The sequence below is a fragment of the Balearica regulorum genome, chromosome 3, assembly GCF_011004875.1.
Source record: "Balearica regulorum gibbericeps isolate bBalReg1 chromosome 3, bBalReg1.pri, whole genome shotgun sequence".
Taxonomy (NCBI): domain Eukaryota; kingdom Metazoa; phylum Chordata; class Aves; order Gruiformes; family Gruidae; genus Balearica; species Balearica regulorum.
The window spans coordinates 61,017,483-61,305,840 of record NC_046186.1 but is presented as its reverse complement, the minus strand read 5'-3'; the positions used below and the strand labels follow the sequence as shown (position 1 = coordinate 61,305,840).

At 39.9% G+C, this 288,358-nt stretch overlaps 3 protein-coding genes and 1 long non-coding RNA gene across 14 annotated transcripts; 2 read left to right on the top strand and 2 right to left on the bottom strand.

Annotated features, from left to right (window-relative positions):
• Positions 1-63,504: 63,504 nt before the first annotated feature.
• On the bottom strand, positions 63,505-121,935 carry TMEM200A (transmembrane protein 200A). Of its 2 annotated transcripts, XM_075748070.1 has the most exons (3): positions 120,862-121,935; positions 87,359-87,468; positions 63,505-66,659 (listed from the first exon to the last, which is right to left on the bottom strand). In XM_075748070.1, the coding sequence occupies exon 3, from the start codon at positions 66,641-66,643 to the stop codon at positions 65,168-65,170; it is 1,476 nt and encodes a 491-aa protein (XP_075604185.1). In that variant the 5' UTR covers positions 66,644-66,659; positions 87,359-87,468; positions 120,862-121,935; the 3' UTR covers positions 63,505-65,167. The 2 variants fall into 2 exon arrangements, with proteins under 2 accessions (XP_075604185.1, XP_075604184.1); XM_075748069.1 differs by lacking the exon at positions 87,359-87,468 and having other exon boundaries at positions 120,862-121,934.
• Positions 121,519-133,869, top strand: LOC142600992 (uncharacterized). 2 transcript variants are annotated; one of them, XR_012834532.1, is made up of 5 exons: positions 121,519-121,643; positions 122,329-122,446; positions 123,297-123,457; positions 131,615-131,665; positions 132,761-133,869. It is a non-coding gene; the product is annotated as an uncharacterized LOC142600992 (long non-coding RNA). The 2 variants fall into 2 exon arrangements; XR_012834531.1 differs by lacking the exon at positions 131,615-131,665 and having other exon boundaries at positions 123,300-123,457.
• Positions 133,870-159,849: 25,980 nt separating this feature from the next.
• Positions 159,850-202,124, top strand: SAMD3 (sterile alpha motif domain containing 3). Its single transcript, XM_075750067.1, has 10 exons — positions 159,850-159,928; positions 160,680-160,869; positions 165,410-165,520; positions 175,440-175,625; positions 175,934-176,018; positions 182,784-182,948; positions 198,934-199,137; positions 199,533-199,704; positions 201,383-201,465; positions 201,702-202,124. Exons 1-10 carry the CDS (start codon positions 159,850-159,852, stop codon positions 201,984-201,986), a joined length of 1,560 nt encoding a protein of 519 aa, XP_075606182.1. The 3' UTR covers positions 201,987-202,124.
• Positions 202,125-203,930: 1,806 nt separating this feature from the next.
• On the bottom strand, positions 203,931-287,907 carry L3MBTL3 (L3MBTL histone methyl-lysine binding protein 3). Of its 9 annotated transcripts, none has more exons than XM_075748060.1 (22): positions 287,850-287,907; positions 277,836-277,948; positions 265,579-265,690; positions 263,168-263,327; positions 262,026-262,164; positions 260,656-260,740; positions 258,348-258,439; positions 254,633-254,737; positions 252,848-252,983; positions 247,073-247,164; positions 246,367-246,518; positions 237,907-237,983; positions 236,391-236,476; positions 233,958-234,068; positions 232,236-232,350; positions 228,882-228,984; positions 220,869-221,015; positions 218,847-219,011; positions 214,800-214,891; positions 209,304-209,467; positions 208,255-208,317; positions 203,931-205,698 (listed from the first exon to the last, which is right to left on the bottom strand). In XM_075748060.1, the coding sequence occupies exons 2-22, from the start codon at positions 277,935-277,937 to the stop codon at positions 205,582-205,584; spliced, it is 2,415 nt and encodes an 804-aa protein (XP_075604175.1). In that variant the 5' UTR covers positions 277,938-277,948; positions 287,850-287,907; the 3' UTR covers positions 203,931-205,581. The 9 variants fall into 9 exon arrangements, with proteins under 9 accessions (XP_075604175.1, XP_075604174.1, XP_075604181.1 ...); XM_075748059.1 differs by having other exon boundaries at positions 203,931-205,810; positions 287,850-287,905; XM_075748066.1 differs by lacking the exon at positions 287,850-287,907 and adding an exon at positions 286,854-286,949 and having other exon boundaries at positions 203,931-205,810; positions 277,836-277,947.
• Between the last annotated feature and the right edge of the window lie 451 nt (positions 287,908-288,358).

The following is a 288,358-nucleotide window of genomic DNA, read 5'->3' as shown; positions in this document are numbered from 1 at the left end:
ACTTATATAACATGAGCTTCATAGGGAAAGACTGACAGCCTCAATTAATCATGGACAGTATACCAATACCATGTCTGCTGATAACAAACATGCTGCAATGTGCTGTGATGCCGAACTGTCAGCAACGCTGCTTGGATGCTCTGCGCTGGGGGCCCAGTGTAGTGCTGCTCTGCTCAAACCCACTGGGGTCCTGACTTCAGCCCTCTGTTTTTCCAGATGTAGTCAATACTAGAAAGCAAGGGGAGTGTCGCTGCACGGTCGGAGCACAGGACTCTCCTCTCCTGAATCCACAGTGTCGGGAGCTCAGGAAGGCTCTCTGCTTGGTTTGAAAATCCCACACTTTTGAGAGGAGGAGGAGAGCAGTTTCCTAGGAAAAAATCCACAGGGACAGGTCCCAGCTCCATGGCAAGAAAGGAGTAGTGGTAGAGCAGCGGGGCAGTGAGGAGAAACAAAACACCCCCCTGAAAACCCATCTCAAAAAAACCTACCTGCTGGTGTTATGACATGATATATTTGTTTTCAATTTCAGTACTGTCATATACAATTAGGATTGATCCAAATAAAATCTAGTCATGCAGAAGAAGGATTTGAATCTATTTTTTATAATGTAGGTAAAAGCTATTACCTACAGACTACAGAGCACAAGAAGAATGGCACTGACTCCATCACCCCAGTGCGCTCTCATTTAATCCCAGAGGCATGTCCTTAGCTGTGAATCTTGGGGGGGGGGGGGAACGGAGGCCTCCCACTCTTGCAAAAACAGTGCTGACTCTACCCCTTTTGACAATATTTTTCCTTGGCTAGCTAATGATGTTCTTTGCTCTGTTTGCTGTGCCACTAAATGGCAGGGTATTTAAAAAGTAGATGTTACAAATTACATCCTAAATCTTCCTAGGAAACTAATTCCCATGTCCTGGTTCTCAATTTTGAACATAACTACTCCCTCCTACCTTGCATGGATGTTGAAGAAATGCATTGAGGTCTAAGAAGCACTCAGATACCTTAGTGGGGGGAAATGCAGAAAAGCCTATAGAGATATTAGTAATTTTAACTTCAGAAGAGGTTATAGAGTGTGGTAAATTACATTTGGTGAGCTACATGCTAAACCCAAGGAGAAAGCAAAATATTAAATAGCTGCTAGCTGCATGAGAACCTTGTGCTGAATGGGAGGGAGGTTAAAAAAAACAGTATAACATAAAAGTGAACCATAATTTATAGGCATACAGTGAAATAATTAAGGTTGTACAAGCTGCTCCTAAATGTCAAATGCTTGCTTTTTTAAGTTCTAAATTTTGTTTTGGTGTATACATATATAGTGTTTTTCTTTGAAAAGAAAGTTGTGTATTTCCCCTAGAGAGCTCCTCCTCACCTAGTCCTAAGATAACTTTGTTATGTAAATATGAAGGGTGTGCTGTTGAAGGAATGGGCTGATTTCTCTTACTTTCTCTTTGTGTGCCGCCTTTCTCCAGGGCATCCCTGCACAGACAGGTCCCTGCTGGAGCTCTGTGGTTGACGCTATGCTCACCCGGATCACCAGGCTCCTGTGTTCCCTGCTCCTAATACCAGTCCACACTATCTTGGACGTGCACCCTGCAACCTGGGGACACCCACAAATTCCTGTGGGGTGGCTTCTCCATTGCGCCCCACGCAGGAGCGTGCAGAGCCCAGCTGTGTCTGGAGGCTGCATGACATTCTCCTCTCTGCATGTTTGCAGCCAGCAGCTGGTTGGGGCAGGTCAGAGCAGCTTCTGCCAGGTGGAGGTGTTGCTCATTTACCCACAGACACGGAGCAGGTGGGAATGTGTCACACACATATGTGTCTGCTCACCTGCATCCTGCCTACCTACCTTAGAGCTTAGATGGATGTCCAGCTGTCTCAAGCACACACAGTCAAGTCCCAATTCGCCCTCCATTCCTGCTGAAGGCACTACATATATGACAGGGGTTTAAGTATTTTTATATACATATGTATAGGTATATACTTATCTCTTCCCAAACTGCTACTGCTTGCTCACCTTCTTTTTCTCTTTTGTCAACATATTATATTGTTTTTTTCAGTATGGCATTTGTCTGAACTCAGATTTGACCTCAGCTTGCATGCCTCACAGCAAGCAAGTAGGTGTTTTCTGATAACTTGCTCTCTTCTTGCTCCCTGAAGGACCCTCACTTTTGTTGTTCATCCCTCTGACCCACACCTGGCAGTCTCAGAGCAGGAACCGGTGGGTACAGTGTAAGCCATGCAAAACTCACTGACTTCCTTCTGCCTGGGCAGACTTTATAATGCAGAGCAAGCATGGGTCTCGGCTTCTTTCCATAGTTACATTATCTACCCAAATTCTTTTGCATTGAAAGCTTTACCATTTCACATCAGCATAGCCAGGCTTTGGCCTTTGTCAACTTTAATTAACATTTTGAAGAGCTCAACGTGGTTCCCTTTTGAGGTTGTCATGCTGAAGTAGGAGGACTGAAGAGATGACTCCTGCTGCAACAGGTAGCTTTAGGAAGAGTGCTGGCTTACTGCCCTGGGAAACCAATGGAAAAGAAAAGCTCTTTTAGAGCAAAAGAGGAAGAGAGGACAAATAATTTTCTCTGTCCTTCCTCCATGCACACTGACCTTCTGTTTGCCACTGAAAGGCAGAAGCTTGGAAGCATGTAATTAACTTGTCTTTCTATGAATTTAATTTTCAAGCTGTGACAGCAAACAGAAAAAGGGTGATAATCTGGTATCTGTAGCAGATACTTCAAAGTGGCTCCTCCTTTGCTTGAAACACACTGGAACAAAGCTTCCAGAAGCAACATCAAGATAGGAAGTCCGTGCACTGTAATCAGTGTGCTGACAGAGAACCCCTCCTGCTCTAGAGGAATTAATAAAAAAGCATCACTTAAACTGGCCAAAAAAATTGGAGAATCAAAAGAGTATTGTAGTTTGTAAAGCGTCCCACACTGGCTTTAAGATGTTTTGTATCACTGAGCCCAGACCTGTGTTTTATATCAAGCCTTTCAAACCATCTATATCTGGATTGCCTGCAGATCCTGAAGCAGTAGCCAGAGCATGATGGCCATGCGGTTCCTGTATTTGGCAAAAGTAGCTCAGCTTCCTCGTGTGGTAAAGTCCACAGCTTGTAGAAATGTCTAGTTTACCAAGCTCACTGTTTCCTATGGCCTCAGGTGGAACTGAAAAGAATGGGGAGCTCAGTTTTGGATTTGTAGAAGATACAGAGAAATTATGCTTAAAAATTGAAAGAAAAGTGATAATGAAACATGTACAGTTCCAACCCTCTCTTAATAAACCAGCCTTACACTTTTTATGTAGCACAACATGATGTTATGACATGATTAGCTGGCTTTTTAGCACCTAACATACTGTGTTCAGAGCACGGAGGTGGGGAGCTCTTTTTCATACCTTACCCAATATGCCATTTACTCTGTCGGTTCTGAAAGCTGAGAAGGCCAGAGCAGCAATGACTTTAACGACATCAGTGTATAGAAATCAGAGAAAAATAAAGACTTCAACTTTATCGTATCTAAAAGAATCTCATGGCATTAAAAAGCTAGATTAACCACGGGAGGTATGAGTAGATAGATAGGTATATGTATAATTTTAATTTAAAACTTCAGTAACTTTCTGAAATAATGCCTTTTCTTCTTGGTACCACTCAATTCTTCTAATTTCAGAAGTTTCCTCTTGCTGCCTTTATTTAGTCTTTCAAGGCTAAATAAACAGGAGGCAAATATTTTTGGTTGTGAGACGGAGCCAAAATTATTTGTCTTTTCTTTCACAATAGTGGCAAGTAGCATCCTAAAGATCAACTCAGTTAAAGGAAGCTTTCAGTTTGATTTTTAACATAAAAAAGTACTCCAGAAGAACCTATAGGTAGGGGGTAATGTTTTTCCTCCCAGTTTCTTCATGAATTAGCAGAGAGTTAATAAAGCTTTAAACAGGCATATCTAATGATCTTTAACAACAGGTGGTAAAACTCACTTACCCAGTTTACCCGATACTAGCTGTAAATGAGGGTCCCTCAGGAGAACCAGCCACAGAATGGCTCACTTCTTTTAATAATACCAACCGCCGTTTCTATGGAAACAGCACATCATGTTTGCTGCTTGCAAGACATGTGTTTAGCCCCTTTTAAAATAAACTGTGCTCTCTTTGCATTGTTTTTAAGACTGAAAGAAACACTCTGCTTCCAACACACCTAATTATTAATCCGCTCTTTCCCTTCTAAATAAAAATAAAGTGTTGGATGTATAGCCTGTAATTGCAAATTATTGTGAGAAGTAATGGCATTGTTGTAGGTTACAATTTCTAAGAACAATGGATATCTCACTGCTTTATGGTAGGGCATTGGAAATTTTGGGATTGTGGCTAAAAACGAATGCTATCATGTTAAAAATGGTAACTGTTTGGCTTCACTAAGCATGTATTCTCCTGCATGTTTTCCCTTAGGTCGGCATTTGGTGATTTGCATTACCGCACTTTGAAAGTGCTTACTCTTCATATTGCTAGATACTTAAAGATGCTAAAAGGCCATCTGTTAAATACCTAGTGTGTCACATATGCACGCACGTACTCACCTGTGCTCTTAGTGGGCCATCCATTTTTCAGCCTAAGTCACCACTGAAATTAATGGGCTTTTCTCCCAAATTGCTGAGAAGAAACAGCACTGGGTAATTATATTGCAAATAAAATAAGACATTAAAAGCTGCAACTTGTCTATGTCATTAATGGGTGTTTAGATCATACTGAAACAATTTTATAATCTGATGAGTTTACCATGGAAGCTGTTTTTATAGCTTCCCATATCTTGAGCAGTGAAAATAGAACGGTCTGTTTCAAGCTGTGATGGAATGAAGATTTACAGAGCTTGGACAGTCAAAAGGATGGCATTATAGGGTTGTCAGAGTAACAGGCCTTGGGAATCTGCACTGTTTACGTTTAAAGGGAGAAGTCAGCTGGAGGTAGACATCTGAGGCATGTTGGATTGATTTGCAGCTTGAAAGCAGATTGTGTTTGGGGAGAGAAGAATGGAATTCTGGCTCGCATCTGTCTTTCAGATAATATAGCAAAAGAACGTTTTCTTGAAAAAATATTAATGCAGCCCCATTTCAGCAGCAGCACTTTCAAACACCTGGTGAAACACAGCCCCACTTGTGCAGTAGGTGCTTAAGAGATAAAGTTGATGTCATGACTGAAAGAAAGCAAAGCAAACCTGTCTAATCCACTTAAAATTTCAGAAATAAAACAGAAGAGTTTTTCAAAGTTTAAAGTAAGATACATCAAGCATATTTCATACACCACTTCATATGGTGTTTGAACACCACTTTTTGAAGTATGGAAGAGATTTGATCCTACATTTTTCACTCAGCAAACTACCCTCATCGACTGGGGCTTTCTTCAATGCTCATGAGCCAAGTATAAAAGAATAATTTGCATATTGAACTTAAAAACCAGCATTGTAGTGAATATAGGCTGGGACGAGAGAAAAAAAAAATCTCAGATGCTGCAGAGCATTGCCAAATTGAAAGGAAGGATTTATTAAATCTATAAATTAACTCTCTTGATTCACAATACAAACATGGCTGATGATAGAAAACTCAATGTATCTGTCTTTCTCTTGTGGAAAAATAGAACTTTTACAGTGTTAGGAAGCTTTTGATACTTCTGTTTCTCTAGTACTTCTCAGAGTTATTCTCAGTAATTCATTACTGCAATGGAATTCCTTGCCTGTTAGTTAAATAATACTGCTCCTTAGCCAATTTGTGAAGATCTGCAATTTCCTGTCTGCTCCTATTGTGCTAAATTGTACTTTGTCTCTTATTACTGTAGCGTTTTCAATTCTCTATTGATCAATATGATGCACTGTCATTTAAAAGAGAATATTTTCGCTGGAGTTGAAAAGGTTTTGTACAAGACACACAGTAATTTTCTCTCAAGGTGAGTCGTCTTTCCCTCTGCCTTGTTCTACACTATTTCTCTGGGTCTTCCTGTTACAAAGACAGTTTTGAATATGAGCTTTTAAAGACACACAAGGTGTGTCTCTATTACAGGCGAAACTGTTGATTAAATGGATGGAGATATCACAAACTTTATTTGGTCAATTCTTCATAGCTACTTTAACCCTCAAGTCCACATAATCCAAGCTATTTCTAGAAGCAATGCCCCCCATGCCTGCCCCTGCACCTCGGGTATCCCTGCTGTCCCGCACTGCAGCGGCTCCTCACGCACCCCTCTGACATAACAGGCATTGGCAGACTATGTATGATCTTTTCTAGCACAGCTGTAGCAGTCTAAATACTGTATCCAAACCAGTGTTTAGGGAGCCGACAGTTTCTCTGCTGGTTCCCAAGCTGTCGGAGAGCACTCTCCTTCCCGCGCTTTCCTATATCACAGAATCATAGAATGGTTTGGTCCTCTCAACATCTGTTTGAAACAACAGGACTGGATGCAAAAGGAGAAAGTACAGATTAAAAAAAATGCTTTTCTCTCATCAGCAATAGCCAGAGTAAAATACTTGACTGTTTTTCCAGCCGTTGAAAAATGTAAGCCTCTGAATGAATTTTTTTCAATCAACAGAAGAAGAAATATGGTTTTGCAAATGCCATGGAGAATTATTCTAGGCTGTAATTGCTAAATCAAGTTTCACAAAGTCATTGCTTTTAAGGCCAGGAGATACTATGATTATGTCGATCTCCTATTTAAGGTAAACTAGGAAGATGCATCCAGTAAATACAAGTTCCTGCTGAAACTCATCAGGTCTGTCTATTTGACTTCAATTTTTCTTACATGATAACATCAATATTACTTGTTCACTCTCAAGTACCAATTACAGCAGTGCAAGGACTTCTTTTCATATTTAAAATTCTCTTTATTTTCTTAAATCTCTACAATTTGTAAGATATAATATGACAATGTTTGGAATTGTATTTTTTGTGCTAGCTTTGCACCAGTAATTGTAATAATAGCTGTTTGTTGCATCCATAGGCTGTGGCACAGCTGAGAAACTGTAATGAGAGTTTAGAAACCAGACCCCCCAGTGATCAAATGTGTTCCCATACATAGTTCAGCAAGGAAAAGGAGGACATTTCTGCACCCACATTCATGAAATAAGAAGATGAGGAAAAAGAGTCTTTTATTACTTGCAGCATTAAAAGCTGATAAACGTTCTTCTATTCGGTGACCATCAGATAAACAACATTCAAGCACAACAGTATGACCTGGTTAAAATTAACTGTTTCAAATACAGTCTGGTGATTTCAGCCACAAGTTTTCTCCCAGTTCTAGAATCTTTCAGATTATGATTATTTTTCACAATCTTGAAGACCCTTCAACATAGCTCTTGTAACATAGGTGGTCCATTCAGTCCTCATTTGGTTATTCAGACTGGCCTACATAAAACTGTTTCACAGTCCCAAGTAGGCTTCTGCTATCTCAGGCAACTTAATAATAAATAGAAGTCCCAGTCCCTGAACCTCTCCTGAACCATCAGACTCAGCTCAGCAGCAACTCTCAAAGATAAATGTCAAGGTCATGCTGTGAGCAAGCTGTGAACTTGATGAAGAGAAGACCCACACAAAAGTCATGACAGCCACCGCTCTTCCTGTGTCCAGCAAATGCATTCAAGCAACTAGATCTGAAATTCTGTTCTTTGGTTGTGCTCCTTTTTTCACTAATCAAAGCCTTCCAGTGCAAGTTTTGTGGCACTACTTAGTATTTAGCCTAGGTAGGGACAGGTAGTGACCGAGCAAGCACAAGGATTCAAAGAGGGAGAAAACGGAAAGTACAGTACAGAAACCTTTCAAGAAGGTAATGAATTAATGAATTGTGATAGTTATCAATGATAGTACAGAAGCATAAAAACATCAGATAAAATAAAACTGACTTGAATGCCCCCATTCTCCAGACAAAACCATAATGATTCTCTTTGTTCTTCCTTGGTTGGAAGAGTAGAGCTTGACCCATACCTAAAATCAAAATCATGCTTGTTCTTATCCCTTTTCCTAGAGTCCCATGCACAGATTCAGCTGAGATAAAAGGGAGAAGTGTGAAAATGCCAGTTGAAAGGCTTTTCCCTTGAAGTTTGTTGTGCCAATCCATAGGACTCACAGTTTGGATAATATACTGTAGTCCCAGAGACACACCAGTTAAACCTAAACTAGCCAGATAATAAGTTGACCTTTGACAAGTTTAATCTTATGGGCATTTTCTTTCTTTTTTTTTTTTCTTTAAAAATCTACATTTTATTAGAAACCTATAAACGATTTTATGGATTTTATAAAATACAGAGAAATGTCTTATGTTAGTGCATTACACTCATTCATTTCTTAATTTTTTTTTCCAGATTAGTGTTTTCCATAAATCTGTACATTTTTGTCTGTGAAATAGTACTGAAAAAGTGAGAGGTAATTCAGTATTTCTTTGCTGACCACTATGAATCCCAGGCAAACTGGGGCATATGTGTGTGTGTACATACTAAATCTTCTTATCGCAGGCTCTGACACCTTCAGCTTCCATCATCTGCATTCCAGCTTCCAGGGTAGGCAGAACAGAAACCAAGAATGATTCCAAAACATAATTGTAAGTATGTGTGCAGGGAGATTTAATTTTTTATATATAGAAATGCAACAACTGACATTTTAACTGTGAATCAAAGTCTGGATCTAAATTCACAGGTAAAATTTGTAGAAAATGTGATTTTGCTATTTATTCAAACAGACACTCATCATAGTTGTTCTCCGATTTGTCTAGTTTATCTCTTCCAAATCTCTGGTTTCATGTTGGTGTGATTTTAAAATCTATGCTGTTTTTCTACTAACCTGTGCAAACACCTGTAAAAGTACAATGTCTCTAGAATGCCACTTCTGGCTGAATAGCTTCTTAATGGGAAACCGAAGCAAACCATTCAGGTTTTCCTTTAAGCCATGTCACCAATGTTAGCAACCAGATCCCTCTTGCTTCCCTAATTATTATTCTTTACCATTGTTTGTCAGCATAATTGCATCAATCTTCACTTCTTGGCTTATTTAAAAAGAATAAGGGAAAATAAGAAGGAATTTTTATTGTCACCTACGTATCACCAACTTGCCAGAGACTAGAATTTGCAGTAAGGGATTGAGACTATGCTTGTTTCATGATTGCTGGGATAAAATTGCCAGGATCTCTGCTTGTAAGGACAGGGTGGCAATTAGTACACTCATATACTTTTACCAGGGACTGGTAAAGCCCAGAGATAAGCAGGGACCTGGCTACACAGCTCTGAGGTGCAGACAATATTGCTCTGCAGAGTTGGCTCTGCTGCTCCTTCTGCCATCCTGAAAGAACAGCAGGAAACGCTGCTTTTCCAGGGAGGATTTCAAACTTGTAGCTTTCTCTAAATGCATAATTTTGAAACGTTAGATTTATTTCAGAGTAGATTTCCTGTGGGAATACAAAGCTGGAACAGAACTCCTGATTCATTGAGGCCAGTCCTCTGCTTTGTCTGCAGCCTCAGGCAATCACATCACAAACTCTTTTAATAACTGTTTAAGTGCCACCTTAAAGCTAGATGCACTTAAATATTTTGTGCATTAGGACACTCTCCCAAAAGGGTTCTTGGGCTAAAACCTTGTAATTTCTTAGTCTAACAAATTAAGTAAAAGCATTTGCAACTGGATATATTCTTTCATGCCCCAGTAGGCTGTAGACTTTATGGGCTCCCTGACTTAAAATCAGTCTTGTTTCCACCTCAAGCTGGGTCCCCTTATTCACCCAGCCTTTAGCCTGGTAAAGCCAATTTTCATATCAGTCCTTTCCCCTGTCCTGTAAGCTCTCTCTCTGTTTTTAAATATTCTTTTTTTTTTTTTTTTTTTTTTTGAGATGGCTTTTTTAATACATATTTCTGTATTCTGTATTCTGAGATTTTCTGTAAATACTTCCCCTTTTTGATGTGACTGAAGTTCCAGGTAGGTCATGGTTGAATCTTTGAATACAAACATTTGCTTTCAAACACTCGGACACTCCAGGTTCCTTCACCAACTTTGTATTTACCACCATTGGCTTTGCCGCCATTCCACCCTCATGATTGCTTCCAGGATTTGTAATTCAGCAAGAAGGGTGAAAAGTGTTTGAGATCATCAAGGCATGAGGCTTGAAAGCATTAAGTAAGTATGAGATGGAATAAAAATGCCTGAGATAAGTACACAGCAGTCTATCAGCAATAAGAAAAATAGAGAGTGATCCAGAAGATTTGGCCAGATTTGATTTCTCTGCATCCTCATGATTCAGTTTTTATGCCAGGGAAGAGGCTTGTTCCAGGGAAAGGAATAAGGAGGGCTGGCAAGAGGTCATGCAAGAATCTATTCAGGACAGCACACAGTTGCTGACAGCACACAGTTGCAATCCCTGCATGGGCTGGCAGTGCAGAGGTCCATGGTCAGTTTTTCACCACCTCCTCCTGTAGCCTCTTTCTTTCTATTAACCACAGCAGCAGCTTCTATGTTCGACATAAACTTGGAGCTACAGGAGACAATTCTGTAACTAAACAAAGGATGGAAAATGGTTTTTGCTTTCAACTAAACTGTGAAAAGATTGAGCTGTATAGTAGAAAAATGAATACTAGGGAGGCTTTGCCTTTTTACGCACTTAATAGCATAGCAATCTGTGGGGGTCATGTTTTCTATCAGCTGAAGAAAATTGTATACATCTAATGCATACCATCTAGCTGAAGGCATACTTACAATAGATGATCCTTCACAAAATGTCTATGAATTCTTTAAATGTTCAATTATTTTGTGTGTTTATGGTAATTGTATGTCTCAGGCTCACTACCGTGAGATGAAATATACTTTAGCACATGATTCAGTTTCTTAGAGTATATTGCTCTAATATTTAAACATGGGGAAAGGAGTTGCTGATTACTTTTTAGTCATTACTTTTGATTTCTTGGTTTTGTAGATTTAATCAGATCCCATTTATTTAAATACTCAAAATTACCTTGTGATTTAAAACATGCAGCTGGTTATGTTGGTTAGTGTTTAATACAGTGAACAAATCACTGCTTTTTCATGTTACAGTTTTTGTGATGCTTTATATCATGCTAATAAAAATGACATAATTTTCCCTCAGTACTTTTCATTTTAAAAACCTGTAAAGCCTTATCACAAGTATAATAGCAATATGGCTTTTTGTATCATCTCCATTTTACAATAGTAAAATAATATGAAATCTCCTGGCACCATCCCAAGCTATGACTTTTCCAATATATGCATATATGAACTACTTTGTGTATAGAAAAATCTCCTTTATGCACTGCATGAGATCTGCTTAAATCTGTGGGGGGAAAAAAATCTTTTGTCATACTACTGAGTGTTTTATTCTTCCAACATTCTTTTTTCCTCATAAGTTTTCTTTATGTTTTTAAGGGGAAGGATGACAACTCAGAATTGGTGAGTTCCAGCCTCAGAGACCCTGGTTTTAAATCACTGGAACTGGAAAAAAAACAGTAGCACCACCAGTTAGTCTGGGATCTTATGGAGGGCCCATGTTTTGCTCAGTGGCAGCGGGGTTTTATCAACAGGAACAACAATAGGGAATTGTCTGCTTGCAGCCTGTGGGAATGATCAGGCTTGCCTGAGCTGAGGAGTTCCATGAAATGATTGCGTTTGCAATGTGCTTGTACTATGTATGTCGCCCATTGATTACAAATGCCAGTCACTTCACAAAATAACCGGAATTGCAGCATTCAACTATCTGACCATTCCATGCTGTAATTACATGACACCAAGGCATTTTGAGCATTGCATGTAATGACTACTGTGTTACTGCTGCAGTTCTGTTATGAAGCCGGATGCCGTGACATCCTACTGCATGTATGTCCTGCTAGGTGGACTCTTTTGTAAGAAAGAGTCCCCAGCAAATGATCAGCGAGAAGTTCATCACAGAGATTCTTATCATGAGGCAAGCTAACCTCACCAATTAGCAGTTTGATCTCAAGATACTTTCCAAAGAGAAACACTGTACTGTAGCCATTCCACAACACACAGGTGGGCAGTGCAAGTGGCTGTTCAAGTGGTGACCTCTTCTACCTCCAAGTGCCCACAGGTGTTGGGGTATGGCAATGGGACTGAAACCAGAAACCCACAATCTGAGCCTGACAGCTTTTGCTGCCTGAGCACTGCCTAATCCATGTGAAACCTGGACATCTTTGCAGCCAGGGGACTTTCCAGTGGAGATACAAAGGACATGCTTGCAGCACTGATAGCATCTCATAATTCAAAGGATGGGGCAGTCATGGAAAATGCTATCCATGAGATGCAAAAACTCAAGCTCAGATTAGACACCTGTTTAGTGTTCATCTCACCATGGACTTACTGCAGCCTATGGATATCAATGGCCACCTACACAAGGAAGCTGTCCTGCTCTTCACGCTCATTTCTCTGTCATCTGCTGTCTTTCAGAAGGCAATCCTGTCTCTGTGCCTGAAACTGCTCTGGATCACCATGCTTATGCTAATGTGACTGTTCTCACTGAGGCTACACCGTTTTCTTTTGCTGAGTCTCTGAACAGATCCATCAGGAAGTACAGAGCTGCCCACCTGAAGCAACCTGAGAGGCCTGTAGTTCTTTCCTGTAGGGATCCCAGGGAAGCTCCTCACAGGGAGCCCTCCTCCAGGAGTCATCACCTTTTGCCATCAAAACACCACTGGCAAATATGAGGGAGACCACACAACCCAAATTTCTGATGCAGAACTTACGGCAAAATACAATAAACGCAGTGAACCTGGAAGACTGTGGTTTTCCCCTTTGCAATGGCTGACAGAGGCAGCAGAGACCTGTGCTGCATAGCGGGCATCGGTGCAGACAGAGGTGAGCTTACCCTGCTATGAGAAAACATAATTCTCCAAGAGATGCACAGAGGATCATCCGACTTGTCTTGCCAATATCTTGTTGCTGTTCCCAGATATTCTGGCAGTAGAAGTTTTGAAAAAATGTAGTTGAAGCAGCCTGAGAAAATATGAAACAAACAGATGCAAATGTTTCAAAGCAAAACAGAAGTGTAAAAGTTGATAACTCAATCAGGAAAATAAACTTCACTTTATGAAACAGCATTTATTGCTGTTGGTTTAAAAGTAAATATAAGACTCCATTATTTTGTCTATAAATACAATAGAAAAGTAATTTTTACATACCCTTTTGAACTAGAAATTGTCAGGAAATAGGTTTTTCAAAATAATGCCTAGCTGTTTTTTCCTACTCCTTTTGCAAAGTAACTGATACTTTCAATCTTTTTTTTTTTTTTTTAAATGACCAGTTACTCAGTGTGACTTGTAAAGCATAACCTCAGAAAGAAAAACTGAGCACAGCTAGATTGAGAGTGCAAAGTAAATCCCAAAATTGAAAGTTGTGTATTTATTACTAAGTACATACTGGGGAGCAGGCAGAACCCCATAAACATGAAATCACTGTCTATGTGCAGTCATAAATCTTAAAAGCACTATTTTTATCAGCAAGAAAGATAAGTGATGACTCATTTTAACTTTATGCATTTGTACATCATCTTGTTTTCTTTGGTTGCTTTTTTTTTCCTCCCCTACCTATAATCTCTTCAGAGGGTTAGAGCATTGTCTCTACCTATTTTTATTCTCTAAATGCCTCCAAAATACAAGAAAGGTTTAGAGGAAGGATGAAAGCTTTGTGCTTAGTGTAGTCCATTGTTAGCCAGTCTGCTGGTGACAAGTATTGACAAGATTCCCAGTAAAAAGTCAAGAGATGCAGGAAAGGAAGATTAGGTGGGGAAACTCTAGGGATTTAGCGTAGGGATGCATAGCTTTACAGGTGCTGTGTAGCCCCTGCCTTGCACACACATCCCAGTGTGATACAGGAAAGGGTGCTCAGGAAAAAGGGAGATTGGGAGCAAGATGTTATACCTGCCGGATTAATTCATAGAATCATAGAATCATAGAATGGTTTGGGTTGGAAGGGACCTCAAAGACCATCTAGTTCCAACTCCCCTGCCATGGGCAGAGACACCCTCCACTAGACCAGGTTGCCCAAAGCCCCATCCAACCTGGTCTTAAACACTGCCAGGGATGGGGCCTCCACAGCTTCTCTGGGCAACCTGTTCCAGTGCCTCACCACTCTAACAGTAAAGAATTTCTTCCTAACATCTAATCTAAATCGACCCTCCTCCAGCTTAAACCCATTACCCCTTGTCCTGTCACTACACTCCCTGATAAACAGTCCCTCTCCATCTTTCCTGTAGGCCCCTTCAGATGCTGGAAAGCTGCAATTAGATCTCCCCGGGGCCTAATTCATCCTGCCTGAAGCTGAATGTCTAAAGGAAAAAGGGCCAATGGGCCAGATGATGAGTTTTCTCAAGGGCTGGGTTTGTATCATAGACTGTGGGCTGAGTGCTCCTCATCTTGGAGTGCTGGTTTGACTTCACCACAGGCCACTGAAGGTTGGATCAGTTTCAGCTCATAAGAAACAGGCCAAAACGGATATTTGTGAATTCAGAAGCATTAGTGATTTTTGCACGAGTCACCTGCTGTATAGTTATGCTTGGTGGAGATGGCAAGAAGGAAGTGGTTTCAGGAGTGCTTCCTCACCAGTGCAGAGAGTGGCTTGAAGCCAAACTGGACACAACCCTTGTGGTCTGTTTATGGCTGTATTTTTGGTGCCTGCTCTAAGGCCATATGCGCTGTGTCTGTCTCCAAATCTTTCTCTGCAATTGTTTATCATTCAACATATCTGTCCTTCAGGTGTCAGTTGAATAGAAGAGTAATCAATTAAGACTTTTGAGAAAGATCATACTTTTCAGTTGTTGATCAAGCCAAACACAAATCACATTTTATATTAAGGTGACAGATGAAGGAGATGAACATGCCAGGGGAGGGCACTGCAGTGGGCAATACTTGCACTGTAGTTGTGTTTTATTACTGTTGACCCTACATTTTTCTAAGTTCATTCCCCAGATCTTTATTAATGTACAGATCATGATATCATAGAATAATTTAGGTTGGAAAGGATCTCTGCAGGTATATCATATTTTATCCTCCTTGAGAAAAAAATATAGAATGACACTTTCAAATGTCATGAGAATAATTAAAGTTAAATTAAAGTTAAAATAATTAAATTTATTTTCCCTTCCTCTCTATACAGGAAAAGGTTTAATCAGAACAAACTGGATTTTAGAGATTGTACTTGGGGTCAATAAATCAGATCACACATTTACTAGGACCATCCCAGTCATTCCTGAAACTACGAGGCCAAATGTTAGCATCAGTCATACAATATTCACTCAGCTGCATTTGGAATGAGAATCTAGCTTTCATAGCAACATACTTCTTGAAAATTGGCTAAAAATAATGAAGTAGAATTATAATTGATGGTGGTCTATACAGTACTACAAACTAGAAATAGCTAGTCTTTTAAAAGTAGTTCTTTACCGTCCTGCTTAATGCTGTGAAATCTGCCACAGAGATAGGGGAAATAATTTGATACACAGTATTTATACTTCAGAACTCAAAATACCAGTTTTAATGCAAGGCTTTGTCAAAGCCACAGCGTTCTTCTGAAGGTGTTGCCCTCAGAACTATAGCCCTTAAAATGCGCCACCGACAGCTGTAGAGGGGAGAGAAGGAGACTTCATTCTCGAAGACATGCCCCAGCAACCTCCTGGTCAGTGTGTTCTCTTAATTTGTCAAGAGAAGGTCTGTGTGATGTCTGCTGAAATCTGAGGGTGCGCACATGATCATGGGTGCGCAGAACACATGAACTTTCAATAGGCTCATGATACGGGCACGGAGTTGTGCAGCCCACAAATGATCATCATGATGATTACATGTGCAAGTCACTATTGGTACAATGGATCCTGACACTTTTCTTCTTCATAAGCAAGGGTGATGTGGGAAAGACCCTACCTATTTGGCTGATTGCATAAAATCTTATCAGAGAAACTTTTCACCTGGTTTGTCTAAAAAGCCTGTGGGAGAAAGTGGTTGCAGTGTGACATTGGAAAATACAGTTTCAGCACAATACCCAATCCACTTTGCATGCGGCTATTGCTCAAATGAGAAAAAAACGAGTGTCATGAGCCAGCTGGACACATCTTTTGCCCATCTGTTCCATATTTATTTATTTTTTCAACATTTGATTTACTGTTTAATGTTTATATTTCTCATATTTGTTACTCAGTGGAGAACTACGAAAAGCCGTCAACGCCTCCTTCCCTCCCAGCCGCCCTGGAATTCCCACAGTCAAAAATGGCTGTGAAACCAAGTGCGAGCTTTGTCACCAAGCAGATTGACATTTTATTTATGTGCTTATAACACTTTCAATAACTGTATATTTTCCAGTTATCTTCAGGCACTCATCACATCAGTAGCATAATATTCTCCAGAATAAAATAATGTCTAATTTGACTTGGGAGTTTTCTCCTTTCCTTCCAAAGAATAAATAAATTTCTAATAAGTGAACAAAACATAATCCTAAATCTAGTACAGGAGCAATCCTAAATCCTCAGACCCTCTCTTCACTTCCCGTCTTCAAAAGACAAGAAACACAGTGTGTTTATTCTTGGAAAATTTATCAGATATTCTTGGGGAAAGAACTGGAGGGAAATGAATCCTAATGCCGAATGTGTCTCATAGGATGTGCCTTTCAGTTCCGATTTAAGTCAGTCATTGCATCTCTGGGAATTGTCAAGGCTGCTAACCTGCTTTGGAAAGCAATTTCACAGATACAGTCTCAATAAATTAGTTTAGTTTTGTTCTTACAAGACTGTTTCTTCATACTTGTTAATATTTGTATTGTAGCCCTACTGCCGGAGGGACACAAGAAAAGAGAACTGGGAGAAGAAAAGAGCTACCAAGTGACCATAACCTTAATAAGCATTTAATGATACAAGAGATCCCCTAACAATCACCACTCCTGGCAGCAGGGAGAGCTGGAGCCAGATCAGGTTGTTCTTGCTTAGAACAGCTAAATCTTAAGCACTCCCAAACATCTCAGACCTGGCAAGCCTAGGAAGCCTACATGCAGGAGCTGCAGTTTTGAAGGAGTTGCAGACCACGATATATGGTTTGTGATCGGTATTACTGCAGTTCAGCAGTGACCACTGTCACAAGCACTCTCTACTATTTTTGCTGGGTCAGGAATACAACCTGAAGTTACTAGTTTTATCAGCACTGCAGGGAAATCTGATTTTCCCTGGAAGGAACAACAACTTGAAGTGTTATCCTGCATGTCTAAGCTTGGCAATGTCCGCTATTTTTCTCATGAATCCATTTCACGTGCCGTTGTTTGGAAGACTACAGCTACTCAGCTCTGACCTATTGTCTGAATTTCCCATCTTGCATCCACTATATAGGGTAAGCAACTGCATACACACAATGCAATAGGAAACAACCTACTTTTTACCTCCAGTCCTACTGCCAAGCTCATGACACCAGTTCTGGATTTGCAGTTTCACTTGGATTTCACATGCCGCTGTTTGGAAGGCTACAGCTACTCAGCTCTGACCTATTGCCTGATAGGACAAAAATGGTTACAGGGCACAGGTAAAGTCCTGCAGATCTTGAAAATGACCTGAAAAGATGTAGATATTTTTCACATATGTTTAGGGCAGCATCAGACCCACTCTCAGTTAAGCCAGCTGCCTGGGAATTGCACGTTGCAACATGCTGGGGACATAGGGTTGGGCTCAGTAGGACCCTATCACCTGCAACCAGAGAGGTGCATTCCACCTGATGCAGCTTTTTGCCTCTTAGCTGATCTCTGTCACAAGAGGAGGGGATGATTTAAAGAAGTTCTAGTTTTTCTCCATCTGATTTCATGACACAAAGTCACAAGATATAGTCAAGGATCTGTTTGGAAAGAGAAAAATTATTTTTGAAGTAAACTTCTTAAGTTCTGTTATTGATACTGTGCCAAGATCATCTTTATTTGTGTATGTGTAGGGCCCAAGAGTTAATAACTACATTTAATCAGTAGAAAGCACTTTTGCAATTAGCTTTATTTGGAACAGTGTCTGGCTTTATAACATTGATTTTACACTTCATTGGATTGATTGTTATATTGCTGTAGAAGGAGCACAGTATTTTATGTATGCTTACTGTTGTTAAAGACAAAGCAGAGTTAAAACACTTACTACGTGCCATGGGTGCTACAGGTAACTAAGAGAAAGTAGAAATAGCTGCAAAAATAAGAATCGCTTTCTCCATACCCACCCAAACTTTCCTGCCATCTTCATGACACTTGTCATGAACCCAGACAGAATGGATTGGATTTGATGCAAAGTGCCGGTGTTTTCTTGTCTCTGTTTTAATATCCAACACTAGTGCCATGGGATCAAAGGGAAAAAGCAAAACCCTGGAGAGAACTTGCATGAATAAAAAGTGCCTCCAAACAAAGCCTGTGTCTGTGCTTCCCTCCCCAAATCTCCCGGACAGACCAGCCTAAGGCAGGCAAATGCCAGCTGATGTGTAGTAGCGATGAATCAGCGTGGCTCGCCCCGAGCGTAGTGCGTGAGTCCTAATTGGGTTTAACATACCTGATGATAGCTAAATCTCCTCCACCCACTTTAGCCAGCTTGTGTGGGAGGTATGAACGTAGCTGCAGGGAGAAAAAATGATCAGATATTTTTCCATACATTGTTCTTCATATTGTTAAGGGGAAAAAAGTTCTATTGTGTGTTTTATTACAACACATTCATTGAAGTATACAGACACACCCTTGGAAGAATGGAAACAGTTGTTAGGTTAAAATGACAAAACCACTGTAATAAAAAAAAAAGCCTAATTCATTAATACCTTTAAAAATATTCTAACCAAAACTCTACTTATATGACCAGGTTTTGTTACCAATATAGTAACTGCTATTTTTCTCCTTCTGTTCCCAGACTCTTTGTGTACTCATGTATAGGAGCGTTTTTAGGATCAGATCCTTTTGGAGGCAGGGGCGGTGTCTAAGCTATGCGAGTATCCAAATAACTAAGAGTCAGGCTGTCTCCATGGGCAAACAGCAGTGTAATAGGATGTGGGGAAAAATGAGGGGCTTGGAGATGCTGCTATTGAAGGGAGCCAAGCCCTTGTCTTGTCCAGAAGGTGCCACATCCCTGAGATGAGAATAGCAGGTTGTGTGATGGCCGGGGACTCCAGGACTTATCTTATATGGCTCTTCTGCTTCCTTTTTTGTCTGCCAAGAGCTATTAGCCACACACATGCACAAAGAAAGCAAGAATATAGACATGCTTTTAAAAAGCTTGCGCTTGAATTGCTGCTTAAAAAAAGCATATTTATACAGCCAACAAAGCCAACAATATCTCCCAGCCAGTCAGTTATGCTCACTATTTGTTGTAAAATACACTCTAAATACTCCCCTACACTCCCCAGTCAGCCCTCCCACACCAGCGGAGGACCGCTGGCTGCAGCGTCCTGCCCTTGCACTCTGCTTTTGACTCTATTCAGGCAGCATTAGAAATACCATGCTCCATCTTGTCACTGGGTTGATCTCTCTACAGGAGCAATGGTATTCCTCTTTCATGCAACAAGAAGCAACGCTCAGTTCTGGGGGAAGGGGAGAAGAAAGTTTCAGGTCCAATAGTCTCCCATGTAAATCCACTCTCATATCCAATGCAGTAGATCTCGCTGTGGCTGGATTCTGCAGAGTGTTTTGCGCAGAAGAGCATCTTTGTGGGGTCTACTATGCTCCTGAAACATCTGCTGCACTTTGATGTTTAAAATCTTTTACTGTGCAGTAATTGAAAACTAAAGAATTCATAGGCAGGAAAACACTGAACGATTTGCAGGACACAAGAGAGTCACAGCAGGAATCGACTGAAGGTTTGATTAGGCTCATTAGTCTATAGATGTTGAAACTCATTAATTAATACTGAGTGGTGATATCGATTATTTAATTAGCAGTCTCCAAAGCGATGCAGCTGCTGAATTTTGTATTGTAGTTATTTCTGACAAAAGAACATTGCCTTTCTTTCTTACCTCTTAGAAACAGAGTTAAGAAAAAATTAGAGTTTAGTGCAAGGTTCCAGAATAGCGATTCCAGGGAATCAAGTCTTCTAATTATCTAAAGCACCGCAGTGCAAACTTTCCCAATTGCCATGACAATGTGTCTAACACTGCCATGGAGAAGCCCAACACAAGGTGTTGAGTGGGTGTTTCGTACTCCTTGCTTATTAAAACCTTGGTCTCTGCTCAAACTTTCACAAGGACTCCTTATTAGTGCCAATTGTGGTGATGGTTTTGACCATGTGGATGCTCTTCCTCCAGGAAATGGAATGAGGTCCCACTGCAGCTCTGAAACAAGGATTCCTCAGTAGGAAAACAAATCTGGGAGTTCCAAGAATAGTATCTCTGAATGTGGTTTGAATTATATATTTGCAATGTATTAAAATCCTTCAGATATCAAGCTCATAAAAAATGTATTATGAGGAAAACAATGATAAATAACAATACCAAAATATATTCTGTTCTTTAAGATAGCAGTAGCAATTACTTTTCAGAAACCAGAGGAGAGCAGTGATAGGGCATGGTTAATATTAGTGACAGGCTGCAAATGTGAGATAATTTTACACAAAGCCACTACTCTCACAAAGTATTTCTTAAATTATTTGTCTGTGTTCTAAAATTCATTTGGACTAGCCATACCTGACTCTTAGTGCATATCATTATCTGTTATTATTAAAATAAATCAATTCTCCAGAGATATTATTGAAATAACTTTTTGCATTTCAAAGAGGCTCTGAGCAGTATTACTTGGGTTACTTCTGAAATTAAGGCATGTAAGTGATGAGCATTTCTATAGAGACAGAATGACTTGAGGTCAATGCAATTTTGTCTCCATCAAAATTCATTATACATGTCAGGAAACGTAACAATGAGAAAGGACTGGGAATCTTCAGAGGATGTATAAAGGTCCAGAAGCTTTTGGCTTGGCGTCATTAGCAAATTGTTACTCATACAAATTGAATAGAAGGAAAACAGAGAAACAGAATGGAAGAAAACTCCTGCATACATGCATGCTAATCCGTGTGAGTGTGCAGAAAGCAGAAGTGGCAGCAGTGGAGGTACAGCTCAGAGGAAGCCTGAATGGCCTGTGAGCAGTCCCCAGTGTGTGAGAGAGACCAGAGCAGAGCAGATAGAAGTAAGTTTACTGCTGCTACTGAATTTCAGTGGCTTTGATGCTTTCCCCTTGAAGTTTCAGACCTGTAAGCATGGACTGGGAGGTGGTATTCTTGGCAGACAAGGAGGGCTTTTTGTTTTATTAGGGCAAACTCATAAGTAGCACATTACACTAACCAACAGCCAGCCAAAGGTTCTGAGAAAGGCAGCAGGGAGGCTCAGCTATGCAAATACGAATTTCTTAAAAGATCATTCTCAAAACAAACTTATACATCCCTGGTTCTCCCTTGCCCTCTTAATCCAGAAGCCTCATAGCAAAATTATTCTTGTAAAATACAAATTTCATCTAGTTGGAACTATCCTGATGAGTATGAGTAGTCATCACTTGGATGTTTAGACCAAAGGCAAAAGGCCTCCCTCTTTCCTACTTTAGTTTATGTCTTGAAAACAGGAAGCCCTGTTTCTTGAACCAGTAGGAACATCAGTCACAGCAGGAGGAAGGTGGGAGCTATGTCAATGCACAGCGAGAAATGCTAAAATTTTGTCCCTGTATTAACATTTTTAACAGGAATTGCTCTGGAAACAGGATAGTTTAATGAAATTATGTCTTCTCATGTTCACACCACATACTCCTTCTGCATTTGAACTAAATTTGGCTCAGGTGATCATTCAGATTGTCTCTGCAACTAGTCAAAACTGTAACAGCTGAAAGGGAAAGATGAGCAGACATTTGTTCTGGAATAGCTGCACTGTGGAAGAATGATTCAAAGACCCCTAATAATTTATTTTTTTTAAGTATTGAGAGATACCAGATATTTTCAGCTTTTGAAAGATTTTCATTCAGTCTCTTTCTGATGGTTTAACGGTTTGTTTGATTTTTCCTCACAGGCTGTTCTGAAAAAAAGTTATATGATTGGCTTTGCTTTAGAAAATCCAAAATCTGCCAGAGAAAAAGAAAATTGACATTTCCACATAGCCATTAGATGAACTGGTCAAGTAATTGGATTTATGCACTGTTAGCATAGAAATGGAAAGCTCTGTTTTCATTCATTGCATACAAACCTCTGCTCTACCAGAATGGCCAGTTCTCAGCACAGAATCAGCTTTACAGTTCAGTGCGTGCCTGAGCAAAACATAAATTTGGTCTTTTGGGCAGAGAACTGTATGTCCAGTCATAGAATCTTAGAACCCTAGAATCCTAGAATCATAGAACTGGGCTGGAAGTGACCTTAAAGACCATCTAGTTCCAACCCCCCCACCATGGGCAGGGACACCCTCCACTAGACCACGTTGCCCAAAGACCCATCCAACCTGGCCTTGAACACTTCCAGGGATGGGGCATCCACAGCGTCTCTGGGCAACCTGTTCCAGTGCCTCACCACCCTCACAGTAAAGAATTTCTTCCTAAGCCATCATCCCTTGTCCTATCACTCCATGCCCTTGTAAAATGTCCCTCTCCAGCTCTCTCGTGGGCTCCCTTGAGGTACTAAAAGGCTGCTATAAGGTCTCCCTGAAGCTTTCTCTTCTCCAGGCTGAACAACCCTGACTCTCTCAGTCTGTCTTCATAGGAGAGGTGCTCCAGCCCTCTGATCATCTTCGTTGCCCTCCTCTGGATTTGCTCCAACAGCTCCATGTCTTTCTTGAACTGCGGACCCCAGAGCTGGACACAGTACTCCAGGTGGATGGAGGGGCAGGATCACCTCCCTTCACCTTCTGGTCATGCTTCTTTTGATGCAGACCAGGACACGGTTGGCTTTCTGGGCTGCAAGCACACACTGCCGGCTCATGTTGAGCTTTTCATCACTCAACACCTCCAAGTCCTTCTCCTCAGGGCTGCTCTCAATCCATTCACTGCCCAACCCGTAGCTGTGCTTGGGATTGCCCCAACCCATGTGCAGAACCTTGCACTTGGCCTTGTTGAACTTCATGCGGTTCACATGGGCCCACCTCTCCAGCCTGTTAAGGTCCCTCTGGATGTCATCCCTTCCCTCCTGTGTGTCAGCCACACCACACAGCTTGGTGTCATCGGCAAACTTGCTGAGGGTGCACTCGATCCCACTGTTCATGTTGCCAACAAAGATGTTAAATAGTGCTGGTCCCAGTACCAACCCCTGAGGAACACCACTCGTTACTGCTCTCCACTTCGACATTGAGCCATTGACTGCAAATCTTTGAGTGCAACCATCCAGCCAATTCCTTATCCACTGCATGGTCCATCAATCAAATCCATGTCTCTCCAATTTAGAGACAAGGATGTCATGTGGCACAGTGTCACATGCTTTGCACAAGTCCGGGTAGATGATGTCACTTGCTCTTCCCTTATCCATTAATGCTGTAACCCTGTCATAGAAGGCTACCAAATTTGTCAGGCACGATTTGCCCTTAGTGAAGCCATGTTGGCTGTCACCAGTCACCTCCTTATTTTCCATGTGCCTGAGCATAATTTCCAGGAGGATCTGCTCCATGATCTTGCCAGGCACAGAGGTGAGACTGACCAGCCTGTAGTTCCCTGGGTCTTCCTTTCTTCCCTTTTTAAAAATGAGAGTGTTGTTTCGCCTTTTCCAGTCAGTGGGAACTTTACCTGACTGCCATGACTTCTCAGATGTGATAGACAGTGGCTTAGCAACTTCACCCACCTCATGGACCCATGGATGCCTCTCATCAGGTCCCATGGACTTGTGCACCTTCAGGTTTCTTAGATGGTTTCAGACCTGATCTTCTCCTACAATGGGCAGTTCTTCATTCTCCCAGTCCCTGCCTTTACCTTCTGTGACTTGGGTGGTGTGGCTAGAGCACTTGCCAGTGAAGACTGAGGCAAAAAAGTCATGGAGTACCTCAGTCTTCTCCATATCCCAGGTCTTTTTCCTGTATTGTGCCAACCTCTTTGGATCAAGCTACCAAGCAGACTTTGGTCATGTTATTTTTCTTCCAGGAATAGCCAGCAAAGTAGGAAAATTCTGTCGTACTTTAGCACTCCTGGACTTCTGCTTACACTAGATGTTCACAAAGAGATATACTTAAGCTATTTCTCCTAACCAGGAAGAGATTTCTTCCCATCTCATCCCACAGTGACCTCATCTGGTTATTTATGCTCTTGTCCCCACCAGACCACTTCACTGATCTTCAGCCCTGAAGACCTCTGTCTTGTGATAAGCATGAGCAGCCAGAGCTGCTATTTGTCCGCTGCTGTGGATTTTGATGGAATGGAGTCAAGTTCAGGCTGTTTGGAAAAAGCTGGGAACTTACATTCATGCTAAGTTTAGGCCTAGTATCCCTCTACTAACTGGTAGACAGAAGTTTTCTGAGGTGCTCTGAGTTGCCCTTCTGTAGACTCTACTGTTTACTTAGCACATCTGGGTTCGTAGGGAGCTCAACTGGGTTTCACATGCCACTGAACAAGTGCATGGGAGTGAAATTCATCAACATTGACTAGACACAAAGACACCATCTCTGACTGGGCTGCAAAACGTCAAAGGATAGGAGAGTGTCTGGGGAAGCAACTTTACACATTTGCTCTATTTTTTGTCTCTGAGGCATTTTCTGTTGGTTACTTTTATGAGTACTCTGCATTTACTTATATCTATGGTGTGCAACAGCCTGAACCCAGAGAGGCTGAAAATCTTCACCTGCCCCAGAAGGTAAATGATACACTGCAGTTCGTCTCTCCCAACATGCCAGAAATTTCCACAACAGTAAACTTTGCCTACAGAACTTTTGAAGATCTGACTTGCAGATACCTCTCTCTCTCTCTCATCATTGAGCAGTGTGACCACCAAACTTCTGGCTATGAAGTCCACCTGCTGCCTGGTATTTGATGTACTTCAGTGTTGTCAGTGTTAAGACTGAAAATACAGCTTTGTCTTAATCTCAGAAAGGCAGATACCTGAAAAAGAGAGGTTGTAGGTACCTTGCCCAATGAAGTCTTAAATAAGCAGCCTGCAAGAAAAGAGATTAGAGCTCTAAGAATGAGAAGAATTAGCACTCTGGAGCATGCAAGGACGTGTGACACATTACTATGTTTAGGACAAAGGATGTGCTAAGCATGTGTTTCAGATACCCAATATACAGTATCAATCTATTGTAAGGAAAAATGTTGTAGTTATTTTCTACACTTAGAACCCGGTCAGAGTGCACTGAAGATAAAGAAAAAATGGAGGGCTTTGGATCAGGCTCTTAGAGGACAGCAAACATCAAAAAAACAGGTCATGTTGTGTTTTAGCTGTGCCCAGTGCCAAGGACTGCTTCCTTTTTAAGGGGTTTTTTTTTGGTATAATAAAGTCATAGAGAGCATACTGGGAATTAATTTGCCCCTTTTCTAAAACCAGACAGTCTACTATATAATGTAAATGACACTTTCAGAGTCTGTAATGGCTTTCATGCTTGGTTATAAATCAGTCACTGCTGAGATGCCAGGAAAGTTATAAAGAACTCTGCAGCGTAGCGAAGCCTTGAGGTGTGCTGATGTGCAGAGCAAACAAGAGCACAGTTGCAGTACTCCTTCCTGAATCAAAGCAGGGTTTCATCTTCACATCTTGACCTACCTTTACTTCTCTACCAAGAGAGGAGGAATGGGAAATGCATAATTAAAATCTTCTGCCTTTATTATCACTGAAAATTGATGGGAAAAGCCATTGAACATATCTCTTTGTATGCCATCTGTATTTTTGTCAAGCTCCCTCATATCTGCAAAGCAACAATGTTCAGAAAAGTCCTAAGGCGACATCTCAGAAACGTTTTACCTAAAGTTGGGTTATAACATAGGTCTGAAAAAATTCTTCCCACACCAAGCAACATTTCATGCCAGATTTATGTAAGCTTTGTAGTATGTTCCCTCCACATACGGTTGTCTGGAGACTATCAAAGTAAGCTTTGTAAGGAATTCTGGTAACCATATTAAATCAAGGAAGGGGAAGGTATGTTTTGTTGTGATGAATCTCATTTTGCTGTTTTAGCCCTGCCATATGCTCAGTTCAAGGAAATATGGTACTCCTTCATTGCAGTTGCACAAAGAGGAATTTTTAGGTTATTTAACTCTGAAGACTTTACAGACTAAATTCAAATATATTTTTTTTCCTCCATTTTGACATAATTGCACACCCACATGTGAGAAAGTATATCCCACAGTAAGACACATTTATAGAAAAGCCAGCTATACATATTGTGCTGCATCAACAATGATATCAGTGGAAACAAAAAAAAATCAAGTTCACTTCTATGTTTTGCCTGCGTCCAATTATTGCCTGAGTTGGACAGAATGACAGTTTGTAGCACTTGCTAAAACCATAGTTTGCTTGATGTCAAAGAGAATTGCTGTACACAACAAGAATATGTTTCAAGAAAATCTTGACAGTATTATTTAGAAATGAAAAAAAAAAATTATAAGCCTCTTGCATCTATCTTCACCCTGAAAACACAAACCAGTAGCTGCTTATGATAATAGTTCCTAAAATAGAAAATTAAATATTAACTCAGAATAAATTGGGCCTGAAATGAAACAGCTACAATTGCGGCAAGCAGTTTATATCTCAGTCTTGCTCCATAAGGTTTCAGGTTTTGCTAGGCAACTGTACATGCACCTTTAAAATTTTAAAGGCACTGCATCTATTGTCTGTAGGAGTAAAAATATAAATTTTTCACATCACTTGGCTACCTGGGAGAGGCTATATGCTGAGAAATTAGCTATGTATGTGTGGTCAGTTTGCAGTAGTGAGGGAAAATGTAGAGAGAATTAAGTTGGGCATTTTCAGCAAAGAAAAAACTTTGGACAAAACACATAGGACAAACCAGTGTAAATTAAGGACGACAATTTAGTATATGGCATAACACAGTCTGCAGCACTTCTAGCTCAGTGCTACTGAAACATTTTTATTAGTTATGAAAAATAACACTTTTAATTACAATTAATGTAAGTAAAATGTACACCTATCACTTTTCAGAAGCAAAATATCCTGGGAAAAATCCTGAAGAATTCTGATCAGAGATTGTTCTTAGTGTGATTCTGGTTATGAAGTGTTGGTTTACTAAATTAACTACATGAAGAACATGTTTGACCAGGAATTCCATAGTTTCTTCCCTGAACATGACATTAACTCTGAAAGATTTTAACTGATTAAAAAAAAAAAAGTATGCGAAGTAGGACACGATTGTATTACAAGGCTTTGCACTCATTACGTATATCTTTTCATCAGGCAGGAAAGGGAACAAGCCACTAAAGCCATGTTATCCCATGAGAGACAGGACATGGCTTGACGCAAGTAATGCAACGGATCATTTGAATTGCAAAGAATTCACATTCTAATCTCCAAATTACACGCATATTGATAGTGATAGGGTTAGAACTTCTTTTCTAAGATGTTGATGGTGTTTGTTTTGTTATTAATAGTATTAATATTAATGAAGTCGTTTCAGGTTCTTATTCAGGACTAGGGCTTTGTTATGTCAGATGCTACAAAAACACACACAACGATGATAGTGCCTCACTGAAAGATCTTTCAAATCAGAGTTCTTCAACCATTTATTTATAATTACATAATTTTTCTTATGAATCAGCCTGTTCCTTAAGCCAGAAACAATTTGATTTTTAGGAGGTCAGAGTTGAACTATTATCAGAAGGTGTGTCAGTAATAGTCTTCCTTGCATTAATGCTGGTGAAGATCTATTTAAGACCAGATATACCACACCATAATATCCATTAAAGAGACTATTTTCTTCAGAGCTAGTTAATGCCAGAAATTGCTGAGTGCTGGTTTATACTTAACATTTTTTTCTAACTATATTTCTTAGTTGTTTCAGTAGGAAAGCTATTAACTGACCTCCGTCATTATTTTCCATCATTCTTTCCCTGATTTTACTCCACATATAGGACTAAGCCACTTAAATGTTAGAACAATACTACTACTACTACTACAGTTTTGGTTAGTAAGTTTGTTTAAAAGCAAAACCAAAGCATAACTGTCCCTGGGAAAGTAAATAGTGCAGCTTATTCCCAGAATAAGCAGAGAACCTGAGACAGCAAAGTTTTATGTTCCTTTGACCGAAAAAAATTGTATATTTCCAACAAGCATGAGTAGTCTCACTCACCCACAATGGCAAGTGCAGGAGTGTAGAAGCTGGCACCTGCAGCTGGAATACCTGCCTGCCTGAAAACATCGCTCTCAAAAAAATAGTTTATTTTCCCAGATAGCCATGAGATAATGGAGCAGATTCAATCCTGACACTCACTTCTGACTAACTCCCAGAATAATTAGAAAGCTTAGATTAAAGCCTTTCACTTCTAAAATGAAATGTCTGCAGGACCAAGCCTTAATAATTACAAAGTGGGAGGAATCAGGCATAGCGTGTGGAAAATGCAAATACGACAGAAAATGGCCTGCAGGTAGCTGAATTATTTTGGTATGCCTGTTTTAATAACAGCTACGGCTGGGAGGAGGCTGCAGGCACCCAGGCCTGCCAGAAGTGTTTTTGGATCTTCGTGGGACCAGTCAGGTAAGTAAATAGGAGGAGGAACCTAGAGAAGAGGTTGAGCTAGAAAATACACAGGAAGGCTGTTTGTCACCCTCTCAGATGCCCTTCAGACAGGACTCCACAGGAGGCAGCTGCCTTCAAAGCCTTGCAAACCATTTAGAAACAGTTCTTGCTGGACCCCTGCTTCTCTTCACTTTGTGTACTTTCACTGCTCTCAGCTGAAAAAGTAAATGGCTTCAAATAATGGCCTGTAATTGGCTAAAGTTCTAGAAAAAATACTGGCAAAATCATACTGTGCTAATTAGTGCTGGGCAAATGTTTAAAGACAGAAGCATAAATAAGGAAATACTCTGTTTGTAGTCAAGCATTACAAAATCCACTTAGTATAGCAGTTGTGGTAAGGCAAACTGGTGACGAAGACGACAGAAATGAAAGCTGAAATTTCACATACAAACTAATTAGACAACATGGGAATAATACATTTGAAAGTTTCATAGACTTTCATAATGAACTAAGGGCTTAGACACTCTTTGTTCTATTGTATGATCAATGCACACGCAAGCGCTGTTTCAGAAATCACGGTAGTGTTTAGTTACTTCAAATTCTCATTGTCAAAATTTCAAAAGGAGCTAATTCTGCACTAATGAGCAAGCAACCTGAAAGGTTTCTTGTTTGTAAATCAGGTTTGGTTTAATCTGCACATGTTCAAAGAAAGCAGCTATGACTACTGAGGACGTAGTGTAGTTAATGTCGGTTTAAGGATTTCAATAATAGAAACATCTGCTTAGCTTCAGGTCCAGGTTTCGGGAAACATCACAGCAGCACCTCCCGACCACCACAGGACAAAGTCTTAAGGACAAAATCTGCCTTCTCAGGCCACGCTAAACAAAGAACTAACACAAATCACTTATTCTGAGTGCAGACTATGCTTCTGTAATGCTCAGGAGCCCTCCTGAAGGACTGAAGATGGTCCCATTGCATTATATGCTTTGCAAATGCATAAAAATGACTTTCCTTGCTCCATGACAACCACAACAACAAGCTTCAAGTATGGCAGGAGTATACACAATGTATGAGAAAATGTTATTTACCACAGAAGATAGTGATTTCAGTACATCAACAATCGACCCACTGTCAAGATTGGTTTGGAGGCATCATGGCAAAGAAGAGTTTTGTGGTGATTCTGTGGATCTTTGCTTCTCAGGCAGGAGGGTCAACTGTGACAATAACATAGCAAGGGAGACTGGTCTTGCAGACCCGTTTAAACATGGAGGGTAAGGTGGCAATATGCAGGTGTAACCATAACAGTACTAAATGAGATCTGCGGTGTCCCACTCTGTTCAAGATTTTTATAATCTTCACTGAGAGCAACTTCAGCAAGACACGGAAGTAAGTGGAGAGGTGTGAGGACCAGGACAGCGGCGTACAGGACAGCCAAAGAGCTGATATATGAATGGCAGAAGGGCAGAAGGGGCTGGAAAGGGAAGAGGATTAACTGGTCAGGTTTAGGTAGGTTTGACTTGTGAGCAAAAAGTGTCAACAGAAATAACTGCGAGTAGCAAAGGGGAGCTGAAAATTACTTGTGCAAGTGAAGAAGAGCCAAGCAAAGGAAAGCAGCCAAGAAATCTCTGTGTATGTCAAAAAGTGAGAGAAGAGAATTGTAGGAGGGGAAGTCAACAAGAGAATTAGACAAGGGGAAGGACAAGTACTCTGTCAACCTTCTCTTTGAGGAAAGCCAAAAGATCCTATGAAGCAAGAGGAATGGAGTGAGAAGAGGAGGATGTAAAAGAAGTGATGCAAAGATAGTAGGAAAACAGCAGACTACTACTAGAAAAAGATTCCTGAGGCTGCGGCTACCCTCAACTGCCCCCCAGCCTGCCCTGTGCCCTGGCTGGGGGCAGCCAGGCAGGGCATCACTAGCCGGGGACCATCCCACTACCTCCTTCCCAGCTGACCTGATCACCAGACACCTTCATTTTTGCCACTTTGGCAAGGGGTGAGAAGGACTTAGTGCTTTCCTAAATGTTGTTCTCCTTCAAACTTCTCTGAAGTTTGAACTCTCTCCAGAGAGGAAAGCAGTGACTCTGAATCTCCCACACACTGCTTTATGTAGCAAGTTCACCCCAGTGATCCTCCTGATGTCCGTGAGACTGGAGAACCCTGAGGTCAAACAAGAAAGGAGTTTCCAACTCTGCAATTTGGAGTTGAGTGTCTCATTTCCATCAGTTTCTGGTTTTAGTGGTCTAAGTCCCTTAAATAAAGCTGCTTAAGGCCCCCAGATATTACCTAAAATGGCAGCCTAAATTAGTTCAAGTACAGCAAATAACATCCCACTCCCTGGAGGGCCTGTATCTTAGTCATCAGACAAAAGTCTTATGCCACTAGTTATGAAAAATACAGCTGATTGATCATTATCAATTAATTTAAATTGAACTTCAAAGGTAATATTTGTAGCTTTAAAATGTGCCCTTATATCAAAAATCAGGATCAGAGTATTTGTTGACTTAAAAGAATAGGAAGAGAGTAATAAAGTGTGTTCTGGAAGTATGCTACATAGTTTGGAAGCAGAACAGACTAACTTATGGGGCAGCTTATTATTTTATTATTCCCAGGGTCACTGTCACAGCAAACAGCACATTTGTCATGGGATGAGAAATTTGTCAAGAGTGAGACAAATTCCAGCACCCTTCCTTTAGGAAAAATGTAGTGCCCTCCATTACTCCTTGAGTAATCACTCCTTAGTTACTGCCCTGCAAATAAAAACAACAGTTACAAAGGGGTGAGTTGAGATGAATTTGCACTCTACTCATTGCAATTCTGAGGTGGGACTGCATGGAGAATATGAACCTGAACCAAGATTATAAAAATGATTTAAACTAATGATAATCCCTGAAATAAAGGTATTTCAAGTATCTTTTGTCCAGAAAATATTTTAAATACAGACTGAACCCAATTCGCACCAGGTATTTTTCTTAAACAGTTCTTAAAGGAGCCAATCTTTAAGTTTCTAAGTGTCTCCTCTGAAGTACTGAGCACTGTCAGTTTTAATGGTCATCAATCTTTTCTTCCAGCACAGAAATTCAGAACACTTTCCTCTCTAAGGACCATTAAGGTCGATGAGGAGCAGGAGATGGGTGAAGAGACAAATGCATGCAGAACTGCCACTGCTGATCTGGATAACCAGGTACAGGAAATAGGAATTCAACTAGTAAAGCGGTCTTTGTTAGGAAACCTGCTGTAGTACCCCTTTCTTATACCGTCAGTGTCACAATTTTGTGGAAATATACTGATTTCATCTGACACTTCTAACCCTGCGACTGCTGCGCAAAACGTTTAACCACACTATCTGTTAGAGCCTCCAAGGCTTCCACAGTGAGCTGAGGGCTTCAGTGCTTCCATTTTTAGGGTATGAATAATGCATATAGTTTTAACATCTCAGAAATCTTATTAGCCCTCCTGTAATGGGGCTCCTTATTATCAGCACCAAAGTTTCTGTGAGGTTTTATGTATGAAAAAAGTAACAATGCAGTGTGAAAGACATACCTCCCTGCTAAAATCAATAATCACTCAAATTTGTGCAAGTGAACTCTTTAAATATAGAGGGAAAAGAACCTCCCTGCCAGCTTAAGAGAATGCCTGTCTTAACAGCTCTCCAACTGCAAAAAATGGCCATCATCCTTCATCTTCTCCCTTCTAGATGTGCTTTCACTTGTGTATTCATTTGTCAGTTCATACAATGATTTATTGCACATCTAGTGCTGGGTATGTGTTGCTAGTTACCAGCTATTTAAGAAGCAAAGCCAAAAATTGGTTACCACTATGTGTCTCCAGAAGAAGGAATGAGTGATCAAAACCCTGGTCTGCAGCTAGACTGTATTTACATAGAAATGTATCACTAAGATACCTAGCCTGTTTTTATTTACTGTCCTAGAATGGCAGTCGAGCGTGGGCAAACTGGGAAGCTGGAGAGGATTACTGGGTTCTGCTTTCCACTGTGGCACTGCTTCACAGTGGAATCCCACCAGATATGCCTGGTGCCATGTGCAGCCATTACTTCTACAAAACATGTCTTTACCCCCTCAGATATATACTTCTTATTCTGTATCTGAGTAGACATTATGGGCACAATAATTTTTTAATTATTATTATTAGACTGTGGTTTCATGAAGGTTAGTTAAATTTACATTTTGAGTTCAGTGCTTGCAATCCATGGATAAAATATATTCTAGGAGAATAAAATATTGTTTAAATTTCAAATATTGGAATCCACACACATAGACATGATCAATGAACTACTTCTAGTCCTCATCAGCTCTATTGGTGAATAAACAGTCTTTGCTGGTTTTGGCTGGGATAGAGTTAATTTTCATCATAGGAGCTAGTACAGGGCTATGTTTTGGATTTGTGCTGAAAACAGTGTTGATAACCCAGAGATGTTTTCATTACTGCTGAGCAGTGCTTACACAGAGCCAAGGCCTTTGCTGCTCCTCACACCACCCCACCAGCGAGGGGCTGGGGGTGCACAAGGAGTTGGGAGGAGACACAGACAGGACAGCTGACCCCACCTGACCGAAGGGATATTCCATACCATATGACATCATGCTCAGTTTATAAGGAGCATGGGGAAGAGGAAGGAAGGGGACACACACACACATGTTCGGAGTGATGACGTTTGTCTTCCCAAGTCACTGTGACATGTGCTGGAGCCCTGCTTTCCTGGGGATGGCTGAACACCTGCCTGCCCATGGGAAGAGGGGAATGTATTCCTTGTTTTGCTTTGCTTGTGTGTGCAGCTTTTTTTTACTTATTAAACTGTCTTTATCTCAACCCACGAGTTTTCTCACTTTCACTCTTCTGACTCTGTCCCCCATCCCACCAGGGGAGTGAGCAAGCAGCTGCGTGGGGCTGAGCTGCTAGCTGGGGCAAAACTATGACAGCTGTAGACAGTATCAGGACACAAAAGAATGGAAAATACTGTGAGGAAATAATTTCCATCAAGAAAAGAAAATACAAATAAATTCTTTCTGCTTCCAAGTGATCTGTCAATAAAAGGTCATCCTGTAGAAACCATGATTGGAGCACTGGCATCTGCCTCAGTACAGTTTATCTTCATTAAAGTCAGTGAGGCTTCTCATGAGTGGACCACAGCACCTATTTAAACCCCCTTGGAAGTAGCTGGTGACTGCTTTTTGGAGCATTCAAAGCATCAGCTGATGGTATTCTTGGAATGGAGAAGATTCATTCGACCTTCAGCTGATAAACCATACTTCATGGAAAAAGTTTACCAGCCTTTAGGATACAATTTTATATTGACATACGGTTGCATTTGTTTAAGCAGTTTTCCTTGTACTTTTCAAAATAATACACAGAATCCAACAAATTTCTTCCTGTTATATATTTGTCATTGACATGAGTTCTAGGATAGCATTAGGAAACACAGAACATTGCACTGAGATAAGTAAAGGCCTTGATTAATTTTTATAATATGCTATGTATCCATTTGTTTTATAATTTCAATTACTATCAATATAGTATCATCCCATTACTCAGCAAGGGAGCTGTCAGGACCATATGAACAGATTACTGAACTTTTCTATGGCATTTCCAATATTTAGCATAATTATTCACAGAAATACTTACTACAGAAGACAAGCAAATAGATTCATGTCAGTCAGAGCAGGGAGAAACTAGAGAAAACTTTTCTCTAGTAATACACTAAAGTACACATATATTAACACAAGCCTTTGAAAAATTGACACCATATATGTACAGTGACTATCCAAAAATTGATCTCTGCATGAGACCAATGGCAGAGGATCATGATGGGAATTTTGTTGATATAAGGTTTGGAGAACTCCAGTTTTGATCTGGTTTAGTTCTGTTGATTAAGGTATAAAATTATTTATGTTTCAACTCTTTGCATGCAAAGTATGACCAAAATTTTGCTATATATTGCTTTGACAAAGTATGTCGCATCACCATTAGACTCTTAGACATACCAAGGTTTGCTGCTCAGGCACTATTGAGAGGAGTATAATTTGCAGCAACCTTAGAAAAGTTTATGCACAGGCTTAATTTTCTGCCACAAGTGGCCCTGCTGAAGCCAATGAATGCATTCTCATTAGCAAAGTTAAACATGCACAGAAATGTAGGTGGTAACAGGGATCCAGCCTGCAGTTAGATTCAGACAAGAACTGAAGAAGGTTGGGGTTGAGTTTAGGACCGGGCATCAAAAGATATCATGCTGTCTAGTCAGAAATAGGTTTTGAATTACATTTCTGACTTTCAGCTCAAAAATATATTTGCAACAGCACTGAGTACTGCCCTTGTGTTCTCTGTATGTCCTCAAGGAAAACATTTAGCAAGACTGTTATGAAGACAAATGACACGATTTTCAAAAACACAGAGGGGAAAGGGAAAGGAGTGTTCTTTCCATCATACAAAATGGAAAGAGAATTTCTAAAGGATTTTCTGTGCTGGAGTATGAAATGGTAAAAGCTTGGTTTTGCAAGGAGATAGACTTCCCCCAATTTTGAGGGGAGGAAAAGGTGCTTTAGGCCTTCATAAAGCTAAGATATTTATGACTTGTCCCAGTGGAAGCTGAAAGAAGACATAAGAGTAGACTCTTGTGTAGAATTTCTTGTCCTCTGACTCTACGCCTACAACAAACCACTGCAGCGTATGCATGCCTCCGTATGGGATCCTATCAATTTATTACATAGCTAAGAAAATGTGAGGCACTTGAAGAATAAATTGCAAGCCTCAAGGCATGCTTAGAGATCTTAAATTAGCAAAAACAAATTTAAATATAGCTCCAGATATGGAGCACACGGCTGGCTCATCATGCTAGCTTGCATCGGAGCAACCCCACTGAAACAAATGAGGTAAGACCAGTGCGTATAAGAAGCCAATCAGAAGTGATCATCTGCCATGCCCTTCTCGCATGCCCAACCGCAAAATTGTATCAATGGTTGTGTTAGTGAAAAACATTTATGTAGAAGCAATCTGTTAAAATTCATAATAACATGTAGACATTCACCAAAATATTCAGGATAGATTCTCTTGAAAAAAATCTGATCTTCATTCTTGCCATAAAATATTTCATTAATTGGAAATTTTGGTGGGAGCAGAGGTACCTTTGATAACAACTAAATCTAAGAACTTACAAGATTTTTAGTACAGGAAGAAGTCAGTCTTATTGTCCTCCAGAGAATCCAGCATTTTGGATAGAATTAAATTTCAAAATTGATGGGCAGAAAAAAGATACAAATCAGGGACCTACAGCCTTTCCTAAGATAAGTGTTTACTTATTCATCTGTGAGCTTTCCGATTTAATGAAGAATGATATCCTCAAGTTCATCTTGCTCACATGGAACCACAGAAAATTAGAAGTGGAGGGGATTTTCTGAGACAGTGGCATCTGTCTCCCTGCTCTGTGGTACAAACAGGTATACCAACATAATTCATGGCAAAAATCGAGTATCCTTTTCTTAAAATTGCCATCTGCTGAAAACCTTCAAGCAATGTCCCTTGGATACAGAGGCAGGGAGGAGAAGAAAGTCAGAGATTCATGAAAAGGTGTCAAGAAGACCAGAAAGCAGTGAGCAGCAGCTCCTTTTCACCTGGAAGTGAGAACGGGTTGTGACCACTGGCTGTGACCGTTCAATGGGAAGCAGAGAGCTGGTAACTAACATCAAGCACAGGCATGTAGCAATTCTTCCTGGGGAGAAATGAAGGTTTTCAACGCAAGGTGTCACATGGGAGCAAATCATCTAAGAAGGAGCTCACACTTCCAACAAGCTGGAGGAGCACTGGTTTTGGATATCTATTTTCTATTCAAATTGCTAGCCATTCTTTTCCTAATTGTAATACAAATCTTAGTTGCTTCAGTTTAAACTTACTGCTTTTTATTCCATCCATGCCTCCAGTCTTTCCTGATGAGCGTTCTCACTGCTGGGTTCATTTTAATTGGTCTTCATGTCTCTTGAACCATGGATATGCAGTATGGCTTGTACCCTGTTTTTCATATAGCTGTCTGTTAGTTTCAGTGAGAATAAATTTTCCTGGATTGGTTGTATGAGCATGTAATGAAATAATTTCAAAACATACAAGACATCTACTGCTTTTCTCCCATTCACAAAGCATATTATCTTGTCCTAGAAGGAGGTTACAGCAGTCTGATGTGATTTGTTCTTGAAAAATTTTTTTCCTCATAATCTGCTAATTCTCATGCATGCTTTGCTTATTTATTCCAGAATTTTCAAGAGATAGAAAGTTACTTGACTAGTGCCAAAACTCTGACTCTCCTTTTTCCTCTTTTTTAAAGATTACTACATCTAGACTTTTCCATCCTTTCACAAGCTTACCCATTATGGACAGTTTTTCAGATTACCACTCTTTGTCCTGAAATAGCCTTTCTCCATTCTCGGGCTAGTGTAATTCATCTGAGAACTGCTAAAAAATTTGAAAATATCTTAAAGAAATTAACTTGAGCACCTAAACTTTTAGATCAAAATCTAGCCTGGTTTTGTATTCTTTTTACTCTCATATTGTAGGTTGACAGTTTATGGTTAGTCTTTCAAAAAGTTATCAACCATTTCAGACTTCTTTCCTTCATCCATTAATATTACTCATCCATCGTTGAATAGCTGGCAGATATTTTGTCGTCTTCTTAAGACATAACATACTTTTAAAATGAAATATTTTTAACTTTTCTTAGCCTTTCTCTTTGCATACCCTTTCATATCCTTCCATTTTTCATTTGTATACTACAATTACTTATCTTTTAAATGCATCTTTCAAATCTGATCTTGTTTCTGCTTTATCTACACTTTCTCTTTTTTTCCTGTGAGGCCACTGTGGAGTTATCAGTATAGTTAGCTTGGTCTTCTAGTACCTTTCCATTTGTGCTGTCATCGGGACAGTCAGCATTCATGGTTCTGATGCTACTACTCTCTGGAACAGTCTGTTTCCCAGAATCCGGTCTGTCCAAAACTTCACTCATAAAGAATACAAGTTGAAAGTCATCATAGCTATTCTGATATTTTCATGCTTCTCTATCCCGTTTTCACTTGACACATTTTAAGACCACATCCAGAGGTGGAGGAAAACCAAGGCTATTGCACTTCTGATTCTGGATGGGGAAATGTTCTCTGACTGTACTCATGAATGGGGAGAAATATTTTCATTCTTTTCAATTTTCTAAAAACAAGTAAGAATGCAAACATTTTCAACATTAAAAAAGAATAAAATACATTTTTTTACATATTTACCTAAAACCATTGAAGCTATTTATTTTGCTCAGCAGTGAAGAAAAGTTTATAGTATGTCAAACCATATTGAGTACTGGTGTCAATAACAAAGCTTTATGTAAATATGAGATAAGAGCTCATTTTGGTAAACATGTCAGATCTCTTACAAGTCACTGTTAAATTCAAAGTTTTCATGTATCAGGAAAGTACATGAAAAGCTGATCCTCAAGAACAAATTGAAGGAAAACTGAATTTTATGCTAGTTCAATGATAATAGTAGAAGCTTTTCATAGAGCTCTAGCACTTTCAGTCAATTGCTCTGTTTTAGAAAAACATGTTAATGTACAAGATTTGGTATCGACTTTTTATTCATGGAGAAACTGAGAGACTGAATGACACCACAAGTGTTAGAGTGATGACTGAAGCACAGAGTTTTTTATTCATAGAATACCTAAATTCTCTGATGGCATTACTAACAAGATCTAATTTTTTTTTTTTTTTTCATTTTTAACAATTTTTTTTTCACAGACTCTTGGGAAATTAACATTTTACTTTGGCTAAAACTGTAAAACCTTGGAATAAGATTCTGTTCATAAAGCTCCATTTTTGTAATGGATTGTATATCATCAGCATCAGCTGATATACTCTGAAAGTATGAAAACTGTTGTTGGTTAGTTTTGCTCAGTGTAATGCAGATATGTGCAATATACACTTTTACAAGACTAAAAAACCCCAAACAAACAAAAAAGGAAGATGTTTCTAAATATTCCTACATAGTCTTCAGTATCTATTTATGTTCCAGGGTGGCATGCATGACTCTGGGATGTGTGCTATATGGTTTTCTCTTCTCTCTTATTAGCAAAAAAAAAAACCAAACCCAAAACCCCAAAATAAAAGAATATCCTTCCTGGACCACCATCAAAGTGTAGGAGAAAGAACTTAAGAAATATAGAGTTATTTTTCTTCAGAGATGCTCAGCTACATTACACCAGGTCATAATTAAATCAGCAGAGAGTGATATCTCTGGAACACCCGTTGTAAGTCAGACTGGTATTAATCATCTCCAAGGTGATCCCAGTTACTATGGGAACTATGATATTTGTTTGTGTTCTTAGCACTGGCTGGTCGCCCAAGTTTGGCAGCCTCCTTTTAGTAATCCAGCAGATTAGAAATGTTAAGTCTCCATCATGAATTTTTCATTATTGCTGTCAGTATGAGTCTGTCCTTTACAGAAATAATTACTAATTAATAAATCCTACTCTGTGTTCAGATGGGAAAGGTTGTCTATGATAAACCTGCCCTTTTGTAACCAAGCTGTTTAAACCCTTTTGGATTTTGTCAAGCAAAGAAAGCATCATTTTTTCACTCACTAAGCTCTTCTTTCGAGAATGTGTAAACTCCTTGCCATTCCTTCTTTCCTGTGACTTTTAGCAATATTTATTGAAAAAAAGATGGATCATCCTGAATGGAGGCTTGACTCAGATAGATTGTTCCCTCTTGTTTAATTAATTCTGTTCTCCAGCTACTCCAGAGAATTTCTCTGGTTAATGGAAGCGTGTCTGAAGGTACAAGTGAGCACTTGGACCAGCTCTAGCACCCTTGTGTTCTCCCAGAGCCAAGTGAGACCTGGCTCTGCCCTCACCACCCACCTGGGGGGAGCACGGGCTGTCCCTGCACCCCACACATGTCCCCACCACCCAGGGTGCCCCAGCAGGGACAACCCCCAGCAGCACTCTGGGTGGTCCTGCTCACTCCGGGGGAGTTCATCGTGCCTCGACCACAGAGAAAGTGCCTGAGACTCGTTAGATCCCATCAAACCTGATGCAGAACAGCAAAAGACTTGAGCTGACTGTCCCAGGAGTGGGAAGGCAGGGGAGAAAGAGGGGAGAAACTCCTAAAATTCCCAATAACCCCCCCAAAAGTAATTGATCATCCTGGAAAAAATCTTGTGATCCTTGACTCTGTGCTATAAAAGTATCGCACAAAAACCTGGATGAATTATTGAAAATGTAATTGGAGGAGGGGAAGGGAAAGCAGACAGCTAGCTAGAGAGCATTTCATTTTCCTGCTTCAGTGGTTATCTATCCTCTGTGTAGATGCCATGCTTTGCTTCCCTTTTTATTTTGATGGGAGGGAAGCAGACAGCCCTTATAAAGTCAGTTCCACTTGAATCATGCAGAAAATCTGATCTCACTTCACTATGAAGCAATATAAACTCTCAAAGACACCTTTATTGCAATGGCGAGGTATGGAGATATCACAGTACCTGGTGTTCATATACTTCTTTCTTTTCTACAGAGACATGCTTATCCTGCAGAAGTTGCAACCACCCTGCCCCTGCTCCTTTTTCTCCTCTTTCTTTTTTTCCTTTAAAGGGCCTGTTTCAACACCCATATCTGAACCTTACTCCAGCCTTTCATTTGATCTGGGCCAAGAACAGGAGAAGTTCAAGAGGCTCACTGTGAAGATTTTTTGCAGGAATGGGGCTTTAGTGATAATACTGGAGAGCAGTCCAGATCTCCGACAGGATGGCAAAACAAATAAGAGAACAACATACAGGAGCTGGGGAGGACAAGCTAGGAGGCTGCTAGTGCTAGAGAAGAGCACTTCTAGGCAAAGTGGAAATTTTCGTCTGAACTCTGTTGCTGATGTTTTATGTTAGCCAAATGAGTTCATTGGCAGCAGTAATTTGTGTCAAGGAATTTGCATCTCCATTTTAAACAGTGCTGTCTTAAAAAATGTTATCTGAACACAAGATGAGACAATGCTAAGGAAGAATCAGTCAAGTGTTTAGAGCCAACTGAAAGAAAATTTTGAAATTTGAACCTGTACTAGCAGGTTGATTACCCTAAACAACCTGTATTAACCTGACATAAAAACACCTAAGGAATCCCAGAAATATAGTGTCAGAAAGTGTAAGTAAGTGATTTGTATTATACTAGCAACTTTTTGAAGTATGACTCTGTTCCACTATACACTTTGAATATAACAATGTAGAAACCTTATCACAACAGTTTGATAGAACATAATTAAAATGGATATATTTAATAAGAACAAAGACAAAGAATTTCATTCAAAAATGAGACCCCAAAATGAATCTATAAAAATATTCTCGTGAAAACTTACGACTACTTTTATCATTATTCTGTAGAAATAATCAAATAGAAATTAACAAGCAGACATTTTCATCCAGAATGAAGTTTTCAGATTCTTAGCAAAGGACAAATTTGTCAAAGCACCAGATATTGAAAATTTAGCACAAAAAGTCTCTCCATTCTGCCACACCTTTCTGAATATTTTAACACTAAAATATGTGAAGTGAGATTCAATAAGCATCACTGAAAATATTTACATCAACTTTGTAGCACCACAGAAGAAATAAAATCATTTACAATTTCAGAGACACAGGAAAAATAACTGGTGAACTGATTGGCAAAAATATTGGTCACTGAAAACTTTACATGGTTTGAAAAGCCAGCAAATACTATCAGAGTTCTGAGAATATTATTTCTTTGCATATCACAGAAAACTAAGTTCAAAATCATCAAAACCATAGATCTACTATGAGGAGTAGACAATGTGATGGAGTTTCTAAGTTCATAATTTACACTTCCCCAATTACCTCTGGCATATATTATGGAGGTTGTTCGTTACCCCTATGAAATATTCATCAGGAAGATTATTTTATATTATCAAACATTTACAATTGTTATCTTCCTTTTTTTTTTTTTTTCCCTTTTCCATTAAAATAGACTTCATCAAAACAAGTTTGATTTAATTTGACTTGTTCCTTGGAGAAAGAGCTTTCCAAAGACAAAAAAAGCAGTGGCCACACAGGCAAGCACGTAATCCAAGGTTCCTGACCTAGTGCAATCATTAATCTCATGTTCTGGCATGCTGCACCTCACTTTAGATGCAATAAATTAGAATTTTTGACATTGTTAATTTGGAAAAGCAAGGCATCCTCATGGTCACAATTCACCGAACTTTGTACTGCCAACAGTTCAGCGCTTAATTGCACGTACCAAAGAAATGCCAAAGGTTTATACCAATGTATTCTCAACATCAGTACTCCAGCCCAGTTGTAGCTACTTTAAATTTAGATAGAGTATGTGAGTCAGACATGTAGATATGATCAAGCTAGAATTAATTAAGATCCTTAGTCACACTGAGCATGCCATAAATCAAAGCAAAAGTTAAAAAGAAAAACAAAATCATTTTCAAGTTTCTCTGAGCGGATGCCACACAATACAGTTTAGGAATCTGGGTTATTCTCTGCTCAGCCTACCATATTTTATGCATGTGTTCAGTAAAATACTCACAGAGATTCAAAACTCATTTAAGAGGATATCCTTCCTCATCAAAAATGAAAGAGCACATTACATGAATAACGATGAGACTGAAATTAGCTCTTGTTCCTTAGAGGAGCACCAGCTCTGTCTAGTTTAGAGGTAGTTATGGAAGAAAAGCAGTCCTGGTGTCACAACAGGTTTTTTTTAAATTGATGTTGACCACAGGGTATGGCCACACTCTGTGCATCACTCACGCAAGGCACCCTCATGGAAAGCATCCTTTTCCTGGGACTTCTTCAGGGAAAGAAGCCGCTATGAAGGGGTGATAGCTAAGCTGCTTAATCCTTTCGTAATGAATTTAGTCCTTCTGAAATGTATCAGATGAAAGGGTCTTCAGAACTGTCTACTCGCATCATAGGTATGGCCAAACTTCCCCACTGGGATCTGGCAGTGCGTGTTGCTTCTCAGAAAAGCATCTTTAAAGATAACAGGGCACTTCAGCCTTTGCATCCAGCCACACTTTCTTTCCTCCGCCATCCTCAGAGGTAGTCAACTTGCCTTCCTGCAGCTCACACAGGGGACACCGCAGCTTCCAGTAGCATTTGAATAGCAAGACTAGGACTGTGTGATAACTATAAATTTTAGTATAGACATTTGAATTCTGTTCTGGTACCTAATGCAGTGATACCATGCAAATATTTGTAAAAACTAGATTTTGGTTGCATAAAGGCATAAATGTTTGGGAGTTACTGTTGTCATAAATGCCAATATCTCCACATATAGAAAAAATTTTGTGTATAAATAAGATTATTCAGTATTTGCTTTTCATTGCTTTTCTCTTTAAAAAGCTTCTGTCACTTAGGCAGACAACAAAGGAAATATTATGAAATGTAGGGCTGCAGTTTCCAAAGGCATCTCAGCAGTTAACTGTTCGACTGACATGGGAGTCTGCAAACTCTCATGAGCTCTATTAAGAACACCAGCTTAGATGAGCATTCAAATGTCTCAGCTATTGTATAACAACTGGCAATGTAAAGAAAAATCAGGTTGCAAACTCGCTTTGGGACTAAATACAAAGGTACCAACAGAATTTAATTGGGGCTAGCCTACTTTTGGATTAGTAGTGGCTACCCAGGTGAATACCTGCCTGCCATAATTTTGAGTATTTCCCTGGGTATTTCTTTTCCAAATCAATATTTTACAATAAAATCATATTTTATGAAACAGCTAAAACCTCATTTCAGGAAGCAGATTTTAAAGATAAAAGCTGAAAACTTGGGAAAAGAAAGTGGAATATTATTTAAATCCTATCAGGAAGTCTGTAGTAAGTGTTTGTATGCGTACAGGGCCTTTGGAGGGAGGGGAAGGAGGAGTTATGCTTTAGCATAGCTGTTCATGACAGAAAATTAACACGAGATTTGCTTTTCCTATTGTATTTTCATCATCCAAGAACTGAAAAGATAAATGTATATGTCATTTCAGCTCTGTAAGTGGAAAAGTGCTGAAAAGTACCAAATGGAAAAGTAACCCCACATAAGCAACCATGCTAGAAATAAAAATAAAAACATTAAATGCTCTGCGCGTGCAGTGAAACAGCTCAGATATCAGTCTCTCATTCTGATTTCTTCCCTCCACAGGAATGCCTCATTCACTCTTCTCAGCAAAGACCAGGATTGCATTACAATTAATGTCAATTTGACGAAGAAGAAAAATTAAACTGAAGACAGCCTGGCGAATTCAACTGCCTACTTCACCTTATGTGAGGTACTTACCCTGGGACGTGCCTAACAGGGGCCCAGCTCTTCACGCAATCTCCTCCGCAGCAACGCCTGCGCTGTCACAGCATGAAGCTGCAGAAGATTTCAACCTCTGAAGTACTTCTGCAGGTGGACAGGTCATGTTTTAACATCAGCAAGTTTAAAGATTTATTTGGCCTTAGGCAAAGTATGAGGTTGTATATCTCTCTTCCTCATCCTTGCCTTTTGGAAGGAGAGGAGGACTGGGCAAAATTTCTCATGGAAAGTCTTGTGCGAGGCTTACCTTCCAGGACTAATTTTTAGAACGACACTATGCTGCTGTTTGAGGAAAGAACTCAAAGACTTCATCAAATAAATTAAAATCATCACTATTAATTTTATCATTGAATTTAGTATATTGGTTTAAGGCCAATATTGGCATTGTGTATATTGGCTTATAGCTTAAGGTTGTATCCTAATAACCATTCGTATATAGCTAGCTTAATTTTATGCATTTTTTTCAGCAGAGCTGTAACCAGATGTAGCAATGGAAGAAGCAGCATCATAGCTGAAGAAATCTTTTTCCACTGTCACTGTAGCAGTGTAGGTCACTCTAAATCCTAGTAAAAAATGTAGAGTTATGACCTATATACAGTATGCCACTACAATTACAGATGGATAAAGCAAATGTGGTATTACTGCTAGGTGGACGGAATTCCTGCCCCAGTGCTATCCTCAGTGGTTAGACTATCACGTATCCTCTGACTTGTAATAATTTTTAAATTCCTGCTCTGCTTAATTAGGGAGAGTAATTCCTCAAGGTTCTCTTCCCTACCAGCAGAGAGAAATGGGCTCCTTCAGAAGGTTATGAGGGTTTTAGATATGCTGGATCACCTACTGTCAAGATCCTTTTTTTCATTTATTTCTGAAATGTAAAGGCAGCGTTGGGCAACTTAACCTCACTTTCAAGTTTGTTTCAAGTAGGGCTGATATGTGTGCGTATGTTTACATGGAAGGGAAAGGAAAAGGTTTCAATCTCCTTCGCATAACTAATAAGTTGCAATAGTTTGGTATGACAGTGTATGTTAACTAACTTCTGTAGCTATCAGTAGGAGCTGTTGATTCAAGAGGAAATGACAAATGTGTGAATGTTTGTCAAGAAAAATAACCCTCAAATCTGTCTTTCCTAACTGCAGTGGATCATTTGTGAGAAGATGGATGGAATTATTGATCAGTTGGGATCAAAGTCTTATTTTCATTACAATATAATTTATTCCCACATTTCAGCAATCTTATGACAGAGGTATGTTCAGGGTCATTAGAATAAAGAAAAGTCAGACTGAGTACTACTAATAAGGGAATGTTGTCAGTGTGATAACAATGTAGTAATGGCACAGATCATCCAGAGAAATGAATAACGTAATGGCTCACTTTTTTCTTTTAATTGCTTTTGATTGAGGCTCTGCTTTCCATCCAAATCTTTTCACAAGTAATTAGTGGGTGCAAACTTCTGTCAGAAGTGAATATTTTTCCATAGTTCTCAAGCCAAAGTAGGCAACAGAACATTAGGTCTGGCATTTCTAATTACAACTCTAATTATATAAAACCTTTTTGCCCAAACCAGCAAGAAACAGTTCCTACTGCTTAATGGGAGGAGAGCTCTCACCAGTCAACATTCTGGTACAGTATTCATCTATGTAAAAGTCAATTGCTGCATACTACCCACTGCCAACTGTTACCCGCGTGTAGCTTGAGTGGCAAAATCCATCCAGCAGCGCATGATCCTTCCAGCCTTCTATAAAATTCTGCCTCAGCGTGCTGCTTCTCTCTTTTTAATAAATACATTATCAACAATAAACTAATATCAGAAGCAATAGGGAATCGCTGCTGCAAGCCAGTGAGTTCCAGCGTTCTTCGTACTCTCACCGATGCAGCTCTCAGTTCTCTATCACATTATTACTATTTCTGCATCTTACAGCCTGCGAGGCCACTGGCAGCTGATAGTGGTCGCAGCTAAACACTATATAGTGCTGCTCACCAATGCAAAATCTTCCACGCAGAAGAAAGGAAGAGGAATGGAACAAAACTAAACAAATATCCAGAACACAAAGCTAGGATGCCCGAAGACGGAATAGCTCATGCTGTATGGGCAGGAGGGGGAGCAGGGGAGGTGTCTCATGATGCACTCTTCTCCACGTTGCATTTTCCCTTCTCTAACTACCTGAAGAACAGGTAGTTCTGTCCTACAGGACAGAAAAACATTGGCAAACACCATCATAACAAGAGTTTCCTCCACTTTTTTTTTTTTTTTTTTTTTAAATCACATGTAAAAACATCTGTGAGTTCATATGAGTAGAAGACAAAAAGAGAAGGCAAACGTTTCCCAGCAAAAACAGCTTTTCTGCCTTTGGGAAATGCCAAACAGCTGTCCAGGAAAGAAACATATCTTCCCAGCACCGTAGACTCTGTTGCAAGTAGCAAAGGTGGGGAAAATTTTATGCTCTTCATGCACAATGTTTGGATGTACGTGAAATGCACCAAGCTCATGCTACCTCTTGAGCATGAGCATAAAGAGATAAGACCACGCTCTTGCCTAGGTGGTTGCACCAGCCTGTAATATTAGTCAGGTATAGACCAAAGAAATTTTTGCAAAGGGCAGAAGTGTTGTTGATACTGTCTTTAGTATAAGCAGGCATCCCAGATAAAGAGTCAGAGGAAATCTTCCCACCTTCTCATGCAGATCTTATGCTCAAATTCTGGATCACAGTTTAAATAGCAAAATTTGACCAAGAGCTAATTTTTTTAAGGTATTTAGGTGCCTGTGTCCCATTGCTACCTTAAAAATTCTACAGTGAACAGTGTAAATTTGGCTTCACCCATATAAAGGCAATTTTGATTCCTGCGTTTATATGACATCAGATCTGTGGGCACATTTCCAGTGGTATGTCTGTAATTTCCAGCTGTATTCCCAGAGGCTCAGTACTGTAGAAAGGCTTCTGATAAAAAATGCTGATAAAATGGAAAAGATTCCATTGCAGTTGTGCTATAGCACTTCCACATCAAACATCCTTCCATGGGCTAAGAACAAATCTTTGGCCTCCGCTGGGAATAACAAAAGTGTAGCCCCAAGTCTTTGTCTTACCAGCATAAATCTTTGTGTCTGAGACACTAAAATTCTCATGTTCACAGAAGTTGCAGAAGTGGTGCAAAATGTTCCTTTATTTGAGAAAACACAGAGAAAGAGAGGAATAACACATTTTTTTCTTGTTGTTTGAGATTAGCAGTTAGGATGCTATAGATGCTGCCTAGTCACAGTTAGGAAAATTGGCAAATAGGGTCAGCAATTAGATAGCAGATCAGTGCATGCATCCAGCTAGGCTTACAAGGTCATTGATGGAGAAGCACAAGCAAACACTGAAGAACAACAGTGAGAGGGAGCCTTCAAGAAAGGAACCCAGCAGCTCCATTCCCAACAGACAGAAAGGCAATTCACCACAGGCAGGGCTGATCAATATGCCATCAGTCAGCTAATCATATCGTTCCTTACCCAGATCTTAAATATGACCTTTTAAATAGACTTCTGCCTTGACTGGCAGGCTGAAGCTGGTTTCTCCCCATTTTAGGATCTCACCACAATTCCTCACTTGCCTTAGTCATGAGAGCGAGATGTCAAAGGCATACATACGCTTAATAGAAAACAACTGTCCCTTTTAGCTGGTTAAAGCATTCTTCCTCTTCACCTTTTCAGCTTCCATGTATTGAAAAAATAATAATTATGCTTGTTCTCACTCTTTTTCTTATGACCTTTGCTTCTCCAGCCTGCAGGAGAATCAACTCCAGATAGGTGACAGCTTGCAGGTAACACCACCCCGGGGGAGTTTGCCTCTAGGTTCTGCAAGAGCATACGAGCCCTGCAGGGCTCTGCCCTCATTCTGTGCCTCGCTTTGGGATGTGTTTGCTGTTACACCCCCCCCAATTGCTGTTACACCCTCCCAAATGATGACAGTAGACTCCTTCTATAAATGGTGCTTTCTTGCACTCTGTATTTGCAGGGGAAATCAAAATACAAATTCACTTATCCTCTAAGTTATGCTTCTTACATAAAAAACATCCTTTCCAATACTTTCTTGGGCTGTCCCAAGAGTCAGCACATACGTAATCCTCTCTGCCCCAGGGTCTCTCAACTATTTTTACCGTCTATGTGATGTCCCTTTGTGGTGGTGTTTTCACCGTCCACAGGGGGCTGAAGGCTCTGCTGCAGCCTGCAAGGCGGGTTGGCACTCTCTGTGGGTAGGAACGTATATTTAGCCATCAAGCAGCAGTTGTTAGGAGCCACTCTGTCTGTCAAGTGCAAAGGAGGGCCAGGTTTCAAGGGCAGTGTAGACAGAAATGGCAACGAATGCATTTATTTAAGGGTGCCTACTCCCCTTGCATCAGCCTCCAGCCTCCGGCCACCAGCTAAAGCAGACATTTGACTTGTGAGCTAAGACACGAGCAGAATAGAGGCCCTTGTTTCCTCAGGATGGTGCACTTGTGTATATCTGGTGCGTGTATCAAGAATGCATTATGGCAGCCTCCACAGGCCACATGTCTGGTCATTTGCCCCACAAAATGTTATAGGCACAGGAGTCCATAGGGTACCTGCGGGTTTCTGCATACCAGGTAGTGTTAAAACAAAAGCTGAGCCACCTTGTTTGAAAATCTGGTGAGCCAAGGGTCTGTAGATACTTACGTGTTTCTGCTGATCTTTGGAGTCATGCAGACAGACCTGTGAGGTGAATGCTCTTCCTTTTTCCTAGCTCACAAGTCAAATGATCCCTTTCACATTGCTTCGTTTCAAAAAGATGTTCAATAAATAAGAGATCAAAAGTCAAAGAAAGAGAATGAGAAAACTTTACACATCTAGAAAATTCTCAGCTTTCACCTTCTTCTGTTCACCAGCTCTCCATTTTGATCTGGCACTCACTGAATTAAACGATTCTTAGTACATGTCTCCTTTCTTGCCAAATCCTGTCATCAGTCACATCAGAGTAAAGCACCAGATCATTCGGAAATCCAGTCCTGAAATAAATATAGTGCAGTGAGAAACATTGCTTTTTTTCCTATCTCTACACAAAAGCACAGAAACTACACACTTTGAAACGAGATTTCTCTTCTTTTGTGCTCTTTCTTCCATGTTGTCTTGTAAAGACACTAAAGAAAAAAAGCAAGAATTGAAGAAAAAGGTATTATAGTTGGAATCTCTCCACACACACCTGCAGTTGTGTGGTTAATTCAGGGGGTGTAAACTCATCCACCCAGCTAGATGTTATGAATCCCACTTGTCAGCTCCATGTGCAGCCACAAGACAGATTCAGACTCGCTGCTGGGACACCTATAATCTTTTCCACATCAGATGAACATTAATGTTTTATTTGGGTGCACAGAGCTCTACAAGGAGTTCCCTGTTTCTGCAAGGAGCTGATCGCCCGAAGCAGACCTCCTATAGCTAGGATCTGGGCCCAGGTCTTCAAAACTGGGCTAAGTACAAAATAATAAGTACCTATAAAATTTTCAGATATTTTACAAATAACTTCAATTTACAAATTTAAGCATTTTCCGTCATTTTCTGACTTCTGAGCATGTAGAATACGCTCAAGCCACACTTTCAGGAATTTTTGCAGGATGGAGGGTAAAGAACGGAGGCCTTATCTAGTGAGAACATATATTCCCACAAACAGCAAGAAAATTAGTCTCCAAATATTGCAAGATTTACAATCAAACCATGACAATTGGCAATGCGGTAAGAAAAGATACAGCAGACAGTTATTCAGCCCCTGCTGCTTTCCAGAACTCTTTCCAGTGGCCCTCGACCCCCCCACTTCCCAAAATACATAATTTCCAACTCTCTGCTGGGTCGCTGTCTTTGGCAGAGTCCCTTTAGCTCTGTTCTGGGCCAGCTTGTACCGCTTCTGTGGAGAGCCGCTCCTCTGACAGCTTTCTTGCTTGCTCAGCAACCTGTCCAGTTTATTGTCACCAGACTCCTACCCAGTTCATAATCTAGGGCAGCCGAGACCTCAGGCATTTCTGCTGTCTCTAGGCTTGAAATCATCTGCCGATGCTGATTTTTTTTTTTTTTTTTTCAGGCTAAGCTTCTGCAATAGTCTGTTGCAGCTTTGCTGATTCCCCAGACCTGCCACCCGTGTGAGGGAACCGTAGCTCTGCAGCTTGGGTTTAGGATGCAGAACCAAAAGAGCAGCACGCAGACCTTCAGCCCTCTGGGGTTCAGGAAACATTAGACAAACTGAGTGGTGGGTGATTTCCTGTATGCAAGACTTTGAGGCAAACAAAACCATGCTTATTTGCAAAATTATGCCTATCAGGCACTCTTTCCTTAAAGCCCATTTCTTGGTGTCCAAAGCATGGATGCAGTTGTCGTTGTATGTCACTGAACTTCTGGGGTACAAGGGCCAGGAGGAAGGCTGTCTTACCTTCTTTTTTTCTTTTTTTTTTTTTCCCCCTTAATTGCCTGTTTTCTCTCTTGAGGGATACCACCTACCTTTAAGTGAAATAAAAATGGACATTTTCTCCTGTCGGTCAGTCCATCACTTCTGATCCTTTCTGGCAATTTTCCTTCCATTTTCCTTGGCACTCTCCCCACACAACAAACTCTTTGCTCTTTGGCTGGCTGCCACAGCACTTCATGGCCAGATCTGTTTGTCACCTGCTATGGCATTTATAGAAAAATGTGTATTGAACTAAGCAAATGTACTGGCTGAAGTGAAGATGAGGATGTGAGAGACCAGAGGAGTGCAGGTCCTGTGCCCCTTCACAAAGAGAAAGAAAAGCAAAAATTTCCTAAGTATCCCTTTATTTAAAAATAGCTTTGTGTGGAACAAAAATTAGAAATTCATCCTTGTTGTCCTCTCTTTTGAAATAAGCACTTTTCACAGAAATTTCTACTTTTCAGTTACTCCATATTGAAATGTTAGCATTTATTTATCTTACTTTCACTCTTATTCAATATTTTGTTATTGTCTTGTTTTCATCCAGGGAGGAAAAGAAGAAACATGTCACATGTGGAAGCAACAAGGACGATTCCACCAAATTGGAAATCCATTACCTAAGCAACCAGCCTCCCTCTGTCTCCTGATGTCAGTATATTCAAAGCTGTGATCACACTCCAAAACAATCCAGTTGTGGTTTTTTTTCCTGTTTGATCTTTGTTATATTCATAATCAAGATTTGATGATGAAATTGAGGTCAGATTATGGCCCCTGCCCTGCACTGCCAGCATTCTCCATGGAGGAGACAAGGTTGTTCTGTGACCACCTTCCTCATGACTATTACTGAGTTTGGGGTTCAATTTTCCTTTCAGGAATCAGTCAATGCCGGGCAGGTAACTGCAAGGGACCTAAACCCTAAGCAAACCACTTTCCATCTCACACACAAAATTAAACCAAGCAAAAGTGAAACAGTTGAAAATTAACTGAAGGGACTTCTGTGTTTTTAATCTCAAATGCGAGCAATGCCCTGTTGCATGTACATAAGGTTTATTTTTGTGGCTGCTTTAGAAATATTCCAAATAACATCAGTTCTTGGTTTTATAAATGTTCACAGTAATACAGTTCTGTGAACCCAACAGAAATTGTTGGGTTTAACTTTCTGTAGGTGCTCTGAAACCACATTTCTTCCTTTGCTCATTCCTCTAAGAGCAAAACAGACTTATATTTGGGAGTCTACAAAAAGATCTTTAACAGGAACTATGTTGTTCTCCAGCATGCAATGCCTTTGGTGGCACCTTTGAGCTAAGGAAATCTGTAGCTTGAGGCTTGTGATCTCACTGTTGTAAGGTGCAGGCTATGAAGGATAAGCAGAGATCCTGCAACAGAGGTAGAATGATGTAGAAAAAAATTAACTTAGCCATTCCTTGGAAGGGAAAGGCTGCAGGAAAGAAACAGTCTGCAGGGATATGAAGAAGACAGCAAATATTAGAATTAGAATGGAAACTCCAGTACCTGCATAAAGCAATGCTGGAATGTGAAGTGCACTGTGTAATAGGAATTAATGGTAGTTAAGTAGGACACCAAATCTTCTTTTTCCACCCCTTGTTTTGAGTCTGTATATGGATGAAATGAGGAAATTTTTAATGGGAAAATGTTTAATGGAGAAAACAGAGTGAAATGGATGCACACTTTTCACTGCATGAAGGAGCATGCCAGGCACAGCGCTCTGAGTTTTATGCCATGACCTTGATTTTGCTGCGTTCCCTTAAGCACCCAGTAAATCCTTTCTCCCCTTGAGCAACGTAGGATGCTGCTGTTCCTACTGAAAGCAGCCACAGTTTGAAAAGGATGGACAAAGTCAGTTAATTTAAGGGTAGAAATTGGAATGGCAAGTGGCTGCAACAGGAAGGATTTAGACAGTCTGCTGGGCAAAATGATTCCCTCTTATTTTCTTTTCTGTTAAAGCAAACATTCACTGTGACAGGAAAGAGAGTGGTGACAGGGCTAAGAGAAAAGGTCATATAAACCTCAATTCCTACCAATAGAAAATTGAATTTTTGTTACTATAACTAGTTACATTTCTGCTATATCCAAACACATACATGCTGTGGATGTTCATATACTTTTCAATATGTTATTTATGTTCCTTGGGGAAAGCAAATGTTGTTTTCCTTTTAGATAACGTTACAGCAGTTATATATGTTCTTTGTCAGTATTACTTGTGTAGGAGAAAAAACAGATGGTTCCTTCATACTGAAAAAGGCAAATACTACATTCTGAGCTTTAGGATGATGCCCACAGGCTTGAGTAATGAAAGAATCCTGAAAGAAATTATTGTAAATTGAACTATGCTGATTCAATGAGAGAGACAAGCTTAAGTGGAAACTTCATGATAATTTCAGGGTCTGGATCCTGCTAGTCCTGTTGTTGATTGCCTTTTCTGATACTGTTCAGCTTTTCCCATGTTATTATCTAGAAGTCCAGAAAATGACATTTTCATCAATTCTACTAGACACTAAAAGTCATTTCAAAATAGCTGAATCCTTTGGTGTCAGCTACTGGATTTGCAGGAGATACGGCTGACTACGTGAAGACCTGTACCCAATACTGATGCAAACCTTATTATCCAAAAAACTGGTATTGAATAGAAGCTTCTTTCACCTTGGCAAAGTTCCCAATGTACCTAATGTTCCTAAGATAATCACGTTATTACCCCTCGCAGTTTAGCAGCATGCGTGAAGTAACTAAGGGGTCTTCAATCTGTTTTAGACCCTTTCTTATCACACCGACATTATCACTAACTTTAGTTAGTAAGTTTTTTCCTACTATTAGAGAGGCATTAAAAAAATTTATAAAACTTCATCTGCCTTTATATTCTGGGGATACTTTCTTTTAAATAGAGCAGATGCCTATTGATGAACAGATATGGAAAACATTACACTTTTATGAAAAGGTATTTCCATTCTAACTCTTCTGACTAGCTCCAAAAAAACCTAAAAAGAAATATGTTTCAGGCAGTTGTATGCAGCAAAGAGTTGGCCAGGACACATTTCTTCAACAACTTCTGTTCTATAAATAGAAAAAGGAGAAAAATCCTTATTTCAAACTTACCCATATAATTTATCCACTCTCCAAACTGGCATGCATCTAATTCTGTCAGCTGGTGATATTTATGTCTTTCCAGTATACCCAATCTATTTAGAGTTCATTCAGGATTGTGGGTTTTGACAAGAGGTGACAGCCTTTCCAAACCATTTTTATTCAATTTCTACAGGTTCTGTGACAGAGCTTCATCACAGAGAAGATGGTTTTGAAAGTTATTTAATTTTTATTCCTGTATGATATCATTTGCTTCTACACCCTTGAAAAAGACATAAGACTATACTAGCCTAAGGGAAGAAATAAGTAAAGGCAATGAAAACATGACCGTGTTTGTCCTCCAAGTGTCTACGGTTTTAAATTGACTTATAACTTACATTTTTGTACTAACAGACACTGTTACTCATTCAGGAAGAAATCCATCTATAGACAATAACAGCAAAGCACTTCACTAAGCCAGGCCCTGGGCTGTTCAGGACGACATTCAGGTAAACAATTTTGCAGGTTATAGCTGAGCTGAGCTTTCCGGATGCCTGGGAATGATCTGTCATCCTTCTCATAGCACTCAACCTGGATGATCTTAAGTAGCTGCAGAGAATCTGTCAACTTCAGCAGCTTGAATTTCCCCTTTCAAGAAAGCCAGTATCCTCTTCACATCTCGTAGTGCTCAGGTTTTAAGTAATGCAAATCCTTTTGTGTCCCATTGCACGTGCTTGTTTATGCTGAATCTGTATTTTATGAAGTACAAAAGCTTTTCTTAGATAACATGAAGAAATTTGAATGGAACGAAAGGTAATTTTGCTTTTCTGTACATACTTACTAAAATTGGAAAATTAAAGTCAGCTGGACTGTGGTCATGATCTGTGTATGTGTTTGCCACAAGCAGGCATGCATTGCTTACCTGTGGTGAAAGTCATTTTAAGCATCAATATTATCAATATTATCAATATTATCAAAAGCAAATGGAATAATATCCTTGCAAATAAGGTTAGCTACGATTAACTAATTGTTTCATTCAGTGAAAAGCACAGTCTTTCTTTCCCCAAACCGAGTTTATAGCCATGATCCAGGCTAGTATATCGCATGTCATGGAGTTCTGCAAGCCGTCTACCTGGCCCGTGTCAGATGAGGCTTATACCTCGTCCTTACCTGAAACTTTTCATCTGCAGATCACATTTGAAAGCAAGGACTATGCCTGAGGCTTATGTGGCTATTTCTTACATAAATTCCAATTTTAATGTTGCAAAACATTGTTCTATTATAATATGGGTGTGTTTAAATGCCTTTCAAGCTGCTGAAGCCTAAATATGCTGGCAGAGACTGGTTTCAGCATATCTGAAAATACTCAGAGTTTCTTTACCGTGATATACATTCCTAATGTCGGGGAAGGGAAGAAGAGAACCTAGAAAGGGTGTGCGATTGCACAGAATTTACTGCTTATGTTAATAAGTATTAACTCTGCAAGGAGTCTCAGCCTCTGATCTTCTCAGAGACGTACCTCAAAGAGGCTGCAAATGTGTCGTAGAGTCCCGTAGCCCTCACCAGTTTCGAGTCAGCACACAAGTTTCAGTTCCAGGATGTCGAAAGGAAAGAGCGATGAGTTCTCCCATGGGGAATGTGGAAACATGTATCTTAATAATGCTTTATACCACATATTAAGGAGGTCATTCCTTAAGGTTTTTTTGGTTTTTGTTAACAGGGGGTGATAATAGCAGCAGTGTGTTTGTAATGGACTGCCCAAGTCTGCTGCCAGACACAGATCTCTTTCTGATTCAGTGCACTAACCTTTTATTTGTTCTCCAACAATGATAAAATCAGAGACATCACCTTACTTTTTAAAAATGAGATAATTTGATAATGTGGTAGCCTGAATCCTTCAAGACTCAATTTGGTGATATATTAGCCTGCATCCTCCCAGACTCTGACTTGGGATGCTAGCCTCCTGTTTACGGCTCTTTAATCTCATTAATAATTTTCTCACTTTTCTAAGTCTTTGCTTTAATGATTTATATTGCAATTACTTTCAGTGAGGCAGGAATGGATGAAGGCAGCCCAGCATTTTGGACACAGGCATCTTCCTCTCTTCACCCACTTTGCACCATGCTTTTTTATCTCTGCTGAGCAATAAAAGCAGAATGCTCTGAAGTAGAACGCTCTGAAGTAGATCAGCTTCCAGATCCAATAAAAAATGTTATGTGTATATGCATATATACATATGTGTGTAAAACATATGCATATAGGATCTAGCACATGATTCAAATGAAATAATTTAGTTAACTAAATAAACCGTTCAATCTATTCTGGTAAGCAGTAAGACATGCTCAGGGGTACATTTTTTTTTCCATCTGCCTTAGGCTTGGAAAGCTACTTATAACATCAACTAATTAAGATCTACAGATCTCACAGGAGAAAGTAACTATTATAAATACAGTCATTAAGAAGCACCCATGCCTACCTTTAGCAATAGAACAGAAGGTGAATAAATGGCTTACCAATAATACCTATCAAGTATACTTTGTTCTCTTTTCAGGAATGGATTTTGATTTCTTCAAATGGCATGCTCATTCATAGACAATCACCAATAAACGAGATGTTTGAAAGATGACAAAAGAAAATTCAGACAGAAAATCAGAGATGTGTATTCCATAGACTCACAGGAATTCATTACCAGAACAGATATTAGAAACCACAGGTAGCCCGTTAGGTTTCTCGAGAAACCATTAGACTTCTGTCCAAAATTGGAATTCATCTGAGTCACTGCAATATTATGACGAGACGGTGAGGTTCACAACCAGCTGAAACCACTTCACCACCACGGCAGCCTGGCTCTTCTTCTGTGCTTACGCAGGGAAGTCTGGAAGCGGACTGGCTCTCAGATCTACCTGAAAACTACTTGGTTGCTACTGCTGGTTGTTTGCTGCAATGAGTTGTTGCTGCTGTAGCTGGTTTTGCTGAGTTTGCTTTCAGTTCCTGACCTGGCTGATCACAGCTGCTTAGGGAGTAGGATCATGTAGAAAAGGGTGGGAAGATGGAAGGGAAGGAGAATCTGTTCCTTATTTTGGCAGACAAGATTTAGTCATCTTACACCAATTATGAGACCACAGACTAAAGCATCGCTGTAAAGGGGTGTCAGCGCAGACGTAAATATCAGAGAGTTCTTAATGGCTTCCAGAATTGCCCTAACCTGTCCTACCTGCAAAAGGAAAATGCAGAGTAAAAGAAGTATTAAGGAAAGGCATGAAAACTTTGCAAAACTGCTAGTCTAGATAACAGTGAGATAGCTATCAATGTTATAAGAATAAAAACATTCATTAAAAAAATCAGTGGACAGGAAACGGGTGCGTTTTCTTCCTTGGAAGAATGACTTGGACTTTTTTCTGTGACAATAAGCAAGTCCTCCATTTCAGTGTTAGTTATAAGGCATACAGATTTAGAAAGTATAGTTTAATGAAAATCCAGAGTACGTTTTATTAATTCCTAACCACTCCTAGTCTATTGTATCCACCTGACTCCTCTACACAAGAGTCAAAGGGTGCTGCCACTCAATTAAGTTATAAATCTAATCCACTTCCTAGTCCCCATAAAGAGCACTTGTTTGCTGGAGATAATACAGTATACTCACATTGTATATCAGAGTGCTTCCTGTTAAAATGATAATGAGTTCCCTACAGGTGCAAGATGAGATTACCTATAGTATACCCCCTGCAAAATAGCAACTGATCTACGTACTCTTCAATTCACAGGTTTTTATTTGAGTCTGTTGAGACCCTTGAAAACCAAGTGACTACAATAAGACAGTAATCACAACAAATTGGAGCAATATTCCTTCAAGGTAGAATAGAACATGCCGGAATTGATAATTATTGCTGAAAAATGCTAAGAAATGCACCCTGGAAAGAGTTATATGAAGTGCTTCTGTAGTGCGATCATTGCAAAACTAACTGCACTTACACAGAAGAGCAAGCCACATCTCAGTGAATGCAGCTCAATGGAAATGTATGTTCAACTAAAAAATGAAATTTTGTGATGATACAAAGGAAACTAGAGGGTAATACTGAAAATATTATATTCCATTACAGCTATTCCATTAAATGTTACACTCTCATCTTGGATATTCAATTTTGGCTCACTGTTTTCAGAATTACATTGCACTAATATTTAAGGCCTTCAGACAGTCCAGATAAGTAGATAGAAGGCACAGGGATATTTTTCCCTGCGAAGATTGAATTAAAAAGCAGAGGTATATTGGTTATTGCTAACAAAGTTAAATATTGTCTTTACCTTGAATTTTTACCTTTGCCTTGTGGAAAACTTAATTTGCCAGAAAAAAAGACTGTGAACAAATGGTGGTTGTGACAACCGAGCAGAGATATCCCAAGGCAGAAGAGCCAACAGATGTCTACCACAAACAATCGCTGTAGCAAATACCGACTGGCTTTTGTTAAGCACTGTGTGTGCTGTAGACAAGATGCTCCTAGAAACTCAAGTGCGCATGAGCTGATCCAATTAACTTTAAACAAAAAGGATAAACTACAGTGGGATTCCAAGTAAAGTGTTGATTTCAGCTGACCAAGTTTTGGTAATTTCAGAAGAAAAGTAGTTATTGAAACCAGCCAGATAAGAAGGCTGGTGATTTGACACTTAGGTAAGGCAGATGTTATTTTAAACCACTAGCACACAAATGTGTACCTCGACTGTAGGAAGCTTCTGAAGAGAATTCCAGACCTAGCTGGATTAATGACAACCTCAGCAAAAGTAAACCAAAAAAAACCCCACAGGCAAGGAAACACAGTGAGGAAACGTATGTAACGAAGCAGACAGTGGGTGTAGGAACACATCATGAAGCGTGAAGTGTCACATCCAGCTACCCTTTAGCCCAATTTAAAATGAAACAAATCCCCCAAACCCGCTACAAGTGACAGGTTCGTTCCAGATTAAGCCTATATACTAACCGAATACTTTGCCTCATTTTTCAGCTAGGTTAACTATGTTGGAAAAGGGGGAAAGGTAAGGTGACCAGTAGGAAAAAAAATCTGGAAATGGGAGATAGAAAAGTGTGGAAAATGGAAAAAAAAGAAAGTGTGAAAATGGAAGCTGTTTAAATCTTCACCTGTGAGAAAGATAAATCCAAACTCTGAATGTTCTCACAGTGTGGGGGCACCTAATCTCTGCTACAGCAGCCTGTAAAAATTGGCACATGAAACACATCATAGCAAGGAACTTCAGTACATCTACTGAGCTGACAAGGCAATGTGTATTAAAAGTCGTAATCTTTTAAACTCTATTTATGAAATGGCAGAAAGAAGGAAGGGAGAAGTTATCTGTCCACTCTCAAGCCTGCTGGTGTGATCTGAGTAGTAGAAGGCTTCAGGGGAGAAAAAAAAAACCAAACAAAAAAACAAAACAACAAGGAACTAAATACAAGAATGAAAATGAGAAATAGAATAAGACGCTGAGCAGATGTGCCAAAGATAGATCATACCACACTAAACTGATATCTCTTTTTGAAATAATAATTGTCTAGACAAAATATGCAGTAGATCTCATCTGCCCTGCCTTCAGCAAAGCATTTCGTACAGTAGCACATGTGAAATTATTACCTAAGCTGGAGAAGGGAAATAGGAGGAAAAATATGCTGAGTATTAACCATCAAATCAGGAAGTGACAAGCTGGGCTTGTAGGGGATGTAATAAGGCTTCAGGGAGGAAATTAGTGGAGTTTTTCAAGGATATGGCATGGAACTAATGTTACCAAATGGCATTCATTATTAGGTTTAAGAAAGATGTACATTTATGCTGATGCAATTCTCAGAAGTCATTAAGGGTGTGGCTAAACTGGCAGTTTTTTCCAGGTCCATAGTGTTCCTTTGAAACAAATCTCCGAGTTGCTTCATGTACCCCACTTCAGTTCATGTCAAAGAGCAATCTCATAGCATGCACTGCACTCCGTTCAGAGGAAAATAAATGGGGAGATGTCCTCCAGGTGCATAAAACACGTTCCAGTCGCCAATGGATGTTCAGTTGAACCAGCCCAGGTGGGACCTAGTCAAGTAAACTGTCTGGGATGGAACCAGTACGGACAACGGGTCCTTGCCACCAAGCACAGACGTGCTCCTGTTGGGCGGCACCGACTGCCTGTGCAGCCTGAGTAGCTAAGTATTATCAACATGAAAGAGATCAGAAGGCAAACTGAATTGTCTTAACGGGCTGGAATGAAATGGAATTTAATATTAACAGTGAAAAAGCATGTAATTAGAGGCCAAAACAAATACAGTATTGCCTACAAAGTAGGAACCTATTCTGAGAACAAAAAGTGCTAACCCGGTTGTACAGTGAATCACAGGATAACTGAGCAACTAGGGTGATTAATTTCTTTAAAAATATGAAAAACAACCCCCCAGAAATATCAATATATTTACAATAGATATCAGGTTATTCCTGGTGTATTTTTTTAATAGGAGAGCAGCTGGCTGTTGCAATGAAATTAAAGTGCTGATAAGAATTTCAAACTGATAAGGGAAATATATCTATTGGCAACTCATAATTAATCTGCAGTAGTTTGCAAAAACAATATTAGTAAACTGAAGAGCTTAGTGGGATCCAGAAATGGAATAGATGTTTCTGTGAATGCCGTCCTGAATAATTACACTAGCTGGAATAAAAACTGATAAGGGACAACAATGGTTCTATGATTCTTCCTATGGAAAATTCACAGTGATTGTAAATTACTCTCCTCTAAAGCATTATCTACCTGAATGAGAACCAAGACAACAGATTAGACATACTGCTTTTTTTTAACACAGTGAGTTCTTATATTTCAATTTCAACAAACTATTCTAAAATAAAAGCATTGTAACTATCAGATTTCCACTCTTTACAAGACTCAGGGTTGTAATCCTGCCAACTGTCATTCAGACAATACTGTTACAAACCTGGGCTTTGCTGAATGCATAAAATACTCCAGTGATGTTGAAACACTGAGTTCTACAATACAAAACAACTCAACATCACCATACATAGAATATTGATGAAAGACTTAATAAATGTGACCTGAAAGTTAAACATCTGATAACTGTGATAACTGCAATTATTTTGCTCCTGAGTTTAATTAGAAAAGGTTTAAACAAAGGGCATGAACTTGCCCTTGAGTAGCTAAATCATACTAATTGAAGCACTCCTACATTATAATAGACCATTTATTCCATTTGCATCCTCATATATACATGCACAGTCTCGCTAAAAGACTTCTACTTCTTGATCATAATGCCACATTTGGTAGGAAAATTAACAAAAAAGAAGATAGTGTTGGGATGATGAAGGCAGAAGATCCTGGAAAGGGTCAGAAAGACTCATAGAAAGAAAGAACTTAAGCAATCCAGGAATTCTACAAGCTGCCTGAAAAGCTCTTCAGAGAGAAAACTTCTGCTGTAGGTTAAAATTATTTCCCAAATTTCACTCAGTAGAAACTACAAGACTAGAAATGCTGTGTTTTGAGGATAAGTAAAATCAGCTCTAGGTCTGAGAAAGGCACTCCGATATGGTTACAAAACCAATTATTTAGCTATCTAATATATGAGGTGGGACAGATGTAGATGCCTACCTCCAAAACTGTCAGCCTCAAAACCTCTGCTCAGTTATAACATTAAATTTTTCTTTCAAAACCAGACTGGTGGTGCCAGCTCACCTTTCCATCCTTTACACAGGCCAAGCATTAGAGCAGCCACCAGGATGAGTAACGCCACAGCAAAGCCCTTTTGCTGCTGAGAAACCCCACGCCAACACCTTCCCATCCATTAAGCCCTTGGCAACTGAGCAGCTGGAGCATCTGCCTGTCCCTCCTGCCAACCTCCGCATTGCTCTGCGTGGAAGGGTTCGGTTCATTGGCTCACAGGGCGAGCGAACTGGGCTCCACAGGGGAGTAGTTAAAATACCAGCCTAGCAAGAATCCAGTCCCTTTTTCAGGGATTTTATCCACCAACCATTTCATGTAAAATACAGACGTAATCCTGGAAGAGGCAATGTAAGCCAGCATTTCTGCTCTATCACTGCAGAGTCACGCTCTTTATTTCCTGATGAAACTTGTCCAATAAATGAGCAGAGAGAAACAGTGTTGCCAAGGAGGGAGGGACAGACCACATCAGTCTAATTCATAAGTAGAGATTAAGATGCTTACCTGAGAGGTGGAAAATGTATTTTTTAAATATTCTTAGGCAGAGCAAACTCATTGCTTGCATGACCAAATTATTTCTTTTTGGAGTTATTACATACAAAGGGTGCAATACCATAACATTTCCTCTGGCTAGATGTAAGGTGTAGCTTCTTCTTCCATGAAAAGGCTTGTGGTGTAGCTATACAGTTATTTTCTCTAATGACAGAACTAGTTTAAAACTTCCTGCCTTTGGCTTCTTTTTCACCCTGTGGTTGTACCGGAGCAATTCATTGAGGGGTTGCACAGAGCATCAATACCGGAAATGAAAGACATTTAAAAAAAAAAGTCTGTGAACTGGATCAGCAACAGATTGAATGCAATATTTATGCCGCAAAGATACAATTAAAGTTTAAGACACGATCTTGTGTTCACCAGTTCCTTACTTGCCAACTGTACATGGCGCCCATTTTGGCCACTGTTAAGGCTCCTAACTCTCCCCATGTATTGTAAAGGGTTCAGACGTCTTTGCCTTACTGCAGTTTCTGACTTGTGTATGTGAACACCAGTCTTCAGGCCTTTTGAATGCCTACAAGTTTTCCTGACTTGAGCTTGAGTTGGAACTAGCAAAGGAATATGGAAGGATGCGAGGCCGTACATTACCCTCGAGGGAGGTGATCCTTCCCCTCTGCATGGCACTGCTGAGGCCACACCTGGAGTGCTGGGTCCAGTGCTGGGCTCCTCGATACAAGAGAGACATGGACATACTGGAGCCAGTCCTGTGAAAGGCTAGAAAGATGATAAGAGACTGGAGCATCTCACCTATGAGGAAAGGCTGAGAGAGCTGGGACTGTTTATCCTGGAGAGGAGAAGGCTCGGGGGATCTTGTCAATATGTATAAATACCTAAAGAAGAGGGCAAACAAAGGAGGAGCCAGGCTCTGAAAAGACGCTGGTGCCCAGTGACAGGACCAGAGGCAATGGGTACAAATTGAAACACGGGAGGTTCCCTCTGAACATCAGGAAACACAATTTTTACTGTGAGGGTGACTGACCACTGGCACAGGTTGCCCAGGGAGGGTGTGGAGTCTCCATCCCTGGAGACATTCGGAAGCTGCCTGGACATGGTCATGGGCAATTGGCTCTAGGCGATCCTGCTTGAGCAAGGCGGTTAGACAAGATGACCTCCAGAGGTCCCTTCCCACCTCAACCATCCTGCAATTTTCTGAACAAAATATTCCATTTTCAGGTATTGGGGAATATTTTTGTAGTTAGTCTGGCAACTGCAGAGTTTCTTTTTGATTGCTATTATATAATAAAAATAAAATAATATAAAATATAAATTATAAAATTATATAATAAAATAGCAGAGTGCTATTTTGATTTCTTGCTTTAAGTCAGTAGCTTCACCTTGGTCTCCCAAGTGGCTAATTTTCTTCCAAAATGAGTACATTTTTCAGTAGCAGGTTACTATGTTAAAATTCAAAGCTCGTGTCCTGCTGTACTTACAAAAGCATCACTGTTCCCACATATGATGGTACCCAATAAAATAAACAGTCTTTTAAGCTATGATTTAATGTAGCTATTAAGGAAATAAAAACTTACATCATTCATGTCTTTAACAGTGTTTTCCATTTTTATAAGGATACTTACCATCAAACTGAAAGAACAAAATGTTCTTTTTATATAAAACTTCCTTCTATCAAAACCACATCAAATACATTTCACATTACATGAAAAAAATACTCAGCCTTTACGTGTGTAGGGATGTCATTGAAATCAATTAGTCATAGCCAAATATCGAGTAGCAGTCTAATATATTAAGCTCAATGTTACATACAATGTTGTGATACCTAATTATACTTTGATATGGAAGATTTGAGATCATAGAGGAAAAACAGGTCTTACAGCAGATATATGTAGATAGACGTTTTATTTCAAAAAATAGCAAATGTCTTAAGAACACAAACCAGAAAGTTATTAAAAGCTTCATAGCAAAATATTTAGCCAACTCTGTTACAATATATAGGCTTGAGGTTCTAACAGTTAACACTATGCCTCAATTCACTGAGCAATGCTCCTGATACATAAACATCGCGCAGTTGAAATATGGAGCTGAATATTAAAAAAAGAGAGAGGGTATTTTTATCTTTGATCTTTCATAATCAAAGTAATTGAAGAACAATGACATTTTAACAGGTTTGGTTCTTATTGGGAAAAGCCATTAACAATAATTCCTGAGTATTTAGGTTAAGCGACTATATCAAGAACGACCAATTAAGACCAACATCCTGTTAGGTGAGCCTTGCAGCTTGAAGTGATACTCTCTAGTTTGGCTGTCATGGCCTAAATACCTTAATGAAATACATGAAAACTTTCCGGTATGCACATTCAAATTCTTGTTTTCTTTAGCAATAGCCTACAACTGTCAACTGTGAAGCTTGCTTTGCTGAGAAAAACATTGTTTTAAATGTCAATTCCTTTTGCAAAATCTTGTCATGCAAATTACCACAGCTAAGCCTCTAGTGAACCATCATGCCAATAATTATGTGAAATATGTGAATCAAAATTTAGGCAAGGGGCTTTCACACTATGTTAGTATATATACAGAATTGTATGCTTTGTATCAGTATTTTGAACATAGAGATGTAGTTATTTAGCTTCTTGCTATTGTAATGAGAGGCAATATATTCATTTTCCATGATTTTCTTCAGATTCATGTCACAGTATCATCTTATTATACATCGGGTTTCTAAAATCCTGTTGGCATTCATCATGTTCCTATGATTTTAATTGAATCTGTATATTTTTATTTTAAACCTGCTGCCAATCAAAGTGATTTAGAGAACTAATCCCAGACGAATTTTCTGATTGCTTACTTCATATAAGTTTTCCCAGAATTACAGGATTAAATTACAATGGATGTAGAAAGATTATTGTACAAAGCATAGTTAATATTCACAACACTGGTATTCAACTTGACCAATTACAATGAATTCACAAAAATGTTTTTAATAATACCCACTCTTTTCTATCCACCCACCCCAATATGTAAACAAGTTTCTCACAATGACAATGGCAAGATTGTAGTTACCGAGATGTATCGTATGTGAAAGACAACACCTAGGATAAAGGCCTGGATTTGACAATTCCAGTATGTGCTCCTGCTCACTTCCCATTCTAGACTGCAAGCACTGTTTTTAGACTCTTGCAGTCATTAAATAAACAGAACTTATAGGTAAATGCAGCTTTTTTCCTAATGCAGGCTTCTGGAGTCAAATTGATAAAAAGTAACATGCTTATATAGAACAAAAGAAAGAATGACTTGGGAAAAATTGGAATCAGTCGTACCAAAACTCTCTGAGCAATGACAATGTACAGTATTGCAGCTGTATGTTACTAAGACAAAAAACTCTTGGCATTACAAAGGTGAAGATCTCTGTTCACAGATGCCAATTTTAATGGGCTATTAAGCATTTGGTTAAAAACAGGCTTGTACTAGTCTCACTGAAAAGGAAATGCTTGTCAAAATGTTTTTTTAAAAAATACTGTATGACATCTTGTAAACTGCAATTTAAATATTAAAATCTTGTTTCAGAAGTTCCCCGCTTTAGGTTGTTACTCAAAAACTCATCATGTTCAAAACTCAAATTATTATGAGATCTTGATATCATAAGAAGCTTCTCCTTATTAGTAAAGTCTTTCTTGACTGCTGCTTGTGGCACAAGTAACCTATCCATCGGATCCTCTTTGTTTTCGAGTTTCATATATCCTTTACTGTTGCTCCGATCCAGTCTGGGCCAGCTGGGGTGTTTCCTCTGTTCAGCTTGGACAGTGAGCGTAGACGGACCTCTGTCCAAGTCCAGGGACTTCGAGTGTGAAGACAGAAGATGCAAAGATGTGTTGGACCCAAACTGTTTTCTGGCAGCGCCAGGGGATAAAAGCTTTCCCGTGCTTGGTCCGAGAGTCATAGAAGACTTGAACTGATCAGATGGGGTGTCCACAAGGGAATTGTGTCGTGGCAGCATGGTAGCGGCCGGTCTGTAGGATTCATTGGTATCAGTTAGTGGAATGGGCAGAGAATCCATCGACAGATTTCTAGACCGACTCCTAGTGATCTCCGAGTCCTCGGTTATGTTGTCTATACTGGGCTCATCAATAACACAGTTATTCAGTTTAATTACTGGCAGTGTGAAAGCACTAATGGAAGATGATACAATGGATTTTGTTTCACACTTTATAGAGCTAGTGTTTTTGTCATCTGAAGCCTTGCTGGAGTGAGGGTAAAGTCCAAAGACTGAACCAGACTGCTCAGTCAGCAGAGGTGGCAGGAGGCTACCGGCAGTCCTATCTTCGTTTAGGGTAATCTCCTCTTCTTCAGCAGAACTATCCATTCTAAAACTGCTCTTGAAGCCAGAGAAAGACGCAACTGTGTTCGCAGCCAGCCGTGACGCACACGAGCTCCCACTGTGCCTGAGTTCTCCTTCCCCCAACAAGCCAGTGAAAGCACTGCTCAGCTGCTTTTGTTCCTTGATTCTCAGGGTGTGGATGTCTATTACAGTGGAGTATATGTCTCTCATGTGTATGATTTTTGTTTCCTTGTCACGGTTTTCATGCAGAATGGCATTTGCACAAATAAAAATGAAGATTCCAATGCCCATAGTAAAAGGGCCCAGCATTTTCATCTTATCAGAGTGCACGTGCTGTTCAAAGAAACGAAGTAAAATGCTTCCTTGGCTTCTCAGGACCTGGGTTTCATTTACAGATAGATGATCTTCAGATCCTAAAAGCTGTTCCTTTTGGGGCCAGTATCCAAGGATGGCCATTGCGATTCCCAGGAATGCAATAAGCACTCCCAAAACAAGGAAGAATCCCGATGGAGAATAGAGACGGATTTTGCCCCTGACAATTACTACATCTGCCCTGGGCCGGCGTCTAACTGGCTTCTTCTCCTCAGAAGCTGGTGCTGCGGCAAGATTTACATGCTGCTGAGATCTGGCAGAGTCTTGCCTTTTTAAGGCAGCCAGTCCTGTTATGACTCCTCCAGTTGCTATCATAGTTCTATATTGTACCCTGGGGGGAAAAAAAAAAAAAGAAAAAAAGGAGAAATATTGAGGCAAGCAAAGGTTGTGTCTGCAAATATAAATAGTACTTTGTTAATCTGTAGATATTTCTTGATAATCAAAATATTCATGACTTCAAAAAAGCTACTGTATCTTAATCCAGTTATGACATAATAGCAGTTTCAAGATTCACATGGCATCTTAAAAAAAATTCCTGAAGTCTTTTATCACCGTAAATATAGGTAATAAATTTTCCATCAGTGATACAGACAGTAGCAGAAAGCTAGTGCTTTTAGTAGTGATATATCAGAATTAAAGATGAAAATATTCAGAAGTCTTAATAGACGATTTATCTCTGGACTGGTTTGCATCAAAGTCAGCAAGATATTATTACCTTGTATGCATTTTAGGTCATTTTAGCACTTTAGCTAGTTCTTTTAAAAACTTCTATGACACACAATGACTATGAATACAGATCATTCTACATATTCCCTTTAAGAGATCTTTCCCTATAGATTTTAGCATATATTAATACATTTTTTTTCTACCATTTAAAGAAGCTTTTATTAAGCCCATTCAGATCACCTGTGTCTCAACTACAGAATCATTTTTGCCTTTCCTAATAAAGCTAATCCTCCTTCATGCACATCCAGATCTTTTTTTTCTCCCCTTCTTGGTTCCTCATGGACTACAAATCAAGTAGCTCAGTTTAGTTTACCAGATAAGAAATCTTCATAAATTTCAAGTTCATCAATTCAAAGCTTTTTATGAGGAAATTATTTCATTTTAGACTTAATTTCATACCTGGTTGTCTATTACATGAGAAACATTAACCAGCATGGATTTAAAAAGAGAAAGCCATGTTTGATATTTTTCTAACAAGTAAGAAATGAATCAATGCAGTTCAGGATAATTGTATTTTATTTTACAAGTGTGTTGGTTTTGCGTGGCAAGGTTTTGGTAGTGGGGGGGGGCTACAGGGGTGGCTTCTGTGAGAAGCTGCTAGAAGCTTCCCCTGTGTCTGACAGAGCCAATGCCAGCCGGCTCCAAGATGGACCCACCGCTGGCCAAGGCCAAGCCAATCAGCGCCTCTGTGATAACATATTTAAGAAGGAGAAAAAAACAGTTAGGGAGAGCTTTTGCAGCTGGAGAGAGGAGTGAGAAGATGTAAGAACATCTGCAGACACCAAGGTCAGTGCAGAAGGAGGGGGAGGAGGTGCTCCAGGCGCCGGAGCAAGATTCCCCTGCAGCCCGTGGTGAAGACCATGGTGAAGCAGGCTGTCCCCCTGCAGCCCATGGAGGGAGGATGAGGGGGTGTAGAGATTCCACCTGCAGCCCGTGGAGGACCCCACGCCGGAGCAGGTGGAGACACCTGAAGGAGGCTGTGGCCCCGTGGGAAGCCCATGCTGGAGCAAGCTCCTGGCAGGACCTGTGGACCTGTGGAGAGAGTAGCCCACGCCAGAGCAGGTTTGCTGACAGGACTTGTGACCCCATGGGGGACTCACGCTGGAGCAGTTTGCTCCTGAAGGTCCGCACCCCGTGGAGGAGACTCACGTTGGAGAATGTCGTGAAGGACTGTCTCCCGTGCGACTCCCCCACGCTGGAGCGGGGGAACGATGAGAGGAGTCCTCCCCCTGAGGATGAAGAAGCAGCAGAAACACCGCGTGATGAACTGACCGTAACCCCCATTCCCCGTCCCCCTGTGCCACTGAGGGGGGAGAAGGTTGAAGCCGGGAGTGAAGTTGAGCCCGGGAAGATGGGAGGGGTGGGGGGAGGTGTTTTTAAGATTTGGTTTTATTTCTCATTCCTCTACTCTGTTTTGCTTAGTAATAAATAAGATGAATTCCCTCTCGAAGTTTGGTCTGTTTTGCTCGTGATGATAATTAGAGAATGATCTCTCCCTGTCCTTATCTCGACCCGTAAGTTTTTTTTTCATTGTACCTTTTCTCCCTTGTCTAATGAACGAGGGGAGTGATAGAGTGGCTCTGGTGGGCACCTGGCCCTCAGCCAGGGTCAACCCACCACAACAAGGTATCCTATAACCAGACTCAAAAATAGTTTCTGAGCTTAATTAACAAATATTAGAATGAATACTAGAGAATATTACAGAGTAAAATTAAGATATTATAAGCCAGGTATGAAAAAATTATGTTCTCTTTGGTGGTCTTACTAGGCTCAGAGATAAAGGCTGACTGATTGTTGCAGGGAAAAGGCTCCGTGCCAAAGCTGGGGATGGTTTAACACGCAGACAAAACTAAAGTTGGATTGGGTGAATAATGTGAGAGGCTGAAAAGCAGTGGCAAAGCAAACTGGTGACTGCAATTTACAGGCAGCAATTTTCATTGGATCTCTTAAAATATTTCCGTTTTTAAAAAAATCTTAGCAGTGCCCCCATGCAAAAAAAAAAAAAAAAAAGATTAGAGCTATCATGGTATGAGAAACAAACAGCCAGACTCTGTATTTGGACACTACCATAGATTTCCAACACTGCAAGCAGGTATCACATAAGCAGATCCACAAACAGAAATCGGTCCAACCCACCAATTATGAACTTGATTATGAAATTAATAGAGAATTTGAGATAGGTGGCCAAATGGAAGGACTAATCCAGACAAAAAAATTGTCCAGTGTTCATTATTATCTGTTCAGCAGCAATTCGGATGACAGACAGAAAGAGTAGCAACCTGAACCCCCTCCCTGCAGATTCATTATTAAAGGACAGAGTGCTGCTTCTCTCACTGTGACAAACCTTTTCTTTATGAAGGAAAGACCTTAAAAAAGGCTCAGGGTGCTAAGTATACAGCATTTTCTGAATTTCTGAAAGAGAAATTCATAGCATTATTCCAAAAATCTCAGAAATGTCACTTGTGGTGTCAGGTTTCATGTTCATAATCTCTCTGGAAATTCTCACCCTTTGCAATTCTCTTCCATTTTTATGCTATCTGGGCAATTTCAATAGTTCAAGGCCAAATTATTTCTTGAATGCTTCATGCATTTTTTTTTAATGTAACAATTTAAAAATCCCCCAAAGTAAGTTATTTGACATTGATAGTCCTTAAAAATGAAAACAAAAGTTTCTCATATGCCTATGTATTTAAGGGTTTTTGCCAAAACAAAAGATCATTATTCTGTAGAACAATGTTCTGAATCTCTAGATAGGACATCCATTATAAAAGCTGTTTTATTTTGTCATGACTCAATTAAATGTAATTAGTTTTCTCTATGAAATAAATTAAGATAATTACGGCACATATTTACTGAAATGAATGGATCATTTAGCTATAACCTAGGTTGTTACATTATTCTTTTCCAGATCCCAGACCTTTGGGGGGACAAGGAGTTTTCATATTCATGTGGTATTTTCCAGGCACACATCAACCCAATCTGTCCATTCTCAGGGCTGCCAAGGAACTGCACAGGTATGGCAGGATTCATTATTTTGTGTACTGTACTGTGCTTTGGACTGTACCAAAGGGTGAATGGAGTAAGCTCATATTTGCTTGCTAAATATTTTAAACATACCTCTAGCAAGAGCTCCTCTCGAAGTCTTAAAAGCAGAGTCAACAAAAACATTCTTCAAAATTACATCTTGGGATGTCTTTCTATAGAAAGTTCTCATTTGCAAATTTTACAAAAATTGCAGGAAAACCACATCTCAATTTCATTATTAATTGGTCTCCAGTAACGTGAAGGACAGAGGGAAACTGAGGTCTGGTGTCCTCCCAGTATTTCAGGGGAACAGGTTGTTGCTCTGTTCACTTTACCTGCATCAGAACTTGGATGAAGGGGAGAGAAAGTCTGGCTGCAACAAGATCCACATATATTTTATACATCAAAATAGTCTCTTTCCTATTTCTTGAGTTCACATCAATATTATTAAATATTCCTTCTTTCACAGAAAAAATCACAACCAGGTTTGTAAATAATCATAGAATCATAGAATGGTTTGGGTTGGAAGGGACCTCAAAGACCATCTAGTTCCAACCCCCCCACCATGGGCAGGGACACCCTCCACTAGACCACGTTGCCCAAAGCCCCATCCAACCTGGTCTTAAACACTGCCAGGGAGGGGGCAGCCACAGCTTCTCTGGGCAACCTGTTCCAGTGCCTCACCACTTTCACAGTAAAGAATTTCTTCCTAACATCTAATCTAAATCGACCCTCCTTCAGCTTAAGGCCATTACCCCTTGTCCTGTCACTACACTCCCTGATAAACAGTCCCTCACCATCTTTCCTGTAGGCCCCCGTTTAGATACTGGTACGCCGCAATTAGATCTCCCCAGAGCCTTCTTTTCTCCAGGCTGAATAATAATTTGTAATCAGCCATAGTATTGGTAAGGCTTCTATGCTACTTAATATTAACAGCTGAATTTTGATCTCTTTTACATCTAATAAAATCAATGGTATTAACAGACATATTGGTATGAGACGATTTCGCTTCATACAGACAGCTTTTCAGAAACCAATTACAATGAAGTGCCTATTAAGATGGAAACCTTTTTCTAGAAAATATTATATTTAAAATAAAGGCACATTGTAGATACATTTGAATTATTCTGCAAATCTATTTACTTTCACCATGTAACAGCCATGAGTGCCAGTGACAAATGCTGCTACTTTTATTTACCTTAGTACAGTGATTACATTTAGTTTTACTCTGAAGTCTGAATTCAAACTTCTGAACGAGCCAACCTTAGAAGACTTTGACTCAAAGAAAGATTATGCTAAAAGCTCAGACAGCGTCTCTTTGGTGGCACTGTGAATGACACAGGCTTGCTCTGCAATGAATCAAATTATGGTAAAATGGATATGGAATACAGAAAAAAAAGAAAGGAACAGGTCTGCAATTCATTTTTTAAAATACAACGGTCTTGCTGATACAAAAGCACCACAGCTGCCAAGCTCCTTTTGAAGAACAAATGTTGAGTGACTCTCTAACCTCGTGGCTGCTCTGTTTGTTTCATCTTCAGCGAAAACATCAGGGCCAAAGGCCTGGACAGCTTAGGGGTTTAGTCATGAAAGAAGCAGTGGCCCAGATTTATCTCTACATTTAACTTTGCTTTGTATTGTGCTGTCGTTACAGAGTGGCCCTGACACCAGCCCTGTCAGACACTCAAAGATCACCCAAGAAAAGCCTGTCTTGGTATAGATCCTATAAAGCAGCTCCTGCTCACTCTTGTTCTCGCTCTCCCTCTGCATTGTTCACACAGAGGAGAATGACTCAGGCTCCTGATGCTTCAGTTCTAACCTCTTCAGTGGCCATTAGCAAGATATGCCTCACCTGGCTAAGCCCAGTCCTCTGCATCTGGCTCACTTTCTAGGACATGCCCTAAAAAAACCCAGCAGCAAACAGAGTAACAGGTTGTTGTGTGTCCCTTAGCATGAAGAAAGGAAGGATCCCTCAGCAGTTGGTACTGATAGTTATCTCAGGTAGCTACAGCCTCAGTAGGGCCTGCAGAAAGCCATGTGGCTAGGACAGAGAAAAGGAGCCGGAGGGAAAGACCTGGATGATGCCTGCAAAAGTATGGGTGGGTAAGGAGCCACGAGAGGGGCTGCAGCCCATCTAAGAAGAGAATAATAGAGCCAGAGGAATAAATTCATGCAGGAAAGGTTTGCAGGTGTGATGTAAATTGGGTAATGATAAAAGAAGCGTCACCCCCTGGGATGTGGAGTGACATCTGCTTTTTCCTTACATTACACTGGCTGCCCAAGCCAAAAGGGATTCTCCTTTATCACCTTTCTGTATGGGGAAATGTTGCTCAGATGCTCAAGGAAAGGCTGTCATAAAGGAAACTTAAGAAAGAAAGTAAAAACAGCTTTCACAAAACAGTTTGTTGTGAGTAACCAACTAGACTTGCATTTGCCAAGCAAAGACTGAAGTATCTCCCTAACCAAGTCAGGATGTCAAACTCCTCAAATCAACAAAGAAACAGCAGATTCACTCTGTTATACAAAGGTAAGGCACAGGTACATTATCATAGACAGACTGTAATTTAGCACAGGTGGACAAGAAGCCTTCTTTTTTACCAGTACATCAGGCTATCGCTGATGATCAGGCAGAAATATGTTGCATTTATTCTGCTGGCATTACCCGTATCTGACTTTGTCAGCCTGCAGAAAGCAAGGGAGGCAGGAGGTCTGTGAGCTGGGCACTCGCTAGAGTAGCTGCAGAGCACAGAGCAGCTTGAACAGCCTGGACACCTCCACAGGGAGGTATGGCAGATACGGAGTTACTCAGAGTCCTTCTGAAGCTAGGAGCCGTCCACACAAGTAATACCCGGTTCTCTTTTGGAAGCTAGGCAAATGACAAAATGGGCGGGATAGGATTTGATGGGATTTCAGCCCAGTTGACTCACTGATTGATTATCGCAGATATAAGAGATGTGTCAACTGCAAGAATGTATTACAGACTGCACATTTCTGTTTTACAGCAGCTGAGGCAAGAGCTGCTATTTAGACAACGGCTCTAATGGAAGGCAGCCTAGGAAAATCTAAAAGATGTGTGTACAACAGCACAGATTCAATGGAAGGAATTTACTTCATTGCATGTTCTAGTGGCTCCAACTAACTTCTGGTTCCACAAACCATAAACTACTTATCTCTCTCTTTTACCTTTGAGGCCACCACCTTAATATACCTCTTTCCTCCCTAAAGACCAGCATCACTTTAACTGTACTGCTGTCAACTTTTTTCCACAGATAGTCTAACTATTAAAAATCTAATTAATCTCTCAGCACTTGTTCCCAACTTCAATCTTTGTTTTTACGTTTACTGTTTGAAAAATGATTGAAACTTAATTATGTGAAATTATCAGAACTGTACATGCTATTTCCCTGTAGTTTAGCTTTATGTAAAACTTTCTGAAAGTACACTTCTTGTCTTTCAGTAAAGAATTAAACATTACTGCAGTAAGAAGTAGTGTGTGACAGAACCTGGTTTATATTACCATAGCATTTTCTATCTTACTATTTCAGCTGATTAGGAAATTTATTTCCCATTAGTACTTCATTTGTTATCATTTAAGTGACTCAATTTCAATTTTAACAAGAGGAAAAATTTTAACATCCAGGACATCATCTTTTACCTTTGATAAACCTGGAGTCCTAGAAATGAAGGAGGTATGTGAGAGACTGATTACTCATAAAACATTTCTCATAATCAAGAATGCAAATGATAAAGTACTAAGAGAACTGATAACAACTGAGTAAACAAATCAATATTAAGCTGTATTAACACATCTATACTTTTATCTTGATGTATAATACATACATATCAATATGTTATCTATGCATAGAGGTTGTCTTCTGGTACAATCTGTTCTATTCCAAAGGTAAAAATATGCAGTTTTATAGGCCCAAAGGGATTAATCATTCTGATAGAGATAATACAGCAAGAGCCAAACAGACGGTAGTTCCACAATAAGCAGAAAAATCATCCCAAATTACATTTTTACTTAGTAGTTTAAAAAGCAGCCCCCTCCAAGTGCCTAGCACACCAATGGGACTATGTTATGATACATCTCTCTCCTCATATCCACTCCTCAAAAGATGAGCTTATTGAACAGATTAAAAAAGAAAAGCAAGCAAACAAAAGACGTCTTTTGTATTCATGATTATGGGGTATCTTAAAGATACTTTCACTGACAATAGGTGAGAAGAAAGCATGTGAAATGTGGTATTAAAAACCTTCATAACCTCAGCTGTGATTTTAAAGTCAGGCTAGCAAAAGCCAAGGATAGGAAATTGCGTGCCTATTTAAAACATCAAAGCTTTGAAATTTCCAGCTGAAACAAACCCTTTGAGTTCAAATTCCCTTTAACAGTGTCTCTTTTAGGCTGTAAAGGGATAAGCTTAGGGACTAATCATGTCCTCTTAACCTCCTGGTTGCCAGTCAGATTATGGAAGCCGGCCAAATCGCTCAAGCAGTTTCACTGCATGTGGGTCAGGCAATGCAAGAGCACCAGGGTGTCCAAGTGGCAGCAGCAGGCAGAAGGTCCATTGCAGAGATTAGAAACTGAGGTTCCCTGGATATTGGTAGACCATGCAGCTGAATCAAATGGTCTGCATTTGCTTTACAATAGTACCATGTTAAATAGTAAAATCTTTGCATTCATAAGTAGAAAATAAAATCTTGGTATTAAGGACAGATCAAAATCTGTTGGGAAATTTGAAGTCCAGCAGTGATCCATTTATTTTAAAAATCTAGATCTGGCAGTGGTATTGAAATGTGCACTGTACTAGTCCAAGCAAGACCACAGGGGTCCAGCAGACTCTGTGAAAGGTAACTAGGCACGGCACATCAGAACTTTCTTTAAAACAATTTTTACTGCTTTAAGGAATCCAGGGGGTCCACAAATTGTGAAGGATAGAAAAGCACTCATTTGGAGTGGATCTAGAGGATGGACTGAACACACATTGGGAACAAAAGAGAAGCAGCTCATTGTTCTACTATAAAAAGTTGGATATTGAAATAAACTAAGAAGGGAAAATGAATTTTTAAAAAACAAATCCAGGCTTTAATGAGAGTTATAATATCTCATTTTTATACATATTTCTATAACTATACTGTCTCACACTGGTTTGAAACATATGCAAAGAGGTACCTTTACATTGTACAAAGGGGTACAGTTCCCTTTTATCAAAGTGACTTTGATGCAACTGTCAGGTGTGGCAAGTAGTTGAAGGAGCCACACTGAGTCCACACTGAATATATCAAATCTCCATTTGGACTCACGTTCATCCTATTAGCAAGCCTGGGCCATGGCATTCCCTATCCTGGCCTTTATGACTGTCCACTGCCTTGTGTTAAAGCAGGACTTTCACAGCTAGGAAAGTCCAAGGATGACTGTGAGTATGACTTCCTCATCTAGCCTTCCTCAAGATGTTACTCCAAGTGTCTGCATAATGACTCAGTGGAAAGGTTATAAAATTACCCTATTTAACAAAAAAAATACAATAAAAAACCTTTAACCCTCTACTATTATTTGGAGGGGGGGGGGGGGAATAAAACCCCAGTCTAAAAAACAAAACCAGAACCCACCAAACTTGTCTTATAAAATTATATTTCATTACTATTAAGTGAACCGCTGAACTGGACAAGGAATAGAATTTTGCTACAAAGACACAACTGATCAATACCCAAACTTTCACAGTAAATCAGTTTGTGTCCGCAGTAATGCAAGTCTCTCCTTCCTTCAGAAAGCACATGGAAGTGAGCTTGAAGAGTGCCATTTTATTTCTCAAATGACCTCAGCAGGTCAGAGCCCTGGTTCATATATGCAATGTGGATACAGGATCACATGATTATTGGATAATCCAGGCTAAGTGGGAGCTCAGGAGGTCTCCGGTCCAACCTCTTGCTCACAGCAGGGCCAGCTGCATGGTCAGACCAGGTTGCTCAAGGCTGTGTCCAGTCTAGTCTGGAAACCCCCCATAACTAGAGCCGGCACAGCCTCCCTGGGCAGCCTGCCCCACTGCCCCGCTGCCTCATGGGGACAAAGTTCCGACCTATATCCATAGAATCACAGAATGGTTGGGGTTGGAAGGGACCCTAAAGATCATCTAGTTCCAACTTCCCTGACCTGGGCAGGGACACCCAGTCTGAACCTCTCTGTTGCAACTTGTGTCTGTTGTCTCACGTTCTAACACCATGTGGCACTGTGAAGAGCCTGGCTCTATCTTCCTGATCGCCCCCCCCCCGTAGGGACTGGGGGGCTGTTGTTAGGTCCTCCCAGGGCCGTCTCTTCTCCAGGGCTGAACCAGCCCCACTTGCTCAGACTGTTTGCAGGGCAAGAGCTTCAACCCCCGACCTCCCTGGGGAACCCACGCTGAACTTCCTCCAGTCTGCATATGTCTGTCTTCACATTTTATTAATGTGAAATTCCTTTTTGGAAATCAAGTGGGACTTTATTTGGCTCTAAACCAATTTGAAATAATCAACCAATAACTATGGAATTTGAATTAAAAATTAAAAACTCAGAAATACTGATAAAGACAATCTAAGCTAAAAGTGACTTGTTACCCAGGTTCAGGGAATGCCATGACTGCATTATTTAAATCACACCAAACAAAAATCCCTTTTGAATGCCTTCATCTCTTACAGTATCTGCCATATATATTAATTATTTCCACTATTATGCCAAAGTCAAAAGTAAGGTGAACACTCAGCAGTACTGCACAAAGATGAATGCCTGAGCTGCTTATCCTCTTTGTTATTATTTCTTCTTCAGCCTGATCCTTTCAGTGGGTCATATATTGTAATTCTGTGCAAAATCAGCAACATTCAATATTGGCAGCATTACACAGAGCTCGTTAGCTGCTCACGAAAGCACAGAGCGCACATCAAAGCGAGAAAGAAGGAACCTGAGTTTCTATATTTTGCTTTCAAGACACTGCTCTATCATTTGGCCTAGATTTGGTCTACAAGTGTTTGCCTGGCCCAGTTGCACTCTTAAATTCGTTCCTTCCTCAACTACATTTACCAGCACACTGCGGTAAATCAGGTGTGAGTCTACAGAAGTTCATGGATTTTACCAACATAAAACTCACGTAATATGAGGTTGGCACCGGGTCTCTTATGTCTAGCACAACTTCCCAGTCATCATACACTGAACCAAACACGTTCTCAGGCCACAAAACACCTGACTCATGCAGTGTAAACCCTCCTGCCCTGCCATTGGCATGTGTGATGTCCCGAATTCCCAGCTGTCCTGCTCTCTGTAGCTGTACCAGCTTAGCTCAGGTCCTAGATGACAGACTAAAGAAACACAAGCTCCCAGGCACGGGATGTATTTGTTTGTGGAATGTCTACTGTAATCTCTGTATTCACTGTATTAAATTATCAATAAATTGAGAGGTGTAGCTTGTTTTCAGAAGTGTGCACTGATAACTTCTTTACTTATGCATAGAAATTTTCACTTCTTATGCACAGATACATCATGTCCTGTTCCAAAATGTAGTACAGAACTACAACAAAAAGCAAGAAGGAGCTAAAAAAAGACTGGGGAAACAAAAATAGAAAGCAGCTTTATAAGATTTGAAGAAAAGGTGTTTAAAGGGTGATTGACTAATAAAGTGGTTTTTTTTTCATTTTCTTCCTAGAAGCAAAAAATAGAATATGCACATAGATAAATAAAAGCTGGATATACTAGGCTTTACTTTTCCTTTTATTTGCTTGCATTCTCCAGTTTGTCTGAGTTTTTCTACTAAAAAACAGCTAGGGTTTTTTTTTAGCCCAAATTGAGTAAGGTGATAACTGTCCTTTATGACTAAAGTGACAAAATCTGTCTCTAAGCTATTTTAGCCCTTTGGTTTGTGTAAATCCACTTTCTACTGAAAATCTGTACTACAACAAGAAGCAGATATTGGCTATTTAGCAAAATATTCATAATTATTTTAGACACATTTATCCATTCACATTATTAGCGTTCATATTCAGTAAACTGAAAAGATCCTGGGTTATCTATGTTCATAGGTGAAATAAGTAGAAAATTTTATATCTTTACATCTTTCTGCTTCCAGTATAAATAGAAAGCAAACCTTTTTATTGAAAATAATCACTTTATGAGCACAATCTAATTTAAAATGTGTAAAAGAAGGATAAGGATCTTTATGCATTTAACTCTACTTTGCTTTTTTTCAGGTTTTATCTTTTAGACATTATAAACAATAAAAAGGAGTTTCTTTTAGAAGTAAGTGAAAACTGTGAGATAATACTATAGCCCAGCAACCCTAGAACTGAAATCCAAAATGCACAGAACTAATGGGAATTTTGAAGCAAGGTCATGCAATGCAGATCAGATTATTGATCAGCTGTCAACCACAAGTCATGAAAAAAATTTTATAAAGGACTCAAGAGGTTTCCAAAAGACTGAATGTGTAAAAGCAGAGTAAAATGTAGGTTCTCTGTCATCTATTGCAAATGAAAGGCATGACTAAACACTCCAGGGCTCAGTCTGCCAGATAAATTCAGTTTCCTAATAAAAACCAAACAGGAAACAAGATCAAATATGCTAGGAAATGTCTTCATTTACAAGCACTAGGATTGCTGGTTCTTCAATTTTACACACAAGAAGTCGAATAAAACAGTGGCAGGCACTTGGTGTGGACGTATATAAGTACAAACAATGCTGGAGTGCTTTGGCTGCCGTTTACACTCACATCATCTAGCTTAACTAGCAATCTGTTACTTGATTTAGTCAGAGGCAAAATCTCCAGCCTAGACACACACTTAATGTAGGCAGTGACCAGCTGTCATGAGACCAAACAAATGTCCTTATCTGCACTGCATGCTCAGTTAATCATGTTAATTAGCAGGTTCTAACAACTGTAATTTCCCACTGTATGCAAGTCCAATGATTGTAAGATCAAATAATATCAGGAACAAAATGAAGTAGGTATTTCAAAGAAGGCTTAAATAATATACATATTAGATATGAAATCAAATCTATTTGCTTCACAACTGAGATGTCTGAGTAAAACTTTCCCTCTGACCTAGAAAATACTTATTGTTCTATAAAATGTACAAATTCAAAAGAGTGGGAGTTATCATTCTCTGTTTACCATCAGAGACCTAGGACCAATTTTTCAAACATGCTCAAGTAATGCCAGAGCCTAACTCTGAAAACTACATAGGTATCTACACTGTGTCGTTGTATTTGAAACCCTCAGTGCATGACAGAGGTACAAAAAAGATGTGAAGTGCCTGACTTACTTAGCAGAACTTAAGCACCTAGGACCAACAAGTAACTGCAAAGGCCACAAACTTAACCCTGCTACCTCTCCATTAACCCCGGCAGCACAGTTTTAAATTAGTGGCCAAGACACTTGCATGGGAAGTGGGGCATCCTGAGTGCCAAGCCCCTCCATCAGCAGGATGTTTTTTTCCATGTCATTACAAAAGTCCCACGCAAGGGGTCTTTGGAACAAGAACTGGAATTTGGGTTCCCTGAGTGCCCCAGCCACGAGGTGAGAGTGTTTGTATGGCCAACAGGAACAGCTGCATCAGCACAGCTGTGCCCTACGCTATCGCTATGCTCATCTGGTCTGTCACTGCCTTCTGAAATCTTCTTTGAGGACTACGCTCTAAGGAACACTAAAAAAACATGGGTCGGTGTTAGGATGTCTTTTACGCTGAAGACCTTTGTGCGAGTTAACTTACCCTGCCAAGAAGCAAGACAAATCAGCCCCTCCTAGGATCTCTGTTTCCGTAACTAGGAACCTCACAGTATCTGAGCTACAACATTTAAAGACAGTTCCAGCATGTCTACACTAACTTTCAATGACTTAGGGGTGCAGGTGGACTCTCAAATAGTTACAATATAATTACATTTATCCACAGGGGCAGAAAAGTCAGTGTATGAGGTTTAAGTTACTCTATGTTGGCAAACCAATTAGGGCATTGTTATATCATAGCTATTATTAGGACATTAATAATGGAACGAAAATTTTATTGGGTCTCAGGAATCCCACAGAAAGAAGTAAAGTGGTTACCGTGATGCTATTGCCAATATGTCAACAATAGTTTCAAATGGTAGATACAAAAAAATGTTAGTGAAGCACTATTTCATAGAGAATGGAAAGCATAGTTCAAAAATACTTTCGGTATGCCACATAGTCAAACTGTTTTGCCCATGAATGGATGCCACAGAAATAAATTATTACTAAATTAACAGTAACACTCAACCACATCTTCAGCTGTAGACTCGAGTGCTCGAGCCAGACATCCACATGGGGGCATCAGCAGAACCTGTAAGCATCCCCACTGCTGCTCCGCTTGTTGACGGTAAACACAAGTTACAAAGTCTACATCAGAGCAGCAGTTTCAAGACACAGAGGCAAATTAATATTTCACATGTATAAAACAATAGAAATGTCAATGTCAAGGTTTAAATTCATTCCCATTATGTAAATTATCCCTCACAATTTCTTCTGTATTTTTAATCGACACCATTATCACTTGCGTTATAATAACCACTCTCTTTGTGCTAAAACACCCCAAACTAAGGATACTGCAAACAGCAAGAATTCACAGGAACCAAGTGGCCTATGAGCAGTGAGATGCTAAGAGAGACTTGCTGAAAGACTGTGGGTCACATTTATGGAACTGTATCTTAAGCTTTGCTGGCAGAATTCACTTATACAGATACATAACTTGCTTAGTAAATCTCTTTTTTTCATTAACTGTGAACAATCCAGCCCAGGCTGCATCACTGGGCATTAAAAGCAAACAATTCCAGGTAGTACCTTGAGTAAGGCCAGTTAAATATAGCAGAACTGCTTCCTGCACTACCTCCTCACTTCTCCTTGCTTCCGGGATGCCCAGGCGTTGTTCACACAGGGGACTTTGCATCTACCACAAAACTTTCTTGACCCTTTAAAGGTCTGCCTCCCTCACCTCAGACACCTTCCTCCATCCTGTTGGCCTACATTGCAAATATACACAGCTTTTCCATGGGACCACGGCCCCTGAAATATGACAGAGTTGCTGTTATGTCGTTTTGCAGCTATGAATCAGCATATGCCTGTCCTGCTGTTTTACAGAAAACCAGCTCTGTCCAGTTGTTCCAGTTAGATAGAGTCCCTAATAGGGAGTTTGTGGAACCGTAGGCTGCCAGGCCTGAGACAAATGTGAATATTCCTAATACATGAGGAATGATAAATGGTACTGCTGGCTAAAACATGGTGCCCTAGTTAAAGACCTATTAACGGATGCCTTGCATATAGTGTGCTAGCTTATCTAGAGTGTTGCTCAATTTCAACGCCCTGCATTCACAAAGTCTATACATCTGTGTTTTAGCATACCTGAGCTACCCTATGTAATTTAAAACACAGTCGTAGCTGATCTGTATGATCAGGACAGATGTCAACACTGACTGATACTAGGTAACATTTTCATTATAGCAGAAGATTTCAACTTCTATTAGCATGTATTACAAGCTGCAATTTAATCACAAACAACTTGCAATTTTTTTTTCAGCTCCTTCAGGTCTCCTCACTTACATTGCTATTGCTACATCACCTTATGCTATTAAAATTTTACTTACTTTTCTTTAGCCCGAGTATGGTCACTGTTAATTACCAAGATAAATGTCAGTTTATTTTAATGAAAATCCTCCTGACATAAACAAAGCCAGCATAATGTTGAAGCACTTATAAATCAAAGTAAGGCATGTTTAAACTAAAATGAATGCATGACTGAAATTATTCAAATCAACTTGTTAAAAACTGTTGGTTGATCTGTGATGCAAATATAGACAGCATAAACAACTAAGAGATGATTTCAATAAGGAGGTAAAAGTCAAGAAGAGATAAAATATAGAGCCAAATTTTTCTGGTTACTGTAAAATTTATATTTATGTCTTATTGCTTTAGGGTCTTCTCAGCCCATTACAGAGCATTTGTAGGTATCAATCAGTCTGGTATGTCTAAATCTTTAGCCCAATTTCTGAATGTATTGCTGAGGAGAAAAGAAAATAAAGGTCAGTAAAACTCTCTCAGCAGACTACCAAATACCAACAGAGACAGCATGGGTTACTGTTTTTTTCTATTAAGACTCTACTGCAAAATTACCAGCTCTGTGTAAGAAAAGCAGGGTGAAGAAATAGAGAGAGAGATATAAGTCAAAAATGTAGTTCCAGGTTGAGCAGCAGGAAGCTGCCAGCAGTTCATAGTAAAGTTTCCAGTTCAGAGTGTAGGGGAAAGGGTGAAATACAATGTCACCAGTTAATTATTTTTTCAATAGAAGGCTAGCAATGTGTTACCAAATTACCTGAAATATATTTATTTAGACAGCTAAAGCAACAAGAAAAAACAAAACAAAAACTATGCAAGCAGAATTGAGGGTATTCATTAAAATTCATAGAAAATATAAAGAATACTTTTTAACTAATGTTTATTCGTGATTCCTCTTGTCTCACAGTTGTGTTTAAAGGTCACCGTTCAATGCTTGTTCCTCCCACTGGAAAGACAGCACCAATGCCAAGGTAAGTATAGAGTAAGAGGCAATAAACATTAAAATACAACAGGCATTGTGGAAAAGTTGGAACTGTAAAGATTAGCGCAGAGCATGCCTGAAGTGTAACTATTCTCTAGTTTTGCAAGATACTGTCCTAACGTGGGTCAATTCTGAAGACAGGTACTAAGTTAGCTCTTGCACTTCCTCGTGGAAGCCATGAAGGTTTTGTTTCCACAGAAAAGGCACTTCCTAGAAAACCATGGGTATAGTAAATGGGTTAGGCAGATGGATTTATATATATATACACACAAGTTCAAGTTCATTATGGGACTAAAATGTGAAGAAAGTAATTATTGCTTGTTCAAGGCATTGAAAGTACTGCAGCAATGCCACAGTAAGCCAGATAGGTGAGAAAGTAAAAGGAGAACTTTTATTTTTTCTACAAATGTGCCTAAGAATTAGCAGAGCAAATATTAGAACGAGAAAGTTCCATACAATGTGAACTAAGCTTGACATTTGAAATAGTGGCTGATAGAGCTGCAAACACTGAGGACCACCCAGAGTGAATAAAGAGGTAGAGGAGCATGCAGAGAGATGAACCAGATCATGCAACTATGTGCAAACAGCCTGGAATGTCAGAGACAGACTGTAACTTAACCAATGCAAATGCCAAAAAAAAATAAAAAATGAAGATAACAGATAAGAACATGCTAGGAGGCAAGGACAAATCAAATCAACAAGACCTACACAAATGATGAATAAACATGACAGATGAGAATGAAACCAAAAAGGAAGGTAAAAGAAGCATCTGGTTATGATAACTGTTTGATTTGTAGGAAATGTGTAGGATCTGTGGGAGTTAACTAGTCAGATACACTTGCAGCTGCTGGCAGATCTGGAAGCTGATCACATCCTCCAGGTTCAGCTGGAGGACAAAATTTTACAGAACAAGAATCTCCTTTTCCTTGCACACCACACTGTTTTTTTTCCTCTATAGAAAGGATCAACCATCACTTGCCCAGAGGCTGAAATGACCACTTCACAGGTGCTTCGTTTAGGTTTCTCATTTATTCTTCAGTTTTCATTATCCTAGAGCATCGCTAAGACACCAGCAAGAAACAAGAGCACTTGCTACAATCCTCACAGAAGTCATGGACTGCTCTGTGCTCATGCAGTACAGCCAACTAGTGTAGCTACCACCAGAGAGAGAAGCAGTTCCTAAGCACCTAAGCCTCAGACACTTATGCCAGCTGGCTCCCTTGGAAAAGTGCCTGCATTGCCCTGGTACATGCGTGCGGCTTCTCACGCTGCCTTGACATCCCAGGGTGTGGTTCTAAGCGAGGCACATCCCAACCGAGAGTGTTCCGAATTGCAGCCAACTCTGATGCTTCTGCCTTTCAAATAGCTGTGAATTTGAGAAAAGGTTTAACACAAGCCTTCTGCAATTTTTCACGGCTGAGTTGCTGAGTGGGTGAAAGAATGGGTCAGAAGAGAGGACACTCACAACATCTCTCCTGTAGCCCTCAAAAGCTAAATTCAGAAGAGAAAGATGCCTACTATATAATTAGAAATATAATTTCTGTACTATCAGGAGATAGGATGGATCACGTGGGTATTTTTGTTGCTGTTGGTAAATTTTTCTTTGTTGTAATGTTTTATTCAGGATCTTTGAAGGTCTTCTGGCCAGTTGCAGACTGAGAACATGAACATCCCCAGCATTTCAGATTGGCTGAAAGCTGTGGTTAGATTTTTTCACTTGTACAGTCCACCTCCACACAGCTCCAAGTCACATTTTCCAAGCCATGGAGAGATGCTTGCATAGTAGACCTCTATTATGTCCTTACTGATAACACGTGACAGCCTTTCTGTGCCACTTACACAGAAGGAGCCTTCCATACACCTAGGAACAGTCAGTGACAATACTGAACCTGATGGTTTCCCAAGGACTGTTACTACATACCTTAGCCATAACAGGAGCATGACAGTCAGCTCATTGCTGCCAGACATGCTGAAAGCAGGGACACAGTATTAGGATCTCAGTGCTCAATATTTGTCTGCTTTATTTAGGCTGACTTAAATCAGCAAACAGAAACCCTGCTGTGCTTTTTTTTCCTAACTTTTCAGTTCATAATCCATATGTAGATCCACAAATCTAGCCTGAAAACTCCACATTTGAGAAGCAAAAAAATGACCTATTTTACAGGAAGCTTGTGTATGCACATTATATGGAGCCAGGACAGAACCCTAGCAATTTGTGAAACAAGAAAAACCTAGATGAGTCACCCTGCTTTGGGACGAATTGGATGGATTCCTACATAATCCCTAAATTAGCCTGGAAGGAATTACGGCTTCTCCAGCTCGTAGGTCTTACCAAACAATACTCTCTTGCATGTGCTCTACATGCAGAACCTTTCTTGATGAAATATTCTCACTTATACTAAAATCATTACAGAAATGTCAATTAGGAAGCTGATCACATCTTCCAGGTTCAGCTGGAGGATAAGGTTTTACAGAACAAGAACCTCCTTTTCCTTGCACATCAGACTGTTGTTTTTCCTCTACAGAAAGGATTAACCAGCACTTGCCCTGAGGTGATGAATGTTAACGACATCATCATCCCCAGGTGCCATAAACATCATCCCATGTGATCCTGCTCACAGAGGATCAGCATATGTAAGGGGAATCTAATTTTCTTTCCATCTGAGGTATGATATAGATCACAAAATTCCTAAAGCAGGACCATGGTGTCACCTAAACTGCTTTCAGAATTGCTGGGACATTCATGCCACTGTAAAAGCCTCAAGTCCTGCAAGCTCTGAGAGGTGGCCAAAGGTTGAGATACCAATGTGCCATCTTCTTCTAGCTTGGAAACTCACAAGCCATGCATGACGCAGCACCCTACTCCTCCCCTATTCTATTCTGCTGTTGTTATATTCATGAATAAGCACAGTGACACCTGTCCTTGGTGAGCATCATACAGTCCTAATTGCATTACACCACCCCATAGTACTTGTTCTGAAAGAGCATTACTGAAGAACATTGCTGAAGTGCACTACAGCAACAGAATATTTCTATGAAACCTTCAATTTTCCAGCACTTCCTGATTATCTTCTGATTTGAGCTGTGTGACCCAGCTGAGCATTAACATTGATTTCTGAATTTAATTACAGACACTCTGGCTTGGAGAGCTGTGACATGCTGAAATTCAATTGAATTGGGCTTGCCCTGGCCTCCTCCTAATACACACTGTGCTGATTAATCCAATCCTGTTCTGATTTTCTGCAGTGCAGGCTGCATTTATCTGTTCCCATTCCTTCACAATGAATGCTGTCCACCATTTGCATCTCTGATTCAGCACTGATTAACCATATGCCCCACATTAGTTTCTTGTACTTCACTGAAACAATTATCATAGAAACCTATTCTTTGAAAAAGAACAGGGGCAGTAAGGACAAAGGAAAAGCAGATAGGAACTCAATGTGTGTTTTGGGGAGGGATTTACAGATTTAGATTTGCATAGGATGCAATAGGCATAAATTATTCAGAACATCTTTATCTACATATTTATTCCTATTCTTTCCTTTTGACAGCACATGTGGTTGTATTACAGCTCAATATTTAAGAACCTTTACCTCACCAATAATGTAAAAGGATTACATCCACAACACTTGAGGACCAATGTTAGCCATGGGATAATGACAAATACGTTTACTCCATTGGCTCATGGAAGGAGTAAGTAAGAGATACTTTTCCAAGCTAAGAAGTCCTGATTCATGTTTCTTACCTAGAAAATCATAAACAGACTCCAGCACACTGGAACCCATTCCTAGTCAGTATCACAATAATGCCATGTTCCAGAATGTTCAGAATATAGCTATAAAAATTATGTCATCAGGAGATTATCACCAGCAGAATTTAAAACAGTTTTAAGAGTTTAATATCCATTTCCTCTTCATGGAACAAGTAATGCATAAGAAAACTTACAGCAAAATTTTGAAGAGTGATTCAGAACCTCTTTCAGAAGTTACCTGGGAACCTTCATTCAAAATGGAAATTGAGTCCCCAAATTACTTAGAAGGTTTTGACACTTTTACCCTTAGGGTCTGAAGCTTTTTTGACACTTTTACCCTTAGCTTTAAGCATTTGAACATGAGAGCTTCCAAGTTTCCATCTATTAGCTGAGCCATGGATCTTCTGCTCTGACCACAGAACAACCTCCTCAAATTCCTATTTACTAAGCACCAAGTAATTAAGTTCTAACTGTTTCCTTTGACAGCTACTCCTTCCTCATTCTTGCCCTATTCTCCACATACATCAACCTTATAAAGAATTGGGGTTTAAGAGTTCAGGCAAGCTTTCAAATGATGAATTCACACCTTGCTGTCTGCAGATTTGTAGAGCTTTACTGTCTAATGGTGTCTGTTAATGGGAAAGGAGGAAAATAATTTTGAAAAAAGAATACACAGGCCATATTGTTCACTTCCCTAGTGTGTTTATAAGGTGATGCCTGTCATTATTTTGGGACAAAATCTTTGTATCTTTCACTCTCTATTGCAGCAGTCCAGCCTGCTTGGGGTTTTGAAATGCACACAAAAAGTGGATTTAAAATATGTTAAGTAATGCCCAAATTCAATAATTTCTCCTTTAAATTATAGTAGTCTTTATATATCAACCGAACATAGGATGTGTGTTTGTGTGTATAAAAAATCCATGTCAATTCAAAAGGCGTTGGCAAAGTTACTATCAAAGATTTACCAGTCTTTTGCTGAAAGGACCTTTGTAATTATGAAGTCTTTCAATTTTGCTTTTTAAAAACATGCTTCCTTGTAGTTCACAGCCCACCTGTGAACTTCTGAAGAGCTCTCCTGCAGAAAATTACAGGGGAGGGGGGAAAAGAATAATATATCATAAATGTACAGGGAAAACATTATTTATTATAAAATATGCCTATGACATATGGGCAGCAGCAATAGTTTCTTTAAAAGCTTTCTGTCAGGTGAGTATTTAACCTGGGGACTTAGACCAAGATTATTAACATGCTTAGTAACAAGAATACTGAAATATATGTAAATTCAAAATCATACATCTTTCTACTGTCATATGAATGATTACACAGGGGCTACATTGCTGAATACACCACACATTCAAATTTGGTGACAAAAAACAAAACAGAAACAGAAAATAAACATATTAACAGAATAAACAAATTATATAAGGCTTTATTTTTCCCTATACGGGCTGCCTTGCTGAAACATTGAAGCTGGCCCCTAGACGCAGTCTTCTTCATAAGGATCACTTCACATTTTAGATTTAATATTCAACTGCTCAGTAAACATTAATTGTGTTCTTTCTCCACACAAAATTAAAAAGAAACCCATTCTTGCACCATGTCAACTAGAGCACTTTAACATTCAGAATAACTTCTACACTAATATAAATATAAACTCTTGGCAATTAGGTGAAAATGTTTCTTTGAATAATTTTTAAATACTGTCTCTTTAATGCTGCTCTTAAAGCCACACTAAAATACAGAGAGAAAACTTACAGTTTAATCCCTTTACCAACGGCAAAGATAGCACCAGACATTGTTTTAAAAATGCGAGACTGGAAAAGATGTCTGGTTCATTACTTTACAATTAAAACCCATTTATAATATCTTTCAATAAATCTACTGCCTCCATTCGAAAAGTGCCATATCTGTTCCCCCCTTCCTGCTAGGATTGCGTTACCCCAATGTTTAGAAATATTCTTCTCACTTCCAGGTCAATTTTATTCCTGGATTATGTGCATTTTATGCTCATTTGTTTTTGGGTGACATACTCTGAGATAGTTGAAGTCAACCACATTTTTGAGTTAAGCTGCATCTCTGCTGTTGAAACAACCCATTGCTATTTCTCTTGCTAATGAAATAATTTGTTATGGTACCTTCAGAATTCCCAGTAGTTTTAAGCAGGACAGATTCATCACTTTTTACACTCTCCGAGCACTTGTTTTGTCCACCAATACTTTTAAAATGTATGCTAAACTTTAAGAATATGAATATTGCAGCTGACCTTGACAGCATTACAAGTGTGCTTCACATTTCCATGCTGAAATGCTCTACGCATCGATGGGTTGAAACAATATGCTCCACAAGTTGCAGACTGAGGTCAAGGGAGCAGGAGATCAGGATCTGAGGTAGCCAATACAAAGAATAGGCACAAGAGCAGATGCAGTGAGGACAAGCTTGTGCATCACGAAAGAATAACCTAGGGTAAAACATTTTGGGGGTTTGCTGTTCACTTTTAACATAGTAATTCTTATTTCTTTAAGATCATACTTGTTGAGACTACTCTAACAATCTATACCGTATTCACATATGATGCATTTGATGAATTGGAAATTAAAAAAGAAAAAAGTACTCTGATATGATTGAGGGTTTATTTTGTAAAGTAGCTAAAGTGTTTCAAACCAAGCTATTTTTAAGCCTAAGTCCATTACAAGGAATAAACATAAAAATATTATTTGCGAAACACCATCATATATTACAGATTGAAAAATGTCCTATTCCGCAGTGCAGACCTTAAGTATTAAACTCTATTTGTGCACTCATGCAATATAAAACAAATATTCAAGTATCATGCTATCTCTTCCTTCTCCTGCTTTTCCAGATTCTAAACCTAGGCTTCCTTCTTTCTGAAATAATCATAGCCATGGGAGCAAGAAGTGGGCTGTAGCCTTTGGTGCCATCAACTGCTGTGAGGAAACATGGCAAGTGAGCTGAAGTTCTGACAAACAAATGCAGGATCAAACACTCAGTGTTGCAAGGTGATCGATGTTTCCCAGTTGCACAAACTGGGGTAAGGTCCTTCCTATTCCTGTAGTTCTTTCCTGAGCTATAATCCTGCTGACTGTTTTACACAAAAGATTCACACAGAGATGCTGAGGAGCTCACATAAGTAAGTGCTGCTGGATCAGGGTGGTTCTTTCAAATGGATGCTAGGATTTAAGATTTCTACAATTTTGCAGTGTTACTGTCTTTTGACTTCTTAGCTGTTTCAGAAGAATCTGCAGTTTTCTTTTTTACTGATAGGTGACTTTAATCCATATAAAGACATTTGTGCAAATCCCTGGTATTGATCCTGCAACATACAGTTGAAGGGCTACATTTTCCATAATTTTTTTTCCTTTGCTGCTTCTGCATTGTTTGAGGTTTTGATTATTCACTTTTTTTTCCCATGCTGCTCTGTGTTTTCCTCATTGCCACCTCAATTGATTTTCTGGAACTATTCAAAACTAACATGTTTGACAACTATGAAGAAAATACGCAAAAAAACCCAAACATTAGTTTGTTCTTCCCAGATCCTGAAGACACCGTTACCCAGCTAACGTACATTGGAGGGAGAATATATTGATGTTTTCAGCAAATGCTGAAGGGCTTGAAGTCTTTTCCTAACCCCAAAAGGCTGATTCCTTAGTAACAGAGAATATGCAACACTTCATATTTCAGACTATCAGTTGATAATAACATGATGAAAGCATATATATCCACTGTATAAAAAGACTTAAAACCTCTCTTCAGAACAAGTATCCAGTTATAACAGTGAAGCCAATAGTAACTACCCAACTTCACGCTAATGCAGATAGAATCTTGATCATTTCCCTAAACCTTATTTGTAAAACCGTATCAGTGAATTGTGGCAGTGGAGCACCTAACCCAGCATTTTTTCTGTGTCTAGTAACACATACAAGAAGCCCTGTGTTGTCAGTCGCAAGGCGTACCAACCACAGAAAATAAAGTTCTCCCTAATTACTTTTCTTGTAACAGTAAGTGACGTTGTTTTACTTTTCATTATTATTGACAGATTTACTCTCAACAAGTATCTAATCTTTTGAAGCTTACAAAGCTTTTGATTTCAAATAAGAAATGTGAAGTCTTGTTTCCTTTGGTTAGTTATTTGTTGAGTGTAGTTTGGTTCTCGTGTGGGTGAAGAGGAAACACCTCCATTCATTATACTCACAGCTTTGTACACCTTCCCCTTGTCTTCCATTAAATGCCCCTCACCTTTCAGTCCAGTTTCTTCCAAGAATTTCGTCCTTTATGAAAACAGTTCTTATGAAAATTCTTCCACTGCCACTGCCTGTTTATCACAATCCTCTCATAGCCTTCCACTCCCAGCTGCCGTCCATCAGCATGAACGAAGAGTAGCTGAAGATGTACACATCACACTGTAAACTCTATGGGCGGACATGCTGAACATGATTCTTTGTTGTCTTCCAAGCTGTGCAGGAGTTTGCACCTATGCACAGCAGGTTGTGTACATCACCACCACTCAAACGTGGCAGGGCATCCCTTTCCACTTTGCATTCCTTCAAGTTGATAGCAAAAAACTAAGTCAATTAACTCTTGAATCATTTTTAATTAACACATGAGTTTTAAGTGTTTTCTGTTGCTAGGAACATTTCAGAAATTAAAGCAAATGCTCAGTAGGAAGTTTGCTTTGACACTAATTAGTGAAATCCTTTGAAAATATATAAAGCAAACCTCTTGTTTCAGTTCTAGTCATTGGACAAAAGCAGCCTCACTGGAACCATCCTGATGGACACTTGCAAAATTGTGAGATCAGATTGTGCACTATACTCCTCAGGGGAACATTATTAAAACAAAGATAAACTTGTAGCCAGTGAGATTTAGATGGACTCTTTGTACTAAGCATAAACACAGACGTTTTCTTGAGTCATTGCTTGAATCCAGGCACCCCAGATTAACAAAAATTAGATTCTCCTATCATCAAAGACAAATACAGATAAAAACCCTACTGTGTACTCTCATAAACCAAGTATCATATACTTGAGAGAATATCTGTTGCATAACAACAGTGAATTTAATTATTTTGTTTATCTGTGAACATTTATGTGAAGATATATATCTTCGTATTTGCATCCTGACATGACTAATGAAAGTACAGTGTTTTGTCTGCAACTAATTCGTTTTCACTTAATACCGCAATGACTGATTAATTTCATTTTCTGGTGTGGAGGACATCCTGTAACACAGTCAATGTTGCTTCAGAACCTTTGAACTTAATTATCTGTAAATAGAAGGCACAGTAATAGATAGATACAATTTTTCTCCCTCTTATTCTCTTTATCTCTGAAATTACCTGCTGTGTATCAGAAGATTTTTCAAAGATTTATGGTTAAGCTAATACTACTCTTATTGGTGCCCAATTCTCAACAGGAAGTTTGCATTAGTAAGGCAAGTAAAATTTGATCTGGAAATGTCTGTTAGGATTATGCTTAGTAAAATTTCTTTAAACCAAATTAGAAAAAAAAATTAGCTACAATTAGAGGCCTGGTCCTACTTTTCTAAGTGCATATAAAATAATGGTTGGCTTTTATGGAAGTTTTGAATGTTCAAGGAATACAAAATGATATTAAAGGGTATTAACTTGCTCCTCTAACACAAAATAGGATTATGAATACCAAATAAGTACAGGGTGGTCAAAAGACACTGGTGATGAGATCTCTTCAATTTTGAGAACACAAATTTACAAATGTGCCCTCTCAATATAGAACAAATGTAGGTGCTTTAGTTCAATTTCTAAGTGTTTTAAACAGCATTCAGATACTTCTCACATCATTGCCAAAGTGTTTTTCCATTCCACATTTGAGGAATGGAATCTTGAACTCTGAGACACTATTGAAAAATAATAAATCAGATATGATGGCTGAGTCACAAGAATCAAGATGGCTGTGACACTACTGGATGAAATCCTAATTATTAACATCAGTTGCAAAATTTTCATTGAGTTAAACAAGGATAGACCTTCACTTGTGAATTAGAAGTTTATTTTGTGGATATTCTGAAGCATTCCTTTCACACAGACTATCATATTTTGGAAGCTACACAAATGTGGACAACACCACACAGGAAATGAAAAAATACGGCATGCAGGAAGTGAAATTTTTTGTAACTTTTTTTTTCAAAAACATAATATAATTATTTCTAGAGAACATTCACTAACATATGTGCCAACTCAGCATTCTGAATTTTTAGTTGCCCATATGCTGGGAAATCTTAGGCCCAGAACCCCTGCAGTGATCCTAAAAATGGAATGATATGGAAAATTGTTTGGATGTGAATCTAAATAGCTTATAGATTTCTTCGCAAAATCTTAACCAAGCAAAATTAATTCTGGTTCAAACAACAGGTATTTTTCTGTGTGTCGTTATCAGTTTTAAAATAGTTATTTTTAGGGTGAATTTTGACTAAAAGCATCCTTCTGAGAGGAAAAAAGAGGTTTCACTTTCAAAAAACTCCAAAAAATGTTTTGGCTGCTTCAACTTTTGTTTTCAATTGTTATTATTTTAAACCAAACCCACCGGCTGAATAGGGGTTTAGTTATTTTAATCTATACTGCATTTTTGGCAACCAGATTTAATTAGCAAAAATGCTGTTCTGATATACATGTAGCGTATCCTCATTTTTAGCTTCATCCTATTTCAAAGTTTTGACAACGATTAAATAAAAAAGATGATGAAAAGAAACTTTACAGCAGCTCTTCTTTCATATTATTGTCAACACTGAGTCGGAGTGAAATGTTTCGCACGTAAAAGTGATTTTTTTAACCAAAATATTGCATGTACAGAATGAGTCATATTATAAATCACACAAGTTCTGTCAAAAGAAAGAAACACTTCGCATAGAACTGACATTCATCTGGTTAAAAAAAATGATCTGTTTTTATGAAATGCGATTTTGATCTCCACATATCATGCTGATCATAAGAAAGTTTTACACAATACGCACACCATTTTCGGATTCATATATTACCAACTGTCACAGACTGCAGCCAGGCTTGTCCCCTGAGGTTTTCCAAATTATTGTCTCTGCTATGGAACATCCTACAAGCTTGCCAAGAGCTGAAAACTTGCTGCCCAAATACAGCAGATTTATTAGAAGAGCTGACGATGTTTATGGCAATGACCAGTTATTTTCCCTTAATGTATCCCATTGTTCTCTCACCGAAAGCTACTCTCAGTTGCCAAAATTTTTATATATTCCCGTTTGCTGGATTTTATGAAGAACAGAGTTTTAAATAGTAGCTGCAGAGCTACTTTAAATCAGGAAGCTCCAGCAAATGGATATTCTCTGAGGGTGATTGACTTTCTGAACTTTATTTTCACTACAGTTTTTTGTCAGACAATATACTTCTTATTCTAGACAGAAGCTCAGTCAGGAAAACTTCCTTGCAGGATATTAATCACATTTGTGGCAGCCCTGTTGCATCTTCATCTCTGCCAGGCAAAAGACTGCACATATCCATAGATGCTCCAATTGCTGCCTGGGGATTTCAGAGCAGCATTCATGGAACTTTCATTAAAGTGTCCCCTTTTCTGGGCTGCCAGCCTGGTATCATACATGGGAAGACAAGCAGAGAAGTAGAACAGATGGTGGCAACAGATGCCATCTCTCGACACAGGTGAAAGGCCGGGATTAAGTTCACGATCCCACAACTCCCATCTTTCCTTCAGTTTCCCCCACCCCACATACTGTCACAAATACCCTTTGGCACTGGCAGCAGTCCTCGGTACCCATCCCAGCTGTAACTGCTAACTTCCACGCAGTCACATTTCCCAACTTTGACGCTGGGTACCATATTCGGCTTCATGATTAACTTCCAACATTAAAATTACTTCTATTCAATTTGCATAAAATATCATGTATGTAACTGCATGTAGTTGGCAATGGATAAATATTAACACATAAAATATAATTTAGAATTTAAGTATCATTCACTGGTAAGGCCTCTATATGACCCCCAACTGAATGCACTAGCAAAATTACTATAATCTTTGGTGCAGAATCAGCCTATAAGTTGCCAGGAAATCAATCCTGCAAGGTACTGAGCACTCTGGCTGTCAGTGCTCTGAAATAAATTTTTAGCCTGAAACACATCATCAGGAGAGGAAGTTGGTTACACCGCATCCTCAGACCCACACAGGAATCTTCCAACTCAAAGCAAGGCCAACACCTTGATGAAGTCTTGACTCCGCACTTCAAATTTAAACATAGCTAATTAAAATAAAAACAAACTTTAAATATTTTCTACTGCTTGTTTTCCTTGTTGCAGTAACAATTGACAGCAACTAGAAAAAGGACACATTTTACCTTTTCTTAGTTTTGTGGTTTTGTCAATATTATTGTATGGCAAGTTTCTTTATTTCATATGTGGTCATTTAGACTGTTATTTGTATGAGTATTTTACATGGCAATATAGAAAACAGAAAATAAAAAGTATTAACATTTTCAGGAGCACTCAGAAGTCTAGCATTTGAAACTTACATTAGGTACTGATTTCTAATGCATGTTGTCTCCTTTAATATTCTTTAATAGAAAGATAATAATATTTAAGATAGAAGTACTTTAGAATTATTTCCACTGGTCCTAACATCCAGCCACAAAACTGGCAATGGAAAATAAAATGTGTATGTCTTCCAGGAAAAGACTTCAAGATAACTGCATGATGCCAAAAGGCAACCACCAAATTCCAGTTTCCGGAGCCAAAATGCCTAGGAAAGACTACAAGCAAAGAAGGCGGCAAGCTTTGGCACCTGTAATTCAGTTAGCAAAATATTCATATTCTAGATCAGTGATTTTCAAACTTCTGATATTTGTAGACACCTGAAAAACTTCCAGTGCAACCTCCTTAGAGGCAGAATTAATATATGTGAACTTTTTTCCCTCAGTTATCTTCCGTAAGTGTCTTAGAAGTTGTGCACAGACCCACCCCCTCCCACTCTCCATGGAGTCCAAAGATCACATGCCGAAAGCCATAATTAGAAATTCAGCAGCCAAATGAGCCATCTTTTCAAAATAAAAATAATTACAGTTTTAGAAGACAGGTTGTGAGGAAAAATTACAGAGAAAACCAAAACAAAACACATACATAAAATTTCTTTTTTGTATGTCAGAATGCATCCATAGAGGTGTCTGGACATTGTAGCAAACTTCTTAATTTTCTAACTTCTCAAGGCCAAATCCTATTGTCCTCGTCCCACAGCATGTTCAGATCTCCAAATCTCTTAGGGTCTTAATGGTCTGCTACTGAAAGTTAATGGCCAAGTCTCACATTGACTGATTTGCAGATGGCAGAATTGGGGAGTGATCAAATCTGCCTCCATGTCTTTTATGTCTCCACCAAGTAACTCCTTAAATCTTCATGGCAAACTCTTATTTTAACAGCCAGATGTCTTGAACAGTCACACTTCTGCTATGAAGCAGATATTCCACACACATGGGTCCAGGTCCTCCATGCTGACTGACTGAATCGTGCACTCCCTAAACTCCCTGTTAGGAAACCCTTGGCAGTTTCTGGGATAGCGGATTTCCTTCAGCTAGAAGGTGTTTCATATACATGTAAATGTGGGGAGTGCTAAGACAAATTAAGATAGATCCCTGCAATGTAAGAATAAGTATACCCAATCAGAAGAAATGAAATTAGAAGAAAACAGAAGAAACAAAAAGCCTAGTATGCAGCTTTTACTCATAGGAAGAAAGCATCCATACATTAGCCTTGGATTAGCCCTAAAACCTAGAAGAAAAAAAAAGATAATATCTGTCTCTCTCTAAAAAGATGAGTTTTCCTGGTGTTTTTGGAATTTTTGAAATATATAAATATCCAGTTACTTTTGCACAAATGTTCACATTGGTTGCTTATTTTTCAGTTCATCTGTGTTAGTGATTAACCCATCATAACTGATTTATCATTTTCAATAGTCTCAAAATTCAACATTCCACTTCGCAAATGCCAAATGGAAAAACACTTAGGCAACAAAGTAAAAAGTCCTTGAATGCTGTTTATCAAAGTAGCAACATCTGAAGATGAATTCAAATACAGAACATCTGTCGCCCTGTTGTCATAAAAATCCACAGCTGCATTACAGGCCATATACATTTGCTCAGGATATCTGCTGAGATGGGGGAAAAGAACCCTAACTCAACAAAGGAAGAGGGGCTAAAAAAACTCTCCCCTGTGATAAAGATATTAATGCAGACATGGCATCAACATAGAGCTGAAATTTGGCCATATTCTTGAACACAGGATAGAGATTTGCTGCTGACAGTTGCAGCCATTCTTGTCACACAGAGTACTTACTGGTTGGGGCTGGATGCTGTTGCTGTGACTCATCTGGGATATCACCATGCTGCAGGAGGAATCCTGTTGTGATCTACAGTCTGTTCAATGTAGGAGTATTACAGTAGCTCACAGAAAATCGTTCTGGGGCCCCTACAGATGCCAAGTGATACCTTACTTCTTCTATTACAAATGGTTCAAGTGGAACTGATTGGGGCTACTCATTTGTCCAAGATTCTGTTTACTGTTGGTACAGATGCAAGAGCTGGGCCTTTACATTAACGAAAATGTATTTTCTAATGTATAGTATAATGTAGATTATACTTGCAGATTATACAATCCTTGAGGAGGCTTAAGAACAGGTCATACAACTAGTACACTTCCAATGTTTCCTTTGAATGCCTTTTGGTGCTTCTGTAGAAGAACGTGTCTCCTTACTCCACTCCCAGTCCTAAACTTTCCTATGTGCCCCTTTCTCATTAGGACTCCCCCTCCTTCCTCAGGCAGGATCTGATTGTCTCTCACTTGGTCAGCAAGGATCCCTCAAATCATTGTCAGGCTTCCTTGCTCTTCCCTTGCAGGAGAGTTGGGGCTCTACACATCTCCCCTTTCCTCATAACTCTGTACTTGGGTCTGCATGGCTCTAGCTCTTCTCCATCCTATCTGCACTACATGCTTTCTTCATTCACTTTATTCAAGCTTCCTCATTTTTTTTCTGATTTAGGAGATGAACCATTCAGGATGTCAATTGTACTGGATGGATTGTAAGATCTGAGATACAGATCTGTTATGTCAAAAATGCTAGGAGCTGGCACCAACCAGCTCTTTTACCTAATGTAATGTTTCCCACACTCTGGTCTGTGCACAATGAGCAAGTGGAGATCCAGGAAACAGAACAAAAACACTAAAAAAACCCCAAATTTTACAAGATAAAACTCTAATGAAGATTAAGAAACAAACAGATAGGGTATGTTCACAAGGCTACTAAAACAGTGACTGGAGATCTTATCAATTTAGCTGGGCCAGCTTCAGCTCAGTGGGATTGGGCGTTGCTACCAGGTGGAAGTGCCGGGCGGCATGAAGTCCAGTGGATTAACTGCTTTCCCTGCTGCATCCAACCCCAGAACTTCTCAGTTCAGTCTTGCAGTACCCTTGCAGAATAGCAGAATCAGATGTGCCAGGGCCAAAGTTACTGCAAATTGCAATGGAATATATGAACACTTTGTTAATCTTCATTGATTCATATTAATATGCTAAAATATGAACTGTAGCAACTGAGGAGTTGTCATGTGTTCACACCTGCTGCTTGGCAATGGAGGAAGCCTTTGATAAGACAAGGATAGACAGTTGTATGAGTAACATCTTAAACCACCACAGCTAACCCTGCCACTGAATGGGGGTCAGAGGCCAGAGCATTGTCTAACCGGCCAGATGCCTGCACAGCCTTTGGGTAGGTTGAGTACAGGTTACTGAGCTCAAGTTGTCACCCCTACCAACACCAAAGCCTGTTTGTGTGAGGGCATGTGGAAGGTGAGAGTATCTTAACTTCATGTAGTCAAGGACCTTTTCACTACAAAAGGGGGTAATAAGCAAAGAGGGAAGCAATAAACGAAAGCACCACAAACTGATAGACAAGGGATAAAGAGAGACAATGCCAAAGACCTCCAGTTACTAATGGGTCATGTGAACGGGGGGTGTGTGTGTTCACTCACAATTGTCAAGTTGAACTAGCCAGTAAGCAGCAGGCTCTGGGACCTGGCAGGGGTATCAGGCGGGCAGAGGGTTCATGCTGGTATTTGGGGGGGACCCACAAGTGTGGGGGGCCAGTGAGACAAGTGTGTGAGTATGTGTGCCTGTTTGCAGCAAGCACCAAGCTGAACCAGCTGGCAAGTGGGGGGACTCATGGGGTGGGTAAGGGGCCCCGGGATCCGGGCAGGGGCGCTGGGCAGACAGAGGGGCCATGCCGGTGCTTGGGGGATCCACGACTATACATGTGCTTTCACTAGTGAATGTCAATCCTTACCAGCCAAAGAGGAGGAAGGGGACTTGGCTGTTACGTCACTCCTGGAAGCGTTACATGCGGGTGCTGTTGAAGGAAGCACCTTATCTATGGCAGTCTATGCAGCCAGCTGTGCACGCGCTCTGTGTGCGTATGTATCTCTGGTGTGCACGCTTAGCCTTGCTATTGGTTAAACCTGTAAATGGGAAAGCAGCAGCCATGTCCATCAGTCTGGGATGGAGATCTCTAGGGTTCAGGGAATCCTGGGCTGGGCTCCAGTAGCTGCGTAGGAGGAATCAGCAGGCTCTGGAGCTGCTGGACGCAGCAGCTGCTTATAAGATCCCTTAACTATTTGCTTAAAGCTGATGTGTAGATGCCTTCAATCCTACAGTCATATCAACATTTCTTAAGTAACAGCAATGTCTTCTTTACATGCCCTATACTACAACCTCCCATTAAAAAAAAATTTAAAAAATCCATAAACCTTAGCTCACTGGTCCTGGAAGACTGCCAAGGATTTTGGAATAGAACACAAAAGCAATCCATCTTATCCATCCCAGCAGAAAGACAAGAGTAAGTAAAGGTATGCCATAAAGATGAAGATAAGCCCATATTTTGTTTAGCCATCTAGTTATAGTACTGTTATATGCATTAATCGTTAGCTGAGAAAAAAGTTCAGTGAGGAAGAAGTATGGAAACCAGCAAATTCTAGGGTTAACTTTCTTCTCCGGATTTTTTGTCTAACCTTCATCTATATTTCCCCATGCTCTGCATAATTTTCAAGTTATTTGTCTTATCAATTAGATATCTGAATGCTCACATATGTGCTTTGAAAGCACATAACAAGACAAAAGGTTAAATCTTAAGTTCAAGCAACAGGAGGTTGCCATCAGTTCAAATGGGAGCAGAATGTTAGATGTGATTCAGAATTGGTTTTTTTTCCTTCCCCTCAGTAATTCTTGATGTGCACCTTGCTGCCTTTTCAGAATAATTGCTGCCATGGTTTATTATTTATATGCTTTATTATTTATATGCTTAGGAGTCTTTGGAAGCTGTCCATCTCAAATCTTAAAAGATCTGATATTATTATTCATTCTTAAACATTCATGCTTCAGCATTAAATTAGCTTATTAAACAATATGATGATAATTACTGTGGAACTTAAAAATGACGATCTTTTCATAACCCTAAAAAGTAAAAGACTCATTTTAATGTACACACAGGTATTATGGAAACTTAAACTATTATTTCTATAGTGACAGAAGTATGCTTTATTTTTACAAATTTAGCATAAGCTTCTACAGAGAGTCTGATTTGTAAACATCTGCTTACTTGCACTTTCTTCTTCATTTTAAGGTCAGAAAACTATTACAGTAAATTCTTCAGTTATTGCACCTTGTATGGAAAATAACATTATAATCTTACAAGTTGGACATGGAATTTGTTCAGAAAGAAAATGCCTTTAGTGCACCTAAATCCTGGAATTCCCTCTGTTAAAATAAGCGTGATTTTTCATGTGACTAATGGCTGCTAGATCTGCAAGAATTTGTAGAGCTGAGGCCAGAGTACTACAGTTTTTCATTTTGCTGTTTGGTAGGTGGGGAAAAATTCTGTCATGCCACAGAAACTGGCAGATCTAATTATATGTGTAATTTCATATGGTTTTGCTTATTGTATTGGGCTTGTGTGGCAAGGTTTTGGTAGCGGGGGGGCTACAGGGGTGGCTTCTGTGAGAAGCTGCTAGAAGCTTCCCCTGTGTCTGACAGAGCCAATGCCAGCCGGCTCCAAGACGGACCTGCCGCTGGCCAAGGCCAAGCCAATCAGCGCCTCTGTGATAACATATTTAAGAAGGGAAAAAAACAAGTTAGAGAGAGTTTTTGCAGCCAGAGAGAGGAGTGAGAAGATGTAAGAAACTCTGCAGACACCAAGGTCAGCGCAGAAGGAAGGGGAGGAGGTGCTCCAGGCGCCGGAGCAGAGATCCCCCTGCAGGACCCCACACCGGAGCAGGTGGAGGTACCTGAAGGAGGCTGTGACCCCGTGGGAAGCCCGCGCTGGAGCAAGTTCCTGTGAGGACCTGTGGCCCCGTGGAAAGAGGGGGACCCACACTGGAGCAGTTTGCTCCTGAAGGTCTGCACCCCGTGGGAGAGACTCACGCTGGAGCAGTTCGTGAAGGACTGTAGCCTGTGGGAAGGACTCGCGTTGGAGAAGTTTGTGAAAGACTGTCTCCCGTGAGAGGGACTCCATGCTGGAGCAGGGGAACAATGAGAGGAGTCCTCCCCCTGAGGATGAAGAAGCAGCAGAAACACCGTGTGATGAACTGACCGTAACCCCCATTCCCCGTCCCCCTGTGCCACTGAGGGGGAGGAGGTTGAAACTAGGAGTGAAGTTGAGCCTGGGAAGATGGGAGGGGTGGGGGGAGGTGTTTTAAGATTTGATTTTATTTCTCATTCCTCTACTCTGTTTTCCTTGGTAATAAATTAGATGAATTTCCTCTCTCAGTTCAGTCTGTTTTGCTCATGATGATAATTAGTGTGTGATCTCTCCCTGTTCTTATCTTGACCCGCAAGTGTTTCCTTATACCTTTTCTCCCCTGTCTAGTTAAGGAGGGTGAGTGATAGAGTGGCTCTAGTGGGCACCTGGCCTCCAGACAGGGTCAATCCACCACACTTATCAACAAAACAAATGAGCTGTATGGTTTCTCTAAGTTTGTATCTTAGTTTATTTGCAGGATTGACGCTTTGACCAGTCAGAATGAATCAACAGGACAGACATGGTCAAGAAGTTGAAAAACTATTTTTAAAAGTAGTCCTACTGTAAGTCTTCCAAAACTATTTTTAAATTATGAAAATAGTTCAGCTCTTAAGTTATTAGCAGCAGGTCATACACAGTAAGAGCAGCACCTACAAGCTCCTTCACCAACCAGGACACCTCTCAGGACATGCTATAAAAATAAAACACAGTGGTCCATGTCTTGAAGAGAAGTATTTGTTTCTTGCACCTTAAATGCAGTAATTTTCCTCACCTCTTTATATATTTTGTTTTTCTAATAAGATCAATTAAAAAAAAGACCTCCCCATTGCCTCTACCTCACCTAACCATGGTGACTGTAGAGAACAAGCCCCTTCCCTTCTCAAGGCACATCTGTGTACGTGACTCCACCAAATGTAACATCACTGTAGCTCCGCTGAACTCCCCCTAGAGTTTCACTTTCTACTACAGCACATCGATTATCCTGAGAAATTCTTCCTCATATTAAAATTAGTTAAAAAGTGCATTCACCAGTATATTTTCATGGTCAGCAAGCTGACTGCAGTTAAGTATGGTATGACCACAAAGAAAAATATTTTCTCTGAGTATCTTTTTAATCTGGGCTTGTCATATGCTTCTGTACCCTAGAAGCCTTATTTTGGCTTGCTCCCAGCCCTCTCTTGAAACAAAGCCTGGTCTCTCTTTGGTAGATTATTTGTCAGTATGTTAGCATGCATACATGTTCAGATCCTGATAGCAGGGCTGGTTACTTCTTCACTTCTATAGAGGAACCAGGAAAATTCATATGCAAGTTTTTATCAAAGTCACTCTAAAATGCTGACCATTAGAATGACATTCTGATGTTTTTAGTGAACACCTCCCACTGCCTCATCTTCCTTCAGAAACACTGTTTCAGAGTGAAAATAAAGGCCTCATCCAAAGCAACCTTAAGACAAAGCAACCACTGAAGTCTACTATGTGTGTGCAGTATAAAGTAGACCACATGAAAAAAAAATGTGACTGAGTAAAAGGAATTTACATTACAGGGAGAACAAGGACTTAATGAAAATACTATCTCACTTTGGATTCTCCTGGTTCTCCTTAGCTCTCTCTGCTTCTCTTCATCTTTTATTTCATGACACTCGTTTGCCCCAAGACCTTAAGAGTTTCACCTAGCGCAGCACTGGACAGATTGGTTGGTAAAGATAAATCATAATCATTAGTACCTTTAAATCATAAAGAAGCTAGACTGAATTAATGTATGCTATAAGTGCACAGTGGTATAGATTTTTCAGAAGTGGAAATAAATAAAATGTACTTTATGTTTAGGGTACATATACTAACGTACACCATTTACATGTATATTATTACAAATGTACTAATATTCAGTGAACGTGAAGATCTCAATAAATAAGAAATAGTGACTAAATTAGTACTTTCAGATAAAACCACAAGCTTTACAGATAAAGCTAACATATTACAAAATATTTGGTTTTACAACATAAATAGCATCTTTACAGCGATCACCTTTGTTGTCTGGCCTCTGAATAGAGATCCAGGATCTTTTGTGCAGACCATAAAGAATCTTTTCCACTTTCCTTATCAGCCAGAGTTGCAGCCACTGGGCATATTTACACCATGCAATGAAGCACAGTAAACTGAACTCTGAGCTACAGCTAACAAAATCCCAAACAAAGTACCATGCTAGTGCTAGCTTGGGCCTTGAAAGAAGAGAAGGGGATTTTACTGCCTTGGATGCAGTATCACTTTTATATTTCTTGTTGCAGAGGTGCTACTTTCTCCAGATGGCACGGTGCTGGTTAAGCAGGTAACAAAATTTCTGACATTGCAATGTGTAGACACAACCAATGATGTTTTGAATAGCTAGCTATTAGATGAAGGGCTCTCATGAAAACTGCCCTTCACGCACTGGTATCAAGGTTTGCCATTTGTCTGAGGAAGCTGAATCCTAAAGAAAGTGCAAAAGAAAATTAGTCCTTATGTCTGTCCTCACACTCTGAGAGCCAGTCCTTCTCCTGTTCCACCTTCATCCAAAGGGAGTTCTCTTTTAGCATGGCTCTGTGTGATTGAGAGAGGCTAATTCCTTATAAACACATACGATCAAATTGAATATGAAATTAACAGGTTTAGGGGAAAATCTTTACGCAACGTCCTCTACAGGTCACTTACTAGTTTGTAATGATCTGACATTAACTTAGATTTTGGGCAAGTGTATTAAGTCAAAAGTATCTCTGACTGCAAAGCCTAGTAACTCACTAACAGATAAATGAATATTTCAATTGTGTGCATTAAACATAAATTCTGAGATTTTCAGGAAAACTGTATAAAAGTAGACCTCGAATTTATATTTTTTAGTTATTATGAAAAAATTGAAAGTCTCTATATTAAGGCTATTTGATGTCCTCTCTGTAAAACCTCCTACTTTCTCTACTATGAGCATCTCAATTTAAAATATACCTATTGTTAAAAATCACTATGATTAGATATATTCTTGATAAACAGCTTTTGCATTTAAAGTCAAACTGAGCATAGTGAAATCTCCAATAGTTCACCGAAAAAAATGCATACAGGGTATGACTCGCCTTTCTTTCCCTGAGCATTATAACGAAGAAACAGTTATGAAAATCTGTCATTCTTTGGCAATTCTTGTCTTCCTCCTCCTGATATTTTTCAAGATTATCCACCAAAGATACTGTGCTTCCTCCATATTTTTCTTGTACCTCACCCTGCACTAACACCTTTGGTTCACAGGAAAGATGAAATTTACAACTAACTGAGTAGCTGTAGATCTAAATTATTTTCAAGTATTTTGCTTTAAAAGATAATCTGAGCCTGCAGTTTATAAGCTTAAAACTGCACCAGTCTTTTAACTATGTGCAGGGTACGAAAATGAAACATGACAGTACCTGGTCCAGCAGTTCCAGCTGAATCTGCTAAGGACCAGCAGAAATAATTAAATGACTATTCTCAATGGCCCTTCCTGTTTGATTTTCTGTGATTCATGATGTTATTTTATATCATTACAAAGCAAATGGTTTCCTTTTCCAAAGTCCATTTAAAATGCTGCCAGGTTAACCAGCTGCCTGGTTATTTTCTTTGTAAATTCTTGTTTGTAATTTTTCCAGAATTTAATACCTTCGGGCTTTTATAGAACAGGGCAGTCCTGCATCTGATGTTTTTTTATGAAAATTTCACCAAAACCTGGCTGCTTGACTTCTAAATGAGATTGGGGAGAAATATATAGCAATGGCGGTATCAGTATTTTTAACTGCTTATTTGAAAATCTGCACCTCCTTATATGCATATAAATTCTATGCAAACTCTTGGTATAATACAACTGGGACACCAGTTCTGTGATGACATTTTTTGTTCAGACTCTGCAGTAACATGAAAGAACAGGATACACACACAAAAAAAGAATAAACATCTGCTCTGCCCAAAATTGTAAAATATCATTTAAAGAAAAAAATAGATGACTAAACCTTTCTTTATAAAATACAGATTTTGCAGACAAATACATAAGTTCTCCATTATTAACCAACCCATATAAATAAGAATGGGGATAATTTTGAATGTTTCACATAATATTCTGTCAACCTTTCTCACATAAATGATTTTTCTTCTAAAACAAAGTATGTCCAAAAAAGAACTGTACAATCAAATGAATTATGAATCTGAACAATAACAAAGTTTGTTCACGTTAAATTGAGCAAAATCAGACTTCAAGCCTGGCTGGAAGCTCTTTGCAAATACAATGTCTTTGGTGAAGTCTGTGAGAGTTTTGGGTAGCAAAGGGAATTTTAGAATGAACAAATCATTTATGCTATTTAATTATGCATATGTTCCCACAGAAATTAACAGGCAAACTCTCAATGATTCTTTGAGACCACCACACCATGTGTTGCTTTCTGACATGAATGAACATGAAGTGAGAGACACTACCCAGACTTTGGTCTAACCTTCAGAACATACAAGCAACACAGCAATTCCTCTCAGTACTATCAGCAGGTATTAGCTGCAAACTTGTTCAACTGGTGAATTAACTGATAAACCTGCCAAACCAACTTCTTCGCAAACACTGTGGCTTGTACTTTTTATGTTCATTGTTAAAATAGCCAAAGCACTATTTTGCTTATGAAAGTATCTATTTCTCCTTAAACTAAGTATTTATTTGAGACAGTATTTGCATAAGATACTAGAAGGATTAAGTATGTTTAAAAATAATACTTCATTCATAGTTTTCCAGACCACATTGTCATCTAATTTGTTTCTGTTTGGGAAAAACGGCATGTCTAACCTTTCTTCTCCCAAGTCTACCAATAGAACTGTCCAATACCTCATCAAGAACAAAACACAAATATATGTCATAATGTCCTTCTTCCATACATATGATCCATCCTCCTCAGTGCCTTGGACAGAATCTCCAAATCCCACACCTGAGGCTTACCAGGAGACAAAGCTAACCGCGACTCAGCCAACAGAAGCTGCCTGTAAGAAGCAGAGGCAGAAGGAAAGGCAGTCTCTTATGGTGACATTTCTTCCTTTTGGGTGCCTTTCCAGGCAGAGAGCTATCACAGATGCTAGCCAGCTTGGGGGGAGGGGGACGACGACACAATTTTGCCAGGGAAGGAAAGAGCCTCCTTGCTGACTGGCCTGCATGTGCCATCCTCTCCTCCACGGCAATCTTCCCATCCAGCCCTATAGCTAGTGGACCTCATCTCCACAGGCAGTAAGGGTGTCTTACAGACTCCTCCACATCTGGAATGGCTCCAACTACCTGTATCTGTCCAACTACATGGCCCTGAAGTGTGCAGACTCATTCTTACATGCGTACAAAGCAAACCCATTTATTCTTAAATCACAGAACTATAGAATAATTTCAGCTAGAAGAGACCCTCACCACTAACTCCAAAGTTAGATCAGGTATGTAACTCACATTTATTTTCCTATAAGCTGCAAAGGAAGACAAAAGACTACTGTTATTTCAACTTAGAAACAGTTCAGAAAGTGCTGAAATGATCTAGTTGTGTGCCTTATAACACGCGATTCAAGTTTTTGTTCAAGCCATGAAGAATATTACCAAATTGCTTGTATGCAGTATGGTATATTAAACCTTGCTCCATACAACCCTTAGCGTGACAACTGCTCCTGAACTCATAGGGTTTGTGTAAATTATCCATTCCTACATGGAGACATCTGGAGCACACATGTAAGAGCCATCCCACATCTGGTGCCCATATTAGCTCAGGCATCACCATAGGGTACTGAATTTTGTTTGGCAGGCTTACCAGTATCAACTCTACTTTCACCACACACAAATAATGCATTAAAGGCACAGTGTGTCTGCGGAATTTTACTCCTACTTAGACACATTTGTTCCATTCACTACACTGAGCATGTGCAATCTAAACTTTATCAAGGAGCTGCGTGCTGGAGAACCACATCAATCTCTCCAACATCTATTTATCAATACAGCTGGAGAGAGTTGCCTAAAATAAACATCTAGGCCATCATGTTTGTCTAAATAACGAGCTTACATTATACATTTCAAACTAATAGCTTTGATGGAATTTAAATCCCTCTAGAGAAAAGCACTATTTAGCCACAAATATATGACTGTTCTACCAAAAAAATATATATATTTATAGATATTTTAGGCCAGAAAAGATTGTTGTTGTCTGCGTGATGCATACATAACCAAGGAAATTCACCTCTGATTCCTGTATCAAGCCTATGACTTCTCTTTGAGTTAGATATTTCAGAAAGATAGTCTTGATTTTAAGAGTGACAACTCAGCTCTTAGAAGGTACTTTAAGAATTAATTCTTCTTAGTGTTATAAATGTTTCCAATTCCAATTGTTATTTTATTTTCAGTTTCAATATCTTAATTTCCAATACATTTCGGTGCATTAAGATGCCTTCTACCATTAATGATTCTGCTCTGGCACCAACATTCACAGAGCTCTTTTCACTCAGGGTATATAATACTGATTTGATTTTGCATAGTACCTTTCATTGAAATATCTCAAAAACCCCTCATAAGTATTTATGAGTGTTAAGCCTCCTATAGAAATATCCCCATTTTGCAAACAGGTAAACTGAAGGAAAAAACACTGAAGATTATATTCTCCAAAGGGATGAAAGTAACACAGGAATAATATGCCTACACATTTCTGGAAAGGTAGCATCAGACAAGCTCTCCAAAGTCACAGACTACCTCTGGCAAAGCCAAGAACAAAACCTTCATCATCAGATTCTTATGCCTGTGCTTTTAGAATATGACCATTACAATTTGAATACATTATTTCTAGATACTGTTGTATAAGGTTTATGTGTACCACTCAACATTTAAAACAGCTCAGAAATGTACTACAAATGTAATACTGATGTTTCAATTACATTAATGGTACAAACTGTCCAGCACAGGAATGCAATAGTTTTCACACTGCTTAAGCAACTGGCTGCTCTTACCCCATTTCCTACAACAAGACGCTTTAAGCCTAATGAATCACAAACACCAGTATTCACAGCAAGCCCAAATTCGCCTTGGCAGCTGCTAAAACTCTGACCTATGGCAGAGACAATGAAGACCTCAGCCCAGCAGTTCAGTCCCCAGTGACACTGTGTCAACGGAAACGTGCACACTCAGTCACTTTTCACATCTGAGCCTGGGGGAAGGTTTTTTTTCTGGATCAATGTACACTAGTGAGTAGATGAAAGAACTTAATAGGTTTTCTCCAAAATGCAGCTAATAACTATCAGAATGTATTCTGAGAGGAGCCTGATTATGCACAGACCTCTTACTCTCACAGCCTTATGTCATACAAAGGAGAAGGTCAGATTATAGTAAGGGGCAGAAAATTGCAGTGTTTCCCATCCCAGCAGATGGGATTACAGAATCAGAAGAAAGTAAGTAAATTCTCAGCACATGTAAATAACCTTTCCTACAATTCCAATCTTATTGCTCAAGCACACTGGGATATAAAGGTTACTGAGATTTTGCTACTATTTTTGAGGTGAGGGATATGGGCTTTCATGAATGGCCAGCTTTTTGCAGAATGAACATCTGACTCCTGAGATTTACTGGCCTCAGAAAGTCTTTTGGATCTGCATTAAGGCATGTCTAAAAGTTGTCTAAAAAGTGTTTCTCCTGGACTGGAAGAGACATCTTCCCCATTATGTTTCCCATTAAGAGTTTGAACTTCACTAATAAGAAAACTGAACATCTACTCCATACCTTAATTAACTTAACCTACCATATGCTTTCATAATATTCTATTATAATCAAAGAAATTAAATGGAAAAAAATCTCTCCTACTTCCAAAGTTCATTCTATTCAGGCATGTTAGATATATCATTTAGAAATTTAGAAGACAGACACTTTAAAATCCAGCTAATAAAAGCATATTTTTAAGGACGTTAAAACAACAACAAAAATACCACCTTAACATGGCTTAGATAAACTAGAAAGTCTTCTTTCCAGAAAGCACATTCTGGAAGGCTTTGGGGGTTTCCAGGATGGCAGCTTATTAGCTGAAACTTCTTGTCATGGCTTTGAACTAAAACCCTCCTAGCTCCTAAGGGCTGTTTTGGCTTGCTTGTGTAATAAAGGCACGATTCACAGAAAACATCTTAGATGGTTTTGGGCCATGTAAGAACCAGCACTAGGTCCATGACTAGCTAGCATACTGAATAAAATCCTAACCTTGTTGAAATACCTAGGAATTCTGCCTTTGATTTCGCATGGTCAGGATCTCACCACGCTACCAGAGCAACAGTAAGCAAACAAGAATAATTAATCTTTTTACAGTGTTCTTGAGATCACAGCAGGAAAAGACAATTTTTGACTTGCATCATCCAGTTCTGTCTGTAATATCTAACCCTCCACCAGTTTTGTGATATATATTAAAACTTCCATTAAAATTAAGGATTTATATTGATGTAGAATGTAAATAACAATAGCAGAGAATCCAAATTCTTATGTCTTTGTTGACCTGTGTAATTTATACAACTCTAGAAATTAACTTTGCAGGAGTCATTCAGTGGTCCAGCATGCAGTTCCTGGCTGTGTGCACCCTAGATATAAGGGAATCTAAATACCATTTGCTTCCTGAAGCCTTTGCTACTCTGATGTAGGAAAAGAAAACAAAAAGGGAGATGTGAAGCAAAGGAGGAGAGGATGGATCTCCTACAATATAAATAGAGGAGAGAGCACTGCAGGGACACAAAAAACTCGAAGGATTTAAAGGACTATTTCAGAGAGGAACAGAGTAAGTCAGCTGTTATCAAACCTTTTGCATAACATCATGTCCACGAGATTCTTACATGCTGTAATGCACCCTGGTATCTCATCTGTATCTATACAATACAGGGGTGGCTTGGGTTCACATCATAGAGTAGGGCTACCGCATTAAGGTGCTTCTACTGCTATTCTGTGAAACACACAACAAAACTAGGGCCTCCATATGAGGCAAATCCTCTGATTTATTTATTTTTTTTAAAAAAGAGGGGCAATAGTTCCATAAACTCCCCACTTTCCTCACAAGATTTTATAAATATATATACACACACACACACACACACACATATATATGGAAAAGAGAGGTTTGCTGGAGAAAAAACAGAAATTACTGTCAGATCAGCCAGAAGAGCTATAGTAGATTCAGATGAACATTCAAATAATGCAATATTAGCTTGGCTGCATAGCCATGCTTTTTTCATGCTCCCTCTTCATGAACTATCCGGAAAGAATGGAAAGAGTTGCTACACTATAAATATGCAGAGTCTGTCTCAGTAAAAACAAACAAAACCCATATTAAGAATGAGCAATAAAAAAGTTTGACAATAAAGTATCCTGAAAACTAAAACACAAGCCAAATATAAAATTATTAACACAAGCCATTCATCAGCTTCAATTTTATCATTCTCCCAAAGCCATGACATGAAGTCGTATAATCTTTGGGGTTTTGATGAAATCCAGAATGGTTTCTCTGGCTGTTTTTCAGATCTCTGCTGTGGCTCATATTTTCTGTTTTTACAGTTTGATCATTATGACTGGTAGTTCTCCCGAAAAATCTGTGCAAAGTAAGTTATAGTCAACAACAGTCATCCTCTAGCTTTTGTGCACACAATGAGCTTGTTTAATCACAGCCATATGGTTTTACACATGATGCATGTGAAAGTGATTTTAAATGCTTTTTAAACCATTTCTACTGTTTTGACCAATTCTTAAATTCTGTTGTTGGGTGTTTTTTTTCAGAAAAACCTCATTGCATCTAAAACAGTAAGAAACGCATAACGTAGGATCTGTAGACATTTTCTGTCTCATTCATCTCATTGATGTTTCTGTCTGAGAAGATAATTTCGTATCAAGATGGGATTTTAGGCACAGGAATTGTAGAAACCTGCCCAGCACCTTAACTTCAAGGTCCACGTGATTACATGCTCAAAATCTCAGCTTTTGAAAACAAACTGTCTCAAGATCTTGAAGAAAAATCTTGAAAACCTGAGCTTAGTGCTCATCTCAACAACCTCTGCAAATACTACTTTCTCCTCTGTCTACCTTTCATATTGTGAAATATGTGGGCTAGAGCTTGGTTGGATCATACCCCCAAGGACACGCTATCCTTACCACATCACCGAGTACGTCGCAGTCTAAAAGGCAGAAGTGTGGTCAAAAGGCAGACAAGAAGCAGTACAAACATGCATGTGACCACGCTGAGGGCAATCTTTGGTGCAATGGTTGTTGTTCCTAGAGACGCTTTTAAGTTGAGTGTTTGCAAAGAGTTCAAAAGCCACAAACTTCTGGAGAGCAGTAGGCACAAAAGCAGGTCAGACCCCTTTTCTAGGGCCCTTTTACTGCTGTATGTCAAAGTCTCTGCTGTCACTGCTGAAGACCTGAGTGTCACCCCTACCATGTCTTTGCTAAATTGCTAACCATGGCAAATGCCAACACCTGGCCTCATCATTCCTTGTGGATTTACTGAAAGACAAGAAAGAAAGCAGTGTTATGATATTAATGTCACACATACTTGTAGTCACACTACATGATAAGATCCACTCCTCGTACTTCCAGTTACTCAGACAAGAATCTCCCCTAGACTACTTGTCTAAGACATTATTTGCAAAAATATAGTCTTGCCCCTACAGAATAATCAATGTCTATGGTTGCTGCTATACTACTGACCTATCTTCATCTCTACCTACATTCTGCCTCCCTAATATCATTATATTCATGGTCCTGCAGTTGTCAAGGAGTAAAGTGTGTTTGCCTACCATTTTTTAAGAAAGTGTAATAAACTGTGTCAGAGTTTCTGTGAGTTTTCTGTACAACCCAGAGCTACTGAATGTGTGCAACTGAATCAAATGAAGGCAGTTAGGTACAACACAATGATAAGACTATTAATGTAAAGCAATAGAAGAATCCACACAATAAGCATTAGCCAGGCCTCCAAGCACCAGGTATAACCTAAGAAGCCCTAGGCTCATAAGTACTAGGAGAGTTTTAGGCATATGCTCTTGGGAATATGGGTATTCCCAAACACAGTCTCAGTGTTGAAGGGCAACATCCTCAACTAATTCCAGAGCAAATGACTCACCAGAAAAATCTTCCAATCCAAATTTCTGCAACATCACCACCCTCTCCAAGAGCTATCTCTGTTCCACACTGGTTTAATCAGCCTCTCTCTCTCCCCCCATCTGACTTCATAGCTTACTGTACTGGATTGTCCTTCTTTTCTTTTTTTCTTTCTCCTCCCCAGTTTCACCAGTAGATACTTCTTCACCTGTGAAGTGAGAATAGCTAGATTAGGAAAGAAAGCTTGGAACTGAATCCCAAAGTCCATCTCTTTGGCCACAGGGTTTAACAAAAGCATATTTAACCTGAGGGTGATGCCGATATTGGCTTCTCAAGGAGTATTAAGCAATGTGTTAGGCCTGTTTCCAAAGCACTCAATATTCTGGGCCGAAAATTACCTCCTAAGCTCAAACCTGAAAACCATGGATGACAAGCTTTATTCAAAATGAAACTGAGTCTAGTAACAATTAAAATATTCTGTATAAGAGATAAAGAGTTTTCCCTGAGACTAGGAAGGACTGCAGAAACTAAGGATCACACAGACCATTTTCTGCTCCAGGTTCTCCCTTTGGACTTTGCCTTCCCTAACACAGGGTAAATACCTAGTCACATGCACACTGACAAAGTGGTTCTAAAAGCAAAGATTAAGTATTCTCAAAATTCTTTGGAGAAAGTAGGAAAAACCATGTACTTCACATGTGATGAAGTCATGTCACAAAGCACAATAATAAATGCATTTGTATGTTATGAAGGCAGCACAAAAATACATTTGTAAAATTATCTAGAAAACATTAACAGAAAGCTATGCTACTTCATCTGGGCCCAGCTTCTCATAGTCTAATTCTGACTCTGTGATAATCTTACCTCTTTTACAGGAATTAGATGATGTATATAATGCCACCTAGTCATAATCTCCAAATAAAAAAAAAAAAAATCTAACTGAATGAAAAAATTCATAACATTAAGAACTAAAACAAAAAGGAACCACAGTCTCAGCTATAACCTATTTTCCATTACTGTTTCAACTCTACAGCCAATAGGACAATGAAAAATTACAAAGTTCTGCAAAACACGACATTGCTTGTCCTTAACCAGTAAATGCCTCTGTGTGTAATTTCATAGGTATGCATATCGTTTGCGAGCCTGGATTGGAAAACAGTGACTTGTGTCTTTCTAATATAATATGGCCTATTGAACTATGTTCCAGCAACGTATGTAGGATCTTGCAGATATTCCACCATGGGCACTACTTAATGAGGCCATGTCCTAGGAGAATAAAATTGAATTAGAAAAAGAATAGCAATAAATTCAGAATAGGCGTCTGCAAAGTAATTTGAAAAGAAATTTCTTCCTGGCAAAGAGCAAAGCAAATACTTTGTAGGGGTCATAAGAATGGTTTGGGGAAAGCACTTTGGCACTGAATTAATGCAAAGTGATTCTACTGCTCTAAAGTCTATAAACAGCATTAATAGTCAAGCCATTACTTCCCAAGAACAGTCTGTTAGGCCTCTGGATGTTTATTATTAATATTTGCTAGCCATTTTTGTACCAGACTTTTATTATTACCAGGCCAATAATTGTGACATTAAGGAACTGTCAGCTAAAGATTTATTTCTGTGCAAGTTTGTGCTTGTTTGGTAAATCTCTTGTAATCCATTTGGGAGTACAGTATCCCAGTATGTTCCACCAATTCCACATATTTTGTTTATCTAAACATAATGTTCCAAATTCCAGTTCCCATAATACCAAACTTACTATTGTGTTATCAAACTGACATCAGATTTCTTTTAATGTAATTAGAGCAGACAATGGTCTCTAAAGATGACTTTTAATACCATACTTCTATTTCAAATCCATGTATATTAAGATCATTGTAATAAAACTGCTTGGGCTGAGATGGAAAAAGATTTTAACAAGTCATGGATCTAGTGCCCAGTACCGGCTGCTGTGCCCAGGCCCAGGCCCAGGCAGTGGGACTCCACCACATCTCTTTCACGCTACCAGAAGGATACCAGGGGCATTTGTGGCGGAGGGCAGTTAGTACCCTCTCAGGCATTTAGCTGGTTCAGCCGAGAAGCTCCTTCCAACCGGGCAGTTTGGATGTGACCCTCTCAAAGACAGTTTAACACCTGCACATAGCCAGACTGCTCCAGCTAGCCTCATGGCCAGAGAACAGGCCTTTGCCTCATTAGGTTCCTAACACAGACAAAGCAAAAACAGATCAGAAAGAAAACTCTGTGCTAGTATGGTGGCTAAGTGTTCACTTGATAAACACTTTTTAATTATCCACCATTTTGAAGCGAGTCCCCATTGTGCTTATCGTGTTCACTAGTGTCCTGTGAGACAATGACAGATTACATAGATCTGCATGGCAGTAACTTTTGAGTTCAGAGTATTAATCTGTTTGCAAACAGAAACAACAGTTCACCTAACTTGCAAACACTTCAAAATGCAGTTTCTATCCTCCTAAGCAAACTATATTCCATAGCTCCCTTTCATATGTCTGTCTGAACTGATTTGCTTACAGTATATATTCTGTAAGAAGTGTTCAACATCATCTTTTGCAGAGCATCATACTTTGGTACATATCAAAGATAAATCATTTAAAATGCATCTTAAGGAGACAAGAATTAATCTCTTCATTTTCCAGAGTCAAAAGACAGGAAAGCTTCAAAAAAGAAACACCACTATATCTTTTAGTCTTACTATTCTATTCATTATTTGAATTTATTTTCAACACTGAATGTAGCACCATTCATCTTCAAAAATGCAACTTACTGTATCTCATCCTTTTTCTGCCTTCATTCATTGCCTTCAATATTTCTCTTTTGCCATTTGCTCTTTTTTCCACTTTCCCCTTTCCCCTGCTTTCCTCCTTGTTCCTTTTTGTTTGTTATCTGTCATTTAACTTCTCCTTCCTACAGAAATATACCTCAGGTGAAACAAGCCAACTGTTAAATACACAGTAATTTATAGCAAGAAGTACACACCTGCCAAGTCTCAGACACTGTATCGGGTTTATTCCAGTTGACCTTCAACAACCCTACCATGACATCCACATTTGCAGAACAGCATAGTTTCATGGTGCATCTATTCTTCCAGGTCCAGCAGGCTGCCTCATTACGTCAAGTGTGCCTAGCACAAGATCATGCAAAAGAGAGAAACTATAGGGGCTAAGTTGTGTACACCTTGCGTGCTCCAAGGAACACTTCCTTAGGAAAGCTGGTTTGCTGCAGCAGCAAAATGCTGCCCCAAGACACGATGCTGGTCTCATTCCTCTTTATGGAGGAATGCATTAAATGTATATCTCATTACAATGTTAATACATGCCAAATTTTGTATTTGAGCAAGAGAAATAGTGTCTGTGCATGTTTGTTTCAAGTGAAGAGAGGGGAACATATCTAAAAATCTAGGTAATGGGACAAGTTGATTGCTAGGCTAGAACATGATTCCTTGACAATCCTGCCAACTTGTTTGAAGAAGAGCAAGCCCTACCAATACAATGTCATTCTCGATTATGAGTTTTTCAGTACACAGGAAAATGGCTTTATATCCTAACAACTCTGGGAGCTATTCATTTATCTGTAGTTTCTCACACACTGCATGCTAACAAATCATAAGCAGAAGCTTTTCAGTAATGGCAAACAAAAATTGAGTAACTGGAACTGTTTTTAATTACAACATACCTTTTTGTATATTTCCTCTGTATTGTAATATGTGACATGCCTTTGTTACTTTGAATTACACAAAGGAGAGAGAAAACCCCAGTCTTTGAGCTGCACTTTTACACATGCAACTAGGTGGATGGACAAATTGTGGTACAAGTAGTAGCACTTTTTTTTTTTATTTAATACATAGCAAAATGTGATTAAATTAGATACAAACTTGTTCTTCAACAATAGGCATGTGATTACAGATAAGCAGAGCCATTTATTCAGACACATTCAGATGGAGAATGTGAAAAAAAAAAAAATCAAATTCTATTACTGTTACCACTATCACACCAAATTCAATAGAGAATGTGAAGTTCTTTTACTGCCTCCTAATTAATCTGCTTTGATGGTGGTTTAAATTGACAAAAGTTAAAATTACTTTTGGAATTCTACCCTTTATTGGAAGAAAGTAGTGTGACTATCATTGGAAAGCTCTAAAAAGCTTCCTTTGATTTCATACCCACTCTCTGAGCTAATACTACAGTTCCCAGTATAGGTCAAGCATCAAAGAACAAACCTCTACTACTTTGAGTTAAAGAATTAAGTGCCACTAACCAATTGCCAAGACTCATAAGCTATTAGCACCCAATGCTTCATTGAAAAGGTCATATTTATATGAAAATTTGTATAAAAAGATATTTTTCTCTTCCTCTCCAGTTCTTTGTCTTTAAACTAGTTGCTATGAAAAGCAACCTACACTGTATTTTACATCTCTTGTGATTTTTAACATCTGTTTCATTAGTGTATGTATCTGAAGTGTATTTCATTGAAGCAAAAAATCCTAGTCTCTCTGATTCAGTAACAGTTTCATCATTTAGCTCAGTGGGGTAGAATTAAAAAACAATGTAGACAAATATGTCCTTTGTTTTTACTTATTTTAATTGGAGGAAAATGGTCACACTTCCAACAAAAGGAACGGTTGACTAAAATTCCAGGGGGAGATAAACAATAACAAGAAGTTGATATAAATGGACACAAGAGAGTGAAGTGACAACTGTCTTACAGTTCTCATAAGACTTTTCAGAGACTTTATGCACATGAGAGTACTTCATTGCTTCATTTTCAACACGTCTGTTTTGGTACTGCCTTTCCTGAAATCTCTGCTATATCATTACATCTCACTGACAATGTTCCTCAGACGTTCAGTTTTGGTTAGGTGACACTGCACCTCCCTGCCACTCTTTTTTTAGGTACTGAAACATGGAGAAAAAAAGAACAATAACCTTCCCCAACATGAAACAGAAGAACAGAGGAGACAACTGAGGAAGAAACATCCTTCTTTCTCAGGTCTTCTGGCCATTGAATCATTTTCAAAAAACCACCAAGCGCTCTTTGTAATATTTCTGCCACCAGAAGACCAAAATAAGAATATTGAGTGATACAAACATGCTCTGCTACTGCCGCAGATCAAAGGTTTCAAGTAGCTCTATACTACAGGGTATCCATCTCATTTGTTGTGCAAAAAAGAAAAACTTTATTTTTTAAGGCACCCAGGCAAAAATCACAAAGTTTAAAATCGCTGATACTGTAAGAAGTGTTTAACTTCCATTCTTCCATTCTCTGGAAGGAGAATGCAATTTCATTTATACTAAGAGACCAGTATAATCTGAATATTTCAGTACTAAGTTCAGTCTTCAGGTCCATTTGAGCTGCTCCTGGCAAGATTCACCTATATGAAAAGCAGTTACATATGTATGCCCGGTACTGAATTGTGTTATGTGGAAATGGTTAATGGTGGAATAAAGTAACAACTCCTTGCTATACAGTTAGACTGAAGTCCCAATATAGAAGTTTAGAACAGTGGTTATTCTCACAAATTCCACAAAAGGTGGACACCCAGCAGCGTGTGAAACTAGTGGGTAGGATAACAGCTGTGCAAAACATCTGTTCTGTAGCTTAATTCACTGATGTTGTCAGCATTTCACCTTTCCAAGCAATCGACAGTCTGCTTATTAAGAAGCTAATTACCCAGAGATTGTGTGGGTGATGTGTTACCCAGTAGAGAAGAAAACTAGAAACTTTTTGTTACAGTATTTTTATGTTAAAACCCAAAGTACTAACTAAGACTAAAGCGCTAACTAAAGCACTGTCTGCAATTTTGTTTTATTTCTAGTGGGCTTGGAGAGCTCTATGTTTTAAAATATGTATCAAACTTCTCTAAGAAGATTTCTAGATCTAAAACTATTGATAAGTATCATTGAGTAACTCAAAGGAAGTCACCAGTTAGTGGCACAGATTCTGCTGGTAAACAGTCATCAAGAATGGACCTCCCTAGATCCTGACAGTAATGTCATATTTGGGATGTCTTCCCACATCCATCATACTGCAGCATCAGAAATCTTAACAACAAGGTTTTCAGACAATAGATTCAAGTCCTCTTAAAGGCTTTTCTGTAGAACTGCAGTGCAAACATTATCCAATAGGATATTCTACCTGGTATGCAGCTGCCTTTCTAGAAGTTCGGCTTCTCCTTAGACACTGTCTGCCAGCCTCATACAGAGGTCTGAAACACCTTAGGTTGTCTGAACTGGCACAAGATGCCTACATTTTCACAAATTAATCCTACTTTTAGTCTCTAGTCTTGCACACTAAAAAAATATTTGCGATTTCCCCTTTGTTCCAGCATCATGAGATCAAACACATGTAGACTAAAAGTAATCGATCTGTTTATAAAGCATAATGACATTAAATCAAATGCAGGCATCATCACTAGCTAGGATATCAAGTTCCTTGTATTTCCACTACATTCTCTACCACTATCGTAGACAAGACTGAGAGCATTCGTCTGTTAAAAAAAATAAATAGGAAACTATTCATGACAGCAACCTTTAGGTTTCATATTTTTTATATCATAACTTTGTCTGGTTTCAGTAATTTTAGTGGGAGTTTTCACTGATTTTCGGCATTTCAGATTTTTGGCTCCTAAAATATACTGAACAAGGCACAAGAAGTAGCAGTCTCCTGCTGCTGTTCCATACGTGTACTTTACTCCTTAACCAATTTTCACTTTTCATTTCCCCCTTTTGCCCCCAGAGAGGTATGAGTCAATCAAGAATATACAATCCGTGAGATGTGACTGATGTGAGCACCTGCATATGGCACAGGTATTTTGTGTCATATGCCCAGCAATCAAGGAAATAGAAGCAGAACACATTGAAAAAGAGCTTGGTCCAGGAAAGGTCCAGCAATGCACTTAAGCCAGTGAACAGTTTCACTTAAGTTACTGGACCTCCTGGTACATGCAATGAACTCACGCCATAGGTGATCATTAGGGATGGAGGTTGGAACTACTTACCTGCCTGAGGGTCAGCATACATTTCAGTGCTTTGTCAGAGGAGGGCTTGCTCTGTTCATACTTCACAGGATTAAATTCAGAAAGTCCACCTTTTATAATCTGATTACAGGGCTTCCATAAAAATGAAGCTCTGTTCAAATTCCAGCGAGGTTGTATTGGGGAAAACCATTTCTATACATGGGATAAAATAATTCTAGTATGCTGAACTCTTGCACCAGCATTCCTTTTCCAACTTTCATTTGGATCATTGCTGCAATCCAACAAAGGAGCAACAAATAAAATATCTTTCTATGCTAATAAAATATATATTATATACAATTTTATTTTCCATATTACTATTTAACTACCGCATATCTTTTTCTATTAAGGTGTTTTTCTGGGCTCAGGACAAAAAAAATCTAATTGTAACTCATGTTTCAAATTACTAAAATTGTCTTATAATTATCTTCTAACAAGTATTTTGCTAGAAGTACATTTACTGGCAATGTGAGAAGTACATTAAAATGTTCCACACTTGAGAGACCCTTTGGCTTCATTATCAAGTAATTTAAGTTAAATTCAATGGAAATACAATTTTGTGTTTTAAATGGGCTTTTTTTTCCCCCACTTTCTACCAAGCAGCACAGAAACAACTAAAGAAGCAAAAGGACTGTTTCTTTCTATCTGGACACTTACTTGGTTTCCATCGCATAGATTGGAAGCACCATCTACTTACAGAAAAATAACAGAACACTTGCTAGTGTATTGCTCTAGAACCAGGGTAAGCCAAAGACAAAACCTTTGCTGACAAAATTTTATTGAACAATATAGTTCTCATATCCTAAAAGTATTATGAAGTGCAAGTCCACTACATTGCTACAGGTTATGCTGTAGTTCATGTTACACAGAATGCTACACTAAAGGAATACTTTTGCCTTTAAACAGTAAAACCCGTTTTATTTTTCATAACCACTGCACAAAATAGACTAGCAGTGGTTAATGACAATTAGTCTTAAGTGTCAAGTAGATACAGCTATTGCAATTCCAGATCTGCAGTACAGCTGCACACATATTGAATTCAAGCTCAAGTACTAACAATGATTATGTTAATAAGATATGAGGAGTATCTACCATGCACCCAAGCTGTTTGCAGTACTTTTGTTTCAAAGTCTACCTCACTAGTAAGCTCATGTCTACTCGATGAGGGATTTAGCAGTGAGTTATGTTCGCACGCAAACGAATAGGGCAACCCCCCTGCCGTCCCCATCTGCTTCTCATCCTTCCAGATAACCAGCACACCACCATTTTTCCCCTCAAACAAAGGTTAAGGAAAATCCAACTTCTGTGAAAATAAAGGCAAAGGGGAAACTTGCCGGGGGCGGAGGCGGCGAGGGGGGGTGAACCGGGAGGGCAGCCGCTCGGCAGGGTAGGGCAGGGCTACCGACCGGCGGGGCAGGCGATGGCAGCACGTAAAGTATTTCGGACCCGAGAGCAGACAAAAGAGGGTGTGTAGCAGCTGCACGGAACGCGGCAGCCGCCGGCACGCCAGCCCGCTCCGCTCGGGAGGCGGAAAGTCCATTTCTGGCTGGGAAAAACCCACCTATCCGTCCCCGCTCCCACCCTGCCCCTCGCCCCCGAGGGCAAGGGTGCGTCTCCCGGTTCCCCCCCCCCCCCGCCGCCGGCAGGAGCGGCCGCGGCCCGACCCCGCCACTCGCCGGGAGGGGTGACTGCTGCGGGCGGGTTGAAGTTTGGGGGCGAAGGGGAGACCCCCGCCATACGTACCCCCCCACCCTGCCCCGCCGCTTACCTGCGGGGAGGTGCGAGGTGTCCGCCGCCCTCACGGCGCAGCGAGCTGCGGGGCTGCGCGGCGCCCGGAGGACATGGGGCTTCTCCGGTGAGGCGGCGGCTGGCTCAGAGAGTGACAGGGCGGCGGCTCCCCTCGCCCTTCCCCGGCACCGTCCTCGACGAGCCGCGGGCGGGAGGAGGCATGGCGAGCAGGCAGGGAGCGCGGCCGGGGCGGTCACTGCCGGCCGGAGGAGGACGCCCGCCGACCGAGGGCTGCGCGCCCCCCCGCCGCGGCCACACGGCCAGCCGGAGGCGGCCTCCCCCTGCTCGCCCCGCGGCGACGGGCGGGTGCCATAGCAGCGGGCTCCGCGGGCCGCCGGGAGCTGCGGAGGGGGAACGGCCGGCAGGCAGCCGCCGAGGGGGTAGAGGGCGGGCGGCAGCTCCGCGGCGCAAAACTTTCCCGGCTCCTCAGCGAGGTGCCCGGGCACCGCTCGCCCCCAGCGCCGCCGCGGGCGGGACCCCCGCCCTCACGGCCGCCCCACCGGCCCGCCCGCTCCCCTCAGCGCCGCCGGGGCTCGGCAGCCTCGCGCGTGGACCCCACCGCCCGCCCGCCCGCGGCAAAGTTTCACTCAGAAACCTCCCGGCTGCGGCCCCGTCTCCATGGAAATGGCCCCCCCATTTCCCGCCGCTCCCCACGGGACGCGGCCGAGAGCGAGCGGAGGAGGGCGGGGAGCTGGGGCGGCCCCCACGCCCGCGGAGATGGCAGCCGAACCCCTGAGGCGCGGTCGGGACCAGCCTGGCAAGGTCAGGCGGGCTCTAGGCAGTTTTAGCCACAGGCGGCGGCCAGGACGGGGAGCCCTGCGGCAGGACAGCGGCCCGGGGAAGGAGGAAGGAGCAGGCGGAGCCGCGGGACGGGGACGCGGCTCCTTCCCTACCTCCCGCCTGCCGGGGAAGTTTCCCCTCTCCCCACAGGAGAGCGCGGCGAGCCGCCGGGAGCGACGTCCCCCCGTCAGAGCCGGCCGGGGCGCCTGCTTTGCGGAGCCTCCCTGCACCGCTCTGCCTCCGCTCCCGCCGGAGCGGCGAATTTGTAGGGCGCCCGGTTCCGCCCCGGCGGGATGAGGGGCCGCGGCCACGAGGGAGGAGTCACCGGCGGGGGCGGCCGGGGGGAGTCAGCGAGGGAGGGGAGCGCGAGCGCGAGCGGTGCCGGTGGCGGTGGCGCGGCGGGGCGGGGGCGGGGGCGGCCTTTCCCCGCGGGGCAGGGGGCGCCGAGCTCCGGGATGCGGGGCCGGGTGCCCGCCCTCCCTTCCCCCGTGTGAGAGCCGGACGGGAACCGTGGGAGCGAGGAGTGATTCACCGAAATGTGGGGTTTTTTACCTCAGAGTCAATTACACTTTTATGATTCAGCTCTTTTTTTTTTTTTTTTCTTTCCCCCGCATATTTTTTTGGGGGGAGGGGAGTTTGTGGTCACCCGCTCACCCCTCGTGTACAGCCGGGGACGGCAGAGTTGAGCTACCTGCTGCTTGGCACCTTCCAGTCAGGCGAGGTAATCCAGCAGATGGGCTTGGGAGAGGGGGAGACTCCAGCCTGCATGGTAACTCTCCACGTTTGTAGAGTGGAGAGTCAAACATATCTTTTGAGGGACAAAAAAAAAAAAAAAACAACAAACCCCTGCACTTGTTTTGAGTTGGTAGTTGGTTTTATTTCATTTTCAAAAACTGATTATACCTGAACATTGCCTTTTATGTGACTTACCATAATTCTACCTAACGCATCTCCCAAAAACAGAGAAAAAAGCTGAACTTGGCATAGTCATATCTAAATTTATCTCAGGTATTGCTTTTCTCAAGACAGGTGGTAACTTAGGAGTTTCCGTCCACCTTGCAATAGGACTTCAAATCCTAAATGCATACAGGTTCATTCTTTGTGGTTGTACAGTGTGTTGTGAGTCCTCAGTGTACACCTTATAATGATTATACTCCTGCCTGATGGCTGCAGTGGCTTCCACATTAACTATATCCTCCGTTATCACCTGCCTTTAGCAAGGAGACATACATGCCAGCAGCTCTGGACTAGCAAAGGAGAGAGTAACATTCCTCAGAAGTTTGAAACATTGCATTTCCAGCTGTTCAGCATCTTTTGGTTCAAGGAGTGAAGGATCACTTTCAAGTGTCAGGTTTCTGTCCATTCAGATATTACTAGATCTGTAATTTGGTTTGTGCGTGACATAACGTGTATTTGATGTCAGCTAGTGAGAGGACAGGTCTGCTGGCAGGTGTGTCAATTTCTGTAAACCAGCTGTGCATTGCAGAGGGAATGAATTAAAGGATCATCTATGTCCACCAAATCCCTTTTAGATGCAATGTCTCTACAAATAAAAATTCAGAAATTTTGTCTAGAATTTATGGAAAATATCACTGTGGAAGAGATACGGAAACTTCACCCTCCTGTGTTGGTCAGCAGATTACTGAATGTGGACCAAGGGCATGATGTGAACCAGCGCTGTTCTTGTACTCTCTCTGGAAAGGCTGGGGCTTGTAAATGTAAGAGGAGAACGATCCATTCAGTTCTTGCTAGGGACCTTGCTGGTGACCTCTGTTTGCCCTCCAACACTGGACCAGGTACAGTATCACCATATCTTTCTTCTCTATTCATATTTTCATGCCATAAGATGCTTCTCAGATACATTTTGTCCTTTTGGAAGTGCTGGCATTTAAAATAAATCCTCAAATGATTTATGCTCTCAAACAGCCACGCCCCCCCAAACACATCCTAGGCAGGTGACAGAGCCAGTGTGGTTTTGAGGACAGAGTGAGTAGGTTGGAAGACAAATTTCAGTAGTGCTACCAGGTGAGAAGCATCTCTGGGATAGACTTCCCATTGCATTTGTGGTATGTGCAAAATCCACACTGCCACTGAACTGCAGGATTGTTATTTTTACACATGGCCCATAAGTTATATGTAGGAAAATGTGACAATCAATTTAAATGATCGTGGGCAACATATTTTGTGGGAGATTGCTATGGATTATAGTACAACAAGAGCTGCCCATCCTAGTGACAGACGTTTGGGAGACGTGTCTTGCAAGCAGATGACATTTGGCTTTGCTTCTTACCTGTGTTGAGTGGATTCTTCTAAAATTTTTTAAAGAGGGGTAGTGCCTGCTTCTTTCCCTACTTACAACAGTTTTATACTGACTGTAAGACCAGTGATGTAAGGAATTTAGTCCTGATCTGCAGTAGAAAAGAAAGAAGAGAATAAAGCCCTGAGGCTTTTCAAATCTCAGTCATCTGCACATCTTTGGAGAGTCAGCCAATGTCAAGACCAATATTCCAGGCTTTAAAAGTCAACACTAATACTGCAAATGCCCAGTAAAACAAACATTTTAATGCATTAATTAGTAGGTTGGTTGCTTCTGAGATTATAGCAAGAATCCATAAGTTAGCGTCATGAGTGACATCCTCCCTTTTAATTTATTTAAAGGAATGGAATACTTTTATTTGAAAGTTGGGATGTTAGCAGTATTACACAGTTTTCCTTCCAACCTGCACCTTTTAGTTCATAGTATGAAAAGTCATTCATTTGCTGTAATAAGCAAGGCAGTGGGTGGATTAAACTGTAAGCATATTTTCTGTAAATTTAATGCAATTAAAGAGAAGGCTGGCATTTTTTTAGTTCTTACCTTTGGACAGGAACTTTTTCTAAGTTCCAGACTAACTTCTACTTTGGCTAGAATTTGGCTAGAATTTGTGACACTTAACTATTCTGTGCAATAGTGAGATAAGTAAGATACCCTGAATTTGGAACATGAAAGAAATTGAAGGTTGAAAGGATCCCCACTAGAGGCGAAGAGCTGTAGACAAATGTGAACCATTATAGTGAGAATAACCACACTATTAAGTTTTTATTTTTGTTAAGTCCTAATGTGAATAGTGCTGTGAATCAGTTATCTTACATAGCTTACTTTCCACATTGTATTAAACTAAAAAATAGTCTAAAGCTGTTATCCCTTTAATTGTGATAAGACAGAAAATAAATTTCAATCTGTCATTTTTTTGTACTGATTTATTCATACTCGATTTTTTTACCGTGTAATCAGTGACAATTTGGTCTCCATAAGGGAGAATAAGGGTATCAGGAGTTCCTTGGTGATAATAAGCAAAGTGTTAGTCAATAAATAATGAACATGTAACTGCAAAATATGGCTAGATCTCTGGCTTAATGGCTGGTTTCTGCCCCTAAAAGTACAAAATCTAAGATCTTTAATCTGTACATGAGAAAGTGCTTAAGCAATCAAAGACCTAAATAGTGCCTAAATATTAAATCACAAGCCTGTTACATGTAATCAGGAGGTACAAGCTAGTAACCAAAATTCAGTCATAAAAGATCTGAATCATCCCAATGTTTTCCAGCAGGAAATTGAGTTAACAGTGTAGATACTTCTAATATAGTTCTAAAGCACACAAAATGGCCTTTATGGTATTTTCCCTTGAACTGAGAGCAAAATTAGTATTAGAGAAGAATGATGCCACAAAGGCTGTTGTTTTAACTTATGACTCCATCACTGCCTCCCACTGTCTGCCTCTTCAAACAAAAGCCACCTTTCCTCACCATCAGAGGTCCAGAAGTGTCTTGACCTCCTTTTCTTATCCCATGCTATACTGATAGGTCAGCTCCTAGCCACTTATGCCAGCATCCATTAGCCAACTGCCAAGATATTTAATTGTTTAATAAGCAATCAATTCATTTCTCTATGATGCATTGCACACTAGTCCTACTAGCAACTCATAAGTACCAGTAGAGCTACTTCAGTGGTCTCATTGCTTAGAAAAATCTTGAAAGCAGCTAGGCTGCTGCAATGCTGAAAGCACCATCTCTCAGGCTGACCAGTTCAATTCCCTGTCCTCATCTGTTACACATCGTCTTTACCCAGCTGGAAGCTTTTCATGGCAGATAGCATCTTTTAGGTTTGCATCTGTACACCACGGAGAGAAATCGGTGAGGTCCTGTTCAGCAGCATTATGGTACAAATATTTGGTAACAGCAAGGTAGGGCAAGAAACACAGGGCCAAGAAAATGTCAGAACCATATAGAAGGATCCTGGCATGTGTCACTATTTACGTTAACAATAGTTAAACAGCACGGAGTGCTATGTAACTTAAATTTACTGGCTTGAGTTTACCTTGAACAGTTTCTGAAACTAGTGAGAATGCAGACCGAACTGTCTGCTTCCAAATGATTTGCGAGCTGTCAACAATGCTTAAAATGCTGGTTTATCTTAATCCTTTCATATGTTCCTACAGTCTAACTTTTTTAAAAAGAATAGACAACATTTAACACTCAGATCTCCAAGTATGATATAAAAAATATACCTTTGCAAACCATGTGTTAGTAGTTTCTGTAAATAGAAAGTCAACTTGTTTTCTCTGTTCAGCATTGAGAGTTTATATGGCTTTTTGTATATAAAGAATATCTATTCCCTTGTTAACAACTGAAATATGAAACAAGTGTTTGGGTTTAGTAGGTTTTAATCTGTCTTGAAGTAGTTTAAGAAGTCAGGCTTTCTTAAACATGTTACACTAGTGTAATAAATTTTAGTATGCCTTTATTTGAAATATTTGTCTGAACAAAGTGTTATTATATATTATGAATACCTGGATGTGTTGGAATGTATAATGTTGGTAACTAATAAAAACCACAGAAATCCTCACCTAGAAATAGAACCACTATTTATTATGCACATGCATGTGAAGCGACTCTGAGCATTACACTGAATAATGTAAAGAAAGTTGAATACATGTGAACTGGAACTCTGGTTTAATGCATAGAATAGTGAAGAAAAAAATCTTCCAGAAAGGTGTGGGTTTTAATTTTTAGTTTATTAGGTAAGTCAGTGCCATTTAAGAGCTTTGGCCTATGTCTGGGAGACTTTCTGGAGTTGGCATCTTTAAATAGCAGCACTGTCTTGAAAGAAAGATGGAGAGTAATGTGTAGCTTTTATGTCCATTATAGTAGAAGCCCTCAATAAATAAAGTACTAGTGGAATCACGTTTTTAAATTAACACATATATAGAAAGTGATCTTTTCCCAGATTACAGAATTGTTTGCAGCCAACACTTTTTCTTCTTTGCATGTAAGGATTCCTGATACTTCATAATGAATCAAAACCCACAGCTCTTCTGTTTGGGCTGTTTCAAGACGGGTCGGCAGGATGTTGGAACCACAGGTAGGTCCTCTCCTATGAGGACAGGCTGAGAGAGTTAGGGTTGTTCAGCCTGGAGAAGAGAAGCTCTGGAGAGACCTTATAGCAGCCTTCCAGTACCTAAAGGGGGCCTATATGAAAGCTGGAGAGGGACTGTTTACAAGGGCATGGAGTCATGGGACAAGGGGTAATGGCCTTAAGCTGAAGGAGGGTCGATTTAGATTAGATGTAAGGAAGAAATTTTTTAGGATGAGGGTGGTGAGGCACTGGAACAGGTTGCCCAGAGAAGCTGTGGCTGCCCCCTCCCTGGAAGTGTTTAAGACCAGGTTGGATGGGGCTTTGGGCAACGTGGTCTAGTGGAGGGTGTCCCTGCCCATGGCAGGGGGGTTGGAACTAGATGATCTTTGAGGTCCCTTCCAACCCAAAGCATTCTATGATGATTCTATGATTCTATGATATTTCTTTGTTTGCATATGGACTTGTCTCTGCATTTTAAATGCCAGCAGTAGTGCCAGCAAAAGAGAAAATGGCTTACAGAACCGCCATCTTTTCATCATATCTTTCCAGGAAGATAACAAAAAGCAACATACTGTGGGATTTAACGTGCTAGTTTCATAACAAGCTTCCCATGCAAGTGCTATTGTGAGCAGTAGTCATACTATCTCCGTATGAAATTCCACTGGGGACTTGTAGGAAATTAGGAGCTAGTGAAGCAGAACTATCTTTGAGAAATGGTTGCTCTTCTGAACGAAAATCTGAATAATGGAGAAAATATAATTTCACAATTTTGAATGGTGTCACTGAAGTATTTTATATGTGACAGACTCATTATCTGTCATCATGTTAGTTGTGGTGATGGTGAGTTCAGACTTCATGCCATTTCATGCCATCTCAAATTCTTCTCACTGTCACGGTGAGAAAAAAACTATGAAGCACTAGGAAAAGTGGATAGATGACTCTCATGTGAATACTTATATCCCTATCGAAATGCATCATGAAGAGAAGTATCAATTATTCCTTCTGTTGCTTACTTATGTCGGGAAAAAACCCGTGCCTATGTAATAAATTCAATCTTATTATGTCGAACATGTAATTAATTACCTACAAGTGCTACCAATAAGTTTCCTAAATATTATTGTTTCTAGACAAAAAAAAACCCTATACCTGAACAATAGCTTGCTTCATTAAGAAAGCATGAGGGTGTTAAAAGCCTGCTGTGACGTGACCAGATATGCATATTTTGCTAAAGCATGAATTTTACAAAGTGACGGGTGCCTCAAAGAAAGTGCACCTCTCCCGTAGTCATTAGCATTTTTTCCACCGTAATCATGTGCCATTACTGCCGATCCTTGATGAAAGAGCTAGATCTTAATGCTTGAATTATAGGAAATACTTTAGAAAAATATTGATGTTCCAGGAAAATTTGCTAAAATATCTTAAGCATAGAAAACTGGCACAAAATCATCTTTATAGATTCCCATTATGCTTAAAGAATGTCAGGATAGGTTTTTAGGATGCCACGTAATAGTGGAGCGCTGGAGCGTATTCTAGAGGGAAAAAAATGTGTTTGCATTAAATCCAGTCTGATGTCATGAGGGTCTTCCTGTGTGCCTTGATTATGCAAGTCCTCTGAATAACCGAGTCTCGCTGAGAGTCTAGACAGAAGTTAACTTTTATTCAAATAGTTTAAGAAGGTGCACAAAATCTTAAGCATCAGGTCTTCATGGAAAAGTACTGTAAAATGTCAGTCATCATTTCTGAGCTTTATGAAGAATAGATTTGTTGTTCTGTTAGTTTTATGCCTGTTTCTGAAAGGTAAATGCTGAGTAATTCTGTAACAAAGACTACCAAATGTGGCAATTAAAGCGGACTAATTGACAACATCAGAAAATTAACATTTACTATGAGAATAATTATGAAATGGTATTTATACGTAATCCAAAATTTTGGTTCCAATGCAAGACAAATCTGTAGTCTATATTATCTGGTATTTCAAGGACTTTTAAGCCTATATAAAAGATTAGTCCCTGTAGATTTTCTCAGCAGTCCTCTCGTCATCCAGTTTTAGCCACCACTCTCTCTTTGTTTTTTAATTCCAGTGAAGATTTAAGAAGGTACTGACAGTTTACTGCTTAAATCCTGAAGTAGATATTTTGGAGAAGAGGGATTGCTCTCAGTTTGGTTTTTACATTTCAGTGGTGTTAGAAGCTAGAGTATGGAGTCAGAGAGTAATGTTCTTTGATTAAAACTGAGAGAATAGGGTAAAATTATGAGTAAATACAGTAGAATTAAAGGAATGATCCCTTTTCTGCTGAAATCAACAGCTTTAACATACTTTAAATTCAGTATCCCAAATATTTGTCTTACTGAAGTGTGGCTTGAGCCTTCGCAAGATGCAGAGTATTCTGCTGCTCGGAAGTAAAAAATATTTCAAGACATATTTAACTTTGAACATGAATAATAACTGAAAATCCCATATATTGCTGTTGGACAGTGTTCTCAGTGTCCTGCTAAACTGACTCAGTAATGATTATGGGGTCTTCATGCTATACAAATAATAAGATTGGAGTCTTAATTCATTAGAGTTTTACTAAAATATGAGCATTAGATAAAAATTACTGGTTTGTAATTTTCAGAGTTCAGTTTAGCTCAGCAGTGAGGTCTTCAGGTATTCTGCCTGTCTTCAAGAGGTGCAAAATATTCCAAGCCCTGAAGAAAAGAAGACAGAGTGACTTCATGCCTTTTTCATTTGGATCTGCATGAGAGATATTTCTGTACTTGCATTCCCTATCAATACATGCATGGTAATATGTTGCAATAACTTATCTTTTTTTCCCAGCTTCTTAAAAAATGTTTTGTTGTTTTTTTCTGATAGGGATCTTGTACTTATAGATAGTGGATTTTTCATACGTACATACATACTTTAAAAAAAAAATCATTACTGCTTGGAAAAAATGCATTACATTCGAGTTTCCCTCCTCCACTGATATTTTGCAATGCTTAGGGATTTAAGTTTTCCCACAAGAACCAAGTAAGACATACTGGGAGATACATTATTTTTAGAGGATTGTGTACAAAGCAAATCAAACTGAAAGGTATGACCTAGCTAAAAAAACTAAACAGAAAGAAACTCTTGACATTTTTAGCCCCTTTTAAAAGTGCATTCTACTGCCTGTCATTTTTGTAGTCATGAGTGAGAAGCCCGTAAACAGCACTTTCATTTCTGAACCAGTAATCCAGAAAACAGCAGATTCTCAGCATAGTTTATATCAGGAAATTGTCTCAGAAGGGATCGCGGAGGTAGCTACTATGCTAAAATGTAAAAGGAAAAATTGAAGAATGGGGCAAACCTCTGTACAAAGATACCATTGAAGGATTTTATTTATGTTTTTAATGGTGTCCGTTCTGCTTAAAGAATTCTAAATGCCTGTTAGGGATGATTTAGATACGAACATGTAATCTGTTGTCTATTTCCAGTAAATTATTGACATAAGATGCCTAAGAGGGCAATGCAGAAAAATAACAGTGGAACCATTCATTAATGTTTAAATTTTCCATTATTAATAATTATATAACAATCATATCAAACTACCATTCAGTGTATTTTATCACAGTATTGTCTCAAATCTCCTTTATGAATGGGTTATAACTGAATAGTTATTTATGAATATTAGATTTGCTTAAATGGTAATTAACATAGAAGCTTGATAAAGGAGAGTCTGCTATTCCTTATTTCCATACATCTCCCAGGATTCATTATATCAAAATCCAAAGTAGGAGGGAATTATTTTCAGAGAAGTATTGATACTATTGAAGTAAAGATAGAAAGGAATCATGTCAAAACATACTAACCTCATGACAGGAGAAGAATGCTTCAGAAGAACTGTTATTTTTAAAGATATTTTTAAGCAATTATTTTCCAAAGGTATTTAAGTTAAAGGAGATTCTCTGGAACAAAATGCTCTTCAGAATGAGCTTGACTACCTTAGCATATTGCTAATTGCTTCAGCACATCTGCTGACGAGCACACAGCAGGCTGGCTGGAGCCTCCGTTGGTGAAGTTTGCCAAAATATCAATTCATTCTTTGTGTTGAAATGAAACACAAGGAACTTTGTCAGTATCTGTTTGTTTATTTTACTGTCTCCTCTGAAAATATCTTTTTTCTTCACAGCTTGACCAAAGCTGGATAACATCTTCCTCAGGAAAGCAGTTCTGTTACAGTTATTTAGACATAACCAGACAGTTTATTATGTACCCATCTGCACTCAAATTCTCATTGACTTTAGTGTGAATTTAGTGCACCGGATGGCAGAGGGAGGTACTGCCTAGTACTTACTTTCATTTTATCTGTCAATGAAAGCCATCATATATTGACATTCTCTTTCTGTTTTTTTCTCCATCCCAAGAAAACTACTGATGTTAACCTTGGTCTCCCAGTTACATTCCAGCATGAATATTTACCTTATTTATTTATTTAAATTCCCTCTACAGTTCCCGGTTGTCACAGCACTGCTCACCAAAAGCTGTTAAATAGCACAGCTGTTTGTTTCCTAATTCGGTGTCTTTCCCTGTAAGGTTAGACTGTGATCCTCTGGAGTGGGGGACTGCCATGGATGGAAGAACATGGTAGAGTATGATTCCATGAGTACGCTTTCATGTTCATTGCCAGGGCCTCGGTCTCTCTACCTTAGGGTATGCAGTCTCATGACAGAGGAAGGGTTCAAGCATGCTGGCTCAGGACCATGTTGAGTAATGAATTTTCATTATCAAAATGTAGGAGTTTGTTAGTGCAAGTGCAAGTTCTTCACATGTACTATTAATTAGAGGGGTTTGGATAGAAAATTAGTATTCTGGAATAAAAGACAACGAAAAAACAATGCTTAAAAATGCATGTACTAAACATAAAACTATTATAATAGCAATGGCATCAGGTGCAGCAGAATGCTGTTTGTCCTCAGTTGTTCAGAGTAGCCATTTGTGGCACAATAGAAAACAACAAGGGTTGTCAGAAGTTTGCTGGTATAGGAAATATCCCAAATTTATGAAGTGCTTTGAAAGTGCATCAGAGTAAAAATTACTGTGTAAATATAGGAACTCATTTATTTAAGGGCAATGAGCCTCCCATGACATTCTCAGTGCAAATTTTAGATAAGAAGTGGCTGTGCAGTGCAGAAAAGGGATTTATGGGAGCACAAGCTCTACAGAAGAGTTGCTCATCAGTCTGTACAGCATAACGCCACAGACAACAGACACTTGATGTGCCACAACCCTCAGCCTTATTGAGTCACCAACACTTGTGCAAAATATTGCTGGTCCTATTCAAACCTGCTATTACAACCACGTGCCTGATAAGAATTCTGAGGAAAAAAATAACAAAGATATTCTCAGAGATGTGTTTTTCAGGCCCATGATGTGTTGAGAGGAGATGTTAGAAATACTGGCAAAAATACCTACCTTTAGTCCTGTAATGATGCATATGAACTCTACAGGTGTGTGAATTCTGGAACTGAGAAAGCTTTTTGGTGAAAGACATTCTGGAAGACCTTTAAAACACTGGACTTCTTTAAACACCTCTGGTTGGTTGACCTCTGGAGAAATCTGAAATCTTATCTCCATAACAAAATACCTTGTCCAGAATCTGGTCTCAGGGCACATGTGCATACAAAAGCTGTTGTGAAACAAGTTAGGTCATGAATTTTAACTTCATTTCCTGTTTTACAGACACTCTCTACATAGATAGAGAAAGTAAAACCAGGGGCTAGGAGAATGAAGAACTGACCACTGTAGGAGAAGATCAGGTTTGAGACCATCTAAAGAACCTGAACATGCACAAATCCATGGGACCTGATGAGATGCATCCATGGGTCCTGAGGGAACTGGTGGATGAAGTTGCTAAGCCACTGTCCATCACATCTGAGAAGTCGTGGCAATCCAGTGAAGTTCTCACTGACTGGAAAAGGGGAAACCTAACCCGCATTTTTAAAAAGGCAAAGAAAGGAAGACCTGGGGAACTACAAGCTGGTCAGTCTCACCTCTGTGCCCAGCAAGATGATGGAGCAGATCCTCCTGGAAACTATGCTCAGGCACATGGCAAATAAGGACGTGATTGGTGACAGCCAGCATGGCTTCACTAAGGGCAAATCGTGCCTGATAAATTTGGTAGCCTTCTACAACAGGGTTACAGCGTTAGTGGATAAGGGAAGAGCAATTGACATCATCTACCTGGACTTGTGCAAGGCATTTGACACTGTCCTGCATGACATCCTTGGAGAGGCATGCATTTGATGGATGGACCACTCGGTGGATAAGGAATTGGCTGGATGGTCACATTCAAAGAATTGCAGTCAACAGCTCAATATCTGTGGAGACCAGTGACAAGTGGGTTCCTCAGGGGTAGGTATTGGGACCAGCACTGTTTAACAACTTCATTGACAACATGGACAGTGGGATCGAGTGCACCCTCAGCAAGTTTGCTGACAACACCTAGCTGTGTGGTGAGGTTGACATGCTGGAGGGAAGGGATGTCATCCAGAGGGACCTTGACAGACTTGAGAGGTGGGCCCATGCAAATCTCATGAAGTTCAACAAGGCCAAGTGCAAGGTCCTGCACATGGGTTGGGGCAATCCCAAGCACAACTGCAGGCTGGGTGGAGAATGGCTTGAGAGCAGCCCTGAGGAGAAGGACTTGGAGGTATTGGTGGATGAGAAGCTCAACATGGCCTGGCAATGTGTGCTTGCAGCCCAGAAAGCCAATTGTCTCCTGGGCTGCATCAAAAGAAGCGTGACCAGCAGGTCAAGGGAGGTGATCCTGCCCCTCTACTCCACTCTTGTGAGACCCCACCTGGAGTACTGCATGCAGCTCTGGGGGCTCCAACATAAGAAGGACATGGAGCTGTTGGAGCGAGTCCACAGAAGGGCCATGAAGATGATCAGAGGGCTGGAGCACCTCTCCTATGAAGACAGGCTGAGAGAGTTAGGGTTGTTCAGCCTGGAGAAGAGAAGGCTCCAGGGAGACCTTATAGCAGCCTTCCAGTATCTGAAGGGGGCCTACAGGAAAGATGGTGAGGGACTGTTTGCAAGGGCATGTTGCCATGAAGTTAAAATTCATGACCTAACTTGTTTCACAACAGCTTTTGTATGCACATGTGCCCTGAGACCAGATGCCCAGAAGGACAAGGGGTAATGGGTTCAAGCTAAAAGAGGGTAGATTTAGGTTAGATATTAGGAAGAAATTTTTTAGGATGAGGGTGGTGAGGCACTGGAACAGGTTGCCCAGAGAAGCTGTGGCTGCCCCCTCCCTGGAAGTGTTCAAGGCCAGGTTGGATGGGGCTTTGGACAACCTGGTCTAGTGGAGGGTGTCCCTGCCCATGGCAGGGGGGTTGGAACTAGATGATCTTTAAAGTTCCTTCCCACCCAAGCCATTCTTCGATTCTATGATTCTATAAATTTGGTTGGATTTAGGACCTCTATATCATTCAGCTTAATCCTCTTCCAAAGGAAGGATATTCTGACTTCACTGAAGTATGTCAACATGGAGAGCTACTGCAAAACATGTACTCAGTGCAGTGTCTCTTTTCAGTGGTGCCCAGTGACAAGACCAGAGGCAATGGGCACAAACTGAAACACAGAAGCATCCCTCTTAACATCAGGAAACACTTTTTTACTGTGAAGATGACTGACCACTGGCATAGGCTACCTGGGGAGCTTGTGGAGTTTCCATCCTTGGAAATACTCAAAATCCATCGTCTTGGACAAACAGCTGTATAGATGGCCTTACTTGAGTAGGGCTTGGACAGGTGACCTCCAGAAGTCCCTTCCAACCTCAACCATAATCTGATTTTACAGTTCTGACTTTTAATAAATTTTGGTTTACTCACTGCAGGAGGATTTCTCAGACAGGGAGAGTGTAGAACTAAATTTTCTCCACATTACAGAATAACGATGCTTTTCTTAACTTAGATATTAGCTAACACCTTTCATCTCCAGTTAGCAAGCCAGAGTTTATCCTTTGCAAAAGCTAGGGAAAAACAGTGAAGGTAAATTGAACTTAATCTTGATCTGTTTTCCAACAGGCTGGCCTACACGCAGTTTTTTCTATCAGTTGAAGTTAATTGCAAGTACACAGAATGGATGCATCAAGTTCCCTAAGTGAACTTTATCAATATATATTTATATATAATTATTATATTATAAACATTATATTACAAAAATTCTACTAATAAATATTACTATTAATATTAATGTTGCTAATTATTATATTGTGGTATATTATATTATATATATCAATGTATAACAATGCAACTGCAGCCACCTTACTGATACACCCATTTGCCTTTCCATTCATTTCTAAACTTAAATATCATATTCCTCATATCTTCTATTAGCTCTGCCCTTATTGTTTTCTGAAGTTCCTTCAAAACCTGTACACCACTTTCACTGGGCCATAGCTGGGCTTATTGCAGACGTGTGTGTGTAAGAACAGTTATGAAATACTGTCTGGCACTTTCCACACCACTGATGATTTTGCAGGAACTTCCACAGGAGAATTCTACATTCCATTAAATATACCTTACAAAGGTTTAAGTACAGCTTCCAATCCCAATGGTTTTGCATATAACAATACAGAACCTAACACATGATCAAGTACCTTTATTTATACAAACAACTCCTTTGATTTCAGAACTATTACTTGAATTGGGACATGTTGCCAGGATCACAACCTTACGTTTGAAGTACACATCAAATATTAACATGTGTTTATACTGTTAAATGCCTCATTGATTTCCTATCCTGTCCACTCTTTTCTGAAGAAACATCTGGTAGTTTCCTCATGTGAATGTTTGAATGAATTACTCTGTTTTTTCCTAATCTTTGGGATTTCTAAATTACAGATTGATTCAAATCAAGCCTGTAAGACTTTACCTATAACTGAATATGTCATAAAATCAAATCTCACTTCAAATACTCTTGTCCAGTGGGTTGTTTTTCATTGGTCTCCAAATCATGTAAGTAATTTAAACAGGGATTTGTCTTTCATTCACTTTTTGAGTTTGACTGCTTTCTAATGAAACTGAAAGTCTCTTGTATTGAACAGTAAAGCAGAATAATATATTTCCCAGCTCTCAATATGTAATAGCAGATTGTTGTTGGGTTTCAGTTTGTATTTTAAAGTTCGGCAATTGTATGTAGAATTATTTGAAAAACCTCCAGCTTATAGCCAAGGAAAAAAGGCAAAGAAGAGAATAACTCAATATCATTATATATGGCTATTGTGCAGTGGTAATCAATTATGTATATTTCAACTAATAGGAAGATAAATGGGTAAAGGAGACAGGAAAATTAATAGCAGGAAAAAAAAAAAAAGTTTATCGTTTCCAAACAGATGTTTACTGAAAGAAAAAATATCTGCTTTTCTTCCAATAGATGACATTTTGCAGAGCTGCAGATTCAGCGCTTGAAAGCAGGTGTGAATGTGTTTAATGTTTCTTAATCCAAATTGTTTATACAGTTTTAGAGCTGTACCTTTTGGCAAGCCTTTTGCAAGGCGGATGACGTGCAGTTATTCTGCTTTCACAACAGCTGATAGAGGAATAATGTTTCCTTGCTTCTCCTTTCTCCATGGCAAAAGACCTCAGTAGAGTTCCTGTCTACTTTTCAGCTCACGCTTTCTTCTGCTGCCTTGATGCACACTTAGGTTTGATGCCTGGCACGATAGAGAGTGGGTGAAGGCACCGCTAGCCCTGTCCTGATCCCTATTACCCTTGCTGGAAAGGAAACGTCAGTTCCATGGCTAAAATACTGACATCTCAGAATATCAGCTTGTGAGGTGCAGAAGGCAAGGTGGTGTCTAAGTCCTGATGACTGAGGGGAGACTCATAGAAGCCAGAGAAACTTTCATGCACTTCAATGAGAGTATCATCAAGGCTTGAAATTTTGACAGCTGATCCTCTAGTCCATGCTCAGGAAAAAAGGTTGAAGATAGTATCAATTTTCCTCAAGAAAATGGATTTGAACAAATTAAGAGATGTTTATATATCGTACACGAACATGTACAGTTCCAAAAATAAATACACATATTTAGGTGTTATATTTTATCTTTGTTCTATGGACTTCTGAATTTATAATTCTAGTTACTAGGTTGTGTTATGCTTAATTTGAATTAAAGTTGCTAGAGTTTCTCTGAATATGGTATTTTCTGTTAGTCTTATCCCCTGAAATATATACAAGCACTACAAAAATACAAGATCTGTTCCATTTCATTATAAACAGCAACATCTACAACATATTACACATAATTTCTGAGCCATAGATTTTCTGCTTGCCAAAACTCTAAATGCATGCGTCAGTCCTGATTGAACACAACTGTAACTTCATCAGGGGATGATGCTGAGATCCTCAACAGCAAGTGCACAGCTCAAGCAGTTTGTGAATGGTGGCCAATCCCTGTGATTAAATACCAGGACCGGAATTTAGCTCAGGACTGCGTCACTGTCTGTCATCCACCACGCTTGTTCCTTTCCTAGGGGAAAGAAAGTTGCCAAAGGCACAAGAAACAACCCTGAACTAGACTGCAAATTTACCTCAGAAAAATCAGTAAGAAAAATATGCTCGACTTAGCAGGGCAGGGATTAGTCCTAAAGTTTGGAATATAAAGTAACCTATCTCGCAGTCATTAATGAGGGGAAATTAGATAGACAAAGAAAAGCTTGCCTGACTAAGTACTGCACGGCTGGATTCCCCATGAGTTAGCAGCACCGGCGTTGCAAACACACATTAAGCGGAACTGGCTGAGAGCAGCATTGCAAAACATAGATTATTGGATAATTACGTTGATTTGTACCAGGAAAGAGCTTGCTTACAGAACATTTTAGTAAATCATCGTTATCCATTCTGAATTTATGTTTGTCGATTGTAAGGTGTGTATGGAGGTGAGAAGGGCCAATCATCAGTTCATTTGAATCTTTGAAGTTGAGAGGACTGAATTATTTCAGTCCATTTACCAATGTATTTTCATATCCGTTTTCCCTGCTGAGAAGGTTTTAACCTAGATTTTCCTCTAAAGAGAAGTAAAAAAAGCTGTCATTTACAGTAAAGCCATGAAATCAGAGAGGATCTCACAACCAGATGAGATCCATTTTCAGCCTCATACCCAGCCAGGCGACTTCAGCTACAAGTTTGCAGCATCAGCATAACTTGGAAAATGGTCAGTCACAGAGGTAAGCTCCCTTCTCTGCTCACTTTGTTCTCCCGTTTGGCACCATGCTCTTTGCCCTATACCTGGTTCTGTAGAGCACAGGCAGTGATTATATCTCCTGAGGTGCAATTTTGACTAAATTTCTGCCTTGGTTAGGGCCAACTCAGATAACTTATAATACTTTTTAACAGCTGAATTTTTTATTGTTTTTTTTACCATTCTGAAGCTGCAATTCAGATTTCAACTGCTCATCTACTATAGACTTGATTAAAAGCTATGATGGAACCCTTTTTTAGGAATTTCATTTTTTGTGTTCTGTTCTGGATCTTTATCACACCATAATACATGTATGTCGTTTATCTCAGATACAGAACATAGCTTTAAATTAATACATGTTCTCAAAAAATGTCATATTACAATTATTTTATTTTATTAATATTAGGTTTCTAAGGGGCTATTTTTCTATCTGTTTTCATATCCAGCTTGGCCAAAAAGTGCCTAAAACATACGTGGAATATGAGGTAGATTTTTCAGAAATTTAGTAACTATGCTGCCACCTAGTGAATCTGTACCGTTTCTGATAATACTTTTGTTCATAAAGAGACTTACCTCCTTTTTTGAGGGCAGAAAAAGCTTTGTTTTAAGAACTGTTTCAATAAAACTAAGAGGCTAGAAATGGATAAAATGCATTACAATTTTCTTTACAATTTGGTTTAAAATAGCCAGATACAAATATTGTAAAATGCTAGTGCTTTGAGCTCGGGCACTGGTGTTAATCATTAAATACCCTTTTCTTGAAGGATCATCCTACAGAATTCCAAAAAATTATAATCCTAAAGTCTAGGACCATGGTACATGTAAGCATCTGGTTTCAATCTAATGGTTAAAACGTTACCATTTTACCAACCACCCTGGGTTTGTCCCTACACAACGAAAATCAGTGAGCCTGCCATTTACTTTAATTGAACTGGGTTCTTCTGTAGCTGCAAGACTTAATCCATATGTTTGCCAAACTGTTTTTAATCGAAATCGTCTGCCCAACAAGCATATCAGCCCCTATTTGCAAACACTTTTTTAAGGAAGAAAGACTGCTTGGATTTCATGTAAGAAAATCACACATTCAGCAGGCTTTAATTATTTTTTTTTTGTCTGCTGTGCATCTTAGTGCAGGAAAATGCTGAGTAAAATAATTATTACTGGGAAACAACAGCAGCTGATCCACAGTGAAATCAATTCTTGCTAACAGTAATTAGCATTCCATAAGGAAATCCACAACATAACCCCTTGTCATCTAACATTTAGTGTCTTTCCCCAGTAAGTGAATAATTACATAGCCCCTGGGCAATCTTAATGCCCTATTCAAATCCTAGAAATATGTTCTGGAACTCCTCATCCTATACACTTACTGTTCCTATACTATATCAAAATAAGTCTAAAAAAATAAAGACAGTTGGTTGATCATAGGACTGTATAATATACATTTGTTTCAAGGCCAATTTCTTTGTTTTGAGCCTCCAGTTAGGGTTGCCTGTTGTTTGCTTTTTGTCTATATAAAACTGGGTTCCACTTCTACAAAGGGGAGGCTGCTCTCACCGCTGAAGCTGGAGCTGATGTGTCCCAGAAGAGTTTCACACGAGGCTGTTCCGCAGTCTGGTAGTCCCATCACCCTCAGATTGAAGATGGTCAAAATCCAGGTCATCTATTTCCTAGATGAGTCAATGCACACTGTCGATCTGTGGTTTTCATTTAATAAAGGACAATGAGAATGAACAAGGAATAGGCTGAGCAGGTCTAAAATGCTGGGAGGTTAATCCAACTTTAGATGTCATCGAACCGTCTCATAATTCTAGCAGAGTTCAGGTGTATAGCTCCCCAGACCAAGTGCCATCAAAGCATACATCAGCATAGCCACATTTGTGGTTCCCAATAAAAGCATTTCATATTGGAGATCCATATATAATCTGTAAGTATCGTAAGACTGATTTTAATCATGTCTACAGTCAGTTAGCACTCTGGAACAGGGGAGTGTAAACCAGCCTGAGATTCAACAGTCTGAAGCCTGCCTAAGATTGGAGTTTATATTGAATTTAGATTGAGAGAAGTTGATCCAATACTTTTCAACCTCTGTGGTTTATTTCCTGAATAAATTGCTACCATACTGATCTTAGTGCATCTGTATAACTGGAGATGTTTGGCCTTAGGGCTGTGTTATACACAGGTAGCCCTATTGGACCCAACTCTGAGCGCTTAAAACTTTCCATTAGGGCCAGATTTTTAGGGAAGCAGACTATTTAGCGTGCTGAAGTTTCTGGAATATTTGGCTGGCAGCAGTGATAGCAGGAGTTAGGCTAAATGGTCAGCCTTGCTTTGGATTGATCATAGCAGTCGTGTTATCAGCTGCAAAACTGCAAAAGCACATGTTCAGGGTTGCCAAATCCAGCAGCCCAACGGCAGCGAGGCCGCCGCAGGTCCGTGCACCCAAGGCACAGGCATATATACATGTCGCCAGTAGGTGCACACACACGCATGTACGACATGTATATACATAAATACACTGCCAGCCACACAGATCAACACAGAAACCACAGCACTCACACAAGCACCAATGGCCTCATCCTGTTCCCCTCTCTGGCTGATCCAGATGTTCATCTGCTAGTGGGAAATACATATGTATATATGCAGTGGGGATCCATCTGGTAGCCGGGTCTTGGACCCTCCATCTCCCCAGCTGCTGGCACCTGTGCATGGGACCCCCTCACACACACCAGTGCGCACACACACACACACCAGCACACACGCACGTTGTGGATGCCTCCGATAACTGAGCTTAGCTGGTGAATCATGCACCCAGCCATGCACCCGGATCCTTGCCCTCCCTGTTTGTGTCATGCACACAGGCACAGACACCCACACCTCCCTGCTGGCACCCAGACATGCGGTGCTGGGACCCATGGGCCTGCTCCAGCTGCTATGGGCCACTTACACACACACACACACACACGCGCAGAGGGAAATAATTAGAAATGGATCTGAATGAGAAGCCAGTTCGGGCTGTGCTGATGAGGTATAGGGCATGGCCAGGCAATGCACCTCTATCTCGCTAAGCCTGAAGAGCGTTTGATTTTTCCGGATCAGATGTAAAATGGAGATCTTGAGCACTTGTAAAGTACTTTGTAGTTCATTTTTTGTAAGAGTTGTTACTAATCATTATATCCTAGAATTTATCCTAACAGAGGTATCAACTGGTAGAGTTATTTTTCATCTTATCTCTGTTAAAAAGTATCTGTGATATTAAGAAATATTGAAGAAAAAGACTCTTGCGAACAAAGACTGCTCTTTTCTATTCAAGGTAGCTAAAAACAGGAATAGGAGAATGAGCAGTTCTTATCTAGTTTGTCAAACATTTGGGAATCTTCAGTTCATAATGTAAGCTCTCCTAGACCTGCCACTTTCCAATAGGCAATTATCTGCTTTTATTTCTGGTAAATCAGCAGCAGAATGCAGGATGTAATCCTAAATGCAGGATTATATGACATCCTGTGAACCAAAGACATGGTTTATAATAATTCCATACAGTATGACATTCATTTCCCACTTTAGAGAGACTTCAGAACTACTTTGGTACTTCAAGCTATTAATTAGCAGCAATAGCCAAGCAGAAAGCTTAAGCTGTGCCACATTCACTGATATCTCAATTGACTATGGGTTACTTCAGAATGCATCCACAGTAATGTTACTTTATTGACAGTAATGTCTTACACAGATATTTTCCCCAAGATGCAGTTCTGCAGGTACACAACTAAGGATAGTGCACGCTTGCCACACTGTCGCTGTTTCCTTGAAATACATATATAGTGATATATAAAATGATCTTTCTCTAACAGTATCAAGCCACATTGCTGCATAGAGCTGATGTCTTTTTTAATCTTAAAAAAATATGATCAAATTGTATCTTAAAAATAAGAGGGCCTCCAGAGTCAACAACATTTGGGCAACACTTGGCAGCCCAAGAGCAGGAGCAGGTGACTGCTGGAGGTACTGCAAGTATAAAGTCCTGGAGGAAGATGAGTCTTGTCTGGGTGAGATGTTTGGATTGGTGGTGGTGAAGTTCAGTGAGGATTGGATGGAGATTCTGGTACAGCACAACAATATGCTCGTCACCCTGAAGGTGCCAGTCATATAATTACCTAATGATGTAATTTAGGTGATATTTCTGCAGGTTCCTCTAAAGGAATGAAAAGGAAGAACGGTCAACCATGTGAGGTCACAGAGTCAGTCAGACCTCACAAAATCCTTTCTACACTGAAAATGCACAGAGGAGGCTGAAGGGCAGATAAACTGAGGCAGAAAGAAGGCTACTCCTTCTCTGGTGAAAGCATGTCATCTGAATCCAAGCCATATTACTATTTCTAAATAGTCCTGCCAGGGTCCCTAAAAGCAATATTTGCCTTGGGTGCCTGGTAATGTAGGTCCAATGCTGTTATTCTGAGAGAAGAAGAGGGACACAGTCTTTGGGCCATACAGCTCAGGGAGATATCATTGCAAGTTTTCTCCTCATTACACTTGAGAGATGGAAAGACATGGCAGAAATCAGCATTGATATAGCAGCTCAGATGTGGCATTATCTAAGTGAAATTTCTGGGTAGGAGGATCTGCGGTTGGCAAAATTTACATGAGTAAGAGGTGTTCAGTGCCAGATCAGATGGAGCCACATAAGGCGGGGAAGCGGTTTCAGCGGAAAAGATGGGGGAGCATTACATGTTTTCCAGAAGGTTCTCAGACTATTCACACTTTCCACAAATCACATTTCTTCATTCCCTAACTGTGAGCCTTTCTGTCCAGTCTCCTTGGACATTGCATGCTGCCAGCACCACGGTCATGGTGCCTCTCTGCTGTGCTCCTCCTCAGCCTCAAGAATCCTCAGTCACTTTGGTGCTGTCCCATCTTTTAGTAGCTCACTAGATGTTCCTCTTTTTACACGCTGCTCCTATCATTTGTCAGATGCTGGATGTCTGATAAGGGTCATGTTACCATCACAAGGGATGGGCAGTGAGGTGGAGGGAGAAGCATTTAGCAGCTACTTTTTTATACCTCTGCAGGCAGTCCTTATGTCAGAGAGGTGTCACTGATGAAGAGTCAGAACAAATGCCTATTTCAAAAGGCCTAAAGGGAGCACAGCGAGATACACCCTGACATCATTCACCAGCATGGTCCCACCTGACGTCCTTCAGGTTTGAAAGGCCAGAGCTACCTGTTCTGAAATGAAAAAACATCACAACTCTCCTCCTGATGCCGGAGCTACAACAGAGTACTTCTATGCACAAAAGTTGCATTTTGTACCCCCTGCAGGCATGCACAAAGTTTGCAGTAACACAAATGGGGTTACCACAACTTTTGAAATTCTTAGAAGGTGTGGTGACCTGAGCCTGTGACCTTACCAGTGCCTTATTATTTGTGTACGCTTAGGTATTCAATAAGCAGAACACCAGAATTGCCAAGTTTTGTATGAAACGCCACTGCCCGCCCCCCCCCCCCCCAAAGCCATCCAGTTGTCCTGCTGAAACGCTACGCTTTTGTGCTACAAAACCTGAAAGGCCTCTCACCATACTATTCCACAGAGCTTTACAATGTACTTTGTGACTTCCTATGTAGTATTAAGAGCATTGTCCAAGTTTGGAGATAAATACAATAATTATCATAATTCAAAGTCTGCACTGTACATGGGGCAGGCAGGAAGAAGAGGTCATTGTTGTGAGTACAGAACAACCGTACATCTACCCCCCCATAAGCGAGAATAAGTGTAGAACAAGAAAGAAATTGTTTCTGTCTGGTGACCTGGTTAGGTACAGAAAATCTTTAAATGCCGAGGCAAGAATGATCCCTCCCTGACATAAACATTATTCTAGTTATGAGTAAAAAAGACTCAATGTCTATCATAGAAAGTTAAACAAAATATTTATAACAAAAAACCAAATCTGACTAGATTCCCATCCCAAAAAGGAGTCCCATCCAGCAATCTGGCAGGCTGGATCTCATGATCTCATCATCTCCATACTGCAGTATCTCAGTACCCTTTCCCAAACCATGGGCAGGCAGATGTGTCTGGCAAATAAAGCCTAGTCCAGCCCCACATAGTAATAAACAAAGAGCAACTAGTGCTGGAGGGCCACTTTTTTTTCTTTTAGTTCCTGGGAGACTGTGTTGGATCTTTCCCTGGGGTCCCACACTGCAGGGCAGACACAACTGCTAAGCAAACACTTTAGTGACGGCTTTGTAAACACCATTGCTATGAAGTTTGTTCCAAAGAACAAAACATCACCTCTTCCCAAAGGACAAGGAGACCAGTAGTGTATTGCTCTATTTGAGGATGATATACCCTCAAATTTAGAGTGCTTTCAACTGCAGAGAAAGCTTTCCAGCAGTTGGTGTCCAGTCAGCCCTGGGACAGTAGAGCCCACGTGGACAGACTAACCAGCAGGCATGTGAGGATGCAAGGCTGGAATATTGCCAGAACAGCGGGCACTGCAAATGAACGTAAGTGCGTGTGAACTTAATGTGTTGTGAAGTTCGTGTTCCTTCAGACAAAGCTCACAAAGGTTTGTACTTCTTTACCAGACACTCAGAAATGGGTCATATGAGCAGTGAGCAGAACCAGCGCTCATTGCAAGCAAGGAGACTGTTCCAGATCTGTTTAAACTGATGTAATCCCAAACCACCATGGTCCCCCCTTCCCCACATCAGTGCTGCCAGCTGGGGCAATGGGAAGAAAAACATCCATGCAGCAACCAGTTTAGGCTACCATAGATCCCGTAGCTTGACCAGTCCCATGTGAATGTGTCCTGCAAAGAAAGTTGTGGATTCTATTTATTGATTTTTTTTTTTTTCTCCAGAATGTATCCGTTTCGACAGTTTTATTTCGTGCAAGTTGCTTGCAGCTATTGACCAATAATGGTGCAGTGTACTTAGAATTATGGTCACTGCTGTTAGTCCTCATAAATCGGTCAAGTTCAAGTTGGAAGAGGTGTCCTTAAACATCATTGCCACACTTTAAAAGCCATTTAAACTTAACAGTGCCACAGAATTAGAGGGTTCAAATTATCAAGACGATTTTTAAGGGCCTACTGATTGGAAAACTTGTAAGCACTGGATCCAGTAGCTTTGGTTTTGTTTTTTAACAAAAAGGTTGTCGTCTTGGTATATGGTATGATTTCCACTGCTTCTCCTGTCATATCCAATTGTAAAGTTGATTGTACTCTATGAGATCAAAAGTCTACAAAAGCACTAACTTCTGCCCAGAAGAATTTAAATTCATGGGTTAAAGAACATTTAAACCATGAAAACTGATTAAAAAAAATAAAAAAAATAAAAGCCTTAGATTCTAATGATCTTTCCTCATCTATTTTGCTAAAAAAGATGACATAGCTGATATGTTAAATAGTAGAAATTGCTTCCCAGATGTGAGACTAGAGGATACCTTTCACTGGTTAATATTTTATAACCATTTTTGAGAATTTGAACAAGTTTGGTAATAAATGCAGACAGCAAAACCTGATAATAAAGCTTGGAAGAATAATAAATTGTCTACAAAACCAAGTGGTAAATTTAGAAACCTCTTTGTAATAAAATGTCTGTAAATGTGGTATAGTTATGGTTGTCACCATCAAATAAAGTGTTTTACAAAGACAAAGAAAAGAAGGTAAGTAAGTGCTTAAATCAAAAGGGTTGGTTATATATAGTTATATACTATTATATATAGTACGCTACATGCAAACTGAAACATCAAGGCTTAAAACAACTTATCGTCTGACTATTTTTGCTTTAAATTTAGTAATGAATTCCTTAATATGCCTATGTTGAGAGGACAAACGGCAACATTATCTACACTACCAGCAGGGGAAAAAAAAAAAGAAAGGGAAAAAAAAAGAAAGCAGAGATTTATAGGCAATTTATAACTTTGCCAATGCAGGCATTTTGTTATTGAGATGGAAAAGACACATTTTAAATACCAAGACTACCATCTTGCCAAATTTCAGATCATCATCTTTTAATGTCTACTTCTTCACAAGCACTGAAACAAGCCCCCCAGGGAAGCAATTTTGGCCCCAAGCTTTTGGCATCCAAGAAGTGTTTGGACAACACTATCAGATATGTAGGTTAACTTTTAGGTTGCTCTATGTGGAGTGAGGAGTTGGACTTGATGATCCTCATGGGTCCCTTTCAACTCAGGATTCAAGTTTATTTTCTGAAGTAGCCATCAGGGTTTTACAAAGTTATCTAGATATTTATTTTTTTTTACTTTAAATAAATTTAATCCCTCATCTGATTTTAACATAAGGAATATTTTGGGGTAGACATTATACGCCTACGCTTTTTTTTCAGATATAGAATTACTGGAAAAAGTTTGTGATTAAATATGCTATCCTTGGGCTGAAGGTGAATCACAATTTCTGATAAATGAGTAACTCAAAGCTGTAAAAACCCAGGAGCGTTAGGAAGTCTGAGCTAGTAACAAATTGTTTTGATTGCAGTTGATGTCTTAGTATGCATATAAATAAATAAATGAATAATAGCAGCCCACTGAGATTATAGCAAAAACAGTTAATGCATAATTTTGCATGGATTTAGGAAAATGTCAGTCATGGAAAGGATAACTGGCAGGTGTCCTGTATCAAAGCTTTAGCAAGCTGACAGATGGCTTAGTTAACATTTTCTTTTACCAGTCTACTGGACCAGTTCCCATGACCCCTATGTATGTTAAGAATAAGTGTAACTAAAACTATTGCTTCACATATAGCTTTAACCATTGCAACCGATATAGTTATTGAACTAATCTCCATTCTTTCAAGTAACAGCTTATATTCCTTTTATTGGATGAGCATAACTTAAAAGAAAGCCCTGCTCCAGGAATATTTAAAGCATGTGTATGTTAAAAGTTAGATCTTGTCTCTCTACTTACCCAGTAAGCATAATTATCAGGGCACCAGATACAGTTTATGCCACCGAAAGATTAGATTTGCTCTGATGCAGATTATTTTAGTGTGAGTTCAACTTTTCAGACAAAAGTAGGGGAGAAAATCTATCCCCATGGAAATGCTGTTATCAACTGCCATGATTTCACACTGAGGTGAACTAATTCACCACCACTTCAAGGTGTTACACACTTAACTCCTAGACAAATTATTGTGGTATAAAATCCCTAGTTCTGAGAGAGACATCCAGGTTCCCTATACAGTGAACATACCATGTTGGGTATCAAATGGGGGGATCTCCATAGACTGTTGTCAGCAAATTAAAACCAGCAGCTTCACACTGCTCCTGGCCAAATTGGGCTAGCCTGACCAGAACGTCCCTTCGAGCAGTTTATCTGTTCCTGACCTTGGGAACTTCCCCAGTCTGTCTTACAGCAGTCTTCCTTCCTCTTCTCTTCCTCCAGATCAATGGCATCTAAATGTACTTCTTTAGAGGTGTCTTGGGGTCATAGGCAACTGTTTGCAAGGCAGAAACCACCAATTTTGCCTAGCAACTAGAGCATCAGAACCACAGATAAGATGCCTTGACACCAAGGTTGCATGTATAGGCAAGACTGATACCATTTTATTCCTCTTCAACTACAACGTGCAATCGCTATCAGCTCAAACCAAGCAGCAAAAACCAGCTTGGCCCTTTCTGGGCAGGCACTGAGCCTGCAGTCAGGCTGCGGGAGCCCGTAGTCCAGGAACGGTGAGGACCCAAACTGGAGCAATGGGAATACAAGCTGGTCCACATGGTGCACGAGGCATGGTCATAGGGACAGTCCCAGGGACTTGCTTAACACAGCAATGTAGACATAGTCTTATCTCTGCCATGGAAACTACACGGTTTTACTTTGGTGTTGCCACACTAGAGTCCAAAGTCTCAGCTGTAATAAAAAATAGCCCATGATAGTGGTATTTTATTAAGAAGAAACCATCAGCTACACGCAGTAAAGAAGCTAGCACAACACTTCCAGTCCTTTGCTCCCTTCTCTAGCACAGCTTTGTTTGAAGCCAGCATAGCAGAGCATGGCTGCATCGCTTGCTTCAACAAGAGCTGACTGTGAAACATTTTGGCTAATTGACAGTGACAGTAACATGGGAAATTTCACCAGAGCAATTACACATTGTATTTTAAACAATATTTCTAAAATAAGGCCTGGTTTTCTGTCAGAAGAGGATCCAGCAGGCAGGTACAAGATAGTTTATTTTTTTTGCTTGGAAGTCCGTGGAACCCAGCAGTTTATTATTGCTGTCACTTTCAAAAGACATAAGGCTGCCCTTCAACCATTCGATATCAGAACCTGAGGAAAATAGCTAGCAAGAATTCAATATCAATAAAAACTGCAATAAGACCCTGTTTTGTTGCCACCTGCATATGTTGAATAAGGCTGTTAGCTCCAACAGTGTTCTATGATACGTTTTACTATAGTGAAATTCTATAAAATTTGGTCACTGTTTGGTCAAAACCAACAATATATGTAGTACATGCTTGGCACAAAGGAGCATGTTAACATTCTTGGCTATAAACTTTTAAAACCAGTTTTGCTCTGCATAGTTCTTGTAGTTTTTCTTTTTTCTTGTAGTTGTTCCTTTCATTCCTGTTGTCCTCAGCCACGAGCATTTTGCTCGTGCTATTTCAGCTCACGTACTAGGGTCAAAATTCACATTCTCAGTCACCCAAAATTTCCTTTGACTTCAATTCTTTCACTTTATCTTTCCAAATAGGGAACAATAGCCAGTTATTTCCAAAAACTCCTACTGTCAATAAGATTGTGTAACAATATTACATACACACACAAACACAGGCAGCTCGAGGGACCTTTAGGGATCTTTTTTCTGAAATTTGCTGTCTGTACAGCAAATAAGGTTGAGGTGGTTGTGAAATAGCTCTTCAACTAACCCAGTTTATAGCTCGGTATTTTAAAGTAATGCAGAATTAGCTGTGGCTTGCTTTCATAATTCACTACCCTAGCAGGGACATACATTATAGAAATACTGATGAAAAGCTGTTAATCTCTTTGCAGCAGTTTGGTGTAATTCTTTAATGTCAAGAGATCCTAAGAGTCAAAACCAGGAATGTAGCTAATTATTTCCTCTCAGTAAAACTGGATTTGCAGACAGCTTTGCAAAACATAATTGATAATATACCTTGTATCTTTACGAGCATTTATAAAAATGAGATAATAAGTGTGATGGAAGTATTGCTCTATGGTAACATTTGAAACTTCATTTAGCAGTCACTGTGTTACCCTTTGATTGCCTTAATTACATAAGTAATAACAGTCAGCATTGATTATTTTTAGCCCTTTAAGATATAGCTGAGTTTTAAATACTTCATAAACCTTAAGGCTGTAAAGATACATTCAACCATCTAATCTTTTAACTTCTGTATAGCACTGGCAATTAAGAAAATGGACAACCTTTAACTGACGTAGGACAAGACAATGTGAAGGGCAAAGCGATCCTGAGGTTGTCAGATTTTTCAATTAAAAAAAAAAAAAAAGAGGACACAAATAATTGTCAGGACGCGTTTTGAGGCTGCTGGTGCAGCTGTGCTTTCCCCACCATCTCCCCGCTGTGCGCCAGGCAGCAGGACAGAAGTGCTGCTCAGCTCTCCCCAGGTTCACCCAGGACCCCAGAGCATGGTCTGGAGGATGAACCATGGCACCCATGGGTCATGCCAAATGAAGAGCAACCCACCTCCATATTCTGCAGAGACACATACAGCCTTTTTACAGCCACGGAAAACCTGTCCTGTGCTATGCTAAGCTCTAGACACAGCCTTGCACGGTGCTGGACTGGTGTGCGCTATGACAGGACATCTGAGCTCCAGCACTACAGCACCCCAGACCTCATGCTGTGGCAGAAGGAGGACTCGAGATTTTCAGGATGTTATTAAGATCTTAAACTCCTAACTAAACATAGGCAAGACGATATGAAAAAAGAAACATCTGTCTGCTCTTTTAAGGAATACAAGATTTGCAAGTGTAATGTGAGAAATTCCAAATACCAGCAGTCTTAAATAAATTGAGTTGCCTATGAATGCTGATTTCCCCCTTCTCCCCTCACCTCTTGCTAAAGATTATCTCATCCACATCAAAATGGTAATGAAACCTGTATGCCCACCTTTAGTACATGAGTGAGGAGTCCAACAACTTAGATTAAACTAACAAAGAGGATTTAAGCCCTGACTTTATATTAAAGTAGCCATGAATGCACTCTTCCACTGGCTGTTTGAGACTGGGGAGTAACGAGCTGCCAAGCAGCAGTGAGACACCCCCAAAGCACTGACTTCCTACGTGACTGCCCCTGCCATTTCTGCTGCAGGCATGTAAATGGAGCCCCACGGACTCACATCAAGCCTAAAGACTGAACCTGTTCTGCTCTGAATTTGGATCTGAACATTCAGTTTTCACAAGACTGAGCCTGAGTAAACAGCACCATCGTTATCACCCTCAGAAAAACGGAGAAACCATGGTACCAGCCATTGCCCAGGACTCTGCGAGCAGCAAGGCATGGATGAGATGAAATGTCTGATTTGTAAGAACTGCTGCAAATATGGAGATCAGTGTGACTCTAAAGATGACACTCACCTACATCAGGGTCATTGTGAAAAACAGCTGCGGTGATTTAAGGCATCCTGCCTACTGTGTCAGTGATTACCTACTCTATAGCTAAACTGGCATACAGAGTACCCAAACAGCTTCATCTTAACAGCCTTCCAGCAGAGAAACAATAAGCAGCTGGAGGTAACTTCACATCAGGGCAGCTCTTTCCAAAATGACTGTTTGTCTACATCCTTATTTAAATCAGGCACTAGTTCAATAGATATTTTAAGCCAACACTGCTACCGAAATGAAGAAGTCTTCCCCCATAAGCCCTAGTAGTTCACTGCCATCTTTGCACCACCACCTCCCTTTCATCAGCACAAGTGTGCCTATGACTGTACGATGGACCAGACGGGGGACCAGATGTGACAGAAAACTAACCAACTTCTCGATTTTCAGTGGTTTTGGTCTCCTGATCTTGTTTGTATGGCCAGAGAGCATTTGTGCTGGCAGGAGGGGTGGGGGCAGTGTGAGCAGGAGGATGAGGAGGTAGAAGAGGGGGCAGGGACAGCTTCTCGCAGTGGCAGTGGCTTGTTTCTCAACAGCAGCCCCAGTGCTTACATCAGCTGAGCAACAGAGCATCCAGAAGGGAGCTGCCAGCAAAGGGGCTGCGTAGGGCTTTTGCTGTAATCAAACAATCAGAAAAGGGAAGAAGAGGAATTTTTTTTTTAAATGACATGAATTAATATAAAGTTTTGGACAAAAAATCATGTTCATCTCTGAAAGTTTTTTTGATTCTATGGTTTCCACACCACAGTGTCTATCATAAATGCCCAGTTTTAAGTAGTCACCTAGGCTGTATTTGATAGCTGCATTAGTAACATCTCACAATACATCCCTGAACAGTAATAAACCTAGTAACAGATACAGTGAAACATAGGAGTAACAAATCCCAGGCAGTTTACCTTCTGACATAAATTTAATATAGTATTTTTAATTAGATCTTGGGTGTTTGGGGAAATGTTTATTCTGCTCTTTCATTTGAATAGGAAAACAAAGCAATTTAAATAGGTTTTCTTGCATTCTGATCACAAATGCTATGATTTTAGAGTGTCCATAAATACTTATTTGAGTGTGCATCCTATGCTTGTATTACTGCATCCATAAAAACTTACTAATATATCTGTGTGTGAGTGTATATGTACTGGCTGTGGGTAAACTGTCTGTGCTCTCTTTTGGTATGATCCCAAGGATGATGCAAATGAGAAAACAATGGCTGGAAATACGAATACAACAATATTGTTGTATATTTATGGGAAGAAAAAATATTCAAAAAAATTAATTTTCCTGATATTTATCCAAGAAAGGCTAAATGCAGAATATAGCAACACTGACCGTCTGTCACAGAAGCACCCCTGTGCCATTTGCTGGGTAAAAAAGCCAGACAATGTGACTTTTTTGGGGAAAAAAAGATCTTGGTGTACTGCTTATCCTAGACTGCTGAACCCTGTGTACCAAAGTATGTTTTTTTGTATTTGGCCAGTGTACATAACTAAATACAGATAACTTGCAATGTGCGTAGCTGTTTTGGATATGCATTTGCTTAAAATTATTAGCATTTTAACAGTGAAATGATGTTTTGACATTAGCACTCTACTTAAGACACATGCAGAAGAATTTCACACCTCTTTTGGTGTTGTATTGCTTCAGTCTGACTCTCTGCAATGCAAACAAGACCTACAGTCAGAAAAGATTTATTTAGAAAACGCGTAGGTTTAGGAGCCACAGAATGAGTGAAACAAAGCTACATCAGTGAACTCTTACATATTCTTATACATGTTATAACCACCTGAGACTGAATCACAAAGCTGATTTCTTTTGGCTATTTTGGGAAAACAAGTTTAACTTCATTAATTCAGCATACAAGCATAACATGAACGTTATGTGGCTGGTTTGAATGCACTATACCTACCTATCTTCAGCCTGGAGCGAGGTGTTCACTTTCCCTTGAGATCCTCACCCCTGGCACCTCACCTGGAGAAGGCATTTAATCTGAGGTCCGTCCTTTTCTGACATTCCTTCTCCTCCAAATGACTATCCCACCCCATTCTGTAATGGCTGACAGCCTGAAGGTGTAAAGCATATTCCCAAATCCCAGCTCAGCCTAATCTGAAGATTAAGATGCACAATTGTTTGTTGCAGTCCCTGTGAATCTGGAAGGACAGTGCAAGTAAGAAGTTCTGAGAGACAAAGCCTCCTACATATTTTTTCATGTATTCTATGGGGGAACCAAGAGGCTCTGGGGCAACCCACAGTGAATACCTCAAACTGAGGGGTTCCTCTTTGCATAAATGACTCAGAAGTCCCGAAAAGCACAGATTACAGCAATCAACTGGAATGTCAGCTCGCTAATTGACAGACTGTCTAAGGATACCATCTCAGTAGATCTTTAGACTGGGAAACTTAGACCCTTGTCACTAGAACACATGGTTATACATATATAGGTCCTTATGTGTTTGGGGTGGGGTTTTCTTCAAGGCATCATAAATTAGCATAGATGAAAAAGGGGCAAAAAGCGGCATGAATCAGTCCTCTGAAGCGGGCTTGTGAATTATTTTACTTACATCATGATTACACTATCATTACAAAATAGGAGTTTACAGATGTTCAAACTTTCTCATTCCCTATCTCCATCATGCACATAGATTATTGATTATTCTTCACTGGTGGTTTCAACTAATGTTCTTGTCTTGGATGTGCAGTGTTTACATGACTTCTTCATCTGGATATGACGAGGAGACAGTAACACACAGGCAGTGGGCAGTAATGACCAGTTTGATGTGGTAATATTGTAAGATATGGACTGTAAGATATGGCCCTAAATATCAATGAATTAAATAAAAGCAATCACTCTGTGGGGCCATCTCTTTTGGATTAATATTGTATTACTTAGTTCATCCTTTAGAACACCTTGTACATAAAGAGTTAATGGATACCAAATTAGTTAAACTTCTGCTTCTAGTGTATAAAATAGGCCTATGAGACAGCCTGGTTTGTTTTTACCATCTAGCTCCATCATACCCACCTCACCTGGCTTCATATGCCAACACAATTCCTTAACACAAAAATCCATGATTGACTGGATCCATCATTATGAATTAATAGTACAAAACAAAAAATGTGCATCGTGAAATGTTAAAACTTCATTATTCGTCATCATCTCCATACTCATGTGATGGATAAACTGGAGGAGGAGTACTGTCAGTGGTTAGTAACCATATAATTCAGCAATCCTCAATCATGCTAAATAGCAAACCAGAGGTGCTAGGTGGTGGTGTGCAAGATTGGCTCTCCCAGACACATGGCCATGCCTGATGATGGTGCGTTTCACAGAGACTAGTGGAGACCCTTCTCATTGAGAGGTCAGATCCCAACTTTGGGCACAACTGAGTCACTGCTTGACAAAATCTTGCTGCAAGACTTGTTTTAAAGAGATATGCAATTGTTTGTTGCAGTCCAGTGCAAGCAAGAAGTTCTGAGGGACAAATCCTCCTACATATTTTCTCCACTGTACTAGTGTGTTGCTTCACTGTTTAAACATGGCTGAAAAAAATTGACCACAGTTATACAGAACAATTAAAGCATGTCAACAAAATTCAGGTGACATATTTTATAACACCTCTTGTGTACCGAAGGTGTAAATGCTGTGTAGATCACTTGCTGGGAAAACCATGTAAATGCTGTGTACCACGTGGTTCCATGTGGAGCCCCGACTTATGTCATAGTTCAGCTATGCAGACTCACTTAAGGATATGCATCACTTTCTAGATGTTACCCAGGCTAGAAAGGTTTCTGTATCCATCCCCTAGGAACAACAGAGAGCAGCTTTGTCAAACATTATCGCCTTTAAGGATCTGCCAACTGAACCACTTACAAATTGCCACCCAACACTTTTTCATGAGAATAGACTTGGTAAGCCCTTGTTTTCAGCTACCCCTAACCATTTTTTGTAAGGCCACTCTGACTGCTGTTTGAGCTCTCTGAAATGGTTTATGATTCTAAATCAAGAGTGGAGCAAGCAAATAATATAATCTTGCACCCATCCTTCTCAGTAATTAATGGACTAGCATTGTTGTTATGAGTATTCCACAGCTTATTAGCATGAGTCTTATTCACTAGGAAACCTTGAATGGGCTTCAAATGGGAGCAAGAGTAACCTTGCAAGAAGAAGAGCCAGTATAATTCAAGCAAAATGAGATATGGTTTGGGATGGGATTGGGTGGGATGGGATGGGATGGGATGGGATAGGATAGGATAGGATAGGATAGGATAGGATAGGATAGGATAGGATAGGATAGGATAGGATAGGACAGGACAGGATAGGACAGGATGATATGATAAGAGGGACAGGACATGGGTTCATTTCCCAGGTTTTTTTGGAGGTGGAATAGTTGCCACTCACAGTTTGGGTTTCTGGCCTAACTTTACAAATCAATGCTCCATTATGATAGAAATCTTCATAGTTATAATGCATTGCTTATCTCTATGGCTGCTTGATGAATCTAGGGATATGGTTCCACCATCTGCTTTCACCCAACTGGCCAAGGCGTTGGCTAAAGGCACTGATCCATCCAAGATGGACCCATACCAAAAAGAGGGCTGGATTATGACTGCTGGGATTTAGGCTACTGTGGAATTGCGCTGCAGGGCTTATGTGTCAGAGGTCTCTGCGCTGCTCCGTGACAGGAGCTGGAGTCCTTTGCTAAGCCGATGAACAGTGACATGATCGAAAGTACTGATGGTCCTGGTGAGAAATTTGTACTTCCGGGAAAAAAAGGAAAGTGAGTGTGGTATCACTTACAAGAGGAAATTACTTTTTTGTTTAGTTTTCTGAAGCAATGTCTGTGTTGTACTGAAGGCCTTCAGCCTGATTGCTTTCTTTGTGGTATATGGGATTTCATTTTTTTATTCATGAATTTTTAACCTTTACTTGATTTTTTTTCTTGTTCTCAATATCCAGTAACCTTGTATTTTTAATTTGACACAGTTTTCTTAAAGTTGAATATAAAAGGCTTTCATTTTACAGGGGCTTAAGTTCCAGAAGTTGGGTTCTTAAAAAATAAAGGCATTCTCTTCTATAGCTAAAGGTATTATTTCAGGGCTTCCGCGCTGTTGCCAATGATAGCAAGGACAGAGTCTCGTCTGCATGACTATTAAATCACCTTAAAACACAGACAAATTGTCTTTCTTTTCTTCCTTTCAAATTACCAAATAACTTGTACAGCTGTCACAGAGAGAACTTGGTACTTGGGTTGAATCTTGTTGATGAAGAAGTGGGACAGTTACTTTTTCCAGTAGCACTGTACAGATGAAAATATTTTTCAAGCTCATATAGTAAAAACTTGGATACTAGAAACAGCATATTCAATCAGAAGCACATGTATTAAGGAAAGAGGGGTTTTTTTGTATAATAATCTTCAGACTTAATTCCTGCAGCAGAGGAATTTGTCTGCTTGATAAGCTCAATAAATGGGCATGTTCAGAACCTGTGATACTCCCCTTAACTCCCATTAACATTTAGAATGGCTGTCTGGCTTCTTTCTCTTTATCTACATCTGGGTAATGGTTGCGCATGTTTTCTTCTTATATAGCCTTAGTCCTAGGTGATACGGATTTTCTCTTGCATCTGCTGTACATTTGTATGTCTCCTGATCTTGCTGCTGCATGTGTCTTACTCTACAATAGCACAGAAATGAGAAATTAAATGTGCACTTTGAGGTTTGTTCCTGCATTGGTATTCAAATTTTCTTTCCCTCCCCTCACACTGCTTCTTTCAGCTATCTCTGTGAGCGTTCCGGCATGTGCCTGATAAATGTGAGCAATAAGCTGTTGGCATTTTCTTGCGGGGAGGATTTGCTCTCTTAGAGTATTTCCCTATATGTTATAAAAGGTTTTGTGGACAATTAATGTTCTTTTCATGATAACTCTGCACTGGATCCAAGATGATATATTCTGCCTTTTATAAAGTTGTTTGAATATATTTTTAATTATTTTTAAAACAGGTTGGTAGTAAGTGGAGAGAAAAAAATAAAGTCTCTGTAATGCATACAAAGTTAAAAAGTTAAAACCAAAATATGATAGCATCAAAAAAGTGCACATAGGATACTTTGCTTATGTCCTTGGTATGAACCAATTTCTACTCATCACACTTGCAACTTTGAAACCTGGCCCTGTACAAAATGCGCCACATAGCTGTGATGTGTAGACATGCACACATCACATTCCTCACTCTTGTACTAAAATGTGCTTAAATTAACCTGAATTCCAACCTCAGTGACATCCATATAAAGGCCAGTTAAAGGCTGTTGTATTTGTAGTCTGCGATGCCATACACTCTCACACGTGTCAACATGTAAAGTAGATATAACAACTCACTTTTCTTGTCTAAAATGTTTTGACATATAGGTTTATTCATTTAGAAGTGTCACTTCAAGTTGATGGTAGCTCATTATATCTTCTTGTAAAACAAGCTGCATGGTAAATTAGCGCACGCGCAGTATGGATCTGCCAGCACAGGCTTGCTGGTCAGGAACCTCGTCTCTTGCTATTGTGTAACCAACTACATCAGCAGAAATCTGTACCATAGATCGGTCTTTAGCTTGATCTGATTAAACCCCAAGATTTTCATCCTTCGACGTTGAAGGATTTTACAGTAAAAGCAAGTGTTTCCCTGAGTCATCCTAGGGAAAATTAATTTTCATTTATGTAATTTCTTAATTTCATTAACCAGGGCTGGTTAAGTCGTAATGATAGACATTCACCCTAGGTGTCTGAAGAAATGGGTCCCGGTGATTGGCTGTATTTATTAACAGGCAGGGATCACTCACATTTAGAACTCTTCTGAATTTGACTTGAAGTTATGCTGCAAATTGCTAAAATACTGTCTTTAAAATGTTGCCATTGTTGGTTTTTTTGTTGTTCTGACTTTTAAGAGGCGATTAAAGAATATAAATATTCACGTGATTTAGCACAGTGAGCACAGGGAACCCTTCACTGGATAGTCTTTTAATGGTACTACAATAAAATCATTAATGAAGACAAATATCAGCATCCATGCTCAGTCTTTCTTCCTGCCTCCATAATACTGCTAGAAGACTGGTCTGCTCTTTTCCTAGCTCCTTTATCTACAATATATGCAAGTAAGTGAAATCATTTTGAGAAGCATTTCCAAGTATTTGTGTGTAGTAACCCTTAATACATATAATCTGATTTTTTTTAAAACTGCCTCTAAACTGTCGCTTCCTTCCCTCCCTAAAATGTACAGCCTGCATTTCCATGTGGAAATGGACATTTTGCTGTTGAGTCAGCTACACAGGGCTAAATGTGCATATTGCTGTGCATGGCTGTAGTTTGCTTGACACTTTTTGAAACATTGGTATCTGCAAGTCTGCATTAGCAGGACTGTTCTGGGATGCTAGTCTTACAGGATGAAGCAGTGACCTTGCCACCATTTGAATGTATCTCTCTACTTTTACACTGCTTGGTTGTTGAGGCAAGTATCTTTCTGCTTTGCATTTGGTTTTATCTTTCAAGTTTTTTGGAGCACTTTTTTTTTTTTTCCCCACTCTTTGCAAGGAAGTAAGAAGTGTGACAAGAAGGTGTGATTTTTAATTTACACCAGAGTTCTCAACAAATAATGACTTTTCACACCCTGTTATTGCTGCTTAGCCTGGGGGAGGAGTTGTATGGCTAGTGTTGTCATATCAAATTAAATCCACTCTTGTAATTCAGATAGACATTCCTCTTAAACTTAACCCTTTTACGTTGCTGAAGTCTACTGGCACAAAAGCATAAGCTGAAGTGCACTTATCTTGGGGGTCTCTGCTGCTGAAGAACGAAAATGGAAGTGTTTCTATTCAAGGATGGTGTGCGGGTTTTTTGTAGTGCAGTGGAACAGATCCTCATGAGGTTTGTGTGGGTGAATCCTCATGTTAGCCTGGAGTTCACTGCAGGCTCAGGGTATGTTCGTGGACGTATTTCGAGCAGGAAAATGTTTGTCCAACAGTGCCAGACACTCGTGTTCTCATCTGAAAAACTTGCTCTAATAATTTCCTGTAAAGTTGTTTGCTGTGGATTGCGAGCATAGTTACGCGGTAGCACTAAAACACGTTAATAAGAAAATCATCCTCGGAGAGAATTTTCTGCTGTCAAGGAGTTGGCAGAATAGGACAAGCTCTGTCTTTGTAAGTGATCTTCGATTGAGGAGGTTGCTGTTGATTTTGGTATGCGATGTACCCCTTCGAGATTCCAGCCAGTCCTTCGGGGAAGGGGCCCACGGTACGTGCCGGACCGGTTCCCCCGGGGGTCGGCGTGCCGTCCCGCCCCGGCCCCCGGGACCGGCTCCCGGCGCTGCTCCTTCCCTGGGCGCCCGCAGCGTCTTCCCGGGGAGCGCCGGAGCCTCAAGGAAGGGACTAGCGAGCAGCAGTAGTTCCCTCCCCTCTCTTTTCCGGCAGCTTTATTGCCCCGGCTGTTGGTAACTGAGGGTTAAGGACTTGCTTGAGTACCTGCGTGGCGGTGCAGAGAGGGTTAAGGTGCTTGATTTACTATAAGCATATAGTAGACAGGCTCTTCTCTGATGGTGTGGTGGTTTTTTGGTTTGTTTTGTTGGATTTTTTTCTTCTTTCTGTAAAATGTCAGCCATTTCCTGATGAGCGTGGTGGTGGTGAATTTCACACCTTTTTTCCTCTCCGTGTGGAAACCTGGGCGTTAATGGTAGTGGAGCAGGTCGTGTTTTATAAGGAATGAGGCTGCCTCTTAGAGCAGAGGGAAAGCAGGGAGGGGAGAGGAGGTGAAGAAAGGGGTTTAAGGAGGTTGCTACTTGCAACAGGCATTAGTTGGATTATTTTGCACTATTTTTATTCGGAGCATGTAAGTGTAATGTTATTTGCTAAGTGCATTTTTTTCCTATGAAATGTTAGAATTCAGTGTAGAGCTCAGCATAAAAATAATCCTCTTTTCATTTCATGGTGAAATTTAGCATTTGAGTACCTGAAGATGGAAAATTGGTCGGTTGATCAAGTCTGCAACTGGTTGAGACAGAGTAATTTAGGAGAACTAGTTCCTAAGTTTCGTGGTAAGCATTTTTGTTGTTTGTGTGGGGTTTGTTTAGTGTACCTTTCTATGCCTTTAATTGGCACTGCCTACCTTGTTTTGGGACATGTATGTATATGCTAACTTCAGACTCGTATAGAAATTTATTAGGGTGAGAACTGCTGTGGATCTGATAAATCAAAATAAGTGTGCAGATTTATTATCAAGTCTCTGAGAAATGTTGGGGGATGAGATTAAGCCTGTGAATAAATAGATGCACCTTGAATCAGAGCTGGCAGTTTAAAAGGGTTGACAGGGCCTATTTTATATTGTATAAATCTTTTGAAATAATGCAACTGTAGCCTATAAATGTTTTATGGTCTGAGTATATAAACACTCTACAAAAGAGTGCATGAGAAATGGTTAGGTGAACAGGCTATTTGTTGTGTGCTTTCTTAAAAAGCTTGCTTTCTTTCATTAACAAAGTAACAGTCTGCTGTGGTCTAAGCAAGGCCTGATTAAAAGTATTAAAATAGTCAGCTCACTGCTTCTATATGTTTCAGACTTGGCTTTTTGTCAGAGGAAGGTATCTGGCCAGTGACTAGGGCTCCTGGCACTGCTTGGGAAAGGACAGTAGCTAAAGCAACATCTTTCTAGCAGTTGAAGATCAGCAGCAGCAGAAAGCATCGTTGCCTTTGACCCGTCCTCCATCATAATGTTTTTTAGGCTTATAGAATGCTACTGTAACTATAAAGTTATTTTACAGTAATTCTTTAATCTCCTTCAATCTGCAGAAGAAGAAGTAAGTGGAGCAGCTCTTTTGGCTCTTAATGATCGTATGGTACAGCAGCTGGTGAAGAAGATTGGGCACCAGGCAGTGCTGATGGACCTAATCAATAAATACCAGCAACAAAAAAGTGGGCTAGAATCCCTTACATACTGCTGTGAAACAGCTTCTCCAAAATATCCAGAAGTAATCAGTGGGTGAGTTTGTACATGGCACAGAAAATATCAGTCTGCGTATAGTTGTATTCTTTTCACAGCATTTTAAAACTGCCATTTACTATCTCTTCAGCTGTAAGTTGTAACTGATTTTTATACTTTGAATATCTCTAACAACATGTGAAATGCAAAATAAGGTTATTATCTTGTGGTTTTAAACGGGGCCTGAACAACACCATTAATTAATTTAAACTGCTCATCATTTTCAGTTCTAGGACCTAGTCTGCATTTGCATGAAGCATTGTCAAACTTTCACTATAGCTAAATTTGTCTGTATTTGTGATATTAAGCTTTTGAAGCACTTTAAAAAGTTTGCAAGTCTTGGAGTAAAATAATGATGTAGCCAGAGATAGTGTTTGTGTCACAGGTGTATTTAAATTCATTCTCTAAAGAAGCTCTGAATTTGATCTAGATGTGGGCATTTTATAATCCCACTGTGTGGAACTAGATAGGTTTTTAAAAAACAAATGCCACAGAGAGTGTCTTTGCTGAGCATACTCTGGCTCCTGGTTGAGCAGAGTTTCTTCTTCTGTTTGTTTGGGGTTTCTTGAGCTGGGCGGGGAGGAGAGGTTGATTATGGGATTTTTTGGTTGGGTGTTTTGGTGTGAGTTGGTTGGGGGTTTGGGGGTGGGTGGGTTGGTTGGTTTGGTTCCCCGCACGTTCTGATGTCTTGTAAGTCTTGCAGGATTACTTTTTCTGGATGTCTTGGCTGAGAAGAGACATCCTGAGCTCTCAGTAGTCTCTTCTAAGCCCAAGAATCCTGACAGTAGAGAATGGCTTGCCATGGATGCAAAATGCACTTTTTCGAAGGAGAAGACTCTAGCACTAAGCCTGCAGTAGTACACAGTAGTAGCCCAGTAGAAGTAGATCTGTAGAGTATTCTCTGTAGCATCTGCCTTCATCCAAAAGAAGTCCGGGTTATGTACTCTGAGATGATTCCACAGTGCAAAACAAAGCATGGTAAATGGTGATGATTGGATTATTTCCAACCAAATTGCACTTGTGAGCAGAACTAAGATATAGCCTGTTGTCTTTGTGGAAGAATTTATTAAATCCCTTGGGGAAATGGTCCTGCATCATTGGAGGGAAGCGGGGAAGGGGGAGGGGAAGTGCAGGAAGAGGACAACATCGGCACATGTATGATTTATCGTAGACCTGAAGTATGCAATCACAGCCAGTCTCGGTTCTCTGCACGAGGGTCCTGCCTCACTTGATTTATAGGAAGCTCCCTCTTTGCAGGTGGTAGAGCAGGTGTCTGCTGTGAAGACGACCACTGTATGTGGGCCCTGTACTTCATCCAAAGTGTGGCAGATACATAGTGATTTTAGCAGGGGGGTTCGGAAGGAAACATCCTTGTGCTTAGGGCAGTTAGAATGCTGCTTTGAATATTTCGATTTCGTCTTTGACTTTGTCAAGGAGGTTTGGCAAGCCTGGGTCTTGGGTGTGACTGTTCCCTGTGTACTTCTCCAGTCCTGCAAATCAGGCCTTACAGTCTCACAAAGAGCACACAGTAGTGTGAGGGCACAGCTTTTCTGTGAAGTTCTGCAGACTCCAGAAAATCAAACGCTGGGAAGCTCAAATATTAAAGAATATAATTCACCTCAAAATCTTTCCCTACCCAGTCTTCTTGCCTGGAAAATAAGATGCTGGTATTCCTCTATTTATAGGTAAGATAGGTGAATAACCTGCTGTTTCTGAAATGTTTTCTGTGTCAGAGTCAAGAACCACAGAATAAAACTCAAGCATGTTTAAGGAATGCATTCAGTCATATATTTTAGATTGAGTAAAAAATCAAGATATTTCATGCACTTTGGGGTATAGAATTGATATCTTGTATCGAATTTAAAAGTTAATCATGACTTTGTAGTTAAGGATGTTACAGATAGTTGCTAGGTACTGCTAAGGACAGCTATTGTGTGGTCCTGCCCCTGTGTTAGTTGATGTCTATACAAACAATGTATTAATTAAGGAGTGATTGTCAAGAGGTAGAAGTGTAACTGATGAATTGTTAGTTGATCAGCAGACCCTAAGGAACCGTTTGGAATTACCAAAAGTATTGGGAAACTAGGGGAAAGGCAATTCTGGCAGGAGGATCTGCGACCCATGAGCCCCCTACCCCAATTATACCACCTATTCAAAAGATAAAGACGGACCAAGAACTGAGCACGGGTTCTAGTTTACATGCTAGGCGAAGAAACCTGACCCAGTCATTGTAACTGGGAGCATCCTACCTTGTAACGTTTGTGTATAAATATGACAAGAGAACTGGCACTAGGTGTGCTTGATTTGATGGAAATCCACCGAGCACCCAGGCAATAAAGGTGCATAAAAAGCAATATCTCTCCTGCGTGTGTGTGACAATTGGCTTATTGCACACTGGGCAACGAATCCACTTTTTGGACTACAGAATGATGAAAAAGCTCCTACAGTAAAAATACTATTTCATTATAAAACTAAAAGCTGTATCCTCATATGCAAGTAGCTGTAACTCAGTTCTCAACTCTGGAGTGCTTGTCTTAGTGATGTAGTTTGAAATGATTTTGTCTGTTCGATACATCTTGGAAAAAAACCCCTGTAAGAATAATTTCTTTTGACCTAATTCAAGGACTTATGACTAGAATAAAGTGTACGAGACACTGTTTTGAAGTAATGTAATAATTTATTTTTTTTTTTTTTAAGCTGCTTTGATACAGAGGAACAGAGTACATGGCAAAACAAAAAAGTCATAGATCCACAATATATGTGAACTCATGTTTCCTTTGTTGCTCAGTGATGTTAGGCTGGATTGCAGTCTTGGCCATGTGAGCAGTCACCGCACTAAGGTTCACAGTTAGTAGCGTCCATAGCTGGGTGTGCGGCCCCACAGTGGCAGGGGACAAGTGTGAAAACTGAGTCTGCGTGTTCCTAGACCTTCTCCTGCGGTGCTTGAGCCCCGCTGAAAACCAACCACCTTTTCTGCTTTGCAGAACGATTTCTCAGGCAGGCCGTTTCCCATAACCAGCTCATCCTGCCATTACTTATGCCAGGGTGGAGAAGGTGTTGCTCAGCCAAAGGGACAGAGGACAAAGCAGCACCATAGCAGTGTCCTTCTGGTTCTGCTGAAACTGCTGTGGAGCTTCCAAGAGCTGCCAGTGGTATTTCCCTATTGTATTCCTCATGCAAATGCTATCCCCAGCGCTTGGTGTGCTCCTGGCTGTCCACTTCTTTATCCTGGTGTCCTTAGCACACCTTCTAACTGCGTGTGAATCGTGCTCAGCTCACCCCTCTGCTAGGAACAGAAATGAAATTGTTGGTTGGACATGGAGTTTTGAGTATGGTAGGTGAACGCCCTCTGTGTGGAAGTAATGGACTTTTGAAGAAACATGGAATGAGACTTAGGTCTCCAGCCATCTGGATTAGGACATGGAAATAGCATTTTGTGTCTGTCACTGGTAAGGTGGAAGCATTCTGCGTCATGTAATAGAAACTGTGTTCATGTGCATATGAGGAGCTCACACAGAGGTTTACCAGGTAAATATCAAGATGCTTTCCAATTCCAAGATTGATTGTTTCTAGGAGTCACATAAAGAACACGATGGATTTTTCTGCTTTAACTGGATAGCTGAAAAAAGAGATGTATTGATTCATGAAAAGGGGAAACTACCCTTATAAACTTGGCAAATGTTAATGTTGCTTCCAATGATAGCCTTTCCTGTGTGAGTATAGCCGAGGCTGGAACAGTTTATAAAGCACCTTTGCAGTTCAGAGGCTCTGAAGAAATGGGGTACAGAAAGGAAGCCGTACTATCCCCAAAAAAGACTTCCAGGTGTCATAACTTGGTGGAGGCATAGTTCTTCAATGTGCGTTTGCATTTCCCTAAGCCTCGTTCTAGCAAGTCTGGAGAAGGCTTCAGCACCAGTGCTTGCAATAGTGAAAATTCTGATGATGTCACCTTAGTGGCCTGATTAAAAACATTTTTGTGCTGTTTCCTAATTGATTCAGTGAGAAGCTGGAGAGCCTGTTGGTAGAGTGAAGTGAATCAGCGTTCTTGAACCCAAAGGTTCAAGATGGACTTAACCCTCAGAAAAAATGCATGTTCAGGGTTCTAGTTTAATAGAACCCACCTTACCATACTCTAAATCTCCTCCCATCCTTGCATAGTTATTTCCCGAGATTAGGACATGCCAGGCTATGAAGATGGCAGTTATCCTGCAATGCTGAGAAGGTTTATTTTCTTGGGGTTTGTAACTGTGTAGTAATTAGAATATCGCTAGGCAGTATTATTTACAATTTTCCCTTTAATTTGTCAGAGTTTGATACAATTATCAAATGAGAGATTGATTAAGAGACATCAGCATCACATAAAATCATGACTGTTTAATATGTTAATTTTTCTCCTTTTCTATTTCTGCCACTGGTATTCTGGAACCCTAAAATACCTCTCTTCTATATGCGGCACAAAACTTGACAGTGAAAATGTTTTTTTTCTTTCCTTTTTTTTTTTTCACCTCCTTTTTTTCTCTTTTTTTTTTTTTTATTTCAGGGCTACTGACAGACAAATGTTACATTCTACTGGTCCTATGGAGCAGAAAAAATATCTGTGCTCAACTGAAAATGAAGGAGGACTAATTGATCACAGAGTGCTAAAGCAAAAGTGAGTTTACAATGCATTTACTAAATTTATCTTACCTTTTGAAAGTGACATAAACACTTCTTTTTGCTTTGTTAAGACTAAACAGATAATTTGTAAAAAGTGATCTTAATCATTGGAGGCCAGGTTCAGGTATATTTAGAACACATCCAATTTATTAGGATTCAACTGAGCACAATAGTCTAATTTTTTTTTTTTCCTGCTCTCCATCCTCAGTCCTTGTTCACTATCTCATGTTGCCTCATGCAGAGGGTGAGATAAAAGTTTATCTTTATTTGTCTAGTTTTTAAAAATCCTCTTTTACAGATGTGTTTTCAATAGCAATCTGGCAAATTAATCATTACAGAGGGGAATATGGCAATAAAAAAAATCTTGCGCTTGAGGCACCTTAAATATAGCACTTAAGAAGGTAGGCATGCTGGTTCCATTTGCACGCTTATTTTCCTTGGGTATCAAAATGAGTCATCTTAAAACTGGAGGCAAGGGAGGAGGTTTTGTTGTGGGTTTTCTTTCTTTTTTTTTTTTTTTTTTTCCCCCAACACATGCTTTTCCCCTTTGAGATAGGCAGCTGGCATTTAAAGAGTCCTGTTCCTCTTTCAAGGCAATTGTTTTCTTTTTTACAAAGCTTTCTCTGCTGGTCATTACCCTTCTTTATTCCTGCCTGCTAGAATTTCTCTCCTATAGATGTGACTGATTGTTTCATTATCAGTCTGATATTATGAGATAAGGGGAGGTCTTTCTGTAAAAATGTCTGTTTTATCACTTTAAAAGAAGTAACAGGGAGTTAGGGAACAGAGGACAGGGCTCGGTGAATCACATAGTTAATGCTTTTAAAATAAAGTCCTGCTAGGAGCTTCAAAAGAACAAAACAAAGAACCTAAACCCAAGGATTCTGTCAGCATCGTTGCCAACGAAACAAACCCAAATAACTTTAAACCCTGAGAACAAACCATTAAAATGATCTTGCAATGATGGTTTTTAGCCTGTACTTCTGAAGGATGCTTATTTTTAATTAATGATGAGTAATTTGCCTTGAGCTGTTTAAAGACTTTTAAATGGGTTGTGTGATTCAGCATAACCCAGAATAGACTGGCTTTAGGAAATGTTGTCAGCAGTAGCTTTCAAAGGCCCTGCTAAGGGAAGGGGACTGGGAAAGAGCAGCGGCAGCTCACCTTGGGGCAAAGGAGCGGGACGGGAGAGAAGTCTGCTGCTCTAAATGGAAGTGTCCCCGCGCAGTGAAGTAGTAGATGCCCTAAAAGTCAGCAGAACAGTGATGATTGGCAGTCTTGAAGACCTGAGTAAATTTTATGAGGGCTTCTCTTTAAAGGTCAGATGAGAAGCGGGCAAATGCTTTTCTCCAAAACAGCTGTTTTAATTGACTAAGACTGGAGAGCCCTTGCATCCATTAACTGCTGCCCTGGCCTCATCCCTAGCATATACTATTTTTGGAGGTGAATGCTGCTGTTTAGATATGTCTATGACTTGATCCACATTGATAAATGCAATATTATAGAGTTTAGGGTTGATATTTTGGGTTTTTTTCCTTTTCTTCCCAACTTCCTTTCCCTACAGCACTCACTCACTGCATTTTCAACAACTGATGGAAAAATTTAATGTTTTATAGACAGCATAATCCCTTTAAGCATATAAGCAGGTTGTGAAGGGTTGAACAAGATGTTTGTTTTAGAAATTTTATTATGGAAACGGAAAAAGTTGCTTTGATTTTAATGTAATGATAGATTCTTAGCCTAGAATATAAAAGTAACCCACCTGCCTACTCAGTTAGTATACTTACTTTCAAAGCTAGCTTAGTTCCAGTCTATGGATTTTATGTGCCATGGTGAAAGTGTTTTTTCACATCAGATTAATGGTGGCTATTTTTTGTATTTTGGGATAATGTTAATCTGATATTTCTGTTAGATCAAGTAATGGGTTTTTCCCATTGCTTTAAGGTTGGAATGTTTAATGTCTACGCGTTTCTCTTGCCTCCCTGCCCGCCCCCCACCCCAGGTCTCATCTTAACTAATAGGGAAGGGGAAGCTGCAGTTGCATAGGGAGGTGGTTCTGCAAATAAAACACTCTGGACTATTATCTTCTGAATAAGAAGAAGGATAGGTACCCATTTCTCATCAGCCAGGCCAAATCTGGAAAAGCAGCTAAGAACAATGACAACTTCCACTTTTCTTTAGCGGGGGTTCCCACCTCACCCATTTATTTGGTGGCAGAGCGGTTCATATAAGCACTTCAAGAGACAATTCTGCCAGGGGTTAGTTTAATTCGGTGGGGTTGGTTTAAATGTACAGTTCAAATGATTGATCTTTGCCAGAGTTACACTTGTAGCCTCTTGTCTCCCCATTTATCCCATCTGAAAAAGAATGAACTTTTTGTGCTCCCCTGCCTCCCCATTCCCCAGACCCATGCAACTACAGCTTCAATAACTGGCATGGTTTTGCTTGAAATGGATTTGTGGGTGCTTTTATAGATTATTAGCACTGGTGAATTGGCTCAAAGTTTCTCTGTATCTTTCCTGTGTAGATAGTCCTAACAACTCCGTTAATGAACTCTTTTATATTAATATACTCTTCTGCATTACTAAACATTACAAAAATATCAAAGAAGATTGTTTAACTACAAAAATAGAGTAAGTGGATGCAGCAATTGTAGAATTTTCTTTTTCATGTATTGATACTATTCTTATGTATAACCAGATGAGGTTTGCAGGTTACCTCAGTGGGATTACTTCCATGGTTGCTAGCAAAAAGTTAAAACAGCCAGTCTCTTAATCTCCCAAGAAGGTTAATCTTGAAGCAGAGCTTTTCTGTGAGGACAATATGATAGCTACAGAGGACGCTTCAATAAATACATTTCCCTTATACCTGCTTTTCTGTATCGGAGTACCAGCAGTTTGATGGCTCCTGGCAGCCTGGTGTTTATCTCGTTGCTAAGACAGAGGCTGTCATTACTTGTAAATACCTGACACTGCTGTGAAAAACCAACCTTTTATTGGTTGGTTTATACATCCTGTCTGCCTTTCCTCAAGGTGCTTGTTTATCAAATGACATCCCCAACGTATCCCTTTTTCACTGTTTCCAATATGATGGTCCAGCTGTTTTCCTTCAAGAGTGGTGTCCTGATACAGGTTTATTTGTACATTTATTCTTTCTATAAAAATGTGTTCTGTAGTTCTTAAGTGTTGTGTAACAGATTTACTGTCTGAACGCTTTGAAGTCATTTGCTCAGAGCAGGCTTATGTGCACAAGCAGGATAACAGATCTCCTGGCCAGCCTTGATGGCCTTGAACTTCTCTACATGCTGCGAATTTGGAAGGTGTGGTGGTCAGTGCTCAACTAAACCCAGGCCTGATAAGCGTTCCTATACCAATAAATCTATTGCCAGCATTGGCAATATATTGGTGCCGGTGTCCATGTAAATTTGGGCTGATACCAAGGCCAATGAATTGGAAGATTTATTTGAAAATAAACTTGGCTGCCATCTCCAAGATGGCCGTGCTGGCCTGCATGGTTGCAAACCATCCGTTTGCTCAGTGGAGCCGGCTCACCTGCTGTAAAGCCCTCTCAAGGTCGGGCACCCACTGGTGTGCACTAGTGCAACGTTTGACCTGGTAATGCTCTGCTGATAGGGACTGGAGGTGAGCAGAGCACGGAGCCACGTTAACGATGGTGCACATCTCCTTCACTGGGGCAGTCTCACGTCTAGTTCGGTTGGGATGCACGCAACTGCACTGACTGCTGGGCAGCTGCACCTGAGGCCTGCTTTAGTTTTGACACGTCATTCTGCTAATCATCTTTATAGAGCTCCTTCCTTTGCTTCCCCATTACCCATACATCAGTATTGTTGGTATGTGTTTAATGTGTTTTATCAAAAACATGCTTATGCCTGTGCTTTAAAAAGAAGGAAAAATAAAAAAAAGAGGAGAGTAGCTAGTCTGAAAAATTGTTGCTTAGTCAATTATTTCGAATTATCTTACTCTCTTTACACAAGAGAGCAAATACTACTTTTATATATATACATGCATACAGCTATAGTCCTACAAAGAAAATCTCAGCTGGACTGTGTCTTTTTCTTTGCAGAAACCTTATTGTTGATATCATCAGAATTATTTCTAGTAGATGTGATGATTTTTTTTCTTTTTCAGTTAGTTCATACGGACATGAAAAGCAGCCATAAAAAATCCCATGTTAAGTCTTTGACAATGGTCAATAGTAGGAGAAAAGAAGTTCTGTCTGTTTTGTCCAGAAATACAGACATCAGATGCTTCTTTTGATTATATCTTTCCAACAACTAATGTTCAGGGATTGAAACACCATAAATTGCATCTAGCCCGTTAATTTTAAGTGATTGATTGAATCTTTCTTCTGTGAATTTGTCTCAATACTTCTGAAGCTATTTATTGTTTCAATAGTAGATTCCCCTGTTGAATTATGTATCATAACAGAAAATAATATCTTTTTTTATTTTGATGATTCCTGATAACTTCACTTCATTTGTTATTCCATCTTCATAAAAGCTGTTCTGTCTGTGGGGTTTGATTTGTGTAGGGTTTGTGGGAGATTCTTTAGAATTAGATTTTCAATTTATGTGGTTGCAAGAATTTCTGCCAACTTTTTTTTAAGTCAGCATTTCATGCCTCTGTTATTGCAGCAGGAAGCTTAAGAATACTAACTTAAATTAAAAAACAAACAAACAAACCCAAAACCAAAAAACCCACACACACACAAAACCAAACCCCCCCCCCCCCCCCCAACAACACAACACAACAAAATCAAAACTAGAAGACTCACAACACTATCTTCTCTCTGCTTGTTGCCTCAATGGAAGTCGAGGCATCTGGGCTGATGGTTTTGGAGCACTTGAGGTCAGCAGAGCTGAAATTACTATTACTGATACGGTGCTGTGAGTCTTCCACAAAAGTTGGTGGAGGGGGTGTGGGGTGTGTTAAATCTCCTTTCTTCCACACCAGAAATAAGCCACGTCTTACATATAACTTGCAGGAGATACTAACTGCATTGCCTTTTTAAGGTCTAGCAAAGTCATAAAACCCAACAACAACAACAAAAAAACCCCAAATACATAAATTTCTTTGGATACAGTATAACACATCTTACACGGGTCAATGCAAATAAACTCTATTTCTTTAAAATGGCCTGATTTAACTGGCAGTTCTGTCAGTCAGATTCCCCGAGGAACATTTGTCTCTCCCCCCGTCTGTAACCTACAGCTGCTGCCCTTCTATGAGATGGAAGTGCAGAGCCTTCGCTTAAGTGATGCAGCTCCTCAGAATGGAAACTGTCAAAACATCGTGACTCCCTCTAGAAAAAGGTTGTGTCTGCATCTCGCAAACTTTTTTTTAAAGCTGATTAATTTTGTCTGTATCTTTGTGCTCATACTGAATGCGATGATTTCTGTAGGAAAAGCCGAAATGGGAGCTGCTCTGGGAAACGGGCAGCTACGGCGTGTCTGTCAGCTCCCGCGCCCTGGCCTTGCTGGAGCCGATGCTGCTGTGGGCAACTTCTCGTTCAGTCTAAAGCATCCCTGCCCCTACGTTTAGTGGGAACTGAGAAAGTAAAAGACATCATCAAGCCCTAGGTAGACTGCAAATCCCAGGTTCTAGGGTATAACTGGGAAACGGTGTTTGTGCTGGAAAGTAGGGAACGGCAGCAAAGCACGTGAAGAGAAAGGCATGAAAATCTTCAGGCACAGATCTTGGAACTGTGAATAGAAAAGAGAGCCCTATTTTATCCTACTATTGAGAGGGGAAGAAGAGTTTCTTCTGATATTTAATAATCTGTCATCATTTCTTCCTTTTGATGGAAACAACCTTTACAACCTTAAATATTGTCATACAGTTGAAAGCATATTATACATGTGTTAGGGAAAAGGAACGTTTTCTACAGCTGCAGACTTTTCCTTCCTTCACGTCTGCAAGTTCTAGGTATTCTTTTCCCTTCTGTTTCTTCCTTGGCTTTGCAGATGTGGACTTTTTTGCCAGCCTACAAATCTTCGAACAGGAGTCTCTTGCTGATGTTTGGTGTAGACATGTGAAAGGCTTGACCTTCACTTGTGAAAAACAGGAATCTGTTGAGGCTCCACCCATGTGTTGAGTTCTATCTGGACGTGCTGAACTTGGAAACCCATTGATGTGAGCAAGGTTCTGCTCAACTCAACTGCCTCTGGGTTACTGGGACCTAAGCTGATACAAGATGTAGCAATGGGTACCACAGACTCATGGACTTCAGTAAAGTAGACAATAAGAAAAGCATGTGGCACACAGCCTGTCTATATGTGTGCTCAGTTGGCCTTTAAGTCACTTTTTTCCCTAAATGATCTAGATACAGGAATCTGATCCTTCTTACCAGTATGCTCAGAGCCTTAAAACTGACAAAATCAATCTTGTATTTGAATCTGTTTCTAGATATCTACTGTACTTTGCACAGCTATCTTGATTGAGCTGTCTACATCAATGACGAGATTATTTTTACTGACTTGTCACAGCGAATTCAGTCTGCCCTGTCTTTCTGCATGAGGTTGCACAGACACTGAGCTTGGAGACCACAATGCTGTGTTCACCCACCACTTCACTCCACTGCGGTCTAAAACCTTCATAGAATGTTCTGGGTGATACTGCAAGTATGTAAAATCTTTGTCTTTTTGACAGTAAAACAAGATATTCCTTGGGATTAGGGATCCCAGAGGTTATACAATTCAAATAAGTGGGGGGTTTTTATTGGGTTTGTTTGTTTGTTTCATTTTGGTTTTTTTCAGGTTTTTTTGCCAGCCGAAGGAGACAAATGGCTCCTCTGAAAATGATGTTACTTTATAATTTCATGTCTCAGTAAACATGCTGTGAAAGAAAAGATGTAGTAATCTGTGTTTTGGGATCTTGATCTTACCGCTGTCTCAGGTCAGCTAGAAGACCAGAGAGCGATGATTAGAAACAGGCTCTATTTGTTTGTACCTAAATCTCTAGCTGTAATGCTGTTCTCCGCAATCGAGGAAGTTCGTGGCTATGTGCATAAATCACAGTGCACATACAGTTTAACTGAACTGTTCTGTTAGTTCAACGAGTTTGCGTGCGAGCATTTCTGGGGATAAAGTTTAGTGTGGAGTTGTGTGTCTTTTCAAACAAACTTGTATTTAATTGTAATATATGACTGCACGTATTTAACATGACTGCCCAACAGCAATGATTTCAGCAAAAGCTAGTAAAATATTTAATCTCTTGCATTGTGGAGACTAAAGGAATTTTTGGATCTTGTTTGGACAGCAAGGAAGTATTTTCTGTGTTGGGTAAGGCCGAAGAGAAATGGAATTTGTAGTATTTTTGTTGTACTGGCAAACGTGAAGGGACTGGTGGAGGGGAGAGTTATCATGCCTCCCTGGCTATTAGCCATCCCAACTCCAAGAAAATTTTATTTTCCTCAAGGAAATGAGTGCCTGAACTGAGCCTGCTAAGCCCCACCACTTTTCGAAATGGCAATTCAACTTCACTGGTATTAGCAACAACAGGAATATCAGTGCTGCTCAGCCACAAATTACTGTACATTTTTGAGCTAGTTTAAATGACAGCGTGTTGAAAATAATATATACAAACTTGCAGCCTGATACATCACTTTCATCAGTAAAGTTGGTGAAAGTACAGGATTCAAACTTAATAGGCTGCAGAGCTTCTCATTGATGAACATCTGCACTTTATTTGCATAGGAGGCATTTCTAAGTGATTTCAGAATCTGGGTTTTATTTTCCCATTTGTGTATTAATTTATCACCAAAAAAGGACAAGAATGTGTCTGTGTGGATTGTTTGTCACTTCTTGCGCAGATTTTCCTTCTTTTGAGACTGCAAAGTACTAATAGAAGTTCACTAAAGTTTGCATCTACTGTTAACCATCTGTGTCCCATAAAATCTGGTGAGCTTGGAGAGACAGCAGCCCTGTCCATTTTGTACGTGTTTTGCATGGGGAAACAGTAGTGCTGTGAGTACTGCTACTACTATTAATATAACTATGAGGATCAGATGACAGTTCCCAAATTTTTTTTTTTTTTTTTTTTTTTTTTTTTTAGTACTGCATTGCAGTTTGTGGTAGTGCTGGGGTTGGTGGAGCTATGTCATGGCTGTAAAGCTTTTGCCAGCCTGAAAGCTACCAACCTATTTTAAAAGATACCAAGATGGTGTGGCAGCATAAACAGGTCAACAAGGTTATGAAAGTTATAGGCTAATCTATTCAAGAAGGTATTCAGGCTATAACTATGGCTACAGGGGCCCAAAATAATCTGACTCACAGATACATAGTAATCTTTCAAAGTGCTGTAAACTAAGCTATTGTAAATGTTCCTCCATTGGTCTTGCAGCTGATTTTGCCAGCCTAAAGATACTGGCTACCATGGGTGGGTTGGTTTTTTGATTGTTTTGGTTTTGGGTTGGGTTTTTTTGTTGTTGTTGGTTTGGGTTTGGTTTTTTTTTTTACTTCCTTATCTGAAAGAGGCTGGATAGCAAGGTCTTCATTGAGAGGTTTTGCTAAAACTCTTCACAACTCTTATTTATATACATATTTGTTGTTTGTAGGCTACCACAGAGACCTTTAGGAGTGAAATCTTGTATGTTAACTGAAGTCTAGTAGTATTTTCCTCCATAACTTTCATAGACTTAATATCCAGAGCAGCTTGGAAGGGACTCCAGAGCGTCTCCAGTGCCTGGTCCAGCCACATGCCTTTGTGTGGGAGCTTTCACCTACCAAATGGCAGGTTCCTAACTTGGGATATATACAGTGTAGATTTCAACAACTGTGGTAACTGTCTTAATTTCCTTCATAATTAGTGGAGAGAAATACATGAGAGAGAACATCTGGTTTGATTTAGATGTCTTCTCGTTGTTCTGTCATCCTTCAGTGGTGTTGATCTCTCCTCAGTGAATATAAAGGGAATGCAGATGATTAATTCAGATATAGGTATCTGTATATTTATACAATGTAAGCGTCTCCATTTGTCATCTATAATGACAGCATTTTATCTTAAAAATTCTTTCAAAAGTCTGCTAGTTGTTTCCAAATTTCTTTCTGCAATTTAAATTAAAGAAAGCATAAATTGCAGTGATACCACCTGCATAACAGGACTCTAGTTATCTTTGGCATCTCTCATTTGAAATGTCTTTATTGAGTCTGGACGACTATGACTGGGAAGCTGTATAGGGCTGCCAGAACCACTGCCATCTTTTAGGCGGCTCTTGATTGACTTCCAGCTCAATTTATGTCTACTTTTCCCTGTTTTCCTTCAAAATTGGGGTTTGGTAGGCTCTCTGGTGGTGGGAAGGCCTTGGGTGGCCAGTGGTGATATCCTGTCTCCGGCTGGGGTGTGCCCTTTGTGCGTGGTGCTGATGGTCCTCTTGGGAGAGAAGCTGCGGGCACTTAGGGCTGTGTCTGCTTTGTCTCCAGCCGTCATGCTGGTGATAACTGCCTTCATCCCTTCGCTGCTTTCCCCTTTGGGAGGACAGTCTTAGCTAATGTTGTGTATAGTATTTTATTCAATTAAGCTGTTTGGCTTACTCTCACTAGTAAGTTAGCAGAACTGGTAGGAAACAAATAATAAATGATGACAGATAAAGTTATTTTGCCACAATAGCAAGTCCCCGGTCACTTCCTCTGCTCTGTCTTCTGCTTTCAGTTAGTGTCCACCTTCTAGTGCCTGCTGATTAAAATATTTCACATTTCACATCTGGTTTTAACCCCATATGTTTTGACTGCAGCGTTTGTGAGCGTTCTTTATGTAGAAACCAAGAGAGCAAGCCTTGAATCTCTATAGAAATAACTTTTCTTTGTGTTGAGTTTTGCTTCTATTTTTCTTTCCTCCTGGCCTGCATTCCCACTGAAGAAGAACGTGATCATGATGACATAATCTTTTCTTTTACAGAAAAAATCTGAAATCATTTTTTGCAAGATACAAGACATTGCAGTGGACAAGTTCTTATGCTTTGCCAGACTTCCCTTATGATGTCAAATGCATATTAGCAGAAAAAAGATGCCCTGATCACAGTATGAGGATAAGGATTATTGAATTTTTGCAAGCAGACATGACAAAATACCTAGAAGGATCACTGTGAGTAAACATTGTTAGATTTGTTTGGGGACATTACCTGTTGGCTGCAGAAGTAAACTTTCAAATGAATGTAAAGCCATTCTCTTTAATACGCTTGCTTGAATAGAGGAGGCTAAGGGCCTGAAACCTGTTGAAGTCAAACAGGAAGATTTCATGCAAGCCTTAAAGCTGTTCCATTTGGAGGGGACTCGATAGCCTTAGAAACAGTCAGTTTAATGTATGTCAGTATAGACTCTAGACAGCGTTGAACACTGTATACTGTCTAGTATACAAACTATTTCTTTTACATCTCCATCTTGTTTGCGCAGGTATCCGAACAGTCAGCAATACAACATTGTTGTCAATGCTCTGTTGCAGGCGTACCCATTCCTCGATGAAGATGGGAATGGCTTTGTAAGTATTGTAAAATTGAAAAATATGGAAATAATTTTTTTTCCCCACATAATCAATCACAAGAATATAACCTAGTTCAGAGGAAATCAATATCAATTTCTTATGTACTGGCTCTATTCAGAGCTGTAACCTTCATTTTTACATATTTGGCAAATCGCATTCTTATTTCATTATATTAATTAAAGTTTAATCCAGTTACAGACATTCCTCAAAGCCACTGTGAAATCATGCAGACCTGTACATGAAGTCCCTGGTTGCTTGTTAGGTACAGTTTCTTTCTGGATGGATTTTTCCCCAAAGGATAAATTTAAGTAAATGTGACTTATTTTTGTTTTTAAAAACAAAGAAGGGAAGCTTTTAGAAAATTGTCTGTATGAGGACTAGCATATGACCGATGCTCTTGCAATGCAGTATGATCACTTGTATGTTAGATAACTGCTTCATCATGTAGTAATACTACTGGTTTAGGTATGTCGGGAATCTAGGCCTAGTTATTTGGGGTCCCAGTAGGAACACAACAGAAAGCAGTGGAAAGAGATGACTTAAATTTGAACTACATTTTTTCTCTCTCGTGACCCAGAATACATATCTGTGGTCTCAGAGGACAGTGTTCACCTTTTGACTTCACATCATTGCTTTGCTATGTGATACTTTCCTAGCATCTTGTAAAAGCTTGTGAGACTCAGTGGGGATTGTTAGCTTTAAACATATATGAATATATATCTCATCTACAGTTCCTGCAGAAAGCAAAATAATTTTGAGAATAAAAAAAAAAAGTGAGGCTTAAGGTGTGGTTGTTCTAGTTCTCCCCTGAGCCAAGGCATTGTAGGAGGGAAGAGTCTAAAGAAAACAAACATCTCAGAAAGTAGAGAGGGAGCAGAAGGATCAGAGAGCGGTGGTCCACCCTTATTTTCAATCAGGATTCCTCTCTGAATACCACAGCAGGCGTCCCGGCCAGGGTCCTGGGTAATGCTCCTTCATCTGGTTCCCTTTGCAAAGGGGAGCTGGAGTGACCTTCAGGGCATCTCCAAGGACCTTTTTAGAGTCTTTACTTTTTAAAACTGTTTTAAACCAGAGGTTCTTAAGCTGGGTTTTCAAAGGGCTTTTAGTGCAGCAGAACTGTAGACTGAGTGAAACTACTTATAATTCCGTTCTTCGGGAAATGGCTCATTGCTTTCCAGATTGATGCTAGAATTGGTGCTGGAAGAAACTATCTGGGAAGTTGCGTGCTGGGGCAGAGACGTGAGGGTTGTTGTTCTTTATCTTTTGATGTTTCTTTCACACTTACTAGACAGAATATCTGGAAGAAACCACCATAAGGGAGCGAGGAAGCTGGAATTAGCAGTTTGTGATATTGCAGTCTAACAGTTCTGAGCCAGCCCCTCTCCATTGCCTGGACTGAGGCACTAAAGGTGCGGGTCTGGATACTTAATTCATCTTCACCTCCTCCTCCAAACTTATTTTTATTGGCCCTACTGCTAGACATTCTGTTCTTCCTTCATGATCATAAAGGCTATAAATACTTTTTTTTTTTTTGATCTGAGATAGTTCTGTGTTGCAACAGCTTAAAACAAACCCTACAACATATGCACAGCTACTTAGCGCGAGGCTTGCAGTAAATCTGAATTCATATACCTTTAAGAAACAAATGAACATCAACAAAAAATGGCTAACCACCATTCTTTCATCTTTTCTCAGAAAAAGTGTCTTCAGCAGCTCACAAAAATGAAGTTTTTGTAGGCTTTTCTTTTAAAATTGCCTCAGGCTAGCATGGGACTATAAGAATTACAGCTTGTTGTTCCTGATAACAGTATTGAATCACAGGTATTGTGAGTTGTAAACTATTACTTACTGAGAGGTTTTGAATACCTCACACTTGTTTATTTATGATCATTAGACAGTTGTTATGTTTTATTAATAGTACATTGAAAGTATTTAAGAAAACTCTCATCAATAAAATAATTCAGAGGTAAAGTAGAAAGCTCTTTATTTGGGGACTGATAGCTAAATGTAGAAAAGGAAAACTGTAAAATGAGAGTACTATTTTAAGCAAAAATGGTAGTTACATTAGTTATTAAATAACATATATATAACCTTCTGGAGATTCGGTTCATATAATGTGGTTTTGGTGTCTACATTAGGAAGAGACGAATAGCATTGCGGAAGTTCTTGTTTCTTCCTGTAGACTCCAAAGGGAGCCTCAGGTGGCCAGCTGTGCACAGATGTCTGTGCCCCCTCCTTTTGGTGTCTTGTGAGGCTGGAGAAAGGGACACACCGAACGTAGCAATTCAGCTGGGCAGGCCTCTGAGAATAATGGTTGCCAGGACTGGCAGACTAGTAAAGCTATTTGAGTTTATTTAGAATACTAACCACCACATTTTCAAGTTTTTGGACTTTTAATTTCTTGTCAAAGTTACAGCAGAAAGAAATAGTCATATGCATTTCAAAAAACAAAAGGGATGAACATAGTTTGGAGTACTAAGTCTTGCATTCCCTCTGGCATGCTGGAGCTCAGTTTTGCCATCGGGTGTTTTCCTTTCTGCTGCGCAAAATGCTCTATCCACTGTATTGTTAATGGCATTAATTTATTGCTCTTTACTTATTGCTGTGCTATGTCTCAGTTCCTAGATTCAGTTAAACTCTAAATTCATGCTTCAAAGGAAAGCAATTGCTTACCCTTTGGGGTGGAGGAGCAGCCACAGCATCTGCTGGGGTCTGCAGAAGGCTGCAGCAGTTCTTAATGCGATGCCCCGAGAAGGTCTGTCAGTGGTCTGATTTTATTTTTAACTCATGAATCTTGTGATTTGGAGCCCTTCACCAGAAATGGATGCGTCTCGGCTGCTGGAAGGATGCTGTGGAAACTGTTCTGGGTTCTTCCGCAGCCAGTGTGCATGCCTGTGCGTGGCGTGGGTGGGCAGGGGCTGCCCGTGGGGCGTTCTGGCTGGGAAAAGGGAAAGCTCATCCCATGAGAGAGCTCCACATTCCAGAATTAGCTTTTTTTCTTCTGACCAAGAACAGAAAATCAGAACATAAAGATCTTGATGGAATGAAAAACTTGGAGAAACTTTGAATTGGAAATGTCGACACTCCTGTTGCTATATTTTCATGGAAATTAAATGGCTTGGAAAGGGGAAAGATATGCTGGAAAACACAGAGGAACAACAACAAGAAAACAAAGCTAAGAGTGCCTAAATTCACACCACTATTTTCAGGAGAGTTAAAAAATTACCTGCAAAACTTTGAACATGCCTTTTTGTTTGTTTGTTTTGTGTTTGGGATGTTTGGGGTTTTTTTCCCCCCAAAACACTGGACCCTTTATTTACAACTCTAAACTATTTTAAACAAGTAATTTAAGCAATGCGTGCCTTACGTAGAAATGTAGTCTGGTATTTTCAATCTCATACAGTTGCGATGAGAGGTCATTAAAGGTTTAGTGTTTCAAGATTTATTAGCAGATTTAACCAAGAAAATATAATTATGGATAAAGATTTGCTATTTAATTTTGCAGTAGAGAAAAATGTGGTTTTGTGCCATCGGCCCTTGAAAAGGATATTTGATGGAATATAGTCTGAATGACGATAATGATCCTAAATTAATAAGTTTAAAAATAAGGTTACAAATAAGCTACTTATATACTATGAATTTAAAAAGAAGGTTATTTAGTATGTCATTATAGAAGCAGGAATGAAGAAAGAATTATCTGAAATCCTAAATAATAATTTAAAAAATTAAGCCATTTTATACTTAAAGCAAAACTCATTTAAGAGGTCCGTGGAGCACTTGGAATGAAATTAATTTCCCCACCCTGTTCCAAGATTAGCTTTTGGAAAGAAGTACTTTAAGGTGTTTACCTAAGGAATTTTTCCCATAATGTTTTCTTCTACTTAAAGAACAATGTTATCATAAAGTAACACATTCAACATTTTAAAAAATGAGTGTCAATTTAATCATGAAATAGATTATTAGATTTCTGACCTATAATGTAACCAATGCAACATTTGTAAGTAGTTACAGACAAATAGGCTATATAGAAAAAGCCGAGATCATAGCTGCAGCAGTCAAAATTGGCATGACACCGTTTCTTGACCACTTGCAAGATACTATTCTATTTGTGTTTATTTCTTTTACAAGGGTTAAAACCAACCATTTGGAAAGAGTCACTGCCCTTATTTTATTTCATCTCAGACAACAATTGAAAATTGTGTGATTTCAAGGCAGCCCTACATGAGGAGGGAAAGACGGGGCTCTCTCATCCGCACCGCATGCCAGTGGGCTTTGCCTAAGCTGCTCCCCCGAGCGTGGGGCTGCCGAGCGGTGCCGTGACACCGGTGAAACCCGGGATCCCAGTGCTGACATGCCTGATTTATGTAACTGCTGCACGCAAAATGATTATTCATTAGTAAATTACTGCTTTTTATCTGCGTGTAATCCTTTCCCTCCTATGTCGGATAGACACAGACTAATCCTGCTCTGTTACAAGCATTGTAAACCTTCCTGGAGTGGTTTGAGCTTTTTTTTGGGGGGGGGGGAGGTGTGTGTGAATTAATAGAAAATAAAGTTACCAGCTCAAAAATGGTAATGAAAGTATCCTTTTTAAAAGATGCATTACCCACTAGGGAAAACCACATAAATGTATGTGCTCGCAGTTTCATTCATGAAACAGGTATGTGTGAAGGGACTTGCATAAGCTTATGAGAATCCTATTACAGTAATAGATTTAGTTAAAACTCTTAATTTATCTGAGGACAAGAAGATGAAACAGCTGAATGTTTTGAACTTTGAGGGGATATTTAAAGCTCTGTATAGGTGTCAGCATATTCTTTCATGTGGAAGAATAAGCAAAAATGTCTCCTAGCCAAACAAAGGTTTTCAAAAGAAAGAAACTGCACAAAACTCAACTCAGGGGATATTTAAATTGTCAGCTGGTAATGTATTCTGGGATGATAGTGTTTTAAAATATTTTAACATCTGATGAACATTTCAGAGAAGCGTTAAACTAAGGGGTTTTTTGTTTGCTTGTTTCTTAACAGCCTTAAAATAACAATATTAAAAAAAATTTTGCTAAGCATATAGTGCTGGGGTATTTGCATCAGGGCCAGAATTGTAAATATATTTAGGAACCTTAATGGGATTTTCGAGGCATGTAGTCACCTTACTGCTTTTGAAAACAGTGCTGGGGTGTAATACTCAAATTGAGGCTGTAAATATGCCTTGTGAGTAGACTGCCCAAGAAGAGCTGAGATAGATGCCACAGGGGCTGTATTCTCATAGCTCTTCTGCTCTCATTTTTCACCATTATTGGAGGCCTTGCTTTTAGGTTTGAGGACCTGTAAATCAACTAGTACCCTAGGGAGCTGGGAGGAGTATTTTCAGCAGGAGAAAGGCAACATAACGCTGCCCTCAACACCATCCTCACCCTCCCACCCATACCCTGGGGGCGAGAATGGCAGGTGTGTCAGACTCACTGCAAAGAAAGATACTGTACTACTTAGTCCACTTTTACTGAATTATGGTTTACACTAAATTTAACCCTTAAAGTCATATGACCTTGACTAATAAAGGACATCATTTTGGTAAGAAATTTGGGGTAATGATTCTTCTGTTTATACCGTGCTTTAGTATGTCAGTGAGTACAGGCTTGAGTATAGTATTAAGTGAGAGCATAGTATTGAGTGAGTATAGTATTGGAGTCAATTTTAGAAAATGAGGTAACAGCTATTTTGAATATTTCTTGCCACATTGCCATCTACAGTCACTTTTGTGACCAATTTTTGATCCCTCTGACTGTTGAAAACCCCTCAATAACTGAAATAAGAGGTTGCTTTTGAGGATCTGACAAAACATTTTCAATATTCACAGCTGCAGGTCTTGCCTGCAGACATCTTTAGCAGCCTTGGCTTAGTAATTGCTTCCCGGCTTGCCAGTAGTTACATGGCTGGGTCCCACCACGGGATGCCCAGGCAGGGACTGCAGGTGGCTGGCCGTCTGTCTGTAAGGATGCACGAGGAAGTTCAGCTGGCAAGAAGTGATCAGCAGCTCCGTTAAACAGGGACTGCATCCACTTGTTGTGCAGAACTGCCTTTAAGTTGCAATTTCCATGCATTGAGGAGTCTCACAAATGCTAGGACCTACTTAAATGACCCTCTTAATTTGGCAGTTTTGAGTTCAGTTTAATAATACACTTCATCCAGTGTAACTGTAGGCTCCCTGCAAAAGGGAGCATCCCACCATGTCTTTCCTACTCCCTTGTGTTAGATATAATAATGATACAACTGCACAACCAGTCGGATGATGTCAGAGGCTGGGGAAAAATAATCCACTCAAAAAACCCCAAACCAAACATTAGTTTTCTGTGGCATCAGTGAGCTGATCTGATTCACGGTGTAGTTTCCTGACCTGATGTCATGAATGGTGGATCCCAAAGCAAGAGCTAAGAAAAGGAAAGCAAACTGCAGTTTCACTGACAGCCCTGGTTATATTGGATAAATCTGATCCTTAGGTTCAATTACTGCTATCCTTAATGAATCACACCGGTGCCAGTAGCCCTGCTGTTTAGTTGCCATAGAGTCATATACCACAGGTGCTTGTGTTTCCTTCAGTCCTGAAGCCACCAGCACACTGATGCCACCCTATGAATCTGTCTCTGCTTAGTGGCAAACACTTTTCAATAAAATAGGGTTAGATAAAACAAAGTGACCTGCTTTAGGAATGGGGCAAATTCTTGCAAGAAATTGGTAATGACAGATTTCTTTTTTACCCATGCAGTTGCTATGGAAAAGGGCCCTTAAAGATCGTTTCAAATATGTGCGAAGACCCATTGAAGATGATGAGCAAGTCCTGAGGAACAAATGCAAGTTTGGCCACAGGCGAGGACAGACCAGGAAATCTTGTGCTGAAAACAAACCTGCTGACGTCCAGGTGCAGGTAGAGGTAAGATTTTTGGCACTTAACTGAGTTCTGTGTCTTTCAGCTCCTCTACTGACAGTAAGGCCACCAGCCAGAAAAGGGTCGAATGAAGTGATTTCACCCTACTTAAAGTCATTTTGTATAGAGTTTGTCCTATAGCCAGACCCTTTACTTTGTTTCGTTTCTGGAGAACTAAGTATCAACAGCAGATACTGGATGCCTTGCACATTTGTTGTCATTTGGAGTTGTGGCCAGTTGGACATAAAATTCTGTCTATTTTTTTTTAAATGCCCATTCTGGCATTTTTTAAATTCCTATTCTGCTTTAGGTTATACACCTCCAATAGAGGCTTACATCTAAGAGCTGAAATCTCTGTACAAATAAGAATGCAAAGCAATATTTGAACTGGTAGCAAATGGCCGTATCCTACTGGCACATTGCACTTTGTTATATAAAAGCTGTTTGTGTTGATGGTGATGATATATATAGGGATGCCTGTGAATGTATGCGTGCAGTTTCTGTATTTCCCGCTAGTTAGAGTATTCAGAGAGCCATTGCTCTTCAGCAAGTGTTTGAAGCATATTAGTTAATTTATACACTTTCATAAAAACATTAAGGCTCCAGTCATGCTTTGCCAGCATTCCTCACACTTCCTTCAGTGCTGCAATTAAAATGTGGTCAAATTAAACAATTGTAAGAAAGTGATAAGATATTAAAGCAGATATTTGACTTTAGTTTACATATGACCATCCTGCCTTTTACCAGACACATGTCTTTAGGGGAGCAAGAGTGATTTACTGGATGCATTTCTATATACATCTCCCTTGTGTTTGAAGGTAGCTGTAGTTTTCTACCTAAAAAGCAGATATATGTTTTTGGTTTGGTTTTTTTAGAAGCTCTAGTAACTTCTGTTTATCCCCTTTTGATTAACATGTGCAGGAATAAACACGTCCCTCTTTTTGCCTGCTTTAGTGAAACAGTTTGCAGAATGTGTGAAGTAAGATACCTTTAATTTGGGTGAAAACAATAAACAGTCTCGCATGCAGTAAAGGAGACATGATAGACTCCTAGTTTTGTGTATGCATTGAGTTAGCCATCCTTTATCTGCTAATACTTGGAAAGAGCAAATGTGGGTCTTTTTTTTTTTGTCACATCAGCTAGCTGAGAAGGGTTTTGTAGTGATCCTGTAGGGACTGCATGCTCAACTTCATTTTTTTATTTTTTTGATTATAGAGAAGGTGTGACTGCACTGTGCTGTGTGTCTGTAAACTGCATTGCCCAAGGCCATTGCTGGTCATCCCTTGTTTGCTTTAGAAATTGAAGAAGAAAAAAGTACGTTCCATCTCTTCTAAAGTCGTAGGCATTTTCTGCTAGCCTTAATAAGTGAATAAGCATTAAACTGGAAGGACATGAGAGGATGCTGAGTATCCCTGAACAACTTTTCCTTCCTTCCTCTCTCTTCCTCTCTCTTCCTCTCTCTTCCTCTCTCTTCCTCTCTCTTCCTCTCTCTTCCTCTCTCCTCTTCCTCTCTCTTCCTCTCTCCTCTTCCTCTCTCCTCTTCCTCTCTCTTCCTCTCTCTTCCTCTCTCTTCCTCTCTCTTCCTCTCTCTTCCTCTCTCTTCCTCTCTCTTCCTCTCTCTTCCTCTCTCTTCCTCTCTCTTCCTCTCTCTTCCTCTCTCTTCCTCTCTCTTCCTCTCTCTTCCTCTCTCTTCCTCTCTCTTCCTCTCTCTTCCTCTCTCTTCCTCTCTCTTCCTCTCTCTTCCTCTCTCTTCCTCTCTCTTCCTCTCTCTTCCTCTCTCTTCCTCCTTCTCTCTCTCTCATTTTTCCAGTATGTTGAACAAATATATAAATATAAATGCAAGAATTAACACATATGGAGCCTATTAAGTCTTAAGAATGAGTCCCACGAAACTGAGGGAATCATAACTCTCTTAGTTTTAAATGTGTTTCTACATTGAACGCAGGTATGTCTGGCTCTGAGATCCTAAATTATGTCACTACAAATGTACACAGCTGAATAAGTCATTTAATATTCTTTTAAACAAATGCCATGTGTTTTTCATTCTGTATATTTAGGAACACACATAAAGGCACCTTTCTGCCAATCCTTGGCACCAACTATTTTGTGATAAATTTAAACTGCTAAACAAAGAGTCTTAGCATCAAAAAATAAATATTTGGTCTAGAAGTCAATACAGAGGCAAAACCAAATGATACTCAAATTATCATTAGCCAGATCCCCTTGTCTTCATCCATTTTCCAAGTTTGGAAGAACAAGTCAGCCTTATGTGAACTGGAAGCCAATAGAGTTCCAGGTTAAGGAGACCTTTGGAGAATGATCAGTCAAGGATTCCTAGCCCCTTTGTGTCTCCACACTCTCCCTTAGATAGGCAGAGTAGGACCTTTAGGGCATGATAGGGCAAAGCCAACTGGCAAGCAGTGCAGATGAGAGAGCATCTGTTCCCAACAGATGACCTACTTACCAGCCACGCAGCTGACTTCTGTGTTGGGCTTTAGTTTCTGAACAGTCGTAAGATGTAACTCTGTCAGATGTGCTTTGTGTCAGTATAATCTTGGATTGTTAATGGTATAAAACTGATAAAAAGTTTATTTACTAATAGGAAATGCCTTGCTGGTATACCTGGCAATTTTTAATGTAAAAAGAGTAATAAAGGTATTACTACTAATAAAATCCTTGACTGCTCTCTATTTCATCATGTGAAAAAAACAGTTCCTTGCCAGGACAAGCTCCCTGTGATGTTTTGGGATGTGCTTAGAGCCACAGATGATGTCTGCCCTGTGGTCTGTCCAAGCCCGGTTACCTGCCAGCAGGCATTCCTCCTCCAGACACAGCAGGAGTGTTATTTGGCCTCCCATGCAGGGCATTGCTTCCAGACGCAGCATCTGGCTTTCTCCTCCAGTTTCTTTAAAACATCTGCTGATGTGTTGCTCATTACAGAGCATTATATTCAAGCAAGACTGAAGAGTATACTCATTTTAGAGTGGCTAGCATTACAGAAAAGGTCTTGAGCAAGTGCAGTGCCTGGGGCTGTAAAATGATGATGAAGTAAGCACATAAACCCATGCTGGAGCTGTCTGTCACTGAAGGAGACTTTGCTTAAAATGATGGTCTCTACAAATGTTCATCAGGCTGAGCCACCATCAGAAAGAAACTTGGACTATGCCTGACATAGACATTATTATGAGCCTCTGAGGGATATTCGGAACTTGATCAGGAAAGCCTCCTTAATTAACAAATTTTCTGGCTACGGAGTGAGAATCCTCCTCAGTCCTTTTCCATAGTCAGCCAAATATCCTGGAGCTGCAGTAATCCAGGGAAGAGTTCTTTGTAATGATAATGAACTTCATCTGCTGCAAATGGAAGATACTTTCCATGAAAGGGGTGATCATACCATGAAAATAAATCAGACAGGCAAGCCAATCTCCCCTCTGCAGCCAGCATGGGATTGCTGCTAAGGCAGCCATCTAGTGGCTCGTTCTGACTGATCTCATTATTCTTTTTTTTAGCATCAAAATGGCACCATAAAACCCTTCTTCTACCCTAAGGAATTATTTGGCTTATGGTCCTTCAGGCTATGAGAGAAACCATCTCCTGCCAGTTGTAACAGGAGGAGCCCTAGACTTGGGGGAGCCAGAAGGAGTAGGAAAATAGGACACTCTTGGTGTGCATCTTTGGCCAGAGGATTATCAAAAGGCAAAAGGTGATAAAGAGGGAAGTGCAGTTAGAGCTGGTGATTGGCTTCCATATGATGAAAGCATGTGGTTCAAACACTAGCTTAGTCATCGCTGAGGTGGTGACCAAAGAGCAAATTGTCCTCTTCAAGTTTTGAAATCTCGTCAGTCTTGAACAGTGCTGTCCATGGAAAGCGTGACTTCACAATCAATTCAGTTAGCTGAAGACAGACATAAAAATGCCCACAGATGTCCTGCATGGCTCTACCTGCCAATCCAGAAGGGCACGAGTCTCCCATAGGTCCTGGGTCATATTCCACTACTTCCGGAGGTTTCTGGGATACCCTTATGACATCTCAAATGCCACTAAATTGCTATATCTATGCAACTGAATCAAGCTCCTTCAATTCATCCCAGCTGTTGTATGAGAAAACCTGTCAGCAAAGGAACTATCTTAAGGATATCTTAAATTACCTGAATTTTAAGGGAATATAACAGGCTAGAAGACTGTTAGTAGTTCATGATCTTAAACAGAAGTGGAGAGAAAGTACAGTCCCTCTTCTAATGCCTCCAGCTTCTTGCATCCTATGGCAGCCTGTTTGTGAGGTCATCAGGGCTTCTTTGAAGCTGTCACACAAGTAAATTTGGAGTTAGGTGTGAAAAGGAGAAATAGGCTGTGACAAGACGTCAGTTAAGATAGCGGTTGATGTTTTCAGATAACTGGGCATATTTGTCACACCCAGTAGAACTGGGAATAACATAGGCAAGACAATTTGTAAAGGGGGCACCAGCAGGCCATCTCCTATCTGTGGGAAAGAGAGAAGAAATGTTTTGGTGAGTACTTTGAGAGAAGCAGAAGGATTCTGCAGAAACTTAAACCTATTAAGTTGGACATCTGCTGATATTATTCCTGTACAGGGAAGATAAGCAGGAATGTTGAAAGTCGTCAGTGTGCAAATCCTCTGCCAAGAGGACCAGATGAAAATCAGAGAAGCCTTCTGGCCCAGGAGGCATCCAGGTAGAAGCTGGGCACAATATGTGTCTGCTTTGGTGGTATCATGCAGTACAAGAGCAGTGAAGCTAGTGAGAACATTCTTGCTGTAAGGCTGAGGCTGTCCCTTAGCTAATGAAACTCAGAGAGAGAGCTTGTCTCGGAGAGAATGGATGGGCCTCCTGGCTTTAAACAGGAGGAGCATTGTTGAAAAGCCGTGTGAAAGGCTTCCTGAGTTTGGCCAAAATCCACGTTAAGATCACCTTGGGTGCCCAAAGCCAGATTTAATGATGAGGCCTGGAAGGCTTAACCTGCACAAAGTACCTGTTTCAGGGCAGATGTAGAAGACAGTCCCTGAACCAGCCAGCACGAGGGAGCTGATTGTTGAAGGAAGCCAGTTGTTTAATGGGGTGAAGCAGATGATCTATGCTGTCTTTTGCCTTTACCCTTCCTCAGCTTGCACAACCTTTTGCCCAAGTCAGACTCATACTGAAGCTGGGAGTCTGCTTGAGCCTCTGCAGGGGGTCTTAGGGCTAGTTGTGAGGAGAAAAATGGTGATGGTGATGGAAAAGTTGCTGCTTTTAGGTGCCTCATGGAGGTCTACCCCATTGGCTTTATGCTCATTATGATTTGGAAATTGTCTTTGATGAAAGAAGGAATCAGGATTGAGTGAGCTGGAGTTTCTTTTTTCTCGAATTAGGTAAATTAGGCAAGTTAGACATTTAATAGGGATATGCTTTTCTTTGAGGTGATAACTATTGTTTGTCAATATTAGGCCACTGCAGGAGTTAGAAACTTGAAACAAGGTTTCGAGGAGAGCGGATTGAATAGGATTTGGGAGGTGATGGCTGGACTAAAAGGGAGGAATGAGGAGGTAAAAAAAAAGTCATCAGCAAGGAAAAAAGGAAACCAAATGAGTCAAATGTCTATAAAATTCTCAAAGGATGAACAACTTGTCCATGACATGCAAAAACTCATTTGGCTCAGTCTTGTGGTTGAGAGGCACTATTGGCAGGTACGGCATTAGGTACCATCTATACTGTGAATGCTGTAACAGATGAAGCAGGGGTGATAGCCCCTTTTCCTCTAAGATTCCAAAGGCTCCAAATCAAGTGCTTGAATGTCTGCACAGCCAGGATGTGCGAGTGTGTGTGTATACAAATGATCATTCAATGGCTATACTGTTGTAACTTGATTTTCCCACTAAAAGTTTGGTGTGCATACTTAGTGTTGCTTAGCCAACATTTTAAAATGCTTTTAGAGTCAAAGCAGAAGCTTTAAACACAAATTCCTGGTGTACATCTTATGCTTCACCTTCTTATTTATGTCATTCAGTATCTCCCTTGTTCTGTGAGTTAACATAAAGGGTGAAATATGGGTTGTCCCTTGGTAGAGGAAAACAGATTTCATCCATTTTGCTTGTGCTGTGTTTGGCAGCTGACAAACCAGAAAGCAGTTGTGGTCAGAAATAAACTGACTTACGTGGCTTTGAAAGTTTGCAGTTAGCACTGGCATGTCAGTCTAGCTCTGAAAGTGTCTGCCTGGCTCAAAAGGGTAATTAAGTTTAATTAAAGCGGAGCCTGCTTTAATTAAACATCTCATATGAGTCCAAGTCAGCATGGATCCTGCAGTAGGTTACATGCTCGTTTTGCATGAAAGCAGTCTGCCTATGCTGTTTTGGCTGTCTTTGTGTTCAGTGTTTGGACATGTGAGGTGGCACAATTGTGATGCCATCTCAGTTCTCCCCCACCCTCTGGGGTGAGAAGATGGTTCCTGAGCAGTGTCCAGCTTACTGCCTGCCTTTCACATTCAGACTTTTTCCAGCTGTGTCTTGGGTGTTTGGGTTGGGTTTTTTTTTAGCAAATCTTCACTTTCTAATGATCATTATTTTCTTTGAAAGTTCTCCCTGATACAAATGCCCCAATGCTGAGCATACTAAATGTCATTATGATGAACCTGAAAGTCACCACAGAAAAATGGCTGTCCCTTACAATAGTGGTGTTAAAAGCTGTTCTGTACAGCGTGTTTTTACAATGCTTTGTGTCTGTATGTATTCCAGACAAAATAGGAAGACTCACTTTTCACTATTCAAAAATCAAGACACAAGATTCAGATTATGCTCCCTTAACTACCTGTGAAAGCTGTTTTTCACCCTGACGAAGTTACAAAACCCAATTAATGGAAAAGATTATCCCAAACAAGGGTCCCACCATACTCCCCAGTGTGAGTATGCTGGCATCATATTCTTTGTTTAGGCACAGAGAAGACACTAAAACTGCTACTGTCAAGCTTTCTTGCATAAGTACCTTGAGCACTGATGCCACCTCTGATGCAAGTCTACTCGACAATCAAGAAGTGTTGGCAGCATCAACGCTCTAAGCAATAACATGACTTGGAGCACACACTGGCATCTAGCAAGGCAAAATTGAAATGTTTTTCCAAAGGAAATACTACTAGCTGCTGCTGGGAGCTGACAAGAGCAGCAATAATCAAAGGCAACGCAACAGCTGTACCAACACTGCTACTCATCAGAAACCCAGTCCCAGTGGCAAAGTATGGTGTAAAAGGAGCTCCTATTCAGTGCTGACACCACTGAACCTGTCTATGTGGCACTGCTGTTTCAGGAGATGGTTCTCATTACCATTGCATGGTTTATACCCTTTCCAGCAAACATCCAAAGGAATTCTCTCAAAGGACTATTCCCAAAGCATCCCAGCTGAGGGATGTGAACTCATGGCTGGCAGTGAATGGACCAACAGCATGCAGTGCTGTGTCCTCATGTCCATCCCTTTAACTCTACTGGTCCTACTTGAATTCACTCTCTCAAACTAAGAAGTCAGTAGGTCCTGTTGGCATTCTTGAAAAAGAGATCTTGATCTTTGTCGTTAGCAACAGCTAGGCTACATTTACCATTCAGGAACTGGTGTAAAATCTTGTAAAGAGCAAGAGGTGCCTGCTGTCCTCACCAGAGGAGCTTTCATCACTCCGTGATTAGACAGTCATGTTACTTTGGTCTTGACATTAATGACTTTTAGGATTTATGATGCTGGCTTTCAACAGTAACTGAAAGCTTAGACCTTGGAGATACACATCATGCATAAGAATTGCTCCCTTCCTCCCCACAAAGAGATGTAGCAGCTTTACTTCTTTGGCCGTGGCAGTGACTCATAAAAGTGCCCTGCTAGCTGGGGCTTTTTACAATAATATGGCAACATAATCGCTAGCTGCATCTTGGGAAAAATCAAGATCCATCAAGAGTACTTTAAGGATTTGGGCCTTTATTTAAAAATCTGTCTCTGACCAAATGACTATCTTCTTGCTTCAGGAGATGGGAGACATGAGCGATCTGGAGTCTAGTTGTTTTATGTATGTATGTTTTCTTGCTTTAATGTGAGCATCTTAACGCAATCTACTTACATATGGTTCCAAGGAGAACTGTGAATATCAACTGGGGGTCACTGTCAAAAGGCATCTGGAGCATGGGCAGAGAGCTCTACAACCTGTGTGACTCCTAGATCTAGTGGCTTTAGTCACAGATGTCCGAGATGCCAAGAAGTTAAGGGTAGTTGTGGGCACGGGCACTCAGGGATGGGCTCCCTATTGCTGTCACCCTTTGCGTGTAAATCCAGCCGAAGGGCTAAGAGCCTTGGCAGGACCATCCCTCAGGCAAGGTCTAGGTTACACTGACTTACAAGCACTGGATATCCTCTGCTTACCTCATTAACTTCCTTTCTGCATCCTTTTGACCTTTTTCTCTGTTCTGCTGTATTTCTCAGGAGCTTGTGACAAAAAGGCAGCTTTTTTAAAGGCATCGAGGTAAATTCTTGTTTGTTCCAGAAATATTTTTTATTAATAAATCAAACTTTTATTATTTAAAACCAGAGGAAATTCTTTACATGATAAACTATGTATTTATATTGCTAAATAAGACAAAAACCTATATACAAAAATAGTTAAAGATCACCAGTTAACATTCTCCTTACTGCTACAAGGTAAATGGATGTTACTGGTGACACAATTGAAAATCAGGCCAGAGGAGGCTGGGTGACATCAGGAATTAAGGATTCCTCATTTAAAGAGGCTATTGTTTTAGATCTGTCCTGCACACATGCTGACCTGTTAGCTTTGGCTTCACTTCTTCAGACATTGATACAGAGGATACTGGTTTCAGTGTAGATAGGATTGCTTTTCCCCAGTATCGAAATAACTGAGGTTTAACTTCATTGTCAAAATTTTACTGGAATGTTGCTGTGCTGTCAATAGCTTTCTCACTTTGATGGTTAAAGTGGAGAGCATCTAGTGTCTTTCCTTAATTAGCATGTGGTGCAGTAACCAGCTTTCCAAACCCAACTTGTTCCTGTTCACACCAGCAATGTCAAAGTTCGCTAGAAAAGCTTTTAAATCACAGTTGAACTCATTCTCCAATAAAACTTAAAATACATTGCAAAATGGTGTGCCACTGAGATAATGTCTTTCCCCCAAAAGAAAGAAGCCAACTCTCAGTTACCTTTCTATTTACCTTAAAAATCAACTTGTTCACAAACTAAAAAGGAAAAAAATGAAACGTCAATCCTGCATTTAGGTGTGACTGAGTTAATACTCATTCATTGTACTTTACTAGAAAAAAGGCAAATTTGCAAAATAGGAAGAAGGTCTGAAGATAATGGGAATTGAGTTATAAAGCAAGTTACACACAGAACACATTCTGCTACAAGGATGGTATTTTGTAATTTTTTAATAAAAGCAAAAACTTCTTTTGCTGTTAGAATCTAATAAATCCTGAGGTCAGAAATGATTTGTGAAAAAAATCAAGTGATGCCAAACTTTCCCACTCTATCAAAAACCTTCAGATTTTATTTGAATGAAACTATGCTTAGAAATAATGAACAACATAAATCAGAATGCTTTTACCCTTTAGATTTTCAGCTAGATTGTCTGTGAAAACAACTACTCATCCAGAAACATCTAAGTTCACTCTTCTCTAAATCCACACTGATTCTGCTAAAGATGGTCGCTGCCATTAGTCCTCATGTACCAGTGAGGTCCCGTTGCTCTGTTCTGTTCTTGACTAATAAACGTACCATTAAATCAGTTGGAACAGAGAAACATGCAGTGATGCAGTAAATCTATCCTCCCAATCACCAGCTAATCTATATTTACAGAGCTCTATATACTACAGTGTATTGTTTGTATTCTCCAGTAGGAAAGAAACTGTCCAGAGACAAAATGATGAGATATAAAAGGCACAGACCTGTCACTGTATATAGACAAGGAGGCACCCAAATCATATCAACTTTGGTCGGTAATGCCTACCTTAGAACTTGGTATTTGCTTGCTCTTTCATTGCAAGCAGCATTGTTTTACAACACCCCAAGTGTTTTATGTCATACTTACTATCACCCATCCTCAAGGTACATAAACTTTATTTGTTATGTTTCCACTGCACTTTAATGAATGAGAAGTAATCTCTGAAAAAGCAATGGACACTAAGGTCAGTAGAAAACTGTCGTTAATTGGTATCTGAATGGTGCTACCATAGACTTGGTACATTTCTGGAGCTCTGTTATTTGACTGAAGTTTTAAGATGTGTTTTATGGCTGGGTACATATATCCATTACATAGACTACTAGTTTAAACAAGCTATGTTAAAGAGCTTAAAGTTCAGAACTACCAACACCCTTCTTCAGCCTAGAAGTGCAGCTTAAGAAGATGAAAAGATTACAGATGGTGGTTGCTCTAATCAGGCTGAACACTGCAAGAAAGCCAATTCTGACATTGACTTTTGCTTATGTTACTCGTATGTAATGGATGATGTACACATCAAAGTTTGGCCTTCCATTATTTTTTTTCCTAGTAGGTAAGTATGACAGCAATTGTTCCTTATACCACTGCCATACTTCTATTGTTAGCTTGCCATTGATGCTTACAAAAATGTCAAATGGGCTCATTTAGCTAGTTAATAATGTCATTAGCTCAACTAGCTCTCAAGGGCAGAGCTGACTAGATGGCGAGTGCATCAACTCTAGTGGTGTTTGCCTTGACAAGGGGGATGGAGATAAGCTGGAGTAAAGGTCACAACTTGTTCTCCTGGGTGTTTGTTTCTAAGCAACCCAGTCAGTTTGTCCATGGTTACAGCACACTGGGTTGAGTTTGTTTTGCTTTCCTGCCTCTGCAAGTAAGGAACTGATGGTGATGGCCCCTTTGAAAAGAAGCTGCTGTGCTCCACATCAGGTGACTGAAGAAGCTCCTCATCTACAGGCAGGAGGCTTGGAAGAACACCTACAGGAGAAGCTAGTAGTAACAGAGCTTCTTTTGAATCAGAGACTTCAAACTAGCTCTTGCCCAGAGTATAAAACATAAATACAATTAAAAAACCTCAAACAACAATCCAAGTTTGTGTGAGAAAGCATGAGCATCTTGAGACCGACTGAATGGACCAACGCTTGTTTTTGTGCAGTAGTCATGCTGAAGCAAGTCTGTCCAACTTCTTAGTGCAAGTTAACAGGTTAAGGAACAGCTGAATGGCTCACTTCGGGATGGGTGAATACTAGAATGGTATTAACAGTCAGTAACCAGTATAAATTAGATATACCTGAAAATACCAATTACTAACGCAGGGAGCTTGCAGAGATGACGTATGCCAGCAGCAAAACAGGACTCAGATGACTGTGAGCGATCCGCTGGAGATTTACACAGAATTGGTTTTGTGGTTTTTCTGCCTTTTCTACACTGATTATAAAGGCTTTTTCAAACAGATGAGAAGCAGGAAGCCTGCCAGAGCTTAGGGACAGGAGTGCTCAGGGTGCACTCTCCAGGTGCAGGAGTGCTCGCAGCACATAAAGGCATATGAGAAAAAACAGACAGACTTTGCTTCTCAGACGAGGAGTTTGGGCAATCACATTACTAGGACCGTTCTTCATAGGCAATGTCAGGGCATCTGTCTCAGATAAGCACGTCAGAGAAGAGGTTACAGAATCATATACTAAAATGAGCAGTAACAAATTCCCAAGACCAGATGATATTTGTGCAAAATTTTCAGATGCGTCCAAGGATAAAATAGGTAATTTCTAATTGTCATGTGCCATTTCTCTCATGAAACATGATACTAGAAAACCGGAGGTAGCAAATTTGATGCCAGTTTCTAGAGTTTCAGGAGAGAGCTAGGGAACACATTGACCCTCCCGTCTTTACTGGCCAATTGGCAAGAAATGTAATGCAGATTGAAGAGATGAACACACTGCGAAGGAATCAACAAAGTTCCTGTCAACAGAAGTAATTCTTCATAAATTCATTAGTTCTTTGGAGTATTCAGCAACCCTGAGGACACGGGAAATCCAGCTGATATAGTTTAACTTCAGAAGAGATTTCGCCACATGCCTTTCAAAGGCACTTAGAGGATATAGTCTGAGGGGATAAGCAGGAAGGTTCTTGCATGGATAAACAGCTAAAAGACAGAACAAAGGCGGCTAGGGAGAAATAGTTGCTTTTTACAGTGGAAAAGATTATTAATGCTTAGTTTATGCAGTTCAATATATTTCTAAATGATGTGGAAAATGGCTGACCACATTTGGTGATGCTACTAAGGGTACTAAAGATAAACAATGAAGAATTGCAGAAGGACCTCATGGTACTGAGTGACAAGGCAAAAAACCAGCAGATAAAATTTAGTAGTGATAGACGTAAAATAAGGCAAGGAGAAACACCACAACATTCACAGTGATGGGCTCTGAGCTTATTATTGCCATTCACAAATTATATTTTTATACTATGCCAAAGAAAATTTGGCAGAATGCTAAGCAGCAGTCCAAAAAAGTGTATTGAATATTCAGAATTACTTAAGAAAGAAACAAAAGGGAGTGCGTTATTCAACTGTATGCACCTGTGGTGTCCCAGCATCTCAGCTAGTATTTGAAGTTTTACTGTGCTCACTTCATAAAGGACATAGTGAAATTAGAAAATCATAGAATCATGGAATCATAGAATGGTTTGAGTTGGAAGGGACCTCAAAGCCCATCTAGTTCCAACCCCCCTGCCATGGGCAGGGACACCCTCCACTAGACCAGGTTGCCCAAAGCCCCATCCAACCTGGCCTTGGACACTTCCAGGTATGGGGCATCCACAATCTCTCTGGGCAATCTGTTCCAGTGCCTCACCACTCTAACAGTAAAGAATTTTTTTCTAACATCTAATCTAAATCGACCCTCCTTCTGCTTAAACCCATTACCCCTTGTCCTGTCACTAGACTCCCTCATAAACAGTCCCTCATCATCCTTCCTGTAGGCCCCTTCAGGTACTGGAAGGCCGCAATTAGATCTCCCTGGAGCCTTCTCTTCTCCAGGCTGAACAATCCCAACTCTCTCAGCCTGTCTTCACAGGAGAGGTGCTCCAGCCCTCTGATGATCTTCACGGCCCTCCTCTGGACTCACTCCAACAGCTCCATGTCTCTCTTGTACTTGCCGCAGTACTCCAGGTGGGGTCTCACAAGAGCAGAGTAGAGGGGCAGAATCACGTCTCTCGACCTGCTGGTCACACCTCTTTTGATGCAGCCCAGGACACGGTTGGCTTTCTGGGCTGCAAGCGCACATTGCTGGGTAATGTTGAGCTTCTCATCCACCAAAACTCCCAAGTCCTTCTCCTCAGGGCTGCTTTCAATCCATTCCTTGCCCAGCCTGTAGCTGTGCTTGGGATTGCACCGACCCACATGCACAACCTTGCACTTGACCTTGTTGAACTTCATGTGGTTCGCATGGGCCCACCTCTCCAGCCTGTCAAGGTCCCTCTGGATGGCATCCCTTCCCTCCAGCGTGTCAACCTCACCACACAGCTAGGTGTTGTCGGCAAACTTGCTGAGGGTGCACTTGATCCCATTGTCCATGTTGCTGACAAAGATGTTACACAGAGAAGGTCCCAGTACCAACCCCTGAGGAATGTCACTCGTCACTGATCTTCACTTGGACATTGAGCCGTTGACCACAACTCTTTGAGTGTGACCATCCAGCCAATTCCTTATCCACTTGAGTGGTTCATCTATTGAATCCATGTCTCTCCAATTTAGGGACAAGGATGTCATGCAGGACATCATTGTCAAATGCCTTGCACAAGTCCGGGTAGACGATGTCAGTTGCCCTTCCCTTGTCCACCGACACTGTAGAAGGCCACCAAGTTTGTCAGGCACAATTTTCCCTTAGTGAAGCCGTGTTGGCTGTCACCAATCACCTCCTTATTTTCCATGTGCCTGAGCATAATTTCCAGGAGGATCGGCTCCATAATCTTGCCAGGCACGGAAGTGAGACTGGCTGGCCTGTAGTTCCCTGGGTCTTCCTTTTTTCCCTTCTTAAAAATGAGGGTTATGTCTCCCCTTTTCCAGTCAGTTGGAACTTTGCTGGCCTGCCAGGACTTCTCAAATGTGATGGCGAGTGGCCTGGCCACTTCATCCGCCAGTTCCTCAAGACCCGTGGATGCATCTCATCCCATGGACTTGTGCACCTTCAGGTTCCTTAGATATTCTCGAACCTGATCTTCTCCTACAGTGGGCGGTTCTGCATTCTCCCAGTCCCTGCCTTTGCCTTCTGTGACCTGGGTAGTGTGGCTAGAACACTTGCCACTGAAGCCTGAGGCAAAGAAGTCGTTGAGTACCTCAGCCTTCTCCATATCCTGGGTAACCAAATATGCAAAGACAAGGATAATTGAAAGTATGGACCAACTTTTATATGTGGAATGATTAAATAGCTTAGGACAGTCTTGGCTGGAAAAGAGGTGGCTGAGAACAGAATATGACATATCTATAAAACTGCATTGGCAAGGAGATGGTGAGTAGGCTTTGAATCCAGTATGATAATTAGAAGGCAGAAGCAGCCAGAAAAAACAAAAGGCGGCATTTCTTCTGACAGCGCATAGTTAAACTGCTGAACTTTTAACACAGGATGTTGTGGAAGGTACAACTTTATCAGAGTTGGGAAAGTGACTGGGAGAAATAATGGAAGGAAAAAAATCTACTGAAGGCTATTAAATATAGACATAACCCATGGGAGGTGACGAACACCAGTTCAGCGGAGTCTTATTTTATACTTTATACTTTTTCCCAGCACCCCTCTCAACCAGGTAGAGGAGGGTATGGCACTACATCGGGTGACCCACCACCTCTGTTCCTGTGCAGCGAGGAAGAGGACAGGAATCCCTACTCAAGCTGGTCACAAACAAAGATTACTGTTGTAATACAATTAAGACTAAAATCTTCTATTAGAAATAGTGCTGACTGTGCTAATACAGCACCCCAGCAAGGGCCAGGGGACTACTTGCACGGGTCACGCCAGGTAACTGTCCTGCATGCAGGGATGATTTTCTTCTGTGATCCCAAAGGCTAATGAAATCCATGGATACATACTAGGAGAGAGACAGTTTTTTTATTGTGCGACTAGTCTTGGAATATCACATGCACAATTTAAAACAGGACGTTAATTAAACCGGAAAATTTAACTGGACATACAGAGCACTGCGAAGCAGTTTTGGATGTCGTACGTTTCGCAGCCCTGTGTCTTCAGTGTTCTGGGGAACAGGATGAAGTGTCTCAACTCGCCCTGACATTGACCTGCAGGCCACCACTGACATAGAGGACAGCTGCACCAGTGACAATACGTAGGGGAAAAGCCAGTGTAAATGCAGCCTGAAAGGGGTAATTGCACTAACTGCACCTGTATGTCCTCTCAGCTTGTTTCAGTGGACAAATTCACTGCCTCCTCTGATAGAAACTAAACAGCCCCAGACTACTGCCACAGATATACCGCTCTGGATAGCCACCCCTCATCTTAGTAATTACTGGGTTTGGAATTACAGCGGGGACAATAATAATTTTGAAGAAGATTGTTAACTATCTTCAAGTACAAAATAACTTTTTGAAAACACTAACAGTCAAACTACTTGAAAAGAATGCTTTCCATTCAGAGTTTTCTTAGCTTAGCTGGCTTCTTTGGGGGTCAATACTTTGGTTGCATAAATGTGAAAGTTAGTTGTCCTGCTTTTAGGATCTGTATGAGTAAGAAGAAAATACTGTTTCTCTTGGTAATACAGAGCTAATATTGCTAAACACTGAGTCATCACTAGAACTGCCTACTAATTTCCAGTAAAGCACAATTAGGCAAACCAGCCACAGACATAGGAATTACTTGGCAGTGCTAGGTTAACAGTTGGACTTGATGATCTTAAAGGTCTTTTCCAACCAAAATGATTCTATGATTCTATACACTCTGACTACACTCAAATCACACCAACCACATCAGATAAAGAAGATAGCTGATTTGTTACCGTTCTGTCCTTCATTTCTTGATAGGAAGAACCTGTTCATCTTGAAGGCAGTGCAATGGATGTGAACATTAAGTGGCTTAAGCAAGAATATATGAAAACTCAGAGAAATTGGAAAGAAGTGGATAACAGAATGAATGTGACAATAGAAATACGGAGGAAGATGATCAGCGATAAGGCACCTTTAAAAGACATTCTTAGACTATTTCCTTTCTTAAGATGCCCTTATCAGGTAACAGAGCTATTTTTAATAATGACATCATTGAATTCTATGCTACAGATTTGACACAACTGTAGGCATGTGTTTTAGTGGATGTTTCCATTGAAGTATCCATTGACACTGTCCTCTTTAATCTAACTCATGTTTTAGGTGCTAACCTCACTTTAAAAGATTTACCAGTCCTGTGTTAAACATGCCACACACACCACCAGTGGGTTTTCGGAAGTGCTTTGGTGTTACTTGCCATATTGCTCCCCTGCTTTGCAAAGAAACGAAACCAACCCCTCTAGTTCATAACCTTATTTTACTGAGCTAGTCTTATCCTGTCTTCAAAGTGTGCACCTCGTGTTGTTTTCAGTTTTGGTTTTGAGGATTGCAGTAATACCAAATTTTTCTTTTTCTTTTAGCTTTTTAGGGAGTTCCAGCTTCTCACACACATGGACATTTATAAGAAAACAGTTGAGATTTTGGAGATTTATTCGGAAAACATACTATCTTTGTATGCGGTGAGGAATAATCCAATTAACATTATGCTGCAAGAAAATCTGAAGCGGCACACAGAGGAAGATATTCTGAAATGTCAGTACAAATCTTCTATGCTCTGAATATCAGAATTTTGTTGTAGCTAATCGTTCTTACTTATGTAACTAAACTAGCTCAAATTTACTGCAAAACCATTTAAAAAATGTCACAGTTGCTTGAAAAATATATAGTGATAGGGAAGCATTAAGAATAAAAGCTAATAAATTACTAGGAAAATTAAATCAGGTATTAAAACTATGTCTTTCCTAGTAAATAAAGAGTGCAGGTTTGATGATAAAGTTAGTAACTGCCTTAAAATAAGTATTGATAAACGAGCAGAATTACGTGTCTCTAGATATGTAAAAGAGTGCCTATTATTTTCTAAAAATACATGCAGAAAACTAATTTTCTGGTTTAGAAAGAAATAGTCCCGTATAAAAGAGACGATTTTCCGTTAGAAAGACACTGTTTCTATGGCTGAAGTCTTCATCCCAGTGAAATAAAAGCAGCAGTTACCGCTAACTGTGTTTCACATCAGCGCACAGCTGGTGCCACTCGGAGCGGGTATCCCAGCCGCGCAAAGAGGTCCGTGTACCTGGACGCGCTTGGCTCGCCGGCTGCGAGGGAGCGAGCGCCTGCTGCCGCTCAACTTCTTTCAGTCCCAGAAATCCTGGGAGTGCGGTTCTGCAGGGGAAAAAAAAAAACCTTTGAAGCAGTTACTCAGAATCGTTTTTCTTCCCAAACTGCAGCTGATGATGCCTATGCAGGAGCTTAGCTCTGACAGAAGGGATCCTTAGACTGTCCTTTTCTATCAGAGACGTGTCATGCCAGGATGTCAAGTCAAAGGTGACACAGAATGAACACGTCTGTTTTCTATAGCAGTTTCACTCCTTGAATAACCAGGCTATTTCTTAAAGAAACAAGCAGAGTAGGTTAAAATACTTGGGTTTTCTTTCTTTAAGCTTGTAAGTGCAAGTACTCAATAGGTCATGACAGATTAAAAAGTGCCAACAAACAGCTTAATCCAGAAACCCTTTATGGACTTTCTACTCATACCTTTGGCCTTAGAAAGCTATGGATGTTGTAATTAATTTCCCCTTTTCTTATCCCATATGCCCACAAAGATTTTAACTCATACCTTAGTAAAGTCCCAAGGCCTTTACTTTCCTGTTTTTCCTCTCACAAACAACTTGACCTGGCACCTCGGTAATAAATGCCTGACAAGATAGGTTCAGCGAAACACACCACCAGAAGCCTGACCTGCAAAAAGGATGCCAGGGTCAGTAATAGCTGAACCAGAGGGGTGACGGGTACGACGTCCCAGAGGTCCTGCAGCACCAGCTTGTACCACAGCCTTCGAAGTGGAGTCCTCTGGCAACAGGGCTCCCCAGAGATGTCCGATTTACTGGGGACAGAGGAGTTTGGGGACAGGCTGCGGGGGTGGGAGGGCTACTCAGCTTGCAAACTCCACTAAAAGTAACCCAAAGGATTGCTTACTTATTGTGAGAAATTTAATTGTAATATTGAGTAGCAGAGTGTCATGAATGATTTGATTACTACTGCCCACTGCCAGGCACCTAAAGCTTCACTGTGGTACAAACTACCCTTTGAAATGGACTGAACAACAGTTCCACTGCTGAACTGTTTCATAAGCCACAATCTGCTTTTCCAGGATGATACTGCAGTGCCAGAACGTTTTCATTTGTAATTTAGCAGAATTCCTTGCCTTTGACAGATATGAAAACGACTGCTGCATGTTTACTCCTGCCAGATGTCTTTGGGGACGATTCCAGTCTGTTTGTTGCAGTGAACGAGGAGGTAGGAGACAGAGCACCGGCAGTCTTGGTCTCTCTTCCACGTCACCTGGCTTTTCAGTGGCTCAGCTTAGTTCCTGGAAAAGGATGACATTAGCCTGCCTTTTGGGGAGAAGACAAATATTGATAGAAATACTAGCTAAATTCAAAGCAGTGTTATTAGGCTTGCTTACTTGTTTGATCTGTTCACCAAAGCGATGTTGTGACATCATTTGAAATATTCTTCTTTTTTTAATTTAGGTGAAGGTGGTGACACCCGTGTTGGAAGTCAAAAATCCCTTCAATGTGAATTCATGCGAGTTTGCACTGTACATAGAAAGAGAAGAGCTAGCCCAGCTCGATGACTGCACCATGGCCCTGGCGGCGCTGGTGGCTGCATTCCACGTGTTCGACATCCCGTGCCCGAAGAGAATCCACAGGACTCTCAACTTCCTGGAGTCCCTGGTCTTTGAGGTGAGGAGCCCAGCATCCCTGTCCACCCAGGTCAAGAGAGGGCTGGAGGTACCCGTGTATCCCAGTATCTGATGGTGTACACAGCACTCCTCTCGGGAGCATCCGACATTTTGTCAAAATAAAGCCCTTTGTTGTGAAGATCAATCAGTGCCATTCTTTCTGGTGAAAGTGTATGTATATTTGTAACTCTGTTATGTTTAATAATGCCCCATTTTTATTGTACTGGCTACTTTTTAAAAAATTTAAAACCCAAGTATTTTCATTATTGTAAATGGAAATTCTAGAGCAGTCTAGAGGCATTAGAGATAATAAAATTTTCTAGATTACTGCGTTGTTATTTTTCTGTATGGAGCATTTAAAAGATTCAGATAGTCTTCTGACTGTCAGAATTTAAACCCCACACTTGTGAATTAATGTGAGCACCTTGCTGCTTCAGATGCTAATACATTTAATGTTTTGAAGTGGCACAAATTAAAGATTTACTTGCTACCATCATTTCATTACCTCACAATCACTGAAAGCCAGCTCTAATAATTTTTGTGTTTTAAAATGGTGGGCCTGATTTATAATTTACTATTTTTTCGATGCATGAAACATTTTTTTTTTTTTTCACATTAATCTTGAATTTGCTAAATAGGGATTCTGAGATGAGCTCTCAACGTAGCAAGAATGACTTCTCTGGGATACTGCCATGTGCGTTTGTAACCACAGCTTTGGCAAGAGGGAGAGAACTCTCTTTCTGAATTTGTTCCCCCGAACAAATTGACCACCTGGAGAATCTCTGCTCACACAGAGTGGAGGCCCTCTCCTCTCTTCTTCCACACCCTCCTCTCGTCTCCCTAACGCTCTCCTCTGAACTCCCACATGTCTGGAAATCCCAGGGACGGCTGTCTGACAGTGCACGACTTTGGACAAGCACTTAGTAATGGACAGTAGCAGCAGCCAGCAAACATGACTCATTACATTAATGAGAAATTAAAATGGCTTTTTATTAAAACACTGCATTCTACTAAAGAGATCAACCTCCCACCAGTTCTAAAAATGCCCACACAGGAAAAGCAGCATTTGTGGTGACGACGATTCCTTAAACTCTCAAACACACAGAAGTTTTGTTAAAACCTGGCTGTGCAGGGGTGACTCCAATGCAGACATTACGGTGGGAGCCCCTGCACCATGAGGGGAGATCGCTGCATTTAATGGCCAGACCTTCTTGCTAAAGTCTTAGGATTTTTCATGCGGCTTCCATGGAATCAGGGGACAACCTTTACCTGCGTGACAGCTGGGCTACCTCCAACACAACATACAAACCAATACCGACTATCATTTTAAAGATTTAGGAGGTCTCCCAAGTGTTTTTAGTTTCCGAGTGAATTTGTTGGGTATAGTTTTTGTAACAGAAGTGGCTACACCCTGCTATCTCATCACATGGGATACAAAAGTAAGGATTATGCATGTCCTCACTGCTGTGAGTGATAGCTCTATGAATAAGAAGTTAGGTTCTGTAACATTTAAGTGAGGTTTATTCTACATCTTGTAAACAGAATTAATTCAAACCCATTTATTAAACCACAGTACTTTGTAAGCAGGTAGATAAAAATTCAGGGACCTGCTAACATCCCAAGTAATCTCTTGGCGAGCAGCACATCTCTTCATTGGTTCTCACTGCAGACTACAGAGCTGGCACACAAGACAGACACAGAGGGTGAGGGGAAATAGACTACATGGAAGGACTGAAGGAAAGAAAGCAGAAGAATTTGGCGTTTTACTGATTTGCACGGGCAACTTCAGTTGCTGCCAGTGCCAAAATCCAAGTCCCTCAATGGGATTCTGATTGTGACAGCAAGTGCCTGTCAGCCTTAGGCACAAGCGTTTTGGGAGAGGGCAGGCAGCAGTAGCCAAGTTGCTCTTTTATACTCACGGGCACATTGAGCTACGGTGAGGAATGACTCCACCCCACCCTGGGGAACAGCCGGGTTCATCTGAGAATCCTGGGCACACACAAATGTAACAGACGGCTCCAGTTCAGGTTTTATTTGTATTGTAGTACAATAAGAGTGCAATTTGAATGTACAAATATTGAACAAAATGTAAAAATATTATTTATGCAATGCTATGGAAGGAAATTAACAGAGCAATGCAACTTACTTCATACTGACCCTGTTTCACCTCATATTATGGCAGGCACCAGTCACCTACATCATCTGGAAGGGGCACAGAGAGTTCTTGAAATCTGAAGGAACTCCAGCCAAAGAACAGCCTAGCAAAATCTGTGGGAAGATGTAAAATTCTCCCAGCTCCATGCAACGGAAATGCTCTGTTTGTTCTCAGCTCTAAAGACTGAGCAACTGCCCACTGCAGCGCTAAGAAGAGGGCTACCAAAAATCTTGAGCCAACTCTCTCTCTTCTTGCAAACGTAACATTCTGGAAAAGTCCTCAGTATACAGGTAGCTAGGCTTTCTCCCATTTAAAGTGCATCTGGTTTACATCTTACGTACATATACCAAGTGCAACGACTTTCCCTGACAAATAGTTACAATAATCCTCCAAGAAAGAAGGTTGCCTCACCTAAGTACCTGCTGGTGGCATCCCTAGCGAAACGCACGCATTTTAAACCTAGGATGTGCCGATGCACCATATGCATTTAACTATACTTTTCCTCCGTGCTTCGTCTTTCCCCCTGTGCCTTACTCATTTATAAATCAGAGTTTCCAACTACGAAGTGGTGGGTGAAATAATTCTCCCACCATTGGGCAAACAAACCTATGTTGGATATAAAGCCAAAGCAGCAGTCCTGGCTTTAGCACACTGTTTTTCTCCACTGTTGTGGTAACTATACTGGAGACTGCATTTGCAAACACGAATGAATAGATTTTCTTTTTTGCTAATATCCTTACCTCAAAACCCACACATTTTCCTTCATGTGTTGAAGGACTGTAGCAGGCTCCCACATAAAAGGCTGGGACTCTATTGTGCAGCATGAACAAAAAGTATTCTATGAAGTCAAACTTTATTTTTCAGTTGCAGCCTTTTCTATACCGATCTTTTGGTAAAATACATTAAAGATGCTGGTGGAAAAACTCACGTAACATTTTTGTAATCGTGCAAAAGTAAAAACATTCAGTTATCAAAAAAGCATTGTGATTTCAACCTCAACAAGGTTTTTTTGTTTTGTTACAAGCAAACAGACAGTTTTATAATCTGTAAAGTATATGCTGTAGCATAAAGTGTCACGTATGTAACATAAAGTGTTTCATTTCTGAACTATGGCACAAATACGTATTAGCCATAACAGTCTCATCCGGCTACCTGTAGCCTAATTTTTGGCTAATCAGTTTTTATTTTGATAGTATGAAGTAAAAGCTTCTGAAAAGTACAATGGATACATGAAGTAGAATTCAAGAATTCTTAGAAAATATTAAGGTTCCCTTATATAATACAGCATAAATAGGTTTTCTTGATGTCCAGAGAAAGTTAGGGATCCTAACCATCCATGGAGAATTAGCGCCATTAGTTTGGTAAATAAGACTTAGCTGACTCGGTTGTTACACAGTACATTCTCAAAAGCTTGAACACTTCCCAGAAGGATTCAGATGTGTACTGGCTCTAGGAGAATATAAATAGTCCGCCAGTGCTGAACATACGTTTCTTCCTTTCTGAGAGTCCTTACTCAACAGTTCCAGCGAGTCTTTGTGCTTTGAATAAAACATGAGCTCCAGTGGAGAAAGCTGGCTCGTACGCATTTTCCATTATCTTCAAAGTTCATTGTGTGAGTTTTTCTCTGCAGCTTTGAACATCAGAATGGAATTAAAGATTTTTAGGGCTGGTCCCAGTTTAATGCTCATTATTTTGACTATGTCTGATTGGGTCATTAGCAGAAATGCTTCTCCATCAATTTGCTTCAGAAGAAAAAACACATAAAGCTATTAATAGGTCTGACAGTACAGCAGTATAGATGTTTCAGAAAACATGAAAAGAAAATTCCCAGCAATTTCAGACAGTGTAAAGGAATGGCTGAATACAAACACTTTCAAATGCTTTCAGGATAGCTTTGATTTCAACCTTTTAGACAGATCAGCTCATCCAAAAGAACGGGATGATGATGATGATCTTTCTGCTTGCAAACAACTGTCTGGCTAATTTTTAGCTAACCAGTTCTTATTTTTATACTGACAGTATAAAGTAAAAGCTATTGAAAAGCAAAATGGGTAAATGAAGTGGAATTCAACTGTACTGCAGCACCATAATGTTTTTTAAGAACTTAGCTACTCCTTTCATGCAAGACTCCATAAGAAAGCTTCTGGAGTTCACTCCCAACTGAAGAACTGGAACCCCCTTCAGGCCACCCCTTTCTGTTCATTAAATAGCAAATTAAAACAAATTTGGTCCCAGACGTAAACGGGGGCGAGGCTACATAAAACTGCTGCTTTAACACAAACCACAACTTTTCAAAACACTAAATATTTTTTCTGCCAGCTTTGTAGTGTTGCTATTTTAATAAACGCTACAAGTGAATATTCTCCTGTAAGCAAATCGTTCTGTCAGCAGGAGTGCTAAATCTGAACACGAAGAGCCCCAAGGCAAGGCTCTCACTTCCAAGGGCTTCAATGGGGCAAACTCTTCTCATGTAGGCTTCAAAGAACTTTGGTATCTGTAGTAAGTCTTCAGTGTAACATAAGCAGGACAGCTAGGCCTAAAAGCTAACTACAGTTAAATCAATCAGGAGCATTGCCTAGGCTTAAAGATACTAATTTGTAATTAAGTTTCTGTAGTACTAGAACACAAGCTTTCTGAATCGGACACGCTGCAAAGGAAGACACACAAAGTCCACCCCAGCACTGTAAGTCGAGGGACACTGCAGTGAGAACAGCATCACGCAGTTACCACAATTACTTTCTACTCATGTCACGCACGAAGCTAGGCTGGGTGGGCTCACAACCAGAAGCGTGCAAACATGGGGGTACCCAGCTTTCTGCAGCATCTTAATATAAGCAGGATGATGGTTCATTTCCACAGCAGAAGTTTGAATCAGTACTTTCTACTCACTGAAAGACCTACCGATGCCAGCCAGTCCATGCTGGTTGGCCTCGCTGGGAAGTTTAATTTACTACTCACAGACAAAGCATGAGAGGCTGAATCTTAACAAGGGGAAGTATTTTCTTACACCTCTGAGAATGAAAGTGTTTAGGATTCATCCATCTCTGTGGCACTTCCCACCTGCTGGCTTGATCAGCAATATGCCAGCTTTTATTGATCTTAAATTCATTGGTGAGACACTCTTAAGTGACACAGGATGATCTAGTCCTGCATACCTGCTGCAACTCTAAAATGCCTAACATCTAAGCAAGTGCAAAATGCCCAGAGATGCAGCCTGTCAGTCCTTTGATATGCAACTGTAATAGTCATTACAATCTACAGCACAGCCTGAAAACTTTTGCCGCAGGAGATTAGCCGGACCATCTGTATGCATTTTCCTCAGGAGGTCCCTTCTCAATGTCTACGTACCACAATTACTCTTCACCTGAAAGGCTGGCTGACTTAGGATATTACAGAATCAGACTCTGCCCATTCAGGTGGTCTGGCTGGAATAAGCACCTGAACTATTCACTTTGACAGTTTGTGATCAAACAGCCTTCTTGAAACTAAGCATTAACAGGAGTAATAAACCTCTGAGCGCAAAAGAAAAAGCCAACCTAGCTTACAAAGGCATATTGTACCTAAAAGCCCTATCACTTCCTAATGACAACTTTGTCACAATAATCTTCTCAGATACCAGAAAAGCATGCCTGGCATGCTAACAAAGTGAGTACACACTCCTTTGAACCTCATCAGAAGCCTTCAGATTTCTCACTTCCCGCTCACTCAAATCACATTCATAAACTGGCTATATCAGGAGGAAGAGCATCAAGAGGTAAGTGTGATCACACAAGATGCAAAGAGTTTTAAGAGGTGGTTAGCTTGAACCACTGCTCTGCTTTATTTTACTTATTAACATCCTGCAGAACGACAATAACATACTCACAAATTTCCTCCAACCAGATTAAGAGAGAACAGTAGTAAATCACAAAGTTCCTCCTCTTCTATCATTAGTTCTAAGTAATTTCAGTTGCAGTAACAAAGCCAGAGAAGCATGAGACCTGGCTGACACTTAGCTATTTTTATCCTCTACTTCCTTCCCACTCTATGACCTGCAAACCAGCCTTATCTTTCATACATTTACGTCTGAGTTTAAACACACACACACATCACCCTACTACTTTATAAGTATTTTTAATCATGACATAAAATTAATCTTTCCACCAAGCTTTGTACTCTGTGTCTTTCTGAAATAAAATTCACCCACCTCATCTTTAAACACCTTGCCATGTTCTTCACATCCTGGTAAACTCCGTATAAATTCAGAGACCTGCCACCAAAGCATATGACAAAAGATTTAGTAAGACTGGTGTTTCCTCAAAATAGTCTTAAAGATTGACAGTTTTTTACCTATTGTTTTTATAACTTTATATTCGGTGTTCCACCTTTTTCTCTAAGCGTGTGGAGTCATGCAGCTGGGTGTTTAAGGACAGGATTCACAAAATCTGCAAACTAATCTGCACATGCCACTCTTGTCCACAGGACACCTAAGAGTGGGATATGGCTACTCCCTCAAAATTACTCAGGTGATTCTATCCATGCAGATCCAGAACCATGAATCTTCTCTTGGTGAATCACTTCTCACAAACCAAAATGGTTGCTGCCTTCCTCTTCTTTATTCTGTACAAGCACAGAGATTAGCAAATCCTTTTTCAAAGTTCATCCTTTTTTCTCTGATTAGAGATCTGACTGTCCTAGCTGCTGAAAACCGCCTTAGTCATAGTAAAGCAGGGATAGACCCTGTCTGTCCAAGCATTACTACATACTTGAACAGTGACAGGGCTCTTATCTTGAAACCAGGTGTCATGGCCTGACCATATCCGTACCATTCCTCTCTGCACTATATTCTCACCCTCCAAAACAACGTGACCCCTCTAAACTATGCACCAGGAATAGTTCTTTGGTCCATGCTGACCCCTCAACCATTCCTCCAAGATATTTGTGGGTGCTAGATGTTATTAGTGTAGACCCTGAGCACCTGATCTACTGGGCCACATATTTAGCACTTTTCTTTCCCTTTTTAATCCCACACACAGATACATATTTATATCTATGCCTATCTATACACATATGAATTAATACTTACTGCTTCTAGGGCTGGATGGCAGCTGAACGGGCATTTTGGGGATCTGTAACATTAGGTCTGGCTGACTTTAATCCTCTGAGTACTAATGCATCCTTGTTAATTTATGGGGTTAATCTAAAGCTCTGAATCAACCAAGACTTCAAGGGAAGAAGATAACAGGGGAAACCTACCTCATCTGTACTCCACTTAGAAACTTTACTGGCTGGGATCCCAGCTACACTTGGAAGGAGCTTGCTCTGCTGTTCCCAGCGCAAGGGTAGGCCAGGGATTTGCAACTTGGAAGACACAATAATTGGTTGAGAAAGAAGCCTCTGCGTGTTGGGTTCTTCAACATCTTTAACAAACAAGAATTAAATCCCTCAGTCAGTGATGAGATCAGTCACAGTAAAAGCACGCTCATTTCTGTTGATATATATGGGCATCCCTACACAAGCTGTACAGTTTTGGTTACACCAGAGTTAGAGGACCACCATGACTGTTCTTCCACTAGTGTGACTGTGATTACATTGGCTCTATATAAATGTAACTACTCATACAAGGAAAGACTCTCTTCCAACACAATTCTATGCCAACACAACTGTTGGCATACTACAACATAGGTTAAATAATTTTAAATATTTTGATACAATAAATCACACCCACATTTAATAGTTGTACAGCAATGCAAGAACTAACTTAATTTCAGGGTTGAACTGTTATAACTTCATCAAAAGCAGCACTGCACTGCTACAAAATTCCAAGTGAATCAGTTGTACAGTTCCAGCCCACACAACATTTATGCCTCATCCACAACAAAATGTTTTTCAGTTCTTCTGAGGAAAAACCACAAATGTCTGCAAATTCCCTGCTCCCACTTTAACCGAATGTTTTATTTGGAAAATAACATTTAACTTCTCCGTGGTGTTATGGGGTCTTTTTGCAAGGTCGTTTCTCTTTTTATCTTCCTTATCCATAATGGAAGGAATGAGGTCCCATCCCACCAGCGTTAAAGTTAATGTACTGGTGGGAGGGCAGCTTCAGCCACATGCTGCTGTTGCTGCTGCTCTGGAGAGCAGCAGCAGTTGCAGATGTGTGTAGGTGGAAAGAGTGAAGAGGCGTGCCTCGAATGATGTCAAACTTCGTAAGACATCTATGTTCATTTAGATCCATCGCAAATGAAAAGCAACGTGCCTGCTACGAACTCAGGCCTGAATGCTTCCCAATTGCCAACTAAAATTGTGAAAAACCTGTGGAATTAATTTCTGAATGAAACAGCCAACAGAAAACCTGTGCCCAATATTCCTTACTAACATGGCCTCATGCAATCACTCACAAGTCTCTGTGCTATTTTTGTTTGGATTGTTCACTTCTATTACAGCTCCATTCTATTTCCATTTTTGGGAAGTTGCTATTATTCAGTTCTCCCTATCCTTACCGTTCTAGTTTTCATACATTTGTGCCCCACAACTAGGGCACAAATTCCTATTACAGATTTTTGCCAGCACAGTGGGACTGGTCTAGAATATATAATGCAGCCAATATAGGATGTGATTACATTTGCTTTGTGTCCTTCTGCTCCTCCAGTTTAAATTTTTGTTACTTTCAAGACTTACGCTAATTTTATATCAATGCCTATTATTCAGAAGTTGACTCTTAAGCCATTTAGTCAGTATTGTCAGCCCACTGATTAAATTTTTAAATAGACCCCTTAATCTTTTCCTAACATCGTACTCTTACCCTTGGAAGTGAATTCCCCACATGTCTGTTTACACTTCACTGTTGTTCTTCAAATGTTCCTTAGACCACCTACTACTAAAAATCTCAGTGAGAAAGGAGTCTTGTAAGACAGCAAGCATGCTGAATGTAAAGACTATTTTACCAAACAGTATCTTTCTCATTGTTCCCTTGAATCTCCTCCCCAGCCTTATCTCCTGATTTTTTCTTTCTAAAAGAGGTCTCTTAAGAGTTGAAAATGTAAGTATTCAGCTATTATTTTTGTTTTCCAATTGCAAAGCATGTGATACACTGATACTGTAATCTAAATAGCAGACAACAATACTGTGTGAAGAACATTCCAAGCAAATTGCACTCCATTTTCGCACGTTTAAGCATAGGTATACATAAGAGCATATTGGTACACGCATAGCGAGTAGCAGCAATGACAGCTAAGGTTACCTATCTATCCCGTATGTCTCTATTTTCCATAGTTTACAGCTGTTTCAAATCCTAACACTTCCAGATGAAAAATCTGTGCTGTGCATCTCTCCATGCTGTTTTCTTGGAAAACTTCAGGCAAACACAGGTCAGCTGGTTATGAATGAGGTTAGTAGAAAATAAGTTCACTAATGTGACACTGCATAATGCTAAACCTTGTACTTCATCTGTTCACATTCAAGAGCTCTAATTACCGACACAGAAAGGAATTCAGCACCTAATGCCTTTGAGGATGTGGGCAAAAATGCCTCTGCTTCTCACCCTGTGTCATATCTGCCTCACAGGTAAGATGAACAGCACAAAATGAGCATGTAAAATGCTAGTTTACCCAACTAGATGCAGGAAAAGAAAAAAACAAAAAAAAAGGCCTCAACCCCGCAGCAGGTATAACCACATCCCTGACAAAAGGAAGTCTAGGTTTACTGTGGGTAACCTCTTGCAAAAGACAGTGCAAAACACAGTATTTTGGTTACAATCTATGTCTGTTGTATCAGACATCTAAAAAGTTCTCCCTACCCTTGTGTTCCGGTATTCCTTGCTCTGCAAACCCTGCTTCCCACAGAGAGGCAATCTGTATTTGCGGGCCAGAGAAAATACATGATGTACTCCAATTTAGGTCTCAATTTAGACATTTAGGAGAACAGTAACTTGAGGTACACCATGGGTTAGCCAGTTTCATCACAGTGCCACAAAGAGCTCACTGAACCACGTAAGTGAAGAAACAAAATCTGCTTGCCAGCTCCACGTGAGACAGCAGAACCAGACGCACTAAGTTCAGACTCTTAACCCTGACCAGTGCTCTTCTCTGCTGACATTTTGCTTCAGCTTTAGCCCACCTGCCTCTACATTCTTCTTCATACTTAATGCAATTTTGTTATCCTTTTCCCTGAACCACATTTTCCTTAATTCAAGTCTATCTATCTTCTTAGTGAGTTACCTTCCAACAAAATACAACCTGAAGTTTCAAAGAAGCTAAATGGCAAACATTTTTCGGTGTTAACGAGCGACCATTAACACTGTTCACTCCCTCCTGCATGTTCTAGCTCCTAGCACCTATCAGCTTTTTAAACACAGGTTTTGTGTCCGCAAAAGGAGCTAGTATGAAGGGGCCCTGATTTCAGTGCAGTTCTTTAGCTCCAAATAATCATTCTCCAAAAAAAGAAATATAGCAGTACACATTTCATGAAGTATCAGTAGAGAACTGGTCATGTGAGTATGGGAAAAAGTAGGTTGAAGAATAATAATGTGACACGAAGAAAAAAATAGGACAATAAGAACAGGTACCAGTAGTCACAGTTCACAAAAGTCTGCACCACTGCAATTATTTTAGCTTGAGCTTTCCATGACTATGATAGCAAGAACTCAATGATCTATTTCTATCCTGAAGATTAAGCATTATGGCACATTTAAACAAATAATGGCACAAAATAATGTGTATAAAAAGGAGGTAAAAAGGATAACTTTGTTAAACAATAATGTAAGAAAGTGTTCTACTTTTATAAATCTAATTATGCAAGACCCCACACAGAAATGCATCCTAAGTAGTAAGCAGATCTCGTGGTGAAACTTTATCCAAATAGTATATACTGACAAACTCAAAAAGCTTCACAAAATCAGGCTAGTTTTCTTAGGATAAAAGAAGAACTGCAGACAATTAAATGTTCCAAACTACTGGATTTTAATTTTGTTGTACTGTGTTAGATAATGCAAAGTCAACAACAGAACAGTATGTTTCCATTCTGCTGAAACAAAATACTTCAAATGGCCAAAAATTCTCTTTCATCTGCTTTAAAGAGAGTCTTCTTTTAATGCTTCATTTTCTCCAGAATTCTGAACTACATCATGTTTCAAAACACTGTAAAAATCTGAATGTTTTTACATCTTTTGCACAGCTCTTCTAATAGATGGAACCTTTCATACTTCACAGGGTTTTCAGAGTGCCTTTTAGATCTATCTGAAAACTCCTGGCAGACAAACAATGTTTTAAGATAAAAAGAAATGTATCAGAGGTAAATACTTAAAAATAAAATATCACCTTAACTGTATCTTTATGCAATGCTCTACTAGTCTAGAAGAATTTCCAAGGTTTTACAATGATGAACTCACTTAAAACTTAAGAAATGTAGCCCTTAAAGAACCACAGTTACTCAAATCTCAAGATTTCTGATGAAAACCTTACAAATTTTGTTGCACAACAAACTGAAGGAAAATATCTAAAAATTTAAGTAATTAAATTATGAAATTAAGACTTTAGCTTCTCACTCAAGTTGCATGAGTTAATTAAAGTATTGCAGCAAAAGCTGCACTGAAACAATGCACTGACTCAGTCCAATAACTAAATAGCCTGACATACTAAGTTTCACACACGCAAAGTAATTATCAAACTTAAGACTGTGATGTTCTGGAATTGTGTTGTATTCTTTCTAAACAATGAGGATAAGAATGAATAATGAACAGCTACCTCAATCTGTCCAACTGGAGCAGTGAACAGCCAAGAGTTTTGACACAGCAGTACACATGACCACAAAGAACCACTGAACCAAAGAAAAGTCCACGTTGGAAGGTACCTTCGGTTAAGAGCAGGGAATTAGACTAAGTTATCCAGGGCCCTGTCAAGCCAAGTCCTAAATATTTCCAGCAAGGGAGATTCTATCTCTTTTCTGGACAGCCTATTCCAGTTCTTCTCATGGTGAGGAGTTTCTTCCTTATATTCAGACAGAATTTCCCCTGAAGCAACTTGTGTCCGTTCCCTTTTTTCCTACCACTCTGCAGCCTGGAGGAGAGGGTGCCTCCATCTTCTTTGTAACTACCTTTTAGTTACTGGAGGACTGTGACTAGATTCCTCCAAGCCTTCCTTTCCCAAATTCCTTCAACCTTTCCTCCTATGTCAAGTCCTTCAACCACCTAATCATTTTGGTTGCCCTCCGCTTGACTGTCTCCAGTTTTTCAGTGAAGTAAAAATTTCAGCCATCCCTCTGTACCACTCATGAAAAAGAAAGGGCTCATTCTGCATAGGGGCTGCTGCAAAGTATCAGACTGCACAACAGACCGAGGCTGGGTTGAATAAATCACCTTACCTTTGCATTATGTCTGTAATGTGTAAAGGCTAAAGTCTGCATCTTTAACCTTCTTTCAACACCCCTTTGAAGCAACAAATGAACATAATACCTTTACAACTCAGCCTGGTTTAATCACCTATTTTTAAAAGTCAGTGGAAAAATATTATTGAAATGAAACTTTTAATACGAGTATTCATTTTGCACTCATCTTTACAACTGCAATAAAGTCGTTGGCAAAGCCTCTGTTGATTACAAGATAAAGAAACACAGGGTTACTGTTAAGAAATTTGTGAGCACAAGTAGTGAATATAGAAAACAAGTTGCAATGCAGTTTCATAAAGAATTTCAAGGAATATCGCACTACTTTTGTTCTGCAGATTTTAACACGAAACAAATGAAGTACTGCCAATTTACCTTTAATTTCATTTGAAATGAGCAGCTTATTTTCTGTCTCCTCTTCCTCACTCTCTTTGTTCTTTATGGAGTCCTTTGTTTGTAGTACTCCACTGAGGAAAATAAGATGTTCATTTTTTATTAATACATCATAAAAATCACTAAGCATGATGACATCTCTTGCTAACAATGCTATTAACACTCCAGGATTCCCACACAAAGGATGCTGTATCATCATAAAGTAAAAAAAGAGGATCTAATTTCTGACTTACACAGATGGCATAATTACTGACATGAATTTTGCAATGAAGGCTCAAGAGTAGTGTAAAGTAAGATTACGTAAATTCTAGCAACACACTTGACTTTGTAACTGAAACTGGAAAATATACAAATGAAGGTAGTAGATGTATCCATGGCAGAAGATGGGAAAAATGAAAAACACATACATAGCTGCATCTCCTACAAAGTCATAATGGTTATCCAGGCCATCTTCAGGAGCTGTCTGAAACAACATCTACTCCCTTTTCTCTGTCCGGCCTTCATCTCCAACTCCTGTACTATACTGACACACTGTTGTGCAGCTGTTCATGTTCCCAGTGAAAAAAATCTGTATTCTTTTGTTACTGTTTTCATGACTTCTTACCCAGCTAAAAGAGCTGCGCTGTGCCTGCTGCCTGTGGCTGCTCCCTCAGCTTTGCCAGCCCAAACATTTGCAAAGAGGGAACGCCTCTCCCCCATCAAGAAAAATGGGACAAGAGAGGTGGGAATAAGAGAATTTCTAACAGGGTGGGTGTATCTTCATCATAAAGCCAGCCCCTGGGAAGTTCCTTTTCAAACTCTGCCTTCAGAAGGTATTTCCAGCCCGGTTTCTTACAAAAATGAAGCTTATACGAACTCGCTGACATTATGTGTGTATTTATTTCCTTCAGCTTTTAAGAACTTGAGAACACACTGGCCAATTTTTACTAAACCATCACAGATGCAGAGCTCTCAGAGACAGTAAGTACATAATGAACATTTTCTAAAAATAGGCACCAGACAGAATGATCTTAAAGTCAAGACTACAAGAAAGCCCACTGCCTGAACTCATGCTTTACTGTCTACCAGCGAAGCAGTCAACAAGAATCCCTTTATAAAAGTCTCAAACACAGATAAAAAGCCAAACTAGAACTAACACTTAGTTAGACATCAAGATTAGCTAACCTAAAACCACAAATCCACAGAAGAGACAGGCCTGTTTAATTCCATTGTTTACATTTATACTATTAAATACAATTTATATATTAAATACTATTTATGCTACTAAATACAAGTAAGCATTTGGGAACAAATCAGCTAGGAGCTGCAAGTTCACTGACATCAACAGAAATACATTTAACACACTATTAATGGTGCGAAATGAACACAACAAACCAGAAAATCCAGCCTTTGTAGCACGGTAGGACACACATAGTGATGGTATGAGAAGCAATGCCAGTGGAATGCATACGGCAGGCATTGCTGGTCATACTGCAGTCCTTGCCACAAAGGACTTCTCCACAGTATCTTCCTCAGAAACATCGCCTGCATTTATTTACTTAAAAATTCTTTGCCTAACCTCCACAAACACAGCAAACTTCTAAAGTAGGATGCTACAAAGTAGTGCAATTAATTCCAAAGTCAAAGAAAATGATTACTGTAATTCAACATAAGGAAGAGAGATCACCAACACCTGTGAGAAAGCATGTATCTTCCTATTTTCTTGAGGACAATTTTCATAGTGACATACATCCAGAAATTTTATCTTACTAGTAAAGTACAAGATAGTATCATAAATTGAAGGGTTTGGGGAAGGGGTTGGAAGATAAATTTGATTTTCTTTTAAGAAGTAGTGCCATTTGATTCCCAAGCCTGAGGGTTCACCTTCCTTAATTGTAAATATTTCCAGAATGGAAATCCTATCACAGCGGAATTCTTTTGCTGCTCTGAAGACAGTATAAAGATACATTCAAATTAAAATTGAATATGCTGTAGGCATGTAATTTTTATCTTGAATTTTAATCTCAGGAACATTCCAGAGGGACAGACTGTAGTGTTTATACACATATTTTTGCAAACCAAAATTTTTTAGTACAATTGTTTGTATGCACAAGTATCTCTTACTAGTTTAAAAAAAAAAAAAGAAAGAAAGAAAGAAAAGGAGTAAGTAGAACTGGAAATTATCTGAGTACCACTTAGATTTAACACAACAAAGTAATTCTAAAGGTTGGCTCTGTATGTGGTTGGTTCCTCAATCAAGGACTTCTGTGAAACAAAAGATTACCTGGAACATGAAAGAATAGCCAACTGTACTAAAGTAAAAAATAATTAAATCCCCACTACGAGCTCAGTAGCTAAAGAGCACACAAGTACATGTATCTATGTCTTCAATTATGCATGTGTACTTTGAATACACATCTAAAAAGATACACTGGGTATTGCAATAACCAGATGCTCAATATTTTATGACTCTAGCAGTTCATATATACCTAATGTTGTGAACGCTATTTTTCATGCCTTTTTAAAAGGAAGTTTATTCAACTAAAAGTCCTCTGACTATGCTGGATACATAAAGAATGTGGAAAGCTAGATGATAAAATGCAGAGAGTCATCAGCGTATTTATACAGTTCAAACACAAACTGCAAAGCCTCTGGATAATTCAAAGTTGGTATGAGGCTGTTATTCTCTGAATAAAAATGACTCAATAGAGCGAACAGATAGCACACATATTACTTATTTTAGGGCTTCATAAAGGTAACACCCTCTAAAAAAATGAAAGACCAAATAAATTGTTCTTCAATGAATTTTAAGAGATATTCTATAAAGTATAAGTTTATTTCTAAAAAAGATTAATTTACTACCATTAAGGTTAAAATGATAAATGACAACTATCATTTAACACAGGTTATTTCAGAATTACGCATGAAACCGACTTCTTTTTTTGCTGTTTAAATTCACGTGAGTATGACTAGTGAATGCTATTTATTTGTGATATGGGAATTATATCAACAGCGCTTGATGTTCCTACTACATTTTTTTCAATATAACTTTATTAATATCACCTAATTGAAATGTGAAAGAATGTTCTAAAGAAAAGCTGACCAATTTTACAATATGCAAAAAGCTAAACATTCCAAAAATATCTTTTGTATTTTGTTGTATAGGTTTTTGGAATAAAGGAAGCAATGAATACTAGTTCATGAAAGAAAAAAAAATCCAGTGGAAAAAGGAAGAGCAGTCATAAAACACTGCTAGATCTGGTTAACCCAATTCGGAAAAAAGGCACAATAAAAAATCTTGTAGAGAGTTTATTGCTTCTTAATAGAACAGTTACATTTCAATCATCAGGTTTACTGTGAGGTATTTACCATATAATACTAACTCTCCAAAGTCTCTCAAGACACTATTATTACTAACACTTACAGTTCATGTATTATGAACACAGGAGGATGTAGCTGACATAAATATATAACAAATGATACTTCTTGTTCCAGGGTGTCTTCTATTTCTGTGTGAAAACAGCCAACAAAATAATGCACTGATACTGTAACTAATTAAAAATGTAGGGAACACTATTGCCTCACATCTCCCCACAAAAACAACAAATTGTATCTTTTTAGTCTCAAAGATAGCCTTTTTATACCATAAACATTATTTGTCAATGGAAGCTTGGGAACTTTCTCATGTAATTTTTTGTCAAAAAGATATTCCAAATCCTGAGAGTGAAGGAAGTACTTTTCATGTTTAGATGTATTTACATATTTGCACATGTACAATAACATATTTGTACACAGAGGCAGGGAAGAAGGATCCCAACTTCCAATAATTTCTCTGTTTTGTAGAATTTTTCCTCTCCTCTCCGATACACATTTCTTACTTCTTAAATACATTGTGATGCTCCCTTCCCCCCCAATTTCTAATATAAAGACCGCTGAAGAACTTCGATCTCCTTCCCACTGCTTCCAAGAGTTGCAAGGACAAATCACTGTGCTGCATTTTAAACTGACCATCTCCAAACAACACACACTTTGAAAGGAACCGATAGTTACCCAGGTGCCTTCTTTTCTTTCACATCGCACAACAGGGGTTTCTTGCAAGGAGATTTGCTTTCCGCATCCTCCAGCTTAGTTGTTTCTGATACAGTTTTCCCAGACGATCGATTGTGAGCTGAAGATTTCATACTTATGTGACCAGGGCTGGGGCATTTTCTATCACTGTTTAAAACAAATTAACAAAATGTTTAAAACTGAGAGCAGCTGTGGAGTTGTTCAACTTACTTTCTCTGTGGGTAAACAGTCATTAGTGTAACTGAAGAAATACAAGGGTTTTGTTTGTTTTAAGAAATACACAGAAGTTTCTTACTTGCTTCCAACAAAATATGAAGCTGATCAGAGGGCTGGAGCACCTCTCCTGTGAAGACAGGCTGAGAGAGTTGGGGTTGTTCAGCCTGGAGAAGAGAAGGCTCCGGGGAAACCTTATGGCAGCCTTCCAGTACCTAAAGGGGGCCTACAGGAAAGATGGTGAGGGACTGTTTATCAGGGACTGTAGTGACAGGACAAGGGGTAATGGGTTTAAGCTGAAGGAGGGTCGATTTAGATTAGATGTTAGAAAGAAATTCTTTACTGTGAGGGTGGTGAGGCACTGGAACAGGTTGCCTGGAGAAGCTGTGGCTGCCCCATCCCTGGAAGTGTTCAAGGCCGGGTTGGATGGGGCTTTGGGCAACGTGGTCTAGTGGAGGGTGTCCCTGCCCATGGCAGGGGGGTTGGAACTAGATGGGCTTTAAGGTCCCTTCCAACCCAAACCATTCCATGATTCTATGAAAATTGTATACCTGGGATTTTCAGAAATCACAATACAGAACTCTATTCTCCATGAAATCAAAGGTAAAACTTTTAGGCAATTCAACAGAAACAGAATTTGCCTAATGTTATTTCTGATAATAAGCTATCCACTTCAAATATTTGTAACACAAGAAAACTCTGAAGCATTGTTTTCCTCCTATCCCTTCTCTCCCTTTCACAATATGCCATTACGCAGTCAGGACCCTTTAAAAATGTTATGCAGTCTCTCAATTAGGACAATGAAAAAGGTAGCACTTGACACAGTTCCTGCCACAGAAAACACTGCGCAAACTGTTACTGGCTTCACTGGGACGATACCCGGGCTGCCTGTCAGAGGGTGATTAAGTCACTTCAGATTTCCAAAACCCTACACTTACAAGAACAATCGAACCAGGCAGCACTCTCTGACAGCTGAACATTTTTGTTTGTAAAGCATGAAGCTGAAACTGTCTCCAAGAATGTAATTTAAAATACCATCTATTGAAAATACGTGGTCATTACAGCGGGAACTGGAAACCTTCATTACAAACATTCACATTTTCACAATTACATTAATGTAGCCCTTGAAAAGAATGGAAAGCCGCTCTTTTTTTTCCTTTCCTTCTTTAATTCTCTATGTATCGCCACAGCCCAAAAAAACCACAGGAGTCGGTGTCCACAATTTCTGATAGAAAATCACCATCTGAAACTCATCACCTTGCTATCACATCCCTTTGTTTTTTCCTAGTGCTCCTGCTAGAAGCTTCAGCTACAGACGTTAGCATCATTCTTGCAAAACTCACTCCCAGTAATTCGATTCCCCACTCCCACAATTAGAACAGAATTCATAGTGGCTGTTCTTCAGAGAGCAACATTAATTTACAGTCACATCAATAAGGCCACCCCAGCAAACAAAAGAAACACAAATAAATCTTTTCCTTCAGTGAAATCAACTGGCAAACAATCCATTTTAAATTCCAATTAACCACTTAGTAGTCTAGATAGTTACACGGAAGATGAAACCGAACTCTTGTTAAGTCATACATAGTAAAATCAGTATCAGCCTTTGACAGCTCAGTGACCTTTTTGATAAGCGCTGATGAAACCATTCCTTCGCTGTAAATGAAAATGTAGATAAATAGGCAAGCCTTTCTGAAACCATTCAGCCATGACACAACTACAAATTACACTGCAGAACACTGAAATAAAGTACTACTGTTAGTCACAGACATCACTTCGATCGTTAATTACTTGATTACAGGAGAGGTGGATCTTTCATTTGCTTCCACTTTTCTGTTTCTGGGGACAGGACTGGCTGCTGGCATCTCCCCACTCAACCGGTCAGGTAAGAGGCTTTCTTTGTTCAAGTTCATCTCTGAATATGGGCAGCTGACTGCACTAGAAGTTGAAGAAGAGAAATGCCTCCTTATTTTCAGACACTTTACTGACACAGTTCAAATGAAATGACAACAGAGACCAGTTTTCTAGAAGCAGATGCGATCAGTTAATATAAAGAAAATTAGAAAAAAATGCAATAAGTAGTCATACTTTTAAATGTTAATAAATCCACTAATTAAAAACCTCAACCTGAATGTTTTTTGCATTTCCTTTTGACAGCAACTTATGTAGCACAAATTGTATTAATTTATATTACAATATACATTCTGGAAAACTGCTTGATGAATATTTAGCTTGTTCTCTCATACTTTTAATGGTATTTTATAAATAACATACAGGGTGCCTTTGACTATACTTACCTGTCTCCAAACAAAACCATATTCCCACATTTATTTTTTCAGTAAAGGAGGGGTTACTCCTATTATGTATGTAATGCCTACACAGAAGCTGCATTGCAAGGGCACAGTATGAGGAATGTCCTGTCTTTGCAAATGCCGTTTTGTCATATTCCATTACAAGATTGTGACATTTTCAGTCTTTCCTATCATTCAACACTCCCTATTTGACTATACTCCAAGTAGAGAAAGAGAGAATTTGACACCATACTTTGATAATGACTTGTAAATATTACTCTAACAAATGTAAAAGTCATACCTCCCACAAGAGGTAGGAAAAGGAAGAACAGCAACACAAAACACGCTGGGCTGAATTAGGATTTTGTCTTTAGAAGAATGCAACGCAATGTTCAACTGATTAGTCAGGCTACATACTCACACTTCAAAGGTAATATCCCAAATTCTGAAAGGTATACATTTGCCACAACAGCGAATAACAACACACTCAGTTTTTAAATCTCTATTTAAGATACAGGAGAGGCTGTACTAAACATAATGCTCTACTTGTGGTTTGTGAGCCGTGACTAACTATAAACTAAAATTGTGATTTCCTACTCACCAGTATTATTACAAGGACCTCTAGAATGGTAAAATGTAAAAACCCCATGCTCTGGGATTTTGTGTATTTTCTTTTCAAGAATATAACTATCTGCTTTTCCATGAACTACTGCAATGTTGTATTTGTTTCACTGATTGTTACATGCAGGATTTCCAAATACAACTGTCTAATACAAACAAGTCTACCCTACCACCTCCAAATTACAAAAACTAAGTAGAAAACCAACAGACTTCATTATCACGTTCATTTTACAAAGCACAGAATAAAAAAGGCCTTTTATTCAAAATATGCCGTACATTTGCCTTTTCCCTTACCAATGAAGTTTTGGATTCACAGTGTATATGTATCAACTCCTACAAACAAGACTGGACCAATATTAGTAATCTAATTTTGGTCTTTCCAACATAAACAAGAGGTTAGTGGAAATTTACATTTCTCTCAGCACTTAGCATAAAAGGAGAAAACTCCTCAAGGCTACAAAAGCTGAGTCAGTCACTCCTTGCTGGGGTTATCGACACGGGAGTCCAACAGGATGTCTGATTTTGTCCGTCGATTCATTTGAAAACAAGACAGTATCAACCTTTTTTTTTTTTTTTTTTGTAATCCTTGTATAGCTGTGCTGAACTTGAATTATGGAGGAAAAACATGTCAGCAGAATATGATTTCTGCTTTTCTAATCAAGATGAGATCCCTGTTTAAGGCTGTTCTAAGCAGATGGTGTTCCACAACAGCCTGCACAGCGTTTGCAAGGGACATATAGCCATCCACCCCAGAGGATCTACACAGGACAGTTATCTTTGCCTTCTTCTGAGGAACTGGGTGGTAGTTCCAGCACCTCCTCTGAGACAGAGGCCCTGAAGTTCTTTGCCATGAGAACCTTCATACCAGAAGTTTACATAGCAGAATAAGATATAACCAAATGGGTGGCTGGACACTAAAGCACTACACTTGAAATAGGGTATTTTTTTGTTAATGAAAATGTTTTAAAGACATGGAACTCAATATACAAAGAAAAAAATAACTTGGAATATTTAACTTCTATTTCGAATTTCTCTTAAGAAGGATTTGGCATTTTATTTTAGATTTATTTATATTACCTCTACTTACATTTATTTTTCAACCTACTAGTTTTGTCTGTCTTAGGACTAGCCTCTGCCAGTGTCTTAAAAGAACAAAAAAACATGAACTGAAAGATGGGGAAGAAAAGAGGAACACTAGGAAAGATAGGCAAGTGTTTTTATATTCTCAATTTCTTATATTGCTGCATCTATCACAATGATGTCTTTTTTTCCCTTTCAAATTAACTACAAGATAAAAGATATTGGCTTCTATTCAGAAAACAGTTTTAAGGAGCCAATGCTAGTGGGATTTAAGTTCTTGCTGTGACAAAATCATACCACTGTGATGAAATACAGTTATCAGAAACTCAGGAATATATTGGTTAATCTCAGTTCTGCCACTGCTATAAGGCAAAGCATGTAATCTTCTTTTGGCTTCCTATGCTCACAGAGGTGTTCTGAGACTTAGTGTTTTTAAGCCGATAGAGGGGCTGTCTCAAGGAAACACTAAACACTACCAACGCGGTATTTAACTTCAATTGTGTATTACTAAACAAGCCTTACACCACAATGAAATCTGACAATACAGTTTCATCTCCAGCAGGTCTTCTGTTTACCAACACCATTAATATGTTTTAAATTAAAAAACACAAAAAAGCCTCAAAATTCAGTCCTTCATCAGAACTTGCTTGTTTACATATTGCTTTTTCCTTTAGTATTTTCTGGAAAACAGAAGTTGAATGACAATTTCAGTCAACAACAGTTATAATATTAATGATGCTTTAGAACACTAAATTCCAATGAGTTTTTCCTTGCAATTAATTATTTGAGTTGTTGTATCATTTTTAAAAACTCCTTGATAGTCCTTTGATGTCACTATTACTTGGGGCAACAAAAAGAACCCTCATCGTTTCCACTGTTGGCTTTGTTTCAACAAAACACGGCATGAATGAACCTGTACATGAGTTACATGGTTTTGGATCAATCAGTAAATCCTCCTGAACCTCAATGCCTCCAGCCTTTAGTTCAGTTTAGCTTGCCTACTACAAAGACTAAAAAATTAATCTTGTAATCCTTACATAATAGAAGTATTTGATTTATACAGGACTGTAAGTTTTAGAGACACCTGATCTCAAGGGCTCAGAAGTCTTGATGTTTAGGTTATTTAATATTAAATTACAATTTTTAACTCTTCTGTCAATTTAAACCTGGGTTTCTGCTCCAGCTTGCAGTTTACCTTAGCACAATATTTTGAAAACAGCAGAAGTTCAGAAGCCAGTTTCCAAAATGATCAGATGTCCTTGACTTGAGGGTACCAAGGTCTGCCAGAGGCACAGGGAGTATGGCAAGAAGCAGAAGCAGCAGCAGCTACCCAATTTGAAACCTCTACTATACATCTGACAGGGCTGCACACCCTCCAGCACTGCTTCACAGCTTTGAAACCAGTCCAACACAAAGCTACTCAATTATCATCTGAGCTGCCTCAGTAGGCTCAACCCATGTTTCAGTAAACAAATATTCACATTAACGCCACCTGACCCCCCCCGCACAGGAGAGTAATCAGCCATCTCTAAACGTTGGAGGATCAACATAGCACAGCAATTATCTACCTGCTGTACACTTTGCATACTACTGAAATGGCAGCAGAGTGGCTGGCAATATACATGTCCGTAATGCAGTTTTTTGAGGAAAGGGAGCCACTGTTTCCAGAGTCCTGCATAGGCTGAGTAAAAACTGAGCATTAAAATATACTTCTGTTTTTATCGAATCAGGAAAGCTCAATAAAGGAAAAATCCAATGCACCAATTACTACTTCTTGTATACCATTCTGAAGAATTCCCAGGATCACAGGCCTGGGATTTTTAAGTCAACAGGTTTTACATAATCAGCTCTTTCCAGAACTGCCCAATGGAACTAAAGCATCAAGACAGCATATCCCATTTGTGGTTACTTTGCGACTGCTCTTCTATCACTCTCAGGATCTATCTCCAGTAGGGTTACATACATATCTTTTTCTCTAAACTTCAAAGGTAGCAGGATAAACTGGGCTACTGATGGGCAGGCATGGAACTTAAGTCTTCTTCAGACATCCGGAGATGCTCCTATCTTCTAGTAACATGCAAAGTTTCTGAAGTACAGAGTCCAACTGGATTACTCAGCCTCAGTTATACGTAACATCAGACCAGAACATAAGCCAGGATTCTCTCTTAACCTGAAGAAGAGTAAGGTGGTACTCGATTTGGTAAAAGAAAGTTAATACTAAAGTATTTTTTAATATAGATTATTAGTCTTTATGGCTGCTAGGAATATTTTGCAAACCTGTGTGAAGCCACAGACAAGTCTCCTGGTTTAGCTGTACTGGTTGGAAACGTTACCAATGCCAGCTCCTCACTGACTTTCAGGTGCAGGTTAATGCCAAGGGATGAGGTTGTATGGCAGCTCCAGGAAAATTCACCCAGATTTGCTCGAACTATCTTCCTTGATAGGTTAAAGAAATAGATTGGACTAACTCATGGATTAGTCTTTATCTAGAGCAGCCTATGTCCAGACGACCGTATCTGCTGGCAGCGATACGTGATTAGTAACAAACCTCCAGCAAAAAGGTCCTGACAACATCTGGGAGATACATGCTTTTTATCTGCTTGATTTTTGTTGAGTGATGTCTTTACTTCAGCTGACTTTAGGAAAACATTTTTAACTAGTCTGGAAACAAGTGATACAAATGCTCTCTTTCACAATTGACAATGCATGTTTATCATCAAAGTAATTCTTTTTTAGGAGAAAGCTCCTTCAGAAGTCTAAACCTGACTCAAGAGTAGCTTATAATGGATTTGGCTGGGGCCAATGACCTTACATAAAAGATAAAATGAAACTTGAGACTGGCATCAAAATCAGATGAGAATTACTTCAGCAAACACTGAACAAATAGATCATCCTGCTGAGCTGAGGTTTTCCACATTTCTGCACTGTGATTCTCTTACAGCCTCCACCACGGCACATTCAGTTCACTTCAACTTAAACATAACACGTGTAAAGTTTCTGGTAAAAACTTTATTCATAGTGAGTTGACCCAAAACACTAATAACCTGTTTACAACTGACCACTTTGTGCTACTGCTTGAACTCGAAAATTAATGCATGCATTAAACATCAGACAGCATAACATTCACAATCATAAATATGCAGGTGATCTGCACAATGCTACCAACCTGCACATCAGTCTCAGTTTCAGCTGTGCAGCACAAAACTCTACATCAACTGGTGATAGATACCAAGTCCTTATTAACATGAACTTTTCCAAAAAGTAAATGCTTTAACCCCACTACATAATTAATCACCAAGGCTTTCATCTGGTTCCTAAGGAACAAGCTCTCAAAATTACTTCAGAACTACTTAGCATTTTAAATTACCATCTTTTCTGCACACAGGCATTTATGCTGTAGATAGACATTGTACCTCATCATGAAAAAAAAAGATAAGCATAGTTAAACACATTTCAAGGTTGCCAAGATAAAAGAGCCAAGGGATTGCTACCTGACGTGGATAATTATACCAATTTCAAAATGTCTTTGTTAATTCAGGAGAAAAGTGATGATACAGTGTTAGAATTTTTGGGGTGACCTGGCCCCTCAAATCTGTAGACTCCAGATAAATAACAAATCTCATTATCTTCCTCAGAAATGCTCAAGAAAAAAACCCACAATATCAGCACAGAGGGCAATCCAATATAGTTAGTGAATAAGATACTTAACGGTGTTAATTTATTTGCTATGAAACAGCAAATACCTGTCTTATGATCAACAAAATCTCTTTGGTTATATTTTCATCCCCTAGAACTATCAGTTAATGTGCAAATAATAGGATTGCTAAGACCGTAGCAAAAATAAACCACAATAGATTGCCATGAGTTTATTTCTTTTCTTAATATTCAGGATGAGTAAGTGTAACAACTTTAAATACCATGGAAAATCTAGTTATAAAAACAAAGGCTACATGAACTAACTAGACACATAGCTCTTACTCATCCCTTCCCTGTGAAACATTAGAAGTTTTAGTGCCAAAGTTTACTTAGAGAGAAGATCAGAAATGAAAACTTCTGACACATTCACTTACAGTATCTTTTTTTTTTTTCAAGCTTCAGCATTGGACTAAGAATGGGTATGCTCATCTGACTCTAAGTAATTGAGATCCCCTGAATTGGAAGTCATTGCCATACAGATCAGGTGCATTAATAAATCATGTAAGACTTAGTCTACCTGGATACGAAATACAATGGGTTTGAGCTAAGCAACCAGGAAGCTTTTTAGGCAAGTCTGGGTAACTTCATATTTGCAGTGGACTAAGAACATGAATGCAGTAGGTTACCATATCCTAACTGAAGGATGGTATTGTATCCTCTTAAATACTAACTTTACTGTTTAAGGAGTTATCCTACTGATTGAGTTCAACAAAGCTCACAAGGGCAGGTAGAAAAAGTGAAAAAAAATAAACCAAAGAAAAAGAACATGGATAGAAAAAGGCAGAAGGAAAAGGGTGAGAATAATCTGAAAGCCATCAATGCAGCATACCATGTCATGCTAGAACACCACCACAATTCATACTAAAACAGGTTTTGTCACTGGAGCTATCCTAGCCACGTCTCTCCCTAGAGATAAAGCTTGTACTAGCACTGTTCTGCCTCCTCACAACACAACCACAATGCCTCTGTTGTAGACAGGAAAGAAATTCTTGCAGCAAAAGATGCCTTTTGCACATTAAACATGTAACAACACAGTGAGTTTTGCTGGCAGTTATCTTTGTTATGGATGAGTCAAGGCTTCAACTATCGCTAATACGCCATCAAAACCCTGCAGTGTAATTCTGGCCAAAAGGACATAATTCTGCCACCAGAAATATAAAGAGATTCCACAGCTAACTCTTGGATCATGTGAGTTTAATAATAAACTTAAAAAACATCAGTAGACAAATTACCAAAAAGCAATCCTCTTAGCCATATGAGAGCAGAAAGCACAAAGTGCTTCGAGGATCATATGACTGTGTAATGGGAAAATTCCAAGAAAACTTCTGGAAGCCCTAATTTGCAAAAAGCTTATAGGATGATATTTATGGCATTTAGTTCTCAACGTGTTACATTAATTGTATATCCCTTACTTAAATAGTCATATTGTAAATGTTTAAAATAATACCTTTTTGACTTAATAAATGTTTCCCATTTATTCTGTCATTGTCTCTCTGCCCCCACCCCATTCCATTCTCCCATGCTACTGCTCTCCCTATGTCAACTCTCCTCCAGGAGAGCCTGGGATTTCCAGATTTCTGTATTATATTTCTGAATGTGTTCAATAAAAGGATCAGCAAGTTGTTTAGGCTGTCATTTGGGAACACATGAATTCAATTTCCATTTTAGCATTTTTCCAGGCCAACAAGCAAATCCTCACCCCTACCAACCAAGCAGAATGAAAACGCCCAAGCCATAACAAAATTAGTGCCCTCGTATTTCAAAAGGTTCATAAGTTATTGCTTTATACATATCTGTCTGTAACATTTTGCAATCTGAACAGCAAGTCAAGGAATCCTCACAGGAACAAAACACAGAGTAGCTGAATCTATCAATTGTGACAAAAAATGATGTTCGACAAATCTTATCTCTGCACACCCTGGTGAAGTGAAGTTACAGATTGCTAATGTTTATTTCAGCATGCTCACCATGGCAACTGAAATCACTGCATATTTAGGCTCACAAGATTTCATATTTTCTTCCAGCTTGGATGTGTTTTCTGGTGAACAACAATTAAAAAAACACACGTACACATCACTCAATTGAAAGCATAAACTCACAGTTTCATAGCACTTACCTATGATGGCCGATATGTCTTGCTCTTTTAATGTGCCCAACTCCTTTACATCCTGCTGTGGGACACCCTCCATGCTCTAAAGCTTCCACCAATTCCAAGGGACCTGCATGTCAGGGGAAATTACATATGAGATTAAAAAAAAAGTATCTAATCTTTACAAGTTATATAAATATGCAGGAATACCAGAGTATCATAGTAAACATGAAGGAGTAGTAAGTGAATAAAGCCTAATTTTAAAGTACTTTAGAAATGCATTCTGCAAAAGCATGATGGAGATTCAAACAACCTAATCCACTGGAGAAATAATTTTATTCTGTGTGAGTAAATCTCTGCAGGAGAGCTACATCTATATAAAGAATGCAAACCTTGGAGGAACTGTATGACTTCAAATTTCTCTCCTATTAACTACCTGTAGTCGGAATCTGGTTGTTTCTCAAGAGCACAAAGTAAGTTACTCTGCTGATCCTCTGTTCGTAATGGGTACTGACCTTCTCCATTTTTAGCTCAAGTTTTCCAGTGAACAAGGTGGTGAAATCAAAGGCTGAAACTACTACTAAAAAGAACAAGCCATCAGGAGATTTTTGACATTTTTACTTATCTGAATTTATGTGTCTGTCTGATTTTCATCAACCTGTAACAACGATGCCTGCAGAGACATTAAAGCATGGAGCTGTCAAAACTAGCTTTGACACTCAAGCAAACATAGTATATAACCCATAGTTTCATAGCAAGTGAGAGACAGACCTACTCCAGTATATGAAACTAAGAACACCTCCTGCACATCTGCAAACATGCACTGTCTCTCTAGTATGGGTTTTTACTTGAAAAGTACATGAACTTGTATGTCCCCCTACAGATAACAATACTGACATAAAAAGGTCTATTTAAAGAAATTTTCTGAGATGAAAAGATAGATTTCTTGCTTGCAGATGAATAATGAAAGATGGAGAATTATGTAAAATTAGGACAGTCCAAAAGAATTTTTTAACAAATGTTATGCTGATGTTACCACACTATGGCTACAATGAAGTCCAAAGACTTCTATAGGTTTTAAAATGGTGTCATGGATGAGAGAACAGAGAATTTTATCTTTTCTTCCTTTATGGAAAATTGATCCCTTTAACATAACAAGTTAGTGGACTCAGAGGAAGAGTTAACTTAATAGGGACAATTTTGTAAAGAGAAGTCCTGCTTCACCGATGCTCTGGTTTTGCAAAAACTAGCTCCCTACAAATGTTCTCTCTTCACTTAAAAAATTCAAACTCTCTAAAAATGTCATTTAAAAGACCTGCAATTGGCTGTCCGTATTTATGCAAGAAGCTGCTGTTTGCGTCACTGTGAAACTATATTAAAATCAACACCAATGCATGGTTCTTAATTCCCTAACTGCTATCAAAAAGGTCATAATCCATCATGATGACTTCACTACATCTTAAAACACTATCAATACATAAATACTGGGAGCATAAGACCATTATGATGACTGTTCTAGAGTGATCTTGCTAACATTGTGCAGTGTTCACACAGAGCTTCTGGTGCTAACACACAGGGATCTGGACTGCATCATGAAAAGGACCATCTTACTGACTGAAGAAAAAATATTGTGTCTTGCAAAGTATTTTCTTCTCTCCTTCTGAAACCCTTTCACAAAACTTGAAATGCACTTTACTGGGAAACGATATCAATATTTGTATAGTATTCTATATTCTATACCATATTCTACAGTAATAATACAAAGTCATATTGTTGGAAGAATATATTACTCAGTAATCATCCTATTTTAATAGTATTTGTGCTGTTAATGAATCTTTTCCTATTTAATGGATGGTCACTTTCCCTCCTGTCACATCCATTTTGGTTGTTATAGCTTAACTACTAGCAAAAAGTCAGTTCCACCAGTCACATGCTAAAAAGAGATGCACAGTTCCACCTACGCCACCACCTAAAGGAGATCACGTGTTGTACGTGATGGGCATCTGTACTTTGTTTCTTTTAATGCCTTCAACAAAATGAACTTATGTATTTTATAGTCCCACCCAGGTTAAGATTTTTCTTTTCAATCTTAGGTAATAGAAATGTTGCAACCTTATTTGGTTCTTTTGCCATGTAATTTTTATTTATATGGTCACAGGCTACTTTTTCCCACTGTACTGTTCCTTCATTCAGTACGCAGGATGCACATCTCAGTTTAAGAAGCGTATATGCAGCATCCGATCTTCTCCTCATTATTCACTTTGTGCTTTGGCACTTATGGCACGCTATTCAGGCTCTGCTTTGAAGGCAGAATGATTAACTTCCTAACAGGCAGTCATCACCGTATCACTGGAGTGCTCAGAAAACTAATGAATATACTCTGATCACGCTCTTGATAAGAAACATTTCTTCTTGACATTTTAGAGACGCTGAATTGAGGTACCCAGATTTTCAGGTAACACGTTCACACAATCTGTGTGTGCCTTATGCCAGTTATTTTACATTTAATTTTTCAGAGTACTTAGCATTGCTCAGCATTTCTTATTTTCCAAGCACAGCTCCTTCTGATCTCAGTTACAGCTGTGAACACTCAGCACTCGTGCAAACCATACCTCAGAGTCACAGTATAAAACAATCCCAGAGAAGAGTACTCAATTAAAAATCATCTATTCAAAGTCTGGCTAAAGTGATTTCGCTACCATTATCCAGAAACACAATGGCATAGCCAGGCATATCTTTACCACAGAAGTCTCTTTTCCCCGCCACCATTTATGACAGACCTCCCACTTCTTCAACAAGTAAAACAAAATCCCCAAAGAGGGCAAGCCAGTAAATACAGTGTTATTTTTGGTACCATGATCGTTACATTTATCTTCAATGTGGGCAGCATTAACCCCTCTTTGCTCAGCTGAAAAAGAAAAGGACGTTAGCTGGTTTTGAGGATTTGCCACAGCATTTGAAAGGAGTGCCTTCTCAGTGCGGTCTGGACTCCTTTGAGCTAAAAAGCACACTAACCTTCCAGGGGACATGGACAGAAGATTTTTAAGAGTGATACCCTATCCCTATTGAGTGCCACAGCAGCTTCACCACTGGCTTCCAAAGGGCCAGGACTTCACGCAACAGATCTTTATCATTACTTCAGGTTTTGACTGCGGTTCTTCTGCATACAGAGAAACATTGTATTTCCATTACAGTAAGGGTCAATAAAGCTATCTACTAAAAAGTGATTAATTACTGACTGTTGATTTTGCACTAAATGTCACATTTACATTATTTTGCATATCCTAGTCGCTACTCTTCCTTGGGCGGCACTGGAGGAAAAAAGAGAGCATGGTACGCATGCCTTTTAACATCGTTACGTTATAATGTGATTTCTCTTACTAAGCGGGGGCTGAAGAGGGTGTCCGGTTTTTGTACACCAGCCTGCAGGATGGATATCAGGGCTATCTACATCAGTCCAATAATCATAAATACTATCCCAGCCATCAAAATGGACCTAAAATCAAAAAGGAGAACAAAAGATTTTAGATCAGAAAAATTCTCTATAAAATCACTTTCCCCAAATAATCTATAAAAATGACATGTCCATTAGAGAAGACACTTCAAAAGAACTATCAATGTTACACAGAAAATACACGTACATTAGATTCTGGACCCAGACATACTCTTATTGAAGTGTCATTTTGTTGTTTACTCTGTCTTGCATCATCAGGCTCAAATCCCAGGAATAAAGCAGGATGAATTTAGTTCTCATATTAATACTTAAATTAAGCATGAATTTCTGCCTTTTGTCTCTCTCAAAAAAACCCCCAAATCCAAACATTTTTAAATCTCCTGTTTGAACAGGATTTAAGAATAGCAGAACAGTAAGCGAAGGACTAAAAAAAGGCATTTATCCATAGAAAACAAACCAACCCCCGTAACACACAAGTAGCAATTTTAGTAAAATGAGATTACAGAGGATAAGGAGTTGAAACTGATGAGCAAATGAAGTATGTGACTTCCCAGAAAACCACTAGTATGAGCTATACATGCATTTTTTTCCAGGCAAAAGCTAAATATCTTCAAATCTTACTTGACCTCTGTACTAGTAAATAGCTCAGATCTCTCATGCGCATGTGGGGATGCATGTACACACAGACACATACAAGCAGAGCTCTTTCAACATATGAAACAGAGTCAAATTACCACACCAGAAGCTACAAATCCTGTAATTTTAATAAATTAGACTAGAGGGGGGGGGGGGTGTGTTTTGGTTTTCTTTTTTGCACGACCAACTTAAAGTTTAGATAGAAAATGTGTAGGTGTGAAGATACTAGTTAACTCCCTACCACCAGTTAATTCAGATTCAAAATGAAATGTCAGCTGCATTTCATGCTGCATTTCCAGGTATGCCTAATAAATCTGTACAAACTGCAAACACAAACATCCTTCACATCCATCTAACTGGGTATCTGGAATATGCTAGCCGTTCTAACAGTTAAGGGCTACAGAGCATAAACTTGTTTTGTACAATAGAAAATAGTATCATTCAAGTATACAACTTCTGGAAAACTGCAATTTCTTAAAAATACATTATCTGAGATTAATCCAATCTGACGTCTGTAATTAATATAAAGTTCAGAATTGCAGAAGTCTCTGACAAGGCACAAGAGATCAGGGTTATTTTTTCATATCTCACATCTCTCTCCTCTCCCTGGAAGTTTATAGAGACAGATTCAATTAACCCAGGCCAAATATTTTATGGACCCTAACACAAATATCATAGCAGCCCTCTGACACTTGATATTAAATCATTCCATTTCTTGATAGAATAGACAACTGTCTTTTATCAACTATTCCCAAAGCAATTTTCCAACATACTCAACTCTGCTCTCTAATTACCTATGTCAGCAAATATAACTAAGAGGATAATAAAACAACTCCTTCCAAAGGAATTATACGCATATTAATCAGTGAAAATGATGAGCAAAAGCTTAGCAGGACCACAGCAATGTGACTCATTTCTTCCTTAGTGCTTAGTTTTACAACTGTAAGATTTCGGTTTTCAAAGTAGTCATCAGTCACTGAAACAGGATAGTACAGTAAGATAGAGAAACTTACTTTTATTCTATAGTCATCAGTATCTACAATAGTTGCTACTCTGATAAATACTGGATTTCTCTTATCAACCACTTCAAGTTTCATGTTTTTCTGAAAGCCATGAGAAGGTTTCTAGAAAAGAACAACAATATTATGTGAAACAGAAGAAAACCTCAAAAATCTCACACAATTGTAAAGTATATAAAATCCATAGAAAACTTTCTTCCTTCATTTTTTCAAATCTGCTCTCTCCCTCCAACAAATGCAACCATAAAAACCTCATTCAAACCAGTGTTATAAAACTAGAGAAATAAAGTAACTACTTTGGGATTCCAGATTCTCCATTCGAGCCTTCCAAGCAGGTAATTATGGATCTTTATTTTAAATCAGTTGGGTTTTTTCCTGAATTCTCTAGAAAAGTTTTCCCAGAGATTCTGACCAACAGTATTGAATGAAGTACTTACATATCAGCAGCCTGAAATGTCTATGAAATTGTCTACAGGAAACATATTTGTGGTTTTTTAGTATGTGTTTTCACTTCATGGATCAAACACTGTTTTTCAGTTTCCTACTGACAACATAACTAATCCATAGTGTAACAGTAAATACTCACTTGGAAAAACCAGGACCGAATACCTGTTTTGTAATGCTATTTTGGCAAAAAGATGTCTTTGTTAGGAAGATCAGATTTTATCTTTGTCATCTACAGTTAAGAAACTTAAGGCACAAATTATTTTTATTTTAAAGGAACATATGCACAAGACATGTTATGCTTGTATTTTAGATTTCTAGGAAAGTAACTTATCTGTCCCTCTAAGACTTCCCTGAACATCAGTGTTTTTTCCTCAGCTGCAGCTTAAGAACTCTATTTTCTCCCAAAATACAACATAAAATACTGTGACCGTCTCAGGAAGACTTCACCCAAACTCCAAGACAATCAGCATTTTATTCCCATTAAATGAGCTTTCTTATTGTCTATCAGAATTAGCATTCTATGGTTCACACTGTATTAGCACAGAAAGCAAGGAGGGGATTTCCTCTGGCTGTGAAACAAACTGAAACGCAGAGCACAGCTGACCCCCATGCAGTCAAGCTCTCCTTCCTCTCCATCCTCAAAGCCAGATGGTCCTGTCTAAGCTCCCTTTTGGGACCTACACCATCCTCAGCCGCTCTCTGCTAGCACGGTTTCTGGAACAGCATTGAGCCATGCCAGCTAGTGCTCTCCCAGTTTAACACCGTTCGTGCCTGCACGCCTGTGGCATGTCCCGGTCAGATTCCCGGTGCAGACAGAGCCAGACAGACCCTGCAGGCCACTGGTGGGGCATTCCCAGTGCTGAGCACTGCGGGGCAGCTGTCCCCTGAACCCCAGGGAAAGAAATTAAAACATGGATGCTCTGAGAGAAAAAGAAAATGTTTGTTTTTATCTTGATGTAGTCAAGGCCACAGCCCTCCACTGTTTCACCAAGGACTATACCTCTCAGGTATAACGAAATACCTTCCTAATCCTTGCTCTTTTTGCTGAGAACATAAGATTGAGACATGCTGTTGAGCCAGACACATTTTGGGGTGATAAACTGCAGGTTGGTAATAAACTCTGGTGATCTACTGACCCCAGGAACTGCCGTAAGCACCACATTTCTGCTGTTGTTATTCCAGCTCTTAGTAAAGTGTGATTCAGAATTAGTGACCCTGATCTGAACAGCCGAGGCAAACCAGCTTGAGCGAGCTGCGAGACAAGGGGCTGGGAGCTACCAGCCATCTGATGCTGGCTCCTAACACCAATCCTTTCTGCGTTACCGACCACTCCACTTTCCTCACTGAAATCCTAAGAGCTCAAGAAAGACAGGTGTCTTTCTAGGTGTACTAGCAAGTACAAAGCTAAAAGAAAAGGATGCTGTACACAAACACAATAGTTAAGCTGGGGAGCTGCCTGTGGATGCTGCCCATGTGCCCTGCTTGCAAACTCGCAGAAGAAAAAGTCTACTGAAGGATATGAAACACAAACTCTCTCTTGGCCACTGCTAGATACAATGGACCAGATGGGCAGCCTGACCTCCTACAATCATTTTTACATTCTCCCCGTATTTATTGGACCATTTAAAATGAACGGTTAGAAATACATATGTTCAAAATATGTTGTGATGACTCGGTAGCTATCTCATTATTTCTAATAACTAGGCAGTAATTTCCCATAGCAAATTACATTAATTAGTAACATTTAGTAACATTTAATCGCATTTATAACAATTAAAATAAGAAAGTAATAGTGATTTATAGTAATAATTACCTGTTTTCTAACCGTGAACTGCAAGCTTGCATAAAAATAAACCACCTATTTTGCAACTAATTAACTGGATACATTCAGAAACATAGGAACACCATATATGTATTCTCTTCTTAAACTAATTAATTATATGCACTTAAAAGCATGAAGAAATATAAGCATTTTCTCACCACTTTAAAAGCCCTTGCAGGTGCGGGTAATGAACTGGTTTCTTCCAAATACTTCTCCCAAGAAAAATGCTTAGCATGTGGATAGTCTGGCACAGAAGAAATATGAGCAGAATTAAACACTGCAGTGCGAAAACCAAAATTAATGTCTAATTTACAGAATGCCTAACACTTTTATAATACTGTTCTGATTTATGCTTCAGATTTATGAAATAATTACAAGAAAGGCTATTCTAAATTGTCTCTGACACATTCACCATGGAGGTTAAAAACCCCAACAATCTTTTCATATACAATATCAAGTAGCTATCAGAAAATGTCACAATTGCTTTGGGTATGGGAATATAAATAATGTGGACTGGAAAAATATGTCCACTTAATTCAAGGAATTCATTCAAGTATTGTAAGTCTAATCCTGTATTTTATAAACAGTATGTTACTGGCTAACACAATCTAATCAGTGATAGCTTTGTACCACAGTAGAGCACACCTGACTACTTGCTATTCTTTTAGTGAATTCGTTTTAACTACATTTCTAAAAAAAACAGCCTGGACATTTACTATAAGAATAATTTACAGACATCATCAAAGAAGATGTTGCCTTTCTCAGGAAGTGTCACGTTTGCGTGAAGTGTTTGTAAGAAACACAAAGACAGCTTTGCTCTTGAAGAAAAGGCAGTTCCTGTCCTTTGCCTTTCATCTGCACCAGAAGTTTAACTTGAAGTTTAAACATTATGATTCATAATCTAGAACAGAACGAAAGCAATTCTGATATGTTTTAAAGGGGATTTCACTGAATAATAGGCTGTAATTAACCTCCTGACAGACAGATTGGTTACGACTTTTCAAGATTGCTGGCTATTAGAACTTCTGTCAAAGTTGGTTTTAACCAATTAAAATTTTCCATGTTCTCAGATCACAGACTGCAGTTTCTGCAACAGGGCATTTAGATCATCCAGCCATACACAACAGTCTTGAAAAACCGTAGCGGTCTTATATTTCATACTAATGATGAATACACTTTCATTTTTCTGTATTGTCTCTCTCATTGTGCTTTCTTCCCTTCCAAAGAGCCCTATAAGTTAGATTCCTTGATCACATAAGGCACTCTGCTTATCAGCCCATTATCTTGCAGATGTAGTTCACATGAAAACGCTCTTCTTATGTAACAATCTCACACACCTGGAATCTGCTTTATCAGCATTTTCACAATGTGAGTCTTCTAAGTGAATACATTCCATCAAAAATACAAACTTGTTCAGATTCCAAGGGGCACCTTTCATGGATAGATGTCTCCTTACTAGAGCAGCATATATGTGCATACTTAACACCTAATGTCTACTATATTTCTACTTTCAATATATTATGTCCTCTAAGAAAATTTAGAATTCCCCAAATACCAATTCTTAATTACAGAAAGAAAAATTCAGGAGAGGTAACAATAAGCTTATGGTATAAGCTTTAATGGTGCTAGCTGACTATAACCTTAAATCTTTCAGATGTGTAATAAGACACAAACCTGGTGGGGTGATGAGAGTTCTTTTATGTTCTTTACACCATCCAACAGGATGAATATGTGGGCTAGCTGCCTCACACCTGGAGGAGGGGGAGAAAACAGGGGATTGACGATGCAGTTCTTCAGACATTCTATTATGCTTAGAAAACAAGACATACAAAAAAAGATTTAACAAATTCTGAATAACCTATGACACCTTCAACTTACACTTAAACTGCAAACATAACCTGAAAATATGAACACATCTAACACAGACTTGTAACCACCAAAAGCAGCATAAGACTTTATTTACTATTTCACTGGAAGATCAAAAAATCAAGACCTTCAAGTCAGTGGTAGATCTCCATTGAGAAGCTACAATGCTGTACCTGAAAAATTCATGCATAGAGACTCTTGGTAGAAACATGTTGGCTGGTTGCAAGAACGCAGTAAACCCATCAAAGATGGGGCTTTGCAATGCCAAGATTGGAACTTTAAACCAAAAAGCTTAAAGACCTTGATTAATGATCCAGGTTGCACCTGGAGACAGATTAGAAAATCATGCAAAACTGTAATGCACTGTCAATAATGAGTAAAAATTAAAAACCAGATTCTGAGTGGTTTGAATGGAGCTATAAACACGTTATTATAACCCAGCAGCACATAAGCGAAGTAATCTGAGGAAAAATCATCAGCAAAAAGAAGTAAAACAGCATTTTAGGCCCAAGCTGCCTGAAAGAATCCAGAACTACTCAGTGACCCAAGACTGCAAATTGCTCTAAAAAAGTTGATCAAACTCTCTGACTCAAGTGACTAACAACTTCCCATATTTTCTGTCATGTGCATCAAATTTTGTACGAATGCTGTTGCCTGTGGCACGCCACAAGAACCACAGGAGACTAACTGGGGCAGGGTGAGTTACACTTGACATGTGCTGGCATCGCTCTGAAGCAAGGAGAGATCACTCTCACTGTGCTCACTGGTTCAGTTACGTTGTGCTTAGAAGAAAGTGGCAGTGGGTGCTGGCTATCAAGTTCTGTTAGCAATACCAAAAAACATGACATGCATTGCAAAAATGTAATTGACACCAAAGCAGGTGAGAAAAAAACTGTTTAAACATGCAGCATTGTTATATTATTATAGAACTACATAATTTTGTTACATATTGTTATATTATTTCATAACAATATATCATGTATATTTCATGTACAATATAACATATGGTTTATATAATATATAATGTATATACTGTAATTATTATATTATTACTCACTATTATTAGGGAAGGCAAAAAGTAAGACTGATCTACAGGAAAAGTAAAAAGCCATCAGACTCTGCTGTGAAACATGCACCATCCCTATGTCTGCATCGATACTTAATGATTGGTTTTGAGTTGGCTGAACAATTAATAGTGCTTTTTTAAAGAAGTAGATAGTACTTATGTAGTCAGGGTGACTAAGGAACATCATGCTGACACAAAAAATCCAGCATTATTCTGCACGGCACTGCAGTATGCTGTGTGAACATACAGTTCACACATACTGTTTTCCTCTATTTAGCTGGAAACTCAAATATAACCATGTAATTCCCACACAGATCCGTCCTTAGGGACCTCATTTCTCTTAGGAGCCTGTCCCACCTAATTTGTTTTTTAGTTAGATAAATTCAGTATTACAGTGAACTATCTCTCTCTCACTGTTTCCTAACCCTTAAAGGTACTTCAGTAGCTGACATTAAATATTCCCAGCTATGGGCCCTCTCTCTTCTGGAGAATCCCATCAGCGCTTCCATCTCTCTAGTGGCCACGAGCCCAGTGCCTCACTCGCTCCAAGGACCCACCGAGGCCAACACGCTGCAGCCTGAGTCAGCTGAAGTAGCTAAGGTCTTCGTTCCCCAGGGAGGGATCAAGAAACCAAGCTGAAGTAGCCAAGCAGCAGTCGAAACACCATCTCTCCCTCCTGCTGAAGGAATGCTCCTTTTCCAACACTTCTCAAATATTTAATGAGAAAAGAAGACAAGCAGAGAGCATCCATGCATAAAGACATACACTTCACGTACAATAATCATTGCATAAAATGCTGAAATACTCTTTGTGATCCAGTTCCTATTTAATCCCTCTCTGAAGTCAATGCCTCAACCATCAGGCTGGAGGGTAACATGTACTCTTCCCCTTTCCCCTCAACCCAAGAGTTACTAATATAAAATACCTGAACAGTGAGTCTGCTCTCCCTGATTGTTATAAAATTATCATTATCTGTATCTATTCAGAAAGTATTAGCATGCTGGAAGTTATATTAATTAATTTCCCTTAATTAGCAGTACTAGTTTATATTTTTTTTTAAATATCACATATTGATAATTTGTAATACTTCAGAGGGTGCAATGAACTGTGCATGACAGAAAAAGAAGTTGAAGGTAAATGAGAAGGCACCCTAAAGTCTTAAGGCTCAGATCAAAATGCTAGGTCTGCAGATCTTGACCACAAACATGTTTTAAGGCTTGCAAAAGGAAACACAGCACAGAAAAGACGGTAGACTGAACCCTGGGCTACTGCCACATTGCAGTTTTGAACCTGTGCTGCATAAAAGAAAAATGAAGGAGCACATCATATTTGGAATACACAGAATAACACTAATTTTTTTTTAAATCTGAAAAGTAATTTCACATGATGTCAAAAACTCAGTATGGATGTATTTCAACAACGGAAATGCAGGTTGGATGCTTCAGAAGCATTGTCTCACAACAAGCACTCCTCTAGCCTTCTACTTAAAAAGAGTCAAGCACTAATGATGAAAAATATTGGCCAACCTACTGCAATTATCTTGTGGCTTTATGTATGAAACAGCTCTGCTAGTATTTATTTGTCATGATGCCAAACAGATCAATTTCTAGCAGATACACCTACATTTGATAGACTCTGTAATGGCTCTGACAATAGCCAAGGATTCGACTCACTTGAAGAATACCAACCTTTTGTCCTACTACAGTATAGAAAGCTATACTGTGTGTAGTTAGTATTTATAGAATCACACCAGGTACTCTCTAAATCACTGAAGTTGACATTAATAAAAGGAAGCAAAAGGACTTTTGTGATAATTTTGCACTATTAAAACTCAGCATCTGATTCCTAGAAATGCTTTGCCCCAAACGACTCAGAGAAAAGGTGCTTCATGCCCCCTCTGTCCTGTTCCCTTCTCTTTACAGTAATGGTGAAGAGAAGCCAAGGAGCAAGGGGGGCAGCACTTCTCTCTCCTATCCCTCTCAAGTTAGACTTCCACTTGGAAGAATTTTACACGGATGAGGTATCTTCCTGCACTGGAAGGACGTATCCTCCTACTTCTGAAATGTTTTGCAGTAAAGTCCACAAGTTATTTTCAAAAGTTTCCTGAGTTAAATTTGGGAACAAGAGCCATGCTCGTGCGTCACTATGGTATTATCAGCACTATACTTAAAATAATGAGGTAGACATGTAAAAGCGCTTACCAGGACAAACCTTCTAAATGCATTTGTTCTGTTTTGCTTTCTCAAGCCTACTTTGAATGTACATTTGAATATAAAAATCTGAAAAGTAAATGCCACTGCACACATTTTTTGCCTTGAAGATTCAAGAAGAAGCAAGTGACCAAGGTATGTCACAATGAAAGATGCACTCCTGGAAGATGCTCTGACATTACAGCAATGGGAGCAAACACGGAAGACGTAGCAATGAGTGCTACACAATACCACAGCACTGCAAAATAGCACTACAAAACATCCACAACATTTTGATTTGCTTTAAAAGAAAAACCCAGTCATTATAGATGAGCCTATAAGTAACGTCTGTGACCTCAGGAATAAAAAATATCCCTGTTCCAGCAAAACCAGGTCATATGGTCCATCTTCACCTACTGATTTCACACAGCCTTTTAGCTTCTAACAGTCCATTTAACAATAAAAAGTAGAGATCGGTAAATATCACACACAATTTTATGCTTTAATGTGTGTTATTTAATGGACATATTATCCAGTTTGGAAGAACAACAACAGTCTATCAGACTAAGTTCAAGAACTGTCAGCTGGAATGCTAAAGGCTACTCTGAACTCTCACAATCAATTTGCTGTGTCCCACAGCTTTTTTTTTTTGTGTTCCAAAACAGATCACCCAGCTCACACGCTTCATAAAAGATGATGATCCATGAACTGTGAGGATGCTTGCTAGGCCAAAAAAGGTTACCGCCACTAGCAGGAGCTGAAGAATTTTGCACCTCCAAACCTACCTACGCCTGGATCACAGCAAAGCAAAGCCACCTTCCACCAGGCAGTGGAGTGGTGACACATGCACACTCAACTAACAAAGCAAGATTATAATGTTCATATAGTTCATGCCACTTGCGATCCATTCTTTCTGTAGCATGAAAACATGCAGACAGAAAAAGACATCTATTGTCCATACTGGAAACTGAAGCTAATCCAAGAAGCTGAAGTGGAGCCAAACCCAGCAGAATGCACCAGCTGAACCCCTAAGAGAGCCACGCAGAGAAGGCTCAGAACAAGCTGCAGTTCCCTGAGTTATGTGTAGCTTAACTACATCTTAGAAAGGAAGTCAAAGCAGGGAAGAGCTACATGATGTAAAAGGCCAGGAAGAAGTTCTGCAATAAGGAAAGTTGAGGGCAGCTGACAACGTGAGCCCCTGGAGCATGCACCACTCTGCGTGAAAGGAACATGTGTGCAGTTCAACAAGCCTTAAATCATGGCAGGAGAGCACGTCACAACGGGAGACTCAGACATGGAAGACGATGTAGTATTTTTCTTTCAGTCGCTTTCAGCTGCCCTGTTAGTTTTTCCCAGAAATCTGTTTCATACATACAGCTCATTAAATTCAGATCAAGAGAGATGGATGATAATGCTTGCTGTTAAAAAAATGAATATTCAATTATTTTAGAAAAATATTTTCCCAAATGGGTCTCCACCTGAAGATGCAGACAGTTTTCATTTAGTAATTGGCATTTTCTTTAAAATAAACTGTATGTGTAATGCTCATTTTCTGTTTTGAAATAATTTCTTATTTTCCCTTTTGTGAAAACAAACCTGTTGGTATTTCGATTTTCACTTTATTAAATATAGATACAATCTGTAATGAAAATCTTATCAAAAATCTCTCATACGCACATGCATTATACCCACAAATAATAATATGCCATCAAGAATGCTACTTATACAACTTCTTGATTGTGAGATGTCATTCACCTAACCGTGCATTAAAAAAAGAAGAAAAAAAAAAAGAAAGAAAAACATAGAAACCATCCTGCAGCCCCATCTAGTGCATAAGTGAGAATACTTCATCATTGCTGGTATTATTTTAGGTCAGGACTTCCCAAAATGTGAGGCTATGGTATGTGTCCAGAGGTGGTACAGCAAGCCACATTACTGTATTTTCTATTGAAAATCTGGTAAGACAGCTGCTGCATGGTAATTTGCATGAAATTTTAGAGCTTTAGGGTCAGATAATGGTCTATTATCCATTTAAATAGTTGAAAGCATGCACTGTGACTCATGGTTCTTTAAGATTGTTTTATCTTCTTTTTCACATAACACAACCCCTTCAAAAAGACTGTTCCTTTCAAAGAGAGAGTGGAGCAAAGTTAATTATCTCAAAAACGAAACAAGCAGAGCACAACTTTTAAGGACTTGGCTGTTTAGCAAAATAGCAGATGCTGGTGGAGAGCAGAACCGGCCTCTTAGTCTCACACCAAAATCCAGTCTGTTCCAAAACTCGTACAGATCAGAAAATGGTTCAGAAAATCAAAAGCTGATTTGTCTTCACGAGGCACTTTAGATATCGTTTTTTCTATGCAAGACGGACAGGAACAGAACGGTGAGTGAAGCACGGGACAGCACATTTTCTCACACTCTGGTAAGCTGATTCGAAAAGCTGACTGTAGCACCTTCTCTGCAGGGGAAGTTCAGACCAAGCCAAGGAGGAGGGCAGCCAGAGCCCTCCGACCCAGCGAGGTTGGGCTGCAGCATGTCCAGCATGGCCATCGCTCCATCTCTCCTGTGGGCAAGCGGCAACAAGCTACCACAGCTCCACCTCCTGCGCAAGCTCTGGCCGTGTTTGGGTTTGGTCACAAAGAAATTAGGAAGCTGAGGTGACATAAATCTGTGTGTAAGCAGAACAGGTGCAAGAGAATGGAGAACTGAAAGCCAGCGTAGTTAATTCATAGTTCAAACATACCCAAAGATTCCCAAATTCTATTTCCAGATTCAGAAAACCACAAGAAAATTTGGAAATTACACTCAGAGGGAACATCTTGGCTCTCAAATAAGTATTACTTGTTTCATCAAAAAATATGGGACAGATGGAAGGACCTGATGGCTTGTGTCATATAGGTCAAAATTCTCCTTCCTGAGGAACATCTTAAATTTGTCAATTTTCTTCACTTCCCTCTAAAAGCCACTGCCAAAGGACAAGCTAATGGGCTTTATAATACACTGAAAGTATCACCACCACGCATTAAAGAGCTGTAGTAATGACTAATTCTAGCTAGGGTTCTTATTTTCAACCATTAACGTATTTTGTAATGCTCAGAAAAAAGTCAGGAAGAGTACCTTCAGGCTGAAAGCTTGAAGCCTTAAAAAGCTTAGGTGAAGGAAATAGATTTCTGTTGCCTGAAGTCCAGTAAAATCAATCAACTGTCTTTTAGTTATCCAAGAAGATGAAAGACTTTTTATATTCAATGAAAAAGTTCAATATACCCAAACTAACTAAATCACAAAAGGTATACAGAAAAAAAAAGGTACTTGTTTGTAATAATCAGCTACATACACTAAATATATAATTTCTCCTTCACTATAATTCTGAGATTGAAACTTATACCAGGCGCAGGGAAACTATGAGGCTCCACTCTGGGTAATCCCAACAGAACTTTTCATTTTTAGTTACAAACACCAGTTGGCATATGTGAAACTAATGCACCTAAGATATTTTAAGGCCCCTACAAACCTGGTGTCTAAAATTAAAAATATAATCTGATGCATTTTCAGGCTCTTTTTTGGTTGGACATTCCACTGTTATTTTTATTTGCTCTTCTTTTCTCCCATTTTCTATTCTTCCTCCTCTAGTCTCTCCCATTCTCAGTCACAGCAATGCAGAGAGGTAGGCCCTGCCTCTCAGGATTTAATTTCCATGCACATTATTTCTGGCAGCATCTTCTCGCTCCTTCCAGAACGGTATTTTACAATTTCACCAAAAGAACAAATTGTGTTTGCACTAAAAGCCTTGCCTAACTGCTGTCTTCATTATTAATTAATGGCGTAACTGTTATTAGTGAGCATTTAAACATCAGGAAATTCAGAATACTTTTTCCCAGTCCCCCGTTTCCTCCTGCTTTGCAGAGGAAATGTATGTTCTGTGGTACTTCTTCATGGAAACAATCATTAATGTTTCTGCTCTTTGACTCATATATCCTATTATCTTGATACTCGGTTCCTGACTTCACTGAAACACCTGTTCACCGGTGGTTCAGTAATTTAATTCTCCTACAGCTTATTTGTCATGTAGCCCATACAATTATTATTTCAAGAGATGGACTCACAAAGTTTTGAACTTACATAATAGTTTCACATCATTCTCATTGACGTAGTGCCTAAGCAATCATTAAAAACAGATGAAGAAAACTTCTTCCGTTGTTTTTACAGGCCAAGCTATACAATTACATTGCCACTGCCAAACCCAAGACGAAGGCTTACAATGCTCTACCTGTTCTGCAGTAACTTACTCTTCAAAGAATGTAACATATATGACTTTGCTCTAAACGACCTGCCAAATGAAGATGCAACTGCAAATACAAACCTGCCCTGTGACAGCCAAAGCCTGAATTTCCTTCAGGATCTTTACGTTTGTAGTACGCCCTGCTCCATCCACTGACTTTTGATATAGATACACAAAGCTCCTCCACCATACAATATGCCAAAGGGTCATCTCTAGCACAGGTCAGGATGTCAAGATCTCAATTTCAGAGGAAGGTAGAACACCAAACGCTAAAACCAGGTTTTGCCATTATCCTGATGCCTTACAGAAGATTTGGTTTGGTTTGGTCTGAACAACAGAGTGGTTCAAGAACCTTATAAGAAAATGCAGCCTTTCCTTCAATTTACAGATATATGTAAACCTAATTCCAAGTACAATCAGTCACATTATCATGGTGCATATTATTCACTAAAGATATCAACCTCAGCCGTAGTATGTAATTGAAATGAGAAATTAATCCACATGGGGACACTCATTTAGCACAATCTCCGGAGATTTTTTATGTTTAACCTGGTGTGTAAACTTTGATTCCTCCAGTCTGCCACTGAGACACACTTTGGTGGCCACAATTACATATCTAGCTAAAGTTGGTATGGTAACTGTATCGACAGTCTGGAAAGTATCACAGAAAATGCTGCTTAAAGCTAACACATTTCTGATACGTCTCACTAGGATACAAAACAAAAACATCATACCAGTAGTCGTAACTCTCATCCCAGTTGTCAAAATGAACCAGAAAACGATTGTCCACCATGTCTGTTACCGTAGCAACACAAATGAAAGTCGGGTTCTTCTTGTCTACGGCTTCCAGCTTCATCCCCACTCGAAATCCCGATGGAATCACGGTCTAAATAAAGACAGACATTTAATTGAAGATAAATACTATAAATCCAGAAATTTCCCCAGTGTCCACAATCAATATATTCATGTCATTTTTAAGTTTCCCAATTAGCTGACCCAACGGAGTGGCAGCAGCCTAATTAGTTGACATGAAAGATGCTCAGACACAGAGACTTGTGGTTTATGAAATAAAAAAACACTGAACTTGCTGCTAAATTAAATGTGTTGGTTTTAACTCTTAGATACTCTCTCTCTGAAAGACTGTGCTTGTTCCACAAAATTATGGTGTGAGACACAGTACTACTAAGTCTTAATTTTCATTTAATACACTATTTCTGAATGTGTCAGATCAGATGTTTAAACAGATTAGTAAAAAAATTAATGGATCAGAATTGCAGAGAGGTGAACTGAAGTGGAGATTGTTGTTGAGTTTCTTGTAAATATTTTTATCTTAAATTTCAGGTCTCAAGTCTGTCATTGCTGAAATGTGCTGTGACTCTCTACCACACACACAAGCATACTAGCAGCTTTCCACACCATTAGTAACAAGTGAGTGCTTACTGCATTCTGGTTTTCAAACAGTGATTTAGGAGCAGCTTGAGCCTTGCACGCCTTTAGGTATGAGGGCCAGCTGAATTCTTCTTCTTTATATCCTAAATGAGGGTCAGAAAAGAAGGGCAAGAAATGATAGGCATGAGACAAAAGGTGCATGCAGGTGATCTGATCATAACTGATGAAATTATTTTTTCTATCTAGTTCTGAACTGTTTCCTACAATTTCAAAACTGAAAAGCCTATGCACTGTTAACTATTTATTCTAATTTTATATAAACTACACTGGGAAAATTTACTTTAAAACTACTTGTTAATTCTACCTCAGTACAACCAAAATGAGTCTCTGAGGAAGTACTAGTTTGGATTATCAGAAATTTTAGCAGGACACACTTTAGAGGAGCTTATAGAGTTCAAAAGAAAGTTGATGAAGCTTTTCTATTTTTATTTGGGCATCTGATATTACAAAGAGGAATCATGTTCTTTATTTAGGGCTGGCTGAGCTTCCTTACCAAAATGTCAAGCTTTCTTTACACTAACTGAGCAAAATACTCTGCTTTCTTGAGCTGCACATTATTAGGTTCTTATAGTTGGCTAGGACTGGCATTTGAACTGTTCCTAATCTTCATGTGGGAGGAAGAATAGTCATATAAATAAAGCACTAGGCAAAACTCAAGAGATTTCAGCTGCATTTCAATTTCACCTTCAAAACAAGCTGGTGTCGTGGTTTAGCCCCAGCCGGCAGCTGAGCACCATGTAGCCGCTCACTCACTTCTCCCCGTTTAAGTGGGATGGGGAGGAGAATCAGAAGAAAAAGGTTAAAACTTGTGGGTTGGGATAAGAACAACTTACTGGGACAGCAAAGGAAGAGGAAAATAACAACAATACTAATTAAAGAATATAGAAAGCAGATGATACACAATGCAATTTGCTCATTGCCCAGAACCCAATGTCCAGCCTGTCCCCAAGCAGCGATCCCCCCTCCCCGGCCAGCTCCTGCCCTTATATACTGAGCATGACATCGCATGGTATGGAATATCCCTTTGGCTAGTTTGGGGCAGCTATCCTGGCTGTGTCCGCTTCCAGCTTCTTGCGAAAATTAACTCTATCCATCCCAGTCGAAAACCAGGACAGCTGGCGAGCATTTCTTACAAAATCACTGCGCTATCCCTCATCTCTGACCTCCAAGGGACCTGAAGGTCCTCAAGGGGGACAACATCCAGGGGCAGCCTAGAAACTGAAATTTGTAATTCTACAAGGTATCGAAAAATCAGTCTCAGTAAGATACCAATTTTATACTACAGTCTCCCTCCCTCCAAACAAATCTCTCCAAGCGGCACAGGCTACAAGTCCTCTCTCTCTGTACCCAAGAAAACCGCACCTTACCACCTCTCTGCCTCCCAGGTATCAACTAACTTCCCTTTGGTGATCTGACTGATGCCAACACAACCAACAAGCTTGGGGTAAGTGCTCTCCAGCTGCTTTTCAGCCTGTTGCTTCTACTTCAGAAACAGCAAAGGGCCCACAGGCCCGAAAGCTCTTCTCACTATGCCAGTCACTCTAATAAAATAAATTCCCTCCTCCAGACTACCCCTACTAAGTCCTCAGGTTATAACCAACACAGCATGACCACTACTAGCTTTAAAATAAACTCCCTATATCAAAACAGTTGCTTACACCATCAATACCCCAAGACCCCTTATGCATTTACAGTGTGAACTGTCCGCTGCATGGACTTTCTGCATTTTTTATTCTATGCATAGAGCACTTGGAAAGAAATCTTTCCAAGAAACCTTTTCTTGGAAAGAATTTCTGTTGATAGTTTGCCTCCTAGTTTCTCAGAGAAAAAACAAAATAATTCATAATATACTGAACTGCATAAAATAATTCAGAAGAAACTGTTTGTACTTCTAATCTATAAAACAATGCTAAGAGCTGTAAGCAAATAGTCTTTTTTCCTTTATTCGCTTGTTAAATAATAGTTATAGGAACATTTATTTTAGTTCATGCATTAGAATACAGTAAAACAAGACTAAAACCACCACCAAATTCAGCATTTGCTTTAACTACTGAAACATGTCACCTCTTGACTATCTGGAGTGTTACTCAAATATGCCACATATAACAGCTCTGTCTGACCTCCTGAGAATCTGGTATTTTCCAAGGAACCAGAACTAAAGAATCCTTTAACTTCACCATCTCCATATCTGCCTTTCTCAGTTTTCATTTTAAGAACCAGCTAACATAAATTAACCTCCAAGTCCAAATGATACTTTTCTTTACACTCCAGTTGCCCCTTGTCTTGATACACTATAGCTGTAGACCAGTTGCAACCATTTTTAAAGGAATGCGGTACTGAGGCTTTTAATTTTCCCTTTGTAATTCTAGAGGATATTCAAACCTAACTCAAAGCTCACAGTAGACAACAGAAAACTCCCACCTACTGCATATGTGATGGGATCAGGTACTGGTAGTGGGACAAAGTCCATGGGGAAAAAATTGGTTTCAGTAGACTGTGAACCAGTTTCTAGACAGCATGGGTCTTCCTGTCACCAAGAGAGAAAGGAAGATCTCTATCTCCTACCTCATCTCTGAAAAAGGAAGATCTCTATCTCCTACCTCATCTCTCAAAAAAGGACCAAAGGTAAATTTGATTTAGTCACTGTAGATACAGAACAGTCAATACAATTTTTACTTTGGGACCTTCAGTGACAGACAGTTTTCAAGGCTCTTCCCTGCTCTGCTGACTGCAGAGCAACTCCTCTGAAGTGGATTCAAAAGACCAGGCAGCCTCTACTGCACAAACTTCCATCCAAATGATTCTTGGCTCGATCCAGGCAAAAGCCCAGCAGTATTACCATGGCGGAGCCCATGATAGTTCTGGGAACACACAAACATACACCCCTTCTCTGAAGGTTTCACACTTCTGTGAGGCAGAAAAGTGACCTCCTATGCACACAGAACGAATAGCGTCCTGAAACAACATCTGTTTTCTTCCCAGGAAGCCCAATTCTGTTTTGCAGCTCCGTGCCCCTGTGTCTACTGGAAGCCCAGCGGCAGCTGTCTGTTGCCTTGGCTGCCATGGGGATGGGAGACACCCCGCTGCAAGGCCTGTCCTGCCCAGTGCCCCTTCCATTTTAATAAACAAGGATAGAAATACATCAGAAAACTTCTACAACAATATTCGTCCTTTCTCATGTCCCTCACACCCCCCACAGTTCCCTCCCATCATAATAAATAGCTTGCCATCCCTCCAGAGCCTCCAGACCTAACAAGGAAAGATGGACTTAAGTCTGTTTGGAAAGTTACCCTCTTTCAACCCTCTCAGAAAACAAGGAGTCACTTACCAGGCCCCCAAATCCTCCTGGAGCATACCCTCCTTACAACCCCCCTCCTGTGAAGCAGGACACTTCTGACCAAGCTTGCAGGAACAATTAACTGTGGCTGCACTACACAGAAATATGGCAGGAGTGTCTGAGAAAGACGGCTCCTTTCTCAGGCCACCACGTTCCAAATAGTTTACTTACACCATAAAGGTAGTAAGTTTGCATTGTATCTGGAAAAAAAAAGGCTACTAATGCAAACCTTTGAGCTCTTCTGTGAGGCGGTATTTTATATAAGGTGCTGTGCCCTATGTCATTACTAGTATCAGCTTTAGCGTCCATATGATTTGCAATGGGCACTAAAAAGAAATCATTATTAAAATGTCATACCACAGCAAAGCATAAGCGATCTGTCCAAACCAATAAAAACACACAAAAAGCCTCAACAACCTAAGACTGGCATCTTCTCCCTCCCCTTGGAATAACAGAACTCCACAAATATCAATAAAACATAGGTAGTGAAAGCCCTCCTGCTGAAAAAATAGAAAAAATATGTTTAACTGATGAACGGCTGGCTACTCTCAGCCTCCTTTCAATGCATGATTCTACCACACTGCTTGTTCTTTCCTTTTCCATCCCATGTACAAGCTAGGCTTGTATTGGGACAACGGAAGAAGTCCCACAAGTATAAGGGCAGGTTTCAGCAATCAAACCAATCCTCATCAATGATGAAATGGTTTACCACTGAAGTGAAGTGCCAGAGCCAACCCATGCAAAGGGCAGAGCACTTTCCAGGTCTTGGATAAAAATACGAGAGAACAGCCTTGCTATTCAAAATCAGGAATATGTCTTGGGGATGACAGGAGTACATAGCTGTGCAGGATGACAACCAGAACCCTGAGAATTACCATCCTATATCCTCCTAACTTGTCTCCCCCAACACCTCTGATAGGCTCCATGACTGTGTTAAGTTAAAGACCTTTCCACTGCTTCAGTATGGTGAAAAAAATAAACACAAAAGGACAATATTCCCACCAACTTAAAACTAGAAGAGAAACTGAAGGAACTTTTCATGAAAGTGGCTGAGACACAGACAGTAACTTTCCTCCAGCAGCAATATTTCATTGTTAACAAAAGCTTCAGCTTTCCAAACCAGGCATTTAAGATGGAAAAGATGGCAAACCTTCATCACAGATATAAAACTTACTAAGCATGCTATAATAACATCAATAACTCTATAACTGGGGACTACTCATTTGCTACATGTAACTTACTACTTCAGTGGAGGCCAACCTTCTGAGAAATTCTGATTTTCATTCAATAAATTGCTATTTCTGCACAGCCAGTTATGCAGAGCTATGCCCGATGGAAACTCCTGTACTGGAGCGGCAGCACAGAGCACTCCTGCCTGTAGCCAGAGCGGAGCTCACAGAGCACTCAGAAGAGCAGCACATCCCCCTTCGTACTCCTCCAAGGCTCAGTCGTAGAAATGTCACCCTCTCCCACACTGGCAGGCCCTCTGCCTGTTCACTTTCAGTGGCTTTACTCCCATCTTCCACACCCCAGCAGTGACATCCACAGTTTTTTAATTCTCCATAATCCAGCCTCTTGACTCTGTACACTCATCATTTTGCAGCCTTTCGAAACCACATTATCCTACCCTCACTGCGTATGTCCAAATATCACATTCATTTGTTTCTTACTCTCCTGTCTTCAGGACTTGCTCCCTTCATCCCCACACACTCCCTTCCTACCCCAAAAGGGAGCCCATTTATCCCTTTTTTGGTACAGTTCAGTGCAGATGCCCTCCACCTGCCAAAATAAACAAGTTACATAATCTGAAATAGAATAACTAAGCAAGCAAATCACACGTATTTCAACACGTGTATACCATTTACATAAGCTATGCACAAATTAATGCTTTCAGGCTCGTAATCTTACCCTTTTTTCTCCCTCCTTATCTGTTCATTCCTCTTTTGCCTCTATTTCAAGCTTACTTTTTGTGGCGAGAGCAGAATCTTTATTAGTCTGTACCAACACATGTACAATAATGGTGATTGCTTATCTAGTAATGAAAATGTCCTAAGAACTTCCACTAAAGGATTCTCACTGCCTGTGAGACCTCAGTTTAAGCCTACATGTCACCAGTGTGCTGCCATTTTACTTGCAATAAGCATTTATTTGGAGTCTAGGTCTGTTGCTTAACTTTCTTTACTAATGCCTTATAAATTACTCTTACAGTTCATTTTGTTTTCTTGTCTTCTCTGAATTTCCACTGAATAAAAACGGTAGGATTTCAACCTCAAGACTTTAGCAAGAGTTAAAAAAGTTTAATTTGCCACATTCAAATACTCTGACTAAATGAACAAAAAAGTTTCTGCCAAAAAAATAATTACAGCATTACACAGATAGTCTCACTCTCAGAGCTATGGAAAACATACACATTTCAAACTAAACAGTACCTTTAGGTGGATGAAGCTTGTGACCGGTTTTTTCACACCATCCAACAGGATGAATGTCTGAAGAATCAGCGTTCACCCAGAAATCATAACAATCTGGGTATCCATCAAAATGGAGTCGTATTCTGTAGCCACAAACCTAAAAGCAAGAATGTACAACATACAACACTATGTTTTAAGATGTCTGCCCTACATACAACAGCTTCTGTTCATTATTATGTATATTAACAGTGTGCTTTCAGTCAGCCTTTTACTTCTGCTCAAGCCAACGCTGGATGAATAGATTCATTTCATAAAAGGAAAGAGTAAAAAAGGAAAGCTATTCTCAGTCTGAGTGCCTCCTCTTCTGGTGAAAAGAATTAACTAAAAGCTGGATATTGCCATTAGTGTTCAAAAACTTAAAAACTGTTCAGCCCAACATCAGAATAAAATAGAAACCCTACAGTAAGAGCATGAATACATCTGATACAATCAGGGAGAAAGCGCAGATAATGATGCTCTCAAGCTATCCCGATTAATCAATATGCAAGAGAGCACTCAACAATAACTATGTTCAACAGGCTCTCCAAAGAGATACTGAGAACTGCTATTAAAGATGAGAAGTCAGTGGAGGTACCCCCCAGAACTTCATTACTGCATGAAGTAATAAGTTAACCACTGAGAGGAAGAGAAAAACAGGACATACAATCTCTCTGTACAAAAATTCTCCACATGTTCCCGAGTGCCAAATGCTGTAACTTTCCTGCAGTCATCAGTGAAAATCTCTTGACATCAAGGTCTCCCTATTTTATATTTAATTTATACTCTGACATAACTTTCAGTTTGCCATCTCAGAATTTTGTGGAATTCGGGTCATCCTGCAGTAAAACATAACCCATCGCTTAGTGCTGAGCACAAGATACACAGGAAATACTCAAGCACTGACACACCATCTGCAAGAAAATGGAAGAGACATCCACAGAGATGGCATATGACTATGGGCCATGGAAAGATCCGGAAAGGGGAAAACAAACGGCTAGGCTATAAAAATATAAACTGCAAAATAACAGCTGCTTAGAACAACAGTGATACAGAGCAGAATACCTACTCTATTTCTTTTTCCTCATTTTAATTCCCAAAACAACCCCAAAAAAGGATCTGTGGTAAAACTACGTAAAAACTAATGTAAGGTATGTTTGAAAGACATAAAAAATGTAACTGAGAAACGGATTCTCATTTATAGTATTAAAAAGAAAGAAACTACTAATAAATAAAAGTAAAATTCATAAACTGCAGCAAAAAGACAAACAGAGTTTATATAGTATACTAATCTGTAGAAGTTGCCAATACAGGCAATTTCTGAGGCCATCAGCCTAAAAAAAATGTAGCACAACTGCAACACAAAAAAGTGTTAGGTATTTGTATCAGTATACGGAGCAACTGTAAATGCTATCAAACCTCTGTAAAATCACTGTAAATCAGTCGTCATACTTATCCTTTTTCTACTTTTTTTTTCTTTAAAATATAAACGACAGGATTACAGAAAAAACATACCATCCAACTAACATAACACATTTTCTCCAGCTCCATACATTAAATGTATGTGAACAGTCACCGCTGCACAGTACTGGACATAGTCGTCACGTGTTTGTCAGGTAGATTTAATACGGCATTATTAATTTAAAAGCTATCTTCCCACATACAGTTTCTGGCTGCCTGGTAGGGAAGAGCAAGCACTTTCAGCTGCTACTGTTCCAGTTCAGTCTCTCCCGAAATCCTGCGCCACGGCTGCTCGCAGCCTCTACTGACCTCAGCCACGGTGAGAACGCAGTATATTGACTGGTGCTCAGGATCCACGCCCTCCAGTTTCATCCCTACTTTGAATCCGTTTTTGTTGTATGGGAAAGACTGATACTGCAATGGAAAAGGAGTTTCAATACTTCTGAAAGTATGTCAGAGAAAGACAGAATATCTTCATAAGGAAAAGAACGCTTATTATTTATTATTCATGTTTCTGAAAGAACTAAGAAAGTGCTTTAAAATAAGTTTCACATTTTTAAAAACATACTGCAGAAAAGAGAAATTGATGATTGTTTGAAAAACATGTGGATACTAGAATGACTTTAAAACTTGAGAGTACTTAAAAAATTATAAAGAATTAGCAAAAAGGTTACCCAAGGTAAAGAAGATGGCGTGATTTGCCCTCAACTTTTTTCACTAATTGTCAATAAAATATTTCAACAATGAAATTATTTAATTTTCAGCCTGTACAGTGACACTTTGACCTGGTGGTCCTCATTCCTGTAACAATCACAACAATGATGCTCTATTTTTCCTTTTCATTTCCATATCTCAGGCAATCAAGGATGAACTGTAAGGCAGAAATACACAACATAGTTTGTATACAGGGATGGCCTCTTTGATGCCATTTGCTCCTTTGTATGTTGGGTCCCAATTAGCTCGTATTCCAGGAATATTTTTGCATCACAGGAACATGCCTACCTTACATCACGTTACAACGAACCCAGAAGAACATCTTTCAAAAAAAAGAAAGCAAAAACAAGGCTAAGCAGAAAGGATGTTTTCAATCAGAAGACATCAGCATCCCACGTTACATGCTCCTTGTCTTCTGTTAAATAAGGAAGGAAGCTAGCAGCTACCAAGGTTAAATTGGAGGGAACACCAGAAACAAAACTGAATAAAGCTGAAGAGGGTTTTCCACAGGTTACCAAATTCACAGCTAGACAGTTTTTATGACCCAAATGGTTACAGACAAAACACAGGAGAAGCATCTTATATACTCTCCCTTCCTTCTGTTCCTGTCTAAAAGCTACACATGCTCCTGAGACTGCAGAGGTACTGCACATGGCAACGGAAGCAGAAGGGTACCAAGGGAGGTACTCAGGGAGATCTCACCTACCGGGAAGGAAGGGAATCCTCTCTTTGGTAGCTTTGGCTGCAACTGATATAACTGAATAATAAACCCAGGAGAAAAAAATGCAGTGCATGGCACAAGAGCCAGGAATATGCGGTCAAGGGGAAGGGAAATGGAGAACCAGACCAGTTTAAATCAGGCTAAAGTGGCCAGCTAACAGATGTCTAACCACAGCTCTAAGTCCCTATCTAAAAGTAGGTTAGATCATTTTGTAGACCTCAGTTAAGAGATCAGAATATCTGATCGTAGTACATACATTTGAAAAGTTATTTCATCCTATCATCACCACACTTAACATTTTTATTATCAATGAAAGTTTAATGAAGTCACATTATGCGTAATTCTGGATACTTCCTCAAGAGGAATTTAAAAGCAGAGCATTTATTTTAAAATCAGTAAACTGAAATTTTTGAAGTACATCTCAGAGCACAGACTTGCAGTTAATGCCACCTATATCATAAATATCTTACAGATAAAAAAACCTCAGTGGAAAACTGAAATGCTAGAAATACTGACACATTGAGGAACAGCGGCCAAAAATGTAACAGATTTTTTAAAAGCAAGCACAAATAAAATTACAAAGAAAGGAAACAACTAAAAAGTCAGAGATCCATTTATTTTTTCATTATTATAATAAACATTACTGTACAAACAGCACAAAATTCTATGAACAATACACTAAAAATTAAGCAATCATCACACAGGTATTTCCTGAAATTTCAGACATGAATTATTCGCTATTCTTTCCATTATCAAACCTAAAACTTCTAAGGCAATACAATCTTTAGTTTGGTTTCCATTACAGCAAAGTAACAGGCAAATTTCAGAAGACTAATAACTTTAATGCTATTTAACAGATTTCAATTTTGTACATTATACTCAATACATCACCCAAGGTAAAGGTATGTCAAACTTACTAATCGCACATTATCTTTACAACAAACATTTAAAGATACTTTGTTAAGGAGAGATACAAGAACGAAGTAAGAGTAAAGGTAAAAGGAGTCAACAGACGAGCAGATGGCAGACTGAGGATTAAAAACATTTATGTATGGTGCAGGAACATAGACACAATGCAAAAGATTACATCAGGGGAGTCAGAGATTGAAAAAAAACAAATTCAAGGGTCAATAATTTGGTTTACTGCTTCTGAACTGGGAAAAAAAAGAGGAAAAAAAGTAATTCTCACAATCCAAATGGATTCAAAATTGGTGGTGATGTTTGGTTTATTTTTTTAATCTTACTGTTCCTGTGGCTTGCTTGTCCACCTGTAAAATGCAGAAATATTACCTGGCCACTTCTGAGTGCTATTAAGAATTCTCTCTCTGCTACAGGCTTTAAATATTGCACACTAAATAAAGCCCTGGAGTTACCCAGGGGCTAAAGACTTTAAAAGAAAATATTAAATAAGATGCATTGAATGAGAAAGGTATGCTGTGGGGAAAAATAAAGGAAACAGTATGTCATCTTGTAACTCCAGACTTTACCACCAAGTGCAATGCCCAGAAAGGCTGGTATATGCCTGTGCGTCACCAACAGCACTTCATGAAACTTCAGACAAGCAGAGCAATGCTTCGGAAATCTACTTTCCAGATAGAGATGCTACTTACCTGCATTTTTTTCTTGTTAATTTTTCAGTCACTGTGTAGAGCACAAGGGGATATAACTAAGGATGATCAGGTAACCGTTGTTCTTGCAGCTACAAAGCTATGGACTCTGTACATTGCAACCCTAGTTCTTTACTTTTGTACCTCAGTAATGTCTAAAAGCACCAATTAAAGGTCAGCATCACACGCACATGGAAGTTGAAAAGCTAATCCCTGCACGAAAGATTTCATAGTTGAAGTAGAAAGCAAACAGAAAGAAATGGATGCACGAAACAGACTACAAGTAAAAACAGAATTACCAAAAAATAATACTGGATGTATATAAGAGAAGTTCAGCAGCAGAGACATGTTTTGCCAGGTTTTGCAAGAGAAGGGAACAGCACGGAAGCTTCGTGGATTTGCATACAGAGCTCTCTTCCAAGCAAGAGAGACAGCCCTAGAGAAAGCACTGAAATGACAAAGACTACCATAGCAGGCAAAGGACAAGCAAGAGATGATGATGTGACATCCAATCAGATGACAGGCAAAATGGGAACAAGGCAAACTAGTTTCTGATGTAGTAACAAAACATGTCAGCAGGAGCTGCAAAAAGGTAATACAAAGCAACAAGCCAAAAGATGACCTTTGTACCACCTTTCTAACCATATTTAAAGAGAATGATATGGCATGAAAAAACAAGGGTATGTATTAGATTTTTAGCTTCAGAGGTTAGAAGGAAAGGCTAGAACTTGCAGGTTTTGGAAAAGCATCTGCTTTCCATAGTCTCAGTTGACAACATTCATCTACAACTACAGTTCTTTGAAAAAAGCAGAGAAAGATAACTAATTTCACATGTTCTGACTATCTTGATGATTGCTGACGGATAGCATTATTAATCATGTAGGTTTCCCCCCCAAAGAAGTGTAATAAGTTCAAATTTTTTTTTAATTGATTTCCTAGAAATTTAATGATATCAGCTGATTTCAACTACAGAAGGTCATACCTCTTTAAAAAGCTTAGTAGGTACTGCAACAGCCTTTTCTTCCTCCAGATAGGATGCCCAACACCACGCTTGCCTTCCTTTAGAGGGTACAGCTGTAAAGAAGCACACAACAGCAAAACAATTCTGTAACTGTTAACTTCTCAAGAAAAAAATGCCAGCAAACACCACCTTGAAATTTGTAATATACCTATCTCAAATCTAGAGTTTATTAAATGCATACATGGTATTTCTCAGGACTTACTTCAGGAAAAGAAGTAGCTCTGTAGCTTTAACAGCACCAGGAACATGAAGGTTCCTGGTTTGTATAGGAAGTCCAGCAGTTCAAATTTTGATTAGTAACAAGAAAAAGCTCTTTTAGATAATGAGAACAACTTTCGAAGTCTTGCCCCTGTCCCTTTTTTAAATTTTTTTTCCCCAACAATTTTTTTTCCTGAATAGCACTGGTGACGTGTTTTTCTAATCACAGTTGAAATACTCTATTCTTTGACAGTATTCAGAACGTTTCTAACCTACTCCATCTTTGTAGTTTGATGGTTTTGGGTGGAGAGGCAGTGATTTAACAGTAATTTCTCCAAGCCATCAAAACTGTCACCAGTGCTTTTTTCCCCCATCGTGTCATTAGCATATGACAGAAACCTCCAGTTTCAGGTTTGTTCATATAGTATGAGCGCTCACGTACACTTACATAGTAATTGTAATATTGACTACAGTCTGTCTTAATATTGGTTACAGTCACATCAGTGAGTAACAGTTTCTTGGCCTTGAAAATAAGGCACTAACTGCACTAGCAAAAGCCAGGCACTTCAAAAACAGATGGCTTGTGAGACTGGCCATGTATGTATCTACTTTCATACCTCCACTTGCTCTACTGATGTTCACCTAAAATGCCTCCTCTGCACATGCAGCTTAGCATTTCAGACCACAAGCTCATGCTGCCAGGATTCCTCACAGTCCACAATATGATTCTGGCCTGATCCTGACTGTGGGCTACTTACAAGAGAAATAAGCCCCTTAAGTAACAGTCTGGCTAAGCATTTTTATGATTAAAACATGAACCATAACAATAGCAATGCCAAACTCTCCTAAAGAAAGCTGATAATGTAACCAAAAGATAACAACTTTCAGAATCACAGCAATTGCTCAACACTGTTTAAGCACATTCATTTTATATGTGATTTACCCAGTTTTTATCTATTCCATTTAAGAGATGTGTTGCTCAGCACAGTAACGCACAGTTACGTGCTTGGTTCTGAATATAAATTGGTCTTTTATACCAAATGTCTTGTGCTGAACTGACATTTTCCCAAATAAAAAAACCCAATAAAACACACAGAAGAAATCTATACAGATAATTCTGTCAGTGGACAGCAGTGATTTCCATAAAGCATCAGCTTTGTGCTTGTATCTCACATACTTCTTATCACCTCAGCTTTGGAAACAACTGTAGAAATAATATCTATATTTCAGGAATAATTCTATCTTGGCAAGGGGATCTTCCGTAACTTTTATGTGTTGCATCTGCAGTCAGTATTTCATCTGCCTGGTGCATAGCAGAGCTACTTGGGGCTCTGTGCTGATTAGTGGCCCAGCAACGTCTAGTAATGGCTCCCAGTTTACCCTACGAAGCACTTTGGAGGGCAAGACATAGGTTTGTGCTTGGTGTATCACTGAGGTGTAATAGCTGCTGATTCTCTGATTCTTCCTAAAAGTATCTATCACACAAATAGCTTGAAAAAACAGTACTAATTTAAAATATGTTTTATTATGCTGCTTGATGCAGCGTATGTCCCTTTGGACTGATTAAAGCAATTATTCCTAAAGAGTTCCATAAATGTGTCTATTTCCAACACATACTATAGACACAAAATTGATCCCCGAGGAAACAAAAGTAAACTTTCACTTCTGCTTAATACATGTCTTTCAACATCTGGGAACTCAACGGGTCTGATCCCCTTCAATATCAGCACTCTTTAAAGGGATGAAAAAAAAGAAATGGAAAATGTGCACCAATTGCATTTACACTCACTGTATCCTTCTCCACACTGCCAGAGGTATATAAACCAGCTCTTTGTAAAAGGTAATCAATTTCCAAGTGATGGGGTTTTTTCCCAGTTTTCACTTGACTCCCTCAGTTCTTCAATCCTTAAAACTTAATTGCTGTAAATAACACTGGCACTCTTTTTACAGAATTGACAAAAATGTACTCCAACAGGGAATACAAATTCAGTGAAACAATGCCGGCAATTCACAATAAAAGACGGATATTACCTAAAGAATTGATAGGGGTTTGTTTCATAATCTAACTTACTTTGTCTCAAAACTGTTATTTCCCCTTTTCTTTTTCTCCTGGCTCTCTGTGAGACTCTCAAGATCCTTCCTTCAGGTTTGTCCTCCTAAATTAAAAAGAGTACAGGAACCTCATTAGTTCAGAAGCCTAGTACAGAAAAAATGGTGGCACCCAAGGTTTAACCGTGACTCCATTTAAATGGCTACTGACATAGCTCTCCGCTATCTCAAACAAATCTGCAGATGTCTTAAAAAAACCAAAGTAAGCTATCAGTGACAAATGAGAGCAAACATGGTGAAAATGACAGACGGAAGGACTCTCAACAGCCAGCACTCGGCCAGCCAGCCTTGTCTAAGCCAGGGACAAATCATGAAGCCTTCAGCAGGCCTGGCTGAGCTGGAGATAAATAGCAGTGTTGTTGAGATGTTCATGCTTCCAAAATAATTTAAAGGAAAACCTCTCACAGCTTTAGTCTGCTTTTTTTTTCAAATGTACAATTGCTTTACTAAATACAAGATGGCACTGATCCTTTTTATTTATTTCATTTTTTGTGTATTAACAGTTTTGTTTGTTAGCACCTGAATAGATGAACAGAAAAAGTACTCATTTGGGAGGGCAGATGCATGGAGGCAAAGAAGGTATGCCCTGACTTTTGCCTCAGATACTGCTATACAGAGAGCTATGAATTCCCTTCCAACAACTCTAGTGTCTTCAGCCTTTTGACAATTCTGCAGTTGCAGAGCTCTCCCCTTCTCCCTCGAAACTGTGCTCCTCCCAACAGTGTTACAGCTATTGGGGAGAAAACAAGTATTACAAGAAAACAAACACTACGGGAAAGTACTGTGTTAAGTTTATTCTAAAATGAAGAAGAAATCCAAAAGGAAAAAAAATCAAAAGGTGCCCCAACATTACACTGCAACACAAACCAAAACCAAATCTTTAGCTTTGATTTTCTAAGGCAAATTACACTATGAAAATCGAAAGTATTCTCTTCTTAACTGTAATGTAGCTTTCTTTATAAATAAATTGGTCCACAGTAATTTGTTCATGTACAGAGTGACAAAGTAACAAGTGTAGGGAAATACGTACTCCTATTTTTCTATACCAAAGACATAGCAAGTCTAGGTTAGTATCATTTTTGCTTTAAGTTCTTCTTGTTCTGTTCTTAAAAAAAGGAGGGAAAAGAGATAAAAACCAGCTCTTATCAGTTCACTGTCAAGAATTACAATTTACTGATGCGGCATAATTAAACTGGTAAGTTGAACCAACTACTTATTGTGGCTCTGGCAGAGTGATGCCGTCACTTCTCTTTGTAGACTGATGAAGTTACTGACATTGCAATATAAGGCAAAACTCCCACTTGCAGGAATGGGTTTATGATGCATACTAACAGTTTCATCAGGATTCTCTTTCTTCTCCCCATTATCCCTGGATTCTTCTTTGAGAGGTAACTTTGCTTTTCTTTTTCGAATGCCTTTGGAATCATCTTCCCCATTGCATTCCACACTGGGCTTTTCCTCCTTTGGTTCTCTATCACAAGAGTAACACAATGACACAATGCCAATATTATTTCACTTCTCATATAAAACAAGTAAAAAGCAAGTATATCTGAAGGTCAAGTGTTTGTAGGTCCCAGGGTACTATACCAAATATATTCTTAGAAATACTACTGAAAATTACATCTGTCAAAAGAATTAATCTGGAAGACACACAATAGCAACTGCAAAAGCAAAGCTGTCAGCTTACGCTGAACAAGTTCTGCATGTTTTAAACAGCGTGTCTTTTCCCATGTACCATCAAGTCTCACAGAGAAGCAAACTGTGAAATGTTTAGGACTGCAGGGCAGTTTACAGAAAGGAAAGCAAAAGTAGTTGTTAAGACTGACAAATCCAATTGGAGAAAGCTGGTATGTGACTGTACAAATTGCTGAACAAGCAATCAGAACAGAAAACTTAAAAGCCATTAGCTAAAAATGAAGGAAAATGCACAAAATTGTAGATGTTAAAAACTGCCATAATGCAGTAATATGCAATACAGAATGGACATACTATCGAAAAACTTCTTTTATGATGAGATGAACTGCACTAGCTGAAAGAAAAGGAACTGAGAAACTAGAGTATGCTCATGTTTTTACTCACTGTCATCTATAACACAGCTATTGCACTTAATTATAATTAACTTACCACACCATCTCATTACCGATTATCTTAATTCCAATGATTATGAAACAGGGTGGGAGTCTGATACTGATTCATGTATCCCATAGACTCTTTTATTGCTTGCATCTGACAGCAGAACACAGCACACTGAGCAAAAACGACTGCCTTCAATGTCAGTGTTAGACATAACCAAATACTGTTAATGCATTTACATGAAAAACAGGGAAAGAATATTATATACCGATGGAGACTCACCAAAGCACGGCTGCTTAGTATCTCCTTTTGCCCCACTGTTAACGTTTTATTCCACCACTTTTATCTCATGGTGCATTTATGTCAAATTCTTTGTTTCTATGCTTTATAATAGCACCTACTTGTTTTTTACTTGCTGGGCACATTTCTGGCTGCAAAATTTCCCTTCAGGAACAAATTCTTCTATGGTACCATAGCGATAACAGTTTTCACAGAAAACAAGTCCATCCATTTTTGCAGTTTCCTTCAACCTTGTGGGGATCCCTGTCTTTTCTGAAAAGGCTGCACAAATGAAAAAAGGAACTTCACTTAGGCAGAGGTGATACATTTCCAACCACCTTCAGTAGGCGTGCCAAGCAAACAGAAAACCAGAAGTCACACCACTCTTGTTACCACGAAGAACTGGGAGTTAGCATCTGTATAGGGTCTGTAATCCTCACATGCAAGTTGGGTTTTCATATTGCAACACTAGAGAGAGAAATCCACCGATGTCATGCTTTTGTCATCAGTGGCACATCAACACTGCTTGATGTGGCTACTCGTGAAATGAGTGACTTTTGTGACAGGCACCATGCTGACTGCCCACAGTCGTCACTTCATGGAGTCCACATCTCACCTCCTGCTGACGTGCCGCGTTTTTGACCTATAAGGGTCATTTGGGAAAAAGGTTTGAGGAGCAGTTATCTTTCAATAGGTGAACTTATTTCTGGAAGTAAATCACTGACTACATTCTACAGTCTCTCACAGCAGTAGCTATCACTCAATGTCCCTGAGGTCTACCAGAAGTAAAAAATCACTAATTTGCAACAAAGAAATTTTCAAATACTAAGGTACTCACTCATCCTAAGCTATAATTTCCCCGCAGGAGGCATGTAGCCTAGGAGCGGATGCTGTTTCTTTCACTCACAGGCAAGTATGAAGCACTGTGAAGTTGTCCAGCTTCTAGAGCATGAAGCACTGTGAAGTTCTCCAGCTTCTAGAGCAGGTTGTTGACTTTACACCCCCCCCAAAAGGCAAATTTCAAATCAAACTATTTCTTTTACTTGAGCACTGTACCATCGTTGAAAGTGCAGTCAAATAAACTCTTGTGTGCAGACTCTCTCCACTAGAAGAAAATATAATTTATGTGCTATATTTATACTCCAGCATCATCAGTGGTTCAAAACAACTACTTCCTCTCACAATGGAAAATTTTAGTAGTATTTTTATCTTTGAGGAGCATTAAATTAATCAAGGACAGCGTAAGGTAGTAGCAGGATGCTTAATTGGTACGTTTATGTGTCCACAAACACACTTTAATTCAGTAGCAACATTATTATTTTTTTTTTTTAGGTTAACCAAACTGTATGGGATGCAGTTGTATGCTTTACTATCATCTCTCAGTCTAAGGAGAGAATCTGTTGTGCTACTTATGCTATCACACTGTTGCCATTCTCATCACAGATTTGAATCTCAAATAACTATCATTGCCTTGGAGACAGACCTACAGAACAGAGTAGCTGTGGTCCGAAGCATCAGACCTCACAGCTGAGGCCCAAACTACTTTCCCACTGGTGTAAATGTTTCACTTATTCATAAAATTTGTCACATGACATTAAGACTTAACGGTGGGGCAGTAGCAAAGGAAAACTTTCATTGACGTTGCTTATCATGCTTATACTGATGATTACTAAACCAAAATTTTGAAGTCTGCTTTTCAAACGACTTTTACAGAAAGCACATTTTAAAAGAAAATTGATAAAATATCAACAGGGGAAAAAAACCACTAGGTAGTTGTAAGTAATTGCAAAACCAGTTGTAATACTCTTTTTCATGCTACTATGTCATTGTTGGAAACAGCATATCAAACTTTTGAGAATTTATGACCATGTAAACCAACTTGCCTTGAACAAAAAAAGCTGTTTCCTTACATCAGTATTTTAAATCCAGGAAACAGCTTATTTGGTAGACAGATACTACAACTACCAGAATTTTATCATTCAAGATAAACATAAATGGTTACTACACACTAATTTTAATGCTGTAAAAAAGCATAGTCAGCAGGAGCAAGGCAGCAGAGCAGACGTGCATTGACATCGGTGGTAGCAGCTGAGCAGCAGCCAGTATCATGTGAAGGCGGTTGACAGTGCACGGTACATCGGTCACAAATGAACTGTAGGCAGTTAGTAAAGTCTGTGGGCAGTCTGGAGAACCAGCTCAATAAAAAAATAACATCTAAAAAATTCTCAGTAATTTAAAGCAAGAAATTGACTGTTTCGCAAATAGAATAGAGGGGAAAATGTGATTCCAAACCAGAAAAAAATACTGTTAGAAAAAATTGTGGCTGTAATTGAACTTCAGATGTTTAACGGTCAAATTACTCCAATTTAAAATGCATTTATTTTCATACATAATCATGACACCCCAAAAAACAGGTAACATCATCATAGATACTCTGCATTAAAGCAAGTAAGTTCGGTTTTTATTTTGGGGGGCAACCTTTAAGAAAAAAATATATATTAAACAAAATACAGTCTACCACCTCTTAACTGACCTTCTTGAGCAGTTGGAACCATCCAGGTTGTTGTAGCAGTTGCCTTTTTAACACTTTCCATCTCAGTTTCATCTGTAATCACTTCCAGGGCCCCAAATTCATTCACTCTAAACTGTAAGACAAAACAAATGGCACAGAGTATAGTAAAAATGTACTAATACTCTCTTATGGTGTCTCCTTTTATTGACCAAGATAGTTATTACATAGTGTCCTTACCATAGTATCTAATTTCTATGTGTTTCTGCTTATCCCAAGGAACTGGAAACAAGCCTTTCTTGTTTCTATTGAGCAAAATGCAAACTCATTTTGTTATCTAAAATTATTAATTTGCAATAGATATTGATATAGATGCTTCCACATGCAGATCGGTATCTAACTTACACACAAAAACAAAAAAATCAGAAACAGAAATTCATGGGAAAATCTCCTAACCATATGCTTTTCATCGCCAGCAAAATAATGCACTCCAGTCACTATTTTTGTCGGCAAAAAGGGAACTGAATGTCAAATACAAATGCTTCACAGAGTACAGCATCCTCTGAAAACACAAGTACTTCTCCGCTGTAAAGTGCACATAAACAAACATCTCAAGGCAGTTTATGAGCTGTTTAATTACACGCTGAACATGGTATTACTGTCAGCCAGAAGCAAGGCTCAACAATACCCCACATGCTGTGCTTACACAGGAGCACCAGGAGTTATATCCATCCTGCTGCCAGCAGAAAAGCATCTTCCAAATGCCGTAATGATTCCAGTGCCACCAGATGAGAATGAACCAGCTTCCCAGTCACTACTAGGTTCGCAGGCTGAGCTGATTACACGGGTTGAACTGAAGGCAGCCTTTTGTGCGTGACAGTCTGTTCTGAACAGCAAAGGGGTGCAACTCTGAGCTGTGCCACAGAGGACAGGTCTCTAGCACTGATGTGCTCTCACCAACGGAGATCAACAGGAAAACTTACACCCAAGAGAGTCTTTCAAAGCTCCCCAGCACCCACCTGTGAAAATATTCCTTCAGGGCAGCAGTATGAAGCCCATTTCTCCTTCTCTGGTTGGGTAACGTTACCTTGGGAAAACGAGCAGGGGAACAATTGCCTGGCACTACACTGATCTCCTCCATGCCTCCAGAGGCTGCAGGATGAATTCCTCCCACTCGCCTTGGACCCTGATATGGTAGACTATCAAAAATAAGCCATCCTGACTGAAAGCAAAGGTGAGCCCCATGACGTGCACATCACAACAGTGTGCTTTCACTAACACAGTCCTTCCAGCGTCAGTATTTGCAAAGAGCCGCCAGGCCCTAAGGAATGCGGGCAGCTCAGAAGTAATAAGCTGAGGGGAGGGAGGGGAAGAAGAGAAGGAACACAGTCTGTGTGGAGCCAAGACTTCTGGAGCCAAGATTTTTACTTGCAAACAGCTATGCTCACAACAGATATGCAAGTGTGGACAAACTGTTGATAAATCCATCTGGACTGAAAGACCAGGAGTTCAGCTTCAAAAGGCAACCAAATGCAGTAACACCACATGCTCATACTCCAGTTCGTGGACAGACATTCACACTCTTCCATCCAAAGAAAAGCAGTGGAGTTACCATTCAGAAGAGGATCCACATGTCCTACGGCTGACTTATGCACCCAGCCTGGCTCCTATTTTCGTTGAGCTTATTTTTGCTATTGGTGCTTTGCTGCCTCTGCAATAGGTGGATGCCAGAGGGAAAACCTTCCTTGCTTCCAAGAGTTGTAACTCTACAACAGCTGGCTCAGCAAGCACGCTGTGAGCACAGACTAAAACACGGTGCCACAGCCCACGAACCAACAGGTGACGGGAAGGTTATTAACAAACTTCTGGAAACACTCTTGCACCTTCATACAACATCACCCGGAACACACGTACACCAAAGTATTTCTGAACACTCCGAGCTCACCGTAGCTAACTGGAAAAATGCCTCAGACCTGGGAAGTCATAATCTGGTTTTAACTGGGAAGGAAAAGCAATGAAAAACTTGACAGAGGTTAACTGCTTAAAAACAGGATAAATAGATGTACAGAGCAGCATGCTGCACAAAGCCATCACAGGATAAGAGCTGCCAGAGCAACGTGCCAACTAGTGTCTACTGTTGTAAGCATGACAAAAAAGGATCTAGATTAATGGTGGTTTATGTGTCCATGAAAAAAAATTCAACACTTCATAAGCCTGTCCTACTTCGAAAGTAGGTGACAAAAAAAATACAGGTAAAGGTTCTGTCACGTTTCCTCTATTTTTGGTGATCCAAGCTAAAATATAGTAAGAGCAGTCCTCATATACTTCTCTAAGTGTCTTGACAGTCTGGAAGTTTGCAGCAGGTGATACAGATGGAAGGAAATGGAGCCACTGAGCTAAGTTCTGAGGGTGGATCCATAGCTTTCTGAGAAGTAAAAATTCATTCTTAAGTCACAAAACTCCTTTAAGTAAATATATAAATTTGCATCAGATGAAGGGATTTTCTGTAAACCTGTTTTCATTAAAGCAAACAGTAAAATTTCCATTGATGGAAACAAAGGCCATTATCGAGTACTTTTTAAATAATCTCACAAAGAAGCCTGATTTTTGTCACTTCAATGTTTAAAAAACAATAAATTATAAAGCTTGTTGGGTATGAATTTCATCCACTTGACTTTTGTCAAATGCCTGTTTGTAAATTTTAAGTATCCTCTTAAGAAGATAATTCTCTATCCCACTCAATGGAGCCAATGGTCTTAGAAGATCAGAAGGCAAAGAAGAAGAGAAGGAAACTTCAACAACTTGCACGAGTGAATCCATACTAAGATAAACAGAATCAAATATAACATTTGGATAGAAAATTTCACTTTCAAAGTTTCATGTACAAGTGAGCAACAAGGGCAAAAATACACAATTTCAAGTAACTGCAGTTCTTTTAATACAAATATATCATAAACTGAGCTGGCAGGATGAGTACAACTGTTAGTGGGTAAGCATATAACACAGAACTTATTTAGCTGCCTTGTTTAGCAATTTCCACAAGGATCAAAAGGGAATCAAAGAGCAGCTTCCATCTAAACATCATTAGAGATACATTTTCACATTCTCGGGAAATGATGCCCTGATATACCACAACTTCATCTTATATGACTGTTAATTTAAACCCCAGGAACATTTTAATATTCATTCAACAAATAAAAAACACAGTGAGGGAAATCAAGGCTTAAACAGGTAATCATCGAACATTATAAATACTTTCTGAATCATTTCTGTCTGTCCACATGCTAAGTTCTTCTACAGGGATCAAAATTACTATCAATAAACATTTAAAAAAAAAAAAAATTGCATTAAAATTTACACAGGACTGGAATAGGTATCATCAGTCACTGAGATGAAGTCTTTGTTTACTGCAGGCAACAGTATCACACAAGGTATTTCATGTTTCAGCTACAATGGAGAAGTGGCCAAATTTTCTGTTACCAATGCCTCTACTCAAAGTCCATTCCTGAATTTCTTCCTCAAAAACCCTTCTTCTAACTTTTCATTTACATCTATTGATAGTCAGTTTATACCCATTTGTTCCTAATGCAACATTACCCTATAGATTACATATCTCTAGTACACTAGCACTTACTCTCTGGGTATTCATTTGAAGCAAGGAATTATGTACCCCCAAACTTAATTTTATTAGGCTCAGCACAAGCCCCTGTTCTTCTTGTGAAAATGGTGCTCTATCTTCTTGATCAGCCTGTCATTCTTTGCCCAGCATGTGCTGGGCTCAAGCATGGAAATTCACTTCTTCTCAGTGAATGTGACTAAGCATAACACCGCAGGTGGGCTTCTGCTCTCCCTCCTCCAGTGGCTTTAGGACCTTTCAATTTCTGATGGAAGTTCTTTCCCTTATCACCCAGGCTGGAAGGCACTCCATAGTTTTATGTAGGGGGAATTATATCCTAAGAGGTCTTTCAGTTCTCTTTCTCCACATTTCATAACAATAGTCTGTGTATTTGTCACTATGTGGGATGAATTTGCAAACAATGCAAAATGTCTACCATATTGCAGATGAATTAGAAACTCAAACCTATTGGGAAGAAGTACATATGATCTAGTTTTAAATTAAGTCCCTGCTGTTGCACGTGTCTGAGAGCAAAGATTAGACTATCTCTGTTTGCTGATACTTGTACCCTTTGGAGAGTGTATGAGACCGAGACCTTATCAGTACCCACAGAGATCAAATCAGAATAAAGACTACTATTGTTTTCTACAAGGTAAAAATATTATTTGGGAGGACAGAAATAAAAAGGAAGACAAAGGAAGACCAACTGAAGCAAAAAGGAAAAAAAAGAAGAAAAAAACCTATGCATCTTAATGTATAGCTTTAAAATAAATTAGAAAAACAGCCAACACTACCATCTACTGGGGAAGATAAGGACAAAGAGTTCATGCAATAAAGACTGTATGTTGCTGCATTCTGACAGTAACTTCAGGAATAAAACTCATCTTGAACACACAACAGTGTGATTGTGGACTAGCTCAGAAGAAACCTGCAAAATTTATATTATCCAAAACAAAAGTCAATTGAGGAAATGCTTTTTATGCCTATGAAGTAACTAAAGTAGTAGAATTATACAGCAGTCTGTCAAGAGGATTGACACCTGAGACTCCAGTGATAAAAGTAAAAGAACTAACTACACTCAGATCTCTGGTTAGCAAACAGTTATCACCACTCTTGATTTTAATTACCATTTAATCATCACAGTGATTTCAGTGGGACTGTTCAGATAAATCAGAGCCTTTCTAGTATCTTACAGCTCCTCCTCTCTTTAAAGCAAAAGAATTGCCTATAGACATTGTATTGTCCAACCACATCCTTGCTACATGCCTAACTATTTTTTACATATTGAGTAAGTTAGTAAATGCCAGAACTTGTCCATTCAACCATTCTCCGTGTGTGTGTGTGTGAGAGAGTGATACAGTCTTTGCATGCACGATCACATACGATTTTTTCCACAGAACCCCTGCCCCAGGCAGGGGCTGGATAGCATTCAGAAAATGAGGCAGCTGTTGCGTATTTTTATACTCTTTCTTCAAGCAGTAAAGCCAGTCTTATTTACTTGACAAGGTTTGAAAGTAGAATGACTGTTTATTTTCTTTTTTTAAAAAAAAAACCACTGAAATAACAAACAGCACGTATCTAAAAAAGCTGTAGGCACTCTAGCAATTAGTGTTAACAACGCAATGCAAAGTAATTCCTGAAACAAAACCTCTGTTCTCAGCCACTTACAAAGAAAATAAAAATATCTCTTCCTAGCTCTTCATCCTTTGAGTACTCTGCTCTCAGCTTATTTCAAAGCAGGCAGTAAGCATGTGAGCCCTGATGCTTGCCTGGTCACAAAATTTTGACTCTTTCAGGGATGCTGAAGTTTATGGGAACATGTCCCTGCACCTGGCTGTTCCCTTTCTTTAATGATGAGAAGGGATCTTCCCTGCATGCTCCTGCTCTGACAAGTACAGCAAAAGACAAACAACTGAAGTAGGATCTCGGGCTATTTAGGACTCCCTAAATCATAATCAGCAGAGATTAAATTCCACACCATGACCATGGCGCAGGGCCAGACCCCCTCTCACTGGAACGATGCTGTCAGCAAGAAAGTCAAGCACTTGAAGCAACCTTTGATCGATTTTAAGATGCTTCAGTAACATTGCAATAGGGTAATCCTGAAGAAAAGAAGAGACAACAATTTGCATCCAAAAGGAAAGTTTTCTTCCTATCTGGGCAGGCACAAGCAGGAAAGGATTACTATCAAATTACAACCTTCCAAAAAAAATTAATAGAAGAAACATTCTCTTGTCACTTCTGAACTGAAAGCTTAGGTACCACCGATACCTCAGTCTTGTCTGTAGTAAAGTTTATCTACTTTATTCTTAGACACTCCTCAGGCTCTTCCAATCCCCCCTTCCACCCCGAGTGCTCAAGAATTATCTTAGTACCAGAGGGCTTCTCAGTTTCTCTCCACTGCAAACTCAGTCTGCCTTATTAGCTCCACTTGAGTAGGAAATTGCAGCTAAACAGACTTTCTTAAGGTGACACATAAATCAGTGACAGAGCCAGAAGTCAAGGCCTGCCAAGATGACACTTATTGATCCAGAAGTTGACCTACAAAGCAACCCTGGCTCCGAATTACCTTGGCCAGGATATTTCTAAACACCAAATGCTTGTATCTCATGGGAAACCCAAGCAAGTGACAAATAAAAAAATGACTGGCTACCTGCCAAAGTTTTGGTTCCAGCACATCGTTTGGCACCGCACAGGAAGGCTGTGGTAGAACCAAGGGCAGCACTAAACCTTCCTGTGTGGGATTTACCTGCATTAATCACAAAACTATTCCTTTTGCTTCCTGAAATCCTCTGCCCAGTTATTTACAAATCTAACAGCAACTACAGCAAATGACATGGTATATTTTGAGGTAAAATTACATATGATCACGTAAGAGAACACTCTACCATGACTACACATGAGGAAGCCCAATGAAAGATCCAAAGGCAAACCTAATTCCAGCATTTCTTGGCTTTGGAGTTTCAGCAATTTTAATAGTGACGTTTCCTTTTTGGTATTTCCTTTTTTTAAATAAGGTACAATCATTTGCTCACAATGCAAACATTTAACCAGAAATATATGGCAATGAAACATAGCACAAGCTAATTAATTACACTAGATTACAAGAGAAGAAAGTTATCTCCATGTGGAAAAGACCAGGCCACTAGGTACATCTGCAGGGGCTCACATGTGGTCAGAGAAAGTCTATTCTTCCTTCCTTTCTCCTTCCTGCACTAACTCTTATCACCTTCCCTGAAGGGAACCCAGCTTCTCCCTAGAATAACATCTTCCCAGTGGAGGCAGCGATTTAACCGGTTCCCAGTAGACGATGTTTCCCACGGATGCTCTCGGGGACTCTCCCCCGAGAAAGAAATGGCTCCCCAGATTCAGTGCAGCACATGCCACTGCGTGAGGGCAGAACTAGCTTTGCACTAAAAAAGCACTGTAGTTAGTTATTCCCTAAGATGCTACCAGTACTTCTGCTGTATAATCAACTGAGAAAAAAATAAGTTGTTTTCAAAATGTTAATTATCTCAAGCAAACTCAAATGCAATTTCAGAATGGGCAGGTGAAAGGACACACTTTACTGCCTTGAGCTGTTGCACCTATGCATACAGAAACACAGTGCTCTGAATCACCATTACCTTCTTCACAGTGCAGCTGGAAATACTGATCACCACTGACCATTATTCCACCATTCATGTTCCACTATTATATTTGGTTTCCTACGATATTAACTGCCCAACTTTATTTACAGGTTAATTCCTTCATCATCAAATTTATTTGTTTGGGGTTTTTTTCATTCAAGCACAATTTGCAGGCTGGAAATAATGACCAAAATTCTGTCCATGCAGTATACAACAGCTCACTTTCCAAACACAAGCACTAGAAAACTCATTACGAAGTACTTCATAAACTTCTGTCACTGCAGTAGGAAGTGACTGTAAATTATTACAGCTTTTCCAATTTAATGAGTACATTTAAATCTTGAAGTGATGGTGTTACTGCCTGCACTCAGCAGAGATTAAAAAAAAAAAAAGAGAAAAAAAGAAAAGTATTTCACATTTACATTCACACCATGCAGAGTAACTGGTAAGCACTGATGTTTTTCAGATGAGCATACATTACTTAGCCTGCCACACGAAGGCATTCTGTAATTTGTAAACTATTTTAAACTCTACTGGAATTCAAGTTCTCTGTTTTATTTAAACATCTTGAAAGAACTAATATACAATGCTAAAATTTTTGTTCTCAGTCTTTAGTGCATCATACTGTACAATTTTTAATTTTCCCTGTCCCCTGTATAATTTGAAATTCTAGCGTTCTCCACAACCACTCACTATTTATCTGTCACATAGCATGCTCAAAGCAGCACTGAAGAAGTATTAACTATTTTATGACTACTTTTGTTAAAGAATTTTAACAATATCTGTATAAGAGTGTATTTCCATAGCATTTTCCAACTACGGGTGACAAAACTCTTAACAATTAACACTGCACAAAATTATAGGAAAAGAACATTTTCAGCATTTTACCAATGTGGAAACAGATGCAGACATAAGAGACCGTGGCATGGCTGAGAACAGCAGAGGTTTGGTTCCCTTGTTTTGATTTTGATTAGGCTGGGAAATGAGTGCCCCCTGGTGTAGCCTATATGAGTGAAGTCTGGTAGGCATGAAACTGCCCATAGGACTTGGTAACAAAAAGAAATAATGCCATTTCCTATTTCTGACTTGGTTCTTCTTCTACATCATAAGAAAAGTTAAAGTTAAGCAATGATAAGAAAATGCTGAGAAAAGTTATTTGTAAATGTTTTAAGCTTTTTACACTACTTAGAACATTTTTTTACCAGCTTTTATTCAGAGAGGAACTTATGTTCACAAAAATGAAGTGGTTCTTAAAAAGAATAGTTGCTCAGATATACTTGCCTGATAATGTGAGGAGGCTGGACATCAATATAGCACACAAGAGATTGCTTTAGAAGTGCATATGTAAAAATAAGCATGAAACTTCATCAAGCAAGCAGTAAAGACAAGCAAATGCCGTATGACTTACATGACTAAAAATAAGGACTTCAAGCAGGTAACTCCCCAAAACTTCTATACTAAAAAACAGCGCTTCAACATTTTGGTATACATTTAACTTAAAACATGCTCATGCAATACAGTTTACCAAATCTGAGTGTTCAAAGACAATCTCCCCAACATTTTATGAAAAGACTAAATGTGAGAATGTAAGCAATACCCTGTCTGCAATGAATAGTTCAGCTATTCCTTGTTATTTATTATAAAAAATCCGGGCATTCTAATCTTTTACAAGCTGTAAAAACAGAATCTTTGGATTTGTGCATCTTGCTACCACAGTGTTTTCACCGGATTTTTCAATTGCATTTCAACGTAAATACATGGCAATGGTTTGGTATCTCTAGTGGAACAAGTCTGTTATAATTTTTTAAAGACACATGCAAGCTTACAAGAAGTAACTGCTATGTAAGGCCATTTTCTTGAGGCTCAGGACAGTATTAAAATACTCTGTTATCAGGACGGGTCAGGTAAACCATCCGCATTAACCCTATTCTGAGAATTCCACAAAGAGCATAACATATCTTCCATGATCACATTTACAGTTTCAAGGGATTAGTCACCCTTTTAACCATCAGTATTTGGAAGCAGCCTTGAAAAATGAGTTGTTACAATTATCTTGAGAGCTTAAAAATCCTTGCTATCCTAACAGCTCAGATTGTTTTGGTATCTATATAAACACCAAGTCTTGATGCTCGTGATGTCCACTGAGCTCCTCAGGCTAATTTTGCATTGTTAGAAAATATTCTTCCTTCAGTCAGTGTAAAAACAGCTCCATATCAATTTCATCTAGTAATGCCTTTTGTATTTAAAAAAAAAAAAAAAAAGAAAAAAAAAAGACAAGAATGAGCTGCCTGGCCATTTCTCTCTGTATCTGTCATCATTCTGGGTATATTACCATCGCACCTCTGACTGTGTCATCCCTAATGCCTGGACCAAAGAAAGAATTTCTGTCCAAAAATCAAATACCTGTTTCTTTCCAAGTACAAATAAAAAAATAAAACCAGAAGAACAACCTTAAAATGAAGCTCATGCTTTCCTGAACAGGACATACTTAAGAATCTTCTTACACGATTTCCTGAAGTAACCCTCAGCTACACCTGAGTAGCTCAGTCCCTTCCCTCACTTTCAATGGAAGTTTTCCTACTCCTCTACTAATTAACGACCCCACCTTTGCTTTGTTTGTTTCTCTTAACATAGGGTAACCAGAACTGAACAAAGCACGTACCAATGATTTATACGAGATTATTGTATCTTCCTGCATTGTTCCCTTTTGTATTCCTCAAATATTTCAATATTGTGTTTGCCTTTCACACAATGTTGCTTATTAAAATAGAAAGGAATTTTAAAAGCCTGGACATTTAAAAAAAAAATACAGGACTGGTGGGGGATGTGGAGGCTGATGATAGCCTTGGCAGCAGTGACCATGAGATGGTGAAGTCTGAAATCCTGAAAGAAGCAAGTAAAACAAATAGTGAAATAGCAGCACTGGACTTCAGTAGAGGCAGATTTTGGCTTGCTCAGAGATCTGCTTGGCTGGATCACACAGGAGACTGCCTTAAAGGGTAAATGGGCCCAGGAGATCTGGATGTCTCTCCAGGGACCTCCTATCAGGAGAATGACGCATGCCAATGTGCAAGAAGTTAAGCAAATGTGGGTGAAGACCAACATGAATGAACTAGGGACTCCTGATACAGTTCAAATGGAAAAGGAAGTACGCAGAAGGTGAACTGGGGAAATGTTATACATTTTGCTGTAATGTACAGTGATGGAATTAGGAAACCCAAAGCTCAGCTGAAGAAGAAACTAGCAAAGGCAACAAGAAAGGTTTATATACATGTACAGGCAGTAAAAGCAAATTACCAAATTGGAGGGAGTGGCTGATAAACTGAAGGACAGGTTTGCTATTCAGAAAGACCTTGACAGGCTGAAGAGATGGGCTAACAAGATCTCATGAAGCTCTACAAAAGCACATGCAAGGCCCTGCACCTGGGATGGAACAGCTGCGTGCACCCTGACAGCCTGGGGGCTGACTATTTGAAAGCAGCTTTGCAAAAGACCGATGAGTTGAACATGAGTCAGCAACGTGCCCTGGCAGCAAAGGTGGCCATGAGCATCCAGGGCTGCTTTAGCCAGCAGGTCAAGGGAACTGACTATCCCTCTATTCAGTTCTCATGAGACCATACACAGATTACTGTGTCCACCACAAGAAAGACAATGACATACTGGACCAAGTCCAGCAGACATCCACCAAAACAAGCAGGGACCGTAGCAGATGACATTGAAGGAGAAGCTGAGAGAACTTGTTTGCTCTGTCTTAAGAACAGAAGGCAAGATTTCACTGCTGTCTTCCAGTAGTTAATGGGCAGATATGGAGGGGATGGAGCCAGGTTCTTCTCAGACGTGCACAGTAAAAGGACAAGAGGCAACAAGCACAAGCTGCAATAGGAGAAATTCCAACTGAGTATCAGTAAAAGTTAAAAATCACTATGAGGGTGGCCAATGCTGGAACAGGCTGCCTAGAGAGACTGCAGTATCTCCAGCCCTGGAGATAACCAAATCTGTATTGGACAAGGCCCTGAGCAACCTGATCCAAGGTGGCCTGAGGTCTGGGGTGGTCAGTGGTGGTCTCCTGAGGTCCTTTCCAAAGCAAGCTATTCTGTGAGTCTATTCTATGAGTCCTTGATTTTAAAACAAACAAACAAAACAACAAATCACACAACATCTGTATCCTGAATTTCAAACATTTTTTGACTCTTTACTACAACAACAGAAATTGTGCCAGGCACCATGGGATATAAAGTTCTTTTAAAAAACTAATTAGTTTGTGAGATTCCATTCAAAAAATAAACTACGAGAAAACACCATCAATGTTAGTCTAAATGGAATTATATGAAAATATTGACTATAATCAACAGGAAATAGGTGCAAGAAAGTCTCTAATATTGAAATTGTATTTTTAGCTAACATAACAGAAGACATCTTCTGAGGACATAGTAAAAAGTATCAAATAGAATAAAATACATAGAATATTTTGAAAACAAAATTGTTGTAATTTACTTCAGTAAATACAACCAGTGTGAAAAATGTAAATAAAAGGACTATTCCAATATCATTCAAATTTGTAAACTATATCAAGCACAGAAGCACTCACTTTACTAATTTTTCTAGGCACTCACATGACAAAAGCAAAGCAAAAATAAACTATTTTTAGAAATAAAAAGAACTAAGAATATGAGACCATGAGAGTCAGTGACAGTATAAAGATTCTTAGTGAGACCAAAATATAATACCCTAAGTGTACTGAATTTTCACACTTTTGAGATTTCTTTTGGATTTTGTGCACTTGATTACTTCTGTCTGTATAGTGAGGCAGTGCTAATTTATGCCTTCCTACAGGGATGACGGCTGTCTACGCCAGCACCAGACACTGAATCAAGAAACTCCAGAGCTAAAAGCTAACAGGCTACAGTCTCTTAACTCAGAGCTACAGATTCATGTTTTATTCATAAATGTAGATACCTACATACCAGCTTGTGAAATACATTCTTTTTGGCATTTAGCAATTTTATTTTGCTTATTAAAAAACCCACATATCTTACCTTTAGGTCACTTCCTGGCAAAGTACCTATGCCATCCTTCCAGTCCATAGCACTAAATACATCAAACTCTTGACCATTTCCACTAGAGGCAGATTCATTCATGATGCATGTACTATTAAAAAAAGAAGAAAAAAACCAGTAAAAAGATTTTTCTCTGCAAATGCTAGAAGTGGTTTAATGCTTATATCATCAGACATTTCTTCAAATGCACTTCATAGATTAGTATCAAACACCTCCCTCAGCACATTGGCAATGGGGACAACTGATGACAATGTTGATAATATACATTAATGTAATAAAAACAAGGAGAAATCTTTTGAAAACTTTAAACAATAATACCTATCTTATGTACTAGGAGGCTATTAATGAGGCTGTATTGGAGAGAAAGAAAGAATTTCAAACTGCAAATAAACTGACATGGGGAAAACGCACCTTAAGTACACCTAAGAAAAACATCTGTCCTAAGGAAGACAAGACATGAGTGCGTACCTGTAATAAATACATTAAGCACAGATTAACAGAACTGCTTTTCCTTAATATGGGATAACATGCTGATGTGAATGCTGTACCCAAGATCAAATTAAAATTTCAAAATGAATTTGAAACTGTATTTCATTTTCACTGTCTCAGGGTACGCAGATATTCCTTCTCTGTTTCCATACAGTTTCACCAAATTTTGATTTGCATTTGTAGAATTTATTTACATGTAGAGAAGCACATACACACCAGAGAAAACTACTGCTTTGCAGGACTTTATTTTGCAGGATCCCCTTGTTTCAGAACAGTGAAAGGAGAAGAGGAAATATTTGTTTTCAGAAATAGTGGATTTGGACCTCCTCTACTGTGGTAAGAGTTTATCCCAAATAATTTGCACAAGCAACAGAAGTATACAACACGTGCCCCTGATCCCTGGCTTTGGCCCACCGTTTGTCACTGCCACAAAGACGGCATCAGTTGCACTGAGCTGCAAAAGTTTTTAGCAGCCACCAACTTTTTCCTTTCCACTTCTGACAAACACAGCAATCTTCAAATCTGTGGCCTGGCACCTAATTTATTATTTGTTCAATGTGAAATCTGACTCATTTTCTTTCTGAAGAACTTCAGCGCTATGCCTAGCAGCTGAAACAATTTGCGGCAAAATCAGCTCTGTCTTCAATTTGTGAACTATTAGCAAAAGCTCATCCCTTTTCAAATTTACACTTTCTGAACTTTTTAATAAACACTTTCTAAGCCTCATACTCCATTTGTAGACTGAAAACTTTTGCTGCAAGTATCAGTATTTGAACGTCAAATAGGTAGAGAGCTTCCTCACTGCTTGACCTTGTTTTCTAAAATCTAATTTCTAACTTGGGTCCCACTCCTAAAAATCAGAAAAAGATGTAAACCAAGCAGAAGTAAACTCAGGTCTTCTAGAAGTTTTTTACTGAAAGTTTGAGTAGAAAAATGCTTAGCTAGTTAACTCTGTTGAGTGAAAAATAATCAAATTTACATTTTTTTCATCAGAAAAATTGTACCAATCACTGTAACACCACCACTACAGGCAGATACTACTCTGATTTTGGGTCCACAATGTGGCCTCCCTTGTATTTCTCCTTGGTTTCCTCCTCCTTATTTCTAGCAGAATTCTTTAAAACCCTGAGCAACACCTTCCTCCACGAGTATTTCCGTTACACTATAACCACTACATAATATCAACAGGGTGACAGGAACTGGACCTCAGTCAGTAACCACTGCTATGAGTGAAAGCTTCTGCATACACCTTCATTTCATACGTCATGTAGGGTTCACAGAAGGCTCCTCGAGAAAACCTCACCTATTTCACGTAAGTTTGAAGTAAGAAGAGCACATGATTCAATGTGTCTTCTCCTTCTCTAATTTCAGTAATCCTCTATGAGAAGGTACTGAAAACCATACTGTCAATGCACAAAAATTCATTTTAAAATACGTCAATAAATCTAAACAAATTCAGTGTAAACTGAGAAATTCCCCAAAGCCACAGACCTTGTCTTTTAAAATCACTCCCAGGCAAAATCCACCACCCCACCTCAGGGCAGCTCCTGCTATACAACCTGGACAATCTGTGTTTGACCCAAGAGCACGGTATGTCGCAGGGCTCAAGCCCACGAGCCTCCAGCCTTGCAGACCGCTGCAGGCCAACCCAAGCAGCCCAACACCAAACCGAACTGCAGCACGATGGCAGCGGTGCAGGCCTTCTCTCAAGAATGCAAGACCCCAAGCTGCTAAGGAGCAGCTGAAAAATTGGATCTATCCAGAAACCTGTGAAATTTTAAGGACATGAAACATGCTAGTTTAAGCACACCGGTGTAATGAGCTCCCTGCGATTAGCCTGGCTAAGCTAACACAAAGTTTCTAAGTAATCTTAAATTACCACCCTATTTAGAGGACACTTCACTCAACCCTCCAGTGGTTTATTTATTATAGAAAACATGTTCCAATGGTTTCTGCAGAAGGCAGGACACAAGATGGGAAGACACTTGGGAGGCTGTGGGGAAATGTTTCCTCGCAGCAGCCGCTGTCCCACGGAGCGAGGAGCAGCAGACAGCTGCTCCATCAGATGCTGCCGTCTCCAGTAGTGCCACTCTCCTTATAGATACGCTTTGTAACAGAACCAGTTGGGAAAAAAATGACATGGGGAAAAAAAATCTTAAGAGCCTAGCCTACTTAGGTAGGATGTAAACTGTGAAAGTAAAAAAATTAAAGAAATACTTGGTAACAGAAATGTTCAGGGCATACTTCTCTCAAGAAAACATACAAATTTTAACTTAATTACACCTAACAAAGTTTCCTCAGGTAACAATCAGCAATAAGATACATTCTACTGTTTGATAAGGTATTCATTATTGTCTTCCTTTCAAAATTAACTCAACATCAAATGCACAATCTGTACTTTCACATTCTGCAGCCTTCAGAAATGTTCTTGATGGGGATGAAAAGGTCATAGGGCAATGCAGATAGAAATGAATTTACCAGAAGGAATTACATGTAACAAAATATCTATTTCCAGCTTTGCTGAGTTTGAACAGATGAAAGATAGGGCTGTATCCCTCTACTAATGCTAACAAGGAGGGAGATAGAGACCAATTAAATTGTTACAGCAATGAGGTACTAAAAAAAGGATGAAATCATCGCAATATATACATCTAAACCACAGTACAAAGAAAACTACAGAATGTCTTATCTACTCATTTTCATTTTTGTTTTTAAAGCTCTGATGTAGTTCTTTGAACTAGTATGACTCTTCCATAATGATTTCACTTGCTATCATTTCTGTTGCTACACTTCCTGAAAAGTAGTAGAAATAGTGGATGAATAAGGGACAAAGTAACTACAGTACTGTCCCTATGCCTGTCACTGAATGCCATCTGATGTGAAGGAAAGGACATAATAGCAAGAACTTGGAACAGTGACCTTACAAAAGCATCTCTAAAATCCACTATTAGGGATGTAACTGCATCTCAGTCTTCACAGCTGTAAGCTATAACATTTATAGAGGAGTGTGCTGCATGTTAATATTTCAATATTAACTTTGTTTTAGACAGATGTAATAAATTCATTAAAATAAGCAAGCATATAAAATAAGATTAGACGCATCCTTTAGAAAAACCCTCATTTTTACCAACTGGTTCAACAATAAATGAGTACCTCACAGAGGAGATATGTAATGAGAATAACAGCACTAAAAATGAGATAGTTTCATCTGGTGAAAGCCTCTCTAAAGATGTGAAGCAAAGAAACAGGAGAGAATATGCCAATTAAACTTACAAGTAGTTTTTTAAATAATTATAGGGTTATGTACTGAATACATCAAAAAGTAATAATAGAAGGATTCTTTCTTTCAGTTAGCTTTAAAAATCTACCTGACACCTACTCAAATTTTTAAAATCTAAGATGCTACCTGTGAAATGTCCGTGTGATTTCTCACCAGCGCGGCCAACTCAACACCAGGTCACTGGACAGCAGACAAGAGGAGAGTTCAGCAGCAAAGTCACCAGTCAGCAACGCCAGATTGGCATAACCTGTCTGCGACAGCGCGTCTTTTCTTTTTATGCATCCCTGCATATTTTTATTTTTACTTTTGAGTATTTCTGAAGGCACCGTGACAGGATAGCCTAGCAGATTTGCCCCATACTGGTCCTCTCTCCAGCCGACAGCTCCCGCGAGCTGGAGAAGGAGGTCTCAGCAAGTGGCACCAAGGGTGAGGTCCAAGGGAGGCAACATCCTTATGGAGCCAAGCCATGGTCCCTCTTCCCGACAGGGCTAGGTGATACCAGCACTGACAGATGTTCAGAAACAAAGGCAACAGGTGAGGGTTTTTTGTCCTAATATTGTAGATGGTTATTTTGGGCATCTCCAAGGAGGAGGCTGCTTGGCATAGCATGCATGGGCCAAAGGGACACTTTTCCCTACACAATAAATCAGGAAAACAAAGTGGATCACAAGGTGACAAATACACTAAGTTCTAGATACCAGAGGACAAATGGATACGCAGCTTCAGCTTTATTTAACGTGCAAGAATGTGAGCAGTACCAGGGCTGACGTTACATTGCTGAAGCCACACAAAGCAGAATTACCCCTCGCAATGTTAGCTCCCTCTGTTTCAGACAGACTTTGTATTAAGTCTTCATAATGACAGCAAAAGCAGAGACTGTAAACCCACCGGGGTGTGCCCTGCTTTTCTCCTCGCAATCCTCTCTTTGAGCTGGGTGCACCCCACGCTTTGTGTCTTTCTCACCCTTCATCTTTTAGCATCCGATTCTTCACTTAAAGAAAAACAACCACAACAGGAACAGTGCAGGAAACGGTAAAATGCTTTGAGGCTATCCACCACATTTTAATATGTGCTTTGTTTTGTTCCTGTTTAATGGCTGAATTATTTTAATGTGCCATTAAAAGAAGTATCTGGATATTACACATTTCCTTCAAAATCCCATTTTTTGTTGTTTAGGAACTACTTTACTAGTTCTGCCATGTTTCTACTCTGTGTGTTGAAGAGCTGTTTGAGTAAATTTCACTATTTTGCTTGTTGCTCATGAAGTTTATTACAAGTAAGTTATTTTAAAGATGACATATACAGCTCACAGATGTATTCACAAAGGGACCGCAGCTTAAAATTCTTTGCCATTCTTAACACTTGTAACAGAAAATGGACCAGATTTCTTATTGATGATGCCCCTTTAGCATTATTTCCTCTTCTTTTACCTGTTGCTACTCTTCTGGCTGCTGAATTCTCCAGGGGTACTGTGTATGTTTGTTCCTGCTTCCCAATACATAGGCTGAAAACCTTTTTCCCCACAGAAAGAAGCTGGTCACAGACGCATTGCAAAATGCTGTGAAGCCTGAGGCTGCACCAGTGCTAAAGGGGGTTCATGCTGTCCTCACCTGAGTCCGGTCTCTGTCAGCGAGCTAACATAGGTATTGCCATACCATTGCTACAAAGCGGGTAACGCACACAGCCTTCATCTGCTACCTCATTTTCAAATATCCACAGTACAATGAGAATAGTTACCCATTATCAAAGCTATCCCATCATGTAATGAACCCTACCACTAACAACTTTCATTTTGTTTACCTGTACCTCACACCAACAAAGTATTTCCTCTGCAGTGCTTTCATGACTCTTTTACTTCTGTTATTGGCTGTGCAGTCCTGAGTGGAGGTTTAACCTACTCAGATAGTAAGAATGGAGTACAACTCCTCTGAATTCCTGTGTCTTAATTTCTCTTAATTCCTTGAACCAGGCACAGAAAGTTACAAACAACTTCTGCCTTTGTTTACTTGTGTCTCCTTCCCTCTGCTGTGCAGACACTTCCTTGAGAAGAAGTGTGTGACGCACCAAATCTTCACACTGAATATCACCTGACCTAATTCAAATTGTTATTTCTTTCCCCGAGTTAATTTGATACACATCTGAACACTCCTGTTGTCTGACTCGTGTCCTCCTCTTCTGTCAGTTCTTTGCAGCTTCCATAAGCTCTGCTGTCCTTAAACAATTAATTCACCTTTTTCTTAGCTCCTAAATGCACTCAGCAGGTTACTGCATTTATAGACTTTCACCTCTCTCTAATTCATAAAGAGCTTGTATCTCCCATTGTGATGAGCGGTCCTACTACTGGAGCATGAGTAAGCTGTGACTACACACAATCATTTTCTTCACTAAGCCCCATGCCAGGTAATCACTGGTTCCTCACACTCATCACTTACAATCCATCATCCTACTTACCAGCAGTATTAAAAAACTCAAAGAGTAAACAGAATAGCCCACAAAAAGTCAACCATCTCTCTTCACAAATAGGTGATGCCCAATAAAACTGAGGAAAAGGACTCATCACGTAATCATTTTCTTAAGTTATTAGAACTCTTAAAAGCAACACTCTAGAAAAACTCATTGAACTGAAGGTGAAACAGACACCACAGCAACAAACAAAACCAGAGTTCACTGCAATTGCCCAACTGACAACAAAAAACATCCAAGACGACGATTGCTTCAGCCACCTTCATTAGGGCACCAGTTCCTGAGAAGACCAACTGGACCACAGTCAAAGCCGCTGAGGTCACACCAGGAAAAAGCGAGTACCCGGCACCACCCAGATCCAAGCAGAGTGCTTTGCTGCCTTCAGCCGCTAGTTTCAGGGAGTTTCTCGCCTACAGATGTTCATCATGTAAACTTCTGGGAACCTGGTAACTTCCTTGGTAAAAAGTAGCGGTTTCCTAAACAGCTTTTAAATTTGCAGTAAGAAAACTGTGTCACGATCCTGAACATAGGCTATTTCCTAAAACAACTCACACTGAAGTTTTTGTAGCTCGAGTTTTATTTACGCTCACCACCTGATTTTTAGCGCCTGCAACTGAGCGTCCATTCATGACTAGAAACAAACAGCAAAAATGGTCAGTCCAATGCTACTCAACTACACAAGGCAAATTAAAAATAAAACAGAAGCAAGCTGAAAATATAACTCATGCTACCTTTCACTGTAAAGCTTACACACCCCCTGCTACTAAGCACAGGTAATTAAAAGAAACGGAAGAGGCTGTGACCCCTCACCACCCGGGGAGGCTGCTGCACCTCCAGGGGCCTCCTTTCCAGGAAACGTTACTCACTGGGGCTCAAACCGCGCTCGCGAGTGGGACAAGTGACACGGCCACGGAGCGCGTCCCCGGCCGCTCCCCACGCAACCCGCGGGCCGGGCTCACCCGCGGCGGCGCAGCTGGGAGTCGACGGGCCCCGGCAGCGTCCGCCCCGGAGCCGGCGCTCCCTCCCGCCCGCACGGCGCGGCGGAGCGGCGCGGCAGCCGGAACGCGGCGGCGAGGCCCGGCGGGCGCGGCCGCCGCTCCCCGGCGCCGGCAGCCCGCGGCCTACCACCAGAGGTCCCTCCTTGGCCAGTTTTGCGCCGTGTTTTTGCTGCACTTGAAACTTTCTGGAGAAAACCCGGGCTCAGGTCCGCGTCTTCCCCAAGCTCGGGCAGAACCACCGAGACAAAAGCGCCCGCCCGCCCGCCCGTCCCGGCCGGCTCGTCGGGGGAAGCGCTCGAGGAAAGCGGTTCTCAAGTTGCTCCGTTTCTTTCCTGAATTTGCCTTTCTCTCTTCTCTCTCCCCCCCCCCTCCCCCCCGCCCCGGGCAATTAAATCGAGCGGGGGAAGAGTGCCCCCCTGCCCCGGCGTGGGGGCTGCAGGGGTAAGCGCGCTGCGGGCGGGGGTGGGAGAGGAACTGGGTGTTAAGTGTTCCTGAGGAAGTTGCACAACGAGAGAGGGACTCTGCTTGTTTACCGGGTCCTTTGCTTTTTTTCCCTCCCACCCCCCCCTCCACCCCCCGAGCGCGGGATCCGGGAAAAGGAGGCTGTCTCCGAGTGGAAAGAAAAAAAAAAAAAACAACCCTAAAAAAAAAAATGTTACCTTCTCCTCCCTCCTCCCCTCCCCCAGCGCGGAGGAGGAGGAGGAGGAGGAGGAGGGGGGCGAGCTTTCTTTTTTTCTAGGGGACTGCGGGGGATTGCTCCCCGGCCGCTCGCAGCCGATCTCCGGGCATCCCTCGGCGGAGAAGTCACCCCTTCCCGCGGGAGGGGCCGGCACACGCCGCCTCCCCGGAGGGCTCGCCCCCGCCCGGCCCCGCAGCCTCCAGCGCCCGGCCCCGCGCTGCAACTTTTTCTCTCACGCTCTCATGTGCGCCCGCTCCGACGGGGAGGGGGAAAAAATGGGGGTGGGGAGCGGGCTCCGCTGCGGCCCCGACGCGACGCCCCCCCGCCCCGGGCGCTGCCGCCCCGGCGGCCTCTCCCCAGCCCCGGCCGGGGGCGGGCGGCCGCTCCGCGGGATCGCCTTCCCCTCGACCGCCGCTACCCCCCACCCCCCCCCAAAAAAAATCGCTTTCCCCCTCCCCCCGCCGAAAAAAACATCGCCTCGCACACGTTAGCGAGAACAAGTGTGCCTATATCCTGTTGTTACATGCACCGGCTGCGGAGACGGGGAGGGAGAGACAGGCGTGTGCGCGGGGGCCGCTCCCCCACCCCGGCCGCACTTCAGGCGAGAGCGCGCAACTTAACAGAAAAGCCGTGTCCTATTCCCTGCCCCCCCACACCCCCCCCCCATCCTCAGCAAAATACGCACTCACGTGTATGTGCACTCACATACACCGCCGGCACCGCGGGGGCAGCCTCCGGGAGCCCCCCCAGGCCAGCCCACGGAGCCGGCGGCGGTGACAGGCGCCGGCCGCCGCCGCCGCACGCAGCCCGGAGCGGGCAGGGGCCGTTCCGCCGCCGCCTCACATGTCTGCCGCAGCGAGCGCGGCGCACGCACCGCACAGAGGCAGGAACTGAGCACTCGAGCAAAAGACTTTTTTTTTCGCCTCTTTAAAAAAAAAAAAAAAAAATTGCTAGAAGCTTTTTTTTTTTTTGGTATGTGTATGTGTGTGCAAACTTTCCCCAAAATGGCGGAAATTGGGAGATGATTATATTTTAAATATCTCTCGCACACAATCACACAAAGTGCAGGAGCGACGGAAAATACAAACTCTCTCCGCTGCGCGCCGACGAGGCCTTCGCACACGGGGACCCACGGCACATTCAACCGGTATATCCCGGCAGCCGCCACCTCTCGCCGCTTCCGACCAAAAAACCCGGGGCTTTTTCACACCCCTCTCCGCTGCGCATTGCCCCCTCGCAGCCCGCACTTCTCCCCGTCCTTCAGCCTGTGTGAACAAAGAGCCGGGGCTGGAGGGGGGGGGGGGGGGAGCTGGGGTGGCAGCGAGCCCCCTCCCTCCCTCCGCTCCCTCCCCGCCCGGCGCTCACACGCACACGCACACCCATGCACCCCCCCACGGCCCCCCCCCCCGTCACCCTGCCGCCCGGCCGCTGCACCCGCATCACATTGTTCCCAACAGCGCGGCGGTGCCCCGTAAGTGTCATTAAATGGAGCCAACTGACAAGCTCATTGGTGGGGCAAGTCTGCAAAATGTCTCTCCCCTTCCCTTCCCCCTCCCTTCGGAACCACCTCCCCCCCCCCAAAAAAAAAGCCCCCCCCAACACATTTCCACAGCTCCCTCCCCCGTATATATATATGTACATACACATACGTGCGTGCGTGCCTGTGTATGTATATAAATATATAGCGCACATAGATATACATGTACTCCCTTCATGTGTTTGGGAAGAGAAAAAGAAATACCAGGCACCTCTTTCTTTTGTTCCTCTTTCACACTCGTACACTTATGATTTAGTGAGATCCCCGGTGCCCCAGCCGCTCCCCAGCACTTGCGAGTCACTTGCCCACTTTCCCCGGCATTAACTTCCATCCTTTCTGCTCGAGGTGGTGGGGGAGAAGCCCCCCTCCCCTTCCCCAGATACGTTTCGTAAGGGAGGGAGAGGAGGTGCGTCTCTCCCTTTATCTCTCGCGCTCTCTCTAACTTTCATCCTCACCTAGGGGGAAAATTAAAACCCATCACCAGCCTTTGCCATTGCAGCTCCCTAAACGGCTTGCGGATTAGATCGGAACCCGCCGCTCCTTACCCCCCCCAAATTCTCTCTCTTTCTCCGTCTCTCGAGTAGTCCTGACAAATATGGTCCAGGGCTGCGGGCACAAGTGAGCATGCGCCCGCGGAGCCAGGGCTGGGGAAAGGGGAAACTGCCGCCGCCGCCGCCGCCGCCGCCGCCGCTCTTCCTCCCTCGCCTGCGCTGCCGCTGCGCCCCAGCCGCCGGCAACCGGCAACCGGCAACCGGCGGCAGCGGCAATCATCGCCCTTACCAAAAATACAGCCGCCGACAACGGCTCCGACGGAGGTGCATCATCTCCTCCGATTTACTGCCGACGCTGGAGGAATAATAAGGAGACTTGTGCAGCAGCCGCGCGCTATTTTGGGTGCTTTCAAAAATAATGCCTTGCACTTTTCGGGGAGTGTGTGTGTGTGTGGGGGGGGTCTGGTCCTCGGCGGTCCCGCCAGGTGCTGGTGAGGCAGGGTGATGGGCGCGGGGAGGCCGGGGAGAGCCTCTCCGCGGCTCTTGGCCCCCGTCCTCCCCATAA

Coding starts and splice junctions, on each gene's coding strand:
- SAMD3 (XM_075750067.1), top strand. CDS start 159,850: ATGGAAAATTGGTCGGTTGATCAAGTCTGCAACTGGTTGAGACAGAGT. Junction 165,521..175,439: donor CACAGAGTGCTAAAGCAAAA/GTGAGTTTACAA, acceptor TTTCTTTTACAG/AAAAAATCTGAAATCATTTT. Junction 199,138..199,532: donor TCTTAAGATGCCCTTATCAG/GTAACAGAGCTA, acceptor TTTTTCTTTTAG/CTTTTTAGGGAGTTCCAGCT.
- L3MBTL3 (XM_075748059.1), bottom strand. CDS start 277,937: ATGAATGAATCTGCCTCTAGTGGAAATGGTCAAGAGTTTGATGTATTT. Junction 247,165..252,847: donor CAAGCTTCATCCACCTAAAG/GTACTGTTTAGT, acceptor ACCCTCATTTAG/GATATAAAGAAGAAGAATTC. Junction 209,468..214,799: donor CATTTCAAATGAAATTAAAG/GTAAATTGGCAG, acceptor TGTTTGTTAAAG/ATGTTGAAGAACCCAACACG.
- TMEM200A (XM_075748070.1), bottom strand. CDS start 66,643: ATGATAGCAACTGGAGGAGTCATAACAGGACTGGCTGCCTTAAAAAGG.